We start from the raw sequence: 288,358 nt of genomic DNA, 5'->3' as shown, positions 1-288,358 counted from the left end.
TTCCCCGCATGCATCGACAGAAAAACACACCAAAGAACCCAAGAGGGGTCGTATCAAAGGAGGCAGTCTCCAGGGGCTGCAGGAACCCAGGGGAGTACAGCTGGTGTCCAAAGGCCCCTCACACCAGGGCGCGTGAGAGAAGAAGAGAAAAATCAATGCATTTCTTTAATGAACACATGGGGTTTGTTATGATGGTGGAATATGATTTATTGATATTGTTTGTGTGAAGTTTCTTTGTTTGTTTTTTTTTAGATTAGACTTTTGTTTATTTTTTTTAACCAGACTGCCCTTAATTTTCTCCTTTATTTAACCAGTAGGTTTAGATGCATCACTTAAACCATGAGTGGAAACAAAACAGACCTCCACCATCCCAAGACTGTATCCGTCCCATGATCCCATGACATGGGGCAATACGATCATATGTTCTGTTACCATAAACATAACCATCGATCATATCTATGGGGGGTGCATTATCTACCAAATGTGCCATTGTATTTAAAACCTATTGTAGAGTTGGCAAAGGCTGAGTTTAGCCTTATAGAGGTTTGACTATGCAGCAGACTAAAGGTGCATTCAGTATGAGGCATTTGTTCAAACACTAACTGGAGCTCTAATGAGAACCAAGAACTGAAAGTCACGATGTCCTACAGACTCATGTTTTTTGACGTCATTCTGTTTCTGCACAATGCTCTGCTTTTTTCTGTTCAGTCCACAAATGGATGGATGGGTGAAAGGCTACAGCTGCTGGGTGGATAATCGGCGGGACACGCACAGTGTTCCACAGTGCGTTCACAGAAAACAGGTAAGTACCCTGCCTTATTAATACCATCAGCTCTGCTGCTGCTGCTGCCTGCCTGCGCTGGAGTGCAGCCCTCCAAGCCCCTTGACTCTCAGACAAATTGACTGTCATCAGCAGTGACATGGCGCTCTGGCATTCTCGTCACACGCTCTCCTCTTCCCCGCACTCTCGTCAATGTCCTGCGGTTGTACTGAGAGTTGTGCTCTTCTACTTCCATTTTCGCAGCAGAGATGGAGTTTGACAGACTCCTCGGCTCCCACCACTCGTCCCGCCGGCGTGTCCTCTCCTATCTGCCTGTATGACTGGCAGCCCCAATCAGCTTACGCAGGAATTCAGACAAAAGACAGACAGCCTGTAAGTTACTCTCAAGGACAAGAGGGCCGACTCCAACTTTAAATAATGCGCTCAAGTTCAGAAAAAGAAAACAGAGGAGTTTAGGAAGCAAGGTGCGTTTTCTAACTAAATCCTGAGCTGAATGTCAATTCACTTCAAAGGGAGAAATAAAAAGACACTGGGCTATGTTTCACGGCGCCTTTACACAAAGGCTTTAGCGGCTTTATCCACCTACTCCTAAAGAGCAGGAGACACCTCTGCAGTTATCAGTGTAAAGCAGGGACCATTAAGCTGACAGTTTCTTTTTCTTTTTTTTTACCTGAGGGAGCTTTAACCTGAACCTTAGTGAGTATTTGAGCTTGTCAGGCCTGTTAAGACGGAACAAGCAAATGCACTGCTAACTTCACCATATTAGACACAATCAAGGGCCTTTTTTTTTTTTTTTAACAGTCTGTGCACGGCAACAACACCAACAAAGTCTGAGAACCAGAGGCGGGAGACACAATGAGAAGTCTGTGATAATATTGTAAAATCTCTTACTTTACCTTGGGTTCTACACAAGTGTTGCACTATGGCAACACATGAAAAGGATATAATCTATGCCTTAGGCTTTTCTCTCCATAAGAGACGCCCAGCCAGGCTGGCAGGACTGGGACAGGATTAGTTTTATATCCTTTAAAGAGGCTGAGGTTGTGGTCATGAACCAGCATCACTGAATAGCATAAGATGTAAACCTTGATTTTACCATCTGACTCACCTTTGATCATGTGAATACATTTTGACAGGGATTTAATTGATGTAAAATTATATTTTTGATGAAAATATGATTGAAACGATGGGGTTAAATAAAGGTTTAACATAATTTTAAAACATGATTAAAAATGGTAAACATAAACCTCCAAGAGAAGATAAGGAAACATTGAGGTATGCACCTTTATTTTCATTTATTTTGTTTGATTAGTCACTGCGGCTGTCAGTCAAGGTCACCTGTAATAATTGGCTGAGGTATGAGGCGGGACTAAAGACGAGAGCGTGCGGAAGTTCCGGAGTGAAGGTGGAGAAGAAGAGAAGGACGAAAAGTTTTAGTGACATACAGACTACAGTGCTGTGTTTGTGTGTGAATGTATTGTGAGAGTGTTTTAGGTGCAGTTTAAGTAGTTTATTATCGAAGAGTGGCTGGAGGAAAGGACGTTGTTGCATCTAGCAGGATCTCGTATACTGCGCTAAGCTAACTCCAGCTAGCGGCTTGAGAAGACGTGCTGAGGCTGCTCATACCCATGTGGATGTGGAGTCTTCGCGTTGCTGAGGTCCGTTTCAGAGGGAAAAGGGGGACTGTGTGCTTCAAGAGAGACAAGTGACACCACTTCCTTCAGTGTTGGTTTGAACATTCCCGCTACCTGCCATCAGCAGGACCATCGGGCTGGGAGTCCTTCCTGAAGACGCCATTGATGTTTCTTCTACTCCTTCAGACTCTACACTGAACGGTGAGCTGAAATTACTTTACTTCTGCTAAAGACAGAGACTCGAGCATATACAGGCCTGCAACGGTTGTCTTTTTGATCTCTTTGGTGTGTGTGTGTGTGTGTGTGGGCCCACAATACATTTGATTGTAAATACATTCCTACAGAGACAGACGCATGTCTAGCATTTAACAAAAATCTTGCAGGAAGTAGGTAGAGTCGTCAGGGTTCCCTCTCCTTTTCTTGTTCATCTGTGCTGTGCCGTGCCGTGCTGTCTTTTATCTCGGGTTCCTCCCTGTCTCCACCCTCCCCACCTGTTTGAACACACCTGGAGCCCATCTAGGAACCAGAATCTGATTGTTATTCCAAGGGTGAAATTGCTTGAGGAACCTGAGGAGAAGATCCTCATCAGTTGGTTCTGTCCTTATTGGTGTTGAATAATCCCCTTAGGATTCTCTGTTTTTGCTGCAGATTTTTGAAATCCCTGTTTTCTTGTCAGTGTCACCACTGTGTGTGTTACCCATATAGCTCCTCCATCTGTGCTTGTCCACACTCTTTCGGTTCAATTTGTTTGCACAAGAATGGTGTGATGTCACTGAGAAGCATCGATTGCATAAAACTAGGAGAGTAGCATAGTGTGATGAAGCTGGCTGTCATATTTATTGCAGTGAAACCAAACTAGGGGTCTGAATCATGTGTATATAACTTGTGGAAGGAGCATCTGTGACAACCTACAGGCCTCTTGAGGAGCCATTTTGAATCCCCGTGGGAGGCTCTGATCCTACCGAGTGTCATATTCCACCCAAACTCCCAATACAGACAAAGAGGTGAAGAATAAGTGGAGGCAGGAAGCTAGCGATGTGAGTCAGCACCCGGCGCCTGTATGTATTCATGTTGACCTATGAGGATGGGCAAAGAGGGCCCATATTTAATACTGCAATTATCCTGTAAGTATGGGAGTATTCAGTCCAGTCAGACAGAAAAAATGAGATAGATGAATACATTAAGGAGAGGAGAGTCTCGGGGACCGGATGAGTCATGAATGTGAGTAGAACACAGCAGCGATTTAGCTGTGACCATAGTTACATTTGTGTCTCCATGATGTGATGCTTGATGACCTGAAGAAATCCCTCCAGGAGCCAGAAGTTGCCCCTTTATGGTCCATTTGAGCCGACACAATGTGCTGTTGGCTTCAACGTCTCCATCTGCCCTTTGGTCGATGTTGTCCTTTATTCCTCTTTTATTCTTTCTTACTCATTTTCCTTATCAGCATCTCCTTCATTATTCTTGCTTTGAGTACTGATTATCTGAGCAGTCAGACTGAATTACTGCGCATAATAACAGCAGTCCTGCTGTATCATCCAACAAAACTAATTCATAAAGCAAGTGATCATAAACTTTACTCACAGACAATCAATTTTACAACATCGCACACATGTGTTTTATTGTTTTATTCAGTGTGTTCTTTTTAATAGCACCCTGTCTGTGCATGACTCAATCTAAATGAGTCACAGTGAGCACACACTTCAAATTGAACCTCTGCAGGTTGTTACAAATGCTATGAATGTGACATGTCTGTCATGAGCTCATGAACATAAATGAAGATCAGTGAGGCAGTGTGGAAAAGTGAATGAACAAGCAACATGAGTATCCATTCATCAAGTGTCCCTCTGTTAGCGTGGTGTTAGAAGGTTGATATTTGGTCAGGTTACATTAGCTTAGCCGTGTTAAGGCAAGGCTGATGGTTAAGAATCAGAGGAAACAACATCTCACTGAAGATGTTTGAAAGTAGCAGTGACAGCTTCTGAGTCACTGTGAGTTCACTGGATGTGAGGTGGTTGTGCTCAGGATTGTGTTGTGCTGTGTGATGGTTGTTAATCTGATCATTCATTGGTTTCCTCTTCTAGTCATTGCATTTTTTTAGATCTTTCTGTCTGTCATCGTTACCTGAAAACTAAAAGCTAAAATGTTTTTTTTTTTTTACAGTTTCTTTATAAAGTTCAGTTTTTGTGCGCTTTGGCCATCAATATATTACATTTTTTAAAATTAAATTAAGAAACCTTTATTAGTCCTACAATGGGGAAATTGCTTAAGGCAGCCCAGCAAAGAGCGCCATACATGCTATGTGGGTAAAGTGCCTTGCCCAAGGACACACAACAGTGACTAGGGAGGAGTCGGGATCTTTATGAATCATGTTATAAAAGTGGCATGTCTTTAAGAAACTAGGCAGTGAGTGAGTGAGTGTGTGTGCATGCCTGGCAGGTGGTGAGCATGTATGAGTGTGTGTGGGTGAGTTGTTTGTTAGTGGCAGGAATTAAATGTCCTGTATGGAGTAAAACAATAAAGCTGCAGCCCTGATGCTGCCTTATTTTACTGTCTGTTTTGTCGGGAGAATGTAGTCAAGGTGAGGAGGCATTTGTTGTCAAGGCGGCTACCTATAAAGCATGCTGAACTGAGCAGTGGTTCTGTGTTGCTGAGCTCATCAAAAACAAAACTCTACTTTATCTCTTTTACACTGAAAAGAGCAGATATAATTGTAACTGACATGTTACAGGCATAAATACTCTGTCCAGTTTAGCCTCCAGATTAGCTGGGAGTTTGAATAAATATAGTGTTATCCATATAATTCAGTATTCTGTCAAACGAGGGGCTGAATCCATCGAAAGGACATTTCTAAACTCACTGTGACCAGGCTGTCCTGGTAATAAAAGATGCATCAGGTAGATGCTTTGTGCCTCAACATATCCCAAGGTTCATTGCATGACGACAATTGCTAGCACAAACACTACAAGTTGAACTTGAATGGTTTTAAAGTTTGCTAGGCGACAGGAGGGTTGCATCATGATAGAGGAAGACGACAGTATCCCATTTAACAACCAAAAATGCAACCTTGTTGGGCTCTATGTGGGCTCTATGTGGGCTGTATGTGGGCTCCATGAAACACAGACCTCTGTGAACTGCACATGTGCAGCCCCTCAACTAGGACACAACTTTAGAATGGCACTCAGGAGCTAGCATTAATGTCACCTTTGTTGGACTTTCAAGGAGACATTATCCTGATCCTCCACATTAAAATCCATCTGCAGGTTGTTTTAGGTGGCCTCAATCTTTTATAGCCTTAAAACCTTGAACTTCTTTGTTCGCTACACCATTCTTCTTAAAGGTGACTTTCCTAACACAAACAAAGCAGCCTGTGGACCATTAAAGATCAGAGGAGACGCATCACACAGACTCTTACTTCATGATCAATGTTCTATTTAACACGTCTGGTTTCAGGCCAAATCAATGTAAGGCAGGTGATCCTTGAGCTATACAGCGGTTTGTTATCTCTGCTGAACGTATTTAACCCCCTCCTTTGCAATTATATCTCATCATGATCCTGACACCTGCGCGGGGAGCAGTTACAGCACTCTGAAACGCTTTGTGTCTCTGCACTGGCTATTGATTTAGTCTGTTTCAGGCCCAGGTTAATGAGAGCTTTTAAATAATGCAGACACAGCAGCACCATGTGGAGCATTTCATGTCTATACCCCGTCTACAGATGCCCCTCCCCCCTTTTTTTTTGGCTTTCTTCTTATCCATCAGAGGAAGGTTGAAGAAGAGCACCCCTGCCACGCTCCTCTTCCTTGCAGTCTCACCACCTCTGATCCATTGTCTCTCTAGCTGGTATGAGATTCAAAGGCACCCCGTTTACTCCCTGAGATGAGATACCCGTGCTGTAATATCCAGAGTACAAGAGCCTCCCAATTTAGCCGCTGCTTCTGCCTTCCATATCAGATTGGATATTGTTCTGCAGGTTTATTGGCTCTTTTGTCTTTTGGGGTATCTGCCTGAAGGTTTGGTTTTACGAGCGCCAAGCAATATCCCTTCTGACACAAACCCAAAAAAAAAAAAACTCTACTGTAGAACAATGTGCCTTTGTTATAAGCTTTCAGTGGAGAAATGAGTTTCACTAATTAAAACTAATGACGAGTATTCCTTTTGCTTACGTTGCATTATTCCTTCCATGGATGAATCCACCTCTGACGCTGCGTGAGTTAAATATTCCACATATTCTAATGATAACATTACTCACATGTGGTTGTGACAAGTGGAAAGTCTCTTTTTTTCTTTAGCTTAAAATAGCACTGAATTCCTCTGCACTTGTTAACTGTGAATACAGTGGAGGCCTCTGACAGAGGCTTTGCGATGCAAATCACATCATTATGACAAAATAGGAGCTTTATTCTTGGATGTCTTTTGGCACCGCGGGAGCTGTATTAAATGGCTTCTAATGTCATTTTATTCCAGCAGGATCCAAAACTACACAAACACATACATACAATCAGTCTTTTGAGAAACTAACACATCAAAACGTATATGATTGCTTTACATGCTAATTACAGGATATTAATTTAACCTTTGGCTTGATGATGATGAGAGGAGATGCTGTGCCGACGAGCATGTAGTCATCATACGTGGGTTGGAAACAGGTAGAGGTGTAATATCTGCTCTTTCAAGTTAAAACAAAATAAGAAAAAAGTATATTGTCTACTTGTCTGTGCTCGGTGCTGACTGCATATGTGACAGCTGGGGAGAATGTATGGAGAACAGTCGCTGGGGGTACATTATAGATGCTCTCACGCTTCACTGTTTCTTCCATTAAATCTACTCATGAATCAAATTAGCTTTCTTTCCTCGTCTGTCACTTCTCTTTTTTTTTGCCCACCACCACCACCACCACCACCGCCATCCGAGGCTGTGTCCCCTCCGATAAATGAAATAAATACAATTTTACATAAACCGAATAAATAACAACGATAGCAGCGTTTGGAGAATGCTGCAGCCTAATCAGAATCTACTGTGGCTGCTTGGAGACTCATTAGCATACAAAAATATGCTTTTCCACTTTATTGGGCCCTAATCGTGGATTTCCTCTGACTGGATGGCTGCCTCCCCCCGGATAATGATGCCATACCAACCCTCCATATGGGAAGAGTCAGTCAGAGATAGAGAGGACAGGAAAGAGGTGAGTGGGGAGGGGGGGAAGAAAGACTGAAGAAATGAAAATTATAAGCAATTCATTTACACCCCCACCCCCTCCCATCTTCTCCTTCTGACAGCTGAAAAGCAGTGTACCCTCACAGCTGTGTGTGAAGAAATGAAAACTATGATGAAATAAGACGTAGAGGAGTGGACATCACAGAGCCAGAATGCTTCAAAAAAATGAACTTATTATTAATATATGATTGGTGTCAGCTGAACCGAAAGATCTCCATATGGACTTTAATGTATCTCTTATACATTTCCGCATACTTTACATCTCCACTCATATCTTATGGTAGACTGAATTTAAAATTATAATCCTTACAATAATCTAACAATATTATTGATTACAGATTTTATGTTTTCTTGACAATAATTTGTCGCTTAATAACTAAGCATGTTTTCTGAAGGGAGGTTGTGTTATATTGTGTGTGTAAGTGAGCTTTATTAAACATAAAGAGCACAAATGAGGGAAAACACTTAAACAAGAAGTCAGGTAGGGATAAACAGGTGAAGAACACAGGCTGACCGACGATGAAAGTTAGGTTATCTGGACGTTATTTTGATCCTGATTTTTACCTGCATCAACTCAGATTTGAAACTACTTCTAATTCATGCCATTTCCAGCCAAAACAAAACATTGGTGACATATTGGCTGATTTGAACCGACATCTCACTCAATGACAGAACCATAAAGAAGCAAAAGTCTTTGTAACACTGCAGATTTTCACAACCCCTCAAGACTACCAAACAGCACAGACTCTGTAGTTTTCACTCACTGTTAAGGTTTGTTTTTTTTACTTTACTCAAAGTTAGGTATTAAAATCTACTGCTTAAGTTAAATAAGGTTAGGGGTAACAGTGTGTCAGTGCAAATCAGTGGAAAGTAAACACCAAAAATGCATAGTAATAGAATGGAAAGTGACTTAAGAAATTAGTGTTATTTATACACTGGCTTTTGGAGAACTTGGAAGTGTTGTCTGCCTTTGATGGCTCTGCATTTCTTCAATATTACACATTTAAATACACACTTTAATAAGTTAGAATCAAGTTCCATATCATGCATCCCTACTTACAGGATATTGTGTTCCAGAGAATAGGATGGACCGATGCAACTGTGATCAGTGTAACTCTAGAATAGCCCATCTAGGCCTAACACCCATAGCATTGTTGAAACTGAATACTGTTGGAAGAAAGTGCGGCTGTTGCTTAACTATATCTGGCTTATTCCTTTTATTCCCTTTACTTCTGACCCTCTGTGGACCAAGGCGCTGGTCTGCCTGTAAAAAACATCACCTGGGGTTCCTGCCTTTGATTCCCAGCAATCTGCAGCGAGTGCTTTGATGAGCACATCAAAATCTCTTTTATAAGTGTGAGATAATGTGGTTAGATAGAGAAGCTGTCAAAAAAAACGTATAATTTCATCATGATTTCATAATATGTGAAGTAGTTAAGGTGATCCTATTGATCTTTTAAGGCTCTTATGCTGCCTTAAAAGTGAATACTTCAATCAGAGATCAAACACTTCTTATTATTTTTGATTTCTATTCAAAGCTTGTTCAACAGCTACATCAGATACACACACAGTGCATGTTCCCATAAATCAACTTTGGAAAAAGATTAATCACTTACTGGTCATTTAAATTTTGATTTATTTAATATATTTAACTCTTGCAAATTGGCAGCTGACTCTGACCTCCGACCTTCTCATTAACAGGACGGGTTAAATGAAATGCCCCCACAGGGTAATTTATTGAGCCATCAAACAGCCAAACAAGTGAATCCTTACCGAGTGAAATATCCCTGCTGTGAGCCCACACACACATACGGCAAGAATATATTGCACCTGTGTATGCTAATCCGTCAAACAGACATTAGCATTTAAATAAAGTTTTACAGCTTAGTTGAGGGAGATATTATAGTTGATAGATGTGGCTTATTTTATCAGGAACACAGCAGGAAAGGTGGGTCGCTCCTCATCATGAGAGGCCTGCCTGGCCATTATAAGTGACAGGGTGTATCACTTTGTGTGCATAGTTATGGGTGCATCAATTATGCTGGCTATTAACAGAATTTAAAGCTTTTGTGCAGAAAGCTTCAAGCATGCTAATGAAGCCTTTCAATGGCAGGTTTGTTGTATTTTGACTGATGATTTGCAGCTTATAAATAATAGAGGTATACTCCTGTGCAACAGAGACACAAGTAGAACGAAAAAAAAAAAAAAACAGGGGGCTATCAAACTGAGAAAGTACCAGGGCAGGGTTGACCCACCGGGACAGACTAAGAATTATAAGAGCAGAGAGATGAAGGGATTTGTGGCTAAGTCCAGCAGTTGAACTGCTTTGGGAGGAGGCTGTAATGGCCTGCTAATGTCTTGGTGCTTCTAAAATATGGACAAGGCCAACTTAGAAGCGCCATTAGAAACACTCAGAAGTAGGGAACAACAGAGATAAAAAGAGGAATGATAAAACATTAAGAGGAGGGGAATTACAGTGATAAAACACAAGACACATAACATAAAACACGAGGGAAAGAGAGGGATGCAAGAACTAAGAGGCAGTGAGGACACAGTACGGAGCCAACATGAGCTAACGGTCATGGTTAAAAGACTGACTATGAAACTGTAGTGACCCATCTATCCAACCAGACCTCCTCCAATTTGGCCTCACAATGCCGCCTGATTTCCTCCTTTGTTCCTGTCATAATGTCATAGGCTGTAACAGTTTTTCTGTCAAACTGGTCACATGTGGACTCAAATGGGGCTAAAATGGCCAAGTTACAGCAGAAATAAACCTGTTGTTAGATTACCTGGCGACTCTAAATTGCCTGTAGGTGTGAGTGTGAGGCTGAATGGTTGTTTGTCAAATACCCCGTTCACACTGGGGAACAAAATCTGGCTAAAGCGGGATTCGGGCCTATCCAGATGTGTTTTTTCTGAGTGTGAACACCTCGAATCCGGCAGTATCCAGTTTGATTTCAATCCGGCTAGATCCACCCACGAGAGGTGGATCTAGCCTGGTCCTACCGCTGCCTGAACGGACTCTGTATATTACGAGGCGCCACCTAGTGGTTTGGAGGACAGCAAACACGCTGGATGAAGCTGGATTGAGAGCGGACACAAGTGTGACAAAAAAACGCACGACGCATGCACACACGCGGTCCTACCGCGGCCTGAACGGACTCTGTATATTACGAGGCGCCACCTAGTGGTTTGGAGGACAGCAAACATGCTGGATGAAGCCGGATTGAGAGCGGACACAAGTGTGTACTAGCCAGATTTGAAAATAGGTCTGAACGCATCCAGCTTAAAGGCTGTCTGGGCTCAATCCTACTCTAGCTGGAATGATTTTCTCCAGTGTGAAAGAGGAATACGTTAGCCCTGCAGTGGACAGGCCACCTGTCCCAGGAACATCTCACCTCTCACCCATAGATAGCTGGGATAGGCTTGAGCTCCCTGTGACAGGAACATTCCTGACTGTGTTCAACACAGCACCCCATCAGGCTTAATCGTACACATTTATGTACTGTATATGCTCACACAAAGTCATTGAAAACACACAAAGAATGCACTGCTGAAAGTCTCATACAAGTTTCATCAGCTGAGTTACTGCAGGCGGAAAGAAAAATGAGTTGTTTTCAAGGAAGCTATTATTTCAGCGCCAAGCGTGAGATTGCCTCCGACTGTGATCTATGAGACAAAGTCCTGACTCTCTTACTTTGAGATGTGATATCCCCCCGGGACATTTATTACCAGCGCGCTGTCACCCGTATCCTTCATTGCTTTGTAATGACTGTACTTCCAGTTCAAGCTTTTGTATTTATTTCTGTGTGTTTTGCATGTTTCTATATATTTTGCTGATCACACTCGAGCTCAGACCATCACATAAGAAAATTGTGCGACTTTTTGTCGCATAATTTTTTGGGAGTTGCGTTGTGAGCACAACAAAATATATCATCCATGTTCTTCTGCTTATCCGTGGTCAGGGGACCTCAGGACCCTCGCTAGCCACCTCCTTCAGCTCATCCAGCGGGATGCTAAGGTTGTCCTTTGCCCGCTGAGATATAATCCCTCACATCCCGTGTCCTGGGTCAGGCCTCCTCCTGGTTGGACATGCTCAGAACATCTCACTAGGGTGGTGCCTGAGGGCATCATAACCAAAAATATACCAGTAAAAAATAAGTATTGAAATAACTTTGATTTGTCACAGTTCAACAACCATAGGTTTCTAGAGACAAAGCAATCTAAGAAAAAAGCCAAATTTATTCTAAATAAAGGTGAAAAAACAAACCACAAGAGCCAACAAAAACCTGAAGGAGTAAAACTGAAGTGAATACCTGCATTAAACTGAAACAAAGAAGTAGGAAATCAGACTTGGAATGCATACAGGGGCATGGAGACAAACAAACAAGTATCAGATAAATAATTAGAGAACATAAAAAACAGAAGTGTTTACATTCCTAACCTGATCTTTTAAGGTGCTAAAAAGTTCTTCACAGCCACCAAAGCAGAATTTTGGGGCCATTTATTGTATGAGTACTAGGGGTGGAACGATTCACTAAATCCACGGTTCAGTTCGTATCACGGTTCTGAGGTCACGGTTGTTGGTTCGGTTCGGTTCGGTTCTTATTGTTGAGGATTTTTCTACTTTTAACACTCTGGAAATACCATAGATGAGCAAAAAATATATATCATAATTATCCAACATTTACCATATTTAAGAATAAGTTATATCAGGTCAAGTCTATTCCATTTCTTTTTAATTTCTATATAGCACATGTGCGCACATACTCCCACCGTCGGACAGAGAACGACATGCTAGTTGGATGGCCTGAACTCTATGACTACGCTAGGTTAAGCTAACAGTACTGATGTCCGTGGTTTTATTTTTATTTTTGCCATTGAAATATGCTATTTCCCGCTCTGTAAGCATTGACGGGACCAGTGGCAGCTTTGCGCACGATTGGACGCAGAGTGGTGTGGGTCTCTCTGCTCTGCCTGCAGCTGAACCTGCTGAGATGCACTCGTCGAACACTCGTCTCCATGCTGTGGTAAAAACGCCTCCCTGTATTACATGATGCGCATGTCCAGAACCGAACAGAACACGCGCCCCGAACACGTGTACCGAACGGTTCAGATTTTTTGCCTGAACCATCCCACCCCTAATGAGTACAGTATTTTCCAGGATCTGTAAGAATCTTTATTGCACAGTTAATATTTTTGTTTACACGATTCCACTGTTCCACTTGGGGGAACTGCTTTTTTTTTGAGACTTCCTCATGTGCTTCATCTTCAGCCGTGAAGGTTGTAGCTTGGTTGCCACCTTGCACAAAATAAAAAATCTCGTCATAGTCATAGTCTTACTTACAAATTCCTAAATAATAACAGGGAGTCCTGTTTAGGCGGTAATTTTCTAACAAAACATAATTGCAAATAAACCAAAAAAATAGAAACGCAATTCCTAGGTTGATTCATCTGCCAGTTTTTGTCAGCTGCTCTTTCATGATATACTGGGAAAAATGGGCTTAATGACTTAAATGTTCCAACTGTGGTTTCTAAATGGCAACAGCTGGGATGTTCACTCTGTAATGACTATAAATACCGATGGTGGTCATACAACTCATTTAAATGTCTTACTGCTAGTAAGTAAGTGTGTGTGTGTGTGTGTGTGTGTGTGTGTGTAGATTGTATTATTATGGTAAGCTATTTGAGTGAAGAGAGAGAGAGAGAATGAGAAAAAAATCTGAGAGCTAATGGCTCTGCCTCATTCCTCCCCAGAAAGTCTATTTAGATTTAGATTGGCTCATTCTACTTCATGTTGGGAGGGTGCACCCGTCCCATCACAGTAAGCCATTGTTAGATGTCTAAATAAACGTTTGGTATGGTGGGAGGGGGGTGACAGTGATTCTGCAGTGTGGAGGTCACGAAGGGAAGAATGAGGTGACATTTTTTTTTTTTTTATAGACTTTCAGGCAGCCGGGGGGACGGAAGCTTTTGTCCCAGTCTACAGATCAGAAAATAAGCATAGGGCACATTTGCATCTGCAGACGCCTGCCTCGAACTTACACAGATAACTCCAAAAAATATACACAGTGACACACATGATATGCCCGGTCAATTTGTTGACTTCCTCCTTCTGCCTCGACAACAGAATGTGTGTGCGTTGGGTATGTTTGTGTGTGTTTTTTTGCCTGCGTTTGGCCTGTGTAACAAGCCACTAATAATGAACTCCACTCAGGCCTGTCTGACACCATTGTTATTAGACCTCACAATTACCAGCCACTAGTCACTGGGTTGTATACACTTTTGACACACATTCACTCATGCGTGCAAAAATGCAAACGAGACACGCTGACACAAAACGACGAGAATATTTTGAAACGGGGAAATTGGGATAGGAGAGTAATCGCCGTCCGACGACGTCAAATGTGACAACAAAAAAACTCGAAGACCCATTTGGCCATTGAGTGTCATCCAGTGCTGTCTGGAAAGATACATGGGAAATTATGCATATGAGGTTCAGGCGGGCATCTCCCGATGACTGACAGGATCCCTAAATGCCAATTAGCATGTGTTGGTTTCTCATTGGCTGGAACTGTGTGACAAGTGAGATGGATATACCCTCCTGGCTCTCAGGCATTTAATCACATCTCTCTATCTCTGTCTGTGTTTGCCTCCCCTCTCTGTCTTTCCTTTATTTGTGTCCACAAAGCAGGAACAGAGAACAGTTGTTTTTATAAAGGAACTATTTTGTGAGGGTTGTTTTTTTTTTTAGCTCCATCTTTAGGGTAGGTGCTGCTTATGCAATGTTTAGCACATGAATGCAGGTCCATTACTGCCAATATTACACGAACTGATGGAAAAAAAGCCATATTTGTTTGTGCCCCAGATATGACACATGGTCATATTTATGCTAATCGAACATATGATTAAAGAGTCAATCATAGGACTGTGTTAGGAGATAAGTTGAGAGGGTTATGGGCATTAACTCCAGGAACTTCATCAGAAGTCCAGGGTTTGTGTCCCCCAAAACACAAGTTGCTTTGTTTTCACTCAGGTTTGGGGTTATCCATTAAAAACTAATGTTATGGTGTTATGGTGGAGTAATGGTTTAGGTAAAGATCATAGTTTGTCCTGACACTATAATTTCTTGTCATTGTTGTAAAAATAACAATGAGATTACATTAGAGCATTATCAAAAAATGAAGAGTATGTGCAGTTATCAAGTTTAATTTCAGAATGCAGATGCATAAAAATGCAAACGATCGTATTGAAGACACAATAATAATATATACAGCATGTAAACAGGACAACATGACATGTAGCATGCAAGGAATACAGTGTAGAATACTGATAGCAATTAGTGGAGAATTAACCAACCTGATAAGTTAGACAGGAAATGACATACACATTTTGAGTATAACTGTGTTTCATTATTATTGTAAAAGATCAGGACAGTTTGTTTTATGCCATCATGCATCCATGATGCGTGTGTACGTGCAGAAACATGCAGGACTCTGCTTGTCTTAACGTTCACTGAGCTTGTGCTCATGCAAAAATGATGTTTCCTTATAATCTCAGTATCATATACACATGAGTAAATTATTCATCACATCATGAGCAAGTACACAGCTACCTTATCTGCTTTTCAAATGGTCAAAAAAGCAGCTTCAATACCCTTACACGTGCTGTTTTCTCGGCAATGAACACATTATCAAAGCGTACCAAACACTAGATTTTATCAACAAGTCCAAATCCTGTTTTAAACAAGCGAGACCGTTAATGCACTTAGCGTGTGTAATCATTGATTGTTATGGCTTTGCTTGCAGGAGTTTGTCGGTTGTGCGCTGCTATGAGCAAACATTTTAATCAGAGGGGTGCAACACAGTGTGCTGCGCGGTCTGCCGACAACCTCATCTGTCTTTATGACAATGGAGCAGATTCCATACGGCTCCAGCCCCGGGCTGGACGGCAACACACACTCAATCTGACTGCTTCCAAGAAGTGGAAAATCAGAATTACCATAATTAATTTCAATGGAAGTCACATCCAGTGAAATCGGATGTTATTAGGAAACAATGTTTTATGAGCATGGTCACCGCATGTATATGACAGTGTAGTCTACACAATGCTAAATGAACATGCATAATTTAGTATCGTAAAAATTCAAGCAGTAACATGAATAACCTCTTCTGTTTTTGATTCTGCATCATTCCTAAACTTCTCTCTGTTACACAACCATGCTGCTCATCACTTCTGCAGCTAGAGATGTTTGATTTTTTTGGTCTCTCTTCGCCCTCTGAGGACTACAGAGCATGGATTTCATCTCTCAACTCTTTCACAAAATCTGTTGAATTTTCTCAAGCATTTCAATCAATCCAGCTAGAATGGGATTGAATCCAGATTGCTTTTAAGCCGGATATGTTCAGACCTATTTCCTATTTCAATCCTGCTCAATCCGATGTATTTGATGTCCTCCCAACCTCTAGGTGTTGCATCATAAAATTCAGATCAGGGTAGGAGAGTTTCTTTTGTTTCGTTTGTTTTTTTCAGTTTCCTCTGTGGTCCTTTGTAGCCATGTCGAAAATAAACTTCTGGCAAAGCTTTCATAGTTTGACGGGGGTTTACACACTGCTTTTGTACACTACCCGAATACTGTCCCTGTGAACTCATAAGTATGACGCCACTAGCCAGATTCGCTAGCCACAATTGCATTTTCAGCGAATCAGGCTGAAAAAAATGCAGATTTGTTGCTGTTCAGATTGAGGAAAAAAACAATCTGGCTAGCCTCCGACACCAGCCCTCAGTAGAATTGAGGGAACTGCAGTTTTTGACACTTCTAAATGGGCCTCATTTTTTTGCCTGCTATATTGTATTTATTATTAATGCCATTTTATTAAAATATAAAAGAGGTTGTTTCCATATTTAGAAAACAAAGGTTGCTTTGATTAAGGCTAGATTTGGCATGTCATGGTGGACAGTGACAGGAATTGTATGTCTGCTACAGCCTGTCATTTAGATACATGAAGACAAATGTTTTCATGTGTCTAATGCTGGATTAGCCCTGCCACTGATTTGTGTTGTGTATCTGAATATGTGTGACAAAGAATGGGACTGAGAGAAGGACAGAGAAACACTGGATTGTCAGCCACTGAGCTCAGAGATTGGCCAAAGCTTAAGCCGATTTGTTGAGGCTGGACCCGCAGCGCTGAGAGGGCAGTGCCAGAGCAGATGGAGAAATAAAATGAGATAGAAAAAAAATCAATTCTATCAGACAGTGGTGGTGGTCGTGTCATTTTAAATAAGGATCATATATGGTGTTCTGGTGCTCCGCCCTGAGCCATTTTTCTTTGTGTTTTTTTAGACGTGTCGCGCTTCTGCTCCTCTGCACATTCGTACAGATGTATAAAATATGCAGAGATGATGATGAGAGTTGTCAAAATATCATCTCCAATCACTTTCTCACTTCGCTACAGTCTTTGTGGCGATACACCGTCCACTCTGATTTATTTTATTGACTGAGATCTGTGCACTTTGAATGAAATAATCCTCTCATCACATTTCAAATTATTCTCTTTAACATTCCTAACATTAGCAATGATTCAAGCTGGCAGTTTTTATGTAATAAATCTGATATCTAACTTCACATACACTAACAAATGTCTGTCACATTTTAATCAGATCAAAAGGCAGTAAGGAAATTATATTGTGAAGGATCAGTTTCTCACAGTCTTGAAGTTAAAATTCAGAAGTAAAGGTGTCTCTGCGTGCTGTATGTCATAATCTATCTTGAGCTGTATCCTTTGTGACATTTAATAAGCTACAATAAACACATGCAGTTATGTTTGTATGAGTCACACATGGAGGATTGCTTCACTGTGTTATTGTCTGGTGAGTGATGGGCCTGGTAACATTAATACCCCATTCACACTGGGGAAAAAAATCTGGCTAAAGCAGGATTCGGGCCTATCCAGATGTGTTTTTTCTGAGTGTGAACACCTCGAATCCGGCTGTATCCAGTTTGATTTCAATCCGGCTAGATCCACCTCTCTTGGGTGGCTCAAATGTGGCTCAAGTGTGAACGCAAATGTGACTAGCGAATCCAGCTAGCGACATAGTACTTCCAGTTAGCAATGTGCTACTTCCGGTTCACAGGGCGCAACACGGGACAAAAAAAACGCACGACGCATGCGCACACGCGGTCCTACCACGGCCTGAATGGACTCTGTATATTACGAGGCGCCACCTAGTGGTTTGGAGGACAGCAAACACACTGGATGAAGCCGGATTGAGTGCGGACACAAGTGTGTGCTAGCCAGATTTGAAAATAGGTCTGAACGCATCCAGCTTAAAGGCTGTCTGGGCTCAATCCTACTCTAGCTGGAATGACTTTCTCCAGTGTGAACAGGGCCTAATTGGAGCCGAGTTTCTGCAGAAGAACTGGCAGCATTATTTCTTTGTTTAAAATAAGGGAATAAAGAGAATGCATTCAAAACACCATATTTTAAAGGCTTCTGTATTAATGGCAGCCTTTCTGCAGATTAGAAAGAAAGAATACTGCAAATCCTGTAAAACCTGCAGGTTTCTTCTACTCCTGGACTCAGTTTATTTGATTTTTTTTTTTGCTGCCTGAATATATGTTGAATAAAAAAGCATTTTATTTTATTTCTCCGATGGATTTGTATGGATATGTATTCCAGCTTATTCAGAATAAGAACATGAAGAAGCAGGCTGGAAATGAAGCTCATATTCTTTAAGATAGAGAGCAGGACTTTGTCTGCATGTACGCGGGCTGATAAGTCTAGGGAAGGAGATGAGGTATACAGCTCTTGTTGGGTGCACAGTTCAACTCTTTGAGTGATTATGCAGAAACTTTGAAATCAATAACTTTTATAGGATTTCTGTTCTTTGCAAGTCAGCTCGGTCTCAAGGGCGTATCAGTCAGGAAGGTCCATGAGGACAAGGTGGAGTCCACAAAACAATCACAACTATGGAAACACACAGGGTTTCTTGCTCCCGGGAAAACCAAATCAGTGAGGGCTGCATCAGTTACCATGGTGATGGGTCCCGCCACCACAAACAAGTATATGGTGAAGACAGTTAATTAATGAAAGTCAATTGTGAAAACAATAGCAAAAAAAAGAATTTCCCCATGACTATAACAATTTATGTCATCTCATATTTATAGGTGTGGACAAGTTATTTTCAAAAATGAAAGATTTTTCTTCTCCATCTCACTGTCTGTTGGTTCGGCACCAAAACGAACACTTCCCCATTGGTTTGCTGGTCGAAACATCACAACACTACAGGGGTTATTTAAGCAGAGGGAAGTATGATCCACACTTGTAGAAGGGGTGCATTAGGGGCACCTCAAGGTCACCCATAGAAAGCAACACTAGAGAACGGGGACCCCCTATGGTCTTGCACCCCTTAGCGAGGAGTGTTTTGTTTCTCTCTGGCCATTTCTAAACATTTGCCTGGTTTGTTGAACCTTTCTCTTGTAAGTTTTTGCTAAATCTTAAAGGTGTAAAACTAACTCCCGGTGTCTCAGTTCAGGCGTTTGAGTCACACCCAGTTAGTTCTGTTGTTTCACAGTGGTCACCATTTTGAAAGAAATAAGGATACCTCCTTAAGATCCAAGATGTTGGGCTTGGCTGCAGGTGGCAGACTTTCACCCTGGAGTCTGGGGTTCACGCCCGCCTGACATCTTTTTTGTTGTTTTCACCCGCTGTTAGGTTTTGTTTTTGCTCGTAGTTAGGATTATGTTCACTTGCAGTCGAAGTTAGGCATTAAAAAAACGTACTGGTTAAGATTAGGCTTTTAAAAACAGGGATAGAGGTTAGGTAAAAACCATAGTTTGTCTTGTCTTGAAAAATTGTGCCCATCTTCTGCTGTGTTGGCATGTCAGTGGAAATCGGGTGGAACCTAAAGAGGCACCAAATCCTAGACATAAATAGTAATAACATGTAAAAGTCCTTTTGCATGTTATTTGTGTGTTATTCATACAGCATTTAGTGAGGCTGCCAAGACACCACATTAGGATCAAATGTCCTCCACGGGAAAAAAACCGATCTCATCATGTATCATCTTAAAACAGCAGCTCTGGGTTCATGAACTCTTGCATGAAACATACAGTATCAGGCTCTGAGGCATGAAGGTTCATTGTTCAGGTATTTTAGATGAGAGTGTTTTCAATCCTGTTTACGGCGAAGCACAAATGAATTCACGATGGTGACTGTTTTTTTTCCTGAGAAGTTGGCTGCTGCTGCTGCTCTTCTTCTGGCACAGACAAATGAACTCACTGTTATGCCACATAGACATGCAGGAGAAAGGAGAAAGCAGAAAAAAGAGCAATAAAACAAAAAAGGAAGAATGAATCACAGCATGAGAGGTGAGAGAAGGGGTCACCTGAAAATAAACTGGCATACAGGTGCTGATTGAGGAGGAGGAGGATGAAGAGGAAGGGTCTTGTGCAAAGCAGCGCTAGATGTGTGTGTAATTTGTTTTTTAAGGTGTGGCGTGTATGTGAAGTTAGGGGTCACCCCCATCCTGCTCCGTTAAATGTCATTCGTTGACAAGAGCGGACGCCGTGTCCTTTGTGACTGTCACTCAGACGTGACATGCAAAGATCACAATCTTGTTTACTCATCGACCTATACCAGCCCGGCAGTCTGTGTGTGTGTCTGACTGAATGTTAGTATGGTTTTAGCAGACTCCTGTGAAGTCTGGAGGAAAGAAAATAGAGGACCGTAAAACTTCTAATAATAGCCCAGACCTTTATTTGCCTAAATCGCAAAATTGTCACATTTCTACATTACATACCTTGTTTATGTGTCTCCATGACAACGTCATAAATTGTTGTATTTATAGTTATATATTTGCTCCTTACCTTATGAGAAAATTAGACCCGGCTTATAAGTGAGGCCGGCCTTTATATGTCCAAATCCATAATAGGACCGGGCCTGTAAACGGGACCTGCGTCAGTTCGGGACTCAGCTATTATTTGAAGTTTTACGGTATTTGTTACGGAGGTTTTAACTCTTAAAGACTGGCTGTGTGGAATTGCTGCTAGGAATACACACCGTAGCACCAGATACAATCTTATCATTGTAGTAAACAATAAAATGCATCCAGTAAATAAACAACATATCTTACATCTCTATGGACGCACACTGAACCACAAATGGCGAATCAATCAATACGAGGCAGCATACTGTAGCTTAGCTTCTGCATGCTGTACAAACACCTCACGGCCGTCAGTCTCTTGCGCAATCAGCGGCACTTTGCCTGATTGAGCGCAGCAGCGCCCCCAGTAGCTGGATCTTGCGACCTTCAGAACAGTATTTCTTTTGTAATTCTGCCTGCTGTCATCGCATGCTCGCAGCATCCCTGAACATTTTGTGCAGTTTTATACACAAACACTAATAACATGCTGCAGGGGACAACAAAGATATGACGAGGTCGTAATGGTGATGGAATGTCAGTCACACACTCTGCCTGTCAAGATCAATCATTGCTGGGGAAAAAGGGGTCACAGAACCCCAAGATACACCTGTGTGTGTGTGTGTGTGTGTGTGTGTATGCACACAACACACTGTGTATGATGTCTGTGAGAGACGGGGCATTGATAATTATATGATTACTCACTAATCGTAGATTTGTTTGGCTTGAGGAACAAAAGCAGAGCTGCTGCAAACATATATAAAGACGAAGGCTGCATACGGTATATAATCAACGCCTGTGTGCTTGTTAGTGCATTTCTTTGTGCCACAGTAACCCATGAGGCACACTGTCACACAGCATCAGAAGGATGTCAGGGTCATCAATAAACATTTATGTATGCAGCACTTTCGTATTGTGTGCATCCACCCAGCCAACATCCTCAGTTTTACAATCGCCCTAATACTGATGTGTTTAATTTTAGACACATGCTGCTACAACAACAGAATTATGAACTTTTCTGATGCCATTTTAGGAGGATTAGCTGCAAAGTGACAAATATTGACTGATTCTGACATTTCCCAATACTCACTATGAGGTTGTATGTTATGTTATGTTGTACTATAGTTAAACACTATGTAGTGGACTCAGTGTACCTCACAATGCAGAGCACAAATAATGGCCATCAAATGTACCATCAAACATTAATATTTAGTCAGTCCCCTGTACTTACAGAGACTGCAGAGTATATAACAAAGCCTCCATGATATCACCCACAGGTCTCTGAAGCCATTTTGAGTTCCCGTGGGAGGCTCTGACTGTTGCTAGCATCACAGTTAACCTAACAATAACAGAGGTGGAGCGCAGGTAGAGCTGAAGTGGACAGGCAGTTGCAGAGGGGTCACAGTGTAATGTGTGTTAATGTAATGAAAATGAATAAATTATACAAAGATCCATCCATCAGTTAGACATTAAAATGGTTTTTGTTGTTTTTGTTTGTTAACATGAGAGTCTACGGGGATTGACTCACTTTTGGAGCCAGGTCCTAGAGGTTGTGGGGGGAAACTGCAGTTTTTGCTTCTTTTCTCACCACTGGAATTTACAATAAACAAAGACAAAACAAGTGAAAACACCTGTGTGCATGGGTTTAAATCACAAATAAAGGAGCCATGCTGCATTCCATCTATTCCATCTGCTGTGAAATGCTCCTCTGAATGTGTGCAGTTGACACACTGTTGGTCTTGCCAGAGAGCGTTTGATCTTTAGCTGGCACCGTCAGACGCTGTACCAAGCTGGCCTGTCTCTGTTACAGATGTGTCCTTTCCTGTTGCATCTTTCATGATGGACTAGCCAGCTCCTTGTTGACTGTGCATGAGGAGCCTGATTTAAAATCCACATGTTATTTCAAGGAAGGCGCTGCTCGGATCTCCCGAGCCTGCGCGCTGTCCCTCTTTGAAATGATAATAGAGCCATGTGGAATAGCAGATGCAGGTGAGGAGGGAGGGAGGAAGGAATGGTTAGATGCAGAAAGATACGGGCTTAGTGATGCAAAATGAGTTAGGAGACAGACGTCTTCAGGGAGGGACAAGAAGACAGATGGATGGACTGAATGAGGAAGTGCAGCGACAATCAAGAATAAATATGGATTTAAAAAAGGACTATATATGTACCTAGTGCTTAAGGAATGAAACCTTAGTTTGTCAGGCCCTCTGCTAGACCTTATCTGCTCCTCTTCAAACCTAGAAGGACATCATTTTTTTCCATTAGAATTAGCATTTGGTTTCATTTAATGCATGCCAGTACAGTGTTAGACATGCAACATGCAGCGCTTTCATCTCATAGCCTTCAGCTTTGCCATTGACTAACAAATTTGGGGCTCTGCGACTCATACAAACTGCAGTCTGAGTTTATATACCAGAGATGCTATGAATTGCACAAAGATATATAAAAACAAAACTTTCCATAAAAAATGTTTTTAGTTATTGTTCTCTTTATTCATTTGTTTGTTAAACTTTACCATAAAAAGAAACACAGTTGTAGAAGTCACATGGAGGAACAAACAGGACATTTAACACACCAGACAGGACAGTTTATCTTGGTACACCAGATTAGCATAATTTCAACTAAACACCCTCAACATTTACTGTTCCTGAATTGAACAGATATAGATATGCAATATATGCTGTGTATCTAATTTATCTAAGACAACAAATGCTACTAATTTTTGAAATCCGAGCAAATCTTACCTGTTGATGCAGTTTTCAAATTTGAACTTTATTGTCTCGATGAGCACAATGCTGGTTGCTTCATAAGACATAGACTATTACACGTTCTACAGTATATTCATGAGAAGCATTGTCATGAACATGCCTTAAGAATTCAGGAAGTGTATTTCATCTCGAGAATGATTGGCCTAACAAGTGAATTGTGTCTTTAGCTCATGTGTCAACCTTTCTACTTAACAGTACTTACAGGTAGGGTAGGAGATTTCATTCTGATGCACTTTTTGTTAAATTAGTGTAACTTCTCTTTACAATCCGATAGCAACCAATTAGTTCGGCAGTTTTGCATTAAAATGAAGAATATGAATCATCTGTGGAAGCTATAAAACACTAAAAACATCAGCCAATCCTCCAGGTGGACCCTGCGCGGAGTATTGGCTGGTTGTCACTCTCTTCCTGCTCTGCGCGCACCAGAGAGGTACGTGCATGATGGCCGAAGTCACAGCTCGTCTTCAGGTGATGCGCGTCCATGTGATTGGGAGGCGTGGCTTTGGGGTGAGCTCCGAGAGAAAGGGGCGTGTGTTCGAAATCTGGCTGACTCACTGAGTTTTCAAAATCTCCTACCCTACCTTTAATATATTAAATTTGTTGGGTTGGATAAACACATTTCTCTACATGTGTATTTTTGTTTTTGGTTGAAAATGATAATAATTAAGCCTTAATTAATATGACATGTTGGGTGAATTTCTGTAATGATTGAAAGCAAACCATCTCTCATGATCCATACTAGGCTACTATTATAAACCATAAAGACTTGTGCACCTTGTTTGGACATCAGGGCCCTTCTCTTTGAACACACTTGCAGAAATCATGCATAAAGTAACAAATGGTAAAATTCAGTTTAAAAGTTGTGGATTTACCACTCAGAAATGCTGTGATCTAAAATCAACATCACTGAGGTGTTACTTTCCGTGTGTTACTTTATTGTGGAGTCTGATCAGGATGATGAAGAAGGTCATGAGTGCATTGATGGCATCCGCAGTATGAGATGAGAGGCTTTGGTTGAGACTAGTGTGAAGGAGAGACAGCGGTACTACATGGGTTTATATTTATCTCTGTTCGGGCACTTGTACATGCTGATATCTCTCTTTATGCAGCACCGCATCCCTTTCTGCATGGTTTTAAAAAGGAGAGGATGGACTATACACAACTGTCACAGCTTAACAAATGTTAAAATGTTGTCAGCAGAAATAGTACAAATGTACAACAACATCTTCTGTTGATTGACAAATTGATTAATGAACCAAACGGTTCATCACTAATTGGTGTCAGAAACTGGAGTTTCTGTGCCGCAGAGCAACATTTTGCATTTGGCTGAACTGTGAGTTTATTTAACTATGACATTTTACTTTATCTCTGTGAAGCAGGCTCTCAGCCTCCCATACATTACTCTCCCTCCACACTCATGCCTACTTCCACTGCTGATTTGCATCGACGGCATATTTCTGCATCCATTTTGTACCTTAGTCCTCTCAGCCTCTCTCTCGTTCTCGCTCTTTTTCTCACTGCATTCGGAATAAAGTGACTCTTTGCCCCCGAGTTGTGTGTCAGCCCTCAGAATGTGTCTGTGCGCTGCAGTCTTAATTATATTGCATTAGCCGCCATATCATGCGGAAAGGCGTCTGAGTAAAAGGAGTCGCTAAACACATTTTGCCTGTAGCTTTAGTCCAATGTGTGATCAGAGTGCATGTAAGCAAGTAAGACTTTGTGTGCATATAGGTATGTGTGCACCCTTTTTTTAATGTTGTGGTATTAAAAATGCACATCTATAAGCATATGCAGAGAGTCATATAAATGCATATTGCTTGGCTAGAGGGTCTACATCGTATCACACATTTGTGTGTTTGTGTGCATGTTTGTAGTATCCCCAGTCTGTTGGCCCATGATGCATTCCATTTGATCCACATTTCAAACTCATGCAGACGGGAACATACAGATGTGTATTGCCCAGGGGCTTCTATCTGTCTCTCCCAATCCTCTGCTACTGAGCACAGATGTAAACCAAGCAAGTCATCTGAAATTAATTCCCCCTCTGTCCGTCGAGATTTAGCCAGCGTTTGACAATGCTAACTGAGAGGGTTTGTTTCAACATGTAATCCTTCCTCCTGTTAAAACTATCTTTCAAACTGCTGTGTAATCTTCTGGAGGATTATTCTTATAAATAAATAAAAGCAGCACCGTGATCCGGCTGGCTTCCTAACCCCCACCACTACACAGACCATGACACGGATAATAATGATAAACCTTTTTAAAGCAGTCATGACTGGACAGGACTGCTTGTTCTAGCTTTATTTTGACGTCACTTTGAATTACGTTAGGGGGTGACTGAGGGGAATTACGCATGTGACCTATCCTCAGTGTAGGTCCCTTTGTTTTATGAGACAGGCCATGACATGGATTATCTGAGCAGCAATCTCCCTAGCTTAAAACTGAGGTTCCTTAAACAACCATCCTTAAAGATGCTTAAAATCAAGTCAATCCCTCTCAAAAGTCTTTAAATGCAATATTTTACAGAAATAAAAAGAAGTCTGGTATAAAATGAGGTTTTATTCTCCAAGGGGCAGCTGTGTGTGGTGGTTTTTAGCATCACCTGGACCCCTCATCACTGTGCTGTTGGACTATATTCAAAGACTGTGAGCAGGGCTGCTTTGAGGTCACTGACTAGCAGGCACTCTGTAAACCCCCTGGCCAGAAACGTAAACTTCAGTGTGGACACCATTGTCCCAGTTAGAACTGTGAACTGTTAGCCCAACACCAAGCCCTGGGTAACTAAGGACATGAAATACATTTTAAATCACAAGAAAATAGCCTGTGGGCAACAAGGAAGTGGTACGAGCTATACAGAGGGACCTGAGAACAAAAATCAGCGAGGCCAAGAAGAAGTACAGGAGGAAGCTGGAGAGGAAACTTTTAGCAGAACAACATGAGAGAGGTGTGGAGTGGCATGAGGACTATCACTGGTTACAGGCCAGAGGAGTTGAAGGCAGTGTGGAATGGGCCAATGATCTGGCACAGCGACCCCAATTCACTCTGAAGAAGACTCTTCTTCAGCTGTATGGCCCTTCAGTTAGCCTACAAGCCCCGCCTCGGAGTGGAGGACGCCATCATCTATCTTGTCAACAGTCTACACCCACCTAGACAAGCCGGTAAACACTGTGTGAATCATGTTTTTCTTTATTTTTCCTGCGTTTGACATAGCTGGCTAGCTCTGTTGGCTCTGTTGAGAAACTGACGACTACAGTGCTGCATGTCAGAAAGATTGCTCAACAACACCGGGGCTCCACAGGGGACCATACTCTTTCCCTTCCTTTTCACTCTCTACACCACATACTTCAACTACTGCACAGAGACCTGCCACCTTCAGAAATTTCCTGATGACTCTGCAGTAGTTGGATGTATTACTGGTCGTGATGAGAGTCAGTACAGAGTCGTGATTGTTACCTTTGTTACTTGGAGAGAGAGAAACAATCTACAGCTCAGTGTGACAAAGGAACTGGTGGTAGATCTGAGGAGGATGAAGGCTCACATCACCCTTACCAACATCAAAGGGGTCAGTGTGGAGTGGTGCAAGAACATGGACACTGTTTACAAGAAGAGTCAGCTCAATTTTCTGAGTCTGAAAAAAGCAAGATTTCAGATTCAAGCCACTCAAACGGGTTTCCTCCACAGGGTGGTAGGACTGTCCCTTAGAGATAGGGTGAGGAGTTCTGCCATCCTGGCAAGGAGCTTGAAGTAGAATAATTGCTCCTCTATATTGAGGGGAGAGAGCTGTGGTGGTTCAGGTATCAGGTTAAAATGTCCCTTGGGCATCTCCCTAGTGAGGTGTTTTGGGGATTTCCAACCAAGAGGAGGTCTGAGACAGAATCAGGGCATGCTGGACGGATTATATTTTTCAGCTGGCCTGGGAAAGCCTCAGTATCTTCCAGGAGACAGAGCTAGTGGAGGTGGCTGGGGAGAGGGAGGTCAGGGGTTTCAGTTCCACTGTTTTGCAGATGACATTCAAGTATATATTCCAAAAGCCAATTTTCTATACAACTAAGTTTCTATGACAACAAGACTGATAATGTTACATTTAGACAACCTCTTCCATTGGCTGACCCAACTACCGTGCATGGCAGCAATCTAGGAGTGACTTTGACTTTGACTTGAATGTATATTAATGTTTAGAATTTATTAGGTTTTATTTTATATTTTTTATTTTTATGCTCACTACTTTACCTTATTTGTATTTCTGTCTTTTTTGAGTACACACGGAGCACCTGGAACGAAAGCAATTTCCCCCTGGGATCAATAAAGTATTTCTGATTCTGATTCTGATTTCTGACAGTGCAGTGCTGTGAACTGTAAATACATTACATACACTGAAAGAAAGGGCAGAAACAGAACTATCACCTTATGTCCTGTACTGAACAGTTGTGTGCAAAGAAAGTACAGGTCCACCAAAAACTCTTTTGGTGGACCTATGTGCATCACCTAGGTTTATGACAATATTTCTTTAAAGATTGCATCAGAGAAGATTGACACACATTGCATCACTTGTGTGAGTGCAGCTGCAGTCATTTCCTTGCTTTTGTCAGGATACTGAGTCACTGCATTTTCAAGGTGACACCACAGAGAAGCAGTGCTTTTCATTTAAAATCATAACCAGAAGCGATGGAAGGTTTTCTGATCAAATTTCATTCATAAGTGTTGTGTGTTACTCATCTCACTTTATTTCTATTGTGTAACACAGCCCTGAAAAGGTACACTGAACACAGACTATAACAGTGGATATTCAAATGACGTGTGTATTTAAATAACTAGTGTTTGCACAAAGCATTCATTTCTAAAATGAAGGAAAAAGGAAAAAGAGGCGGAGCTTTAAAGAGATGACCTCTGAGAGAAACATCCACTCCACAACTGGTAATCAATTGTAGCAGTTTGTATATTTATTTATGCACATAATATTAAATCAAAGGATTCATTGTCAATGTATCTCATTCAATAGCTTATAGTAAAAACACACTTTGATGTTCTTGTCTTTCCCCCATTGGCCCCTCCATAAGAAAATTATCCATAGAGACCAAAACTGTTTATGTATCAGGCTGTAAACATCTTCATTCCTGCTATAAAGCTGGACAGTTTAAAGGTAGGGTAGGAGATTTCATTCTGATGCACTTTTTGTTAATTTAGTGTAACTTCTCTTTACAATCCGATAGCAACCAATTAGTTCGACAGTTTCGCATTAAAAAAAGAATATTAATCATCTGTGGAAGCTATAAAACACTATAAACATCAGCCAATCCTCCGGGTGGACCCTGCGCGGAGTATCGGCTGGTTGTCACTCTCTTCCTGCTCTACGCGCACCAGAGAGGTACGTGCATGATGGCCGAAGTCACAGACCGCAGCTCGTCTTCAGGTAATGCACGTCCATGTGATTGGGAGGCGTGGCTTCGGGGTGAACTCGAGAGAAAGGGGCGTGTGTTTACTTTAGAAATCTGGCTGACTCTCACTGAGTTCAAAATCGTAGGATTTTTAATATGGAGTTCTACAGGGCTTGACTAGAGGCCCTCAGAGGCCATAGGTGAAACTGCAGTTTTGCTTGCAGCACTTGCTGCTGGATTAATAACATGACAATCAGATTTCAATAAAAACCTCAAAGTAAAGGAAAAACACCTGCCCTTGAGCAACTTCTTTCGATCTGTTATAAATGACCAATGAGAATAGAGCTGTGACCCAATTTCAAGACCCTATTACAGCCAATAAAGCTTCTGGTGTGTAGTAACTGCAGTTTCAGCACAAAGTGACCCAGTCACGGTCTTTTCCACCAGCCAACTCTTCTTTAGGGCCCGGGGAGAGATTTGTTAAAAATCAAAATGGATGGTGACTCCAAGGTTTTTCTGCTGACAGTCACCTATTGTGACTGGGTGGACACATTAATGCTACAGGGGTGGGGATGTGGGTGAGAATGAATCACTCAAACAGCACTGGAAAAAACCTGCCTGTCTCTGTGTGCTGCTTTTCTCTGACATTATTTCTGTTTCACCACCATTCAGTGCGCTCTAAAATAAGTCCTAGCACTTTGTGTTTGCACACAGAGCCCACTGAGTGATTCAAACTTGAATTGTATGCATTTCCATTTATGAATGCTCCCTCATCAGTGGAAGCCATGTACAGTTGTGAATGAACAGTCATAATATTCTGGCGGCTGTTTACTTGGGGTTCTGCCGTTTATGCTGATTAGTCTCTACTGAGAGACAGACAAAACACTCTGGAGGATGTCAATTAATGTTTTTTTCTTCTCTCCAACACAGACTCCTTAATTAAGCACAGTCAGTCTCTTCAGTGTTGATTTGCTATAATAAGAATTAAGATCTTTATTCCATGAATACAAGATGCCAGTAAGCACTCCTCAGAAATCACTTGGGCTGCCACCTGCTTTTCGTCTTGTCAAGATAGAGCTGTGATTAAAACCTCATTTTGGGGATTTTCAAGTACTTTGATGAAGGAGGTCGTTTCAGCTTCCTCTCAGAAATTAAAATATTGACTTCTCCATATGTTTAAAAATATGGCAGACAGTGCAAAGTAAATTATTGCTTTCATGTTTTGCTGCTTTTTATCTCAGGTGCAACTTTTAGCCTATCTGGTGGCAAGTTCCACATAATGATGAGGACTTTAAACCTGGAAAAGTCATCACACTCCGATCAGACTCACTTTATTTGCACAAGCTGGTATGCTAACACGGTAAACTAAGATTTGTCTGTCTACTCTATATACACAAAGTATGTGGACACCTCTGGTTATTTCTGGTTGCCTGTACATCCTATTAAAAAGTCTGATTAGCTCATGAGGTATGTTGTTCCACACCAAACTGGCAAAATAATTTATTTAAGTGCTTTATGTTGAAACAGAAACCCAATAAACACACACAGTTATTCTCTAAGTCCTTGTATGTTATAAAGCTGCAACAGTGAAAATGTCTGGAAAAGTCTGGAATGGTTAGACTGGAATTAGGAACACTTTTAGGACAGTTTTTACTGGTGAAAATGTCCAAAGATATTGATTAATCATGGACAATTATTCAATAATGCAAAAGAAGTATCAGCTGTGGATGTAGTAGAGTACAGCATTATGATTTCCCACCTTTATAGCTAAAAAGCAACACATGAAATCTATCTATCTATCTATCTATCTATCTATCTATCTATCTATCTATCTATCTATCTATCTATCTATCTATCTATCTATCTATCTATCTATCTATCTATCTATCTATCTATCCATCCATCGTGCCCACATTCTCTCAGGGCCGTCTGCCCACCAGCTGAGTGACGGATGGTGGCAGCGTTTGTGCTGTCATATGAGCGGAGGTCTAAGGTCTTCTTTATTTGTCCGCTACCTGTCATTCCTTTCATAAGCTCTCTCTCTCTCTGTCTCTCTGTCCTCGCCTTCCCTCCCATCTTTCATCATGTGGTGGTTAGGGTTAAAAGGTGAGACTGTTGGGCCTCTTCCACGCCACACGGTGCTTCATCGATCCGGCTTTCCAACCGACTGCCAGCCCACCCATGGGTCTGCGTGACACCAAGCAGTCACAAGGCGAGCGCAGAGATATGGTCAGTGTCTGCAAACTGATGGACTGTCTGTAGCCTCAGCTGTCCGCAGGGAGTTTAACAAGTGTAGCCTGCTCCTGTCAGCTCAACAGACGTGACAGATAATAGTGGAGAGAGAAATTATTCTATCTGTACTTTGTTTAATGTGCTCTTTGGTGTTTCTGTAATGATAGTCAAACTATTTTTCAGCGCCACTTGCTGTGTCTCCCTGCAGCCTTAACCTTGGTGCCTTGCTTCTAAAGTTTATGGAGGATACAATGAGACATAAACAGAATTTAAATGAGAACAATTCAACATAAATCTCAATACATTTCAAAGTGATAGATGATGGTGTGAATCAGGGGGTGTAAAGAAAGCTGGGATTTATGTCTGCGCTGAACTTTTTATTATTTTTTTCCTTTTATTGTTTGTTATTACTAAATCTTGATTTTTAGTAAACAGAGGACAGACTTCTTTCTGGAGCATCCACATAGCTCACCTGCATCCCTTTCTGCAGGTTCAGTTCCCATCTTCACCATGTCTGCATGTCATTACCTCTCTTCTCCTCTTCGCTGTTATGTGGCTCACAAAACAGACCAAGATCTTTTTTGGTTTCTTTGCTGCCATGACATCATCTAAGAGAAGACATTTAGCTGATGGCTAACTATACAGTGACGTATGCCATAGAGCAGGTGTAGTTCCTTGTGTGTTTCCACCCACAATGGAGAGTTACGTAGTGCTCGAGCTGACTTTGGAGGACCAGCCCATTCACACTGTTCTGATTTTATAGCTTTATTTTAAGGGCAAAAACTATAAGCAGTTATCACTTCAACTGTTTACAAAGTTGTCAAAATTTAGCGTTTGGCTGAAAAAAAAATGAAAGAAACTCAACATTTCTGCTGCATTTTAAAAAAATAATAATCCATTACATGCAGACAACAGCAAACCTTTGGTGCAAAATGATGCAGTAACTACAACTCGGGAGAGCTTCCTAACATTTTCCATTTAGGGAAGATTTGCTTACAGTAGTCTCCACACGTCCGAGTCCTGCTTCTTCTGTAATACCTTTGTCAGCTCACTGAGGTGTCTCTGCATGTAAGCACACCTGTCCTTTCACGTGTCTGTCAGTGTCTCTTCCTCTCTCTGACCAGCACCTTGTCCAATTACAGCATCTTGCAGCAGTCTGTCTTCTGTTCAGCTCCGTCTGGTGTGTCATTTTTATTTCTGTCCCATATCCACCTTTGTTCTTCACTTTGTTTAAACCATCTGCAGGGCACTCTCACTGTTTTCCATTTTCAGTCCTCTCCCTGCTCTAGCCATTGTTATTCTGAAGTATGTGGAGTGTTTTGATCTGTCCTTAATTTGCTTGTTGTGAAAACAGAACTGACCCCAAAAATACTTAGTATTCCTCCAGCACCTTCCTCCGGACTTCCCCAGTTGCTCCTATACCAGCTTGGGTCGACCCTGGTGCTTCCACCTGATGCCTGGTAGACATCTTTATCAGCTGCCAGGACTGCTTGAACAAGCTCCATTGCTGTGAAACAGCTGCTGCTCTGAGCCTTTACTAGATTTCTGAACTTCTCACCTGATCTTGGGGAATTAGTTCTGTGATCCTGAGACCAGCCCAGGAACAGAGCCAAGAAAACAAGAGTAGAGGTCAAATATTTAAGGACATTGAAGCAGCTAGTGTTTATGTAGTGCACCGGCAGCAACCTCCAGGGATATCTTTGTAGATAAGTTTCCTTTTGTGTGTAATTACTCATTGTAATTATATTTATCCATCTATTTTCCATCAGGCTTGTGGTAGCAACCAGGCCTTCCTGTCTCCTCCAACTTTTTCCACCTCCTCCTGGAGGATCTTTTTCCACTGACAGGCAATCGGATGATTTTTCTTATGCCTAGATGGCTGTGCGTTGTACACCTCGATAGGCAGGCACCCACGGGGGGCTTCCTAACCAGACACAGAAAAACCACCTCACGCAGCTGCTCTCAATGTGCAAGCGCAGCTACACTACTCCGAGCACTTCCTGGATTTTCCAGCTAATGACCATATGGACATGGTGCTAAATCGAGAGCTCTGCTTTATGTTTCAGCTTGTCCTGGTACAGCTCCTACATCACTGCAGAGGCTACTTTAAGACTTAAAGGTTGCATATTTCTGGGCATGGCTGCTTTGAGTGGCAGCAAAGGTTTCCTGCATCCTTAAATGCCAGCCCAACCTTCAGCTCGACTTGCTCTCGCTATGATTGTTGGAGCTTTTCACAGTGACTGAAAATGGCTCCTCATCAAGCTTTGGGTGACACCACTGACAGTATGTCCAGAGTTATATACAGTCTGCTGTACTGTAGGTATTCAGTGTCATGTGGCTGAGTGGAAAAAGGTGTGAATCCAATTAATTTACAGGATTAATTTGTGGAAAACTCATCTTTAGAAGTAATTACTAACAATCTAATGGCACCAATTTACAAAGACTCCCATTTATGACACTTTCTGATCCTGACTGTGACGAATGAGATGACCCTGACCTCCGATCCGATCCATCAAAACGTATCAAAGTATTGATTGAAACACTGGCTTTTATTTGATGTGCTGTAATAAAGGTAATTTCCACCTAATGCTTTCACATTGTTTGTGTTTCTTAGGGTTGTTTTTTCTCCATGGAGATTTTAGGACGCGGATTGTATCTGCGGTATCAGCCTACACGACGAGGGAAGGAAGAATAAGACATGGACAGATGGCGGGTGTGGGAAGGTATGTGTGTTGAAATGTGTTTTTCTCCCTTTTCCTCATGTTCATATTAATTTCTGCCTTGATCGTTGTAATCAGCTGATAAAACACACAACAGGAAGTCATGCTTCATCGTCCAGGATAATTATGGAACAGGATGGGTTTATTATGATGACAAATAGCAGTCTTTACAATGTCAAAAAGAAACCTTTATCTGTATGTGTATTATTTTTATAATGTGAAAAGGTTCAACAAACAAACTTAGACGTTACGTTGGGTGAAAACAAAACAGCTCACAGTGTCAGGGGGATCTAAACCACAGACCTCTGAGTGAAAGTCCACCAGCTGTTACAGTGGGCATAAAACTATGACTGTATTCCATGTGATGACCTTGATCCAAGGTCTGCTGCCTTCACTGTAGAAGTCTTCCACTGCTGCAGTGTATTTTTTTCTTCACAATGAATGCCAAATAAATCATACAGCATTATAGCAAAGAAATGTTATTTTTCTTTGCAGTCTGTGGGTGATTTGGCAGTGATTGTGCTGCCATTTTCCTCTGAGACTTTATTTTCACATCAAGATTGGATATCATCAAAATTCATCGCTTCCTGGTAGTTTTCTGTCCATCTCTTTTCATCTCGCCATCAAACAGGATGCACACAAACAAACATTTAACAAACGGCTAATTTATGTTTCTCATTCTAGATTTTAGAATTTTAAACACGTTTCTCTGCTGGAGCTTCTCCCTCGTCGGGTTTCACTTCCATCTTTTGGTCCCAGTCTGTCTCTCTGTTATCATTATTTATCTCAGTTATTCCCCTTTTCTCTTCCATTCTGTTACCTATAGTTTCTCCCTTTCTCAGTTTCACACATTCTCTGTGTTTCCTCTTCAGCATTTGGTCACAGTAACAATTACACATTTCTGCTCACCTTTTTCTTCTTTCTCTGCCAACTCTTTACCACCAACCCCCCATTATTCCTCTCTCAGCAGACTCCGCTCCCTGCTTCACCCCCTCTGTTCTCTGTCTTGCTTGATGATGCTTTTGATGGAGGAGGAAGTTGGAAGAAAAGCTGATGGCCTCCTCTTTCCTGTGACTTCAAACGGTTTACGATGAAAGAAACATCCACACTGTCCATTTTTACACTGATTTGAATATAATGACTGTCATTTGAACATATGCATTCTAAGCGACTCCTTGTGTTGAGATTTAAAATATACCATGTGCAGTGTAGAATGGAGAGAAAGGAGGGTGTCAGAGAGGCGAAAATGGCCACATATATACTGGGAGGGTGAATATCAAAGCAAAGGCTTTAACTTAACCCTCAGGCGTCACTCTAAATTACTACCCTTTTGTGTCATTCGTGGACAAAAACGTCCACTTCCAAAAAACTGCTATAAAAAATTAACAGATTAATATTTTTTCTTACTTTTTTTCTGCATGAATATGTTAAACAACTTCAGCCCTGCTCAAAACTACCAAACATTAAATCATTTTGAGGAATTTAACCCTTTAAATGCCAGTTTGATTACTTGATGTCACAGTAATTTTTTATGAAGAAAACACAAAAAATGAGTTATTTTCCACAAAACAAAAGTTAGGTGGCTGAGGCATTATTTTTACATCTGTCATGGATATGTCAAAGAGTCAAAAGTCCACTTCCAAAAAACTGCTATAAAAACTTAACAGTTTGAGTGTTTGTATGTCTGAGGATGGTATATACTGAAGTAACTTCATCAGACATTACATACATAAGTTTTAACACCAACAATGACTACTGCAAAGACACATGAAACAGCACACAGATGCATGCGCACACACACACATACACACCACACACACACGTATGCACACACATACACACGTGTACAAACACATGCAGACACACTTAAAACAGCCTACTGAACACAATCCAAAACACATCCACAAAACACAAGGATTTTATGCATAGGAATATAATGGGTTAATGGCTGATTATAGTGGTGAACAGTAGAAAATATCAAATTTAACTATTTTTTTCAAAAATGAAACCCTTACATCAAGAAATGCATGGTTATATTTTGTTATAGTTATGATATTAAAATGTAGTATTATAATAGGAGTTAATGGGACCTAAGTGGAAAATACCATTTTAAACTGCTGCTACACAAAAACTAATAATGCATCAAACTCAAAATTTTGGCTAATCTTTGACCTATCCATGACAGATATAAAAATAATGCCTCAGCCACCTAACTTTTGTTTTGTGGAAAATAACTCACTTTTTGTGTTTTCTTCATAAAAAAATACTGTGATATAAAGTAATGTATAAACTGGCATTCAAAGGGTTAAATTCCTCAAAATGATTTAATGTTTGGTAGTTTTGAGCAGGGCTGAAGTTGTTTAACATATTTATGCAGAAAAAAGCAGAAAAAATATTAATCTGTTAAGTTTTTATAGCAGTTTTTGGAAGTGGACGTTTTTGTCCCCTAATGACACAAAAGGGTAGTAAATTTTTAAACTGCTGCTACACAAAAACTAATAATGCATCAAACTCAATATTTTGGCTAATCTTTGACATATCCATGACAGATGTAAAAATAATGCCTCAGCCACCTAACTTTTGTTTTGTGGAAACTCATTTTTAATCTGTTAATTTTTTTATAGCAGTTTTTTGTAAGTGGACATTTTTGTCCACGAATGATACAAAAGGGTAGTAAATTTGTTTCACCATGTTCTGGTGATGTATTTGAAAAATTTAAATTGGAATTCTAAAATGTGTCTAGAGAGAGTCTTTGTTACAAAAAATTGTGCCATATGCACCAACACAGATAAAATGGTGGCCAGGTAAAGAGGCAAAAATTACCCAAATGGACAAAAAAAGTCCCCAATGACGCCCGAGGGTTAAATGCATTATTTAAGTTATTAAACATAAAGAATACTTTAAAAAGTATACTGACCTTATTTAGAGTATGCAAACACTGAAATACAGCCCAGAATCTGGGGACTTGTTTCCTCAGATGATGTGAGAACAGTGAAGTCTGTCAAACACAATCTCATGATGAATCTTGAACCGTTTGTACCCCAGTGCTTCCTTAATTGTTCCTTTTCAGTTTAAATTCTCGCTTTGCCTGTCAGTCTTTCTCTTGGGTGGGCTCTCATCTCTTCCACGCCGATGGGGATGACAGGATTTAGCACTGAGCCCGGGCACCGATCCAGCAGGCCGCCCTTGTGACCTCTCCTAGCCCCAATCCTACTCTGACACCAGCGGAACATCAGAATTGGAGCTTAATAATGCAACGTTGGATCCAATCTATTTTTACTCATATTTGGCTGGCGTGTGTGATGTGCTGGAGCTTTTCTGTCGGTTGACACAAGGTGGAACGAGAAGGGTTTTACCTTCAAACCTGCATATTGAACATAACCATTAATTAATGATTCTATAAGTAGGTCAGATAAGTGATGTCATTATGAATGTTGATTTTAGAGATGTTCTCAGATGGTTTTTAGGCATTTTTAAGAGCAGAATGTGGGTGGTTTAAATCTGTAAAACAGGTCTTATTAATCTGTGTTGGACATCAGGTGCGGACCGGGTGGATGGAGACAGCACTCCGGACGTTTATTTGTCTCTACCTGTCTCTCAACTGTCTCATTCATCATCACCTTTTTTCTTCTGTATCAGTCTACTCTATCTTTTCACTCACCCGTTTCCTCCTCCTCTCATATTTCTCTCATGGTTGCCCATGGTGACTTGTTGCCATCATGTGACCTTGTATCTCAGCAGCTCTCCAATCAGCAGACAGCAGGGGGCTCAGGTAGCACAACAGAGGACCATTGCTTCCCTAATTCATTCCCTCTCCCCATGTCCTCACTCCATCAATTTCCTCTCTTCTCTTCAGCTCCTTTCTCCCTCCCTGCCTCCCTCCCTCCCTGCCTCCTTGGCTTCCTTCCCTCTCTTAATAGTCACACCATCAGGAGCTGACATTACCTCTCCTCTATTTGTAAGATTGCAGTAGGTGACCTAGCTCACCTCCCGTTGATTCAAATGTGTGATATTGCCAAGATTAGGGTCAATATGTGGCATTAACAACAGGGAGTTCTCTGTAACCCTTAATTTAATAAACCTACTTCAGACCTAGAATATGAGGGCCACCAGCAGCTAGAGTTCAAAACAAGCTAACAAAAAACAAAAAAACACCAAAACTGGACTTATGAGGTTTTCATGCCGCATGATGAAAATACCAAAGCAGGACACGCTCTAATATGGATCTGCAGCTATATCTGGGCCATATATCTGTTAAAGCAGCTTTATTTGGCTCAGTTCAGGCAAGTCCAGGCCAAAACAAAGTGTGACAGAGACAGATTAAAAAGCTGCATTATCATCTGTGGAGATCCTGGGATATTATTTCCAGTGGTTTCTCACACAGGTGATATCTGATTCTGACTTCTTTTTCTCATCAGTGTGCAGACACAGGAAGAGGAGGCGATGATGCAGAGATACTGTATAGTAGGTCACACTATGCTACAGATGCATAAACAGGTCATGCATGTGACGTTCTCTATTAAAATATTATTATTCTACTAAAATAAGAAAGTAAAACTCAATATGCATGTAAAATTCACCATAAAATTGAGTCAACACACGGACGTCTAACAAAAGGTAGAATATATTTCAGTGCTCTTGCATTGCGTTACATCATCAAGACATCCTAATTTCTAGCTTTTCTTGTCATTCAGTGCAAACATTCACAGAGATCAGAGAACGCATGACTACCTCCTGTCAGAGGAAACTTCTTATTATCTTTGAGAGCTTCTTATCCAATTGCACTTGGCAGAAGAGACCCAAGAAAAGAGCAAAGAGATGGCTGGGTGAATTTATTCTTAACCTAACCAAGCCCTTCTCCTCGTATTCCCATCCAGTCATTCTGCACACACACACACACACACACACACACTGTAGATACAGTTGTTTGAACCGGTGGAAACATTGCCCCACTTCAATCATCTGCATCATGCTCAGTGGGGATGTACATGCAGACACACATCTGTGCTGCACACCAACATTTTTCAGGTGACAGAGCTATTTCTAGACATTTTTTTCTGTTTCTGATCTTCTTTCTCCGAACAAGGCTGACAGCTGCGTAACCTAAATACTAAAAAAAAAGCTTCTTGTAATTATAGTATCTGCAACATCCCGTAACACAGAGATGTTTGTGTGTGATTTTTGCAGAGTTGTGGAATCACGTGCTGATAATTTGTGTCTGTGTGGACATGTGAAAAAAAAAATCACATAATCCAGTAAACTGCAATAGGTTCACATTCTACTTGATTTAATCTCTTTTGCACCAGCCTGACCTCACAATTAATCCCAGATGTGGTCAAACTTTTAAAGCTGGACTGTGCGATGTTTCTATAAACAGCACCAGGTTAATCACTCTGCTTGTATCCTGGTATACCAGAAGAAGATGACTGTATTCTGGAAAAGAAGAAAGCTTACAGTATTTTAACTATTTATTCTAACACAACAATTTATTATTATGGTGTAGTAGATCCACCAACCTGTCCCAGAGCAGTGAGGCAATACTGTGTCTGCAGTCTCTTAACTTTTCAGTTTTTCACTTTCACTTTTAGCTGGGTTAGCTTAGCTCTTATCCCGCAGGCTGGGCCAATTCCTGGTCAAACATTCTGCTGTGGTCCAAACAGCCCATTCTCACCATGCATATGCATGTCTCTGGCAGCATGGCAGTGAGTTGTCTGGATGGTTTTCCTTGTGTTTAATGGTATATGTTTGTATATTGGAGATGATCTTTGCACAACTTTTTAGTGGTTTTAAATGTCTGACCTTAATCAGTAGGTTTTTCAGTCAAATCTAACTGCGATTAAGAACTAAACCATGGGTGAAAACAAAACAGGAAGACTCATGTTATGTATGGTTGCGAACCCAAAAGCAGACGGCAGACAGTCGATTAGCTTAGTAGTTTGTGTAATAAACAAAAAGGGAGAAGTAAAGGGAGAAGTGAGCGGAAATGGTGATTGGCTTCAAGAAGGGGGCACGGACGATCTGTGAGAGCAAAACCCCAGTGGGCCGAAAGCGAATGTGCGTGGACTTTTATCAGTATTTATACAAACAATCTGTCATTTTTAGCGAATTTGGATACATTATTTCTGAATAGACACATAGTACTTTGAACAGTTATGAAAATAAGAGTGTTTTTTGTTATCCAATGGCTGAGAGGAGCAGCCAAAACTCATACTTTTGAAGCTTGTTGAAGATAATTTGAGGAGACAACTAAGGCTGCATCAAGCTGTTTGACACCAGGAAATAAAATCTCAATTCGAAAGCAAAACAAGATGTCATAAAATCCTTCCATAGCCATTAAACTCTCTCCTGCTTGCACTCTCACACGCTGCAGCCTGTTTGCATGGGAGCTCCGAACTGAAGACAAAGCCTCTGTCAAGAGGGATTTACCAGGGACATGGACAGAGTTGGCTAGAACTGTGAGTGACATCATTTGGAAGCAGCGCCTCTCGCAAAAACAGGAGGGTTATAAAAAGGGGGAGCTGGAGGAGGACAGGGAGCAGTGCAGTGTTTTAGACAGTGTGTGTGTGTGTGTGTGTGTGTGTGTGTGTGTGTGTGTTTGTGGCTCGGGGACAGAAAGAGGAAGAGAAATTTGTGTATGTTTACATGCGGCACATGTTTCCTGCCTGCCTGTGTGATGTTCACCATGAGATAAGCCTGATGGATGTCGTTACAGTTGTCCTAAATGTTGGCAATCACAGCTGTTATTGAGAGGCAGACATACAGAGAGACAAAGGCAGCTTGTAACACGCTGTACACAAGATAAACAGCAATGCAGTGTCATCCTTTTTAGATCTCACTGTGGTCTGTACACCCATTATGGGACCACACTCAATCTGTCACTCATTTACTGCATGTCGAGTTCAATGGAAAGATCTCACAGTGAAGATATACTGAGAAAAATCTACATGACAGCCAAGAAATAAGGAGGACACAAAAGTTGTAAGACACTGTGACGTGCTGTCAAATGGGATGAACGAGCTGAGAGGTACAGGCACAGGTCAAAGCCCGAGCCACCATATGTGTCTGCTGGCCTCCATTTTTCTGCTTCCTTATCCAGTTTAGACACGAGGACATTTTTCTACTTTGTTTGTCTGAGTGATACAGACTCAACGGAACCATCAGGAAGGCGGCCATGTTGTAGGAGAGGACCTGGACTCTCTGACAGAGGTGTGTCAGAGGAGGATGTGGTCCAAAATAAAGACTATACTGGACTGTCCCTCTCACCCACTCCACACTGTGCTGAACTGCTACAGGAGCTCGTTCAGCAACAGATTCCGACTCCCAGAATGCACCACTGAGAGACACAGGAAGTCATTCCTGCCTGTCTCAATCAAACTACTGAACTTTGAACTGTAACTCAGACACTGTACACTGTAAAGGTTTTTATACAGTATTAAATATGTTTCTTCTTCTTTAGATACACCTCAGGGATTTAAATGCTATCTAGGTATTTAGATATTTATTATATATTTCAATTTCATACTTCAATTTATCTTTGATTTCTATTGTCTGTAACAAAAAAGAATTTCCCCTCAGGGATAAATAAAGTAATTCTGATTCTGTGATGTCAAAATGATTAATTAATTGATTAATTATGTACAGATTTAGTAGACTGCAGTGTTAAGATCATGTTCCTTTATGTCTTAACACGAACCAGCGGTGTGGTGTCCATTTACTTTTGGTCACTTACTGTAATGTCTGTTTTGTTTTTGCGCTTCTTAAGGTTAATCATGGATTCATCCATTTTCTGCTGCAGCCCATGAACCCCAGGCTGATCGATCCATTGATGATTTAAATGAATGAGTGATGGATGGACAGACAGACAATGGAAGTCACAAGGGGCATCCAGAGTGTGAACTGTAAAAATGCAAGGCAGCACATTCAGGTATTGATTGCAAAATTACAGAGCTCAAAAAATATTGATTTTTGTGGAAATGTTTCACAGTGGCACACAGGCTCATATGACCATGACAGAGAGAGAGAGAGAGAGAGAGAGGACACACAATGAACTATCCCAAATGTTTTAATTTCATAAATATAATGAAACCTTGTGTATTATTTTGGCTTCTTTCATGTCCATAAACATTTCAATATAATATAAATATGGCTGAACGCGACAGCACAAACAATCTGCCTTAAAATAGCAAAACGTGGTGTGTCGTCGTTGATGTGACGTGGTGAAGAAGAATCAATATTTAATAAGAACAAAGTAAATCTAATTTACCTTTCAAAATGTCATGATGTTATTGTTAAAGCGGTTTTTAATGTTATTATTTAATTAAAAAAAAAACACATCATGTATTCAATAGATTTTTGATGTTAAAAGAAGTCCATCTGTAAAATTACTGGATCAGCCTTTTAAATGACAACCTAATCAAACATTATTTTAATATTTAATATTATTTAATATTCATTTATAATAATCAGAACATGTGGAATAGAATAGAAATAGAATTTATAATATTTATTACATTACAACATTGTGATTTTAGACCATATACATTTTAGGAAGATATTTAACTGATGGAAATTTACTATTATTATCATTTTATAATTTTTTTTTTTTTCAATATAGTAAAAATCTATAAAATAAAGAAAAAAATCATTAAAATAATGAACAGCATCCATCCATCCATCTTCTATTTTAACTCGCTTTGTCCCGCAGTTCAGGGTCACGGGGGGCTGGAGCCTATCCCAGCTAGCTTTGGGTGGGAGGCGGGGTCCACCCTGGACAGGTCACCAGTCCATCACAGGGCAACAGACACAGACAGACAACCATTCACACTCACACCTACGGGCAGTTTAGAATGGCCAATTAACCAAGCACATCTTTAGAATGTGGGAGGAAGCCGGAGTACCTGCAGAGAACCCACACAGGCACAGGGAGAACGTGCAAACTCCACACAGAAAGGCCCTGCAGACAAATATAAAAATACACCATAAAAATCTCGAGCTCTAACATATACACAGAGAAATACAAGCACATCACTGTGATTGATTTTAGTGTTCCTGTTCATGCTAATAGTCTCACTTCAAGGTAAAGTAGGGACTGTAAATGGTACCTCGGTCAGGTGAGCCTGTTCTGCAGCTCCTGGTGTGAGTAGATGAGCGAGCCTGTTACAGAGGGGGGAAGTATGAGCTCCAGTTGTAACAATGTCTGAATCTATATTGGACTCTTTTCATTGATCCTGTCTATATGTCTTTACTCTTCCATTTTCACTGCTCGGGTCTGTGTTGGTTTTATGAGGACAGAATATTCAGGCACCTCAGACCTCATGTCGCCTTTGTAAATGCAGTTAATAGTAAAGCATGTGTTGTTGATGGTTGCAGCAGGTTGCAGCACTCTCTACACCTTGTCATACTTTTTGTGTTTTTGGATTCTCTGCTGTGCAAACACCATATGGTGCAGATATATTTTCCTCAAACCAAAAAAAAAAAAAAGAAATTTCGTCGTCATCCTGGGAACCAATCTAATGAAACAAATGGCTTTGTTGTCATGTGGGTGGCCCTCATGGAATACGCCTCTGACCCATTTTTTTTTTTTTTTTGCTCCAGACCATTAGTTTAGGAAATCCGGGCATATGGTGTTGGTTTTGTTTTCAGTTTGGGCTGAGAAAAGGGAGGTTGAGTTAAACAGTTTCATTTAGAGGCAGATGTGTGTTGGTATCACGTCGCCTGCAGCGACAGCTCCCCGAGTGACATCAGCCAAACACAATTCTCTCCTGTTTCCTCTGCAAATGATTGTTAATGTACGGACGTGTGTTTGTGTCTGTGTGTTTTTATAAGCAGGACAGACAGCTAAAACAAATAGGTACAAATGGAACACCTGTTCTGTGGCTCTCCACATGTGTGAAAGAAACCTTTGCACCTGTAGGAAACAAGTGGATTTAGCTGTGTTCCCTCACGTCTCTTTTTTTTATTATTAAGGCATTCAGTCCGGGTTTAGAGTTTGACCAAGGCCATCTCCACAAAGCTTCTCAGCCGAAGAACAAGCCCAGATCCCCCCATTCTCTCTATAGTCTAAGTCCTTACACTTAATCCCCCAGAGAGCTTGTTTGTGAGCCGTATCACTACATGAGTATAGAACAACCCTTTCAGAATCCTTTCAGATTCACAGTTTTCTTCTTCTCTCACATTCCTCTCACTTATATCACAAATACAAGGCGTGAACATATGCACACACAACCTTCATCGATTTCCATCCATGTCCTCCCATGTACAGCCTTTATGTCTGGCTCATTGCCCCCAATGGACCAAAACACACAAATAAGGAAACACATGCACACACCCAGACACCTGCCAAATCGTGGAAAGTGACATCACTCACTTTTATTTGACCAGCTGAGTCAGCAGCTCCCTCGTCTCACTCTGGAGACCGTCTGTGATTTCCTTCCTCAGTCCAGCTCTGCCTTATTCTCCTGTTATTTATACATACAGAAGGTTTACAGAACCAACAGTAAGGTGGTGATATTCAGCAGCATGGCTGATGCTACAGAAAGTCTGTCTTATCTTTATTAACACTCTAAAATAATATACGCTGTATAGACAAAAGTATGTGGACACCTGGACCTCCTTAAGCATTTGTAGAGTCTATTGAAGGGTGAGGAGGCAGGACAGGAAGCTTCTTTTACATTAAAATGAAACATTGTGCCAGGATGTCTCATTGGAATAATATTATTTTCTCTGTTGTGACTGTTATTCAATGAATGGTTTGGAACACCTCTCATAAAAAAACTCCACATTTAGTCAATAAAGCCTCCACCCTCCCCTCCCCCCACGAGCATGACGAGACACGAGAGCTAGGCACCTGTTCCATTTACAATATAAGGACCGAAATATCAACCTCATGTTATGTTGTCTTGGTGAGGAAGAGCTATTTGAAACATTAGACATTTTGCACAGGTTTGCCCATTAGAATATATTGATTGATTTACCATGGACCATCAATTAATAATTTAAGGGACATTATTATTGCCACTAACGCTGCACGTGGTGTCTGTTTACTTCTGCTCACCCTTCAAGATTTGGTTTGAATTCAGAGATTAGAAGTAAACCCTCCTGCAGAGTTCATTTAGAGGCAGATGTGTGTTGGTATCACGTCGCCTGCAGCGACAGTTTCCCAAGTGAAATCAGCCAAACACACAATTCTCTCCTGTTTCCTCTGCAAATGATTGTTAATGTACGGACGTGTGTGTGTGTGTGTGTGTCCGTGTGTTTTTATAAGCAGGACAGACAGCTAAAACAAATTGGTACAAATGGAACACCTGTTCTGTGGCTCTCCACACATGTGAAAGAAACCTTTGCACCTGTAGGAAACAAGTGGATTTAGCTGTGTTCTGTTCCCTCAAGTCTCCTTTTTTTTTATTAAGGCATTCAGTCCGGGTTTAGAGTTTGACCAAGGCCATCTCCACAAAGCTTCACTTGACCTATTTTAATCGCTCCTTGTCTGGCTTAGGCACCATGTTGCCAGCACGTGGTGGTTTAAGCTGACCCCTATCTTTACAGCACAGGAGGGACTCAGCCGAAGAACAAGCCCAGATCCCCCCCCCCAATTCTCACTATAGTCTAAGTCCTTACACTTAATCCCCCAGAGAGCTTGTTTGTGAGCCGTATCACTACATGAGTATAGAACAACCCCCCGTGGAGAAAATGTGCCGCCAGTCATTTCCTTTCAGATTCACAGTTTTCTTCTTCTCTCACATTCCTCTCACTTATATCACAAATACAAGGTGTGAACATATGCACACACAACCTTCATCAATCTCCATCCATGTCCTCCCATGTACAGCCTTTATGTCTGGCTCATTGCCCCCAATGGACCAAAACACACAAATAAGGAAAAACACATGCACACACCCAGACACCTGCCAAATCGTGGAAAGTGACATCACTCACTTTTATATGACCAGCTGAGTCAGCAGCTCCCTCGTCTCACTCTGGAGACCGTCTGTGATTTCCTTCCTCAGTCCAGCTCTGCCTTATTCTCCTGTTATTTATACATACAGAAGGTTTACAGAACCAACAGTAAGGTGGTGATATTCAGCAGCATGGCTGATGCTACAGAAAGTCTGTCTTATCTTTATTAACACTCTACAATAATATATGCTGTATAGACAAAAGTATGTGGACACCTGGACCTCCTTAAAGCATTTCAATCAGGAGAGACTAGATGTTCAGATGGGAAAGAATTTATTGAAATACAGTGAATGAATGAATGAAATGTGCTTTGGCGTTCTAGACCCCGATGCGATGACCGACATCCGAAGGGGGAAAGGACAGGAGATGAGGCCGCTTAGGCAGGAATCCCCCCCGGGTCTAGACCTGGTGGTGGTGAAGGAGCAGAAGAGCAGGGGATAAGAGGCCTTGCCCTGATGAGGAACTGGTGGAGCTTGGGGTGGAGGAGGGTTGCCGAAATTGATCCGAAAGATAGCTGGAGAGGAGACGGAGGAGAGATTTTTAAATGAATTGCTGAGTGGTGATTGGGCAGGAGAGGAACGGCTCGGCTGCTGATTGGAGGGGGAGTTGCTCTATATTAACCAGCTGATTAAGTGGGAGGCAGAGAAAGAGAAATGGGCGAGGGAAAAGGTGGGACAAGTGTGAGGAGGATGAGGGAGAGGCGGTTGGAAAGAAGTGATGAAAGAGTGAAGATAGTCTTCCTGATTGAACTTGCGCTAAGAGCTTCATTTGTAGAGTCTGTTGAAGGGTGATGAGGCAGGACAGGAAGCTTCTTTTACATTAAAATAAAAGATTTTGTGTTTTGCGCCAGGATGTCTCATTAGACTAATATTATTTTCTCTGTTGCGACTGTTATTCAATGATTATTCAATATAAAGACTGAAATATCAACCTCATGTTATGTTGTCTTGGTGAGGAAGAGCTATTTGAAACATTAGACATTTTGCACAGGTTTGCCCATTAGAATATATTGATTGATTTACCATGGACCATCAATTAAAAATATAAGGGACATTATTATTGCCACTAACGCTGCACGTGGTGTCTGTTTACTTCTGCTCACCCTTCAAGATTTGGTTTGAATTCAGAGATTAGAAGTAAACCCTCCTGCAGAGTTCTGTGTTTTCATAAAGACTTAAGCTTTCACAGCAACAGCTTAAAGACCAAATGACCTTATTGTACACTCCGGGGGGAGGATGATCTCAGATGCATGTTAAAGATTTTCTGACAGTGTGTCTCATATTAAAGGGAGACCAGTGTGGTGGACAAAAGGATTAGGCCTCATCTCAGATCTTGAAGTCTTCATCCCCTTGTTCTTAATTCCATATAAATGCTTTTGTGAACACAAGCCAGGTCGTCCTGTAGCCTACTTCTCCATCTCACTTCATTAACACTGCCTCCAGTTAAATCCCTGCTGAAACACAAAGGATCGGTCGTCCCTGCTGTGTTTTTGCGGGGGAAGAGTTTGACCTGTGCTGCGCGCGAGAACAAAGGCATCAGCAAAGTTTTTGTTAATTTTTGTGTTGTGTGTGTTGGTGTTCTATCGCATTATGAAAAGGTTAAGGTATTTTAGAGGAATATGATGACATTTTTAGAATGTTGGAAATGCTGCTGAGCATCTGAGAGATCAATATAAACTGTTTTCCCCACAATATTTATAAGAGCTTGAGAGAAGAGAAGCTAAAATTGCATGATGAAATTCCACATCTGTGTACCTCTCTGCATGGAAAGAGTTTCATCTGCATACATGAAAATTAGACACAGCGCATTAAGAAAATAATTGGAACTGACGTTTATGATTTGCATTTAGATGAGCAGATTTTCATTTTGTACTGATATTGTTATGATCAGCCCTGTGGGAAATAATATGGAGGTGAGAGAGAATCAGCAGTGCTGACTGAGCAGGGTTCAGAGCTACATACATAATGTTGCATTCATTCATTTCTACACATCAGAAACAATGATTTTTACTGTAGGAAAAGTTTGATGTTCTGAGGAGGCTGTATTTAAAATAGTAGCAGAAGTAAACGTTTATTTTATGAAAATGTGAGGGTACGGCTGCCACAGGTAGCATAATGTAGCACTGCCTTCAGACTGCTGGGGCTCTAGTTCTGGTAGTGTTCTGTCCACAGTACTTCTAGGACTAATTGAATCACCTTCAGAGGCTTTGAGGTCAATTGAACACGTTGAATTGGTGTGAGAAAGGCTACCCAGCTCAGCAAAGTGCATGATAGAAGAACATAACAAAGTAATCCATCAGTGGGAACCTAACACACTGCTTAGTTCATTTTTTTGATTTTGATTTTGAAATACTTTGATAATCCCATCAGGGAAATTGCTTAAGGCTGAGTGCACTGGAGGCAATGCGGGTAAAGTAACACACAACAATGACTAGGGAGGAGTTGGGATTGAACCACCAACCTTCCGGTTATTGGACAGCCCTGCTCTACCCACTGTTCTGTTTTAACATGCAGTGATGTGGCGGTTGGTTTCAGTCTTTGTGATGAGTTGAGGTGCAGCATTTCGGCTCTGACCTTGTTGAGAAAGAGAAATGTTGCAGTCTTTGCTGCTGACAGACAAGTAATCTAAGAGTTTAGTGAGCGATAAAAGTATCTGTGGGTTGTTTACTTCTGAGTGGTAACCTGAATCCCATCTTCACAAATCCTAATCGTGCCGTTGTAAGTCTGAGATTAAGAGTTTTAAAGTCCTGTTAAACATAACATTAGGATGTACAAATCAATATTTGGTAATCCAGCTCAAGCTGTGGGAACTTTTGACTGATCCTCTCCTCTCCTCTCCTCTCCTCTCCTCTCCTCTCCTCTCCTCTCCTCTCCTCTCCTCTCCTCTCCTCTCCTCCCCTCCTCTTCAGGTTCACTGCTTCTGTGACCCTTCACCTCTGCCTGCCTAATGATCTGACCTCTCTTTCTACCTCCCTCTCCATCGTTTCATCCGCCTTTCTTGTCTCCCTGGGGATCATGTGAGGGAGGACTCAGAGGTAGCAGGGCATATTGGGGCTGCTTTTACCGGCTGCTTTGTCTCCTTTCACCTTCACCTTTGTCTCCCTCTCTCCCTTTGCGCTCCCTCTCCTCTCTTCCTCTCTCCCCTCCCTTCCCTTCCTGGTTCGTTCCTCTTTTTTTTTGCATCCCTCTGTCTTCCATGGTCCAATCTGAATAAGCAATGCCTCTCACTCTTTACCCTGATGTGTAGGTTTGGACCCAATGGAGCAGGTTATGTTGGAGGAATACTGATGGCTTTGGAGAGAGAGAAAGAACTAAACCAGTCACATAGAGGCATCTGGCAGACAGACAATAGGGAAAAGCAGCCTGTATTTAATTCAAATAGCCAAGAGCCTGAGTGTGAAATTGGCTCAGATGCTCCAAAGATAGAAGAGGAACCGATTCTCTCTTATTCTAACAGCATTTTTTTTAGATTCACCTTATTATAAATGTGTTGTTTACTCTTTACTTTTTCACATCTGCACATTAAAGATGAAATAATTTGCAGGTTTTTTCTGTTAATAACCAATCTATGCTTGCATCACAGCGTGATTGCTCCTGATTAAATTGTCTGCGTCAAAGTCACAGCTCAGTCTTGGGGGGGTGGGGTGGGGTGGAGTAAACAGCCCTATTAGCTGTTAACAAAGCCTCCCAGATATGAAACCATGCCTGCATTTGGTGCTAAATCCAGTGGGAGATTATCCAGACTGCAAATACATGGGCGACTGAGATGCCCTTTGTACCATACAACAGAGGGCATTTCATGGGCAGAGCGCTGATCCCCTTACTGGTGTACAGCTGAGGCAATGTAATCCCAAATTATTTAACTAGATTACTAGAGCATGAGAAAAAATTCTGCCTTTGAATTATGTATTGGGAGGGGGTGGGGGTGTGATACGAGCTCCAGTGTCATACAGACATATACCCTGCTGTAGGAGATGGTCTGCACATGTTATCAACACACAGGTGAGGGATAAGGAAAGGTTTTATTTGTGTCTGCACGGAGTCCATCTGAGATGAAGAAGTCAGTGGCTGAAACGGTGAGGAAAAAAGAAAACTGTTTAGAAAAAGACACGCGTACTTACTTGGTGAACACCAATCTCACAAACCAAAAACATATTCTGGCAGGGATCACATTGCCAGACAGACAAAAAAGGCTTTTTGGCAGATTGTTTCATCCGACCACTCTCATGTTTGAACCATTACATTAGCTGCTTGGCCAGAAATGGCACCACTGGGTAGAAGCGATCCTGACAACAAACTGCATTTTTCTCTGTTCCTGCTATTTGCTATTTTATGTTTTGTTTAAAACCTTCTCTCTTCTTTGACTGCATAAAGCCACCGGCCCGCCAGCATTGGATTGAAATGCTGGTTTTGACAGCTCCAGCTGCGGCCTATAGCTGCTCATTCTGCCATCTCTCTATTTGCTGCCTTGCCATTTAAATCCAGTGCAAACAAGAATTAGATCACATGTTAGAGGATGACAATGATCCAAATTCAATGCAAGACCCATGAAATCATGTGAAATTTGTCTTTCGGCACACATAGACTTCAGACTGATGATTTTAGGGATGGGTTAAAGTCAGCTGAAGATCACAAGATGTGACATGGGACAGTGACTGAATGCTTGTTTCGGTCTCACACTTAACTGGCTGTTGGAATATTTGCCTGAAAACTGTTGCGTATACACCACTTACAAAAGACTGTGTTAAACTAATCATTACACATAATGTGGATTCAGTGCAGCACTATTTGCACATGCACTGAAAACATCCTTCTATTCTCTGAACCATTTCGTCCATCGGGATCCCCGGCCTCTCTGTCTCTTGGTACGTCCTCCTGCTCCACCTGCAGGACCCCCAGCCACTCCTAAGATATAGCTGGGAGATATAATCCCTCCAGCAAGCCCTCCAGCCTCTCCCCCTGTGAACCAAGCCCTGTAGACCTCTAAAGAAACGTGTCCAGTCCAACGTTTGGACACACCTTCTCATTTGTTTCTCTGCATTTTTATTATTTTCTACATTGGATTAATACTGAAGATGTCAAAACTATGAAGGATAACATCAACTACTGTTCAAACCCATAAGGCAAGAACCTCTCAACTGAGAGCAACGTTCATCCTTGTTTTAAGACATGAAGGTCAGGTAGCCCGAAATATGTAAAGAACTTTGAATGTATCCATCAAATGCTACAATAAAACTGGCTCTCATGAGGACAAAGCCAGGAAAGGAAGACCAGGAGTTACCTCTGCTGCAGAGGATAACTTCACATGAGTCACCAACCTCTTTCTACAGCGACATGTCACCTTCTCAAGTTGGACCAACGTTTGTTTTCAAAAGGACAATGACCCCCAAACACACCTCCAGGTGTGGAGGAGGAGAGTGCTGCATCAGATGACCTGGCCTCCACAATCACATGACTTAAACCCAATATATGATGCTGATTTCATTCTTGCCAATATGATGACAGCTTTGCACCTCAACCCAAACTACTTTAAGTTGAGTTTCAGCCAAGAAGGTGACCAGCTCAAGGAGCTGACTGAGTGCCAAGAGTATGCAAAGCTGTCATCATGTTGGCAAAAAGGAAAAAATATCAGCATCATATATTGGTTATCAGCTGCGTTAACTCCAATTCTTATGTCTTATTCAGACTGTGAACGGCCAGACAGCTTCAAAAATAGCTGTTTAAAAACTAGATATATTAGAGTGTATAAGCAATTCTAATTCAATGCCAGAGTTACAAAATAAGTCAAAACATTAGGACATCCTCTCTGATGGAGTACATTTGACAGTTAGCTTCCTATCCCCTGTACTTCTGCTGCCATGAGCTGTAGTTTGATGATGCAACGATGTCCAAATCTCATCCATCGCCTCTCTGCCTGCAGCAGGCGCTTGGCCAGCTATCGACCAGACCTCACTCATGGTTTTTGGGTCACAAGCTGTGACAGGAAAGCAGATGACTCTCCCTGTCCTGTATCCAGTGCTGTACCACACATACACACACACATTATGTGTGTGTGTGATGCTCCACAGGAGAGACAGAAGATTTGCTGACCACAAGCTTTGTTGCCGTCTTTGGACAGCGCTATCTCTCAAAGACCAGAGAGGTTAGAAGAAGAAGAGAGGGATAAAAATGAGAGGAGGAAGAGGCGAAGATAGAAAGAGAAAGCTTAGTTAAGAGTGGGCTCAGACAAAGAGACAGGAGAGGAAAGTAATCATCTCTAAGGTCTGAAGGTGTTGTGTCAGGCTCACTCTCTGTCCTGCAGCAGAGATGAATGCAAGAGTTAGCTCCAGCTGTGTGCTGGGATGAAACATGAACACAATTTCAGCAAAGACCTCAAGGGGTAAAAAAATCACAAACAGCTGAATGTGAGTGTAGAAACACGATGACAGCATGGCACAGCTCTGGGACTGCCCCACTGCTCAGCCACACTCTGGACACAGACAGCAGGACACACACATCATCATCATCATCCCTGTTGTATTTTCTCTGCATTTGATTGAATTGCTGAAGTCATTTTTTCCTCACTGATGAATTCAGTAACATCTGTCGCAGTCAGAATTTCCTTCTCTCCTGCACACTGAGAAAGAAATGATGAGTTGACACAGGGCTGCGTTTATAATGGGAGCGAGCTGCTTTCATTAATCATTGTTTGTCCCAGAAGGACTTTCATTTAATTAATTTTCTTTAATGATGTCCAAGTTTCCACAGGAACACTGGAGTCTCAAGGATGAGGATCATTTAGAAATGCTGCTGTTGATTTATACTTTAAGACCATACGTTAAATAATCTTAAAGCTTTCAACCAACTCCTGAGAAAAAATATCAGCCTAACATTATGCTAAATGCTTCGCTAGCTTCAATAGTCAGAAATGAACTCCGCCTGTCTGCCTTCTGGTGCTTCTCCGTGGGTTTTATGGGGCAAACAGCTGCCTGCGAACTCTGAGAAATGACACTGAGACTGACTCAAAACAGAAAAAAATAAAAGAATTGGCTGGAATGTGCTAAAAGGCTTTGTAGAAATGAAGGAAGCTGTGGAGTGGAGTAATAGTAATCAGTGGGTTTTACATCTCTGCTGACACCTTTCACAGAGCAATGTATGGATTGAATGTGGTTGTGAAAATGATCAATTAGGCCAGGCTATATTATCAAGAGTCTAAATATAATTATTGGCTTGAAATTTTCGTAGTGTGCAAAAAAACTGAATTTTAGGCATTGTGATAGGCAGGAGTTTACATCCATGAGAAATCTCAAAGCCTAAAAAGTTACACCTTTTGCAACACATATATCTTTTCAGCGCTTTTCTAAAGCTTGGTTTTTGCTTCAGTGTTGCACCTCTGTGGCGCCTGAAGTAGAGCCAGCCCGTCCGACTTGGTCTTAAAAATATGACTCCCCAGGATGCCCAGATAGCTCACCTGAATGAATGGGTACTCCATGATCCAAGGCTCCAACCAGTACCTTTTGTTACTTGTCTCTGTACTAAAGGCTGAAAAGCCCCCAGAAATAGAGCAACATAGAAAACCAATGCAAGACTCCCAGTATGAGTGAATGGATCCTCCTGCTGGACCAAATCACACATTTTGATGGAAGACTGGTTTGTTGAGAAGCCAGTAATTTTATGGATCTGCTCTTTATTTATTTGTATATTTCAGCATTTTCCTAAACAACTCTGCTGCTGCTGCTGCTGCAGCTGCTGCAGAAAACGTGCTCTCGCTCTTCTGCTCTAATTCATGCCCAATCCCTGAGCTCATCCCTACTGGAGGGCTGCACTGTAGGTACGACACACATGGTGTATTCCTCTGGGCTTGATGGATGAAAGATGACACGACATACATGCGTAGTGGTTGTAGAAGTGGTGCATCCCTGAAACATATTGTGCACAAATAAAACAAGCAACTGAGGTCGTTACACCAGCTGTGCACATACGATGTCTTATGGTTCAAGTCACAGACAATATGATATGCTGAACATATTGTCAAGCGGATTTTGGTGCCACTAGGATCTGTCTTTAGCATCTGAACAGGTATAACTTCTATAGCAATGACATGTGACTTTCCTTTGGTGTCATATTTGTCATTGAGCGGGGGGGATAGCAGCCTTATTCTGACCATTTTCTGCACCTGTGCCAGCCTTTTAATGTTTCATTCACACTCCTCTTTATTGAATAATGTATACGAGGCAGGAATTGTGTTTTTTCCCCTTTATTTATACAGTAGTTTTATTCATTATTCATGTGTTGATTCATGTGTTAAAGTCATTTCATGCACATGAGCCATGCTGAACTGCAGCAAATGAAAACGGAACTTTAGCAGCAGCAGTACAGACCTGTTCTCTTTCATTGCACACACTTTTTATCCAATTCAAAATCTAACTTAAACTCTCTCTCTCTCTCTCCTGGCCCTGTTGAAATGATGGTCATTATCTCCCTGACTCTAGCTTTGTGAAAATCACCCTCACATTGTGAAGACCATATAACACATGGGGGGTTATGGATATTTTAATTCCAAGAAATGCTTTAACTGTAACTTAAATGTTTAACAAGCTTCCTTTGGAAGACATGGGCTGAAAATAACCATTGTTAAAAGCATAAAGCAAAAGTGGATATAACTTTATAAGCTAATAATTCTCCTTTAATGTCCTCCTGGAATATTAAACCTGCAACGTTGTTTACAAACAGAGCATTTTACAGTGGAATCTACACGCCTGGTGTAAAACAGAGGCAGACAGCATGAGAGAAAAACAAATCTAAAAGTTTCATTGGTACCAGCTGACACAACCTTTATGAATCAAAACAATAGTTAATATTTTTTGTAAAATACCCTCAAACTAAATTAGATATGATGCTTTGCTTTGCTGCAAATCCAGTGGTTGAACTGTGTTTGTAAAAGTTTAGTCCTGCATATTGAGTATGAGTATTGAGTATTGAGATCTGCCCCCATGTTTGATGAATTGATGGGAAACAAAACTGGACACCGTCTTGTCACCATCTGGAAAGTGTATAGGCAAACAGGTGGAGACTGGAGAAGAGTGAAGCTAAGGTGGGAAGCTGGCAGCTGGCAAACTGTGAAGGTAAACAACTGTCACTCAAATTGGTCTTCATTAATTATGCATAACAAGTCTTATTAGGCACATGATATATAAAAAACTGGTGTAGAAAATATAGACAACAAAAATGTTTTATAGCAGGCAGTCAACCTCTTTATTTCTGCTGTAAAAATGAGCATTTTCCCATGGGCTTGAGTTGGAGACAGCCTCAAGTGGCCATTTGAAGAACTGCAGATTTGTATGATCAAAAATAAAGTGTAACTAAAAACTCAGCATTTCACAAACAAGAAAAACAAACCGACAAAATAGGTGTAATTATGACAATTAAGGGATTTATATAGTTTTATAGGACGCGGGACTATTTTTTTGGCTCGGCGCAATGATATCCTGTCAGCCACTTCAAGCGGACTCCAGGCATCTGATTTTTTTTAAATCAGGAGGTGGCTTTGTTTTTATCAACAGGTGAGGTATAAATATTAATAATTCATTAGCTTTAGATGTGTTTGTTGTCAATGAACAGTCAATCTAGCCTTTTTTGTGTTTTTAGCTAACTACGTGCAGTGTTGGGGAGTAACGGATTACATGTACTGACGTTACGTATTTAGAATACAAAATATGAGTAACTGTATTCTGTTACAGTTACACTCTAAAGAGATGATAATCAGAATACAGTTACATTGTTGAAATCAGTGGATTACACGATGATACTTTCACATGTTTTTTCACTCTGCTGGATGAAACAAGTCACGTAAAAAAATCTTTGTCTTCGTACAACAAAGATCTTCTTCACAGCAGATGTCTGACTGTTTATCGCTTTCCTCACTGTGTGGTCATATACGTGTGTATAACGGTGAATAGTCATTGGAGTGAGAGCTCTTACCGTCAATACAACATCTTTGAGCAAAGCTAAAGTTTTTGGTTCATGTCCGCAAACTGGACAGAAAGCTGCAGGAGACAGAGACGACAGAGAGGACATAGCAGCCGGACTGATGGAGGTCAGAGTCTGAGGATGAGGATGAAGCGCTGCGTGCTTAATGCTCCTCAGTCATGATGCCGGTACACTGTTAGCATCATTTGAAGGAAGTTAGCTGTTAGCTGCTAGCTAACTCTGTCCAAAACTCAGGCTGATTAACATTTAAGTACGAATGTGTCGCTTGTCAGCTAGTTTTATACATGGGTTACTCTGACTGAGTAATGACTCGTGGTTGAAAGTGAAACCGAGGCGCTGATACGCTACAAACCGTGACTGTACGTGACTCAGCCGTTTCTGCAGATGGTGACTTCCCTGTCAGAAAACCACGTCGTGTAGTTTAAGAAGCAGTTTAACGCGGACGGGCACCGTCACACGTTAGCCCGCCCATCAGCGTCACTGATTCAAAATGCAGCCGAGGTAGAGGGGGGAGAAAGCGGCGCGGCAGGCTGGTCACACACTCACACACTCCGGAGCAGAGGCAGCGAGAGCAGCACGGAGCGAGTGAGAGAGAGAGAGACGCGCTGGAGATCCGCTCACTGGGCTTTTCACTTGCATGATCACAGAGCAGGCAGGATCTAACGATGTGGACGGAGCTCGGAAAGCTTCTGCTCTTACATTTGCTTCTCCTGGAGCTCCACTGCGCTAAAGGTAAGGGACGCACGCCTCGACCGCAAGCGGGGGCTGAATTTGCATCGCAGCCGCGGAGGTACACGCCAGCGCTCCGGGGATCGTTGCATAGGCTTATACACAGAAAACAAAAAACAACCTGTCTGTCAGTGCGGTCCTCTCTGGAAGTGTTCTGTGAGCTGGGTGCATGTTGCGGCTTCACACCTGCGTCCGAACACCTCTGTCCGCGCTGTGCCCTCACCGGTGACATGGGGTGACATTACGGAAGAAGAGGTGCCACATGCTGAGGCTGATGTTGTGACGTTGGCTTAGGCTTTGTGGATGTGATCACAAAGTGGACAGCAGGCTGTGACAGACATATACACCTTCAATATGTTTGAACAGATCTTTAATACTGTTTAATGATGTTTAATGTGAGCAGTGGGTGTTAGGCAGAAGCCATGAATGGAAGCAGGGCCAACAAAAGACTCATGCAAATCATATTCTGTCAGTGTTTAATGTGAGTTGAAGGAAAAAGTTTTACAGAATAGTCAATTTAGAACAGGTAATATTGCACTTTATGTTGTTTATGTTGTCTTCTGATGTCTCAACGCTCTCACCACGGGTCACTGACAGTGTTGTTGTCGTCTGTAAACACAGGAACTCATACGGAGTCAGAATGTGAAGCCGGGCAGTTTCAGTGCAAGAACGGACGCTGCATCCCAACCCTGTGGAGATGTGATGATGACGACGACTGCTCAGACAGCAGCGATGAAGAAAACTGTCGTAAGTAGCTCCAGAGTTCGATACCGTTTGCTTTCCTGCCCCGTGGACCTGCTGCTGTAATGTAATGGGTTTTTGAGGGACATCTCACATTTTTTTTTTAATGTGAACTCTGTATAAGTTCACACGCATTCAGAGAGATAAGTATGGGATAACGGTGCATGCTCTAGATAGCTGATTATATCCAACTTTTCAATGAATGAAGTTACATTGAGAATAAGCTTCTTATCATTTTGCTGGGGGGGGGGGGGGGTTGTTAGTCTGTGCAGAAAACTGCTGATCCTGGAGTCACCGGTCACATGGTCACTGGAATCTTTTCTAATTTCATACTAATTTCATTATCAAGGCACATCTTTGGTCATTTCACGCTATTATCATTATGATTATTATTACACCCTTATCTTTCTGTGACTGTCTGTAGAGATAGTGTCGGTGCTGTTATCAGCGTGGCAGTTCCTCCTTGCTATACTGTCATGTAATGGTTTGTGATGGATTCACAGATTGTGTCATATCTGAAATGGGCTGATAATATGTGATGGCATCTAAATGCTAAGTAATGCCAGCTGTTCTGACCCAAATATTGTGGCTGATCACATGTTGGCTGCTTGTTCTGGGCTTCTCTTGTCTGTTGTTTGTAGTTTAGTAGAGTACAGAACTCTGGTTTAACTGCCTCCCAAACTGTTCCTTTTGGGAAAATGCACAGACAGATCAGCTGGGTAATTATCACGTATGAATTCGTCATGGTATTAATTGCTTGAATGGTTATATTAGTGGCCATTTGATTCACCACTTATCTCGGGGACTGCATGGTTCTCTCCTCGTGCGCGCCTAGCACGGTGGTCGCCGCTGAATGTCCTGGGAGTTGCCTGCATGAATGCCGTGACATTTATAAGCTCGTCTCATTGACTGCGGAGACTGATTGGGAGTTTTTTGGACGTATAGTGGGCATTACTTCATGGAAGAGGAATTGGATTTTAATGAGCTCCCCTTTTACTCTGAGCTGATGTGGTTTACATTGAGTATGAGTGTCAAAATGGTATTTAAGCTACAAGGTGATAGACTGTTGTTTTAACAGTGCCACTCTGTGCTGCTTTTCTCTCTACTCACTCTCCTGTCTACATACTCTGTAAGCTTCAGATGAATGTATGGCCTCGTTTTGGGCTGTCTGTCAGCCTCAACCTTCATTAACTCTTCCTCATCCTTACACTCCCTTCCGATCCTTGTCTACCTTTCTACCCGTCTTTCCACCCTGAGTTCTTTGAGGGCTTCAAGCCTTCAGCCTGTGCTGGAACTTTGGTTCTTCTTTCTAAGAAGCTTTCTCACTTCCTCAGAATTGTATGCTCCCACTGAGGGTCTTTCCTCCCCCCATTTTTTTTTTTTTTTGGTAAATCTCTTGTGGGCACCTTGGCAGTCCGAATGCCAAAGAGGCTATGCCCGCTCGTCTTACGCCCCCACAAAGAGCATCAGCTGACAGGTTGGTTGGAGATAAATCCAACAGCGTGACTCTGGTTGCCGGAGTGATGCTCAGTGCCTGGCAAAATGCCAGCCCTTCGAACAGATGCCAGCACTTCCACTGTGCGCCCCCCCCCTCCCTAAAACTAAATATCACCAGAAGAGTTCTGCAGAGAGGGGTAGGAGGGAAAGGAGGAGGAGAAAAGATGGGACAGATTTGATTGAGAGGAGCAGGATGATTTTGATGAGGAGAGGGCGGAGCTGGAACCCAGCAAAGCCAACACATTTCTCGTCACTTAAAATGTGGACTGCTGTCATTTAACATTTGAACCTGTAACACCCCCTCACTCAGGTGTGACTCTATATAAACAGCTGATACCAGTTGGCAACCATGATGGTGAAAGGAGCCCAACAAGAACTTAATCAACTAGTTAAATAATTACCTGTCGATTCTTTTGACGCTATGTTGTCTAGACGGTTTAACTTCTTCAGTGCATGACTGTATGTTACAGCTGCAGGCTAACGTTAGCTTTAGCTGCTGGATTGGATTTCCTGGCTGGCTTCGCATTACATGTTGCAGTGGGCATTATCTGTGTTTTGTGACCATGCAACCGCCCTTGAATTTATTGGACTTAAAGAAGCTGGAGGAGTGAAGTAGTGTTACTTTCTTTTTCTTTCTGTCTAGAATATACTCATACTTACTCATACACATGTGCTCTCAGGTAATAAAAATGTATCACCAGCTGTACTGTTTATCCTACAATTAAATATAGCAAAAGCAGTGTCGGGTTATAAAAGCACAGTCTAGATTGTGACGTGTTATTATGCACATCAAAGCCTGAGCAACCATATCCATCAATCGTCACATCACTTAAGTCTGATATACAGGTGTCTCTCAGCAGGGATTAACCCTATCGTATCCTCCTCCTAGCAGCTGTATTAGAATACGTCTTGGTAGATTGGGATGTCGTTTGTTCTTCCTCCTCCTCTTGCTCCTGCTCTTCTTCTCCCTCCTTCATTCTCAACATGCCTCTTGGTAGATTCCGCTCTTGTTGCCCTGGGAGACGGCAAAGTGGTGATGGTAGTGGTGGTTGGGTTTTGTGCATGTATGAGTGTGCTGTCTTTGTAGTGAACACAACACTTTACACATGTGTATGCACATATACACTGTACATGGCAGCCTCCCCATCTCTGCACTGCACGGCTCTGTATGACCTATATTTTGGTTGTGGTATATCACTGGAAAAAAAGGCATTATCATTTTTGCAGCGGATTTAAATGGATTTAAACATGCCTAATCCCAAGTGCTCCTGTTAAATCATCTTATATCTGGACTCGTGGTGGTATTCAATTGTTCTCCCTCTCCTCTACAAATGGCCTTGGTCACACTGCACAGTGAGGTTTTATTAGCAAAAATGTGACTAAAGCTAATTAGAACTTGATCGGTGAAGCCATTTATTCAGCAAACATCCTACTCTTGTTAGGTTTTGGGCCATTTGTTAACTCAGCCTAGCAGCGTAATGATGAGTCGTCTTTGGTTCTAGAAGGAATCGCACAGTGCTGAAACACACTGAAACAAATTCCACATACTAAACTCTTTGTGAACCCTCAAAACATGGTGTTTCACAAGGATAGAATATAGAGTATATAAGGGTGGGAAGAAAGTTGTGTTGAACTTGGCATATGTGTGTGTGTGTGTCACAGCAGGACAAAGAGTCTGAGCAGGTCTGAGAAGGGGAGCGTCTCCTTTGCAGTGTGAGACCAGCATCCCATAGAGGAGACATCACAACACATTTCACGGTGCTGCTGTGTTTGTATGTGTGTGTGTGTGTAAAAGAGATCAGCCTCTCTCTTTCTCACACACACACACACACACACACACACACACACACACACACACACACTGTAATAAGAGACTGCAGAAAAGCGCTTCAGGCATAAAAGGCATTGTACTGATAGGCTCACAAAAACACATTTTGGTCACCTGCTGACACACACGCTGCTTTCTCTCACAGCTGGGGTCAGACTTTTAATGGGAGTACGAGGTCAGGGGGAGCAGTAGTGTTATAAATTACACACACATACAAACAGACGCGATTAAAAGCAGAGAAACACACTTGTTTTTGATGATGGGAGGTTAACACCAGGCTGTTTCTAAGCAGATATATTTTAATTTTTGCTTTGTCAACCTCCATGAAACTGGCATAGTCTCAAGGCTACAAATACACACAGGGTCTTTGTGACACCTCACTTCATCATTTGGTTTTCCGTGTGTGTGTGCATGTATGTCTAGTCTCCAGAGAGAGAGACCCACTGCTGTGATCCATGACTACTGAGGCAATGTGGGACTTTGGATGTGGGTTTGTGTGTGTGTGCAGAGAGAGTTTCAAGACAGGGATGTCACAGAAAAGAAAAAGCAGTCTCTGGTAAATTTGTTGCATCGTTCCTTTAAACACAACTTGATTTTTTTTTTTTCGTATATATAAATGTGCATATCAGTGTTCAGTGTAGCCAGATGCCATTCTCTGTTCCTCTGTTTGTCTGTTGACACATTCAGACCACCGGTCCTCTCTGAACAAGATGCATTGAATATTAAACATAATCATGTAGACATGTTGTCACAAGGAGCATTGCTACTTGGACAGATAACAACTCCAAAATGTGCTGGGGCACCACCTTTCTCAGACACCATATCATGCTCTACAAGCTAACTGTACCTGGTGTGCTGAATAGGTGCAGTGGTGCAAAACAGCAGCAGGGTAATTTTAGTGTAGGTCAGTGCTGGCCCAGGGCACTCGCTCTCGCTCTCTGGTTCAGTCTTGCTCCCTCTGTGTCAGTGTGTTGGTTAGTATCTCTTGCTTATTTTTGACCACTTTTTAACCCTCATGTTCCTTTTATCTTTCGCTCTGCATGTTAGTCCACTGTCCGTCTGTGTTTCTCAATGTGTAAAATGAGATTGTACGGTCAGGAAGGGCCGGAGTATGTAATATAACCTAAAAGGAAACATAAGAAAAATGCAGATGCTGTGTTTGAGAGAGGGGAAAAGTGAGACTGCACTGTCCATCTACATGCTTCTAATCCAATTAGGCAGTGTCTCAGCGGGTGAGGATCTGCACTGTTAGAAGTGTGTGGCAGAGAAAGCAAAGATAGGAAGAGCTTTTTTCCTCCAGAGCCTTGTTTGAAATGTGGGTGCATGTTCTTTCTGCTTTGCTTGGGCCATCTCCTTTCATTGTTGTTCCTTCAGAATTAGGGAGGCAGATGAACTATTTTGGATTTAAAGTTTGGTTGCATCGTTGCAAGTTGCATCGTTTTTATTGACCATACACTGTAAATGAGGAAGGACCTCACCTATAGAGAAATTTTAAGCTGTGTGTGATGGGTGTTCTTGAAATGTTGGCAGTGTCAAAGTCCACCTAACTCCTGGGTAATCCAAATCAAAGCAGACGTGCCTTTCAACATGCAGAACTTTAAACTCTAAAATAACTAAAAAATGAGTTGTGAAAAAAACCGACCCCTTTCTACAACTATCACGACCAGGCTGTAAACATGTTTAGTTCTACTGTAAAATTAGCCATCTTTACATAGGTGTCTATGGGGATTGACTTGCTTTTGGAGTCAGCCTCAAGTGGCCATTTGTGGCACTGCAACTGATTTTAGCTTGGCTGCAATGTATTTGATCATGGTAGGTTAATAGAGAATATTAGAGTATTGGAGAATGTGACATACACAGTGTGAGTGTGGATGTCGCATTCTCCGATAGTCACACTCCCTTTGTATCACACACAATAACTGCAGGATTGCAGCAGACGGATGTCAGGGTCTGCCAAGTCTCAGTCAAGGTGTTTTTATTTTCATAAAGCCTGGCCTCTACTTTCACCTGAAGAACTGTGAAACTGACCCTGAGTATAAGCTATGCCTCTGACTTAAAAAAAAAAAGATGGTGAAATTATTCAAGGTTAAACAAACAGGACACAATACAGGAAGTGAGAAGCGAAGGAAAAGGTGAGTTAGTAAGAGAAAGTTTCTGAAAAACGTCACTAGTTACTTCAGCGTTAATTCTTTGTCATTACGTCTCTTCCTTTCTGTAAACAGCACCCCCGCTTCCTCGTGTCTTTTCTGTCAGAATTAGTTTGTCTGTTTTAGACAGGTTTGTTTGTTTGCACTGCTGCAAAGTCACTTATTGTTCAGAGTCAATCTGCGATAACGCTACAATCCTATTTCGCCTACCGTGTGTGTATGTGTGCATATTTAAGGCTGTGTTGTTGTTGTTGGTGTGTTAGCAAAGCCCCCCCCCCCCCCCCCCCAACCCGGCCGTGTCTGACAGGGTATCATGGAATTAATCCCCAACTGAGATTAACTGAATATCTTCATGTGCTTCCATTTTATTATTTACATTTGCTGTAATCCTGTTTTTCACCTTGTGCTCTGTTGCCTGGTACATGCAGTCAGGGAAGCGGCATAAGAAATGACAACTAAGAATGCTGATGAATAAAACATAGCAGCTAATACCACTTTGCAGGGCTGACACCAAGATAGGCCCCTTGAGTGCAGCATGTCAAAAGTTTTCAACACAAGTTTTTACAAGGAAGTTAGTGACAGGGTGAAAGCTAAGTGATCATATTGCTTTAAATTCTCAGATTCTCTCTTTGTCTGTGACTAGAGAAACCCTCAGAAAACTGGGCTTTCCACCCACTGTGGTGGAGAAACAGGGAAACTCTGGTCAAAATATAAAAAAAGAAGCTGAGCTTAAACGTTTATTCAATTATTGCCAGTTCTAGTGTAAGTGGAAGCTATTGTAGTACTAATAAACCAACTGTTTTCAATCATGTTGTTTTAGAAGATTTATAAAATGTGTTTTACTCAGTTTAATTCTAACATCAATCGGGGTTGTTGTATATTTTCTGTTATAATGACAGTTTATGCACGTCTCGTTTGTGAAGCTGCCTATTTCATGACTTTTATTAGTTGTTAGTCATAATAAATCCAATAAAACCACCTGATAAAGTTACACAGCAGTTGGAGTTGTTAATGAAATGTCGGATACAGTATTCTGTGTCACGGATTAACAGATTATAGTTAGCTACAGTGGCGCCATGTGGCGTTACAGCTGCATTCAAATGTCAAACTAAAATCTAAATACATCAGTATAGTGTGCATGAACAAATGTTCAGTCCGGAGCTCTCGGTGGTTAGCTCAGTGAATATGAAGCGGTAGCTACAAATGCATTTACAGCACCCAGCCGACTGCCAGCTTCTAAACTTTGTGGATGATGAAGGAATTCTCTCAGCATATTTTGTTTATTGATTCACTCTTTGAATTATTCATGATGACAAATATCAAACAGCTGGCGGTGCAGGCTTCTTTTAAAATGTGCTGTTTTTGTACTTCTCTCTGTACGTCTGAGTGATACAGTCTGAATAATGTTGGGTTTTAGCCACAGTCTGACAAAACAAAGTGATTTGGAGACACCACCTTGAGCTTTTTCTACCCAAATTATTAAAATAATCAAACACCAAAGTTCTGATTACATCAACATATAATCCAAAGTTCATACCATTCTATGTAGTTTGGTATTGTGGCCAGCACAAAGGAAACTTGAAGGTCAGCTGAGGGTCTTTATAAAACTTGGATGGGAGTCATCATGTGGAAGAGAAGCATGCTGCAGGTTGCAGAAATTTGTCTTGTAACATGTTTTTAATGCTGTGAACGGGCAGCTTTGGTGCCACAAAAGTAATTTCCCACCCATCTGCAGACTTGTACCTTAAAGGTAGGGTAGGAGATTTTGAAAACTCAGTGAGAGTCAGCCAGATTTGAAAGTAAACACACGCCCCTTTCTCTCGGAGCTCACCCCGAAGCCACGCCTCCCAATCACATGGACGCACATTACCTGAAGACGAGCTGCGGCCGTCATGCACGTACCTCTCTGGTGCACACAGAGCAGGAAGAGAGTGACAACCAGCCAATACTCCGTGCAGGGTCCACCCGGAGGATTGGCTGATGTTTTTAGTGTTTTATAGCTTCCACAGATGATTCATATTCTTCGTTTTAAAGCCAAACTGCCGAACTAATGGGTTACTATCAGATTGTAAAGAGAAGTTACATTAATGCATCAGAATGAAATCTCCTACCCTACCTTTAACTAAATGAGCTTAAATGTTGTTTGAGCAATCTGCCCAGTGTTGTTTTATGTGACGATGTGTTGGTTTCTGACTTTTATGCTCACTTTGCTTTCTTCATATCTCTCTCTCTCTGTTTGGTATCCTCACTGCATCGTGCTGTTGAATGAAGCCGTTTATGTAGATTACACACACACACACACACACACAACGTATCTCCTTCATACACATGTCTCACCAGCTCTTAAGCCCGGGAATGTTTTTTTTTTTTTTACCTCGAAGGGATTTTGCTTGTCATTCTTTGCGGGATGTTGGGGTGAGGTGGTGGAGGGGTGAGACAGTCTTTGATGATATAGCTGCTGCTCAGTAACACTGGTTATCAGGAAGAAAGAGACTTGCGTGACACGGAGTCTTACACACACACAAACGGAGGCAATGTTTTGGGGATGCACACAATAATGCAACACTTTCACCTGCAGCGAGCTTCATTATCACACCGCGCCGACACTGTGTCAACATGAAGGGGATAAGGAGAGATTAAAGGGTGAGAAAATAGTGAGGGAATCAATGGCGGAGACCACTTTTTCTCTGCTGTGCAAGGTGGGGAAAAAAAACATCGATTTCTGATCATTTGGCCTTAAACATGGAGTTATGATGTAGGGATTATTAGTGTTTGAAGTAAAAAGCAGTTGTGCTGGAGCAGCATCTGGAATCTCTGACATGCAAACTGTACATGTTGAGGGATGTCGCCTGCTTTGCTAAGATTATATTTAAAAGATGCTACAGCAGCTTCTGGTGGGGGAGACGATTTTGTATCTGTCAAGTTTGTTCCATTCCATTGATGCTTTAGAGCTACCTTTTTCCTATCTAGCATGTATTCATAGTGTTTTAACAGTGACAGCATATCTCTCTGCACACTCCACCCACTATCATGAATTACTGAAAGCAGGCTGACACCTCAATAGAGCATAAAAAAGGCCTCTCAAACGCATATACAAAGTCTCAAAAGGTGCCCAAGACTCCTTTTTTTCTGTATTTCCTTAAGGGTGTGTTTACATACTTACATACATACATACAAGTCAAAGTAGTTCCCTGAAGCATTTTGTTGGTCTGATCCTGTTGATTTTTGTTTGCATTTTAGGCAACATTTTATACTGGGTTGAAGGAGAAAAATGTGAAGCTTGTGCTGCATATTCATGCAAATAGCCGTATCTGCATGAGCAGTCCTGCACATATAGGTCCTGCAGCGTACCTGCGCTCGGCCTGTGTTTCATTCTGTCTCCCATGCCCTCTGTTTCTTTCATATACACACACACACACATGCACTTAAGCATCTTGGCTGCTGTTGCTAGATTGAATACTGTGACCTTTTCTTTGACATGCTCGAAACAGAGTAACCAGATTGTATGAAAGTAATTTTTCTTTTGTTTGATTTAGCAGTTTCTCCATGTTGCTTGATGTTGGCTGTGTGGCCCTGGCTCGCTAATGCTACGCTCTTGCTAGTGCTATTGATTCGTACCTGACCTCTGATGTCTTTTGATGCAGGAGATTTCTTTTCATGTGCTGCATCTCTTCAGAAGAGGTTTTCTCAGTGGAGTTTTAAGTACTGTTACTGATGAGCGACTGTGTCCTGCTTCGTTGTTGTCCGTCCATCTTTTCCATCAGTTTTCAGACAGGCATAGCTGTGCTGTCGTCTTTGATCTGTTAAAATTATTCTGTCATTCAGACGTAAGAAATAGTTTTGAGCCTCTAACACTCCCATGTCTCTCTGCACACCCTGTCCTCATATTCCCCCCCTGCTCCTGAATATGTGCAGCTTCATTTTAAGGACTGCACAGATTCTCAGATGTCTGCTAGATCCTTGGTTTGTGTCTTAGGTGGAATCATTGTTGTTTTCTTCCATGCTCCCTTGGTTTATCATCCCCAGAAGCTCATTTTCCCAATAAGCCACACAGACTCATGTGTTTTACTTAAGGAAAAAAACACTCCTTCAGTTAATGGGTTTTCTTAAGCTTAAAATCTTAAAACTTATTTCAATAAATTGATGGAAATATGAGTTATGGTGACTTGCCGTGCCACCATAAAGACAACTAAAACGTGAGTAGGGAATGCTAGTGAGAGAGGGTGATTCCCCTGGCCAGCATGGCGCATCTGGAAGTTTTCATGCCTTGTTGCCTGTCAATTTCCACTTTGCAGTGCCTGCTGCGCTCAGGTGCAACCACCACCACAAAGTCCCACAACTATATTTAAAAAAAGGCCAACATTTAATCCCTGAAAGTAAACATCCAGAAGAAATCACCCACTTCCAAGTACCTTCCAAAGTAACAGACCGGAAGAGCCAGGAGACTGTGATGTGTGTTGTTATGGCTCCTAAGGCGGCCTCAGGAAGATCAGAGACTGCTAGTACATGTTTATACTTCCAGTTTAGCAGACTGTTTGACTTCTGCTCTTAGTTAGAAAAAACTCCTGGTGTTCAGTTTTTCACAGAAAAAAGGCAAAAGGAAAATTTGACCTTGAGCATATAAATGTTAGGTTTACTTTTTCTTCAGTGCGTTAAAGATTTCATTTACAGCTACAAGCTGCTCCATACCATATTTTTGATTCTCCCTTTAAACCCACATTTACAAAACAAATGTGTGTCAGCTGAAAAAGCAGCTTCTGGAAATATTGAATTAAATAACGACACATGTGCAGACCAGACTCTACAGCACGCACAGATGCACACATTCCACTCTGCACAGGGAAGACCCAGTGACCCAGTTGTGACAGAAGGCGGTAGTTAAGTATAATTGGCCCATGTTGTTACTGTGATGCTCTTTTTCTGTCTCTATTGGCTTTATTCCACCTCTGTTGGCCCAGATACTGTATGACGGGTTTGTGTGATGAATGTGATAAATGATCACACAGCTTAATTAAACCCTAACATTATTTAGTTGAGGCTCGTTTTGATTTCCTAGCTTTACATTTCATTTTCAAGGGGACCTTCGGAGCGCTTGCCCGTGTTAGAAACTGCTGATTATCCAACTTCTGTGCAATTATATTTAAAGTCTACCAGCTTTACCATGGTTCACTTTAATAGATGGACTTAAGATTGTAAACACAGATATTTTTGTAATTGAGGGTCTCTCCTACTGCGTTTTCTTTTATTGTAGGGGGAAATAAAGCAAAAGGCTATTTTAGGGACGAAGGCAGTGCAGTTTTTCTTCGGGTAAAGGTATTGATCCATCGGACTGTGAAAGAAAGATGTGAGGGAAGGTGAGTCACAATCACAGAAGACAGCTTGTTATTTTTTTAAAAAGTCTTCCTTTTTCCACACAACTCCACAGAGCTCCAGGGCTTTTTGTGCCTGCTTGCTGGCAACTGCTGTGGCCGGAGGCATTAAGGTGTGTTTTCAGTCCAACCACTGCACCATTGAACTGCTAAAGTCTTCTTTACATACTGTATCTGTAAATACCAGGATGTAAACTACAAAAAAAGAGGTGGCTAACCTAATGAGTCGGGACATTCACTTCTTTCAAGGAAAGATTTCTGCAAGTGGTGTGACAAAATAACACCAGCACACATTTTCCACGTTTGCAAGTTCCACAAAAGTAATTTCCATTTTTAAAATCTCCCTTCCAAAGTGATTGTTCAACATGTAATTTCTTTCTTTGACCCTGTTTTTTTCAACTTAACTCTGCAGGAGCTCCCATCTCACTGTAAGTGCTGAATAATCAGTCATTTGTTGCCATTTTCCTTTCGCCAGTGACGGGCAGAGAGGGGAAGAAACAGTCTCAGGTTACCTGCTGTAATTAGGACCCCTCACAGCTTTTCTGATTAATTCCAATCGTTTCTAGTTTCGTCTGGAAGTCCCGAATCTTCTAAGTCTACAGTGTCCTCCTGACAAAAGACCCAGACTTTATTTATTTATAACTCAGTTTGTTAGATGCCAGAAAATGATGTTTTTACCTTACCTTTTTTACCTTACCTTACCTTCTTTCTACAATATGAAGAAACACTGAAAGAGGGATTATGTGTGTGTATTTGTGCTTGTGAGCTTTCCCAAACTTCAAAGAGGATCAGAATGTTTTCATCAGAGCGCACCTGACACGCATCGATCCATTTCTAATCAGGCGACTCGCACCTTGCACCTGTTACTGAATCCACAGGCAAGACAAACATTTTTTTTTGTCCACAGTCCAAACATGAAAGACTGAGTTGAGTAAAAATCTAATTTGTTAAGAAAAGTATAGCAGAGGATGAAGTGAGCAGGTGGAAGATAGTGAGAGTTTCACAGGTGATGGGAGGATAGACGAAAACACGAGTGTGGAACAAGAAGACTCCTATGAGGATAGTCGATCGTCATGATAAACAAGACGTTGTTTTTCTTTCTCAAAGCCTGTCCGTTTTGACTTTACTGTGCTTTTCCATGCAGTTATCTATCTAACGTTGAGCATATTAACCCTCTGGTCCCCGAGCAGTGATGCTCATATTAAGTCTTAGCAAACAGCAAATCATTTATTAGTAACAAGTCATTTTTTAGAATAAAAGAATGAACACATTTCCAAGTTATAAGTAGGATGCAGGGTCCTTTGGGTCCCCTTATTTCTAAAATACACATGTATGTTTTATATGTGAGGTGTTTGCATCATTTGGCCGAGCTAAACCTGCAGTTGGCAGTTTTCAGTATTCTGTGATAATTGGATGAGGCCATTGTTGGCCAGGGGCAGTTATACAAAAAGCTGAACTCAGGTCAGTTGGCAAAATTGCGACACACTGCTGTACCAACATGTATTTGTAATCTGTTTCACACGGGTACTGTTGCAGTCGGTCTGTGATGCTACGTCTGCTAGAGGTAAATAATGCAAACACAGGTGAAATCTATAAGTTGCTAATGTGAAAAGCAATAGTGACAAACAACTCTGTGGTGTACATGCTGTGTGTGTGTGTGTGTATGTTTAACTCTGTGGTGTTGACCTTAATTTAGCACATTAGCGCCAAATCTCCAGAGGGCCTATGGAGATGTGTTCAAAGTTAGCAACCCCCGGCTAATTGATTTCAATGAATGGCACATTTATACTTCACTTAGTAAATTACTCCAACATGCAAATGTGTGTGTAATTTATGTGTGTGTGTGTGTGTGTGTGTGTGTGTGAGGGAGGCTCAGAAGCAATCTGTATAGTCAGAGTTTTTTTTTAATGAGATCAATGCGTTTGTTGCTGCATCCCCAGATGGTCACAGTATTAGAAGGTGTTTGTGGGTGAGAAGGGAAAGGGCTGTGGGGGACCTCGTGCAGATAAATCTTTAATCATGTGCTCGCTCGCATGTTTCCTTTAATTGCCCCCTGTAAAATCCATAAAAGGATGACGCCATTGTGGTTTTAACAGTGCAGTGTGATTTTTTTTTTCTAGCAATAGAGTTATGATTATGTTATGTTTTTACAGTACAAACATGTAGGTCGCTTCGTGTTCTTGCACATGTGATAGGAAGCAATACCGTGCACTCATGTGTGTAATGGTTCTGCTGTTTTGTTTGTGTAGTCGTTGCTGTGTATGGCAGAAATGGTTTCGGATCTCTTTCTTCCTTTATGTGTGTGTTGTTCCTTCCTGCGTGTTCCTCAATATATGTCAGTATTTCAGGGAATCCACCGCCTTCCACGACTTGCTCTAGTTGCTTATCTCCTCATTTATTTATTGATGTGTTTGTGTATGTTTGATTATTTTTACTCATACCTGTGCATATACATTATATTGTACTGTGCTGAGAAGGTACAGCTGTTCATGCGTAAGTGCAGTGATGTTTGTGTTGTTTCTTTTGGGGTAAAGACAGTGAGAGTGTATATTTTTTTACACATAGGTACAGACTGTGTCTATGCATCCTCTGCACCTCACTGCCTAAAATCACTGTTGTTTAATCAGTTGATCCATTGGTTGATGTTTGTAGTGCTCAATAATGACAAAACTGTCGGCATTTGAGAGAGCATCTGTTTTGCCCTGTCCAGCTCTGTGCAACAAAAACAAGCTGTCACACATATATGTATGAATTGCAGCCAAGCTTTTTTGTTAAGTTTTAATTTTGTGGCACAGATGGTTACATTCAGCACAAGGGAGTCTCCAAGTGGAGCTGTATGGGAAGTGTGGAGCATTAAAAAAAAAAAAAAAAAAAGCATGGTGTGTGACTATTTACAACAAAATGAACCGAGCAGAGAGTTTTGTTTTCAGCATAAATATAAATGTGCTAAATGTCATCTCCAGTGTTTCTCAGGAAAATGTGTTCTGAAATGTGTTATATGACAGAATGAAAAAAAATATTAGCGAAGAGGAAACGTAGCTGTCAGTTTTATCTTTTGGTATACATGATGATTATGAAGGAAAATTAATTAAAAGGACATAAACTGAGATGGGTGGATGTAGATTTCATCTCCTGTCGCTTCCTCTACACTGTGAACACTTTGAGGAGGTTATAAATCCCACTCTTATACATGACACTTAGCACACATGGGTTTTTTTTTTAACACAAACCTGTAATAAAGGTGATTAAGTTCTTCCTTGTTGCTAGTCGACTACTTTTTTTTGCAAGTTTTATTCAACATCATGAATATACAGCTAGAAAACGAGATTTTAGAGATAAAGAGATTGCTTTAGACTTGCTCACTGTATCCTGGACAAAAACAGATGTTAGGGGCTAAATAGGATGCACCACTTCTCTTTAAAGTCACCATGTCACATCATTGTGTCTATATTTTTGAAAAACTAAATAAAATGTGTGTATCATGGCATTTTCATTTAGCCTTTCTGTCGGAGAGTTTCTGCGTGTGACTGCTTCCCACTGTTAGTGTCACCATGATGAAGAGAGTATAGATTGGTGTGTCGGTTAATGAGTCTCTCTCTATGTGCGTGTGCCTGCATATGCTTCCGAGGTGTCCCGATGATAAAGAGTTTCCTACTATCTGTGTGTGTGTATGAGAAAAGAGCCCATTGCAGAGTGTGCTCCCAGAGATAGTCATTAGCTTTGAGGGACTGCACAAACTGGTGACCCTGCAGCAGAAAATGGACGAGCCCGGCCATTCCCTGTTCGCCCCGCAGACCCCGGACTTCTGCACTAATTGATTAAAGCACACATTGATGAGGCGGATGGAGGGGGGAAGGCACACAGCCAAGGCAAGGCACACCTCCACCCTGATTTGATTCAGGAAGCTTTGTTTGGCTTTGACCAATAAGGCGTTGTGCGTGTTATTGAATTAGCAAATGACTGTTGAGGCTTAAAGGTGATAAAATGGGATCTAATAAAATGCACATAACCATAATTTTTATTGCATCTGTGCTGCAATATCCCAGACTGATGGTCTTCACAGCAATAGTTGTCTTTTGATAACTCTTTATCTTTGCATTGGCAACTAAATTAGTCACTCAGCCTGTAATCAGCCCAGTGCGTACATGCAGGTAACATCAGGAGTACGCTTGGGCAAAAGTTGACCGAGACTTGTGGAGGTGGCGGGGGTGGCGATCGAAGAACATAATCGTTTTTCTCCAAATCAGCCCAACTAACCGAGGAAGCATGGTAATGAGAAAATGATTAGATTTTGCTGCATGGCTACAGAGGATCTCTCCATCTCTCTGCCTCCTCTCTCACACTCCCGCTAACGCCCGTGGCCACTATGGATTTGTTAAACAGTTTGTTTACTCCTCACTTCCTGAATTATTATTCTTATAGTTCACTCACAATCTCTCTCTCTCTCTCTTATTAATTCCTATTTTTTAGCTCCTTATAAGTGAAGATGTTTATTCTGTCTCTGGTAAACACTTCATTTAAGACCTCTTGGATATGAAGTGTTGTTCGAACATAACTTCCAAACTAATGACCCTACTGTGGGTTCTGTGATCTTGTGATTGCAATTTCGCACAATATTCTGATTCCTGTATCATCTACTGAAATACCCACAGAGATTGCTGACGGATTAAATGTTCTCTGTTTTTAGTCTGGTTTGATGTTGACTGATGATAACATGTTATGTTCACACCCTGTGTTCTTGGTTTGTATTGACCGCGTGCAAATTACAGTGGCAGAGAAGCATGAATGGCTAGGTGTGAGACAAGCACACACGATTTGGAAAGATGTTTATCTAAAATTGTAGATTAAAGGCTCCTCTAAATTACTTTCATATGCTGCACTGGTTTGAAATCAGAAATGCAATTACACAGTCACACATAAAGTTGAGCACACAGGTTGGTGGTGGTGGTGGTGGTGGTGTGGATGGAAAGAGGCCCAGTGTGTGTCTGTACGATGCTGAGCTCTCTGTGTGAGTGCACCTGCTGCTGCTTTGGAAAAAGGATGATGGATCCAAGAGGCAGATGAACACTGTTTCCATGGGCCGACTCAGCTGTGTGTGTGTGTGTGTGTGTGTGTCCATCTAGGCTCAAGGCTAAGGGAGTGGGAGATCAGGCGAGCCACAGATCAATTTCCTTTTTTATTGTGGCAGAGTGGAGACTTGAGATGCATGGCCTCCTGTGACCCAGATTCATTCCTCTTTTCTCCTTCTGCTCCTCCTCATTGGCAGAGTTGCATATATCAGATGGAGGGAGAGGACAGAAATGCAGAGTGTGAATGTTGGCGAAAGGAAGTTGCTAATTATGAGGGGGGGGGGGGGGGGAGTGGAGAGGAACAGGGTTATTGTAAGGACATTTCTTTTATGAATACACCTGAATGCTCATGAGAACACTGGAATATAGTGAGATAAACAAGTTTTTATGCAATAATTCCAAACTGAGCAACAGTGAAAGGACAAAGGAGTCAGGAGGCGAAAGATCAACGGATGGAGATGAAACTACATGACCCAGGAGAAGGTCTTTAACGACCATGTAACGTTATTCGATGCCCATTATCATCATAAACACACTCTAGCTGCTTTGCTTTCCCTCTTCCTCTCTCCAGATCTCAGGCTCATCTACTGCAGATACTTCAGTGTTGTTTAACACTATTATGACCTTCCCTTTGACGTTACAGTGTTGGCTCTCTAACTCTAAGGAGCATTTTAATACACCGTTTAAAAGGACCTGTTGTGTGGCTCAGCATTACAGTGTAGTTGTGTGTTGATACGTTTATGACAGGGCCACTTATTTAAAGGTAGGGTAGGAGATTTCACTCTGATGCACTTTTTGTTAAATTAGTGTGACTTCTCTTTACAATCCGATAGCAACCAATTAGTTCGGCAGTTTCTCATTAAAACGAAGAATATGAATCATCTGTGGAAGCTATAAAACACTAAAAACATCAGCCAATCCTCCGGGTGGACCCTGCGCGGAGTATTGGCTGGTTGTCACTCTCTTCCTGCTCTGCACGCACCTCAGAGGTACGTGCATGATGGCCGAAGTCACAGACTGCAGCTCGTCTTCAGGTAATGCGCGTCCATGTGATTGGGAGGCGTGGCTTCGGGGTGAGCTCCGAGAGAAAGGGGCGTGTGTTTACTTTCCAAATCTGGCTGACTCTCACTGAGTTTTCAAAATCTCCTACCCTACCTTTATTACGTTGTCTGTAGTTTACTATAGTATTTCCGATTAAAATGACAAAAGTTCTTACTCAGACAGGGTTGGCACTACAGCTATGCACATTCTGCCTGACTTTCCCAAAAACTGACAAGAGCAACTGCCTGGTATAGCAGAAGTACTAGCTGAAATGGCACAGACAAGGGTGTCCATTTGCCCCATCCTCACCTTCTGTGGCTGCCATCTGTTTCTCGATCCTTTCCTTCACGATTTACAATTCAATTTATAATTTGCATTCAGTGTTAATTTTGTACTTTATAGGTCTGGCAGTAGTGTTTGAAACCATATTTACCAATACAATTTCCATTATATTAAAACCTAATTCTCTGCACAGGCTTTTCGTCCAACGGTTTGGCTCGCCTCACCCTCATTTTGGCTCACTTTAGGGCTTCTAACACACAGGCAGTTCCTGCCAATGCACAGATCTTAAGTCTGTCCAGTTCAACAGGAATCCCTCTCCCTCCACAAAAATCTTGGGAGGTGTGAAGGTTATTGCATCCAAAAGTGACTTTCTGCCGCCCCCCATGTGAACTGCTGCTGCGGGAGCCCCATCTGTCACAAGGAGACGAGGCACCATTTAAACACACGGAGTAGCACGCACACACACACAGCGTCATGCTGAGGTAGGGGAAATGGCTGATTATCCCCTGTGTGAGCACGAGCATGTACGCAGTGAAGCAATGCAAGGTTATATCATGAGGCTTTGTCTGAACTGAGGAAGAAGTAGCATAGCAACTGTTGTCTGATGTACACACTGTATATACAGTATAACATGCAGGGATTTGCACACCTTAGCAGTGTTTTTATCTCTGAGAAAATACAGTAAACATGCACCCGCAAGCAGATTTTATCCACACACACACAATAGGTCTTTTGTCTGTCTTTGTGTGTGCAGTATGTTATAGGCTCCTCACAGGTACAGTGCAAATCTGTGTGTGTGAATATAATACCTCTAAAAATATTAATCAGCTACTATATCAATATTCTAAGCACCTCGTCGCCCTGTCCATCCATTCACCACACACACACACAGCCAGCACACCATGTAGCCCATTTATTAAAAGCCCAGTGACCTCCATCTAAACAGGCCTATATCTGAATTATACTGCTGATGAGAAAACACTCATCCTTCACTTTGCAGTTGTCACCTCATTAAACAAGTGATCCCAATCAGCTTCTCTCATCATCTCTGAAGCTTCCTGCATCGCTCCCCGTCAAATGTTGTGTAGTGAAGTGTCATCATCAGGGCCAGTTCGTGGTTTTTCTATGTCTGGCGAGGGCTTTGAACACACGTGGTTCCTCTGAATGTTTCTGCAAGTCGGGTTGTGTTACCACTTTTCAGTCACAGGGTCCTCACAACAATGTATAGTTTTAGCACTGTCGGTGATTATTCTCGAGGTGTGCCAAGTGCTATGGAATCGCCTGCAGCCACAGTGTGTTGCCTTCCCGTCCCCCAGCACAGTTGGCTATGCTAACAAGGGTTCACCCTTCTTCCTCCACACCTTCACATCCTTGCTATTCATGCTCACCCACCAGCCATAACCACCTATCTGTCTTCCTCTCCTACGCCTCTCAGCTTGTTATGTCCCACCTTGGCAGCAAGTGTGCATATATTTGGTTGGTGTTGGCACTACATAGTGGCACAGTTCAGCCCGGCAGGTCATTAAGTGGTGGCATTGTCCATCATGCACTGGAGAAGTCAACAGTTATGGTTGTATAATTATTACATTTCTTGATTTTAGTTTATTTTTTAATTATTTTTTTTTCAATTTTCGAAACAAAATTAATTACATTTTGACGTTGAACACTTTTTGCTCAACATTTAGCCAACTATGCTTGGTTGTCAGGAAATACAGTGTGTACAATTGAGACCTTTAGAGCTGCTACATAGTCATTAATTGACGTCTTGAGGCTAAACAATAGTGGTATTGATTTTCATATTCCTCAAAATGAACCAACACAACTGCTCAACTCACCTAAGGCTAAGTATAAATGCTTTAGGCTTTTCATGTGCATGTGCATGGTTTCCACATATACGAGTGGAAAGGCAGGAAATGTTCCAGAAAAGAGCCACATCACCAAATATAATGCAATGCAGATGACGATCAAACTTGACTTTAATGGTGCTGACTGAAAAAACGTTAAAGGACTCCTTTTTCCTGCCCAATACTTTCTAGCTTCCTTTCACACTGTGTGATTTTGTTCTCTCATTCACTTCACCCTGATTCCCTTCATACACACACACACACACATATAAAACCCTTATCTTGTGCACTGAACCACCAAGCTTCTGCTTATCCCGTCTAACTTTGTCCCTCATGTAGACGGGACTCCCTGTCTGACTGCCCTCGCCATCCTACTTGTGTTATCTCTCTCCTCTCTCTGTCCCCTTCTCTCCCTCTTCCTCGTCTGATTTGGTTTTCATTAAGTCTTAATCTACGTCGGGGCTCCAGCGTGTCACACAGTGCTCATTGTGTAGGATCGATGTGTCGCTAGTCTCCTTCCCGGCTAGGCCCTTATCAGCACAGACAAACCACAAGGCCCCTAATGAAGGCCACACTTCTTTCCATGCTAATTCAACGCCGGCTACATCCTATTGGAATTCGACACATTGTCTCCCAATGAGGTACTCGGATCTAGGGAGGAAAAGGAGTGTCAGGTTGAAGTGTGGCTTCACTCATATTGCTAACAAAACTCTGATTTGGAGGAAAACTGTCAGTGTAATGAAATGTTGTCTCCTGCCGATGCTCTAGCACTATTTAATTGTTCATTACTGTCATGCATTACTGCTAACAAGTAAATGATTACTAGGGTATAAGCTAAGACATGTTTTGAGGTATATATCCAGCTTATCATGTTAATTATGCTGGGATTATGTAAAGCTGAATGTGTATTCCGAGTTAATCAGTGACTCTGATTTAGACATTAATCTGTCTGATTTTAATGTAGAGGCCGGGCAGCTTTGATTAATATCCAGGTTGCCAGATTTGCTTTGACATGTAGTGCCCACACACTCAGAGGCTCACAAGAAAATGTTGCCCTGAATTGCTATTTAGGAATGTTGGATTTCCAAGCTGATGGTTATCGAATGAATTACAGATAAAGAAAGATAAACGTAGGAAATTAGGGTTCAAGAGACATTTCCAATTTCCTGAGATGACATCATAAAGAGACTGTTTATGCCTTGTCTAACATATATCCTAAAATTGTGACCTGGACCTTTATTTAGCTCACACAGAGAAGGTCCGGGAGGCTTTTCTTTGAGCCAAGCCTTCTTTTCTAATCCTAATGTAACACTACAAGACTTGGTTTCATTCTTGTCTGTGATATTTAAGAGATTATCATCCAACCAGCCCTTCTGTACCTGTTAAAACACCTTTCCGCAGCCTCAGAAGTCCAACAAACAAACCATATCACAGTCATTCATCTGCTATAACCGTAGACATGGAGTTACAAGTATGTGCAACAGTATGGATGAGACAAAACAGCTGTAGCTGTAACTACAGACAGACTCGGCGATGCAGCTTTAAGGCTCTGTGCGCGCTTCGGCAACGGAAATCGGTTTTTGGCAGACGATCACTTCCATGAATAGGGAGCATTATTGACGCTCAACGCTTCGCTCTTCATCCCTAATTCTTTTCTCTCCAGAACTGCCTGTAACATCAAACTATACTTCCTTAAAAGGACTTTTATTATGAAACATTTGCCACATTACACTTTCACAGATTAACCATGTGTGTGATGATGCATAGTAAAATTTTTTATACTGTTATGTCATGATAAATGAATAGCATCTCTTTGAGCATGTAAGGAAAAAATTGTCCTTATAGTCCTTAAAGTCCTTATATTGTGTAGTTCTTGTTCACTTGAATGTTATGAGTGGGTATTGTGGTTATGTGAGAATGAATGAGTGAGATGAGGGAAGTAAGGACAGTACAGGAGGTGAAATATAAATAGACACAAGTGATCATTTCAGATGGATGAATACAACATATGTATAGAGGCAGAGAAAGGATTTGAAAGGGAATGAAAGGTTGATACCTTTCTTTTATTCATGAAATCCAACATTTTGCTCATTTATAAACTCGGCTTGTTTTTTTGCTGGATTGTTAAGATAAAGTTTGCTTTCAGTGTTGCAGTATATTCTTACGTACTTAGCCTTTGAATAACAAAAGGGTGTGCTTTATAGGAAAACAAATCCATCTAAATTATGCTTTTCCCAGAGGATTCAGTATGAGCTGGATATTTTGATCTTTAAATCTGCACAAGTCAATAATTTAATATTATTAGAGTCAGGCTTTGGTCAGAGCGGCAGGTTCAGGTATTGTTTGACATTTATCTACATGTCCTCATACATCAATGAGAGAGAAGATTTATTGCCATTAATTCCCAAAACAAGTTTCTGGAGTGTTGGAGTGAGGTAGTAGATGCAGGTTTAGTTAGGGACCAAAAGCTTTTTAGGCAGACTGCAGCAGGTTTCTCTGTGTGTTTCTCTGCAACCATGGTGGCATGCCCTGGGCTAACTGGGAGATTTGTACACACATTATTCACACAGGAGGGTGCATATATATATATATATATATATATTCAGTGATTTTAATCAACTTGACAGTTCACTGCAGAGGGCAGGCTGGCCTGACCATTTGGCTAATTGACCAGTTGCTTCCATTATAGGTTTGTATAAACATATTCTACTGGCTGAGTGCAACCCGAACAAATCAATTCATCAATCCATAATCACTACTGTACCAGGGCTTAGTGGTGTCTTACATTGATCATATGTTTAGTTACATGGCAGCATGATAATTAAGGATTAAAAAGTCCTTTTGTTTTTGGATTTGTGTGAAGTTATCACAAGTATAATGTGAGTGATATGTGCAAGGTCTCAGCTCACATTTTGCATTTCTATTTAACTGACAGTAAATTGAATGAGCCTCTATGAGTCACTTAACTTTGGATCAATCTGTGCATAAAAATATAAATGCAAAACGTGCGTTTTCTGCAGTTTATAGCGGCTTCATGATGAGCATTAATGGACATGTATTGTGTTAAAGATGATTGTTAATCTTCACCTCACTGCCCCACCCTCATTACACACACACACACACACATCCACACTTTGCATTCACCCCGTCCGTGTTTAATCATTGGGTATCAGTCTGCAGAGATTAGGAAGCACACACACTCTAATCACGGGGTGTCAGATGGTCGACGTGGGGTCTCTTTCTCTCGCTCTCTCTTCCTGTTTATGTTGCTCACTAATCCTTGGTTGTCAGTCAGTGATTGAACAAGTGAAGCTTTTGGATGCAGTAATACTCAGAACCTCCCCAGAAATGATCTGCGAATGAGGACATCGTTGAGATGACGGCAAAAACACAATAATGATGATGCTGTTCTTGTTGGAGCAGGGCCTCATTTCTCTCACATCCTTCACTGATGGAAATGCAGCGCAGGACTTTATTACTCATCTTCTTCCTGCCTTGTACCTTGTTGATGATAATACATTCTGACCTCTACTGACACAACATTCAGCAACTTTTTTATCCTTTTACCTCAGGGTGGAGACCACTTTTGCCTCCTTTTACTACCGCACCCTTCTCTCCACCTGCCCACTTGTGATACAACAGTTGTCGGTTTATGGCGCTTCTTATTATCGATACTCTGCAAGGCTCAGCAGAAAGGTTACTAGTGCCTGCTTGATCCTTTTTATATGCGTACCCTGGATGCAGAGTGTGATGGTGATGGATTTTCAGGCTGAAGTCTGCATATATTTATGGTGATCAGTATACCATGTATGAAGTAAATAGTGCGATCATTGTCCGTCCTCACTGTAGTCACCTGTATCATCACCTGTAGTGATGTGATTATTTCTATTTACTAAAATCTGTCAGGATGGGACTTAAGTCACGTGGAAAAAAACACAACACAGGACATCAGGAAATCATTTGCATTTTGTCTGTTTTTGTTACTTATAATAATTTGCATTGGCAGATAGGTCCCTGATTCTTGGAGATAGTCTTCCTTTTTATTAACTTGAGGCTGGTTTGTAGTGCTGACTCTTCTGAAACCCTCCTCCTCCTCCAGTGGATGCAATAACTCAAGAACAGACTGTGCTGAGTGTAGCTAAAATTCCAAATATTTTTTTAAAAGATAACTTTCTCCAATAAACAGTTATATCAAATGTTATTCTTCCTTAAAGTCTTGCATCTGCATGGTTTTGCAAGTGCTGACTCTTGCAGAAGCAACCCGTGCTCCTCCTCTGCTGCTGCTCAGAGGAGGTGATCAGTCAAGGTCAGTGTGAGCTTCTCCTCCTGCATGGCTAAACACACGGGCTCTCTCTAAGTTTGTCCCTGCTTCTCCGGAACCCAATTACTCTTATCCTTGGTGAATGGATGGAAGTTTGGAGACCTGGTGATCCTCCCAAAATTCAAATTTGATGGCTTAATAACTCCATATCCATGCACAAGGACACTGCTTTAAAACAAAGTCATCATAAAATGTTAGCAGCAGCTCACAATATCTAAATGAGACAGTTCAAAGCTCACACTGACACCTTGGTGGTGGTACACAGGCAAACCAGACCTCTGTGTAAGGGCAGCTCCTTCAACAAGTGGCATCATAAGGAACCGTCCTAAACGAAGTAAAGTAAGAAGGACACAGTAGCTGCCTCAACATTCCCTCTGTGGGGCAGAGATGGAGAGAAAGGAGCTTTAGTGTGTCAAGTGAAAATGTTAGCCTTCCCCTGTGTGTGCAGCTTGCTGCTGAAACACAAGGAACAAGAAAAATCTTTTTTATTTTCCTACTTCCTCACCCCCCCGTTCTTGCTATGGATTGTGCTTTGAAGCGTTGGTTCTTCAGATGTCTTCAGTCAAAACTAAAATGAAAGAAAAAAAATCTTTATTTCATAACATGGAAGACATGGAAGAAAGAAATTTACTGATTCATCATCAAGTTACCGACTCGTTTGGCCATTTTTTTTTTTATCCCATCTTGGAAAATCTTTTGCATCTTTTCAAATCATATGTTAATTGCTGAAACACATATGAAGAAGAGCCCACTCAAAATCTCAATCTGTTGTTCAGCCACTGACATTTACGCAATGTGCTTCACACATGTTTCATCAGTGTGTGGTGGAGCTTGGAGGAAGTCACATTGGCCAACTGTATGAAGTGTGCAGCTAATGTGCCGTTTTTCCTTGTGGGTCAGTGAATTATAAAGTCTCTTACTTGAAAGTAAATGCAGATATTAAGCTGTACGTCGTCATGTAGCTGCTACAGCGCTTTTGATCAATCTGATTATCATAGAAATGACTATTATGACCTGTCCTCTTTTGTCTGTGCATCTATATCAATTTGCACATGTAATAGATGTGATGATCAGACAGTTTGGATGCAAAGGTCACAGGTAGGATTCAAACATAAGATATCAGAGATCCCACAAATCTATATCCATTCAGCTGTATTGTCGATTGTCATTTATTCTGTTGACTCTGCATGTCCCAGCCTGGCATACACAGGAAATATGAGCGTGGACTGCTACCTTCTTACCACTATTGGCTTACCTATACCTATATTCAACTATTGTTGAATATAGGTATATTGCCTGTGCTTGCATCAGACTGAGTTGAAGAAATTGTTTTGCAAAGCAGAAATGTGGCCCGTGTGCAGCCGAACACACCTGTGACCTGGAGACAGTGGGATGCTAAAGCTTGAGGGTGTTATTAATTGAAACAACACTGCAGGATGTGCCACCCTCACATGGCCTAATTCAGCAGAAACTGCTCTTTGAAATGGAGTCCGCTGTATGGAACATTTGAAGTTAGTGTTGTAGAATGTAATCTTCATAATATCACAGGAAACAGGGTTGTTAAAGCCGGCAGGGGTCAGTGAAATGAAATGCAACTTTTCCTCAGTAACACATTAAACATCAGTCTCAAACACTTGATGCTTAACTACTGATGCTTAGTTTTAGAAGTCATTGGTGACCCCCCCCCCCCCCCCCCCCCCCCCCGTTCCCCCTCCATCTCATTCCGAGTGTGGAGGCCATACTGGGCAAATGGCCTCTGTTGAGAATATTGATTTGAATGGGAATGCCTGTTCGAGCCTTTCTAAGTCTCTGGGCTCACCATCCGTGGAAGAAAATAACATGCTGTTCTGTCGCTTGCTGTGAAAATGTCATTACACCAGCTGTCTCAGGCCCAATGCCCACCGCAGCCACTCAACTGGCTGCTGAAACTCACAGAAACACACTCCAGCACACACACACAGAATGACAAAAAGCTGCGTCGTGGGAGGATCCATAATAAGATGTTATGCTGATATTCCCACCATCTACAGTAAGTGCAGTCATAAGGATAAATAACATGTAATAATGTAATAATATGTATTTAGGGTTCAGTTTCGGTTGGGGAACTCAACATCTGCTGCTGATAGATAGAGAGGTCTGGTCCGCACAAACTAACACATCTGCTTAATATGACTAATGGATTAGATTAAGCTGGGATGATATGCATGTACTGTATGGTGGTGTGGAGTCGATTGGGAGATTGTGTTTGTAAGCATTTTTTAGTCCCCTAAGAGTGGTTATGCGTGTGACAGAGTCCTTCTGCATGCTTGTGCAATAAATCTGCATTAATTAAATGTGAGAGAAAAAATTCAGCAGCTCAGAATTTGGCAGAGGAGACGTGAGGTACGCGTCACGAAGTGGCTCAGGAGATTCAGGGCTTCTTTTAAACACTGTGTAAATTTAGAACATCATGAACTTTTTTTTTTAAATACAAGGTGTAACAGTCTTTCTCTACAGTGCAAACAAAGCAGTGTAGTTAAAATGTTGACACTGAGAATCACCAATTCAACACCACTTCTTGACCACATCACTGTTTGAGTTTGATTTTTGGGGTCATTGTGGTCAACATTTCAAGAGTGCTTGACTCTGCTAAATTAACCTCTGCATGTAATTGCTGTTACACACCAAAATGGATCCTCTTTACCCTGAAAGATGACAAAACACCTCATGTAACATGATCAGAAGGAGCATTTCAACACTTCCTGTAGTCTAGTTTGCCCTCTGACCTGCACTTAGAAAAGAAGATCAATACCAGTTTTATCTAAATAAAACTGGACATGTTTATCCTGAAGGGCATTGAAACTTCCAATTATCTTTTAGGACAGCAAACAAGCTCCAGATATGTCTTCCTTCAGCACTTGTTGTTTATCTAAAAACCAAAACTGAGCAGCACAGTTTCCTATCTCTACACCCTGTGGGCTGTTCTGATCTGATGATATCTGATGTTCAGAAGTGCTGTCTGGATTTAAGATCACATCACGGGGGCCACTGCACAGCGGAGTGAAAGAGAAAATATCAAGAGAAATGGAGGAGATGATAGCATAATGGAGCGTGAACCAGACTTAAACTCACAACATTATAAGTAGATGTAATACATATAAACCCAACTAGTCTGCGAGTCTTCAGCATCGCATTTTGTCTCCTTTCTCTTGAGGCACACATTCTTCAGGCAGTTTGTTAATGACAGCCTTTGTGGTACAATCCTCAAAAGTGAGCAAGGCTTTATGCATGATAGCCTTTGTTAGCCACTGCTAGAGAAGGTGTGTGTGTGTGTGTGTGTGTTTCTGCAAGGGGGTCCCCTGAAGATGTGCCACACTGTGGGCTTATCTGCTCTCTCTCTTCATCCCTCTTCTCTTTGCCATCGCCTGTGGTGTTTCTCTGTCAGTCACTTAGTTAATCAGTGTTGTGTGATGAGAAATGTCTGAGAGCCACTTTTAAAGGTAGGGTAGGAGATTTCATTCTGATGCACTTTTTGTTAAATTAGTGTAACTTCTCTTCACAATCCGATAGCAACCAATTAGTTCGGCAGTTTCACATTAAAACGAAGAATATGAATCATCTGTGGAAGCTATAAAACACTAAAAACATCAGCCAATCCTCTGGGTGGACCCTGCACGGAGTATTGGCTGGTTGTCACTCTCTTCCTGCTCTGCGCGCACCAGAGAGGTACGTGCATGATGGCCGAAGTCACAGACCACAGCTCGTCTTCAGGTAATGCGCGTCCATGTGATTGGAGGTGTGGCTTCGGGGTGAGCTCCGAGAGAAAGGGGCGTGTGTTTACTGACTCTCACTGAGTTTTCAAAATCTCCTACCCTACCTTTAAAGACTAGGTATGCTTAAACTTGTGTCTTCATATTTAATTTATATTCCATCTCCAAAGACTTATATACTGAAATGTGGCTTGTTGACAGGTGTATTTATGTCACTTTTATATCTTAAAAATCTTCAAAATTGATTATATTATACTTTAGATGCATTTGTTTGTAGTAGAATGTGCTGAGTGCACAGAGAAAAGTGGCAGTGAAGGATTCATTAAATCTGTCAAGTAGTGTTTTGGAATGAATACATTTCATTTTCCCCCTAAACAAGGATCTTGCTTCCGAATTGTTACGCATTAATGGCACCCCACAATGATTCACATTTGTATGCCGTGCACGCAGACTGAGAATCCAACTCCCTCAGGATGCCATGCTGGCAGGATAACGGTGATTATGGTTTGAAATATCTGCATTTCTGCAATCTTAATGTAACTGCAGCAAATGCATCGGGCAATTAAAGGCTTAGTGTGGCTAATGGGTTTCAAGCAATGTAAAGGAATGCAGGTCAGGAGTGCCACCCCTCCCTTTGTGAAGATTCCACTCCTTTCCTTGCCCCAGTTTACCCGACTGTGGTCTGCCATAATGACTTATCACCATCCATTCTGCAGGGAAGGAGGGTTGTATGCGAAAGGGGGGAGTGACAGGGAGAGAAAGGACATGAGTGGGTGATGAGGTGTAAATGATCTCTATCTCACTGCCATGTTGCTTGTTTCCCCACGTTCTCCATACTCCATGCCTGCAGACTCAGCGGGGGGTTAACATTTGTTGCTTGAGGCCTGTGTTTTCTTACTGAGATGTAACGCTTCCATAGACTCTGCATTAGTTGAATTGCAGGAGCTGCTGTTGCTGCTTCCTCAGATGTAATGTGAAGGGTTCACCTCCTGCCCCGTTTTTACCCCAGTGTGATCCCGTCTTCCCTTTATGCCCTGTAGGCTTTGGGTTCACATCAGACCTTGATCATTTTCCTCATCTTCATCCGCTGCCTTGCTCTACTTTTCCTCCTCATGCCCCCTCTTTGCCTCTGTTTTTCCTCTCCACTGTGTCTTCCTCTCAACATTTTATGCTATCAATGACAGCACTTAATTTGTAACACATACCATGTATGGATATTTTGAGGTATTAATTTGGGTTATCAGTCTAGTGAATGTAAAAGTATCTCAGACACATTTAAACTCACAAACATACTCTTGCTGTAGGCCGTACTTTAACTCCTCGTCTCCTGTGGATTATTGCCATTGTTGGCTAAGTGCTCCTTTGTTCAGCTGCAATTAATTATGAAAGGGATCAATTGAATTGTCCAGCTCCCCTCTGCAGGCTAAGTGATGGCATACCTACAGTATAATTGTTGAGTCGGACCAAAAGCTCTGCGAGGAAATTCACAGGAGAATGATCACAAAATAAATCCTTCACTTGACTCTTTGTGGAGCTCTATACAATCCTGCATGTGACTATAACACAGCCTGAAATCATCTTTTCTTTAGACCCCCACCTGTTTGTAGTCTCCGAGCCCAGATGGCCCTCAGGACTTGAGTCCGCTTACATTTTAGACTTTTTAGAAAGCTCCCTAAATAACTGCAGAACACATTATGCAACTGCTTTCACAGGCTGAATGCTCCTCGTGACATAAACTGATTTCCATGTGTTAATTGGATTTGAATTGTCAGGATGCATATAAAACACATAGCCATAGCTTTTTTTTTTATTGTACAGCCTCCAAAGACATATGTACCAGCTTTTCAAGCAACATACTGCCACAGGCATATGTCTGTCATACATTGCAAAGTACATTTGTTTCAAAGGAATTCAATTGAACGGGGATGGTGCAACACAAAGATACATGTTATGTACAGATCCTTATGTTTTTTTCAGTCAGACATACAGTATTACTATAGGTTTAGTAGGTGCAGATAATTTGTTTAGTGTATTGTGAGGCTGTTGTGTTAAATACATTACTTAAGATACATATTGATGAAGATTCTCATCCTGGTCATCACTTCTGGCTAGGGATGTCCCGATCAGGTTTTGTTTGCCCTCGAGTCCGAGTCATTTGATTTTGAGTATCTGCCGATACCGAGTCCCGATCCGGTCCTAGCAAAACGTGTGTGCGTGTGTGTGTCTAGAGCGCCACGCTAGGAGATTTCACACACGCAGCGGCTCATCGAGGTCTCGAACCAGGACCTCTCGCGCCAAAAGCGACTGTCATACCCCTACACTACAGGACCCAGAGCCACCCTGCACAGAAGGCGTTAACTTTGAGAGTCCTAATAAATATATTCAAGTGCTGATCGGGAGGTAATGTCCGATTCCGATCGAGTCTGAAATCACGTAATCGGGCCCGATTTCCGATCACGTGATCGGATCGGGACATCCCTACTTCTGGCTTCATCAAATGTCTTCGATAAAACTCTACAAGTCCAGATGCCTTGCTTCAAACTTCTGAATAAATATATTAGATTCATAATATTTCAGTGGCAGTCAAGAGGCGTTGTTTCCCTGCTGGCAGTCTGTGAACATTTTGGAAGCAACATCAGCGCATTTATGGATGTGACAAGAGCGCCTCTAGCCACTTAATGGCAGCACTTATTGCGTGTCTGAACATTACCACCTTGGAAGAATAGCTCTTTAAAAACACGTTAAAGAGAGCTGTCACTCCAAGACGGAGGTGGACGAGAAGTCGCGGTAATAATGATGAACGATGCACCCAAACTGGCCTTTCAGTCTCTATTATTGCACACACCCAGCAGGGTCTGGATATTTGAACATGAGGATGTCACTTAGCCCCTGCTATCTCCGATGTGATGATATTCAGGGTGTCGGTGCGCACTCATCCATGCACAGATTCATTTATGTGCAGAGTGGCAGTTAAAATATTAGCATATATTTCTCCTGCTGTGTGACCATGAAACAAAGGCTTTAGTCATACCCCAGATTTCTGCCTGATAGTGCTCATCGGAGTGAGCAACACATCTCTTACCTCACATACTTGTTCTGATGCATAAAAGTCAATATCTTACACAGAGTGGATACATTACGTGTGGAAGCTGCTGAAGGGTATTCAATTTTTTTTTTTTGTTCCCATCACACATTGTCTGCTCTTTATGTATATTCATTTAATGATATTGAATTAATTAATTATTCAGTGCTAATTCACAAGTCCTCAATCTCTAATATTCGCTCTCTGATTATCATTACCAGTATTGTGGCTCAGTGTTGCTTCACAGATAGAAATCCTCGGTTTAAACCTGACCTGGATTGTATAAAGTTTGCGTTGTTGAAAGTGAATTTTCTTCCATGTATCAATTTTCGTGTGTGTTTTCTGGCCACATTTCCAGACTGTACTGTGCTTCTTGCCCAGTGCATGCTGGGAAATGCTCCAGCTGGATGCAGCCCTGAACAAGTATAGTGTAGAAAATTAGTGTAAGTACCATTAATCTCTTATTCACTGACTAAAGAAAGGGACGGGGCAACTGGTCAAAGGAAACATAATCCACCTACTAGCATGCAGGTTATTAAACACCTTACACCATCTTTGTTGATCTGTACAAGTGTGAAAGCAATGAATGAGACTTGATTGATTTTAATCAGTTACACTTTAAACTCATGATTTTCATTAGGGATGTCCCGATCAGGTTTTTTTGGCCTCGAGTCCGAGTCATTTGATTTTGAGTCCCGATCCGATACTTTCAGGATTCAAAAGCAACTGTCATACCCCTACACTACAGGACACAGAGCCACCCTGCACAGAAGGCGTTTAAGAGCCCCAATAAATATATATCCGAGTCCTGATCGGGAGGTAATGTCAGATTCCGATCGAGTCTGAAATCACGTAATCGGGCCCGATTTCCGATCACGTGATCGGATCGGGACATCCCTAATTTTCATACGTTCACACAGGAGACTGGGGTTCATTAAGGGGGTATTATATGCAAACTCATAACAAGTTTTGAGTATTTAAGTCTTAAATTCCCAGAATGTGATATACTCCACAGATTTTGTTTTATTTTTTGCCCCGTTTCTCTTAATTTTTCAGTCTAAAAATTGGAACTGAATCGGGAGATTGCCGAATGTCCCCAATCCAAATATGCACTATGCATATTGCCTGCTTTCGTTATTTCCATTCAGAGACAAATAATTACACAAATCTTATCATGTAGTAGTGAAGCAGCTGGCACATGACATTTCTCTGATCCCTTAGGTTTTAAAGTGCAGGCTTAACATGTACCTGTTTGGGTTTGTGCATCCCCTTGGGGCACACTGTGTGCATACGTTAAAGTATCTGTCATTCTATCCCTGTCATCTCAGGACTCGGAGCTCTTGCTGTCTGGGTCGTTTCTGCTTGAGTTAATGAAATTATCATTTTTTTCCTCCCCCTACATACACCATAGCTTCATCCGAGTTTTTGCTTAGAATGCTGACTCGTGGCTTTCCTGCCTAGTTACCTGTCTTTTTTCCAATCTTCTAAATGTTCTGGATTCACTGACTTCTTTTATTGAAAAATTCCTTATTCCAGTGTTTCTTCAGTGCCTGAGGATTCAGCAACGCTGCCATGTGTTATTTCTGAAGAAACTTTCATTTGCCTCCATTAGAAATTCGAATGGCTTTTCCCAGGCCTTACAAGACGAGGATCTGTAAACAGTGCAAGAGCAGCTGAAGTGGTGGGCAGTCCTGCTGGTCAATGGGCAGACCACAATGACTCTGGCACACAGGACGATGGAGGGTTCCTTTCTTTCTTCCCTGAATGTCTTCTTGCTTTCTAGTTACATTTCCCTCGTCTCTCCTCTTCTTTTTTTTTCTTCCCTTTTAACTGGGAACGGAGGCTTATGAAGGCAATGACCCCAATACCAGTTCACTGGGGATGAAGAAATGAATGGCAGCAAATAAAACACAAAGACCTGCCTACCCTGCGAGAACCCCACACAGGATGAACTTTTTAACAATCGCGCTTATATCGTCTAGCACACCTGTGGTCCTCCTTTTTAAAAGCCTGTTTGTGTGCCCCTTTGCTCACAGTTTGGAGGAAGTGCATGTGTGTAAAAAGACATTTCTGTGTGTGTGTGTGTGTGTGTGGTCGGTCATTATCGTGTATAGAGTGGCTGTCCCTTTCCTGTCCAGTTAGTGCATAAACAGCACTTTTGCTTTGAAGCTCTGTGGGAGTTTTTGAAACTTGCAACCACCATGTTAGTCAGAGCAGATCATTGAAAGCAAAACTAATTTTGAGGAAATCAAATCTTATCGCAGTTTCGTGCTAAATGTCGGGGTCATCAACATGCAACAGAACCGTGGGGTTCAGGAGCAGTCATGTAGAAGCTGCAGTACCACACGGTGGCTTTAATCTCTCTCCCACTCGCACGCTCTAAGAATGAGCGTGGGTTGTGGTGAGATTCCTGAAAAGATCAAAGTATGCTAAGTGAGTTTCAGAGAACACGGGTCACCGTTTGGTTACAAAAAAGACAGAAAACCAGGGAGATTTGACTGTATCACAAGTTCTTATGTTTACCAGTGGAGACAACAGAAGGCTTTTGTTATCGTGATTGGTGCCTTTTTTCTTTCACTCCTTCCTTTCTTCCCTTTATTAAAAACGGGGGGCTCGACATGACAGTCTGCTGGATGAGCTACACAGTCTTCTCTTACTCCATGGACCAGGCCTCCAGCCCCTTTGTGTCCCCTAATGTCAGTAGCCTGTGGAAAGGATGTTGTAAGCGGTGTGTGAGGAATCGAACGTCTGACAAACGGTTCATGTTTGCTTAAAAGCAAACCCTCGCCTGTTGATTCCAGTCTTCCAATAGTCACTCGCTAAATGCGACAGCCATTGTTATTTCACTGTTTATTTCATTGACTACCTGTCTGTCAACATGATTCAAAAGAGGTTAGAATTATAGACTATAGCAGAAAAATCTCTGGGCAGCACTCTGTCTTTGATGTAACATCTTATTCACATTAGCAGTACTTACACACACATCGTCAATTTTAGATTTTTTAACGCTAGAAATCCTATATTATTTGTATCTTGCATGTGGAAATAGCGTCTCTCTCTCTCTCTCTTCCACCTACAGTAATGAAATGCTTTGCTGTCAGAAGGGCTTAGACCTGTTTCAGATGGTTTCCTTTTGTATTCCATTTTAATAAAAACAGGATTACTGCATCCTCAGCCCCAGCAAAGAGCTATGATATAGACACGGCACTGACAGACAGTAACATGGGGCTGAGCCCCGTGTCTCTGTGGAGCAAGCTTCCAGAACAAGACCAAAGCTACCCAGTATTGATTTGTCTGTTTGGAATCTGCCTTGAAAGAGGGGGGTGTCTTCTAGTCTTCCTATAGGTAAAAAGGGGGGGTTCAGCATGAGCAAAGGCTTTGAGCGAGTCACAACAAGACATGTTAATGTCAGTTTCAGCACACAGTTCAACACTGTATTTATTTGTTAAGGTCAGAATATAAATTCGATTCAAATTATATACAGTGACTCAGTATTTAAATAAACAATGAAAAAGGAAGCATCGTTATGAACATGTTGCAGATAAGTCATGATCCTCAGACTTTACAGTGATGATTTAAGTTTGTTTCCATGGAGGTTTGTGTCATCATAGTATATGTATAGTGTTGTTACCGTGTCAAAACATGACAAACAAAGTAAACAACAGAATTTTGCAAAGATCAATCAAAGGGGGAAAAAAACCCAAACAACCGTTTTTGTGACTCTGCACCTTGTGTTATTATTATGTTCTAGTGCCATTGCGACCCATCATGCATATGCATTATGCATTCGTCTCTTCCGTGCGCCGCAGTTATGAAGTTTATTGTAATACCAACTCCAGGTAAATGCATTATTGATGATATTTAATGATGTTGAATTAGCATAAGGGAAAGACTTGTGCCATGCCTTGAGCGCTCCGCCTTGCATAACATCGGAATATTGTTGCCAGACGCCCCTTGTGTTGTAATGAGGAATGTGTTTATGCACTTTCATTTCCACTAGAATAAAGTGCCCTTAGGGCACAGACAAAGAACAGCGAGAGCGCTCATTTAGGTATGCAGGGAGTGTGTGTGATATTTGCGATCATGTATGCAGATTTGAATGTGTGTGTTCAACGCATTCAACATTGCACATTGCTTGTTTATTTTTTTTTCAGAAATCCCTACACACATTTCTCTTAGCACATGTATACATTCTTATCTGTGTCACTGTGCTACTACAGTGTTGACATTGTGAGATCGTTTCTTACAAAGCCCCTTGTTATTATTCATTCATCCTGTACCCTGTTAACACACGCAGTTCCGGTGGCCTAATTTCCAAACAGCCATCATAAAAGTTAGATGTCTTACTTATCATGATTTAACCATGTACAGTATTATAGTAAGAGACTGTGAATGCTGGTTTTTGTTATCCTACTTTTGTTTTTTGCGGAAGCTTTTTAGCAAATTTGTTGTATCTAACTTTGTTCTTGATGGATGCTCGCATATTTACAGCTCCCATCGTTTTATTTTTGGTACAGTTTTTATACCTTGGTGTGATGTTATTCATGCCTTCCAGGTCTGACGTGTTTTTCTGTTATTAGCTTGCCAGGTAAATCAGAGAAAAGGAGATCAGAACTCCTTGTTTGCCTCTCCAGTCATCTTTTGTTCTCTCTTCCGACTGTTGTAAAAGAAGAACAGAGACATTGAGGTGTACAGTAAAAATTTGGCAGCAAGGAAATGAGGAGCCGTTATCGTTTACTGATCTTGATACGATACAAATTGGTTCCTCTGTTTGCCTGCAACGCACCACCTGTCTCTCCCTTTTTGTCTTTCCTCCCTTTCTCCCCGTCACCTCACTTAACAGTTTTTTTTTCTTTCCTGCCCTATTGTCCGCTTTCTTTCCCCTCTCTCTCACCCCTCTCCTCTGACATCATATGTTGGTGTCGCTGTTTCATTTCTTCACCCACCCATAATGTGCACTGATGGCTCATCCTTGTCACCGTCAGATAATCTTGTCTTTGTTCATTTCCACCTGAAAAGAGAGACATATGTGTTACGCACTGCCTTTTTTTTTCCTTTCACACTTGAAACAGTGCCAGATTTGCATTGTACTGTAAATGAGATTAGAAAGACAGGAAGCTAAACAAGCTGTGGGTGTGTGTTGATGAGAGCAGTGAGTATTACCATGAAGACGTTAACCAAAACAATAAGCTGAGAGGCAGATAGGTGCTGTGGATTCTGTCACATTCCACATTGATACATTAAACATAGCTTTACTGAAGGTTTTCAAGGATACGGCAGGATGTGTTGGGAGTGTGTTGTGAAAGGACTGCCATTGCCACTGGGTGTCTTTCTGCTAAAAGGTGAGAAGGATTTTGTGATGACTGCAGGTAGACACACATATACACACTGACACTGATCTCTGCTGACGGGCACCACAATGCCAAGTCAAGGTCATGCCAGTTCTGTGTCCTGCCATCAGCCTCCTGGGCATGTAGAGTTCAAAGGGGTCCACTGCCTGTCTTCCCCTTCTTTTTGATCACTGTCTGTTACAAGTATAAAATGGCTTTGGTTATTACACAATGAATATTGACTGCTTTACTGTACTGTGGTGCCTAAATGAACTGTTGATTCAGTGCTGACTGGTTCAATTAGGACCTGTAGCAGAGACCAGGCTAATGACTAAGCTCTAACACAGTCAAAATCAGACTCCTCTGACTGAATGTATTCAAGGGTGTGTTTTCATTAAAAGATGGATTACGATGGTGATGACTACTCGGTCCTGAGGGACCTTGTGGCCTATTAAAACACACACACACACACACACACACACACACACAGTCATGGCGCAGTCATGCACCAAAATCGCTTTCTCTTACAAGAATATATCACAAAGCTGTTCTGACCTTAATCTGTGCTGCTACTGGCTGCTGTGCTAGAGAACACCTATTTTGTGTAAACAGCTGTGACAAGTGTGCACTGATAAACCTTCCATTCCAAGTGTGACGTGCCACACATGGCCACAGAAATCACTTCTTTTTTTTTTCTTCAAAAATTCCCCTCAAACTTGGACTTCCAACTTGCCGTGTGCACCATCAGGCTCAAGAACCATCTAAATATCGCATTAAGGGAAATAATAGAGGAATTATCCTATAATGTACCTTGTCACAGGACAGGAAAGGGGATTTGTATTACACATCTAATCTCATCACCTCTGAAGTAATTGGACTTCCACCTTGACATCATCCCTTCAGAGATTACCATTCATCGTAGATGCAGATGGGATGTGAATAAAGCATCAGAAGGATGTTTTAAAAAAAAAAGGATATTAGTCTGCTGCAACAGAGACCTTTAACAAGATTTTATAGTTTAAAAGAAGAGTGGCAGAATTTCAGGCGTAAAATATAAATTTCAAACTTGACATCAGAAGAATTGGATCATATAATTATTTTTTAGATGGATTTCTGATTAAAACACAGGCTGAAATGTTTTGCTGAACTTGTTTTCTGAAGACCGCAGACATATCAAAAAAAGAATTTCCCAACTTCTCTGGACTTTGAAGTTTGATTGTGCACAGGTATCAAAAGGAGTGATGTGTCTCATTTTTGATTGATCTGAAATTGCCTCTCGGTTCCCTTTAGAGGAGTCATCAAAAGCAGGGAGAGGCACCTCTGGACAGCCTTTTTTTAAAAGTGCTTTAAAGTTTTTATTTACACCTTCATTGCAGTGTGGCTAAGGCTGTTTGAGAAAGGCAATTTTCTAAAAGGCTCATTTGGTGTGTTTAATCCAGGTGAAGTGTAGTACAGATGGAATCCATTTTCATCTTTAACAGGATATTTAGAGTCAAGGGACAACATTTGATGTTATTTGGGTAAAATTGTTGGATTTTGGTACTAGTGCTGCTACGTTTATTCACTGGACGTATGCTTAATCTGTCTGCTGTGAGGAAGAATTAATCTCATCCTCTAATTAATGTAAGATTTTTAGGCTTGGCTGCACAGAATTGGCACCAAAATCTGAATGCACCTCTTACCTTAGCACATTTTTCGTACATTAGAGAAAGCTCAGATGTCTTTGATTGTAGGAGCCAGTTGTAAATGGGGTTTAAATTGCCTCTCAGATCAGCAGTGATCTCTGTACCCTGGATGGAGACAGACATCAGACTACAGAGTGCCGCATATTAAATGGTGAGCGATGGAAAAGAGCCGCAATATTGGCTCCGGGGAAAAGGAGAGGAAAAGGTGGAAGCTAACACACTTATACAGTATATAGCACAGAGGGAGGAGAAGCTGTGAGGGTGGGCCTCCATCCATCCCCTGCCCAGTGCTGGCAAGAACAGAAGGCACCACACACACACACACACACACAAACACAGTCATGCCCCCTAATAACCTCCCTTCTCTGTAAATCTGCTCACACACAGATTGGACTCCTGAGTCTGGTTCCTGGCTTCAGTCACTGTGAAAATTGAAGCCTTCAGGAATCCCATTGTAACAGGCCAAAATGACACAAACTGTGTGCATGCATGTATGTGGTTTGTGTAAAATTGTCGGCATAGGATGCTGCCTTTCTGCTGTCCCAGCAGATTTCCCTACCCTGCACATATGGAGGTTTTTACCCCTCATTCTTCAAACCCACACAAACTGTGTGCTCGGTGTTCTGAGCTTTGCTGCTGATTGAGACAAAAGGAACGAAACACACTCTTTATTGTTCCAAAATGTATGTCCCTTTGATGTAAAGTGGCTAGAAATGTGTCCATAAACGTGAAGGCTGAGAGAAAAGCAATTCATTCAGGAATATTGGCACTGTCTACTAATACTGCCGGAGCTCTTCTCACACTGATTTCTCCACTGGTGAGCTCATACTAATCTCGCTCCATGGGTGAATAAAGCACACAGAACTAGCAAGTGCAGCACACTTAACAGAAGCTATTAAATCACCACAGAGGAAGGGTATTACCGCAGAGTACAGCTGCTAGAGTGTCCCAGTGTCTGAAGAGGTTAAGACGCACAGTGTGTAGCTCATTATACCGTGGATTGAAATGAAAATGAGATTGATAGTTGAAGGGCCAACCCATAGAAAGTAGCAGTCCTTTTTTTTAAAGGAGCTGAATGCTAAGCAAACCATCAACTTTGGCCAAGCAGTGAATGTGATTCTCTGATGTTGGTTGATGTAGTCAGCATGCAGAAGTTGAGGCCTCTTTATTCTGGTGTTATTTGTATGGAATAAGGAAGGAGGAAGAGAAATCAGACTTTGTGGGTATGAAATATGAACAATAACAGTAGATTTTACCTACAAAGAAAACCTCAAAGTCAAAATGTTCTTGGAGTAAAAACCAGGACAGTAACTACAATACGGATTCAGAGGAAATAACTTCATGTTTCAGAAGAAATATAAGAGAAAAGTGCCTAACAGAGCTGTTATTGGTGCTTGTCCAGCAGGCCTGAGTGAAAAGAACAACTGCTTCTCAGCTTGAGTGATTCGTTCGTGCCGAGCTTCATCCATGTGGATGGGGACGATTTTCACAAAGTAAAGCTGGTTGCATCGCCACTTCACAATCAATAAGCCATTAGCAACCAAAGCAGAGCAGATGTTGTCAACGTTTGTCCTGGAGGCCCTCTCTCTCATCCCCGTCAAGATTTTCATTTCGTTAACCCCTCTCTCACCTCTCTGGTAGATATGTCCTGGACCCCAAACAGGTTGAACTCGGCACCGGAGCCTCCTTAGAGCTTTGTTCGGGATGTTCCTTCAGCGATGCGGTTTTGCAAACATGGCAGTGAATCGTGAAATGAGATTTCTCTGCTATCATTACTGGACCGAGAAAGAAAGTCACATCTCAGTCTGAGTGAATGCCTCGCTGCTCTCTTCCCCCTCCCTCCCGTTTGCCTCTTCTCAGAACAGGCATGTCTAACCGTCACTAAGATGGATCGATAGAGCTGATCCCCGTAAGCTGCCTGCCGCCAATACAGGAAACACGGTATGCTGTAATGAGATGGGGAATTTAAGCAGTTAAAGAGGATGGTTTTAGCTAAGCAGTCATACGACGTGATTAGCGTGATTAAAAAAAAAAAAAGCTTTGTTTGCATAATTTTTACAACAAGAGAGCTTTTGATCTCCTTAAAGGGGCTGCTAGGCAGAATAAAAACACAAGACAACCATATCTCCCCCTGCTGTAATGTTCTGTGAGCTGAGGGGGGGTCACAAGATTTCTGCTGATCTGACAATGGAACCAGTCAGATATTGAGCTCTACCGTTTCCACGCTGTCTGATTGATTCTTCCTTCTTTTAAAAAAATAAATAGAAATCACAGGATTGCTCTGTACAGAGAAATCAGTTTGTTTTTCCAGCAACCCAGGTTTTAACTTTCCTGTGATCGTAATGTTTTTTTTTACTTTCTTATTTAGTATGAGTAATGTTGAGGGGAATGTTGGCTTGACATTGCCTATTGAAATGGTATAAATAATTCTCTTGGATCCTCATATGAAACCGTAAAAAAAAAAAAAACAATGTTTTCCAAGAGTAGAAATCCTTTTGAAGTCAAATCTCAATCTTCATCATATCAGCAAGGATCTTTGAACAAATCCTCCTCACCTTGCTTGTCTCTTTTTCGAGGATAAAAGTGATTTTTTTTTTTTTTTGGATACTTTGGTAGTGCTCCCTGTATACTCGTATATTTGCCAAAGGGCATGTTTTGACATCAAAGGGCCAACTGTCAGTCTTGAAGGGTTTATAATGATGGCAGATGACTGCGAATTGAATGACTTCCATGACCTGATCAAAGATTGAGTCTAACATTTGGAGGCAGTTCTGGCACTTTTTTGACTATTCAAGGTCTATGAAGGCCATGCAGTCTGCCTGTGGATCTGTGAATGAAAGACATCAACTTTTTGAACACATACTCTGGGTTTATTTGGATTCATTTGCACAGTGTGTTCCCATTCAAATCCTTCCACCCCCCGAAGGTGTTTGCATTTTCACTGCATTGATACTGTTTGGCTCGGCCCGCTGTAGAGGTCGGCGCAGCCGTTGTCTGTCTGGGTGGTGCCAGGCTGTAGAATAACAGGCGGCAGTGCCATCCATGCCAAGCTCTGCCATGCTGTTCCCTCTGACCCGGTAAGCTCCCCTGGGGGGGGGATCCCAGTGTCTTTGCTTCAAGATGTTCATCCATGGTGGATCAGGCTTTGAGTAATTAACAGCAGCTTTGGAGCTTTTTTAGAGAGGCTGACTCACTTACAGTTCACAGGGGGTGTCGAAAGGTTAGCAGTGAAAAGACAGCTGAAATCCTGTGTCTTTTTCTACAAGCTGTGCCAGCCGAGCTTTAGATTTATTAGCTCTGGAGGTGTTGATATTACCTTACATAACTATACATGTATTTGGCAGATGCTTTTGCCCAAATCAACTGAACGTTGCAGCCGAGTGCTCAGAGTTGTTGAAAAACGGTTTACATGGCAACACAATCTTTATTACCAGTAAAGTGGCAGCTGAGTGGCCAAACACATCCCTGTTATATTGCACTTCATGTAATTGTATAGTCAGATGATTCATCTGAAATAACTTACTTAATAACAGACACCTGTACCGAGCTCCTAATGAGGTAAACCTGCATTCAAGGAGCAAAGCAGAAAAGTCCATGTTTTCTAAGACACAGCTATAGAACAGCAGTGCATGTTATGACCTTATGTTGTATGTGCTAGCTCTACATGGACATATTCACATTTTAAACTTCGCTTTGAGCTTGTTATTTTACCATTCTTGGTTCAATTCAATTCAATTCCGTTTTATTTATATAGCGCATTTTACAATCGGAAGTCGTCTCAAAGAGCTTCACAAAACCCAGACCCTGAACCCCCTTAAGAGCACTGTGGCAAGGAAAAACTCCCTTTAAGAGGAAGAAACCTTGAGCAGGACCAGTCTCTTAAGGAAGAACCTTCCTGCTGCCAGTCAGCCGGGTAGAGGAGGAGAAGAAGAGGGAGACAGGATGGAGAGGAAGAGGGAGACAGGACAGAGAGGATGAAGGAGAGAGAGGAGAAGAAGAGGGAGAGAGAGAGAGGAGAAGAAGAGGGAGAGAGGACAGAGAGGAGGAAGGAGAGAGAGAGGGAGGAACAAACATGCAGCATGACAGCAAGATGAACCAGTGATTATACTATAATGGATATCTATATATATCATCAGTCCATAAGTAGTAATAGTAATTAATCAAAACAAAGATGAGATCGCTGGACTTAGATGTGTGTGAGAGTGACTGTGGACGCAGACGTTGCTCTCTTAAAGCAGTAATACCTGGCGATACACAGAATATACAACATGCAAGAATGTAGATGAGAGTATTAGCTGAATTGTTGCTGTTTATTACTCTTACACTCATTTTTAAGGCTTGTGTTATTCTTCCCAAAGTGTGAAATCTAAAAATATATTTTAGACTTTGGAAGTATTATTTTCAGAGCCAGTGAAACAGAATGATCCAGCTATGACAGTTCCTTTTCCAGCCACATAATCCTTTTTATTTTTCTCGTGTGACTGCCTCTGACTCTCCAACTGACACTGTCAGTGTCAGCAACCTTCTCTGTCACTCTGAGGAACATTGTAGCCTTGCTGAAAGGAGTTTAATGCTGTAATTTTCACTGCAGCATGAATTAAAATGATTCTTCCTTGCTCACTGATGTTCAAGCTATCATCTTCCAGATGGAACCAATGAAGTGTGTTTTGTCCTTCTGTGTTTAAGCATGTCAAAATGTCACGCGGTATGTCCGCCTCTTGTAATATTGCTAACAGCATGGGGGGCAGTTGTGCAGGAACACGATGGACACACCACGCTTTGAACCTTAACAGGTGACATCTGAAAGGAAGAAGTCTTTTTTTAAATATTGCTGCTTATGAGTGAATGTGTGTGTGTTTATCTCTTGAGTGTTTGCAGAGTGGTTGTTTGCCTTCGTCTCTTAGCTTTTGTGTATTTTGTCTGTGTACAGTTTGTGCAGAAACACCATCATGCACTCACATTTCTGCATCTCTGTTCGCTCTCTGTTCGATTTCATTGCAGCAGAATATTCACCATAGAAATTCCAGCAGCTTTATGAAGATGCTCTTAGTTGGCAGTTTGGTTTATCTCAATAAGTATATTTGGCGAATGATACCTTAATACAGTAAATTCCAGACAGTCCATTCATTCATTTGCTCACATTATTCAAAACGTGAAGAGAGAAGACTGTTTCTCTACAGTGCCTGACTGTATCGTTCTTGCTGGCTTCTCTGAATAAACTACTTTCACTAGCTTCAATCAGGAGTAATGAGACCATTTGTCTCCTGGCAGTGCATAAGAACAGAGCTTATCTCTGTGTTTGCCATTAGAAGCGCTTATTGCCTCAAGAACAGCCTGCTATCATTAATACCTGTCGCAAGACTATACAAAGTTTTACCCTCTGCCTCTTCACACTGAGTTCTGAGCCACTCTGTTTTTTACATGTAGAATAAAGTAGTATTCCAGCCACTTCGCCCTTATTCCCAGTAATTTCTTTAATTTGCTGTTTTATATCTTGGTTTGTTTTACCAGCAGTATCACGAACTGGGGGTTCGTGTTTCTCTTCAGTCTTTTCTTATCTTTCTGCCTCTCTTCCAGTGGTTGAGATCAGCAGAAAGAAGAGAGAAAGGCATCTCCATGGATGGAGAGATTCATTATCCTCTCGTCTCGCTGTGCAAATTGCACTGTCGCTGTTCACATTTGATCGGTAGATAATTGGATAGTTCCTTAACCAAGGGACCTCCTAACCTTTTACACCAAAACACTTTTAATATTTTGCTTCGCTCATCATTACTGTGAAGCCATACCTTCTACCCCAATCCCCTACTCTGGAAGTAAAACCCAGGCAGAGTGCTAATTTACATGGAGATTTGGACATTTATATGAATTAACTACTACACTACTATTGCTGAATTGGAAAAACAATATGCATGGAAAAATAAAAACTGCTCTCAGCTGCCTGAAATTTTCCAGAAATGTATCCTGTTGATGTTGGAAAACAGTATTTTTGCTGCCTGCTTTTGTCCAGCATCAGCCATTGTTGCCCTTTAATGGCTTGTCCGGCATTTGAAGCTATACGCTCCTCATGCCTTGTTTGTGCTTAGCTGCCAAGGCGAGTTGTTGGGGGGGGGGGGGGTGTATCTGTGGACGTCTGGTCTAAATGATGGGGAGGAGGCCTTTATAAAAGTCCAGGGCCCATGTTAAGGGACAGAAAGGGGGGACAGCATTAATCTTAAGAGTTCAAGCCTATAGTTGTCGCCCTGTGCGGGATGAGAGGGGGATGAGGAGGGCTGGGACACTGACTTAGAGGCCTTTTGGTGCGTGAACAATGGCTGCCCTGTGTGTTGGGGGGGGAAAGCAAAAATTTCACAGTTCAACTCTGAACATCCTTTTCTTAGACTGCACAAATCATTTTGTCACCAAGTGTCCACTGCATAGTCTTCACCTTTTTTGCCTTTTTTTGCCTTTAGTGCATCCCTGTGATGTCATCTCAGAAAGAGTCACAAAGGCTGTGACACTAAAGACGTTTTCACACATGCAGATGAGATGTTTGAATAAGCTGCTTCAACATGCAGACAGAATCAGCTTTGGCAGACTGACAGCTCAGTGAAGAAATGATAAACAAATGATGCGAGTAGTTCCGACACACAGGAACAGCTTTTTAGCATCCTAACAATTTGTAAAAAAAATCTCCATAATAATCCAGAAAGTGTCCTTGTACATGCATGCAGGAAAGAGTTTGGCAACAGATTTTGACCTCTTTTCACCTGTAAATAGAAATATACACAAAGGAAGTATGTTTAGTTTCATCAGGGTTATTTATATAAGGTCCTCTGTGGGTGATTTCATGTGAAAACATTTTAGACATAACAAAGGAAGTCTTATATGAAGCCAGATCTGGAGTTTTGGGGCTATAATTTGGCGGAATCTGTGCAGAGGTTTTTTTTTTTTTTTTTACAGCCATACATCTTGTGAGAGAAAAAGATGAGAGTAAATGTGTGAGAGTCAGAAAGCAAAGAAGAGAAGGAGAGATCACCTCCAGACTGTCAGCAAGGGATTATTATTCTCCCCTCCGTTAAATCAAAATTCCATTTCTGTTTCGCCTTTACCGGGTTTTGGACGCTCCCTCTGGCCCCTCACGCCTCCCAGTAATGCAATTAAGATCTATAAGCTTTTCCCAGGAATAAAGGGGCTGAAAGACGGATTGTTCCATGCTTCACTGAAGTTGGGAAAATCTGTGTGTGTGTTCTTGTGTGCATGTGTGAAGATGGATTGATAGAGGGGAGGAGCGGAGGAAGGTAATAACAGTCATCTCCTTGCTCCCTTTCTTTTTACGCTGTTTTGCAAGCAGACAAGAAGAAAGAGTTGTATTCTACCCCCCTAAAACACACACACACACAGAGTCATTTCTCTTGTTGTCGCCTCCTTTCCCACTGAAATGCTATTGTGTTGCCATAGTGTCAGTGTGACTTTTTGAACAAACATGCAAGCTTTTCTGTCTGAATTCAAGCAGACTGCTTGTTACTTTTCGGAGCCCAAATTAAACAAGTTAAGCGTGTTTGTTTGTTGCAGATCAGTTGTGTGCTGTTTGCTTGTGTGTAATGCTAAGCTGAGCATTCCGCTGCAGATGAGTGACGCTTTCATAATTGAAAGTGAAAGGGGAGGTAATGTGGTCTAATGAGCCACGCTCCCTCAGATGCAGCAGTGTCGGACTGTAGGACCCAACATTCAGACACACCTTACTTCATATATAACAGGCAGACGGAGAAACATTGAGTTTTTACTCTCTCTCTATCATTACAATAGAAACTTATTATGATATTGATGCTTCCAGTGCTTGGAAATGTGTTGTTTGGGGCGGGACATCACCATGGTTGCTGAAAATAGTGGTGGCAGAACATAGGACTGGTTGTTAAAGGTTTCCTAAACCAGTAGTTCTTTATACCTAATCCCAACAATGAGTCAAAATGTAATGAAAGGTGTTGTATCTCCTAGACTCCTGAGTCTGCTGCAGGGTCGGTGCCACCATTCACCCCTCCACTCTCCTTACACAGAGGTGTATGGTGTTGGTCCATGCTTCTGTGTCATTTTTGGGGGATGTAACCATCAATCAAATGTGGTGTTTTTTTGTGATAATGTGTTGGAACCTGATGCAAATGAGTAATTGAGTTGATGCAGACACCAGAGACATTGTGTCTGACATCTCCTCACTTCATATTTCCCATCAACTTAATACTGTTAAATATCCTGAAAAACAAAGGCAGTTTAATGCAGGCAAGGGTTTGTTAAAAATGTGTTGAAAATGCAGCCAGGCTCGCTCTGTGCAGGGGTTTGTGATTAGAGATGAAATTGAATTTTCTTCCCTTCTGCCGCCGTTGAGTTCACCGCTCTAGTTTTGTCACTTCGCCAGCATTGTCGCTTGTTGTGTTGTGTGCACAGCGACGGTGTGGGCAGCGCCTAAGAGGTATTGTAGTGAGATTTAGGCGATAATTGGCTTTTCACTGAAGCAGTTTTATGCTGATGCAATTGAAGCAGTGCGTGGCGTAAAGGTTAGGGCGATATTAGGCCCCATACAAATGAGAACAAGGACAATACACACTGAGGCAGATGTCAAAGGCAATCTCTTCTTTTGGGCCTAACCGGAGGGAATGTGTGTCTGTGTGGCTCACAGGTTTTTGTGGAGTTGGTTCTTCTTTTAGAAACAACAAAAAGTCACAGAGGGTTGGCTGCACACAGACACTAAATAAACAGCTTGAATGCATATTCAGAGCCACTAACGGGGAGATAGTGTGCACATATAGATGTGTGTTGCTAAAACAGCGAGTTTATTCTTTGATACAAAAATAAACCTTGTTCAATCACTGTCGTTTACACGATTGATCAGGCAGAAATATCAATAATTAGATCAAATCTGTGGCAGCTTTTGTTCCATTTATGCTTTTGGAAAATAATACATTGAATCCTGGGATAGCGTTTACCTGTGGTGACCTGGCTAAAGCAGGATGGGACAGCTTTTTAAACATGAAATATGCACGAGGGGAACAACTAAACCATCTCTGTGAAGGTCACTGAACACAAGATTTTGTCAACAATTTTTTTACTAACATAATAAATCAAGCAATTAATTTGACACTAAACTACTAAGTGGAAGTGGTATGACTAAAAGAAACTGATAGCACTTCCACTGTTACACCCCACCACACCACACCCCCCCACACGCCCCATGCCTCCTATTAATGTTGTTTTCTTCCTCTCTTTATGATAAATGTTCAATAATTCACACCTTTGCTTCCCCTCTGCCTCTCGGCCTCCTTTGTGTATGATTGTGTGCTGCCAGTGAGCTATGGTGCTGTGGCTAGTCTCTGAGTGCCTTTGGTTGTAGTGAGGGAAATCAGCTGTGGCAGAGCTGTAAATTATTCCTCCAGAGGGCTAAAGGGGCCAGAGCCCTCACTCGCTCCCCTTCACCGTACCTTTATCAGGGCCCAGTCGGCTCCTATGGGCCCCTTATCCGTCAGGCCTGAAAGGCCCTGGCCAAGCAATATCAATGACATGGACCACAAAAAGAGGTTGGTTAGTGTGCAAAGGGGGGAGAGAGCGAAGATGGCTGTGAAGGAAATAGAGACAAAGACAGAGGGAGGATAAGAAGGGAGGTAGAGAATAAGTAAATAAAGTTAAACTATGAAACTATTTGTAACAATGAGCTTTATTTTTGACTGCTGGACTGCTTTTAATTTGTACATTATTTCAAAATTTTGTTAATTTTTTTCATTAAATTGCTAAAAAAAAGTGAAGAGGTCACCTTGAGCTCTCACTCAATGTTGCATTGATCCTTGACACTCCTTATTACAAGGGCGTCTTTTGAAAAGCTCACTTTCTCTCGACTTCACACGCTTTGTTCCTACTGTCAAAACACATTTCTTTCATCAAGTTTGTTTAGTTGCAGCGTTTCACAGCTTCTTTCTGTGACGGGGCCTGTTTACAGACTCATAATAAAACATCTCCCATGTTTTAACTAATTTCTAAAAGCATCTTAAAGAAAAAGAAGGTGGCACCTCCTCTTTGCTTAGTTTAAGAGTGCAGCATTGTAAGTGTGATCTTTAAAGCTTTGTTTACATGGTAGACAGGCCTCTGCTGTCTCGAGCCCCTCACCCTCACTCCTTCACTGCCTGAAAGAGGACTTCCTTGCATTCTGATCGTGGGCCTGTCTATTCGTACAGACTCTAAAGAATACTAATCAGCATTGGCCTCCTCCATATGCACTCTCTGTTTAGCCAAGGATAGTGGAAAATAACAGCAGACTTATGATAAATGGTCGCTCTCGTATTGCTCTTACCTATTAACTAATTATAGGTAGAGTAACAGTGCTGAAGTAGAGCTAAGGTGTTACACTTCTGTAATGCATATAAACTTTTTTATTTTTACTTTAAGGGTACCAACCAGAGACCAGAGTACCGATTCTTATGTGCCATAGCCTGACGTTAGTGGCAGAGCTGCCGATATAGTTGGATAAGTTGGGAGTTTGCCGAAACATTTCTTGGTTTTTAGAGTGTCTTAGATATCGCAGCATATGAATAACATGTCAATGTTTATGTATAAAATATTCAGTGCAGTTACATTGAGACATGAAAACAACCAAGCATGTGAAACATCTTTCCTTTCAACCTGAACATCAAAGATGAATCAAAGAAGAACACAAATTGAGTATTTTTTTTTTGTTGGTTGAAAGGTCTTTAGTTACACCCTGAGTATCTTACAGCTTTCTGTATGTTCTGTATGACCCCTCAATCTCATGTGAGTGGACAAGCCTTTGGACAATAGTCATTGTGACTGACTGCAGGCAAAGGGAAAAATATGCTGATGTATGATTCAACATCTGCAGTTAAAAGACAATTCAGCCGTTAAATACATGTACATTTTTGTGGTACAAGGTAGAGGATATTCAGCTCACTTGAGTCTCCTTCACCCCAGAAAGAACTCATGTGTAAAGCTTAGATCAGCTTACCAGCCAGCCAGGGTTTTGGGTGGTCAAACGGGTTCAACAGAACCCCCCAGCGCCTGGCACAAGCTGTACAGAACACACACACACACACACAGAGGAATTAGAAAACATCATCGCCGTCCAGGGATACTTTCCAAAAATGCTAATGTGGTGTATTTGACCTGTTTGTTCAGCCCACATTTTTAAAAGCATTCACCAGAATATTGAAAGACAGTGCTGTCTGAGGTTAAAGCGCTCTGCTGTTATCACACTAAGCCAGGAGTTCAGATCCATCCTTACCTTTCTGAGGCTGGCAGCAAAAAGAGGGGAAGAGATGAAGAAAAGAGAGCGCCTACCTGAAATATTAGAGGCATGCACATATGCACACGAAGCTGCGGAACTGTTTTTCTTTGTCTCTCTCTCTTTCCCACACAGACACACCCTTCTGCTTTACCTGTAGGGCCCTCTGGGATGAGGCTGATCAGGTCTAAACACCCTTCTGGCAGGGATATCTTTGAAGGCCTCCTGCCCAGTCTAATTTGACGCACAGCTCATCGAAAGCTTCCCTTTGGGATACTGAATCCAAAAAAAAAAAAAAAAACAGCCAGTGGTGGATAGGAAGCTGGGCTTGGAAGGAGGTGTGTGTGTGCGTGAGACAGAGTGTTATTATGGATGACCAGTATGTGTGCAAATGTGTAGCGAGTGGATGTGTGTTCTCACCTTGCTGTTCGTAGAAGAACTGGCAGTTACGAACAGTGAAAAGAGGACAGAGGACGGTGCTGTTACTGACAGCTCTAGCCAAGGAGCCAGCATTTTCATTTTGTTCGCTGGAAGCCGAGTGTGAAACTTTGATGAAGAGCAATTTGCATCTCTGGATGGCTATGAAGAGGTTGGCTTTGTTCGATGCCACCGAAAAGCCATGCCCGCACACTGCTGGCTCCAAAACCCTGCCCACCCCATCACCAACCCCGGCACCCACCCTCTGCCCTTCACCCTCCGCCCTCCTGGCACAGCTTCTCTGCTACTTTGGCCAGTGGCTATTCTCGTATTGTTTTGTGTAGCCAAGCGCACCTGCTGTGAGTCCTTTCATCCAGCCTCACTGGGGTTTTTTTTTTCAAAGCGATCCAAGGGCGCCCTGCGAGCTCTGTACACACTCATACCTCAGATCAGACAGAAAGGTGGAGATACAGATGCAAATATGCTTTCACATGAAACCAGTGTAGACATGCCGAATACATGAACAGACTTTCACCTCCGTATCCATGGATGGGAGGAGAAGGCAAAAGGTTTAAGGTGCCTCCTGTTGTCAGTTCAAATGTATGTATTGCATTCCTGCATTTTGGCATAATCTCTGAAGAGGCTCCCCACCGTTTATTAAAACAGAACAAATGGTCCCCAGTGACTGTTGTGAAACAAGAAAAAAAAACACAGTTAATGAAGGGGGATGGAGCAAGAGACGGTGGAACAGGAGAGAAGACAGGGTGGTTAGGGATTTGTTTGTGAGTGCATGTGGTAATGGGGCTGAGAGGCGAGTGTCTCAGTTGTATTTGTATTCCGGTGGCCTGGGGTATCCGTGGATACACCTAGGTGACTGGGAAACATGCAGAAGGAGGAAGTAGGAGAGCAGTTATTTCTCCAACGTGCCCCCTGATACCCACGATGATTAAAAAGAGCTCACAGTGCGAGGTAACTTCAGGTCATTCCTGTCCAAAACATGCTCGTCTATGGCTGCATCCTCACTGATCTGTTTTGCATAGCTGCTGTGTGACTGTTACCATGTGTCTGGTGCAGATAATTTTCGTGAGTAGGATCACAGGCAGGCATAACAAATGGATGATGTGCTAGCAAGTTTAATTTTCTGCATCTCCTGATGTATATATTAAAACCTGCACAATGCAAACTGCCTCTAGCTCCTTCAAAACCTCAGTAAGCCTGTAGGCTTTGAAAAGGTACAGCAAGTTTTGTACTGTGATATAAAGAAAAAATACTGAGGCAGAGTTGGCTGTTTTATTCGCTGAATCATAATAAGTAGGTATTTTTAGCTGAATGAGATTAGCTAACGTTTGTTTTATCATAGCAGAGCAAACTGCAATCACAGCCCATGCTCTAGCGTATTTCTTAAAATTCTAGGATCGGTTTTGCCACTGTATACACTAAGCATAGTGATTACATTCATAAATGAATGGTCAAGTGATGTGCTATGCTGAGCTTTTATTTTGAGGAATTTGGTTTGGCTCCGTAGTGGTTTACAGTGCAGCAGAGCGGGGCAGTCATTTATTTAGAAAAACATTCAGCTGTGGTTCACTGGCCGTAATAATCTAATAAGGCACCCCAATGCTAGATTAGTGACCATATAAAAAAAGACAATAACAATAATAAATGACAAAAATCACTCTGACCTGAATGAAATACATAAAAACACATATATAGGTCTAACCGCTAAAGCACTGATTAGATTTTGAGACAGACACAGCAGTTTGTTGTTGCAATGTCATTTATTCACTTTGGAACAATGATATCTGTAGAAAACTGGTGAAAAGTCTAAAACATCAGTCCACATCACTTTTACCTTTATTATATTGTGAACTAGGGCTGCAACAAACGAGTATTTTTGATACTCGCCGATTATTTTCGCGATTACTTGAGTACTCGGATCACGCGTAAATGTCATAGTTTTTCCATAGATATGGCTGCATCTGGCAGCAGGCCGCTGCAGTGTCATTGCTTCAGCCCGCGACCACCTCCATGCCCGGCACCAAAAAGCGAGTGTGAGTGTGAGTGTAAACAGCTTACCCGCGTCTCAAACCCGGGACCTCTTGCGCCCAAAACGCTGATCATCCCGCTACGCCACAAGAGAATCAAACCCCCGATGATGTCACTAAAAACAAGTGATCGAGTACTAAATTAGTTGTCGAAGCATTTTGCCCTCGAATATTACTCGAAGACTTGAAATTCTATGTACGTTTGGATTTCTGCAAATGATTTTGAAGCAAGTCATCACATAAAGCCCACCACATTTTAAATAAACAGTTGATTGAGGTTTGTACTAAGTGAATAATTTTTTGCCGAGTGAATGGGCATGGCTTGCCAGGCTTTTACTAACACTTTCACTGTTTTTTGGAGGTAGAAGAGTCTCTTGATTTCATTCCCGTGAAGCAGACAGGCTCACTTGATCTTGACCTGCTGAATTCACTAAATGTTGGATTGTTCACTTATAGAGACTGGGAGCTGGGTATAGGCCATCCTGAGACAGGTTAGACTTACCCTACTGATAGTGTGTTGTTGCTATAGTAATCCCAATAGTCTGGCTGTATTGAAATATGTAGAACATTGTACGGTACCTTCAAGAAACCTCACAGTGTCTGCTCTGCCCTAAAAACCATTCTAGGACCACTCTTTCACCAGCTTATCTTACAGTTCATTGACAGCAAACAGCTACTGTTGTTATATGCCAACACAAATCCTAATAGACCCAAAATGCTGAAGTAAGACACTGCCGACCACTCCCAGCAGCCCACCGCCCATTCAAAGTCAAGATGTCATGAGATTATACCAGACAGACAAGCTCATTTGGCCGACTTACAGAGTGTGATGATTCATAAGCTGCAACAAAAGCTGTGTCAAATGGCTCCCACCACATCCTTTTCTTTCTACCCTCCTAATGTTCCCAAATCAAGCAGCTTTGAGGGCCAATGAAAAGAGCTTAGTCATTGTGTAATTTCATTCATGGAGCCGACGATGATGGGACATGTAGGCCTTAAAGGGATTAGCTGACAAAACATGATTACTTTGACAGTGTAAACCTGCTTGAGACACTAGTAGAGCTCTAAAGAGGACAAACTCAAGGCATTAGTGAGTCATAGCACTGACCAAGCCACCTTTATTTGACCTCGTTTAATATAATATCCCAGCCACACCTTCTTCTGTACTTTGCAGTAGTTCCCATGAGATTCTTTTTTTTTTCAATTGATGCTACAAAACTATCCTAAAGTGCAAAGTAATATAGAATTAAACGGACATGGTTGACTGCTGTTTGAGATAACATGTTTTTCATTTATTTCCTGGTGGAGATGCACATTTTGCGATTGGCAGGAAGCAGAGTGGGGCGTGATGCTCATACTGATAACAGCAGCATGCAGAGGAAACTGGGAAAAAAAGGCTTTTCTGTATATATGTTTCTTACTATTAGTCCCTTACCCTTTAACCAAAACCTAATATATAGCAGCGTACATGAAAGAAACCTGTAGCCTCACAGACTTAATGTGTCCTCAGATGTAAGAAAACATACTTAATGTCCAGATTTACTCTTCGTTAGTCTCCCCTCTGGATGGGTTGTCGGAACAAGCACGGCGGATACAACTCGTAGTTTCCACACTCTTTATTTCACACGCACAAGTACTACATAAACTGTGAACTGGACGAACTTCCAACTGAACATTTAGTGACTCTTAGGACCATTAGGAACTTTCAGTGGTCTGTTATGAACTTTCAGGTGAACCATTAGAAACGTTTAGATCTATTAGGTGACCCATTAGAAACGTTTAGTGGTATTAGAAACGGTTAGGTTGTAAACCTGCAATAAACACACGAACAAACCGTTGTTAACAGCTAACATTTTGACTGTAACATTTCAAAACTAAAAATGCCCACTCACCGACGCGTCGTGCCGGCTCCGACAGGCAATCAGAAATAATAAACAAACTGTTGCTATGTTTAATGCAACAAGCGTTGCTTGGCTACACTTCAAACATCGTTGCCATAGCTGCACCACAACTGCGCTTACTCCGCAGTTGCGTCATTCATGCATATGTCTAACAGTCATGAACATCTATTACAGTCAAACACAGTATCTTCTTACTTAACTTCCTACACCCACATCAGGAAATAAAGTTTTCTACTGGAAAATCCTACACTTAATAAGTGTGTGCATTCAAGAGTCTTATGACATTTCTTTGTGTTGTCATTTCATGGAGGTGCACAACTGCGGTGGCAAATGAATTAGTGCAACATTTATTTTATACTGTCTTTCTATAAATATTCTATTACCAGATGGTTTTATCATCTTGAAGTATCTCCCAGGGGGGGAGTTTCCTTTCCCCTGTGTTTGATAATGTAGGTGTTTTTTTATTTATTTTTCTAATCACTGATCACAAACAAAGCACACAAAGGAAAAGGGACAACTGGCTGTTTGCCAAAGGAAAAAGAGGCGGGAGGGAGGGAGGGAGGGAGGATGTGCATGTGACGGAGGCAGGAGGGGATGGGTGGAGGAGAGGAGCGGATAAGTAACGTAGAACGAATGAGCGTGGCACGTAAGACAAAAGACAGGAGGTTGTGTACAGGGGTTTGTTCTGTCGGCAGAACACAGAAGGAGGCGGGGCCAGGGTGTCACAAAAAATAATAATCGCGTACCACCAGAGCTTCTGGGAGCTCTAAGTGAAGCAAAGTGGTGCTTTGGGATTTTCTTTGTTTCACCTTTTTTTCCCACCTCTTACCTTGTTTTGAACCAAAAACAAGTGCACACTGCGAAGAACGCAAAGACACACACATGCTGTAGGTCCTGGTGACCTTTTGTGACGAGCTTTCTTTCTTCTGAGCGGCAGCCAATTGTAATTGAAATTAATTTTTTTTTTCAGCAGCGGGAGAAATGTGTCCCTCTCTCTCTTTTGTGCGTGGATGCTCGGCAGGCTTTATTGGAATCCCCACTGTACCCCTCTTCCTCCATCCCTCCCTCCCTCCTCCCCAGCCACTCCCTCTGGCGAGTGCTGATTTTTGATAATAAGCCGAGTAGTAATTTGTCATGTGGCCCAAGCAGCAGCGTGCGCGGCATGTGTGCGGTTTGGGATTTGAATGGTGATGGTGGAAGTGTAGGGCCACGAAAGAGGGGGGGGGGGGAATTACAGCAGCTCACAGCGAGCGTCGATTCATACAGCCAGCGGGAACGGTGTTTGCTGGTACAAGGCTTTTTTTGTGTGTGTGTTTCCAGAAAGGACCGCCAAACCCTTGCCTGTTTCTGCCTGTCACTCAGTCACTTGCAAGAAGAGTAATTACAGAACATAGATTATGAATTCTTGGTTTGCCACTTGAGTGTGTGACTGCCACACGCATAACAATTTGGTTTCAGAACATGTGATTGCCCCTGATTTGTAATTGAAAATTTAATTGCTATAATCATTAAGGCTATTAATCATTTTTGCAATTATGTGTTGATAGAAGAGCTGATAAATGGATCAAAGAAGAATTTTACCTCTCCTGGTGCTGCGTTCAGTATAGAAGCTCGTTGTGTCCATTGTGTGAGTATCGGATTTGTTACAAAGGGGCTGGACACACTGAGGTTTCATACAGTAGTGCATATATCCCTTCCCCCCCTCCATGAACCACAAAGGTTTTTATGGCCCCAATGGGACAGTTATGCCACGTCTGTGAGCGAACAAGTGAGTACGTGTCCATTTATGTATGATAAGTATAGTGTTATTTCCAGAGTCATGCAGTCCTGGATGTCATGTCCTGCCTCTGTTATATGCATTATACAATATACACAAGTACACAAATACAGGTATTCCAAAGTATATTGCTGCTGCTATGACAGATCCGTTGTGAATGCAGACCCAGTAGGTTTTATGTGTGTGTGTGTGTGGGGAATAGCTGGCTAAAGGATTGATAGCTGATATCATTAAAACAATGACCCTGTCTAGGGAAGTGAGCGTCTGATAGTCTGATGAGATTGGAAGGTCGGTTGGGTTGGGACGAGGGGGAAGGGGATAAAGTGTGTATTTGTGTGCGTGTGAGTGTTAGTATGTATGTGAGTAACAGGCCTGGTATCAGTGTCTGAGTGTTTAATAAATCAATGCAGGTCAAGTCTGAGAGCCGGATGTCACCCAGATGGCCTGTTGTTAGGGGGATTTGTAGCGTGTGTGTGTGTGTGTGTGTGTGTGTGTGAGAGAGAGAGAGAGTGGTGAGGTGTCGCTGTGCATATGTCATTTCTAATGAGTGGTACTGAAGCAGAAAGATATGACCTCATAGAGCCTCCTCACCTATCTTTGAAGAGAATACCACACACACACACACACACACACACACAATATTAGCACAAAATGCCTCCAGTCACACGTGCACCATTAGCGACCCTTGTTTCTGTGTGGTGGACAGAATCAGGACTGGTGGGCTTCATAGTGTAAAAACAAGAAAAATCCTGACCCCTAGTTTGTGTCTGCATCACCATGTGCTCCCACAATGGCCTCTTTTGTGCTGCTACTTAATTAGCAGTCTCTGAAGCTGCAACCGTGCGGCACACAAAGCCACAGATGAGATATCCATTCACCATCACAACAATGCATACACTCCATGTTTGTTTGTCTCAGAGGAGGAAAATCAAAAAAAGACAACTAGGAAGCAGGACAGGGGGGTAAGGGACCGTGTTTTTATGCTTGGGTGTGTGATTGATCAACACACCATCACAGTGTATGTAAAGACAACTGTAACAAGAGGTAAAGATGGAGGCTGACAGTTTTCTTTCCCTGTAATTCTATCCTATTAAATCTCATTTGCTCCTGACTCTGTCTTTCACCAGCACTGTGGCCGTGCATCCTTATTTCTTCTTTTCTTTTTCCTTGTCCCCCCTCCCTTACTTCTAAGCTGCTTTATGGATCTGTAATGCTACGCTTATGTAAGGGAGAGGGGAGGACATGGATCAGGGACCCGGGATATGACAGGATTTGGGAGGTCTTAGGCTTTGGCATGTGGCATGTGGGGCTGATGCAGACGGCGTCATTCTGGGAATTAAACCCATTGATCCCGGAACTACACAGACACAGTGTAACAATGGAATAACATTCCTAGTGTATTTGTCTTCTGCCAATATAAACTAATGGAGAAAACAATTACAAAAATGACCAGATTATTGGTGACTGCAGGACCATGTAGGCACATGTAGTATCCAAATGCAGGAACTTTTAGCTGAAAATGCAGAGGAGGCAGAAACGAACAGCACGGGGGACTTTTTCCTTTTAATTTGACTCACGTCAAACAGGTAGCAGGAGACGGGAACATCCACTTCAACAAACAGGAATTAGGCAGTCACTGTGGAGCACTAATATTTGGTCAAGATGTCAGGCAAACATGGCAGACTTTGAGGGCGTGCCTTTGATCATTCTCACCCAGTGTTAGCAGAGAGCCAGCCGGCTACACTGCAGCACCAACAGGATGTTTGCCGTGTGTATGTGTGTATGTGTGTGTGTGGAGCGTATTTCCTGTGAAATAATATTGAATGTATTTTGTGCAATTAGGTGATGCTGCCGTCACTGTGTCTTTAAGTATAATTTTTGTATTATTATTCAGCACCACAGCCTCTCTCATTGCTCCTCTTAATGCAAATCCTCATCAGAGCAAAGTGAGTCATATAAAGGCTCTCGAGAATTTCTCTGGAGGCTTAGAACAGAGGGAAAGTGGTGCAATCTCTTTCCTCAAAATATACAAACAGATGCAGAGGTATAAACAGATTTGTGAACACACACACACACACTCCACTACATGCCGACAAGAGATTAACCTCTGTGAAGTTGTTGTATATGAGGAGAAACTGCACAGGCCTTACCTTCAGTATCTTACCTGTTTGGATTTATTTCATCCTGTTTTGGAGTCTGCCTCTGCATATGTATTCGCTGCTTTCGGCTTTTCACAGTTTGGATGTCAAATTAAATCCATACATTTCCCCTCTATAAGGATTGTTAGTGGGTTAAACACTCAAAAGTGACAGTACACACAGATCCCATTCACGGCACACATGGCTTGGTGTCGGCGAGTCTTCGGTGCCATTGTCTAGTTGAATTCTGATGAACTTACCCACCAGCTGAACACACTGGCTCTTCTCCAGTGTGATTATCCATGTCTCGAGTACAGCAATCTTCTGAGTTTATGGCCGTCTATGATGACAGCATGTGCACTTCATCAGTTCGTATGAGCCAAGAGGAGTAAAGCAAGATACAACTCCGTCAGTAGTTCAGTGTTACTGTCACTTTCACTGTTTGTGTTTTTAATGTGGATAACAGAGGACATCTCAAACTAGATAAGATGCATGGCACGTTGCTGTTGGTAAATAAGCTGTAGGACATTTCAGAAAAAGTAGCAGCCAGTTGAGAAACCCATCATCATTTCTCAACCAGTCTTTACAGAAGAACATATACATCTTAAAGTTGTAGGTACGATCTCATCAGGTGTCCTTGTGGACGGGACAGGCAAGTTCTTCTACACCAACCAGGGAAGATCATTTTGTTTTGTGTGCAATAGGAAGCCAACAACAACAGAAGGTTGGCCGCTTAAATATTGATGTCATACATGCTCTAAAGCTGCAACCATTAGTCAATGAATGGACATGTTAGCCTAGAAACAGGAACATGCTAAAAGATGTCCATGTACCTTTGGTCACAAAGTGTACGTGTTTTGGGAATCATTATTAAATGCCAGTTGACAAGGTGATATTAAACTTCTAATGTTCGTAGTGATGTCATTTGGTTGACGAGTAACAGTGACAATGACATAGGATAGGATCTGCAGTTCCTGGAAAACTTTTTTGTCACCTCTTTCATCTTTGCCACCCTGGGTATCACCTTTACCACATGATGCAACTGTCACTCCAACTCTGGCCCGACTCTCCTCACCTGTAGTGCACCTCATTAAATATTCACTTGTTTTTGTCCCACAGTCTGCACCTTGCTCTATAGGCTGGGCTCTCCTGTGTCCAGAGAGCGAGCTCATGAAATGGTAATAACCCCCTTTGAACCAGTAGGTGGTATTTGATGTTCTGTGATGGGGCATACTGTACAGTGTATTTGATCTGGCCAGCTGTCTGGATTGCAAGTCCGTGAGTTCCCCTTCACATCTCTAGCCTTTAAAGTGTGTTCATCTCTCACACACACACACACACACACAAGTACGCACAACCAGATCTCCAATACACTCTTAGATTATTGGTCTTCACTTTTCACTGAAAAGTACATTTTCATTAGCCTCTGATGGCAGTGAATACAGCCTAATGTCAATTCTAACCCCTGTTTGAAGTTACAGTTTAAAAGCCTTTGAAGAGTTTTTTAAAACTTTGTGTTTAGCAATTAAAAGTTTTGGTGCCATTTCAGTTGCCCTTTTATGTTTAATCACTCAGTGGGTGGATCATGTGTTGATTACTTCTTTGTTTCTTCACTTTGCGAGAGCTAGTTGCTTTTTCATAGTTCGTATTTCAATGAATGAGTTACATGAATCAGGAAGTTCAAAGTTATTACAGGGAAACCAAACACTTCTTCAAACCCCTTCCCAACGTCACATTAGTGCTTTTTCAGCTGTACTGTGCTGCTGCTGTATTCTGGTCCTCTCCCCACAATATCTCTCTGTCTCCAGCTGATTATTGGGAAACTGGACAGGCCTTTAATCTCCTCAAAAGACCAATATTACACTTGTCTACTTTACTTCTTCGCTCTCTCTGTTTCTTGCTCACACACACACACACACACACACACACACACACACACACTGGTTTTCTGTGCGTATCCTCCACTCCCTATCATTTGTGGTTCAACCTCTGCTCACTGATTAACGGCCTCTTTCCCTCCACTGACACTCTCCGTTCTTTAGCTCTTTAACCGATCACAACAATGTGGAGGACAATCCATTTCCTCTCCTCTTTCTCCTCGTACCCTCTCTTTCTCCATTCTCTCCTACTGGCTTTACGTTCTGTCTCATTTTTCTCCCTTCACTCCTTTTACTTGCTTGCACTTTCCTGGTTGCTCTTCAGAGTTGTTTACAGCCAAAGACATACTATACCATTTATTTGTGCTTCTGTTGTGCACTGTTTATCTTGACTGTACAACTTTTCAGGAAAGATGTATTTGCACTGTTTTTTTTTTTTTTTTCTTGGCAGTGCAGGGCTTACAGGTAGAGCTACTGGAAGAAAGAACACCTTCTTTTTTCAGGGTATAAAACACCATTAACAGTATGCTATTTATAGTTTGATGTAATTCTTCTGAATAATGCAGAAAGTAAATATGAGCAGGAAGTTACCTTCACCAAAGGCAGAGTGAAGTTCATTTTCACAATCATCAGTTTACACAGACATCCTTTGTTCATCTTTTCTCTGCTGTGATGAGTGTAGTTTCAAACACTGTGTGGAAATTGGGTCTATTTCTGTCACCCGGTTTGTTTTGTTGGGTTAGCTATTCAAATAGATTTTCCTGTTACATGGTGTTTATCTCAGTGCACTTTGATTACATTTTCTGTAATAGAATATTTGGGCAGAGTGACATGGTTTCCATGGTAATTTTCCCAGTTTTGATCCTTTATAGTATAAACAGATTATAATGTAACTTTCTCAAATTGGTTGGTGGCAACAAATGACTAGGAATTGTCTGTAGCGCAATAACAGTGGCAGATATATACATAATATACAATAAAATGACATATATGTGATTATATCAGTGTCTTATCTGCAATTGAGTGGATCACAGCATCTTAGTAATCCAAACCATCACACATAGATACACAATAAATGACAAGAAGTCACTATGTCGCTATGACTTACAAAACACACAGCAGTGCAAACTAACTGATATTTAGAACCTTTAAACTACATTTCAGCACATTTGTTGAGCATCAAACAGGTATTTAAACACCCCACATACACACATATGGGAGGAGGTAGACCAGCCGACTTCATATTAAACATAAATGTGACACCACAAAGCCTGCAGGTACTTCCTGTTATGTAATAGAAATATTTGCGTATGATAATTTGCTGTATGATTCATTACACATGTAATTCTGGAGAAGCACCCTACACAGACAGCCCGTTGTTCCAGCAGATGTCTGCACTGTCAGTGTGGGAACGCGATCATTATACCCAACAAATACCGTCTGTAGAAATACTCTAGCAGTTAATTTGCCTGAATAAACCCTGTGATTGTCAAACTGAAGAGCAAGCAGAGAAGCCAAAAATGTCCCAACATGGAGTGGGGGAAGTCTTTTGTCATGTAGTCTTCAATCTTATGAACAGCCCTCTTTTACCCGATCAAAAGCTTGTGGACTGAGGAAGCTTGCTTTGTTCACTTGTGCTTGGAAGCAGATTAAAAGATGTCACCGCTTCTGCTTGAAAGATAGTAAATAATCTCGCTGCAGCACCGGCTGTCTGTATCAGGCCATTGTTATTAGAGCAAATCAACATTTCAGGCACTGGAGTCAACAGATCCTAATTAGAGGTGACACAGTGTTCCCCTAGCTATTATTGTGTTTTATTTCCATTTTCCCCTCTCTGTGCGTGTGTGTGTGTGTGTAATGGAGTGGGTAAATTGAATGACTTTAAGGCAGGAGCTGACCTTTACCTGTCCTCGTGTCCAACCACTGCGTCCTGAAATCATGTCGTCAGTAGAATGTGGAAAAGAATCCTAAGTAGAGTCCAGCCATGTGCTTTGTGTGGATGGGATGGAGACAATATGAACACCAGTAGGTCAACCTAGTCACTCATTGATCGTGGGGGTCTTCAGAGTGTGACATTAGTTGAATGTCAGCGCAAGATTAACACTATTGTGTATCGAAAGGGAGGACAGCAGCATTCCTGAACATGTTGTACAGCACTACATGGTCACTCCCGATCAACAATATGTTTGGTATTATTTCAGTAGTTTGGCCTTGAGTGATCATAAAAAGGAGCAATTTAAATGTTATAATTAGTAGTAAGTTGATCAGTTGTGGGGTTATATAAGGTTGGACATGATTGCAAGTTAATCAGTGATCACTGTGGACAGGGTCAGCCTCACATAAAACAAGACCCACCTGAAAATAAATACTTGCTTCAAACCCACCAGCCTCCATAGACAAAACCACTGATTTAAAGGTCGGGTAGGAGATTTCATTCTGATGCACTTTTTGTTAAATTAGTGTAACTTCTCTTTACAATCCGATAGCAACCAATTAGTTCGGTAGTTACGCATTAAAACGAAGAATATGAATCATCTGTGGAAGCTATAAAACACTAAAAACATCAGCCAATCCTCTGGGTGGACCCTGCGCGGAGTATTGGCTGGTTGTCACTCTCTTCCTGCTCTGTGTGCAGAGAGGTACGTGCATGATGGCCGAAGTCACAGACCGCAGCTCGTCTTCAGGTTAATGTGCGTCCATGTGATTGGGAGGCGTGGCTTCGGGGTGAGCTCCGAGAGAGAGGGGCGTGTGTTTACTTTGGAAATCTGGCCGACTCTCACTGAGTTTTCAAAATGTCCTACCCTACCTTTAAGCTTAAATGACACTGGGAGTAGCTGATGTACTGCTGTGTGACATTGTTCTTTTTAAATGTATTAATTCAGATCCAGACTTTAAATGTCAACACCACAAATTCATAAATAACAAAGTCAAGTGATGAAATGAATGAATGAGCAACAACCCCTTTGTGTTTTATAAAGGAAAAAATTTTCTCAATGGAGTCTGGTGGATCTGAAAGAACAATATAAGTGCTAAAAATAAGCTCTAAGTCTAAAACTGACTTCAGCTTTTTAATTTTGTGTACAGCAGCTCAGCTTCTGCTTCTGCAGTTTTTTGGCATGCAGCCACCTACTGTACACTGATTATGGATAAATACGTCACACTTTAAACACACCAAAGCATTCCTTTAAATCCTACATGTGTTCTGTCTTTTTAGGAACATCTAATTTGTATCTTTGAATGTTTAAACAACATCAACCTGCTTCTGGGCAGAACTGAAGTGGAATGATGGATTAGATATGAGAGTTTGATGGAGCAATTTAAAAAGTGCACTGATGACTGGTGAGGTTACTCATAAATATTCATCCGTTTTTCTATCTGGCCGACAGAGGACTAAAATAAAACATTGTGTTTCAGGTGGAGGCTGCGTGTGTTTGTATAATGCATTTGTAGGGTTTTCTTTCTCCTCTCTTTCACTCTCACGCCCTTATAAGGTAGGTTTAGTCTGTTCCATATGGATGACGCTCTTATATGACAGGCCTCGGTGCATCAGAATGTAAATGTAAGCAGCTGGTTGTGTGTGCATCAGCAACTCCTGAAAGGCTTGGGGAAGCAAAGTGTGTCCAGATTTTTACCTGGTGTTTAATTTTACAATACACTTTATTTAATTTATGTCCAACATTTAGAATAGGTCTCATCAAATAAGTCAAATTCACATGATTGCTTTGGCCTTATCCTGTGTTGTTGTTTCATTCCTGGTGAAAAAGTTTTATTCAAATATACATAGAAGTGCTGGATGTCCCCACTGTTGTGTTGTCTGCCTGTACACACTGCCGCTGTTGTATAAATATGCAAGAGTCCCGCCATTTATTCTGAGGTTAATTGAATGCATATTTTATTTGCTTGCAGAAGAAAAGCTATTCAGTCTTTCTGCCCCCAGAAGAAGAAGTGGCCAAGGTGAATTGTATTATTTTCCATTTTGTCCTCAAGATAAGAGGAAAAAGGAGTTAAGAAAGGGGTTGTAGGAAATTGATAGGCTTACTAGCTCCCGCATTTTAATTAATCCTTGCGAGTGAGTGTGTTGTAACGCAGTCTGTCGCCTTTTCATTCCCCATCTTCCATTAAGCCAGCTGCTTTTGGAGGGGATTAAGATGACCCGTGACAGGAGATATGATATGTAGGTGCAGAAAAACATTATTTGTGGATATCTGATATCAGGTGTATTGTTGAGTTTTTACTGCTTGGTGCACATTCTGTGTGTGTGTGTCCCTGTTATCAGGTAGAGATGGAGGGGAAGATGAAAACGGGAGGGTGGACAGGGAGAGATGGGATTTATGCTAACACACTGGTAGGAAGGAAAGGGATTTATGTGGTCCTTTGTGAAAACTGATGCCATTACACGAGTTTCCACCTCGACAACCCCTCTTTCGTTTTCTGTACCCCTATTCTCTCCTCGTTCTATTTACCTTTGTCTCTGCCTCTGACTACTCTGTAATCCCTGCGGACATGCTTTCCATTTATTCTAGGCCTACAGCTTCTTCAATTCTATCTCTCCCATGTCTTTAAAACTCCCCTTTTTCTTCTTTTCTTTCTACTTAGAATCAATACTCTGTCCGGGTGAGTGTGTGGATGTGTGGTAGTGTCTGTCTTTTCTTCAGCCATACATTATCATCCATATAAGTACATGTAGGTTTACATATAGAAAGTATTGACCCCCACCGTTCAGGTGCTGTCAGTTTTCTTAGCATAGACTTTATTATGGCTCCCACATGTGCCATCAGTCATTGCGCTGCCTTTTGACACACACAGACACACATACACACACACACACACACACAACCAACAACAAGCTAATAATGTGTCTCCATACTAACTCTATAGCCAGGATTGCATCCATGTACATTTAATACCCGTTTTCTGCAAAACGTGGCATTTTTAATGTTTATGTCTAGTTGCCAATTATAAAACTAAGACAAAAGTGCTGCTAGGTTTTACAGAATCGACTTGTTCTAGTTACATTAACCTAAGTTAAAAGGCTTTTTTTCAGTGGAGGAACTGATTGATGTGAAACAGCCTTAAACCTCTGTGTTTCCAATGTGGTCTGAGTCCTCCAAGCTTACAAGCTGATATTATAAATCAATATCTCTCTAGATTTCATCTGACACTTCGTCTTCTGTTCCTTTCTGAGGTCTAGTTTCTGTTCTTCAATTATCTGCAGAGGACATTCAGTAGTGGGCCACCCTAAATAGTGCAGCAGTGGAGAAAGCATCTATTGTTACCTCCTGGCTTTGCCACCATATAGAGATGATGTATTGACCATCTACTCTGACTTCAGTAAGCTTCAGTCAGTCAACTATGATTTACTGTAAACCATCATCCAGCCTGAACCAAAGGTTGGTGAGGTATCAGGCTCATGTGACAACAAACAGTGAAAACAGTAACCGTCTACACAGACAGTACAGTACACACACACACAAACACTTTCGCGCCACTTGTCACGCTCTCCCCCCACCTTCACCCCCTATATATTTCATCATGGCGAGGCAAGGCATTGCTAACATGCCAAGCGAGTGCTTTCTCTTGTTCAGTGACTCTCGCTGTCAGAGGGAGGGATTTCTCTGCCTCTCTCTTTGACAGATCCAAGTGCTTCAATTTTTCCCCTGCTTGGAGAAAGTGACTGTAGAACACCTTTGGAGTCTATTAATAGGCCACCAAGCTATGCAGAGCCAGGCTCACATGAAAGTACTTTAGTCACCACAACATACAGTACTATACAGCACACCCTTACATGAAGGCTAATGTCAGTGCATTCCCCATCCACAGTATAGAACAGCTTGAGACCTTACATCTATTCTTCAATGGCTTCCGATGGGCAACGTGAGATGTCACCCGAATTATAGGACATGATTCACAAGTCTGAGGCACCAACAAAGGCAGGCTAATCAAACGCGCCTCACCCCTTCATGTCTTCTGTTACAAGCTGCACTTGAACACACCAGTGAGACTCCAGGTTGTGACCGACTGCATCAGAACATTGCCCGCTGAAGGTTAGATTCAAATTGGGCTGGGAAATTAGTTTGAAGTTAGTGCTCAGGAATTACTCTAGGCTTCAGTTAGTTTTTAATTGCCTAGCCCTCTTAAATCTTTAAGTGGATTATAAAACTTTTACGGCTTTCTTACCACTCACCATACATTTTCTACAGGTCATTTGTCGTGTGTTCTATTTGTTTTAGTCTCTTATCATCACACATCACTATCAGCATGTGTCCCGTGGGGAACAGACATGACTTCCTTTGTTACACATGATAATGTTGAATGTTTCCTCTCTCTCTCTCTCTCTCCACAGCAAAGAAGACATGCGCAACCACAGATTTTGCCTGTAAGAATGGACAGTGTGTACCTGCTAGGTGGCGCTGTGACGGAGAACCAGAGTGTGCAGACGGTTCAGACGAGGCTGATGCCATCTGCAGTAAGTAGCAGCACAGACACACAGGCAAACACACACAACTGCAAAAGCAAACATTCAAACAGAGGAGGCCATGAGGCTCTAAACACATTCACTTGTGTTGTGTGTTAACACCTACACGCATACAGGTATATTTGTGTCTGTATGCTTGTAGATGTTTTTATTTATTAAATGAATGCATGTCATTGTTTTTGTTTATTTATTCATTTGTGTGTACAGAAATCGACCCACACACACACACACACTCACTCACTCACTGGCTTCAGCACAAAGCACTCCCAAGGTCGCTCATTCTCAGTGTGTCACATTGTGCTGCACTCCAGTCGCCGTGCCAACCTTCTCTTTCTTGCACTTTGCCTCTGAAAATTGCTTTCGGTAGCTTTTTTTTGTTTGTTGGCTGCACCATCACACACATACACACAACCTCCATACATGGTATGATGAAGGCCACAGAGGGCGGAAGAGAAGCGAGATGTCTGCTTCTTTCACATTATTTCTGCAGAGCCCACTTGAAAAGGGAGAAGTGATAAGTAGACGTAATTACTGAACCCTGAATTCATTTTCTCCTCATTAAACAGATCATGACACAAGGAAAGATTTTCCTGTAGTTTCATCCTGCGCGGCTTCACAAATTATCTATTAAGCCCAGATAGAACGTACTGCCAGTTCATAGTTAGGCTGTACAGCTGCAATTACAGTGACTGGTGTGACATGTGTTCCATCAACCAGAAGTTATTGTTCTGCCAGAACAAGTTGGCAGAGTTAACATCACACATACAGCGCTGTTTGGATATCTGTGAGGAGAGGTTAAAAAAGAATTAAAGCAAAATTTTGGGACATTACAGGCAAACGTACACTTTTCCCAGACAGGTACCAAACCCTGCACACAATATAGCATATCATAAGATCAAATATATCAAATATATAAAATCAATATTAACATGTAAGAGAGACTGTTTCATCCAGGTGTCAAGTTGCTCAAACAAAGAACATCACTCTCTGTCATTTTCTGCTGATATACAACTGTAATTATGAAAAATGTACCACAGCCTGTAAACAGACCTTTCCTGTTACACTCATGTTTCTAAGGCTGGCAGGTGCTGAGGTCACTCACTGCTACAATTATGAAAAATGGAACACTGCCCACTATGATTAGGTGTGTAATGGATTCACAAGTGTGCTCTGCGAACCGGTCTGATCGGTGTAGGGTACAGCAGGGAGGTTACATACAGTGCACGGTGGCAATGGAGACTCAGATATGCAGCGTGAGGAAGAGACTGCAGAAACTTTTTTTTTTTTCTGTGTAGGTGTCGAGCTGTGTTAAGTTGTATACACCTTTTAAATAGGAGGTTATTAAGTGGCTTCTAGAAGCGACTGGTGGAGGTTAAATTACTTTTGACACAATAGGCTTTGATGAAACTACATAATAGCTGTGCAGGTTATAAACTATTGAACTTCTTTTCATTTAGTTATCAAAGATTTTGGGTTGTTGGTTAAAAAAAATAACTCGAGAGCGATATTGGAGTCTTCAATGGCTTTCAATGCAGAAGTCAAGAATAAGTGACAAATAGCTGTATAAAATGTATACTCTGTGGAAGCAGAGAGGTTTGGATGGCTTCAGGTATTTCATAAGGTTACCCCTATATATCAGAACTACCTTAGTACTACCTGTAACTTTAATTTTTTTAATTAGCGTCCATTGTACTGTGTCACAAAACACAGCCTGGCTGCAAACAGGAAACATTAAGGTAGTCTTTCTATGTGGAAACAACCTGAAATTTATCATTACAAATATTTAACAGTTCTACTTAACTTCCAACATGGCTGCTCTACACTAATTAGTTGTGTCTCTATCTGTTGCTACTGCAAAATACAGAGTTATGAGTAGATAGCAACTCATCTCGCTACTGAAGTTTTTTAGCTTATTGTATCAGAACGCTGTTCTTTCAGCTTCCGAGGTATGTAATTGGAACACAGCACTTCAAGCATTAAGGCGAAGGTAAAGTTACTGAGCTGTAAAAATCTGCCTCGAGGCAGCACAAAGACCTTTTAGCCTGCGCTGTAAGTGTGCATTGTTGTCACATCTGATGAGCTGCTAACACGTAACTGCCCCAGCAACAAAAGATAGTAGCTCCATTGAATGAGGCGTAACTGTACTGGCACATCACACTGATCAGGTTGGCAGGAGTTTGGAAAAATTTCCTCATTCTTTGCACATATCAGCTGCAGTCTATAAGGCACAGGGAGTTAAATTAAAACAGTTATTTCACAGCACTTTTTCTTACATACAGCCCAAGCTTCCTCCAAAGATAAGTCACAGAACAAGTTTTTTTTCCCCACTTGTGTCTTATCACAAAACTTTCCATGTGGCTGCCACCACAGGCAGCTCCTATTTGAAATTTTTATTAAGATGGTTTTCAAAGAGGTGATCAAACGGGCCTTTGAAGATTCTCAAAGTTATAACTCTGATTGGGATAGGCCAGGGACACGAGCATGTGCCCATAAAAATGGTCAGAGCGTGCATATAAAGCACAGAGTCAATGCTTATATTTAGTATTTATCACAAGGTGACCCTGTAAGTCATTTCATCAGATTAGTGGACTTGTGGTTAAGTCTCATTGTATCTAATCAAGGCTAACTTTCGTAGCAGCATTGATCCTTGCAGCTCAGTGTGTGCATGCAGCAGAACGTGCATGTGTGCTCCCTGTCTGGTCGACATCATACAAAGGGTTTAGTGATTACATTCAAGACAAACTTTTACAAATTGTCCGTTGTGTTCACATGTATTTGTGCTGTCCTCCATATCTATCCAGTGCTATGTCCCCAAAGCATCTGAGTGTCTCTCTGCCATCATGTATCTGCTGTACGTCCTCCACTTTGTGATGTGAGTTCAGTTTAAGTAAAGCCTTTGATAGCATTGATTGGCTTGGGAGGCAATCGATGGGCTTGATCCCTGAGACTTCTGGTCGACTGCTGATTATCTATGGACCTGCAATGACGCCTCTGAAACTACACACACACACACACGGGCCTCTGTGTAGCTGACTATAATTACACATCTGAAAATGAATCTGGGCCTGAGGGGATTCTGGAGAAAATGCTCAATCAGACAAGTGGCAGTTGATGCATGAAAGAGTGGGTCTGCACATGATTGCCATACACCGATCTTAAAGGTAGACATCCTCACTTTAAGGGGACGTGTTATGCAAAACCTGTCCTTAAAACCAACAAAATATCAAAGACCACCCCTCACTATTTTCTCCATCACTACTAAGTAACAATGTCCCAGCTGTCAGTAGACGATGGGCTGGGTACAGCAGTACGTACTGGAGAGCCTGTGTCTATAATCTATTTACTAGACATCAAAGCTCTGATCCTCTGAGGTGTGGACTTCAAATCATCAGCAACATCCCTGCAGTTTGACAATCACTGCTGATTAAGAGTGGCTGTGCACACTCTTAATTATTATTCAAACTCCCTCTTTACATCTGTGTTGTGCACTCCTTTGGCTCTGTTGCATTCCAGGGAGGAAACATAGGCATTCTCACCATCCTAGAGTCCCTTTAGACCTAAGCTCTTGAACATAAGACACTCGAGACATATTTGACCAACGTTTGCAATTATGTCTTTTCTTTCCCCTATCAGTCCAGATGCTCCTTGAAAACTTAGAGCAAGAACTCCTTTGAGAGTGCTTGAGCCTAACATTGTGTGGTGGAGGATATTTTATATTCATATCATAAAAGTCTTGTATCATCGGTACAAGTAATCTAATCTAAAAGTCTGCTCAGGCACTTGCTATCAGGCATGCTGATAAAAGCTGCGTTGAAAAGCCACTAAACACATTGTTAAACAGAACAGGAGGAAATCAGACGAATGACAATTTTGATACTGTCTGAGTCAAGTTATCCTTCATGGAAGAGTAGCACACTGCGATGCTGAGGAAACAGTCGTGCTGTTTCTTCTATCATAACGATGAAACTGCTATGTTTTAATTTACTGAAAAGAAAATAAGACGGTTTAGAAACACAGACTGTATAACCATGGACCATGGTCTGTGATGTCACTCATAGGTTTCTGAAGAGAAGTTTTGAGTCCATGTAGGAGGCTGCCGTAGTCTGCCTTATGCCCGGTTTACTATGTGCGATTTTGGGCTGTCGCAGACGAAAGACAGCCATCGTAGGAGAATCGTGGAGATATCTTTGGTCGCGGCTCTAAATCGGTGGTCTTACCTCACACTGTGAGACAGGTTCCACGACGGCCTTCAACCTGTCACCCCGCATCCACATCTTGCTCCTCCACGCATTGTTGACGTACGACGTAACCTGTGATCGCCTGCGATTCAGTAAATGGTCATCGTACATTCTGCAAGCATCAAACTTGACGTCGTACCAAAGTTTATTAGATTCACGTCGTGTAGTGTGTCATGCAATGGTCTTATAAGATCGCTAAAAATCACAGAGTGTAGAAAGGCCATAAGTTCTTGGACATTTAAACAAGGAGGTTTGTAGGGATTGACTCATTTTTGGAGCCCCCAGAGGCCATAAGGGGAACTGCAGGTTTTGACATTTGGACATCAGCTGTAAAGGTGATGCCACTTCCCTTGAATGCAGCTTCTTTGCACTGAAAGATTCTTGTAACGATATAAAAATATAAAACAGTCTGATTTGATTAAATATAGTGGCTCAAAGATAAGAGATATTATGTGCATTGCTTTAGATATCATCTCATTTTAGCTCTTTTTTTTTAACCAACTTATCCAACATCCCCGCACTTTAAAACGCCCATGACTTCAAGTGCTCTCATTTCAGTCCGTGTGATGAAACCCATTCATCTAAAGACACGAACTGTCAAAGCAAAGCCACTCATCGCAGCATGACTTCTCTCCCACTTTTAGTCTCCATGATTTATAGATCTCATATCCAGTCACTGCTGACTTTTTCAACTTCATTTTCATATGGTAATTATAGCAGAAGACTTTAGCAAAGACATTGGACAGAAAGGCAGCTGGAGGACAGCTGCTACTTTCCTTTGAACTACTTGGTTTAACAGGTGTTACAGCATCTTTATGACTGGATACTCCTGCTCCTGCTGTACACAACATAATCAATTGCCATCCAATGTTTAGTATTGCCCAGTGTCTGTAAAGCCATCTGTGCTTTGTTGACAGCTAAAATTGAAACTTGAACTCCCTCCCTCTGCATCTCTGTCCCTGCTGTCATCAGTTCCACCTGCTTCTGTGAACTGAAGTAGTCCGAGTGTGCTGAGACAATAGGCAGGTCAGCATATTATAGCATGGAGCCAGAAGGTTGTGCTAGTTAATTATTTTGGAATATGAACGGGAAGGATCCAGTGAGTTGCAGTTGTAGGACGGCTTCAATTTCATGCTTGAGGCAGCGGCAGCAGTAATTTCCCAGGTGGCCTCGCTCTCCTTCTCTGTCTCTCTCTCTCTCTACCTGTGTCCGTCTTCTTTGCTCCGTCAGCCTGCCTGGGAGAAAGTCAGTGACCCTGTCGTGAAAAGACACACTAATAATACATACACATTTAAGAGATGTATAAAAAAATCAGTAGCTGTTTTATAGTTATGAAGGCTTGACGTATGAAGGAGTGTTCTGAGGTAACTCGCGTACTTCAGAGACGTCTAATTTCTCTGTCCGTGTTCTTTTCATGGAAAGCCTTTGCCGGCCTGAGCTGACTTATACACACACAAATGCACAAAATCACACACCAGCCAACGTTAGACTGATCAAAGGACACATAACGGTTCCAGTGGTCAGCAGTTGACTTGACTTCAGAATCAGCTTTGAGACTTTACAGTCCTGGATCAAGGTGACAGAACACCAGATTTAAAGGCTGTGCACCAATTCTGTGGTTACATTAAATATTACAGTGATCCTGCTTATATATTTTTTTTCCTTTTTATCATTCTTTATGTGATGAATTCAGGTTTGAATTAAATCCTGCACTCAAAAGAGTCTCATACATGGCACATACACTCTGTATAGTATATACACCATATACAACATGTGGAGCGTCACTGTGCTGCTGCTGGTCTCTTTGTGGGAAATGTACAGAGAGAGAAATATTCCCCCACTTCTTAAAGAACTTTTCTCAAAGCCACCCAATGGTGACTGGTTGTCCGCATACTTTTGTCCCTATTATGTACACAGTATGCATGTCTGTACACACTAACTTGGTACATAACAGAGAAAAGACTTTGCTTGTAAAGCAAAATAAAGGTCATCTCGTGTTTTTCTTTCTGCTCATTCAGGCCTGCATTGATCAGCTTAACCTGCTGTATGTCACGGTCTCATTAACCACACGCGTCTTTCACTTGATTTATATCAGTAATAAGTTTAAGCGTATTGATCTTTTAAGCAAAATCTAATCACAACACATGAAACCTACACAACAGGAATTACCCCTGACATTAAAAACCACATTCTGCAGTAATAATGCTTTGGAAGGTAAAACTAAGAAACAGCTCAGAGCCTATGAGTGATCATTGTAGATCCATATATCATCATAATATCCATATATGTATAAAATAATATATAATATTATTAGGAAATGCTGAGATTATTTATATCTTTATATTCAAATCCACATTTTCTGCTGTTCCTGCTCCAGCGTTGTTGTGCTGTGAAGTTGAAACAGCTGTTTACGGTAAATTTGCTTCCTTGTTTACACTGTACATGGCGATCAAACTGAGAAAACCGCATACACAGCATGCACCACCGTGTGATTTCATTTGTCAATTCCATTCTTCCGTTCAATTAGTGACCCCTTGCTCTTGGCTGGTTACAATTGATTGGTGGTCAATATGTTTTTGCTCACAGAGAGTGTCCTGTGGAGCTGGAGCAGCCTGATGGGATTGCTATTGTTTTTGGTAATGGTTGTAAAGAACCATGAATAATAGGAGCCACTTGTTTGTTAAAGCATATTATTATTTTAACTGAGCCCAGCTTACATTGCAATTATTGTGTTAGGCAGCTTCACGTTGCCAGGAGTTGTCTAATAATAGTAAAAAAAAAAAACTTCACAGCTACACTCTATATATGCGCTCCTGGGTGCCTCTTTTAATCTTTCTACCCTTGCCTTTGTGCCCTGACCCAGAGTTTGAATTAAGTGCCACAGAGGAAATAAGTTTAGTCCCTCTGCATCCCAAAATAGTGGCTCCACTCTCTCCCCTCTCCTCTCTCTTTTTTCCCCTCTTCACCGCCCTTTCCTGGAATCTGACATTAGTTGAGATGTGGTACAGGCCAGTGGCGATATTTTTAATGCCCAATGTGTCGTCTACTAAACAACCATTTAGAGGGCCCTGTTGGAAGAAAATGGCAATTTCCTATGAGAGCGCTGGTGTCTCGCTGCATTTCTCCCCCTCCCCCTTTGGCACTGCCAGGTCTAGACTGTTTTAATGGTTCCACATTTAACAAGCCTATACTCTCTCTCTCTCTCTCTCCCCCTCACACAGTCTTGAGTGAGAGAAGAAAACGAGAAGCAGAGGGAATCATCTCCCGTTTATTCTTCACATATATCAGACGTGACAAATCTCAGAGCATCACCTGACTTATTGACTTTTTAACTTCTGCATAAAAATACTATAAATTTGAAAAGAAGTGGGAGTGAGATGCATGGAAGAGTGCCTTTTTTCAATAGCATTGCATTACGTGCTTCTGCTTTGTGCATTTGAACTGGACAAAGCTTTCATGCTACGCTGCCACTCAGTGCTACATGCCTCCAAACAGACAGTTCAGAAAATAATTAACTAAAAGAAGTTTGTTGCACTGCAGTGTCAGTGTCAGGCCGTGTCTAGCGGCTTTTCAGAACTTAACCTATGACTTTTGACTAGATGTTCCTTGATGCATGGCTTTTATTTCTCTCTTCTTCTTTTTCTCTCCTGTTCCTTGACTTTGGTCTTTCTTTAGCATACCCCCCCCCCCCACACACTCCCTCCCTCCATCCCTCCTTACATCAGGGAAGCAATAATTGGAGATCAGCGTTCCAATGAAAGCCACTAATCAACACTAACCTTCATTTAAAATGTAATCTGATATTAACCACATACGCCCTTTCCGTAAATTGGATTTCACTTCTTGAAGGACAGCAGCGGGTGGAGTTGGCATTACGGCAACATTCCAGGCAAGATTTAGCTGGCCTCGGCCTCCACGTCCAAACTCATTTACATTCAGAGCCTTGGGCTCGGCTGACTTAACCGAACTTTAGAGTCCAAAAGTAAACAGAAATGCGAGAAGAGACATCCTTTGAATATCTTTACTGGGCTCATTAAATGTTTTGTGGAGCACCTTGACGATTTGGATTTTGGCTCATCCAAAAACAGTCAAATACAAGGTCTTACCTGCAACTCACCCAAACTCCCAGCAGGGGATCTGGGTGGTAAATGTGGCTAGCTTTCCATTTGCAGTCTACTTTACCTGCTAATGTGTATCACTAACTTGACATATTATCTCTCCAGTCAGGATACAGACTTTTGTGTTATGTCCTCCAACTGTTTGCATTCTAGCCAACAATATGCATGATGTAAAAGTACAACACATGTTGACATTTGAAGATCTGAAACAAACCTACCCCCCAAAAGACGTTGCTGTAAATGCCCCAAGTAGTCAGACATAATGGTGCCTCTGTGTAAAAACATCATTAGGATTTTTTCTTTCCCTGGTTACTTTTTTCAAACACTGTTTCCCTTGTCATGAAACATCACACTTCAACATGCAAAATATATGCATCCACTCATGCACACATGTACCCATGCTCACAAACAATCAAACACACAATCAGTCATGCATACACAAATATGTATAACCAAATTCTTACACTTACATGGAGATACATACGCGTTGTCACTCGTGCATGCAGTAATCGTGCCTACTGTACATGGCTCCACACACTTATTCCATCCCCAGATTAAGTAGTCATGTCCATGAGCTGCACGGTACACTGTGGGATAGCATTCTTTTCCTGAGCTAAATTTACCTATGTGAATGAAACTGTTATTCCACCTGAAGTTGCTGTATATGGATTTGCATGTCATTTTTGCTCCATCAGCTTTTCTTTGTTTGACAGCTTGCAGAAATCCTCTGGGGCAAACTTTGTGTCAAGTGATACTTTCGATTCTGTGATATATCGCGATATTTATTTGCAGATACTGGTATCGATTTAAGTTGTGACCAAATCGATTTTTTATTAATTATTATTATTATTTCAACATCTTACTTTTGTGGTGCACACTGTCTCTTTCAGCATAAAAACAACTTGAATGTGAGATACAGTTGCATTGTGCAATGTTCTTATAATTAAAATAATTATAATTAAACATTTTGTTCTTGTGAAAGATGTATTACTAGTATTCAGATGAGGCTTTCCAAACAAGCTTTCCATACCCTTAAAAATATATATATAAAATTGCAATATATACCGTTTTTGTTACAGTATCGGGATATATCGTATATCGTATCGTGACATGTGTATCGTGATATGTGTCGTATCGCCAGATACACAGCCCTAATACTTTATGTAAGTGATTAAAACATTTATCATCTTTAACAGTTACACAGTTGTGTCACATAACTGTAGCAGAAAGCTCTTGTTAATGGTCAGGAAATGTAAAACAAAATGTCTGCCACACTCTGACCCAAAGATGTACATTCCTCCTGGACACACACAAGCATTAGGAGCCTAAACTTGTTTTAACAAGCCGTTTAAAAATAGGACTCCTGCATGGAGCGAGGTTAATGAGCGTCTCCATAATGATTTGACCCGCTGCAACCGAACAAACCGGAGACTTGAAAGGTCTGTACAAGCCAAATAATTGGCTGATCCATACATCTCTGGTCTTGTATGAATCATTGATGCGCTGTGAGGTTACGGCTCGCCTGCCTCCTGTCCTTTGTCAGCTCCACTTTTTTTCTTCTTCTATTTTATAAAGGTTACAGCTCTGGAAGAAAAGTATGAATCACTCACTTCCACTTATGTGCATTAAATTACAGACTCTACAATTAGAACGGTATGTTTTCTTTGCTACGTTAAAATAAAATCCAGCTTTTTGAAAAGAATGTATGAATGTAGATGTTTCAGATATGATTGAGGCAGCGATCAAAGAGGTTTTCATATGTATTCCTTTGATCAGGCTCTAGCTTTTCTCTGTTATCTCCCTCTAATTGCCCTCTTATTGACATTTTCCATTCTGTCACCAATATCTGACCTTGCTCTTCTGACGTCTCACTCCCGTTCTGTTTTCTCCTTCCCATCAATAGCATCTCCGTCTTCTATACATTTCTTTCCAGTCCATAAACACTGGCTAATCAAGCTAGCTGGCTAAATGTAAAGAAGATTAAAAACATCTTAATGATAGCCGTCTGGTCTGGGCTGTACTTAATTGTCTGAAGATAAATGAATGGAATTTTACGTGGCATTTATATAAACAGAGCGAAGGCTACCTACACAGCTGTGTATTGATCCAAGAGATGCCTTGGCTCTGCTTTTACTGCACCGAGTGGCCACACGATAAAAGTTTACTGTTCTCAAGCAGACACTCACCAATTTATGGAGCAACCTCATGGCTGAAACTTAAGTTTAATTATCCTATTTCACAGACGATCAGCTGTTATGGACCGCCTGTTCCATAACAATCTTAATTGATGATCTGTCAAAACGCATGCAGTTTATTTAACTTTCTTCTTCATACTCTTTTATCTACATACTCATTTTAACTTTTAGATGTCGTATAGAACTCTTCTTCTTTTGTGCTACTTGCAGAGCCCATTGACAGTCACAGCATTGCCGAGTATTTGACATTCATAATATCCCACCAGTGTAATGAGACGTGTTTCTTAGGTGTTTGCATAAAAAGACAGGGTACCTCATCAATCAGCGCTGTGCTGTGTGGAGTGAGGGGCGATTCAGTATACCTTTAAGCATTTTAAATTCATACCACTATAATTCTCAGTGCCGACACGAGGTAACTCATCCATAAGCTTCCATTTCTCCCCATTCATCATGTGCCATATTATCACATTCCCTCCTATGGGTTGTTGTTTTGACGTTGTCTCACTGTGATAGACAGTGGCTTAGAATGACTTATATTACCTGGGCTCATACTAGAACCTCATAATAAATAAATTATCTTAGCATTAGCCTGCAGGGCTTGGAGCCTTCTGAATCAATCACCCGGGAGGTTAGCTTTGATGCTAAGCAGGCAGCAGGATAGTGGACATGGTGCCGTGCTACAATACCCCGATCCCTCCCTCCTTGTGAAGGGAAATTAAGAAGGCAGTTAATCAAAACCTCATTAATATACAGCGCCTTGCTCAGTCCACCCTTATACCAGGCTCATAATAGACACTTAGACAGGCCATGTGAGGGGAATAGTAACTCTGTACCACGTCTGCTACAGGCTGCATCACAGCCTATGTGCCAAATGAGTTTTCTGACCCCAGGATTAGCAAAATATACAGTGTTTAAAGTCCCATGCACCATTTAACAGAACAACAAGGAAAAGAATGTGCTTCTTCAAAATGACTGAGACATGCAGATGCTCCCCACCACATTGGGGGTCGCAGGGGTATCAGCCTAAGGAGGGGAAATCCAGACCTCCCCGGCCACCTCCACCAGCTTATCCGGGGGGATACAGAGGCATTCTCTGGCCAGCTGAGAGATATGATCCCTCCAGCATGTCCTGTGTCTACACTGAGGCCTCTTCCCAGATGGTCATGTCTCGTACACCTGACCAAACCCAGAGCCTTGCCTTTTGGCTCAGCTCTCTCACTGCAGACACCACTCCAACCCGCCTGTCAAACCCCCGCTTCATTCTACCCTCACTTGTAAATAGGACTCCAGATACATAAATGGCTCTTTTTCGGGCAGCATTGCCCCCAACCTGGAGAGGACATGCAGCCCTTTTCTGACCAAGAACCGTGACCATGGATTTAGAGGTGCTGAGTTTCATCCCTTCTGCTTCACACTCAGCTGCGAACTGCTCCAGTTAAAGCAGGAGGTCTCAGCGCGATGAAGCCAACAGGACGGCTTCGTCTATGAAAACTGTTTGTATTTATTAATAGAAATTTTGAGTTTTAACATGAATGATTTTTCCATTAAAGTATTGAGTCATGCTTTAATATTAAAGCATCTCATTATCAGTAGTGTTTCACAATAAATGATAATGATGATTTGTGAGTATGTGTTTGAAAAGGCTACAGTCTGAATAAAACGTTCAAGGCTGAATCTATGAGGCCTGTACATATCACAGAAATGGAAGCTGAGGGAAAAGGATTGACCTGGTCAAACAGCCAATTGCATTTGTTCGTTTTCTTTGATGTATTCTAGATGTCTTCACTGACCACATACGCTTGATTTGACATTCATTCGATGATGCATACACCCACCTGGGAGCTGCTTCCCTGCTGAACCACCATCCCTGTGCAGCTCCGGTAGAGCATGCCTAGTGTCAGTTCCTCAGCTGTTATTTGCTGTAAGCCTTGGCAATGTGCAAGCTCGCTGGCTGCTAACAGTCCAGTGTTTGCCTCCATGCCCCTGGAGTTTCATAGCTCTTGAAATATTCATTTGGTGCAGTTAACTGTCTCTTGTGTGGCAACTGAGACGAGGATTTTCTAACTATAAACAGCATTGTGTATGTGATGTATCCATAAACACTGTGCACTTGTGCTCACAGTAACATCTTTGTGCCTTGTGATCATTTTTTATGGTGCATGTTTTTGTACTTTTATAGAGAAAGTTCAGGGTGGCAGTCAGATATTGCACTTGGCTTGAAATATGATCACAATGTCTGCAATATCTCTACAGTCACAACGTGTCCCCATCTGACTGTCAATAATTCCCCCAATGCTCCTCACTGCCCGTTCTACACCTGTCAGCATTTAGTCAGAAGGGGAACTAAGAGGAGAGGGCAGATCTGTGCTTAGGCACCAGCTTTTAAAAGTCTTAGAAGAAGTGCCTTAATTGCTACTTTATTGTCATCACCATCTGGACTGGCAAAGTCAAACAACATGTTTGATAAAAATGCACAAGATCTGTTTTTTGTTTTTGCTTTTGATTCCGTTTGTATCACGCTGGCGTCTTTTCTTTTTGTGATCTGGAAGTGCAGATAAACTAGTTCTGTTCTCTTAAGTCGGCGTATTTGTGTTTGCTTCTGTCTGCGCAGACATGATGGCTGTTGTTGATCATGCTAATTACTCCATGTACAACCACTTCTGTTTATTCCAAACACACTGCTCTTGTTTCTGCAGGCAGTGCAAAATGCATGACCCATTCTTCCCTGGGAATGGGCTGCAGGATGACTGAGGCAGCAAATAGAAAACCCCTTTAGAACTGCTATTATGCTATATCAAAGGCCAATACAGAGCAGCTGAACGGGCGTTTTAATACTTACAGATTATCACTTAAATGTACAATAGCAGGGAATTGGAATTGTCTTTTGTATTTAACAGACATTATTACCCTTGGGATACAAATCATCTAATTTATTTTGTCATAATCAAAGCCAGTGGAGCTCTGTGGTGTTCTCAGTCGACTATATTGCTGTTCTTTGATTGGCAGCTGATCCGTGACGATGTCTTCCAGACTTCCAGGGCCTGTAATGGTCAGTCAGACAAATTACATCCTTTTAACCCAGCTGTCAGTCAGACACTTAGTGGACTGAACCCTGGAGGAGTGTTTCTGTGTGAGACTGAGGAAGTCTCCCACAGAAGGCATTGGATTTTGCTGGCCCACACATTTACACACACACACACACACACACACACATTTTAAATTGATAATGTGAGGGATGGGCCCAATATTATCCGTACAGTACAGTATCTCCAAGATGCACATTTGAATTGATTGAACATCAAGACAATTCGCACATTAACACGGCTGCACACAGCTCCCTGCTGGCATTCATATTCAAACCATCACATTGACCAAAAGAGTTGCTTTTTGTGCATCAAAGACACAAGTGCATGTCACACACACTTATTGTGCACACAATCTATTCAGTGCTCCTGGCAGTAATAAGCAGACTGTGCAGATATGGCATTCGTTCGCTCTCTTAAAGGGGGGGGTTTGGAAAAAAGGCTTTTATTCTTTAAAGGCCAGGGGGAAACCTCATTTAGAGCAGACACACTGAAAAGACAGTCACATGAGAATGGGAGGAAAAGAACTGGAGGGGAGGAGGAAGTGGTCATCCAACAAAAATCAACACCTGATCCAAACAAATCTGAACCCTAAACTCAAATCATACCTGCCAATACCTTTTATTCTCTCATATTTAAATCCTGGTAGCTTCAGATTTTATTATTTCACCTCCTCCTGTAATTTGCCCAAAACTCAAACCTCATTGTGATCGTTATAAAAGGAAGCATACGTTTTTGTATGTTTTGTCAGAACAAGTTATAAAAGGAAGCATGTTTTTGAATGTTTGTCGGACCAAGTTGCCAGATTGTGTACAAATAATTGCAACCTGGCAACCTCCAACCCGATTCAAGGGGCGTGTGTGCAACTGCTCGCTGTGCAGCCAAGCCAGCTGAATGCTGAATAAATATAATAATAATCAGCTATTGTAGCTGTTTGCTTTGCTTTCCACCCAAAAAACACAAGTACACCTGTGTTTTCCTTCTGTTACTCACCAGGATGTGCATGGTGAATGGTAAAAAAAAAAAAATCTCCCATATTTTGAATCTTGAATATTGGCAGGTATGACCTAAATCCAGTCCCAAACTAAAATGCAAGTAGCCAGTTTTTCTTCAGTCATGTACAATCTGGCAACCAGGACTGCACAGTTGGAGAAAAACCAGGACTACACAGTTGGAGAAAAATCCTGGCTATCACTACCGGCAATGTTCAAACTCCCAGCTCCACATCCACAAGGGGCGGCCTTTGAATGGCAGCAATTTTTACAACACAGTTAAAAATCTAATCCAGAAAAAAAGAAATATGAGATGAATAACATAAAGAATGAAAGGCAATCCCATTGGTGCTATTGATCTGTGGCTAAAACACACACACACACATGCTTGTTGCCAGGAAGCATGCCAGTGGTCAAATATGTATAATTGATGGAGTTGAGTTTGACACAGCACTGTAATGTAATCTGGGGCTAGAGTCTCGGTGGTGTTAGTGTGTGTGTGTGTGTGAGGCATTGAGGAGACAGGCGAGAGGGAAGCTAGACAGGGTGAGGGTGTGTTGTGGTTTGTAGGAGAAACGGATGGGGATTTGCTATGGGGACTCAGTGTAAATTTGATGTATTAGAATGCTGTATTTTTCCTCCCTCATGGGTCACACATTGGAGGAACAATGGCCTTTTCTACTGTAATGGGCTTTTACCAAAGGGGACCACAATCTCACCAATACACACACACACACACACACACACACACACACACACACACACACTGTTTGTGTATTGGGTTGTTTGACACATACATTCTCACTCCATTCACATCACGCTGAATATGTTTTTAACTCATATAGCATCACATAGAGACTGCTTTATAAATGCATTCTGCATGTGGATACAACGATCATTAACTTTCATTATTGATGATTCTGCCAATTTGGCTCAGAAGATCGCTTAATAATTGCATGGTTAGTGTTTTGATCCCTAGCCCACATTATGAGGCAATATCAGGTAAACCAAGCAGCATCTCACATGGAGGCTTGCTGTCATATGTGTGTTTTTTTTCACAGATAGATTGTAAATCCATTTAGAATAATAAAATGCTTAAATGCTGTGTAGTTAACCACAAAATAAGCAGACATTTTCATCACATGGTTGTTTCTTTGTTTGTGTTTGTATTTTCCTGGCTTTGTGTCCAGTGTCTTTGTTCCACTGTCGCTGTGTGTCTACTTTAATTGCAGGCCTCTGAGAGGGAATCGATTTGAGCAACAAGATAACTAAGTTATCAAACTGTTTCATTGACTGGCTGTCCCTTCCCTCTCTATCTTTTGCCTCCTCCACTGTTTCTTGTCCCATTTTGCTTCCCACCCTGTCTTCCTTCCATTTATTTCCCTTCCCCGTCTTCCCTCCTCTCTGAATCCTTCTCTTTCACTGTCTCCCCCCCGCCCCCCTGCCCTTTCACAACAGGCCGACAGACTTGTCCACCAGAGAAGTTTGACTGTGGAGGGGCTGCCAGCAAATGTGTTTCGTTGTCATGGCGATGTGATGGCGAGAGAGACTGTGAGAACGGGGCCGACGAGGAGCAGTGCGCTGCAGGTAGGTTTGTGGTGGGTGGTGGAAATGTTTTTCCAGGGTTTGTTTACTGCATGCTCACAATGGGTATTGAAAAATGCATTCTGAAGTCCAAAGCGCCTGCTGCCTGCCTCTTGGTAGGTGTTGGAAACTACCTCCAACTTTGTCCACATGGCTCTTTCAAATTGCCGTTTTGGGTTGAATTTTACTGACTTCTGTGAAAAAGCCAGTCACTAATATTAAGAAAACCTTTGTTTGTCCCACTATGGGAAAATTGCATGTCCTACGTCCACTAAGTCCTTAAACTATCAGACTGGACCTGGTTTCTCTGTTCCTGGGGATGCATTTCTTTTTCTTTTTTATTTCTCCATCGAGGCCTTTTGGATGGTGTGTGTCTGGTTAAACACCAGACCGGTTGACCTTCAGAGACCCTGCCATGAGCCTTAAGCTTAAAGGTAGGGTAGGAGATTTTGAAAACTCAGTGAGAGTCCGCCAGATTTTGAAAGTAAACACACGCCCCTTTCTCTCGGAGCTCACCCCGAAGCCACGCCTCCAATCACTGCCGAACTAATTGGTTGCTATTGGATTGTAAAGAGAAGCTACACTAATTTAACAAAACGTGCATCAGAATGAAATCTCCTACCCTACCTTTAACACAACAGACCCTTGAGGATCAATAGACCCTGATGGGGGCCTTAAGAGGGACCAAACAAACCAGGTGGTTTGGGCACCTGATAAGAACAACCCACAAAGTGCCTTCAGGTTTACCAGGCTGGCCATGATGAGGAGATGCACCTGACACAGGACATGCTAGGGGGATTTTATCTCAGGGCCTGGAGCCTGAAAGTCCTCCAGGAGGAGCTGGAGGAGGTTACTGGAGACAGGAATGCCAGGGCATCCCTCCTGTCTTGATAGTAGGACCCTGATGGATTAGGCTTGTTGGTAAATGGAGTGTAGTTAAAGGTATGACATCAGGTCTGACATCACAAACACTAAAACAGTAAACAGTAGGATGTTTCACTAAATGATTTCAAGTTTATATTTTAATATGTACCATGTGAAGTGTACTCACGCCAGGGAAAAACCCCTGACACACAGTCTTTGTGTTTGTTCCTGAAGAAACAAAGAGTACAATACGTACGTCATGTATGCAGAGGGCGTGGTGGCACACTTCAACATATGTTGGAGTAACAGGTGACAGTTTATATTTGCTCGCTTCAAAATGTTGTAGCAGTCTTGCAACATCCTCACATTTTTCTAATTTTTCTCTTTTTTATTTTCTTAGCCTGCATCCTCACAGCTGGTATTAAAGCTGTGAAAGGAGCATTGATTTCCATTAGCATGAACATCTGGCCCACAGCATTATTGATTTTCAGCCTGAAACAAACACATACATGCACACACAGCATTTTTGGAAAGAAGATAGATTGGATTTAAGATCTGCATATCCTCTGATCTGTATTCAGACTTTGTACATAAACACCTGTGCGTGGCCATTTTTATTTTATTCGACTGAACACGGATAGTCTTCAGATGAATAGAACTACAAGGCTGTGTCTATGATACACCCTGTACCGTTTTCATTCATTGCTAACATCCCTGAGGCACATTTACATTCATACATTCTCATGCATAAAGTGCGGCACAAGGACGTGGACATGCATGTGTAATTAAGGACACAGACAGCAGCATGTGCTGTAAGAGTACTGCTGGTTATTATTGTTTGTGCCCTAGGAAGGGAAAAGTTAAATGTAGTTTTACATTTGCTAGAATCCCTAGAAATTGTAACGGTACTTATTTTCCACTTAAAAATATGATCAACTGTAGAACTTTAGGAAGAAAGTTGCACAATAATCAGCTCTTAAAGTCCACTAATGGTCAATAGTTTGGCATCCAGCTGATGCAAAAGCATGAAATCTAATAATTTATAATAATGTTTTCCATATGTTCCATATAGAGCTGCTGACCACGACCTAATGAAAACAACTGCTGCTGTTGATTCAGCCATGTAACCCATGCTGCCACAGCATTGTTCACGTACTCTCTCTGTCTCTCTGATGTACACTGTCAACTCTTCTTCCCATCAATGCTGAGGACTTACACTTTTTTCATATTCCCTTTGAATTTGTGGGCAATCAGAGAGCCGGTCTTTTCTTTCTTTTATCTGTCCTACCTGCACGAGCCTCCTTCTCCTCCTCCACCCCCCTCCTCGTTGCAGTGAAGAAGTGAAATATTTCATGGGAGTCTTGATGATAATTGATTTCCTGCCTGATGTGTTTTGAGTGTGTATGGGGTGTTATGGTATAATAACCTGCAGAGATAAGCTTGTGATCTATCATTTAGAGATGAAAGCAGAAATTATGAATATTAAGAAGTTCATCTAACGGGTGGAGAAAGTCCTTAGCTGTGTTTCTACAAAAACAAGACAGAGTATTTGTAAGCAAGTATATAATAAGAAAGTTCACAGCTTTTCCTACATGTGGTCCTGTCTTTTGATTTTGATAATAAGAACATCCAGAATTGCTATTATACGCCTTTCATCTCTGCCTGAAGCCACTTGGGGGTCCATACGTGCACAGTAGATCAGTAGTAAGAGCTGTGCATCCCATGTTAGCATGCGTCTTTGCAGTCCTTTAAAATACACATTGTATAAATACAATCAGTGAATGATGGCATCTCTTAGTCATCTCAAGTCAGACCAAAGAATTCTGTATATAGCAAAAATTGTCTGTATTTAAGGAGTGCTGGTTAGATTGTCCAGAGTAAATGGTCTCCAGTGAAGGGTTAAAGGTAGGGTAGGAGATTTTGAAAACTCAGTGAGAGTCAGCCAGATTTCAAAGTAAACACACGCCCCTTTCTCTCGGAGCTCACCCCGAAGCCACGCCTCCCAATCACATGGACGCACATTACCTGAAGACGAGCTGCGGTCTGTGACTTCGGCCATCATGCACGTACCTCTCTGGTGCGCGCAGAGCAGGAAGAGAGCAACAACCAGCCAATACTCTGTGCAGGGTCCACCCGGAGGATTGGCTGATGTTTTTAGTGTTTTATAGCTTCCACAGATGATTCATATTCTTCGCTTTAATGCGAAACTGCCGAACTAATCGGTTGCTATCGGATTGTAAAGAGAAGTTACACTAATTTAACAAAAAGTGCATCAGAATGAAATCTCCTACCCGACCTTTAAAACAAAGGACAGAGATACATTTTTTAGCTTTTAGAATCTACAAAAACAATTTACTGACATTACACGCCATTAGGGACTTTACGGCAGCGGCCATTTTGATACAAACACCAGCAGAGCCCCTATAGAGATACTCTATGTATCTGAGGATTTAGAAAATGCAGTGAAATGTGATCCTCTTTGTCCAGGAGCAGATGTGATGGATGTTACGCATACGCAGACATCCACGTGGAGGTCACCCCTGTGATGACAAGTTTTGTTTCACATGGAGGCTCACAGATTCAAGAAGTAGAGTCATTGTTGTTCTGCTGTGCACATTTTTACTTACTTGTTCCGAATAAAAACCAAATTATATCTCCACGATATTATTTATGACGAGAGTCGAAAGTAGCAAAGCTCAAAAAAGGAAAAACTAATAACAGTAATAGAAATGAAAAACAAATATTTATTTGTTAGGATAATATCTGGTGCATCAATCCTCTCCTGCTGCTTCACTCTTTATTAGTACAGAAGTGGTTAAAAGATAAATCAGTAGAGCGCTCACTTTGTGTAGCAGAAAATCTAATCATGCGGCGGCTGAAATGATGATTATTCTTGGAAAACTGATTTATACTTGATTTTCCAGACTCAGATATAATAAAGAAACAAATGAGTGTGCAGTCTGAGAGCAGTTGGTGGTAGAAATGTGTAGAAATAACACTGCCAGGCTGGCTTTGTAGCAGCGCCACACACTCATCAAGGCCTTTGTTAAAACAATAGAAATAGCTGCTAAAGCACACGTGTCTGTAGGAGGCCTGTGTTGCATGCTAAACGACAGTGACATCCTAATGAATGTTTTCATGAGCAATATTAAAATTACATTGTTCACTAGGCAGAGTGTGTACTACACCACCCACAAACACACTCTCTAGTCATCATAAATTTGCACCTCCTTTTCGGAACGAGCTGCTCTCATCCATCCATCCACCCGTCCTCTAATCCTCCCTCACCACCTTCCCCCACCTGTGACCCCGACTCCCCTCCTCTCGCTCTCTCCCTCCTTCCGTCAGCAGCTACAGTCGGAGTACAGCTAATGTTAATGAGGGCTGCTAATTGAGCATATCCAAATGTTGAATAAAACATGCATCCAGCAAGAGAGGTTCTTTATTATATTTAGGGAAGCCCTCTGAAGAAAGTTTATGAGCTTTTAATTTATGGTAATGTGTAATCGCATTCGTTTAGGCGCACGCAGTCGCTGCGAGCTGTGGTTGTATGCCACAGAGTGTGTGTGTATGTATGTAAAAATGTGTTTATGTTGGCATAGAGTAGGTGTTTACAGGGAGGGTGGCCCTCCTCCATTTGCTGAATAGTATTTTTTCTTTTTTAGTGTCACTAGTCACCAGTGAGGTTTACATTCCTATAAACCTGCTAAGATCACACGTATTTAAATGAGAACTGACAAATAAATACTCTCAGATGTTGAGTTGATTAGTCCACAAGCAGTGAAATAAATTCCTCAAAATACAACACTTTGTTTCTGTCACATACCTGGGAATGTTCCTTTTGTGTTTTTTATTCCCACACTGAGGTTTTTCATTTCTCAGCTCTATCATGTACATGCATGCACAGATCTATAGGAGCAGCTTAGCTGTATCACAGTCAGCCGGGCTATTTGATCCCTGAAGCTACAAAAATATGCCAATGTGACAAGCATTCTAAAATGCAATGACATTATGGGTTTTCTTTTTCACAGCTGGCAGTTGCAGAGCTCAACTTGAGCCTATTGTTAAAATTTCACATATTTCAGATATGGGCTCACATGTTACTGGAAATGCATTGTCAACATTCTATATTAGTAGAATTAGGTGTGTGACACCTTTATTTGCAGTTTTTTGACAGAAGTACTTTGATAGACTTAGTGTGGGCTGATGTCAGGGTGTTGAGAGACAGGTGGGCACGTGACTGACCAGCTCTTTGCCTGTACTTGGATTAACCAAGAGATTTGGTGGACTTTGACGCTGCCAAGATAGTGACAGTGTCAGCTTTTCAGAAACTCATGTGTGACAGCATGGGCATCTACAGTCTGTGATTGAAACGTTTTATGCAAAGAAAATAGAATTGGGAGAATTTTTTATTAATTATTTATGAGCAAACATTAATTTCAACTAGGGATGTCCCGATCCGATCATGTGATCGGAAATCGGGCCCGATTACGTGATTTCAGACTCGATCGGAATCGGACATTACCTCCCGATCAGGACTCGAATATATATTTATTAGGACTCTCAAAGTTAACGCCTTCTGTGCCGGGTGGTTCTATGTCCTGTAGTGTAGGGGTATGACAGTCGCTTTTGGCGCGAGAGGTTCTGGTTGTAGACCTCGATGAGCCGTTGCGTGTGTGAAAATTCCTAGCGTGTCTGGACACACACACACACACACGTACACTGCTAGGATCGTATCGGGACTCGGTATCGGCAGATACTCAAAATCAAATGACTCAGACTCGGACTCAAGGGCAAAAAAACCTGATCGGGACATCCCTAATTTCAACATCTTACTTTTGTGGTGCACACTGTCTCTTTCAGCATAAAAAACAACTTGAATGTGAGTTACAGTTGCATTGTGCAATGTGTTGTTCCAAACAAGCTTTCCATACTCTTATTTATATATATATATATAGATATCTCACAATATACACCGTCATTGTTACAGTATCGGGATATATCGTATTGTATTGTGGCATGTGTATTGTGATATGTATCGTATCGCCAGATTCTTGCCAATACACAGCCCTACTTTCTAATATGAAATGGTTGGTTTTAAACAACCCAGGAGTTTTAGTGATGTGTTCATGTGTGAGGATGACCTGAAAAACTGAATTTGCTGTGCATATGGTTTTGATATAGCCAATGAAACTAAGCCTGTGTGTCCACTCTGTCCATCGAGTTGTGTTTCAGCTCTCTGCAGTGCTACTGCTCGCTCCACTCTGTTGACACAACCAGAAAGACAGACCGAGGGACGGACAGTAGTTGGAGAGGAAGCCGGGCCCAGGGGACCTGTTGCTCTTTACACGTCAACCTGTGCTGTTATGTTACGTTACAGCAAGCTGCTGCTGCTGCTGCTGCTGAATCGATGCCCACTAGGGATATGTTAGCTGGTGTTTTATAGCAGGGCAGAGAGGAGGGGCGGAGGAGAGGGAGACATTATATGTGTGTAGGAAGTGAATTAAGGGACACATGTTAATAGAGAGGACGTGTTTATCAGAGCTCACGCTCTTTAAACATGAAATAAACACACAGGTGGATACAGTAAGATGTACTGCATGCACTATAGCTTCTTTAATCCAGGTTGCTGTACAGTTAATATAACTTTGATTCTATTATTTGATAATACATCAAAGATTTCACCCACATTGAAAAATGTGCGGCTGCGGTGCTGTGTTTTGCCTCTTTTATCTTGCTTCTCCAACATTTCCACTAGAAGAGGTGCCTGCACAGACACAGAGTGCTCGTCTCTTGTCTCATAGTGTCTTCCCATTACGCTCTCCTTCATTTATAATCCTTTGACTGCTCTCACTGTGTGCGTAGGTGTAATGTAATGGAGCGCGAGCACACAAACAGGCTCACTGGGCAGCCAGGACGTTTGCACTCCAGATAGTGATAGTTTTAAGAACATTACTCATTCCTCTTTCACCTCCAACCCCCTCACCCTTTTCCATGCGCACTCTCTAAGGATCATGTGGAGGCTTAAACAACAAAAGACTTGTCTGAAGGTAAAAGCAAGCTTAGCCTCAGCTGGAGGAAAATTCAACAGAGGGGAAAGATAGGGAAGGATTCGCTAGGTAACAGGTGACCACCTTTTAACGTGATGCGAACCCTGTTGACCTTTAGAGCCAGTCCTGCATGCTAGGTTTTTACTAAAGTGACTAACTTTATTTCACAAAGCTGCAGCTACATTCAGGCGACCAGGGTGAGGCAACTTAAGCCTGTTTTTTTCTGGTCAGGATGACACAGAAATCCAGTCATCAGTCATCACCATTTTTAAAATTAGACTCTTCTGAATAAAGTGCTCAATTGGTTTTAAATTTGATTCAATGTGAAGAACAAGTCATTTCGGAATCCGTGTGCCTTTTCGCCACACATGCTGTGTGGCAACACAGTCTCACAAACACAGTGTTTCCTGCTGCTGTTGCTGCAGATGAGATGTGTGACGTGGACATTTTAGAGGACAGCGCTATTCACATTGAAGTCAGAAGCAAGACAACTTCAGTATAGGCAAATCTGATCTGTGCAAAAAATCTGAATGCATCCGAGTTGAGAGTTCGGGTTAGAGTTTTCTCTTGTTTTAAAGAAACCTCGTTATATTTCCTGGTTTGGGGTTACATGGTTGTCTTGGTTGAATCAAGGTTCTTTGCCTGTCTGTTTAACTTTCTCTTGTTTCCCTCCATGGTGACGGCCCTCATTGGTTTCACATGTTGGTTCCCCCTCTTTGTCTTTGTCTTTGTCGGCTCCTCTGTGTCCTTTCACCCATACTCCTCACCTGTTTGCCAGCCTGTCGTCTGTTAGCCTGTTATCCTGCATCTGTTCAGCCATCTCCCTGCGTTCTTTGCTTATGATTTGTTTCAGTTCAGTTTTTGTATCTTCATTTGTTTTTTAACCAGCCATTCTCCTTAATTGCAGCCAATAAATAAATAACAACCAATACATAAATAACAACCTTTTATCTCAGATATGATTTTTTTTATTATTATTTCAATTGAAGCCCTGTTTAAACTTTGTCCAACACAGATTGGTCTGACCACCCGGGGTAACCATGACTACACTTTGTATCACGAACAAAGAAGCTATGCAGCACATCACACATGACTAACACCTCTGTTATAATGAACCCATCTAAAATGGTAATTATGTCATCATTATGCAGCATCCATGGTAAAATGCATGATTATTTATTTATTGTGAAGATGCAATCCTCACATTTCATCACATTAGCCTACTTTTAATGTATTCATTGATTTACTACTTGACAGTTTTAGGAGTGGATACAATTTATATTGCACATGGACATGTGTTCATGTGTGTGGGGCTGTGAGAACAGACTGATGTCAGTGTCACATTTTACATTTCATGGTGTGTAGGGCCTATAAAACATGAAAGATTTTGACCAATGGGTACCCACAATGCACATATATGTATATAAAGGCTTGCAAGGACATTCATCACACACCCCCTACATGCATGCACACACAGACACACACACACAATCTATTGTGATTGCTTGTGAGGCAGTTAATATTCAAGCTGCTGTCAGATGGAAGTGATTGAGCTGTTAAAATGTTCTTTTCAGTGTAGCGGCTGTGTGTGTGTGTGAGCAGTCCCCATAGTCAGCGCACATCACGAAGGTGGTTAAGAAGAGTTTCTCCCTGGTGTAAACCAGTCAGGTTTCAGAGAGAGTTTGGGTCTCACTGAACGTTGTGGCATTTCTCTCTTCATCTAAGCTGCCATTTCGCTTGGATTCCCTGGGCTCTGCTGCCACGCTACATCAAGGCCTCATTTTCCTGGCTTTTCACACTGCTTTGACATGTTTTTACTCTGAGCAATGACAGTCTAACCAGCATAGGTGAACAGAAAATCTCCATTGGGATGATCATACAGCGGAGATAGGGTTGGAATGCTTTGTTTCTTTGTGATTGATTTTTGATTTTTATTTATTTATGTATTTTTTGTTTGATCCAGTCGTGATGGGGTCCGCAAGCCTCGTCCTAGTTCTGTACGGCTAGGACAAGGATTCATGGATGTCCATATTTTTAGTAATGTCACACACCTGATAACTGGTTTTAAGTGTGCTTTAAGAAAAGAACCTTCCTATGATGCCATTTCAGGACGCCACATCATTAAACCCTCACTGCCTAGAGTCCTGGTGTGTATCCCCTTTTAAATGATAAAAGTCTAGATGATTGTCAGCTCACATACAAAGACAAAAATCTATCAGTGTCCCACACATGTACTTTTCCATCGTTTCATTTTGTATTCTTTAGATAGGAGTCCTGTCTGACCAAGAACTTTTAAATAACAACATCAATGTGGTTCTTCAGTTATCACCATCTTGATAGAGCTTGATTGGAGCCTAGCTGCCTGTCACTTTTACCAGGCTATAAACTACATTTTAACATGAAGGTCTATGGACCTGCACCAGGCTGGCTTCATTTGTCAATGGTAAACAATGGAACTAGTGGAGAAAAAATGGTTTAGCTGTTTTTCATTTTTGTTTTAAACTCATAAAGATAATATCACAATAAGCTTCGGGGTGCTGAAATGGCTTCACTTATCTTGTGTTATATTTATTTATTGAATTTTTTTTAAAGCAATGACTGACATTTGAGATGACGCTCCACCAACAAAGCTCCAAATATGCAGTGTTGGCTCTGTGCCTGTTAAAGCCCATTTGGCCAGGCTGGTGGAAAGTGAATTTCTTCTGAAGCTGCCTTCTGTTTGTCAGTCAGTGATAAATCTATTCAGAATTTCATCTCCCCTCACTGTCTATTCCATTAGGAAAAGAGGATCACTTTTATGTTACAGTAAGTTGAAGAGCATAGGGATTAGGGCCTGTCTGTCTGGCGGTCACAAGCGTATATATGAATATTGGTGTGTGTGTGTGTGTGAGAGAGAGAGAGAGAGCAAGCTGCTATCCTTCTGTGCTGCGGCTTCAAAGGTCTAATGCAGCCAAAGCACTGATAAACACTTTGTGAGACAGACCCTGCAGAGGGACCACATGTCAAGCTGTCTGTGCCTGTCTTCTGCAAAAATGTGATGCATCAAAAGTATGATCTAAAACTGCCTCTGCTTCCTCTTGTTCTCCTCCTCCTCCTCCTCTTCTCCTCAGTGTTTTGACCCGGAGTGGCAGGGTAACGTTTTTAAATCTGGGCAGCACAGTAAAACCATCTTTATGCGTATGAAGAGAAGGCAGCACTCCTCCTCTTCTTCCTCTGATGCTTTGCTGTTTTAATGATACCAAGTGTAATGGTGCCTGATACATAGCAAGTGCTACATTAGCTGCGTGACCCAATACATGAAGTCTTAAAAGCAGCAGGGTTGTTGAGTGCAAGGGGAAAAAAGCAGGTTTTTCATTCACATGTTGTGTAATTTTAATGTCACTTTCATGAAGTTTAATTGTATATCTGTTCACTGGTGACCCTAAAAAGACACATTATCATGTAAATGCACACTTTTGATTCTTCTAAGTCTCCAATGAAAGTGGTAAAGTGTGTCAGCCATTATTAGTAAGACCTGGAAAGTAAGTCGCTGTCATAATTTGCACAGCTGGAGTAAATACATGGTTCATCGCCGTCCCCCTCTGCTGTCCTCCTTTGTGTTTGATGATAAAGCAGCATTTTGTTGAAAAGGGCATTTGGGGTTTTCATGAATACATGACATTTGCCTTTGTTTTGGTAAGGGAAGACCTGCTTTAGCAAGTTAGGTTTTCACTGGTGAATTGAGTGGGCGAAGTGACAGGTCATGCAGCAGTGCTCTGAAGTTACCCTTTAACAAGCAGCAGAATTCACTTTGGACCAATCAAATGCATGGTATTTCTAAAACTTCTGCACAATGCTTTATGTTTTTCTTTCAATCTAAGGGCAACATATTTTAGTTGCAACACACAATTATCCTTGGCTATAAGAGTTCACTGTAATGATGTCTACTGTAGCTTCATCAAAAAGCACTGCCAGACTGAGCATGGGTTTGGTTTCTATGACAATGGTGTTGTGAAAACTAGCATCATCGTTACCATCAGGGAAATGTGAGGTTGATATTTCCAGTCCATGGAAACAACAGGTGTGTACCTGGTGCCTGCATGTGTTGTTACGAAAGGGTAGGAGATTTTGAAAACTCAGTGACGCCTGACGCCTCCCAATCACATGGACAACTTGTCATTACCTGAAGACGAGCTGCGGTCTGTGACTTCGGCCATCATGCACGTACCTCTCTGGTGCACGCAGAGCAGGAAGAGAGTGACAACCAGCCAATACTCCGTGCAGGGTCCACCCGGAGGATTGGCTGATGTTTTTAGTGTTTTATAGCTTCCACAGATGATTCATATTCTTCATTTTAATGCGAAACTGCCGAACTAATTGGTTGCTATTGGATTGTAAAGAGAAGTTACACTAATTTTACAAAAAGTGCATCAGAATCAAATCTCCTACCCTGCCTTTAAGGGCAGGACCAGATCTTTATCTAACCCCCTAACCCTGTTTTATAACACCTAACCTTAACCAGTAGTTTTTAATGCCAACCCAAACTGTGAGTAAAAAGTTCTTAGCATTCATATACTCCTGGATGAAGCTCTGCCACAGGATTGGTACCACCACCCATCTCTCTGACCACCTTACATGGCTTTTGTGACTATATGTGTCCATGCCTCCATACTTATGGCCATTCAACATAACCAGTGGCGTCTAGCACTACTCATGATGTTTATCATCAATGCTTCTGTGAGGTATTGGCTAACGTTTTGGCGTTTAATAAAAATTAAGCAATAGAATTTTCCTGCTTTTTTGGATTTTTTTTTCCCACCCATCAGTCCTCATGAATACAGATGATGAGTTGTTTGCAATTATCCTCATGTATCTGACCGAACAAGACATGCTCGACTCAACACGGATTTCTTTTTTATTGATGCTCTCATGTGAAAGAGAAGGCACACATTGATATTCCATAGAGTAGATGAGCATGTGGCTTGTCTACTACACGGCCCATTAAGCCTCCTTGTCACAAAAAAATGGCTTCAGGTGTTACTGTCTGTTTTAGCAGTGTTAAACGTGTGTGTGTGTGTGTACTTCTATTTCAACACAGAGCTTTGAAGTAAATATTTTATTCCTGTTTTTGCTTGTGAAGTGTATATCTGTGATCTTCAGCTCACTTTTCTGATAACACACCTGGTTAACTGAGGTTTGTAGACTAGTGTTTGTATGTGTGCACGCCTCAGTGCCTGGCATGTTAGACCAGAGTGTGATTGGATTCCTCGCTCCAGAAACATTAAAGTCAGTGACTCGTAGAGAAAAGCCATGAGGTGAGAACAAGGTGTGTGAGCAGTATATCTACTGTCTGTGCGTTATTTATCCCGATCCGTTAATGTCCATCTCTTTTCTGATAGAGATTGTATATCTTCTCCTCATATGTGCATGCTATGAAGTAGACCATGTTGTAGGAGAGTTCAGTTGTCCTTCAGATCAAGGTCAATGAGCTGTGCCCTATCTCACTGCTCCATCTATTAGCTGTCTGGCGGTTGTTCTGGGGATGGATGGAGAGGAAGCTTTGACCCCAAGTTAAACACCGTCACCTACGGGAGAAGGTTACTGTCAAGATGTAATCTGGTACAGATTACTGAATACCTGGTTTAAATTGTAATTGGTGGAATAATCCATTGGATGGATGTGTTTAATTAACAGTCAGGACTCTGACACCTCTGGAGCACAATCAGATTCCTCTAAATCCTTCAGAGAAGCCATTTATCCACAAGCCATTTCAGAAAACACTAGTTTTAAATGTCACTTCTGTTGCATACAGTGCAGTTTGTATAAAATGTTTCCTTTCCTATCTGACCATCTCTCCTCTTTGTGGTTATCTGCTATTAAATCATGGATGCTTGCTGTTTCTGGGAATGGTTCCCTTTTGGTTTGAAAAGACATTTCTACTCTCACATCTATCAGTGGATCTACCGCCCTCTGAGCACCTGCTTTCCAATAATCTCCCCCTTCACTGTTGGATTGGTTTTGGCCTGTGTTAGCCAAGAGGCTGACGACACTGACCGATTGACCAAAGTCTTCCTGGGCATGTGTCAGATTGAAGGTAGCTGGCTGATAGGATCAAGGGATTGACGTAACACAGTGCTGACGTGCTCTGTGTGCTTATAGTGGACAAATGGTAAACACCAGTGTAAGAAAATACAGGCATGTATCAGTGTCCTCTGGCTCATCATGTAATTCTAGACTTACTTGATGATGTTGAGCTCAGGGACCTATTGAGTCAGACAGGCCACCAGGCATCAGAATAGGAGTCCTTGTTCTTGTTTATTGTGGCAAAAGGGTATAACAGAGTCTGAGCTAGGGTTGGGCGATATTGGCAAAAAAATTAATCACGATTAATTGTGGCATTTAGCCGATAACGATTAATTTGACGATTAATTGATGACAGTTGCACTTACATGTTTTTGACTCTAAATTGGCACAGTGTTCTAGCATGATACCGACAAATCATCAGTCAAGTTAACTACTTCATTCACAACAGGCTAAGCTGGTGAGTAGGCACCAACCAGCCATGGAAATATGTATTGATAATATTGAGGCACAAACTGCTTCAAAATAATAATGAAGCAAACTTTTAAAGTAACTTTGTCCTTCAAATGTTTTTATCTTAAGGTCACAAAGCATGTCAACATTAAAATTAAACAGACAAATAGACAAACAAAGTTCAGAAAAGTCACATCAGTGATTATTTCAAGTTAAAAAATGTGTCTGCGCAAATGAACCTGTGACTGGAATATGTCCCACACTAGTGCATGTTTTCACTCAGACTGTAGAACAGCAGCAGAAAAAACAAACAAACAAACAAACCGGACAATTTCACATTTAAATGTGTGTCTGTGCAAATCAACCTACGTTACGTTCTTCCAGCGCTTCGTTTGGTCGTAAGGAGCATGATGACTAAACGTACCGCGGATTCTCGGCTGAGTGGAATTCTTTCCAATATCTGCTGGAGGAGACTTCGCTGTTGTAATGTTTCCTATGTTGCTGTGGAGTCCGTAAATAAAGATCGGAGTTTATTCATTTGATACGAGCAAAAATTCAGTTACTATAGCAACAACCAACGCTACACGCGTCACCTAATGCATGTCGCGGCACTATATACAGCTGTAGTGTAGTGTTGTGTCCTCGTTGCGCTTTCTTCGTGCTCGGGCTTATGGTGACAGACGTTGAACTTATGTTAGAAACGTGCTGCTCCGCATTATTTAACTGAACACCACTGTCTTTTTATTGTTATTGTGGGCTCACATGTGCGCGGGTGATGGTGAGACTACGCCGCACACAAAAATGCGTCATCATGACGAGGCACTAATCGCCGTAATCGATAAGTGGCAAATATTAATCGGTTACAGTTTTTCTGACGATTAATTGCACACGATACGATTTTGCACAAGCCTAGTCTGAGCACAGGCAGAATCCTCAGACAGACACTGAGTTTATGAGAAATTCAGTCATTATATGTTCAACTCTTTTCTTTTGTCAAACCCAACCGCTTCCGAGATTTATGGGCTCTGGTGCTGTTTGTCCTCCCAGCAAACGGCTGATGACACTTTTGATTTAAATAGGGACAACTATGTCATTTAGCAATGCTTTGTTTAAAGTAGGTCAGTGAAAAGGCAGCACCGTTTACGGCTGGTTTAAGCTGAGCACAAACTGCTGGAATAGGTTAATGCCGCAGCATAGGTTGCAGTGGTGATCAGGCCAGGTTCTGAGACTCTGACTTTAGACTCAACCTGTTAATGTTGCGTCATTGTACACCCTTCTTCAGGGTCTGTGGTAGCACTGGATGAATGAGAGCATCCACAGACATACAATCCAAACTTCCTGCTGCTTTTAGAGGATGGTGAAATACGTTTTAATACAACCTATGAACCTCAAACTCAACCTAAAACTGATTTTATCCATGTGGCAAAAATCAATGAACTGCAAGCCATGTTTCTGTAGTAGAAATAAAGCCATTGAGAACAAGTTATCTGTCTTTAGTATCCCAGTGGGAGCCATGAACAAGCATGTCCCAGCCGTGCTGTTTATAGCCAACACACCTGGCTGACCAAGTTCTCTGGGAGAGCATAAAAACAAAGAGGTTTAGCAACACATCGTTGCCCTCAGGGATAAAGCACAACATGTTTTTTAGTTTTATGAGTAAAATTCCCTCCTTTGTTTGCAGCAAGTTTTCTAAAATAATAACTTTTTATCTTTGCCCAGCTCTTTGTTTACACCATTTGACCCCTGGACCACCTGAGTTTCTACTGGGATGGTGCTGATGTTGTTTATGTGCTTATGTTAATTAAATTACTTAGATCTGAGCAGGGATGATTAGCATGTAGCAGTAATAGCTAGCAGGGAATCCAATAGCCTATTATCATAATGAGTCCCTTTGGCGCACTGTGTGGGTAGGTAAAAGAGAGAGGGAGAGAGACAGTATAAAGCGGTTCTGTCTGTCGCCCAGAAGTGTTGCATCAAAGGACTTGTGTTGTGTTTTAGCAGTAAACATGATTCGAATTGATTTGTGCAGCCTGGCTGGATAACGTCACAACTGGGAGAGGGAATCCACAGTTAGTCACACACACCCTCAAACACAACACATAAAAAAAAAAACTTATCACACCTTTGTAATCATTTCTGTCACCAGATCTGGGAATTCAGTGAACAGACATGGACAGAATTATTCAGACTCCACAGGTATTTCTGTACAGACATATACATGCAGTACATGTGTAAACACTGCAGCAGGAGGCGGAGGGGGCACACACCTGCACAGAGCCATGATCCTGCTGCACACGTTCTAAACACAGTACAAATCATATGTGTTTTGGTACATAGCTGCGTTCAAGGTTTCATCAGTTTGACTTGATCAAACTTTACTTCTACCGGACAAAAGAGGCTCAAGGTTTTAATGTTCTTGGTTTGCCCTTTTCACACCTTAACTATCTGAAAAGACATTTGTGCATGTCCTCCTTTTAACTAACGTCCTCTGTTATCTGTCTTCTCCACCTTTGTCATTCCTCTGATAGATGCCAAGGCCTGCCCCTCCAAAGACTTCCAGTGCCGCAATGGCAAATGCGTGGCGCCGGTCTTCGTGTGCGACGGCGACGATGACTGCGGGGATGCCAGCGATGAGGAGAAATGCTCGGCCCCCACCTGCGGCCAGCACGAGTTCCGCTGCAACGACTCCGAGTGCATCCCCGCCCTGTGGAGCTGCGACGGCGATCCTGACTGCAAGGACAAGTCGGATGAGTCCATGGAGCGATGCAGCCGGAGGACAGAGCCCCAGAAACCTCGCTGCCCCGTGGGAGAGTTCCAGTGTGGGAGTGGAGAGTGTGTCCACATGAACTGGAAGTGTGACGGCGACGCAGACTGCAAGGATAAATCAGATGAAGCAAACTGTCGTAAGTCACCTGTGGACATGTTGTGTTTGAAGTGGAGAATAAAGTACATTTGTGTTGTTTGTAATGACAGAATATATATCTAGCAGAATAGCTTCCAGGTGCAGTGTCGCGGTTAAATCATTTGTTCAGTGCTCTTGTTAGGAGGCTAAATTCATTAATAGTTAGTTTGGTAATTATAAAACGTTAATGCCAGCTGTAGCCTTTAATGACGGTGATTAACAACAATGCCCATTGAATCTGGGAACAATGTGTGTGGCTCTCCACTGCTGAGAGTCTATACTTTAAAGGCTGACATGCTGTTTATTGAGAACAAAGACGGTGTGACAAATGTGCCACCAAACGTCTGAGGGAAGATCAATGCTAACTTTATCGTGATGATCCACGAGTGCGTTGCCATGCAACCGTGCGATCCTTATGAGCAGCAGCAGGAGAGACCTCCTCAGTGCGCGTTTGACCGTATGCGTTTCTGTTAAGGGACTGTGTGTGTGTGTGTGTGGGAGGTGAAGGTCCTTCATCAAGCTAAACCCCCATCTGGTCTCCTCTTCACACTCCTACGCACCACTCAGTGAGATGACAGCAGCTCCACACATAAGACATGATACAAACACACTGAGTCCACACTCCTGCACAAAACTCAGCCAGATGCAGGCTCTGCAGCAGGCGAGTGCTGGACTAGTTGAAATAATGACACTGTCATAAAGAACTGGTCCGAAACTTAAGCCGCAAACAGCTCATGTAATGTGCAGAATATTGCTCCTGCTTTATAATACAGGCCTCCACCTCTTTATGGTTATGGACCCTTTGTCGATGTAAAATGAGCATCATAGTCTACAATACTAGAGTATTGGATTAATACAAGTTTACTTTTAAGTGTATTCCTGATGTAACTGATTATTTTTGGTGGATATTGATCTTGGATTTCTTTATTTGTGAGTCTCACTGCCTTTTAATTTACATACATCACACATGTATCATCGTATTTAAAATAATCTGTACAAAAAGAACAGATTATCAAAATTATGGAATAATTATAATAATTAACCCATTTTTGGAAATGAAAGGTCAATGAATTGGATTATTTTGCTGTAGTAGACATCATATATCATCATATCATAGGCCTAATTAACAATAAAATAATTAGATGAAGCAATTGGCTAATTTAAAACACTGCCACATGAAACTAAAGCTTCAACATTTACCACATTAACACATTACATATTCAGCATGAAGCTGGTGTTCTCCTAAATATCAGTTCTCCTTAGATCATAAAATCTGAACTCACCTTAAATGCAGCTGGCAGGTACCAGCAAGTTTTAAGGTTAAATAAAGATGTCTGCTTTACTGTCATGCCATGAATCATCACTTTATAAATATCAATATGACAATTTTGACCAAAAAAAGGATTTATTAAAAAGTGTTGGAGCTCTGGCAGCAGCACTACACCTATGAATATAATAATAAATACATAGATTAAGAAAAAAGACCAATAACCAGGTTTGGTATCCCCCAGACAAGACGTGAGCTGTGTGTGTGTCTGTGTGTGTGTGTGGCTTATCACAGCGTGAATTAAAAGTGGGCGGTAGGAGGTTTGTGTAAAACAAGATGTAATAGTTTTAGATGTCTGTGTAATGTAAATGAGAGCTCAGCTGTGGGAGGTGCAACATTTCAATGTAAATGAGAGCTGTGAGAATCACAGCATATATTCAGTTTTTTCCTCTCCTCCTCCTCCTCCTCCTCCTCCTCCTCCTCCTCCTCCTCTGTCCCATCAGGCTTTGCTCATTCCCTCAGACTCATCTCATTTGAAACATCTGTACCATGCTTTTCCACAGACACACAGAGACAAGTGACTGTGAAAAGCATGACAGGAGGTTAACGTAAATGAGAAATGGTCAAATCGTGTCTCAAGTTGGTTTTCTCTTCTCCCAGCTGCCAACGTTTCTGCAGATGGCAATCCGTTATTATTACTATTCATCCAGAGGATTTATCATAATTAGCCGCGCTCAGATCCCAATCATCTGGCTGAGAGAATCAGCACATTTTATGATGGCACAGGATTATGTCCTGCTCACCATGTGCCTGTCTTCGAGTCAGGTTCTCATTTCTTTGATATAAATGTGTGTACACCTTGCAGCAGGCATGCCATCATGTTTGATCATACACATGTGTATTCAGTCAAGTGTGCCATATTTCCCGACGCAGTCATTGTGTGGCAAGCGTTATTTTGTGGGCTCCACAACCATTGATCATGTCTGCCTCCACTCCCCTGGCAGGAGCCGGTCCAAAACACAACACATGAATAATTAAACAGCCAGTTAAAAAGACGAATGAGTTAAATAAACCTGCCGGCCGCTGTTAGAGCAGGCTCCAGCACACATCTGTATAGAGAGCTGCACATGCACACATTCAGAGTTGTGTGTGATTGATTACTGTAGGATTGTAATGTACTCCAAGGTGATGTGTGAAATAACAAGAGGAGCTTTTGACTGTGTGCTGTTGAGATGAACAGGTTTGTTTTTCTTATCAATAATGAGGTAATTCTAACATGCGTGTGTTGTTGTGTCCCTCAGCCCTGCTCACATGTCGACCTGATGAGTTCCAGTGTGGCGACGGCTCCTGTATTCACGGCACCAAACAGTGCAACAAGGTTCATGACTGCCCGGACTACAGCGATGAAGCTGGCTGTGTCAACGGTACGAGTCACATGAGTGCAAAAAGGCAGTTTCCTGATTATCAGCAGATCAATACCGTAAAACTTTTAATAATAGCCCGGGCCTTTATTTGCCTAAATCGCAAAATTGTCTGTGTTTATATTTGGGACAGGCGGCTATTTGGGACAGGGCTTTAATTATTCTGGTGAAAAAGAACCATCCAGAACTAGCTGAAAGTTTGTCCACATCCCTTCCATCATTAATGTCATCGTACATTTCTTTAGCCTTGTTTATGTGTCTCCATGACAACGCCACATGTTGGTATAAATTGTTTTTTTTTTATGCAATATTTATAGTTATATATTTGCTCCTTACCTTATGAGAAAATCAGACCCGGCTTATAATTTATAATTATGTCCAAATCCATAATCGGACCTGGCCTGTAAACGGCACCGGTGTCAGCTCGGCTATTATTTGAAGTTTTACGGTATATCATATTTCATTTCTCTTAGGCTATGTAGGCATAAAACTCTGCTGTGCTGAAACTTCATATTCTGTCGAACCATCTGCAAATTTAATCTGTGTAGTTTTTCATTCCTTTGTTATACTTAATATACCCTTAAAATTTGTCCAATTATATCTTTATCACTTTTAAAGAGATTCACGGGGGGATATGACAGAGAGCAGCACAGATGGCTGCACCGGTTGATTCTGCCCCATGAGAAACTTTAATCAGAAAATTCTGCATCACAGAAGAGAGAAAGGCACCGAGCTCGGGGAACGGGGGCTACGGTGTCAAAGTGTTCCAGAGTTTTCCTTCCAATTCTTCCCCGTCTCCTGAGTGTTAGAAGGGAGAGAGGCATGAGTCACATTTGCAAAGCCAAAGAAGTGCTATTGGCTTTATTGACTCGCCGCATGGGGCACACACAGAAATACTAATCAGCAGTGAAAGTTGTTCAATGCAAGAAAAGACACCGCTGCTACTTCTACTATACTGGACCATCCTCTGAAGCTTAGCTGCCCTTCCATTTGAACTAATTATCTAGAGCAGGGGTGCCCACTACGTCAATTGTGATCGACCGGTCGATCATGGAGGGGGTGCGGGTCGATCGCGTGCCTTTTAAAAATAATTTTCATGTTAGTTTCATCTATCCTCATGGTGCCTCACAGATCCTTTATAACACAGATGACTCACTCTCTTCTGATCGCCCGCGTCATTTCTTGTTTGTATGATTGAAGGAGTGAGATCTCTCACCGTCAATACAAGACCTTTGGGGCAAGTTTTTGGGCCGTGTCAACAAACCGGAGAGACAGTTGAGTGCTGCAGGCGGAGAGACGGAGGACTGCAGCCTGATGCCAGTTCAGACTGGATGCTGCGCGCTGTGTTTTTATAATGTTCTTCAATCATGGTGCCGGTGCTCTGGCTCGTTAGTTAGCTAACCTGTTAGCTAGCGTCTGCTAACATAAGTCCGTCTGTCAATGACAGGCTGATTAACAATAAACTAAAGTAGGAACAGCGGTTGAAAATGGAGAAGTAAATGGTGAAGTAGGAAGACTTTGCTTGCTGTTTTATCATTTAAAACACAGTAAAAATAGGGATTATTATTTTTTTATTACCTTTATTATCATCTATTAGCAGCCTCTCTCTTCACTTAATGCCCAGTCTGCCCCATGACACACAGACTTGACCTTTATGTTTACTAAAAAATGTAATTTAACTACACATTGTTATTTTTAATTTGATAAAGATGTGTAATTTTAAGATTTCTGTGTTGATTATTATAACCTGTTTATATATACTGTTCACACATCCTAAAATGGAAATCAGTTATATACACATGTGTATGTACGTGGATTAGAGTAGGTAGATCATTTTGACTTGGTCATTGTAAAGAGTAGCTCGTGAGCCGAAAAAGTGTGGGCACCGCTGATTTAGAGAGTTGTTTTATTTTTCCTGATTCCTTTCCTAAATCTAATCTGAGAAGTGATCTGATTGGTTGAAGTCATCCTGTGAAATACAGCTGTGTCAGGTTAAAATGTGCAAAAATAAACAACTTCTTTGAATTTGTTGTATTGCTCTAAAAGGTGTAACAGTCACTGTATCTTTACCCTGAACACAACAATAATCACACAAATGTACTTGTTTGCGTCTTGTCTCTAATCTTCAACTTTGTGTGTTGCATCTTCTACAGTTACAAAGTGTGACGGGCCAAAAAAGTTCCGCTGTAAGAACGGGGAGTGCATCGACAGCAGCAAGGTGTGTGACAACGTGAAGGACTGCAAGGACTGGTCAGATGAACCTGCGAAGGAGTGCGGTAAGATCCTTTGTCTTCATGCACAGAAACACATTCAAAGACTAATTAGCAAAACCCCCAGATATGTATATGGTGGATCATACTGTACATGCTACTGTATTAGCACTGACACACACATCAAGGCGCGGTAGACTTGTTTGAATGTGGGTGGTCGCTCTTGTTGGTAAAAGGAGATTCATTCGATCAATGCAGAGTAAATCAGGACATTTCTCAGCTGTCTTGTTATGATCAAAGAGCCGAGCGGCTCTGCCCTCTAGTGCGATCTCTGCCAGGGAAACGTGCCTGGACTATATTACCCATAAGGAGCTACGTAGATTATCTGCACACCACAGATAATTACCACTTAGTGAGCTTCACTCACACATCTCACATCACAGGCAGAGAAATCCATCTGAAAAGCAGAGCAAGGAGAATCACACCTGTTAATAAAACCCATTGACTTAATGAAGCGCGTGAGTAATTGCAATCGAAGCAACTTGTGTTGCATCAGTTTGATGTTTTCTACTCAAGTGCATGTATGAGTTGAAGTCTCAGAGGTTACTCAAAGAAACTGCACTTCACCCACGGCCTCGCTGTGGAGTGGACTCTCACCAGTCACAAAAATTATATGTGAGCGTGCTGCCCTTTCAGCCAGCTCTGATCATGAAGCAGATAGATATGTGTTGTAATGAGATCGCCCTCTAACCAGATCATGAATGTTAAACATGCTGTCTGTTTAACAGACCCCCCCCCTTTGGTGTGGCTATAACTGAAATAATCAGACCAGAGAAATCTAACATGGCGTATTAAGAGGAGAAGGACACACCTAACGAGCTCATTATTGGTTAATATAACTATATTGTCAAAGGTATATGGACACTTATACAAAGTATATTTTGATTTTTTTAAATAGCAGTATAATGGAAACTAAACCTAAAGTAGACATGTGAAGACTATTGAACAAGATTGTTCCAAATGATTGTAGAATTAGAGAAATAGATCCGATCTTCCTGTCATCCTTTATTTTATCTCAGTTTCTAAATATCCAGCATCACTTTTTCTACTTCTTCATCACTTTAGTCTGCTGTCATGATCACTAGTCAAACATAGAACTGAAGTTAATAGATGGGCCACAGGGGTCAGACCTGTTCTGATCTGGTATCGAGTTTAGTTATTTAGTTAATTTACAGAGCTGATATTTGATCATAATATCAGATCATGCATCCCTGCTAATCAGACCCAGATGTTTTTTGTTTTTCTCCCTCAACAACAACCCTGAAAGATGTTTGGATTTTTCCCCTAAATCTGGTCCTAACTGTGACTAATAAATGTCATTTCTTGTTCAAACTTGTCTGTGTGTAAAGAAAACGTTTGTCATTTGTGTTTCTACCCTTAATAAGTTCAATAATAAGTTTTGGTGTATTTCAGTCTGATTGAAGGATCCTAAGCTTATTACCTGATAAAATAAAATGGCTATGCTATGAATTACAGCTTTAATTTCAGTTAAATATCATTCTCATTTGTCAGTCTACACTCCCTCCCTCTCTCTCTCTCTCTCTTATCCCAGTGGTCTCAAAGCTGTACCTGTAGCCTTGAAGCCTAAATCTTTAATGTAAACCGGTAATGAAGTACCACCTTCAGCTTTCGGCTGCAATCTCTCTGCACTCCCTGGAGGGTAGTTCAAAGACAAAGGGATAAATGGAGGCTCGGAAACAGAGGCAAAAAAAAGGAAAGAAGTGATAGCTGAGAGGAAGTCCAGTCTGTTCTCCCAAAATAAACAAAAAAAAACAGTAGAAGAAGAAATGGGGAGAGTGAGATGAGGAGATGAAGGAGAGCATGTACTTGTGTAACAATCGGCATTATGGTGGAGTGGCACCTGGTACAGGCCAAGCTCCCTGTCAGAAAGTGGATCAGTTCCAGGTCCGTTGGGCTCCGACAGTGCCTGTGGTCTAGGAACAAACATACATGACCACACACACACACACGCAGCTTTTAAGCTCACTGTCTTCTCTTTTTGAATTGAATTTTGATGTATGCAGCCGCACTTGACAGGACAAAATTATCTTAACTGGCAGGATAATTACAACTATCCACACACATACGACTGTGGGGGGTTGTTTTGTCTTCCTGTCCAGCTCTTTTTCTTTTTTTTCTAAAATCCTTTTCCTTCCCATCCCTCTGCCTTCTTCCGCCCTACTTTCTTCTTCTCCTCCTCCTCCTCCTCCTTGTCTTTCTGCAGGCCTGAATGAGTGTGCAGACAACAATGGTGGCTGTTCCCACATCTGCAGGGACCGGAGAATTGGTTATGACTGTGACTGTCCCTCTGGGTACAAACTTCTGGACAAAAAGACATGTGGAGGTAAAGAAAATAAAAGTTTTATTATAAAATCATTCAATCTCTGCTTTGTTGAACTCAGTCAGGAACCAGGTTGCATTGATACCTGGGCTGTGTTATAGTCAGAGCAACAGTTTAACATGGTCTGATTATCTTTTAAGCCCTCAAGATTTTAGGGAAGGTGCATGAGGTCCTGGTGACCCTTGACCTTTGACAAATTCTCATCAATGTCTCTGGCTATTTGCCATTGCAGAGGCATATTAATAAATATTTCCTGATATATTGAAATGATGGCTTTATCAGGAAAGGCACTGGGTTTCACATGTAGATGAAGATGATATCGTCCTTCCTGTTTAAGCATGATGAATGCAGATGTTAGCATTTTCTTTCCAAGTATCAAAATCCCTCTCTGAAGTGAAGAGTCTGTTGAGAAACACTTTGTGTCTATAGTTACATTGTGTTGCTCTTCATGTCTTTGTGCCATGTTTTTCTCTCCACAGACATCGATGAATGTGAGAACCCAGACGCCTGCAGTCAGATCTGCATCAACTACAAAGGAGACTACAAGTGCGAGTGCTACGAAGGCTATGAGATGGACCCTGCGTCTAAGACCTGCAAAGCCGTGGGTAAGCCATTCACTCGCTCACATTTGCACAGGTGAGGGCACACACTGTCATAGATGGATGCTCTCGACAAAATACATGAGCACACATATGCTTAAAAGGAATAACACTTCCCTACCCAGGCGTATACACACACACATAAATTACTCTCCCATGCCAGCACCCCTAACCACCAAGTCACATCAGACAGTGAAAGGAGAGGCTCGCTTTGTATGCGGGCCCTGCACAGCAATCTGTGCAAAGATAAATATTTGCCATCTTTTTTCTGCAGTCCTCACTAGTGAAAAGTTTGCAGCCAGCTGCCTCTGCTCTCCCTGCAGTGTCAAGGGAAGAATGGTGTGCAAAGTGAGGAGGAGGGCGGGTGGGTATGGGTGGGGGCTGCCTATAAGACATAGGCAGGGTCTGTACCCCTTCTTGCCCTGGCCAAACACTCTGAGCAGTGGTTTGAATGAGAAAGATATCTCATGTTCCCTGAGGTCCACTGGACAAGATTGTTATTGGAAACTGAAGTTTCTTAATCCTGAATTGAAAGTAGCAGCAATTCTGCAGTTGCCATGTTTGGGTATTTATAATTGTACGTTGCCAATGTGAACAGATGTTAGTGTTCTTATGTAAGGAACTCCAAAAAAAGAGATAATAGCTTTAACTTTAGCTTGATGAATGTAGAAATCGCTTGCTTTGAGTAGACAAGCAACAGATTCAGCCAAGCATAAGCATAGGTATTTATTTATATATTTATTTACATGTTTTATTGCTTTCGCTGTCAGGGGAGATCCTTAACTGTTTTTCATTGTTTCTATGGCGGTAACAATAAAGCCTGAGTAGCTTCAGCCAACTGGATGGGATTACCAGCACCCACAGACTGTATATAACTATAGGCAACATTTCACCTGTAGGTTTCTGAAGCAATGTATACATGTTAGCAGTATCACAGTCAACCTAAACTCCAAATACAGGCAAAGAGTTGGAGCACAAGCGGGGCTGAGCTGGGCGGGCAGTCGTGGAAGATGTCAGTTTGTACTGTGATTTGGCACCTGCTGTCAATCAAAGCAGTCATGTCCATATTTATGTGTAATTCTACGTCCAAAAATGAGTAGAAAATTCACCTCTTATGCAGTTGTGACAGAAAGGAACTTGTCAATATAGACCAAAACATTTTTTTTGCTGTAAACATTTGATTGATTGATTGACTCACATTTGGAGCTTTCAGGGTGAACTGCAATTTGCATGGGCCTCATTTCTCAGCCCCATTGATTGCTCTTTGCCACACTGCGTCACAAAATCCACCTAGTGTACCTCAGGTATAGGTGGCTAAATGTATCTTTCCTGCTCGCTAATCATATAATTTAAAAAACAAAAAAGTCAGTGTGAGGATGTTCGGTAATGCAGAGCATGCTAATTGAGTTTTATATGGTGTGCACTGCAGTTCACTTAATGGCCAAAGGGGTTTCGTGACCCTTATTTAGAACCTTTGAAAGAAGATGAGAGGTTGTACCTGCAAGACAGTTTTATCCATAAGATGTTCCTGCAGTTCTTACAACTACTCATATGCATACATTGGTGATGGAACGTTTAACTGATCGACTTACACAGTGAATTAACTTTTGTAGCGAGAAAAGGGGACTAAAAGAGCATTAGTGGTAATTATGGTCTTGGGTTATGTCATTATAGGGTGAACTGGTCTGGTAATGAGAGCGCTTTAAAGCAGAAAACAGGCCCTCACGCCTAGCCTAAGTGGCATAAAAACTGCCATCGATTGCTTTATGTCTCTGTGTGAATCATCATTACTCTTAGGCAGAGCAAACCGTCCTTGTCAGAGGCTGCAGAATTTATTAGAGGGGAGTTCAGGCAAGCAGAGAAGGAAAAAAAACAGATGATTGGACAGATGTCTGTCTACCTCTGTGTTCATTAACGTAGCGCAGACATGTATCCATACTTTCACACAGCGTGCCAAAGGCGGCGGCACAGAGGAAGAGTCTGACACGCTACGGCATTATTTTTCATGTCAATGTTTGTTTACTCAGAGGAACATGTAGAGATGGGGCCATAAATAGAGAGATGGCTGCTTTGTGAAGCTTAGGTAATGTGGATTTAATGAAGTTGCATTTGCCCGTGAACTCAATCCTCGACACACACACAGAGAGAAATCAGCACACGTATACACTTTACATTCTGCTCACACATGCAGTTATTTTGAGTCGCATCATAATTTGGGGACAGATTCAATTCCTGTGTTACTTACTGGTCAGGAGGAATGGCACATTCTGTGATGAGATGTGACAACTGCCAGCATCGTGTGTGTGCATGTTGATGCACAGGCTGCAGGATGCCTGGCTGTCTGCCTCCAATCAGCCTCAGACTGCACCTAAAGCCATATGCTGCTGCTCTGAGTTAGGCTGTTATAGATGATTGTGAAAAGTGTTTAGTGAATCCTCAATTTTTAGTGTGATCTCCAACGTATAGTGCTTCATTCTAATCCTCATGTGTGGCTTCTGGCTCTGCAGATCAATTAAAACGTGATATGCAGCTATTACAGTGGCAGTGCTGATCACAAGTAAAGTCCCAGTTTGAAGTCGTAATTCTTTTTCCACGTCTAAGCCGGTATTTGTGTACATGCGCACGTTTGTTAGCACATGACAGCGTCCAGTAAGTCCCCCAAGGAATGTTTGGCTCTACACCTAATTGCATTCCTTGTTTTTGTGTTTTACACCTTTATGGATTTGATGGCAATCGCTGGCTGAAGTTATTGTCAGAGAAAGAGTTTGGGAAACTTAGTGTATGTCAGAGAACAACACAACCACACAGAAGAACGTCTACTGGACAGTCAGCTGGATTTCAGTGCCTTAAAACTATATTGCAAATAGTTTGCTTGCATTATTATTATTACAGATAATGTGTGAAATTCACACAGTTGTGGTGCCTAAAGTAACCTGAACACAAGGACACTCGATTTTCCCATGACCTTTAATTTAGCACAGTATCGGGTTTGAATATAAAACTTGATGAAAATAAATGTGAAATCGTTTCCTCTTTGCAGGCTTGCAGCTAATCCTCTTAAAATAAAAATGGCAGCAGAAAAGAAAAAGCCGTTTTTTCTGCCACCTCTGTTGTCTGTTGGGAAAACAGACTTTGTATTGCATGAAGGTGCCTTTTTCCCTTTTTTTGATCTGTTACCAAAAAAAAACTGAAAAAGCATCAGTGTGGTTGGCAGCAACAGCAACATAACAAAAATCCAGAGCTAAGTTTTTATAAGCTGTTGAACCTTGAAGGAGAAATGTTGAATACAGCCAATGAGATGAGAGGCATCAGCAGGAAGAATCAGGATGTTTACACTCGGTATAAATAAAATGTCCAAATGTCAGTGTTAAGAAGTGGAATATGACTTAATCTGCATTGCAGCAGACTGCTAACATGTAGCCAGGTAATAAAAAATAGTCATAGTTTTCATGTTTGTTAGCATTCCAGACATATTTTTGTGCCACATATTTTTTCTTTCACTCCGTGTAGTTTTAAACATACAACATTTTCCTGCATGTCCAGTTAGCATATTATCTTTTTTAAGTCAAATGCCCAAATGTCAATGTTTGACTGCTTTATTTGTGCAAGTTGAAAAGTGCTATAGTTAAATAATAGTAATTTATTTTCTACTCCATACAAAGACTTAGTTTGGAGTCAAGTTGGATTTCCAGGGGCCAGCACCAGTGGATGGCTCTGGATAGACAGACAACAAATCAAAGAAACAAAGTCTGTGATATTCATGTTGCAAAAGCAAGAGCGACAACCAGACTGTAGTAAGGACAACAAAAATGTCCTGTAGTGGAGTATGTATGCCTGTGAATGACTGATGTCGGGTTTGATATGAAATCTTGAAAATTCAAAGTATTGTCATCACACAAGGATTGGTCAGTACAGTTTGTACCGAGTGAAACTGGCTCTGTATTTCGCAGAGTGAATAGATATGGCTGGCCAGGTTGTAGTTCTTAGAATTTGGCAGATCTATAGGAAGGAATGAATATTAAAAATGGTTGTAGTTATGGTTTTCAAGGTAGCCACATGCTAATCTGCAGTCAGCTAATCAGGCAGCGTGCTAATACCAATGAGCGTTCAGCTAGAGAACTCTTAGATTTTAGAGTGAATAATGCACACCTGAAGCTAAACGCTGCGTGTAATCTGTTGGATTTAACTTATATTACACATTAGTCCTTTAAAACAAATAAAAGTTGGTGTAATTTAGAGAGAAGAGACGAGGAGGATGTGACAGAATGGTGAGAATGAATTACAGGTGCATACACACGGGCTGATAAAAGCAGGATATGCTGTCACAACAATGCAGAAGAAACATACAAACTGCCTGCAGACCAAAGTGCTGCTTCCTTTTCGTCTCTTGTTCCGGTGTACTGCAGGCTCCACCGGAGTGCCAACAGCAGTTTGTGCCACGCTTGACAGTTTGAGCACACATTCAATACAAAATGGGTTTTGAGCATTGATCATATTTTTCAGTATGGGACCCAAAGTGTTGTAAAAACACTGTCAAAACTTAACATCCAGGTTTTTCCTCATAATCTCAGGCTTTTAATAATCCAGTCCATGACATTTAATGTTGTCCGTCTGCAGGAATATTGATAATATTTATCCAGCATACAGATTTACACCTAATGTATGCTTAATAAGACATTTTCTGGCCATGGTTTGCAGGTGCACACACACCTGAAGGAAACAGTTCTCATGGAGACTGTGGCATTTCACGACACAAATAATGAAGCGTTATATAAGCAGCTTTATGGTGAGGAGTGTTCAGAAGTTGGACGACTTTTGACACTTGTTGACAGAAAGTTTATTTCTGCTCTCTGCCGCTGCGTCTTTTCATCATCGCGCAGCGTCGTGTGTATGTCTTAACAAGCGCCGCTGATGTCGACGTGTGTGTCTGCTCCCAGACATCACATCATCCTGTTAACCGTCCTCCGCCGTGGGTCCATTCACCCCTCAGCTGCAGCTAAACATCCCCGTCAGCTTGCAATATTCCTCACTATTATTTCCGACCTTTCCATCGGACTTTACGTTGGATTTTTTTTTCTCCTCTTACTTTACAAATCTCTCAACATAAGCATCTGCTTTGGTGCAATTCAAATCAATACACCTGCGGTACCACCTAATGGGATGCTCTATCCCGTATTTATCATTTCACAGGTTTATCTTAATTGGCTAACAGGGCAGAGCAGCCCTGAACTGGCAGCGCAGCTTAAAATATATCAAGGGAACCATGCTCTCTTTTTAAGATAGCTGACTGTTGCTCTGTGGGATCTATGAAGCATAGATAATATTGCACTTTTTGATGACATCTCAAATGCTGTGGCCTGAAAAAAACAGTGACTCAGCGTCTTTTTCCTTGAGAAGCACATATTGCTGCGGCAACAGCGATGAGGGATAAGGAATCTTAAAAAGATTCAGGGGGATTTATGAAAAAGAAGTCAAATGTGTCTCTGTCCTTATTATTCCTCTTTCTGTTTTCCCACCTCGCGTTCTCTTTCCTCTGCTGTCACTTCAACTGATGTCTTATCCTTCTCTCTTCCTTTCCCTAATTACATCCTCTTACTCTTCATTTCTCCATGACTGTACCTGCATCCATCACATTTGTTCATGCCTGTCTCTGGCTTGCTTTTCCTCTCTCTCTCTCTCTGTCTCTCTCCCTCTCTCAGCAGGTCAAATTGATGGTTACAAACCCAGCAGTCAGAGGAAAATGATTGAATCCAAACAGTAGTAGAAATGTAATATTTTCTCCCTGTGCAGTAGAGCGCAGTAAACCGAAGGCTGAGGAAACCTATCACGGCAAGCCTGGCTCTGTGGGGAAAAGATGAGTGTGTGTGTGTGTGTGATTGTTGCCCAGCGTTGTCTCTTGTTTAAAGGCTCTGTGTGGTATTTCTGCTTTTCTGGACACTGTTGAGTCAAGAGTGACGTGACAGATAGAGGAGGAAGAGAAGGAGCGAGTGAATGAAACGGTCAGGGATCTGTGGGAAACTGAGCAAAAAGACACAAATCCAGAGCAAAACTGTAGAAATGACAGCAGTGTGGTTGGAGTATATTAAAGCGTGTCCTGTTTGCTGCTCGTGCAGAGGATTTGCAGCCTAATGTGGGTGCATTCGGCATATTTTTGTGGGCACTAAAGATGTAGTTGACCTTGCAGACTGCATGAGAATTATTCAAATGCTTGAGTCATGCTCACCTTCATTCTGCAAAAAAAAAAATGCCGCGAGCACAGCACACACTGTGTGCACCTGAAAATGAGAACCCAGAACACACTCCGGACACACTAAAAATAGAACATTGTGAGTTTGTTGGGCCACTTTATCTGCACGCACAGGGCGCTTTATGACTCCAGCAGCAGGACACGCTCTCACATGCATATTCAGCGCTCCTTAAATAGATGTGTCCTTTTTAAGTCACATACTGCACTGTGTTACTTTTCTGCAGCAAATAATTGTGTGAATAATTAAGTGCTGTCTAAATGTGTATGTGGATAGAATACATTGTCATTTTAAAGGCTTCATTTGGATGATTTATTTATGCTCACATCATCAAAAATACATGCTTTAAGGACCTAAATAGTGCAAATGCAAAACAAGGACTCAGCTTACATTATATTCTCCCACGGGATGAAGAATCAACACACAGCTCTAACCATGGCTGTTTTTATGCAGCCATACGTACAGTATGTTAACAGTGCTCATGAAGTCCTGTCGGGGAGCTGGAGCATCTTTATGAGGCTTAAGGCCTTAAACCTGAGTTGCCTTATCAATACACTAGCGTCTGTTTCTCTGTGTTCAGTTGACTCAAGGTCTTATTGATCTGGTAACACATGACAGTACTTTAATTACATCAATCTCTGCTGCCAGTGTAGCATAAAGTCACTGTGACCTTGTCTCTCTCGGCATCATCACGTTAGCCGAAAAAGCACAGATATACAGAACAAATATTTGTTGTCTTATCAGCGTCTTCCCTGTCTCCATCAGGAAAGAGTCCGTACCTGCTGTTTACCAACCGCCATGAAATCCGGCGCATCGACCTGCTGAAGAGCGAATACACGCAAGTGATTCCCACCCTGAAGAACGCCGTGGCCCTGGATGTGGATGTATCCACTAACAAGATGTTCTGGTGTGATCTGTACCATCGGAAAATATACAGGTACACACACACACACACACACACACACAGTGAAGAATTGGTTGTGCTTCAAGGTCACATTTCGACCCTGACCAGAACTCATGCAGAGACATCACTTTACTGCATCCACTAATTGACTGGAATCTGTTGGATAACTGTGCTAACATAGTGGCACAAGTTCTGCTTCTGTTATGCTTGATTAATTGATAGGATGCAATAATCCATTAAAACGCTGCATGGACAAAAGTATGTGGACACCCAGCCACCATATGAGTTTGCTGGTCTCCATTTTTTGTTACGGCTGAGGGACCCAGATTTGGGGGCTTTTTCATGCACCCAAAAAATAAAAGCCATATAACACTGTACTAACCATGTAAAAAATAATCATATTGCATATCAAATTAAACAGGACAAGCACATATAAGCCATATTTATACACATCAAACATAACTTCAACACCAGGCAAATCAATTATCACTCACCAAAATAAAATTCTCATATCAAAGTCGACACACTTGCCACATGGTTATTGCTAGCTCTGTGATACTTCAAGTCACACAAACAAACTAGGTGTCATATGAAAGCTGAGACTTTACCAATTGACACTGTTACAGTTGTTTTGCTATATTATAAATATTTGGTCAATTAGAATATAAAGAATATAAAAGTAAAAAATCACGAGTAACAAAAAATTCAAAAATAATCAGTCATATTTGAGGGCAATAAATGCTTGGTTCAAATAGACCAACATGTCTGTGTTTATTCAAGACAAAAAATATTAGGATTAGACATTTATTATGTTTGTGGAGGACTTTTTTGGGAGGAGAATGTAAACGGTTGTTTAGCATAAAATGCATTTTCTTCCATGTGGCTGGTCATTGGTGAGTCTAGCACTGATATTACTACTACCTGTCAAATCTATTGGTTCTGACCTTTTGATAGAGGTGTCAATCATCCTAATCAACCTGTCTATTGTGAAGTTGTGAGCCTGCATATTTGACAAGGTATTAGCTTAGCATTAGGTGGGCGTGGCATAAAGTCTGATGAAGGGTGATGTCAGGCATCAGGTGGCCTTGAGGGCAGGACAGACGAGTGTCGAACACACAGGGGCAGGGCGGAGCATTTATTGAAGCGGTCTCCCAGTTTTGAGGTGGTGTCCTCCAAAGGATGCAGTCTACGAAGCTTCATAGACCTCATGGGTCACACCAACCTGTGGAAGACTGCTTATCATGATCAAGTTATCATCCACACACTTGGTTTGTCCATAGAAAGCCAGAATACATTGGTTGAATAATCATGGACGATCAATCAATAATGAAAACATTCATCAGCTGTAGGTCTTTTAGACTACATTAAGACAACATTAAGATTTTCTAAAGACAGTCCGGCAGTATGATGTGCACGTACTCTCCGTCACACAGTGTATTTTGTTTAAAGACAGGTCTTCTTTTTGATTGGCAGGGTATTCTCCCTGACCTTAGAAGTTTAAATAACTCTCTCTCCTCTTCCCTTTGCCAGTCTGTCATTACCTGTCTCCTCCATCCATCCATCTTGTCTGCTTCAACCTGTCACACCTTCTGGTAGTGAGGCAGACACACCTGGAGGGCTGTGTCATCTGTCTGACAGTAATAGGTGGAGCCGTTTGTCCTTCACACTCATATTCACACACAGTAATGTCTACTGTAGGTGTGTGTGTGTGTCAGCCTGATGTCTGGCAGGTAGAGGGAGGGGCCTTCTATCATCTCAGCCGAGCCATATGCTCCCCCTAATTTCACTGCCTCGATAATCACCACCATTACTCATCTGCATACATGCACGTGCACAGACAAGGGGCGCTGACAAAGAAAGGACAGATGAACCCATCCATCAGGAGGAACTCCAGTAAATAAACTCAAACTTACAGGTTGTGGTTAGCAACAAGTGAGGTCTTTCACTTTTATCCACTAAGGTTTGTCCTTGGTGCCTAAAAACGTACAATCAGATTTATGAATAGGAGATTTTTTGAGCTTTCATACCATTTAGACGACCTACTCTTCAGGTTTTGACTACTGTACTGTCACAGTGCTGGATAACTGTGATGGCCACATCTCAGAATTTTTACAGAATGACAAACTGTACCATAATTGAACATGTTGTGTTTGTCCATGGAGTGTATACCTCAGGCTATAGTGCATGTCGGATGTAGTTCACTGGGCAGTTTTCACAGAAACACTCTACAACAAGGCACGTCATGTAATGTGTGGCTGTATTCAAACAACGACACAACATTATTTGGGTCATGTGGCCCACTGGAAGGGGTGGGGCTTAACACTCCACTGTTGAGAGTCTATGGAGGACGGAGCTCACAACCTTGAGTTCATGTCTATATTCACAAGTTGACTTCAGTGTAGTTTGTGAGATCTGCTTTATGCTGTTACAAAATGAATCCAGCTGTCACTGGTCTGCAGTGAATCATGGGATATGTCAGGACATAAGGATCCATCTGACGTTCCCAGGAGGGAATAAGACACAATTCTTAATTCAATCAGTCTACAAATGTTTCCTTCGAAGGACACAGCCCCTCACTTCAGACTTTTTTAATGTTTAGAGAGCCACCTGACCAACCGAGTGTTTGAGGTGTGATAAACAGTGAAGACGTTATCTTGCTTTTTAGCTAAATAGCTGCCGAGTTGTGTACACAAAAGATAGCAGCTAAAGATCGTGTGTTCTGTTCGGTACAGCCTACACGGGCATCGTACTCTCAGTGAGGGACTTTTTCTTTCTGATAAGTTTTGATTCACTCTCACCGTGATAATGTGGCTTTTCCAGGCTAATTCAGAGTGATTAGCAGGCCTCGGGTCGATGACTTGTTAACTTCTCCCCATGATGGAGATGTCTGTTGCAAACAACAAGTACATCCAATTAAAGATGCAATCTGCTCAGTGGTTGTGGACTCATCTGTCTTCGTCTCATTCTTCACTGCAGCCTGTGGACTCCGTTCATCCCTCCAACCTGCTCATCCTGGAGTTTTTTCAGCTACATTTGCAGTGAATGAATCCAATAGTCTGCGAAGTACATATTTGTAATGTGAAGTATCTGCATAATAACATTAATAGTTCCGTGCTGCTGTACGGTTCCTCTCTGTTACTCTAGACAAACAGTAGAGTTAAGTTAACAAAGGAAAAAGCTTTCAGTGTGGTGTCAGACTGAAATTCCAGGTTTTTTTTATTATTTTTTTTTAATCTACATAAACACAAGAGACTTCATCCACTTTACCCTCGTTCTAATTTGCCCCCTGAGGGACAGACAGGTGTTGGATCCTTATTAAAAAAAAACTGGGACAAGAGAGGAACATTAGATTATCTATCAACGTAACACAGCAGCAGCAGCGGCCTCCACCACATTTGTACAAAGACTGAAGATGTCTGTGGTGGCAAACGGTAACAAAGTCAATTAGCAAAACAATCTGCTTCCAAGTCCCAGCTTCATCCGTCTTCACCTCACCTCTCTCTCTCCAACCAGCCCTTCTCCTTCAGTTAAGATTCTCCTCCCGTTCATACCCCTTCATCCCCAACATGTGGCAGCAGGCTGTAAACATCAGCCCTCAGTAAACAACACGTTCCACTGTTAAGAAACAAACTGAGGAAAGAGGAAATGAAAAGAGGAGTAAGTGAAAGCAAGAGACACAGGGAGAAAGTGACAACAGACAAAGAGGGAAGTTGTTTTGTATGCTGCTGATAGATAAAGACAGACTCATTCTCCCAGGGAGGTGCTGTTTGGTGGTAGCGTTCAGGTTATTAGGTGTCGAGTTTAGGTGTCCATCACACCCAAATAGAGTGAAAATGTCCTCGATTTCTAAAGCACACACAAATCTCGGAAAAGAAATGAAGCCTGGCAGACAACAAAACAACTTTTTTCGTGATAAAAAGTCTCCATTTTTTTCTTCTACTTCCTAAATTATTAAACATTTCCTGACACACTTCTTCTGTTCTCTTCACCAGTGCTTACATCAACAAGGCCAGTGATTCATCGCAGCAGGTGACGCTCATCGACTCGCTCCACTCCCCAGAGGGCCTGGCAGTCGACTGGGTCCACAAGAACATCTACTGGACCGACTCGGGCAACAAGAGCATTTCTGTCGCCACGGGAGATGGCAGGAAGAAGAAGGTGCTGATAAACACGGAGCTGAGCGAGCCGCGGGCCATCGCAGTGGACCCGCACCAAGGGTGAGTCGTGCACAGATGGACAGAGCAAGAGAAGGCAGAGAGAAAAGGAGAGCGAGTCGTTGTTATTCCCCGTGTAGCGGGAAAGCAAAAGTTGGCCTAAAAGAGTTCGCTGCACCACAGCAACACTATTTGAAGTGCTGAACCCATCTGTTAGATTAAGCAGTTTAACAATTATTTGGAGACACGATGTGACTCTTTGTCTTCTCTTCCTGCCTCTTTCTCTTTGTCTCGGATGTGTTGAGTTCCCCAAAGGAATCTTTTCACAGCTAGACTAGCATGAAATACATGCAAATGAAGCCAAGCGTTCACAGGTTTCTCATGGACACACACACACACACATTCAAACAGGGTCCCAGTTTCCAGTACCTGCTGTTTTGCACAGTGTCTAATTTAATTTTGTGCCTTTTGAGATCTGCTTCAAAAGCAAAACTGTATAATTTTGTAGAAAAACTCAAGATACAGTAGAAACAGTGACAGATGGGAACATTGGTCTGACAGTCATAGACTGTATAAAAGAAGTGCACATGTTTTACACTGCACTGTTTTTAATGGCCAGAGGGATGACTCCAATTCTTCGTTTAGTTCAAGTGTAATTGTACAAAAATCTCTGAGCAAATTACCGGATTTCTCACTTTATGATATATTGTAATGAGTTAAGGGTCTAATGGCCGGTTTGCACTGTGCGATTTTGGCCTGCAACGTAGGAGAATCGTGGAGATATCTGTGGTCGTGGCTCTAAATCGGTGGTCTTACGTCGCGCTGTGTGACAGGTTCCACGGCGGCTGTTGTCAGCGTCTTGCGACCAAAGACAAGCTGAGATTAAAATCTAGCGGTGTCAGAAATTTAGGACGACTGTCTCACAGTGTGACAGCTACTACGACCTGTCACCCTGCATCTTCCTCCTCCTCGCATGTTGATGTACGACGTAACCTGTGATCACCTGCGATTCAGTGAATGGTCATCGTACAATCTGCACACATCAAACTTGACTTCGTACCAAAGTTTATTAGATCCACGTCGTGTAGTGAGTCATGCGATGGTCTTATAAGATTGCCAAAAATCACACAGTGTATAAAGGCCATTAAACAGACACGTCTGAGGCTGAAAATGCATTTTATGTTGGCTCCAAAGAGTCAAGCCATGTTTAAATATCCAACTTTACAGCGGAAAGAAACCTGTTTATAGCTTGGTACAAAAACTGGTTTGATATATTTATTTCCCTTTATTACAACTGTAAAGGTTTGATTGGTTTGCTCCATTGGGATTAAACTTTATTAAATGCCTGGCCACTTTGAGTGATCTCGTCTGCCTCCAAAAGATGGGAGTGGCCAAAACCTAAAGGCTTGCCTTCATCCACTTCCTCATCAGTCATAATGTCGCACATTAAAACGTCCTCACCGCTCCTAAATGAATGTTGTATATAAACTGCCTGTGTACTTTCCCACAGATTCATGTACTGGTCAGATTGGGGAGGTCAGGCCAAAATCGAGAAGGCTGGCATGAATGGAGTGGACCGACAAGTCCTGGTGTCTGAACATATTGAGTGGCCCAATGGAATCACGCTGGGTAAGAAAAACATGTGACTCTGAGCCTGCTGTATATGGCTCCTTGTTAGAATGCACACAGAAAAATCAGCTGCGGAGGCATTTTTAATGTCTCAAGTTAATTCAACACACAAAAAGCACAGATGGAGGGAAACACACAGAGACAAACAGCAAGAGTCGAGCAAAGAAAATAGTCTTGGGGTGCCGCGGCCCGAGTAGTTCTTATTGTTATAGCTCAGTTTGTGTCTGGCTCTCATCAATCAAGCCAGGCGAGCATGGCCCTCCGAATTAATAAGCCAGACGCTCTGTGCTGTCGATACCTCCCATCATCCCTTTCAACTCCCTACGCAGCGCCAGCCAATTTCTCTCAGCTGCCCTTGCCTGAGGAGAAATAGAAGCACAGAGTTGCCACACTCTCTGTGGAATTGAGGTGTCGCTGCATCTGTATGAAAACAAATTATTTTTTTTTAGAATGAGAGAGTTGGCCAGAGTTGCACTGCGCTGCTGTGGGAGAAGGGGTTGGATTATTTTCCCTTTGGTCAATGAATTCATACAGAGCAGCGATTGTCAGGAGTCAGGAGAGGTGAATGAAAATTACTGTGTGGTTTTTCTGTTACTAATGTTAATTCGATTACTTTTTTAACTCTGAAAACTCTCCTGAGCAACAACATTATTCGAGTCTTCCATTATTTTGTTATTTGTGTTCAACAGAGGGTTAAATCGTTGAACTAGTTATACAAACTAAGCAACCACAGAATAAGTGTTTTAATTACTTTCTTAAGGTGAAGTGTTGACATTTTTAGAACTTTTTATAAATATACCCTCTCAAGTCATATGCACAATTTGCATAATCTTCTAAGTGTGGTGTTAGAAGCTGGTAAAGGGAAAGTCAGCCCGTGTGTCCTTTGCTGTCAAATTCAATGCAATCTGTAAACTTTCAAGCTAACAACACTGCAGCCCATAGCAAGGGCAGAGAAAATGATGAAATGTAAGCAGTGCTGTGGACCCGTTCCTGCAGTGTTATAGAATTGTAAAACAGCATAGTCTTCCTTTACAATAGGTCCAGCAAGACTAATGAATTTGCTGAAGGGCACGTATATTTTCCCCCGGCAAAGAAGTCAAGCGGCAATATTACAATCACATCTGTGTTTTCTCAGCACAGGGCCTCAGCCGTCATGTCAAAGAAGATTGATGGTGTAGCTACTGGGCCATTACATTCATATACCTCTCACCCTGGGCCTTTTCTCTTTCAGTGACCTCTCCCTCCTTTCTTTCTCTCTCTCTCTTTGGTTTTGTTCTTTCTTTCTCTCCCTCCCCTCCACTGCATCTTCTCAGACCTGTCCAACAGGCGTCTGTACTGGGTGGACTCCAAGCTGCACCTGCTGTCCAGTGTGGATCTGAATGGGGACAACCGCAAAGTCTTGCTGTCCGACCAGCACCACCTCGGACACCCCTTCGCCCTCACAGTCTTTGAGGTATGAGAGCTGAGATTAAAGTCTTTGGGCCCTGAGACAGAGCACACTGATTCACACTGAATGTTGCTGCGTAAAGCCAAATTCACTGCTTGGTGAATAATGACAGATGATGAATCTTGACAGAGGTGTATCAGAAAAGGAGCAGCCATCACTAGTCAGAAGCCACAGAGTTTCCTTATGCAGCATTTGAATCCATGAAACACTGTTTTTGTTGTCTGGTAAAATGTAGTCAAATCCAATAATATAAGAGAATAAAATTCATTTCCCAACAGCTTGCTTGAATAGCATAAATAAAGCTGAGCACCATACTTCAAAAGAGGAACTAATGCCCTTGATATTTTATTTACCTTTCTGGGACTTGGCATGGATTTTCAGGCAGTGTTTGTAGGAGGTCTCTACTGTACCTGAAAGGCAAACAAGATGCTAACAGCCTTATGTGACCTCCAAAAGATACTGTACAGGAATAAAAAACTGGTCTACGCTCACTTATCTCTGCCTCGTGGGTGACAACTCTCGTATCTTACTTGTGTGGTTGTAGCTTCAGGTTTATGATGGTGTTTTAAGTAAGACTTGTTCGTATTTGGCAAAGTTCCTTGTCAGAGATGAGAGAATAAAAATACTGAGTGATTTGATGGTGTAACAAGCACACACTGGTGTTTCCAGGTAGGAGGTAAGACGAGTGTGTGGGCTTGAGAAGTTGAGGAAGAGAGATGAGTCAATGAAAGACTATTGACTGACTGAGAGACGGAAAATAAGTGGAGATGTTTCAAAGGTATAGTAGCACCATAAACCAGGAGCAGGAATTATCGTTGCACTCACTGAACATAGAGAGTACAGCAGTCGATAAAACTAATTTGTGTGCATTTATTGAGGTGTCGGTGACTCGGTGTGTTATAGCCCATCAAGTGTAAATGGTATGGATGGTTGAGAAGAGAACCAGAGGCGAGAATAGCAAGGATGATGGTGTGTCGTCTCCAGTCCTCTCCATGCTGCGCACACTGTGATGCAAAGAGAAGAGGAGACATCCATCATATCCAGCCGAGAGCGGGTGCACACAGGAAGCAGTGAAAGTTCAACCTTCGGAGATTAATAGCCCTCAGCTCCTCTGGTCTTTGTTTTGTTCTGGTCGTGATACAAACCGAATTAAAAATCCTTTAGCAGTGCAGGAGGTTGTCCTGGTCCCACCAGACCGATAATGGAAAGTTTGTACATCACCTGGTTCGAGTGGTGATCTGGAACATTGAACCATTTTGTCCTTTGAATTCATTTGGGCTCTTCTTGGTGATGTGTGCGAGCAGCAGTGTAATGCTTTAGGTTAGATAAATGTCTGCCAGTGAAAGCGCTCCACAGGAAGAGATAGACTTCTTGCTTGGATCGGATCGGGTCCTGATGTGATGTTACTGAGTTATATGTGGAAAAATGGCCGATCATCTCTCTAAATTCAAAAGGATTACAGTCTTCTCTATCACTGTGTTTTCTCCGGGTCGCTCTGTTGAGCGTGTGAGATATGAATAAGATGTAAGTGTGGTCTCTGACTTATCTCATGTGATACACAGTGAATGTTCCATGTTAATCCAGCCGGCTGTATCGTCTGTACACTTCACACTGGTTCTGCTTTGCTGATGTTTCTTCTTAACGCTGCAGAGGAACGACGCAGGGCTCCTATATCAAAGTCTGAACATGCACGCAGCACAGACGCACACTCAGAAACCCTCCCAGTCAGCGTCCACCCCCTGCCGCACACCAAGCCCCGAGGAGATGTAGATGGCAGGGGCTTGCAGAGAGTAATGTTTTCTCTTTCTCAAGCTTTAGTATCATTGCATTGCATTTTATCCCCTCTAGAGAGGATAAAGAAGAGGATGAGATGGGTTTAGGATGAAGGAGGACAGGGGGTGGTGATTGAAGCACTTGAAACTGATATAGTGGGAAAGAAAGAGAATAATGACTGTAGGGTACCTATTTGACCTTTTGCCATAAGTTCATGTCCACAGGGCCAATTAAGAATATTTGTACAGTCTCCTATTATGATTGGTTTCCCACACAGACTATATATAACTATGGACAAAGTCTGATTTCCATTCAAACGTGAGGATTGGTATCTTGCAGCACACACACTTTATAACAAGTTGCTTAGGTTGCAAGATGTTTAACACTTGTGAAAGCATCAGGACAAAAGTCAAAGAAATATGTTTAGACTTGAAAACAAGGATTGTTAATATATACAAATCAGGAGAAGGATAGATGAGTTTATCAAAGAACTGGTGTTAGAGGAGTCATCAAAAGGTTTAAAGAGAGTCAAACAGAGACTGGCAGAGGCAGGAAGAGAAACACGTGGAAGGTTCTGGAGGGAAAACTAGTGAGAGATGTGACTAAAGAGCCAAGAAAATCTGCAGAGACACCAGTAAATGACTTAGCAAAGTCAGGAACTGAAGTATTAGAGAAGACAGTGACTGGAGTCCTGCACAGGAATGGACTGCCAGACTGGAGACAGAGCCCACAGACTGGAGTCTGCTAGAGACCACCTGGAGACAGCACACAGACTGGAAGTCATTTGGTCAGATGAAGCTAAACTAGAACTCTGTGCTCACAGAGATGTTGTCTTCATGTGGAGACAGAAAGAAGAGGAGAACTGGGTTCATACAGTCAAACATGGTGGTGGCAGTATGATGCTGTGAGGAGGATTCAGTCAGTCTGGAACTTCTCATGACAGGGGGTATCATGAAAAAAGAATCTGGATATCTTACAAAAAAAAGCAGTCTGCAGCAGTCTGGGTGTTCACTGCTCTTCATTTTCTCTTCTAACATGACAACAACCTGGAGCATTCAGTATGTCTCTTCTAGTGAAAATCCACCTCCGGGAGAGCAAAGTGACTGACTGACTGACCTGCACAAAGTCCTGACTGAATCTGATCTGATTGAAAATCTGTGGGGTGAACTAAAGACCAGGGTCCATGCCAGGATGGTCACACTGTCTCGCCAGAGGTAGCGTACACGCTGAACAGGTCTCGCAGGGCTGTAAGATAATGTAGGCTAAAATACTAAAACAGTATGTTTGGAATGTTGTGTCAGAATTTATTTGCTCTATTAAACAAAACATGGGGAATATAGAAAGGGGGGCTAGTCTAATTTTTACATTAACTATTTTCATATTAGTTTTTGATTCTTCCACATGGGCTTTTTTTGTTACCCCTGGAGGTTGCTGCTTGGTTTCCAACAAAGCCCAGATTAATTTTTCATAACTGGGGCAATTAAGGCAAAGAATACAAATCCACTTCCCCCCAAAAATGAAAGGTTTTAAATTGAAGTGAGCTGGCTTTGTTTGAGCTCATGACATCCAAGCATGCAGGAGGCTCGTCAGGCTGAGAGGCTGAGACACACACAGCTTTGACTGATGTGATACTGTGTGTGTGTAAGTCCTGGCCCTGCATCCTTCAACACATGAAAGTTTCACCTTGATCCTGTGATGATGAGCACTGCCCTCCTCATGTTTGCGTTGCTGTTTGAAGCATACAAGGTCAGAAGAAAATGACATGATGCAGAGATTGACAGTGGAGAAAGTGAAAAACAGAGATGGAAAGAGACATCCACATCAAAAGATAGAGAGAGAGAGAGAGAGAGTGGAATGATCGCTTCGAGTATTGTTTTATCAGCAGGGCTGATATTTGTCTTTCATTGTTTCAGCACTGCTGTCATATGAGTAAAGGTTATCTGAATCTGAGCGAGGTGGGGGGGGGGCGATGAAGTGATAAAGAGCACAATGAGAGATGGAAAAACGGGGAAGGTGAGAGAAAGGTTAAACCAGCTGATAATCCGGCAGGAATGGAAAGCAAGAATAGCTGCTATGACTGAAACACACACACCTACAGGTCATCCTCTTTTAAGGGAACACCATGAAACCCATGAGGATTCTCACTGCAGCCCTCCTGTTTCCTCTCTCTTCTCCTCACCTCCTGAATTGTCTCTTCATTCTTTTTTAACCTTCTCATGATCCCAGCCTCTTTTTTTATCTTGCTATCATTTTCTGTGTTTTTCTTAATTGATGTGTTCCTGTGCAGACGGAACAGAGCAGTCTGTGGTTGCTGTGGAAACCGGGTGCCGTGACCACTTGTGCAGTGTATCGTGTTATCCTGTAGTATCACTAAAGAGAATTGTGAGGAGGTGTTAGAGAGAGGAGAGAGAGGAAGAGAAACAAAGAGGCCGAAATTGAAAGATGACAAAAGGATTGTGTAGCTGCTGTAAAAAGCGACTTTTTTTCTTTTTGTGCCGGTTTATCCACTGTGCGCGGAGAAGGAGCATACATCCCCTCCAAAAGATGCCAAACCTCTTCAGTCTCATTAAATTTGTTAAATGGCTGTTTATAATTAGGATGGCTAAAAATACAAACAGCAGTGAAAGCCGCCTCCTCGTTCTTCATTAGAAAAGCATCTTGTGTTTTTTTTTCATGTACTGCAAGGAGCTGTGCTGACATTTGACAACAAATATTCAAAACTCACATCCTCAGCAGTCTCTCAGCTAAACATTGACTCACAAAATATAAATCAGTCTGTTTAGATCTGCTTTTTTTGTGTAATCTAACTTCAATACACAATGTTCTACAGTATGTAAATTCAAATATGTGGAGTCTCAGAGGTGCTGGACTTAAAAATGAATTAATTTAGGCATCAAAACTCTCCCTATGTTGACACAATCTCTCACTAAAGAGCAGTGATTTTACTTGACTCAAGTAAACTGCTCTTGTTTTACACTCGAAGTGTGTTTCTATCAGCTTTTGTAGGGAGGAGCATTGTTCTCTGCAAAAAATAACCTAAAACAAAACTGCAGGATGTTTTTTAAGATACCCTTTCAACACCAAAAAGTTTGGAATCCTGGGTTTCCCAGCAGGGTTTCCTCCGACACACACTGTTTACCACATTTAAAAATGCATTTCATGTATTTTAAATGAGTCAAATGCTGTTGTATGCTGATGATGGTAAATGTTCTCCTGAGATGAGTTAGCAGTCGAGCATGGTTCACATGAAAAAGGAGTGTAGCTGAAAAACAAAACTCACTTCTTCATCCTGGTTAGTTCCATTTGTCCACACTTACACTAGTGCTTGTGAAATGAAACACTAACGTCCACTCAACATTTAAACCACAGAGCTAACAGCAGGGCTGCAGGAGTCTGCTGCTGAAGCTGCAGCACCCCCCCCCCCCAGTACATCACTGCTCGCCATCTTCTGGTGTGGTGTTCTCTGGATCGTGACCACTGAGGGTGAACAGTGTCAGTGGTGTGACATCAGTTTTTTGACCGTTGAATACATCATCCATATGAATTATATTTTACAACACTTACATTACTCGGGGAAGGTGGCCTTTCATCCATGAGTTTGAAGCAGGGTTCAAAACTGATGAAGCTGTTTGTAGGAGCCACAAAACGTCTTCAAGGAACTTCAACAAGTCCAGTTGCTCTGCTCCAAACCCTGGAGTGACAGCTGACCTGGATGACTGAGAATCTTCATCAACATAAGCTGGCCTTTGTTTTCCAGTTTATTCTAAATATATTCTAAATTCTAACCTGTCGTTCCCTCTTTTAATCCAGGACCGTATATACTGGACAGACTTGGAAGATGAGGCAATATACAGCGCCAACCGGCTGACAGGGAATGATGTGTCAAAGATAGCCATGCACCTCAACAACCCTCTGGACCTGGTGGTGTTTCATGAGCAGAGGCAGCCAAAGGGTAAGATGCAAAGAAACTCAGCCAATCATGACATGATATGACCTGGTGTAGGCTCTCAAGCAGCAACACTGATGAGATGAGGAGCCACAGGCTTCAACAGGCATTGATCATCGTCAAGCACTTTCACCCTAATCAGATGCACACCTGTGTGATTGTTTGCCTAGTGTTGGTCAGTATAATGAGTAGTGTGTGTGTGTGTGTGTGTGTGTGTGCAAACCAAAACAACAAATGGATCCTCACAGCATCACCCTGCATGCTAACAAAGCCAAAGGACCCACTTATTAAACCTGTCTGAAACAATAAACAAATAACCTGATGTGTGTGATTAGGCTGATGGTTGTGCTGAGCAGGATTGATGAATTCCCAAGATGAGTGTGTGTGTATGTCATGTGATAGTTAACACCTGTGTGTGTGTCGGTTTGTTTGACAATGTGTGCCAGCAATTTGTTTGTGCGGGTCTGTTCTCCTGCTTTGTTCTCTCTCCTCCTCTTGTCTGTGTGCCAGTGGGGAGCTAATTGCATTCTCTCATTAATAAATCAAGGGTTCTGCTCAAACAGATATCACAGAGTTGAGCATGTTTTCTCCAAAATGGCAACAAAAGCAAGACATGAAACAAGCAGGTCTAACAGGGCTAAATGAAGACCCCCTGAATGAACTCTGGCTGCCCTGTGGAGACAGCAGTAGCACTGATGAGTGCATTATTTGATGATATGCGACTTTAATTCATTAGCGATGCGTAAGGTCAACCTGATTTCACAAATCTATCCTTGTCTCTCTTATAGGCACCCAAAGTAAAGCCCCAATTAGGAATTTCCTGATCTCAAATGATGTCATAATGCTTCTCCACACACTCAAAAAAATGGCATGCGGTACTCAACATGTCTTTTTTCTCTCCTCTCCTCTGATCTTCTCTTTGTTGTGTCTTTTCTATTATTCTTTTTTTTTGGCCATCCAGCTGTGCTTTGAAGCTTACTGTAGGTTCCTACTGTAGACCAAAAAAAGAAAGAAACTGAAGCTGTACTTTAGAACAGCATCATACAGCATTCCTTATCTTCTGCTTCCCTTCCCCTATCGTCTTCTTTTTTTATCTATTTTCATTTATTTTTCATTTTCTCCTCATCCTCTTTCACCTTTCTGCCCTTTCTTCCATCAGTAGAATTATAAATGTGTTGTCATAATATGCAAGAAGAGTGTTTTTTTACTCTTAACTCATTCAGGGATTTAAACAGCACTTCCTATTACACGCTTGTTACAGTGCGATACTGTACATGAGGCGTGAATGCGTTCTCAGCTTATTAAAATCTCACTGTGTGTACTGACAGAGGTTGCCTCTCCTCCTGACGGGCTGATGATGCCTCTAATGTGCTGCTCTCTAAAGCTACATAACAAATCAGGAGGCAGAATCGACCGCGACCTGACCTAATTCTGCTGCTTTCCCACATGACGAGAGGAGCAAGATTTTTCCATGAGTCTGCTCCTAGGGTTGGGAAGCTACATGTAAATTTTTCATTTGGTTTCACAGATTAAAAAAAATAAAATAAGAGAGTTTAGTCACTCGTGCTTTAACCTAAGCACTAAAGTAGGCTAGGAAAAGTGCTGTGAGTTAAATATAGGTCCCTGAAATGTGCATGTGTTTCTGTAAGTACAAACATTTGCACTAATAATTATAATTATAATAAATAAAACTCTTTGGGATGGATATTTATTTCAGGGGTTCAAAAGTGTGTGTGTCTGTTAACATCCTGTGTTTGTGTGAGTGGTGGTTGAGTGGTGCTTGAATGTTTGTGGGTTTTTTTTTTTTTGCATAAATGAGAGAACTGTATGTTCCACTATCTCAGCTCACAGACTGATGTCCTGACATTTTTCTTAGGAATTCACTGCTGTGATTTGTAATTCATTTCATAAACAATGACCCCCACCCCCACCCCCACCGTGCTTCATCATTTTCTTTCTCCCTCATGGGAATTTAATGATCTCAAAAGATGCTGTAAAGCATCTCCACATATTCAAACATGGCGTGTACTGAGCACAGAGGGGATAAAGTTCTCAATGCAATTTATACCTCATTTATACCTACATCAAAGCATTTTGGTTTGTCCACAACAGCAGCGTTCTTCTTTTTGGAGAACATGCCCTTCACCTTGCTGCTCTGCACCCCGTGGTTGTTCAGCTGGTGGTGGAGTCATGAGAGGCCTTTCATTGCTCTGCCTGATCAGGTGGTTAGTTGTGAGAGCGTTTTCAGTCATTGAAATCTAACCTGTTAACTGCAGAGGTTGCTTTGTGACCATCCTTACACCCATAAGTAGAGCTGGATTTCGATGTGCACGATCAGTTTTTATTGTCTTTTATAAGAATGACGGAGGAAAAACTGGACCACACAAACCACGTCCAGCTCATTTTTTAATGTGCTTTGCTCAGTTCCAGTCTGTCGACCTCTGTGCTCCTCACCCTAACACTGACAGGAAAAGTTGAAACCACAAAAGATGAATGTTTTCTGTTTTCTGTGTCTGAACCGACAGTGTATATTTTTTTTACCCCCCCTTTTTAATCCTTCTTTCCTGTCTCCTTGTGTCCTTCCAAGCCCCTGACACCTGCAACTTAGGGAGCCTCCCTAACGGCGGCTGTGAGTACCTCTGCCTGAAGGCCCCTCAGATCACAGACCACTCACCCAAGTACACCTGTGCCTGTCCTGACGGCATGCAGCTCGGACCTGACATGAGGCGCTGTGCTGTGGGTAAGTCGGTCACGTGCTGAGTCAACGACGGTCTAGAGACACGTGTAATTAAAGGAAGTGTGCTGACCAACGTCACCTGAGATCTGCACAGCTGTAATCGCACTGACATGATCACCAGGCCGTAAGGATATTCAACTTATCTGGAGTTTCACCATCGCAGCACTAAGGCCACTTCATAATTGAATATTTATGAATGTCTATAAATACATTTTCAGCCTTAAACTTTTCAGTATATTAAGAGTTTCAATGTACATGAAGGGCCATGAGAACATGTCCTCTGACAGTATGAGCTGATGGACGCACTAATAGGTTATTCCACTGAATTGCTGACCTCATTTCACTGGCACAGCCTGTCCACCGCCTTTATTGAGTCACTACTTTAGTTGTACATGTTGTCATCCTTTGTACAGGTGAGGCAAAAGGAGCTGACACAGAGAAAAGGGAAAGCGAGCTGATGATGAAGTATGTAGGCCACCATTCAAAGAATCCCTTTGACAAGAGGGGGAGAATGGGCTTTAAATTCACAAACACATCCAGAGGAAGAAAGAGTGCACTTGCACTTTGGACTCCCTAATGTAATACAAATATTCTGCTGAGCACTTACAGGTTATGGTAAAATAACGTCCTGTTACTCTTGCTCACTGCTTTATTTTTTATTTGAAGCAGGCTGAACACAAACTAAGTATGTCAGACTAAACTAAAGTTGTTTCATTCGGTCGCCTTTATTGTGATTAAACACCTTAATTTCAGTCTCTGACATGTGATATGTGATTCTGTCCTTTTTTCCCTTTTACAGTTCGACCCAGGACGACCACAACAGCCGCCCCATCCACCACCACCACCACCACCACAACCACAGCAACAACAACAACCACCACCACCAGAGCAACCACAACTCCCCCCACCACCACCACCACAACAGCATCAACAAGCACTACAACTACTAGCACCACTGCTGCCACCACCACAACTCCACCTTCCACCACTACCAAAAGCACCACCACCACCTCTGCTGCCACCACCACACTCAGGTCCACCACGAGGCGCCTGGCGACTCCTCCGCAGACCTCCACCAGCACGCAGCGCCCGCATACTCGCGCCGCCACGAGTACAGAGACGACCAGTTTGAGCAGCAAGGGTCAGACGTCCACGCACACACCCTTGTTGGGCCCCGTTCCCAACAGCATTCAGAGAGAGAGTAACGCCAACCTCTCCCACAGAGGTAAGAGTCTCTTTTCTTCTGTCATCACCGCTGTTACCACCAGCCATTACAGCAGCAGGTAGCACAGTTTCCACCCTTCCTCCATCTACTGTATGATATCATGCACACACACACACACACACACACACACACACACACACACACACACACACACACACACACACACACACACACACACACACACACACACACTCACTACTGTATCTCTCGGTCTGTTTACTGTAACAAATGACAGTCTCCACTCTCCCCTTCCACCTCTCATCACTCACCCTCACTCTCTGACAGCTTCTTCTACTCCTCATCTTCCTCCCTCTCTCTCCTCTCCCCTCTTTAACTCTCTGAAACTGGCAGCATTCTTCATTCTTCTACCAATCAAGCTTTACTGTCGCGTGAAAAATACCACTTTACAGCAAAATACAACAGCAGGAACACTGGTTTGAAAAGCCACGCTGAGGCTTAAATTGTGTTTGGAAGCAGACAGAGATCCTTGATGACAGTACAGAGCAAGATTGATAAACCTGTGTGATGTGTATGTTTTCAGCTTTGGTTTATAGTCTTCTAATCTGTGCTGCATAAAGACATGAAGGCTGTGCCCATCGCTTTCAGGCCCCTAACCAGCCAGTTCACACGATGCTGATTATCAGCAGCAGATCAATTAAATGCAATAAAAATATCTCACAGTATACACACCCTCTTTACAGTAGACCAAGAAAATAGTTGTATAGTTTTAGATATGAAAGAAAGCCGGCACTTAAAGGAAGGATTACAGCCTGTGAACCAAGCCAGCCACTTCCATTGTTGAAGTAGGGATTCATGACATTGAATAGCTGAATGAATATTGAACTATTTTAATGCTCTGCCTCTTTAAATATTCAACTAAACACCTAAAGCGCAATTAAACCAGCATTCAGCTGATTGATGACAATGATGCTGTTTTCAGTGGTCGCCGTCCGATCGATCGGTGCCGAAAAGCCTCATCTACTCATAAATCTACAGACTTTTCACTGCGCCATGAGTACATGTTTGCATGCACTCATGGCGCAGTGAAAAGTCTGTGACTTAATGCCTTCAATGATACTTATAAAGTCACACATTTTCCACCTTGTTTCCAATTCTTGTAGAAAATTCAACTTAAGTTAAGGAATGCCAATGCTAAGCTACTGCAGACAGACAGCAGCTATACTAGCAGACAGTTTAAAAACCTCCACATGACAGACGTGTGTCTCTTTTATCAACATGATGTAATATAAAGTAATATAAAGAAAATATAAGGTAGTGTTCCTCCATCTTATTCACTGATTTTGAATCCAGTATCAGCAGATATCAGTGTTGTTAAGACAATATTGTTCATCCCTAGTTTTGAAGGAAGTCTCTATTATGTCTCTCAGACATAAGTTACTCTTGGTCACTCTCTTAGATCCATGCTGGGTTAGCTTAGCATTTAGCCACAGCTGATCACACCGGATGTGTGAGTAAAAACGATACATGCATTTTACAGTGTGTGTGTGTAATTACTCTCACTGCCATAAGAGGGGGTCACAAGCTCTACACTGTAGCTTTAATGTGTGTTTTTTGTTACTCATATTACATAAATAATCCCAGTTTTTTTAGGTGTGACAATTTTAAGTGGGTGAAATCTTCGTGCCTCAAACTTTTCAGATCTAAGACACAGAGTTCTGTTACTTCTTGAAGTAATTCAAGTGTTTGAATATTGTAGCTTTCTGCTCAGTGGAGAAGAAAATATGAATGAAAAAGAAGAAGCGAGCAGTGTTGTGCAGTAAGACTGCTGTTGTAACTGTATTCAGATTTTTTAGAGACAGCTCTTGTTATACTGAGAAACCAGAAGCGGGTTTTGAAGTTGAACAAGCTGCACAGAATGAGAGGAGAAGGCAGAGATGATGAAAGTGTGTGGATGTGTAAGTGAAATGAAGTGGAGGAGGAGGAGGACAGGGTCAATGAACGAGACAAAAGAACGAGGAGTAAAACTAAGAGTTGTTAAATAAAATACAGTAAAGAGGCCACAGAGAAGGACGAGTGAACACACAGCAAAGAGCAACATGACAGTCCAGTGCTTGAAGAGGAGGGCGGAGGTTTAGAAGCGACACTGTTGGGAGGGAAAACAGCATTTACAAGCATACAAGGAACGACGGGACGGAAAAGAGGCGAGACGGAAAGTGATTTTCTGAGAATTAAGGCGCATGCTGCATCACTTTAGGGGCTTTTTTTAAAACAAAGAGTCAAGAGCATGTCTCCTCCGGTCTCTGAAGTTCCTCCTCACCACCCCACAAGTGCTCCAGATGAGAGGTGGAGCAGACACAGATGAGAAAATGGGGCATGAAGAAGACGTGTCTCTGAACCCGCGGGCCGTGTGTTATCATTTTCAACTCAGTGCACACTGTCAGGTCTGCCAGCATCAGCTGTTACACGTGCGCGGCGATGGTGGAGCGAGTAAGAACCGGGAGTTTTAGGAACCGCAGATGAAAGATAAACAACAGCTGGTGCCCAAAGTTCATAATGCATCTGTGTTCTTATTAATTTTAACCGTTTCTCTTGATGCCTGCAATTATTTATCAGGGTTGTTTTTTTAGCAACGTTGGGCAAGACAAGAAAATCTTACTGTTAAGAAAGGGATTTACACATTTTCAAGAATGTCTTAAACACCATTCAGACATGTTCAATTTCTCATGTAAATCCACTGTTAATCTGCATGTAAAATGAGGCTTATATGCATGTAGTGCATAAACATACATTTACCAACACTCATTATTTGTTTTATTTTAGGTATGTAGGTTTAGCTATTTTTATTTGTTTTTATCTTCATTCTAGTCTTAAAATGCAAAAGAACATTTTTTTCTTTTGCATTTTCTTCCTCAATATTTCTTTTCTTTATTTATTTTTTGATTTTCACACTTTAAATGCATTTAAATGCATCATTCAAAGTCTTATGCAGACATTTTGGGCTTATTTTCATACATATATTTTGGCTGTTGCGGTCCTCCATAGAACAGCGAGTTCTTTTTGAAATTAAAATCCTTCCAACTATAATAGCTTAAATGAAATTGAGACTGTTTCTTCTTCTTCCTCACTCGCTCTTCTCTCGTCTTCACTTTCCAGGACTGCATATTTCATAACATCTTCTTTAATAAGATTCTTTTAATCCATCTTAGAACCCTTTGGATGTCAGTCAGACTTTAAGTCATTCACCTCTGCTGACTCAGGACTCCTTGCTGTCGTGTCGTGACTCTTCCTCTCTGTCATTGTGTGGTACATGTGTGTGTGTGTCTGTGCATTTAGGGTCAGTTCATGAGAATGTATGTGACTTAATTGTACGTCTCATCCGTCAGGTGCCATCTGTGCCTGTTTGTCATGCATCACGCTGCACAGTCTACAATCAGCCTCTCAGTATGCAGGGCCGGTGCTGCGGTCTCTTTGTTAATAGACTTCATTTTAGCCATCTGATCACACTCTGGCTAATGGCTAGCCCGATGCTAATAGGAGAGTTGGGAGCAGGATTAATGTTGGGGGTGAGAGGTGAAGGAGAGTGATGACACACAATAGACAGGGGGGGGGGGAGTCTCCCAACATTTGAACTGCTTATTGTTTGAATCCAGATGCAGTTTTGAATTATATTAATACAAATACTGATGCATTGCTTTCTAGATTTGCATCTTGCCCCTCTCTCTTGTATTAAACAGCATCTCATTGCATTTTTATAGCATCCCGGTGTGATTCATCCACATTTCATTTACACATGGTGTTAAAAAAAACAAGTCTGCCTTCTGAAATCAGATGGATTCTCTGCCCTTACATTATGCAAATATGCTCTTCCAGCATGATGCACAAAACTTATATTTCTCTCTAGCAAAGGGGTTTTTTGAGGTCAGGAAGTTTTTGCGTAGTTTGATTTTTTTTCTCTTCTTCTTCTCCCTCAGCTGCGAGTGATCACTACCTCATAGGTAACAACATCACCGTAGCTGTTCTGGGGATTGTCATTCCTATCGGTGAGTACTGCTGAATTCATTACTGTGTTGTTTTTGCCTTCTGCTTGCCTGCTTCTCCCTCCTGCTTGTTGCTTAAGTTTTGTGTATGTGGTGTTGTTAAATGTCTGGGCAGATGTGTATGTGTGTATTTGCATGTGTGTTATATCTCATTCTCATTTTTATAATAACTAGAAAAAGGCATTTCCTGAAGAAAATGATAAGTTTGATTGCTGCAGCTGAAGCGTTGCTTTGAATGCTGATGTGAAGGATTGCTCTAAATTGCTGCAGAATCAGAGCGATTCAGAGCTTTGTATGCCTCTGTGTGTCAGCCTGTCACCATGGTAACAGCAGAGGAGACCTCAAAAACAACTCCAACTTTGAGAGCCTGGCGTGCGGAAACGATTCGGAATTAGAAAATTCTGAATACAAGTTTGATAGAGCAGCATCTAATGAGCGTTTTAAGACTAAAATGGAGTCTGTAGCTTGAAATGTGTAGGAGGAGATACATTTGGCAGATGACCCTCGTTGAAGGGCTCTCTCATAGACTCCCATGTTAAAAATGACACCGAAATTGCTTAATATTTGAAAAACAACTTGAAGTTGACCCGGAATGTCCTCTATGAGATGAACATTTTGATAGTTGAATGGCTGAAATCGGTCAATGTATGCTGAAGATACACTGCGCCAAAAAACATACGGAAGAATAAAAAAGAAGAAGAAAGAGGGTGAAGAACAATAGTTTGCCTAGACGGCAATCAAACTAATTAAAACATATAAGCCCGACACCAGGCTCAGCTGTGAGGTCTGACTATAAAATGATATTTTAGCAATTGAGAAAATGTACTGAGCTGTGGTATTATCCAGCAATAGCCTCCTGGCCATACAGGCTACAAAAAGCCATTATATGGAAATAAGCCAGTCAGTCATAGCCAGGCCTTTGTAACATGCACATTATGTCATTATTAATGAGATCTGAGCAAATGGGAAATTCAGTTCATGTTTTGTCATCACACTTGACCAGCTGTTCTGACATTAAGCCCATGCACTGCAATCAGTCCAGAAGTTTGACCTATTTCTCTGGACTGAGTGGCAGACGATGGAAAAATGTCCAAATGTGTGACCTCAGAACAGACGTGGTTTTCTGTGTAGGGTTTTAAAAGCCGTCATGCTGTCTTCCACACTAATGTCTGCATGTAAAGAGAATGCAAGTTATCACAATTAAACCAGCTAAAGCAAAGTTAATTTATTCTATTAGCGCCGATTAAAATGAAAATCTAATTTTATGGCAATATTCCATACTTTGATGCCTAAACCATTAAAAAAGCTGAATGTGCAAATGACCTTACAGTCACAGCATATGCCACCAATCCAGATCTCTTTCATCCCTAAATATTGGGTACTTTGATAATTTATAGGCGCTCTAAAACCATTTTTTTCTTATTTCATTCCCAACAGTTAAGATATCAGCTCATTAAAACACCCCCCGGGACTGTTAACTCTTTCCTCTTCATCCTTCATTCTGTCCTTCTGTCATTCATCGCCGCCACAAATCCCTCCTCCCCATTCTGCTTTTTTTTTTTTTTTTTTTTGGCAGCTTTAAAACATTTAATTATTGTATGAGATCCACAAGGGCTGGATTTTTTCTGCCCCCCCCCCCCCCCACCCCCACCCTTCCACCCACTCACATCCACGCCCACCCACAGCTCCACGAGGGGAAACAGCCCGACAAGGATTATCAGTATTTAGCCAAAGTCAGTCTGCTATACTGCTCTCTAATTGGAGTAAAATTTTCAAAATGAGACAAGCAGTGAGCAAAAAAAAAAAACCAAAGGATTGGAGGATGTGGGGTTTCCAGCCCAGCCGCACAGGGATCTCAAGGGCCTATCAACAATAGTGCAATTAGACGGTGCTTCCATAGAGGATAACAACACATCAATGCATGCAGACACACACGTGTTTTTATTTCTCCTCCTTGACACACCTTCTTTAAGATTTGCCTCACTCCATACATGCACTATACACACACCCACACACAGGTCCTACAGGGCAGTTAGGCGCTATTGCTGATATGGTAATGAGATGAGAGAGAGAGAGAGAGAAAGACCGTGCTTATCTGAAATCCTCCAAACCCCTCTCCCTCTTCTTCTCTCCTCTCCATTCTGCTCTCATAACCCCATCCAAAAAACACCAGAGTCGGGCCGTCAGCAGATAGTGCTCAATTTTACAGCTCGGGCAAGTGCAAAATTATAAATCTTACCCCAAATGGAGCACCAGGATAATATTATGCTGATGACAGTTGAGCAACCTGCTGGGCTTTTATTCAGAAACAAGTGTCTAATCACCGGTTTCAGGCCCTGAATGCTACAAGATTTAATATTTAAAAAATCCCTCTGTGGTTCGGTGTTTGTGTTAGCATGGATTTGTGTGTGTGAGAATATGTTTTGCAAATGGGGTTTGTTTATAATATGTGTGGTGATGAATGCAGGCATTCATTGTTGTAAGTGGTGCGTTTGTGTATGTTTTTGATCATTCAGACTGAGATGTAATGGAATGAATGATTTACCAGCTCACTCTCTCAGAGACATGTGTAATTCCGTGTTGGTCCACAGCTCTGAATGTTATGGTTTCACAATGAAGGCTCAGAAAACATGAGATGCCTGCTGTGTGTACATGAAAGCAAACAGCAAGCTACAGTGACAAAGACCCACAGGGAACCGATCTTCTTGTGTGACCGCAGTCCTCAAACATGATCTTTGTATCTTCTGGCTAGTGTGGTAACAAAAAGAAGGCTCACCTTGCCGGGCTTCAAGCTATGTACTTGTTGCCAAACCACAAATGGTTCAGTGTAATCAGCATCCAATCAGCATCCAATCAATTTCAACTTGATAAACCATGTGTGTACATGGTTTGTCTGTCGAGCATCACTGATTACAACTGAGTCGGTGGTTCTTCTCTCTCTCGCTGTGGGATTGTGGGTAATCATCTCCCATGCTTATAGCCGACATCCGTGCAAGTGTATACTGCTCACTGTATCATTGTGACACGGATAGCAGTGAGTCCAAAAGCAATTGTGATATAGACAGTGAAAGTTGTCCACACATTAACTCTTTTGTATCATTTTTATATGAACATTTTTGGGTTGTGGAACAACTCTTTAAATTACTATTATTTCTTACGGGGAAATTCTTTACAAGCACATTTACAGAACGAATTATCCTCGCAAACCAAGGTACCACTATATATTACAACAATGTCTGTATGATCTGATTGGTTGATCTCACCTCATGATTGACAACGATAGACAGATGATTTATCCAATGACGAACCGCCCGGTCTTTACAAACTATAGTTTCTGAAGGCGACTGAACAGATGGTTCCGTTTAACAAACTGTCTGCTGCATCTCTCAGTTGTGGAGCTTCCATTATGAGATGAAAACATGGTGGATCATCGTAGCTGTTACACATCTTGATGAGAGACTGGGCTGATTTCAGGCAGTCTGAAGGCTCTTTGTTTTTGGCTTTCACAGATTTTCACTGAAGTTATTGAAGTGATTCTGATTCTGTAGGTTTTTATGCACTCATGCCTCCAACAATGAGGCTTTCTGAATGCTAGGAATAGTTTCTTTGCATGTTAGTGTTGAGGCACCACAATTAAGGATTCAAATGAATATTTATGGGTTTAATTGAATCATTAAAAACAGAACATTATTTAGTTAAAAGCCAGAATTCTGTAAAAAGTTGTGATATTTTTCCTTTAATTTAAATAAAAAGAGTGTTGCATTAATCACTTTTCGGTATAATATTATAATATAATTTACATTTTAAGGTTTTAGCTTGTATTTTTGGGGTAATTTTAGTAATCCCCAGATTATACAGAAATAATGATCCTTCAGTGGATGAAAGTGTGTGTGTGTGTGTGAGTGCTTAAAGCGCCGCTCTGTGTCCCCTGGGCTGTGTTAACGCTCCCGCCGTGTGTTGTTGTGTGTCTGTCTGTGTGTGTGTGTGTGTTAAACACATGCAGTCCCTATCCTTGCCACAGTGGTCATCGGATTGCTCTGCACCGGCGGGTACCTGGTTTGGCGCAACTGGCGGCGCAAGAACACCAAGAGCATGAACTTCGACAACCCCGTTTACCGCAAAACCACGGAGGACGATGACGACGAAATCCACATCGGGCGCCACAGCGAGTCCATCGGCCACGTCTACCCAGCAGTGAGTGGCAGCCACAGTCAGCCGTTCATAGCGCTTCCTCTAGGGGGCGGCATCACAGACAACAGCTCTCACTGGTACTCAGGGGCGCCCATGCTTTCCAGCGGCAAATGAGAGACCCCGCAGAGGCATTGTGGGATATTTGGGAAATGGGAGAATGAGTAAGGGTAAAAACCCGTTTGTTGTCGGCCTGGTTATGAAGAAAGAACCGGCTCGCACACGATCACATCTCATTTTTTTGCAGTAATCACTGAAAACATCAATCGTACACACAATACAAGCCCTTCACCACTGCACCATGGCCACTTCACTGTCAGCGACCATATTCATACAGTACATATGTCCTTGTCACCAACCTGCATCCCATTTATCTGTACGTTGTGTCAGTGGTTCTGGTTGTTGAAGTGTTTGTATTTCCCGAACAAAGCTCCCTACACAGAAGCAGCAAGTACAATTCTAAATGTGTGGCGCAGGGTAGCACGCCCATCAGAGAGGAACCGTGTGGAGGAGGAGGATTTTTGTTGCACAGGCTCTAATAATTACAGAAGTATTGATGCAAAGGAACTAGACTTTTTTTTAGTAGATAGACATGTTTCGTGTAAATAAATAAAGAGGGAGCACAAATCTGGGTGAAGGACAGTCAAACATTTTTAAGAATTTTCCTCGTTTCTCTACGCTGTAAAATAAAACCTTTGATTTTTACAGACAAAAAACTGGCAGCTGTGGTTGTGTGCAGAATTCTGGGAAAAATATAGTAAATATGTGCACGACTTCACAAGATCAAACAGTTGGAATTGAAAAAAGTCTTATAATGACACTTTTACATTTGCATGTAAATCTTAAAGACAGAATTGGTGTGATAGCAGCATGCCTATTCACTAAAAGAGGGCTGCTGCCTCTACAAGCTAACAACTAACTAACAACTAACTTTGTTTTTGTGACAGTGAAGTTTTGCAGAGATTTCATTTGGACAAAAGAGTTTGGTGTTTGGCCATTTTTCAACTTAAAAAAAAACAACAGATTTGTTTTTACAGTTTTAAATAGCCTGTTGATTCAGCATTGATTCAGAGAATCGATCATAGCCTCATTTTCAATAAAGTCCGGCAGCGGTGCCAGCTGCAACATGCAGTAAAATACACTTAAATCGAGTGCGAGTGCGTCATTAGGACACTTATGACATTTATTGGATCTATTTATTGTTTTGGGTGTCTGAGAGCGAGCAAGGAAGGGCAGCCAAAAAGGATTACAGAGTGGAGCTGTGGGGTGGGGAGAGGTGGGAGTGTAGCGCTTTGATCGGTTGGCATGGTAACACAGATTCCTTTGTGTTGCTTTGGAGAGAACGAAGGCAAAGAATTCTGGGTATCACTGGCACGATGACAGGCTGGAAGCACACATACACACACACACACACACACACACACACATGAAGCAGGTGCATGATGGAGTCATATTAAGATTCAAGGTCGAAGTTAACACCCCCCCTACTGAGGAGCTGGAGACAGAGGGAGGAACTGGTTCTTTTTATTTATGTTTACATCTGTACACGTGTCTGTTTTATTCTTCCTTTAACTTTTCTTGTCCTTTTTGTAGCAGTGTGGCAGCTACAGGAATCAGGCTGGTGTTATGTGGGCCAGACATTTGCAGCCGTAGGCACATAAGGAAGGAGCCAGAGAAGGAGGGGATGGCAAGAATGGGTGGGGGGGTTGGAAAAGATGACAGGAGGAAGGTCAGAGAGAGGAGGAAGATGAGAGGATGAAGGGTGTATCTTCCCCGTTTGGTTGCCTCTCTGCTCTCTCTCTCTCTCTCTCTCTCTCTCTCTCCCTCTCCGTGCTCACTTCTCTCTCCTTCACCGGTCTGCTGTGGTAACGGTCTTTTTATCTGCTGTTTGCAGCGCGTGGCACTCAGTCTGGAGGATGATGGCTATCCCTGAGGGTGGGGGGGGGGAGAGGATGCAGCCTGCCCCTCCTCTCACCACAGCCTCTACACCACTACACTGAGGCCAGTACAACGCAGAGGAGAAAGAGAAGGAGTCCTCAGTTTACCTCCCCCTTTAAAGGAGCAGGGATGACATGTACATCTTGTAAATCCCCCCCCCCCCTTACCCCCCCCCCTTACCCCTCTTCATCTTTTTCTCCTCCTTTTTCCACTGGAGTAACATTACTACTATTACTACCTACTACTACTAGTCGAGTAGTCTCTGCTCCACTCCTCTCTTCTCTCTGCCTCTTGTTAGCAGTAGTGGTGTGTAAAATGCTGCTTGTCCACACTAACCTCATTTGGCCGTCTCAGTGCACGTTGTAAATAAGAGGCTTCCGGGCCATCGTACAAGTTTGAAAGTTCTCATGTTTATTTATTTGTTTTTTGTTGTAAATATATGACCAGCATCTCTAAAGTGCACAGTACGATCAAGTTTGCAAGTACAGTAGCAGGCAAGGACGTTCCACTCCCTCATAGTTGTCCTCACAGCTGTAGTTGACAAGACATATTTCCTGAAAGGAGAGAATGTCATCCTTTTTTTTTCCACACACAGACTTGTCCCCTGACGTACTGTTAAAGTTAAATATAGCCGAGGGGAACGCAGAAAACAGATGATGTGGGGTCGTCTGAGCACTCGGAGGTGATTTTGTAGAAGAGGCTGTGTTTTTTGTAAAGGAATATGTGAGCATGGTGCCACCAGAGGGTCGTGCCTCAAGGCAAAAAGCAGCAGGGCAGACAAGGCAAAGGATTATGGGTAATCCTCTCTCCTGGTTTCAGAGGTACAGTTGATAATGAACATGGGATTGTTGGAGTGTTAAGACTCACTTGTGTGTCTGTGTCTGCAGGCGTCGATCTTCATTTACAGTGTGTTGTTTTAGGAAGTTTTTACCATTTTATAGGTTGATTGGAACAAATTTACAAAGTACAGTTTATCATGTAACACCACTTTATACACAGGGAGTCAATGGGCCTGCAGTCCGGGGCTGAGACATTAAACCAATGCAGAAGTGCAGTTCACCCCACAGCCTCTAGGGGCTGGCTCCAAAAGTGAGTGGATGCCCATAGACTGTGAGTGTTAAAATGGCTGACCTTACAGCAGAAATAAACATGTTTACAGTCTGGTACACAAGCTGCTCTGCTCTCTAGTGATACGTTGTGTACCGTAAAACTTCTAATAATAGCCCGGGCCTTTATTTGCCTAAATCGCAAAATTGCCCCTGCTCATATTGTGGGCAGGCCTTTAATTATTCTGTCCTCTATCTTCCATCATTAATGTCATCGCACATTTCTTTAGATTTGTTTATGTGTCTCCATGACAACATCACACGTTGGCATAAACGTAATATTTATAGTTATATATTTGCTCCTTACCTTATGAGAAAATCAGACCCGGGTTATAATTGAGGCCGGCCTTTAGATGTCCAAATCCATTATCGGACCGGGCCTGTAAACGGGACCGGTGTCAGTTTGGATCTCGGCTATTATTTAAAGTTTTACGGTATGTCATAATGTAAGTGCATTATGCTTCAGAACCTACGGGTGACGTCAGGGACAGGTCTTCATGGAAGGTTTCTGTGCTGCAGCTGTGTCGAGGATTAGTCGTTTTAATGTCAATGCACCATCAGGACAGGAAGAACAGCGCCCCCTTCCACCTCTTTAAATGCACTGCTGCTCATACTTTGTATCTAAATGAAGGATAAGAGCCTTTTTTTGATTTCTGCGTTTACTTTTCCTTAAAATAAAAATCCAGTTCTAACCTCATAAAACATCTGTGAACAAATATCGACTAATATTGAAATGCGTCAGCACACATATACTGAGACAGTGACAGAGAGCCACGGTAAAGATGTGCATTGTTTTCCTGCCTGACACAGTTATTGATAAGTGTGAGTTTTTATCTTTACACGCTAAGCCGCTCCCTATCGATCACGTTCCCTTTGATTTGACCTTTAAGTTGCTGCCTTACAAACTTGAGTCAGCCTGAACTTCCTCTTCTACTGGATGAGTTGGTGCAAAAAAACAAGCCCACATTTACGAGAACTTACTGTCAGTGTGATTGTGAGCGGCATCATTTTGTATGAACAGATGTGTAAAACGCTGAGGTTGGCTGAGCCGAGCGCTGATTTGATTTGTAAGCTGGATACAGAGGAGATTGTGTGAAGCGGCGTAAAGAGCCGATCTTCCGTCGGCTCGCCTCAGAGACACTTCCAGCCCATTGAATCAAATATGCTCAATGAATGCTGCAGTAATTGTTCATATTTTGTACTAGAGGGCCGTTATGACAGAAGAGCATGATAGCTGTTATAAGTAGCTACGGCAAATTAACAACTTTCTAAATCAGGACACCATTTATTGACTTAATGAGGAGCGGTAAGCACAGTTATGAAGCTCCGTACACTTGTCTTCCGTTCTGAGGTGAACAAATCTGAACAATGTTGCATTTTAGATCTGAATTAGTCTGCCACATTCTGAGCAAAAAAAACGTAAAGTCTTCCAACATGGGCTTGGTATAATCCCAGATTATGTATTCATGCAACCGCGGTTGATTGATACTTATTATTTAAGGATCTCGCTGTTTCTTGGACTCGGTGTAGAAGCTCGGATAACCACACAAGGGAGGAAGGGAGGAGGGGAGGAGGAGGAGGGGGGAGCATATGTGAGCAGGTTTGCACCGGATGATAAATGGTGGCTCATTTTTTTCCGGATTTCTGCCAATGTTGCGTCGCCGTGGTTCCTGTACTAGTTCTCACAGAGGCCGATTTGTATGTAAAGTGTGTGACAGGCGGCGTGCTGGTAAATTGTAGCTTCTTACTGAAGAAGCAGGATCGAGCACAAGGTGGGAGGTCGTCTGCTTTCAGTTTGAAGTGCAGCTGAAGCAGAATTAAATGGCAGCTCAGCCTGATGTTTGGTAGCATCCTGTGATGGTTGGGTTCTAGGCGGGATTAGGAATTGATACATATGATATAACGTATGTTGAGATAAAAAGTTGTCACAGGTTTCTGTGGAACGCTGAGTCAGCTTTCCTTCAATTTAAAAAAATAGCTTATATATGAAGGTGACTAATCAGATGTGCCGTTCCGCCCTGCGGACGCTGAGCTGGACTTCACTCCATCAGGCAGTGATTGCAGTGGCAGCAGAGGCCACGCTGTGAACATATGCTTTTCCACACACCTGCCGCACTGTTTACAGGGATCATTAAGGCGCTGAGCGGCGCTCTAATGTCTGCATAATCACAGGTTTACTTTATGGGTCACACCCGTAAACAACAGGCTGCGTCTGAAAGGATCAATTTGAGCTGAAAGTGTGCACATGTACATAACTTACACAGATACAAGTGATGTGTTCGTCACTCTATTTATCAGTGTTGAGCCAGGAGTTGCTGCTTTGGATGTAGCTTCTAGAATGGTTGCTTCGGCTTAATAAAACTCCTCCTGTAGGTCAAGCAGCTTAAAGAATGAAGCCAATGGACAAGTGTCAATAACTGCAGTTCCCTCTGTGGCCACTGGGGGGGGGGGGTCAATCCCAACAGGCCTCCATGTTTTCTGCAGCGTAAACATGGCTACATCCTGCTACAGATGCAGTTTGGTCTCTATTGATGCGTTCTCTTCATATGGCAGACGCATATTAAAACATCTCACTGTTTTAATATGTTTTCAGTAAAACTTTGGTGGCCGTCCTCCAGTCTCCACTCCCACTGCTTCTCTTTGCCTGTAATTGCAGTTTAGGTGGACTGTGACAACATGGCGTCAGTCCGAGCCTCCCACAGCTCTCTTCAGGAATCGATGTTTGACTTCACTCTGTCCATAGTTATCTAAAGGCTGCAGTGTAGACCTGTTCTCTAGATGCTCAAGTCCTTATTTATAAACCGTGACATGTTGTTTATTTGATGGGTTATTACTCATCACAGTAAAGACTGACTAACGCTGCCTGCTCCCTGATGTGCTCCCTGTTTTAACTGCTGTTTGTGCTGTATCCTTCCTCTCTGTGCTCACGCTGCTGTAACCAGAATGCATCACTCTCATCTCTCCGCCGCTTCACCTCCTCATGCACTGTGTCAAAAGCGCAGCGGCTTCATGACCTTCTTTGATTTGTAATAATTATCCTGCCCATCATCATCTCAGTCATCAACATCTTTCCTTTTGGCAAGGGCTCTGAAAAAAAACACTGAGTGGACAGACTCACACACATACACTGGAAAGATTACAACACTGGAACCAAGAAGTAACAAGAACATCCATCAGAGCTGAATGTGAACGAGCCAACAGGAGAAGCAGCCTCCCCGTCCAGCTCCAGAGCGACTCGGCCTGAATCAGCTGGTTCCTCTTTTTATCATGTTGTATTTGGACTGTGAGTCGGAGAGCTGTACTTGTTGCTTTTTCTCTCCTCATCAAATCGCTCCCAGCTTCATATTTTGATTACTTGAAGGGCAGTGTTCAGTCGCCTACATTTTTCTACCAGTCAGTGTAAAATGAAGGTTATGGGGAAGAAGACGGAGAATGAAGGATGTGTAAATCTTTTCATGGGTTCGGATGATGATATACAGGGGCAACGTTTGGAGGAAGGACTTTACTGCAAATGTAATAAACAAGTAAAGCTCCAGTTTTTTGCATTATTGTCCAACAGAGGTGGATTAGAGCCGCTGTAAAAAAAATTAAAGTCAGATTTTCTTGTTACTTTTAGAATATGTCTGAAGTAATAATTTTGTCAGACATGTTTTTTGGAAACATGTTGTTTCCAACTTCTTCCTCAATATTTTATTATTAATTCAGAATTCTGACTATTTTCTCATAATTATTTTTTCTGAAAAAATATTTTTCTGTTATTTTTTTCAGTTTTTTATTATTTTATTTTATTTTTCTGTTTTTTTATTTATTTTATTTTTGGGTTTTTTATTTTTTATTTATTTTATTTTTTAATGATTTTATTTTTGGGGTTTTTTGTATGTTTTTTTAATTAATTTTATTTTTTATATTTTTGGGGGGAGGGGTATTTTTTTGTTTATATTATTTATTTTATTTTGTTTTTTTTTTGGTTTTTTTGCCGGCCCTAATTCTCCTCTGTTACTGTCCACCTGCGGTTTCTCAAAATGTTGCTGACGTGTCATTGCCTGCAAGGAAATCTCAGAAACCATCCGGGGGCTCCGTCCATTCCTCAGCCATACGACAGGCATTTTTTTAACGCTGTTTGTTGCACAAAACTTTTCAAGAAGCCTTCTGCACTGTGTAAAGAGATAACGTTCTTAGTAGGGGAGGAAAAAAAAGAGGTGGGGGGTGGGGGGTCCAATGGTTTTGAATCATGACCTGTAAATAATACGTTTTCATACAGCAAAAACTTTTTGATAATGTTTTAAATGTATCTGTAAAAAACAAGAAAACAAAACAAAAAAACAACAAACATGTACATAAACTTCCGGGGTTAAAAAGGAGTGTAGACTATATATGAATTTATTTGTACACAGAGCACTGGATTTCTTTACTACTTGATTGTAACTAAAAATTAATAATCTGCCAAAGTGTTTATATTTGACTTTTTCTCCCGTCTCTTCCATTTGTTTTGGTTTTGTTTGTTTTTAACAGCAGATGTTAGTGTTCATTCTGTATTTAATTCTGTTACATTTTGTTTTGTCGTGTTTTTTTTCAGAGGGGTTATCGTTTTAATTTATTGGTGCCTTGTTTGTGCTCCTGTATACTTTCACTCTTTCTGTTTATTCTGTGTTTTGTGTCTGTGGGGAGGAGGGGGGTGCAGCGTGGGGGGGTTAACTGGTAAATTGTGTGTGTGTGGGGGGGGGGTGTCAGGGGGCGGGGGGGTCGTGTTAAAAACTTAGCAACTTCTGTACTTACATGGAATATCTGTACTGTATGCCAAAATGGTCTCACTCACGTTTCTATGAAATCAAGCTGTTGATAAATATCTCTATATATTGATATATTAAATTTATAAAAACTGTCCAAACTTTGAGTGTGGACGTCTCATTTTGTATCTTCAGTGAACCCAGAGATCAGGTTGTGCCAGGCCCCATGGGAGAGGACCCAGTAAGCCCCTCTCTCTGGGCCTGGCTCCAGGGTGTGGCCCCATGTTTTCCTCCCTGGTGAGGTAATATGGGCCTGTTCATCCTGGGGGAGGCCATGGGGCAGACCCAGGACACGCTGGAGGGGGTTACATGTTGCAGGACCCCACCCTGGATGAGCTGGACGAGGTGGCTGGGAGGAAGGAGGTCAGAGTTTCCGGCCCCCGGGTAAGCAGTGGAATATGGATGGATGGATGTTTTTTGTTGACTTAAAGTTACTTTTGAACTTAGAGGAATTGTAAATATTAACGGCAGGTTGCTAGGCAACAGCAGCACGATAAGGAAGTCTTTCACACAGTGAACCATCCGACTTAACCGCAGATCCGATTTGAGTGGTGACCTTTGAGACCCTGCACAGACCTCTGCTGCCCTTCATTTGGGACACAGCTGGTTGTGATTTACTGGATGAGCTGCGTGATCTCGGCTATAGCTGGAGGTACCAGGACTCTAGGAGAGGACGAGGAGGCAGAAACACAGCATGCGTCTGCCATATGCATTAAAAAATACAAAAATTAAAAATCCATCCTGACTTTACACTGATGTCTGTCTCAGGTGATCGTACAGGTGATGGTGATGTCAGCCATTTGGTGCTTTATAGACCAACAGGAACATTTTGACGTCTGCTCTCTGACAGACCTGAGAAGTGGAGGGATGTGATCCACTTTCCTGCTGTTAGTGAGGAGTTTTGGATCAGCTGCAGCTCTCTGATGGACTTTTTAGGAAGTTGTAAAGACACTGAGACGGCAGTCAAGAATGCTTCAGATCAAAATCCTGTTGAGACATGAGTCTTTTTATGTTTTTTAAGTGTTCTTAAAAATGACAGTAGGCCGATTTTGTCTAAATGTGGCTGTTTATTTTAGGTCTGATATAACACACTGGATGATCCCCTGACACCTCAGTAAAAAATAAAATGATATTATTTTAGAGTACACAAATCTTCCAAGCCTCTTTTCTGTGATGACAGAGACAGACAGCACCTGAACCCACCCAGTTTATTCGCTCAGTCCTTCAGAGAAAAAGACACGTCTCAGTAAAGGTTAACAGAAACACAGTAAAACAGACTGACTGTTGAAAAAAAGTGACAGCGGATGTGTGCAGTCTCCAGGGAGATGTGAGGAGTGACAGTTCGCCGGCAGTGGCGGGGGGTTGATGGATGAGCCAGCAGGCGGAGCCGGCTCAGGTTATGGGCGCTCTTTGGCCTCCACGCTGCTCCTGGGCTGCTGCTGCTGCTGCTCTTCATTGAAGATTCAGCCCCGCTGGGCCGTGTGCTGTCATTTCCCCCGAGTGTTATACACAGTCAAGACGGCTCAAAGGTTTCATTGAAGATTCTTCATAACTGTAAGAGGTTTTGGTCAGAAGAGATATTTATGTTTTTCTTGAATTGAATTGAATTGAATTGAATTGGTCATGAAGAAGCTTTAGAAATCACGAATGTTAGTCCAGAAATCAGTCATTTGTCTCATTTTTAGTCAGATATTGAAATTTCTCATGGTGGGACTCCAAATAGTCCCACCATCAATCATCACATTATTGAGCTTCTACATAAAAAAAATCGAATCTAAAACGACTGTTCTACATTTCTGCAGCAAGCTTCTCTGCCATCTTTTTGCCTTTCGTGCTGTCTGCGTTGCTTCAGTCACCGCTGGGTGCCCTCACACCAACATTTTAACACAATCTGACGGGACGGCTCTCATGATGTCCATTTGACAACCAGACTTGTGTTCCAAAATAACTTGAGTACACTTAAACATGCTTGTAGACAAAGTGTTATTGAAGCACTTCACCTCCTCGTCGCTCTGTATTTTTACCCTCTGCGCATTTTGCTTTGTTAGCGCTAAGCACTCTCCTACAATGTCACATCACTTGAGTTTTAAGGTCATGTTCAGTGATACATCATCACCAAAGAGATGTCTGTGGTTTGTGTCGTGTTCATGTTTTGGACGACAAGGTTCACACAGCCTGTTTGATTTTGATAGAAACAATAAATATTCATGAAAATGGCCACAAAGTTAGCAAATCTGGAAACCTCCTGTTGTAACGCATCAAACAAACATGTCTGCTGTTAGCACTCCCAGCTGTCAATGTAGCCTGTTAGCATGTTGAGCCTCCCACAGAGACTCAAAGCGGCTTTTCAGAACCCTACAGGTGACATCACAGAAGCTTTGTCCATAGTTATACACCAGATGTGCGCCCACCATTACACCTGAGGATCTTCGCAGCATCACAGCAGTGTTAATTTTGTTGACGAATCATTTTCGTCATAGTTTTCGTTAACGACCTTTTTTTGCTGATAAAAACGAGACGATAACTAAATAAAAACTAACGCACAGTGCCAAAAACGAAGACGAAATGGATTGACACTTTCGTCAACGAATAAAAACGAGACGAAATTATTGATGGAGACGAGATCCAATCAGAGCAAATTTTGTTTGTGGAAAGGGAGGGACGAATCAGGAGACGGCGGCAGAGAGCCAATCAGAAGTGCTCTCTCTGTGTAAGGACGTTGCGCCGCGATGCTGGAAGAAGGCGTCCTCATGCATGGTCACACAACACAGGAGAAGAACAGACACACAGACACGTTTAATTTCAAGACAATCAAGACGGTTTACAAACCGTGCGGAGCGACTATCAGCGGTAAAAACAATAAACCTGAAGCGATATTTGCAGACGAGTCATCTTAACTTCCGTTCAAAGATACACGTGACAAAATCTATAAATGAAGACACCGCTGCTGATGGTTTTACAGCATGCGACCTGTTTCTAAGTTGTCACAAAAGTGTTTTGCTGTAGTTATGGAGGATTCATGAAGAAGGTCATGACTGAACAGTGTATTCAGGGAGAGCAGCTCACTGTTCACTGCTGCTTTTGTGAAAAGGTAATAGCAATTAAATAATTTGTTTGTTTCAAATAACACAAGTTAAAGCTGTGCCTGTTTTTATTGCACAATCAAACCTTAAATATTTCATGAAAAATATATATCATAGAATTTTAGTCGACTAAAACTAGACTAAAACTTTAAAAATGTTGATGACTAAAACGTGACTAAAATCAAATGACATTTTAGTCACAAGACTAAAATAAAAACTAAATCCGAAATTGCTGCCAAAATTAACACTGCATCACAGTCTCCCTAAACTCCAAATACGGGCAAAAAGCAGGAAGCTTGTGCTGAACCCTGTACAGCCTTCATGTTTATTTCTGCTGTAAAGCTGCACAGTTTAACATGGGAGTCTATGGGGATTGACTCACTTTTGGAACCTGCCTCTAGAGCAGACCTGGGCTAAGGACGGCCCGCGGGCCACACCCGGCCCGCTTGTGTCTTCAATGCGGCCTGCGGCCTGCAGACCGTGCACACAATACAAAGGCAGCAAAAGTCAGCTGTTGAGCACGGCGTTACCGGTAACATCTTTCCCTCCTTTTCTCTTCCACGCTGCTGTGCTGTGTAATCCTATCTACTCTCTGGAGGGACACGGCTGTGTACACTTTAAAAATGCTGCGTGTCTATGCTGAAATGTACGGTAAAGCACACAGAAACTCCACGGCGCATTCAGATGTTACTGCGGTGCTGCAGCCGACATCTGCTCTTAAAAAGCTCAGATCTTGCCCGACTTTCAGAACTCTGGGATTTGCTACTTTAACTTTGATTCTAATGGTTTTCTTCTGTAAAATATCTTCACATCATCTGTGCTGCTCTGCACTGTGTGTGTGTTTCAACATACAACCAGCACACACTCAGAGCAGACATGGACACACACAGAGAGGACAGAGGAGGGACCAGTGAATGACAGCAAAAGATTCTTACAATGATGAAAATGTAACAGGAGCATATGTATAAAGGTATATACTGTGCCAGTGGTCTCCAATTCTTATTATTATTTATGAAAAAATGTGGCCCTTCGCTTTTCTTATGGAAGTCTATGTGGCCCTAATAATTGCCCACCCCTGCTCTAGAGGCTGCAGGGTGAACTGCAAATTGTAACACTGGAAGTTGTCACTTGGGTAAAATAAAAGCTAAAGAGATCACCAACCATTCACTGTCCAGCAGTCCAGCTGGCATTGATCACAGACGATGCATCCTTTTACATGCCATTTCAAATACCTGGCTGTAAACGTGGACGCGGCGGCTGTCGTGTCGTCCTGCAACATTATTCCTATCAAAACTGTGACTGAACAACACGATGAATCCCACACAGGCTGTGAGGTAATAAGATCATTTGCAGAGGCACAATGCAGACTGTGTGCTTCCATTCTCCTTGTTAATTATTCTTCATCATTTTCTTTTTGTTCCGTTTCCTCCTCTGAGCAGCAGGTTTATGGTTCCTCTGTTTCACTGAAGTGTTTCACAGCCTCTGCAGTGTATAACTGGATTGTAAAAAGTCTTTTTTTTCCCATTTGCATCAGCTTTTCTCCCTCATCCCTGCCTACATCGTCTCTCTTGGTCCACTTCACTTTACCTCCATCAGCACTTCTGCTCCTCCCTTTTGTACCACTTTCCCCCACTGTGGCGCCGCCATTTGTTGCAGCGCTAAGGTGTTTCCACTCGCCACATCTGGCCTCGTAAAGTTGCTGCAGTACAGTCTCTTTGTGTTTAAAAAAAAAATGGAGTGAACACACGGCCGCCCCTCTTCCTCCATCTCCCTCCTCCTCCTCCTCCTCCCTCTGTCTCACGGATGACAGTTCCTATTATCTCCTGGATAATAAGTTGCACAGATTAGCCACGGGGGCAGACGGAGAAGCAGGGATGTGGCACTGTGTGTGTGTGTCTGTGTGTTTTCTGAATTCTGGGTGTATTTTTGTCTGTGTGTGCAGTTAATGTTTGCCTGTCTGTGTTTGTCTGTACTCATGGATTTCTATCCCAGCTGCATGTGTCTGTCTGTCTGTCTAGCTGCATTCAGTGTGTGCATGTTTGTGACACTGTGCGCCTGCAGAGGGACACACTAAAGGAGGAGTTGATGGGCTAAGTGCCATTACCAAATAATTACAGCTAAAAGTCTCCATGCTAACGAGGACGGCCCATCATCATGGCGCTGGCAAAAAGAGAGAGGCCACAAAAAACATCTGCAATTCAGATTAGCAGCACTGTGTGTTCTGTGTGTTTGTGTGCATGTGTGTTCTGTGTGTTCTCTGTGTGTGTGCGTGTGTGTGCGTCCTATACTCCTCTCCTTTATCCTTTATTGTTCTCTCTTCCTCTTATCCATGCGTGTGTGTGTTTAGCACTTGTGTGTTGAGAGGATTACAAGTACACACATCTGTATTGACAGGAATTCAGCCTCTGTGTGTGTGTGTGTGTGTTTGCATATATACACACAAATTTGAACACTGTACATCAGCTTAATTGGCTTGAAGAGGGGCTCAGTGTGAGTTGAGTGTGAGGGCATCCATACATTGTGATTGATATACTTTATATAATGGGGTTCGCTCTATGAGGTAGGCTTTCTCTGCTTTTTAATGTCTTCTATCACACACACACACACAGAGGCAGGCAACAAGCTATACACAAACATCTAAATGAATATTTTACCTTTCTGTCCTGGGAGTGTGGCATTTGCATATTTGTGAGAAATGAAACTAATTAAATTGTCTCACCTGCTGGTTCAGTGGAGGATGTTCTCACCCTGATATCTTTGTAATCCTCCGCTTTCCAAACAGGAGATGACATCATTTTTACTCGTTATGGTAGTGTGTGCAGCGTATATAGACTCTCAAACAGCAGCAATGAGACAGACGACTATCACCGTGATGCGTCTTCACTGATTTGCCTACAGAGTGGAGACTCTGTGGGTGTCTTGATTGTCTGTCTGTGGATGAAGGGGTGGATCCAGGTCTCAAACTGCTGCAGACATCTCTCAGAATCTGTGTCAAAAGTGGGTCTCTCGACATGTTGGAGGGAACGGACAGTGTTCTGGGGCAATGTAATGTTGTGTTATCAGGGGGTAAGGGTCTAATGTTTCAAAACATCAAACTTCTTCTTCTTTTTATGTTCTTCTTCTTTACATTGAAGGTAATGTGAATATTTCTGCTTTCACTTAAACAGATAATTCATTTTATCTCTGATAAAGACTTAAGATCAAAGTGAACCTACAGAACCAATCATCCATGAGGCATAAAACGTTAAACGCTACTTTCCTCCACATGGCTACTCTTCCAGAAGGAACGCCTCAGCGGCTCTCCTTCAGTCTTTGTGTGTTACCGCCATCTGCTGGTGACTGGTGCTCATTTCACCCTCATGCAGTGGTGGAGACGACGCCTCTTCAGACCGCTGTGGTTGTTGCACTGTGTGTGTAACATAATCATTACCATACCATCTCGTTTGTATTAATCAATGTTATTTTTTAAAATATAAAATATTTTATCATGGACCTTTGGTGCTCTTGGGGGCCCTAAGCGACTGCATATTTCGCATATGCCTTGGGCTGGCCTTGGTTCAGAGCACTGATTCTCTGTCCACTATCAGCTCCTGTCCTACCCCCCACCTCCCCTAATGATTTTAGCTTTTTATTGTAAAGTGTTGTAATCTATCATTTTTTATTGTGTTTTTCTAAGGTGTCCCGAAAGGTGCCTATAAGAAAAAAAGCATTGTTACTATTATTACTATCATCTATAGGCTGTATAAAAGATTTTTTTTTCTTTAACAGAGGGTTACCTGAATGGATTTGTGACTTTATTATTATTTATAGCATCTGAGACGCATGTTGACTTTTCTTCTGGACACTTACATGTCCACATTCACCTGACTTCTCCAACACAGGCTTCCACTAAGAGCAGCAGTGTCAGTTACAGAGGGAAAGTGTCAGGTGACACGCTGACAAAGGGTGGTCCTGTTTCACTGTCTTTACATACAGAAACACGTGCCTTTCACAAAGATGACCTGCTTTCTAACAAAGGTCGACAGACTTTCATTTTTCACCACACTGCAGGTTTAATTTATCCAGTTTTGTTGATATACTGCAAAATATCAATGACAGTAATCTTCATGATAATCAATCTTAAAAGAATGAGGTTGGGGGGTCAATTAAAAGGGGTAAAACTGAGTTATGAAAAAGAACTATTTGTCTTTCACCACAGTTTATTCACTTGATTGACAGAATTGCTGTGTAAAAAAATGAAATAAAAAATAAATTTAATTTTTCTATGTCAGGACATAAAGAAAACAAATGTCAATATTTTCTGTATTTATTTATTTTATATATTCCAAACTTTTTGAGTTTGTGTGTTTTGCCTGCGCATGCGTGAGAAGTCTTCCGTTGCCATGACGACCAGCGTCCACAGGAAAAAGTTCAGACTCAAATCTGACAACTGAATTTCTCTCCTCTAACTCTCCGCCGCAGTTTTTAATGCGCTTTGCTGAGTTCAGGTGAAGAATTTTCAGACCCGGGTTAAAAATGTCGACGACCTGCGGATGTGCTGCGGGGCGAGCAGGAGGTGCGGAGCCGCAGGGAGCAGCGAGACAAAGCCGCCGCCGCCGCCGCAGTGGTGGTGGTTCTGAAGTCGGCGAAGAAAGGCGAGAAGGGCTCGGTGTGCAGGAATGGTCCGACGGATCCAGATACGAAGGAGAGTTTGTAAACGGATTCAAACACGGGAAAGGAAGATACAGCTGGAGCAGCGGAGAGGTAAGAGTCCGGTTTTTAGTAGAGTTTAGCTGGCTGTGCTGTGTCCCCTCTGTGAATGATAGGAACCGGATTTCTTTGTGTCCTCAGGTCTATGAGGGCTCCTTCTACAAAGACTACAGACATGGAGACGGACTGTACCTCTGGCCAACAGGCCACAAGTTCACCGGCAAGTTCTACCTCAACAGAAAGGAAGGGTATGGACAACACGTGTTTCCTGATGGAGCCACCTTCCAGGTAAACTCCTTTGTGGGCAGCAGTGGTAGAGCAGGGTTGTCCAATAATCGGAAGGTTGGCGGTTCGATCCCAGCTCTGCCCCAGTCATTGTTGTGTTTAAACTTTACATTGCCTCCACTGCACTCACTGGTGTATGGATGTGTATGAATGAATCAGCGGTGGTCGGAGAGGCCGTAGGTGTAGGTGCACCTTGGCAGCCATGTCTCCATCAGTCTCCCCCTGGGGAGCTGTGGCTACACCTGTAGTTTACCACTGTGTGAATGTTATTATTATTAAACTGGATGATACACATTTTTTAGATTGTACCTTTAATATCTCTCTGCTTCTGTTTTTAGGGTTTGTACCGGTCTGACCAGAGGTTTGGTCCCGGTGTGTTCACTTACCCAGATGGGCATCAGGATGTGGGTCTGTGGCTCGGGGAGCGCCTGCTGAAGCTCTGTACCTGTGTGGAGGAGGGCTTCAGCCTGACGAGCCTCCCTGAATATGCTGCCTACATGGGTCCACCGGACTCACTGACACACTCAGAGGTGAATACTTTAATGCATCTTATAATATTCAATACTCTTTAAATTAAAATACCTATGAATACTGTACATACATTATATACAGGTCATTTTGAGAGTTCTTTTTTGGGGACTGTATCCATTAAAGATCATGTGTAATCATGTTTTCATGATCTTTTATTGTACCATATGTGTCTGCATGTATCTTAGCATTATTTCTTCTTTTCTCCTTTACTCTCTTCTCTTCCAGCCTCAGTTATCTCCCTCCAGTACAGACGTGAAGGTAAATAACTGCTGTCATGAACATCTTTTCAGCTTTTCGGCTCGATTCAGATCAGTTCATTTGTGATCCCCCTCAGGTGGATTTAGACGGAGATCTGCCGTCAGATTTTATCCTCCCACCCGGCATGGGACGTTACTCAACAGATGGCGACCACTTGCCCATTCCCCCTGGCCATAGAAGAGCGTTAGACCAACACTTCTTTGGCGAGCTGTGGCAGCCTGATGCTAATTCATACCAAGGCTATAAGAGGGACCCACTGTCCACCCAGCTCTTACAGGCCCGCATGCAGGCCCACATACACAAACACAGGTCAGACATACATCCAATAAGTGTCATTTCTAACTGTATCGTACATGACTAATGATCACATATCCTGGTGTGTTTGTGTCTCAGACTGCAGGCTGAAAATGTAGGCTGGGACGTGGCAGCCGTCCTCTGTCTGAACAGACAAGGTTTTGGTCCTAAAGGGCCCCTGGAAGTCAGTTCAGAACTGTTAATCCAGCACAGCTTTCGAGGAGACCTGCAGGCTGTGTCCCAGATCCTCCAGACTCGTTCAGTCCACCCTGATGTAGCAGACCTACGAGGACACACTGCACTGATCGCTGCCACAGTAACACAATTCATTTCTTTTGACACTATTTAACAAGAGTATTGCAGTTCTCCTCACTGCCACAAGGGGGAGACAGAAACCCCTTAATCTTTGGTTAATGTTTAATATCTCCTGGTTTCTTCTGTTTCTGACAGGTAAACTGCCAAAATAATGTGATCCAGCTGTTGTTGGATGAAGGTGCTGACATTGACCAGTTGAACTGTGAAGGCATGTCTGCCCTGGCTGTGTGCCACGTGCTCTACTACCCTTTCCAGTCTCTGCACACGGCTCTGACTGAACCACCTGCCAAAACCGCAGTAGGATTATGCTTAATTTGTATAATGGCAGAATGTTTCTATAAGATATAGGATAAATATTAATTTTATTTTATTTATGTGCCATCAGGTGGTTTTGAGGTCTCCATCTTCATCTGAGAACAGTCCCCAGATCAGCCAGGTCAGCCTCACTGCACAGACACCTGGACCTCTTAACCACAAACCTCAGACCGCTGACACAAACTTCAGGGAACAAAACACCCAGAGCCACCTCCCTGACCAGTAGGATTGCAGCTACTCCACTTATAATTTATATATTATAATATCCTGCATCAAGAATTAGGTGATATAAATGTATTTGTGTCTATTTTTTCAGAACATCAGAAGAACTAACAGAACGAGGCTCACCCCCACACAGTAAAGCGTCCAATGACCCTGGGCTCATCAGCAGGAGCTCATTTGGCTCTGTGACTCCTGCAGACACTGAACACCTGCAGGAGGAGGAACAGGAAGAGGAAGACGGGCGAGAGAAGGAGGGAGAGGATATAAACTGTAAGGAGACAGCAAGGAGCGGGACGGAGGATGACACTGTAAGCGAACAGGAGGAAACTCAGAGCAGGTGTGAACAAACATGGGGGAATGGAGAGGTAAAAGGAGCAGAAGGAGAAGATGCTGTGAGCAGACAAACTGAGTCAAGGCCAGGTTCGGTGGAGGATATGGAGGGAAGACAAACTGAGGACCAGCCTTGCGTGGAGCGCTCCATTCAAGTGTTGGATGGTCACATTCCCGTGGGCTGTGTGCAGTGGAAACAAGTCAGAGCGAAGGTAGCAGGAGGGGTTCGGGTTTAATTCACAGAGGTTTTGTAAGGAGGAAGAATTCTTACTTATCTGTCTTTCTGCTTACAGCAGGACAAAAACAAAGAACCGAGCCTGAAACAGAACTTCGACTCCACCTGTTCGGTCAGCAGCTTCACCATCCAGGTCACAGAGGAAGCGATGCTGCACTCAGCAGAAGCACTGAGTCGCACAGGGTTCCCTCAGCACGCAGACACAGAAGGCACCGTACGAAAAATGGCCGCCATGAAAATCGAGTCAGTTCTGTTTTTGTTTCTCTCTTCTTGTGCTGTTTGTTTCATTCTGATCATATGTGTGTTTTGTCGGAGCAGGCGACGTGTTCGTTTGAACACTCTGAAGCTCTTATTAGAGCGGGGAGCTGACCCCAACGTATCCAGGGTCCCCATTCCTGTCCTCTTCTTAGCCATCATGGCGTCCGACACCGAGGCTGTCAGAAGACTGCTGCTGTGTGGAGCTCGCACTGACATTTCTCTTCCACCAGAGGCAGGAATTCACTTTATTCACTTCCTTTCAATAGGTTTATTAGAAACCTCATAATGTCCATGTCCATGTTGTAGAAAAAAGGCTTGCATCCCCTGCACGTGGCTGCAGCACTGCTGGGTCCGGCCGGTCCCACAATCACAGAGATGCTGCTGCACAGCATCACTGATCCAGACGCACGGGCATGTGACCAAGACGACATCTATGAACCTGACATGGTATGTGCTGCTCCAGAGCTAACACTGGGATAGACTGATGTGAATTTAACGGTTACAGGTCAGCGTGCAACCTGAGGGGTCAGCAGATGTAGACTAGTAATTCTCGCCCCCATCAGTGAATGTACTGCTGTTATATGAACTGATGAAAATATCAGTCCTTCTTTTCCAAATTTCCACGAAGGTCAACGAGCCACTGAGCACCAGTGAGATCCCACATCTCGGAGAAGGAGGTCGAACCGCTCTGCACGTGGCCTGTCAGAAAGACGCCGACTATCTGGTCAGTGAATACTGCGCATACAGACCTTTACACATGTAAAACATTATGGTGAAAGACTGCTTAAAGCTGCGAAATCAAAAGTTTTCCTGTTCAATGGGGCAGACAAATGCAGAGATTTTCCTGCCAGCTCATGAATATTAATATTTTCTTTCATGCAGAACTCCAGTAAAGTGGTCGCCCTCTTGCTGTCCCACAGCGCCCGTACAGACCTCATCTGGAGTGGACACTCACCCCTCTCTCTGGCTATTGCAAGTGGCAACGACATGGTGCCGCACAAACCCATACAAATTCACACCGTCTAACTGTACACACACGTTTAAACCTCTCTTTCTGTTCCTCCTCTTCCTCGCTCAGGCGGTGGAGGAGTTGCTGAAGGGTGGTGCAGATCCCAACATACCCCTGGGCTGCAGGGTGGGCAGCGCCCTCTGTGCTATCGCTAACATCAACTACCACCTAGGTGACAGGATTAAGCTGGTACAAAACACACATGCCAAATTAGGAATGTCTGTTCTTTGTACATGGATCTGAATGGAAGATATAGCAGCTGCTATGTTGACTTCTGTCTTCAATGTAGCTGGGCATGTTAGCCGAGGCAGGTGCCGACATCCTGATGCCAGTCAGGGTGGGTGATATTATGGGAACGGCAGTGGACTATGCACACTACTCCTTCCAGCAGGTAACACACGGATTCAAAATACGCTGTTTACATTGCTGTTAATTTGCATCAAATGCAGACATGGTTGCATATAATTCTGTCTGTGTGTTATATGTTACCATTTAGGACTTGCGTATTTCCGAGACGCCTTTCCACGCTCTGAACATGGCAGAGAGGGAAACATTCAAAGCACGGAGCCAGCTCCTGCGCAACATGGCAGAACTCGTGAGATGGACAGCCCGCCAGAAGGAGAGAGAAATCTTAGAGAGGGAGCTGACAGTGAACAGTCAGTGCTACTTGTGTTTCTTCCAAGGAAAAAAAAAATATTTTTTTACAATAAATAATGTGTGTTTCGTATAATTATAACAGGTGCTTTAATGAACTTAGAGGCAGGTGGGGCCAACAGATGTGAATTTCTACTAGAAAAAGCACAAAAACACAGGTACACCGGCACATTCATCAAAGGTGCCTGCTCATTCTTGGTCTGCTTCCTGTTATATAAAATGTAAATACAGTCTCCTGTTTTATTTTTCAGCAAACCAGCCATTAAGTTCTGTTATCACTGCGGCCGCTGCACGTCCGTGCAGCTGACAGCCTGTAGCCGCTGCCACAAAGTCTTCTACTGCTCCAGGAGCTGCAAACTGAAAGGATGGGACGAAGGACACAGGGAAGAGTGCATGAGACCGCTAGGTGGGAATCGTCACACACTCCGAGTGCCAGCTCCCAAACCCCACCCTTAAAGCACTGGGCTCCAGAAAATTAGTATATTAGTATTTTGAATGTGTACCCGAACACAGCATGTGAATACTTTTGTCTGTGTGTCTCTTTCAACCCAGCCCATTCTAATGGCCTCCAGAAGAAGTTTGTGGTTAAACCCTACAGAGGCCCCGAGCCCTTGCCTGCCATGTTGAAACCCAGAAGTCCTTTGAGCGTCGAGCCTCAGTGCACGACAGAGACCATCCTGATGATTGACGACAAAGTGAAGGAAAACTACAGCTTTAACTGACGGACTGACTTCTCCTACATCATGCTGTTGCTGCTGTAACACTGCTGGGGACTAATAAAGGATTATCTTCTTTTATCTTATCTTATTAATTAATCGATGGATTTGCACTCATGGTTAGGTTCCATATAAATCTACAAATATCTGAATATAAGTGAAGGTGCTCCACAGTGTTACTGAATACATACAGACCAGAAAACGTGGTTCTGCTTAAAGTATGAATGTGATGAATGTCAGTATTTTGTTTTTCTGTGTAATTTCTAACGTTTGATAACCTCCCTAAATGAAACCAGCTGTGTTAAATAATGTGCATAGAATTAGAAATGACTAGAATAAACTTGTCTCATCCATTTTTACTTTGTACCCCAGGGCCGGCCCAAGGCATATGCGAAATATGCGGTCGCTTAGGGCCCCCAAGAGCACCAAAAGTCCATGATAAAATATATATTTTATATTTTTAAATTATTAGAATTATAAAATTAATACAAACAAGATGATATTACACATTCAGTAGTGTGTATTGCACACAGTGCAGCCTATATAATGATGCAGCATCTGATGCATGAGGTGGTCATATGAAATTTTGCTTAGGGCCCCATAAAGGCTTGGGCCGGCCCTGTTGCACCCTCACAAATGACTCAAATAATACAGTTATTTGGACAGTTTGAAGGTCAGTTTCTGCACATTGCAGCAGTATCTTTGCTCTTTGCATCACCCTGCAGGTGAGTCACCAGAGGGGCGGGTAAGCCGCCGGACCAGGAAGAGTCTGAGTCAACACGCAGCGGCTGCGCAGCAACAAGCCAAGGACTGCGACATAAACAAGGCAGCTTATAGAAACCATCCGAACCGAAACCAGCAGGGCGAGAAGGACGTGGACTGTGTCTCCAGACCCCGGGATCATCGATATGAACGCAGACCTGGAGGAGCAGGAAGACGAGCTGCTCGCCCTGGAAAGTATTTTCGGTTCAGAGGAGTTTGTCCGGAATGAGTCGAAGTCTGCCGGAGAAATCCGAGTGTCTGTTGAACTTCCTGCGGACTTTAAAGTAGCTCTGAAAGAAGGTAAATAAGCAGGAAACGAGCACATTCCGGACATTAACTGAAATAATAGCAACGTGTTGGTAGCTAATACTTCCTTAAACATACAGTCTGATGCAATCCTATCGATAATTGGATAATAGTTTGTAGTAGAAAGGGATCTACACGGAAGAAGAATCCATTTATAATTATTTTAATAATAATTTGTTATTATTATTATTGTTGTTATATTGTTATTTTGGAAAAATACAATCGTATATATTTGTGTCTGTGTTGTTGTTTTTCTCTTTTAGGTGAAACACTGCGGCAGTATGAGATATCTTTTCTTACAGCTCTAGTTCTGACCTTTGACCTCCCAGAGGACTATCCCTCCTGCTCCCCTCCCTCCTTCACCCTCACCTGCAGCTGGCTGACTTACACACAGGTAATCAATAAACACAAGTTAGGTTGATCCCACATTGATCATTCATCTACGACCTGTTCAAGCTTTTTAAGATCAGACCTCTCCTCTCCTCATAGCTGGCTGCACTCAGTGCTCAGCTTGGTGATCTGTACCAGGCCACCGGGGGCGCTGTGGTGCTCTTCTCCTGGGTCCAGTTTCTGAGAGAGGACAGCCTCAAGTTCCTGGACATCCACAGTCTGCTGGAGCTCCCATCAGATGGACACAGCATCCCGGAGGACAAACCAAATGCTGCAACCTCACATCCCTGTGATTCTGATTTAACCTCCCTCACCATTCAGAGTGATCTGAACTCAGAGTCTAATGCAGATCAGCAAATGTCTGCAAAAGAAGAGGGTGCCTTGCCCTCTTCCTCCTCAGCATTAAATCCAGATGAACAAGGAGCCGCTTCTCCTCCAGATTCCAAAGACGACCCCCTCCCTGCCCTCTCTCTCACTCCATCACAAGCTCTCATGTCCCAGATTCTGATCCACAATGCGGCCCAGAAACGGAGAGCGTTTGCCTCCACGGTGTTTGACTGCGGCGTGTGTTTCACAGGCTGGCTCGGCTCGGATTGTGTGCAGCTACTTGAGTGTGAACACATCTTCTGCCAGGGATGCCTCGGCGAGTTCTGTAAAGTCCAGATCACGGAGGGGAACGTCCGCGGCCTCACCTGTCCTCAGACGGGCTGCACCTCCGCACCTACACCTGCACAGGTACAGTCCTCCTCACCTCTCAGAAGCTGATTTTACAAAGGGGTGATTGATAATTATGCAGTCTAAGGTAGAAGGAGATGAGTTATTCAGCTTTGCAGTTCAAAGAAAGTTTGAAGTCAGTTTGTGGTTTTTCCTATTTTGGCTATTTGAAAATGAAATGTCGGCACTGTCAGGGAGAATGGACAAATCTGGCATTCACCTGCACCTCCCTCTCTCTCAGCCAAGGGTGTCAATGAGGCCATTCTGAGTCCACTTGGAAGATGCCAGTCCACCACTGACAAAATCCATGACATGATCTTGACAGAACAACAACTACTAGAAGGTCACAGAGCTGGGTATGAGCCAGGAATGTGTCCATGCTGTTAAGTTACTTGGACTTTTGTTTTGATCCAAGTGACTGAGCTGTCAGCTTACTGGGTCCTAAAACTCCTTGACCCACTTGAGGACATGATTTAGCACAATGTAAAGGGACAATCTGCCATTTTTGTAGGTGCATCCTGAGAGATATACAGAGCCCAGGTTTACTGGAAAGCTCTGCGACTATTACATCACTACAGCTTCGCTTCCTCACAGTATTAGTCTTTAATGGGTATCCCAGCTGTCAATGGGTGAGAGGCGGGGTGCACTCCAGACTTGGACAGGTCCCAGGAGAGAGACAAACTTCCACATATGGCCAATTTAGAATCCCCACTAAACCTAACATGCACAAGGAGAAGGTGCCACCAGATTCACACCAGGAACCTTCTATCTGTGAAGTGGCAGTGATGACCACCACACCACTCTGTATATATATAAAGTATATTTTCTCCTGGCAGGTGAAGAGGCTGGTTGGCGAGGAGCTGTTCAGCCGGTACGACCGTCTCCTGCTGCAGTCGACTTTGGACTGCATGCCTGGTTCGTTTCTACTCTGTTGCAGCTAAACTAAGGTTGAACTCACTTGAAAGAATCGAGCACTGCTCATGTCTCTTCTTTTCTCAGATGTGGTGTACTGTCCTCGGCTAAGCTGCGGATCGCCTGTCATCTTGGATAAATCCAGCAATGCGGCTCTGTGCTCTGTGTGCAGCTTCGCCTTCTGCGCCGCCTGCAGAAAGACGTACCACGGAACAGGTGACTGTCAGAGGAGGAAACTGACGCATGTGGCCCTGCCGGGGGCTTGCGTGGACCTGCCACAGTCACAGGGTATACACACAGAGTTAGTGCAGTTAGTGCTGAGTGAGGATGTGTCGATGTGTGTCTGAAGCGATGCTTTGTGTCTCAGAGGGGATGAAGGCTCTTTGGGACGACTATACCCACGGCAGCAAGGAGAGGCAGCGCCTCCTGGAGAGCAGATACGGCCGTGACACCTTGAGGTCCTCTTTGGAGACGGGTCTGAGTGACCAATGGGTGAGCAACAACAGCAAAGCCTGCCCTCACTGCTTCTGGAGGATACAGGTAACACACACCAAACTGGTGTATAGGATTCTAAACACACATTCCTGCTGTGTTGGTGTGTGACCACTTGTTGTTGTGTCGTGTGTTGCAGAAGATCTCAGGGTGTAATGCGATGAGGTGTGGTCATTGTGGGCAGCTGTTCTGCTGGGGCTGCCTGGACCCACTGTTCAAGCATGGATACGGACACTTTCAGGGTGGTTCCTGTTCCAATTCCTTCGCCACGTAGTCACACATACTGTCATCATGAAGGGAACAGAGTCAGTATGATTAATTTATTCTACACTTAAATTAGTTTGATTTAAAGCATGTATTTTAAAGTTAAAGACAATAAGTGTGTCATACTACATTAAGACCAGTAGAGGGAGCTAAATAATAAGTGTGGAACTGATTTTTAAGACGCCAACTTTGCATGAAAACATGCCTTTATATTATATTAAAATAGTATTTAAACTGTATTATAAGAAAAGAGGGATTAATATACACAACTGATTTTTCACTGTGCTTTTTTTGGAACCAAATTAAAGCGTTTAAAGCCACATGTCCTCCCAGCTAAAGAAAATATTCTTATTTAGGGCAGCATCTGAGTGATTTTGAACTTTCAGTCAATCTGCCAATATATTTATTTAATTTAATTGACTCTCACATCGTCGTGGAGGTTTGGACAAAGCTTTAACTGTCAGACAGATGGTCTCACATTTATCTGTAGAATACTCTGGTGTACAGAGGAGTTCATGGTCGACTCAATGACCGCAAGCTGCTCAGGTCCTGTGGCTGCAAAACAAAGCCCGAACCATCAGCCCTCCACCGCCGTGCTTTACAGTGAGTATGAAGTGTTTATGCTGTAATGTTTGGTTCACCAGTCGTGGTGGTGAGCATTAAGAAATCTCAACTGCACTCTGGTCTCATCTGTCCACAGGACATTGTTCCATAAGTTGTGCTTTGTTCAGATGCAGCTTTGTGAAGCTCCGTTGTGCTTTTTTAGACAGAAGAGTCTTTCTCCTGGCAGCCCGTCCAAACAAACTGTACTTGTTCAGTCTTCTTCTAATTGTGCTGTCAAGGACATTAGCATTGGACATGCTCAGTGAGGCCTGTAGGCTCTGAGATGAGGCTCTTGTGGTTTTCTTTTTGGATTTCTCTGAGCATTGCATGGATTTACTGGGACATCCCGTCCATAAACCAAGACATGGGGAAAAAAGTTTGTCTAATGTTGTAATAGCTTCATACACAGACCTTCTGTGATCAGGTGATTTTTGTTTTTACCCAAAAACAACATAGAATTGAATGACTTTTAAACATGACTGTATGCATATGCACTTTAAATACTGTACAGTATACCCATCAAATATCAGTTTACACTTATTGTGCCTTTGGTGTGGCCTAATGGATCAACTTCCTGTTTTTTTTGTTTTTTTTTAAACATCCCCCCTCCCATCCTCCACTTTTCTGTCCTAACAGCAGAACAAAGATCACTGTTTCATGTCCCTCAGACTGCCTGAGAAATCACTGCTCGGAATTCTACAGCTGTCTCTCATACTGAGCCAAATGTGGTCTCTTCCAGGAAAAAGAAAAATTCAGTTTCCACACTGGGGTCACCACTTCCTCAAAAACAACTGTTTGCCTTACTGACCTACAGTCCAGCAGCAGCAGCAGCAGCAGCAGCACAGCCTGGAGGACTGTAACTTGTGACTGACATTTAGTTTTTAGTTTGTGGTTTCTGTGCGTCAGAAAAACAAGAAGCACAAATTAAAAAAAAATGACGATGATGATGATGATGATGATGATGATGATGATGACAAAAAGAGGATTTTAATGAAGCACAGATTATTGCCAATTTGCCATCTTCGATAAGCTGTTAGCTGTTTGCAATGCAACATTTGCACCTGTGCTTTTCTGGCTGTTGTACCGAAGGCACAACTGTTCACCAGGTCTCACACATGCTAGAATGGAAACTATTAGCTGCACACAATCATTCATTTTTACCTTAAGCTCTAACTCCTGTTGCGTTTAAATTGCTGTTACACCCACGGTGAGTGCAAAGCTGCTGCCGCGCTGACGACAGCAGATTGACAGTCAAACACAGAAACACCTGCAGAGACATAACATGCAGGAGTCCACGGAGCACAGAGCTGCTGTGGTTTCTGAAGTCTTTTAAAAGGTTTTTGATTGTGCGCACACATGTACATTTTTTTAAATTGCAAGACTGTACAATTAAAATGAAAATAGTTCTCCCTGTGCAGGTACTCTGGCTTCCTCCCACATCCTAAAGACGTGCATGTTGGGTTAATTGGTGGCTCTAAATTGCCGGGTTGTGTGGAGAGAGTGTGAATGGTTGTTTGTCTGTCTATGCCTACGGCCCTTCGATTGACTGGGGCCCTGCCCAGGATAAGCTCCAGCCCCCCTGTGACCCTGTAGCAGGTTGAGAATATGTATGTATGTCCACACACACACACACAGGTGTATCTGATGGCAATTCCTTTTTTAGCCATCGCTATGGTTTTTAATGAATGTGGAACATGAATCTGAGAACGACTAAAATGAATGATAATAGCTCAATTTCTTTAAAAGGCAGTGTATTATAATGTTTTTTTTCATGCTGGTAGCAGCTGTTTTGAATGAGACTGACTTTAATGGACATGGAACACAGTTCTAAAAAGCGTGGGGGTGACAGCTACACTTAATGACTAAGACTCCGTTTCTTTAAGTGTGTGAGTGACAAAGAGTCGATGTTCTGTATAACTGCAGCTTTTTTTTTTTTATCCTGGATGAACTCTGGAAAAATCTGGATACTGATGTAAGCACCTTTGCAGTTAAATAGGGGTCATATTGGCAGCATAGTGTGGGCAGGACGGTTCTGTGACACACTATATGGACAAAAGTATGTGGACATTATTCTTCTGGTTTCTTGTTTGTAAAATCTGATGAGGGGTGATGAGGTCAGGCATTGGGTGGGTTACCCCTTCGTCTACCCTCCTCTATACCCCCCCCCCCCCCCCTCCTTATGAGCCAGGTCCTGCTCAAGGTTTCTTCCTTAAAAGGGAGTTCCTTTATTTGCCACTGTTCATGTCTTTAGTCAGGGACTCAGGCTTGGGTTTAGTTCTTAATTGTAAAAAGCGCTCTTCAGTTAAAAAACAAAATAATTGAATTGAATTGAATCGGTGGCCAGGCAAGTTCAGCTTGAGTAAATACCATCATTATATGCTCTAAAACTACAATTAGTGAATAAATGAACCATTTTCAGGACATTTTCCACTGGTTTGTCCACAAATTGTCAGAAGACATTGATCCCACTGCAGATCTATGAGGCTTTTTATTTTTTTTAAATCTTTGTTATACATATAAAATAGTCTATGTGCTATGGTTCTACCCTCATATTTTGACTTATTGCATAATTATTGCATAATTGAGGAATAACCTGACATCAGAACAACGGCTGATGCATTGGTTCAGTCTGACTCATATTGATTGAAGGAAGCAGCCGTCAATCACCTGCTGGAACTCTGGTTGAAGCAATTACCTCTTGCATCACTGTGAACTGCTGCTGCATGGCCGGTACAGAGACCGGCACAGGAGTCTGTGTGCTTCAATTGTGCAGATGAATTCTTACAATAGTTTTATGTAATATAGAGAACTGATAGTGATTAATATCTATGGATCATTTCGAAATGTTCCCCTGGGCTGCAGAGCATTTATTTGGAGGTGAAAGCAGATATTAAAGTTTTTGTCTTCTTGCTTATGTGGGTAGCAGATGGGCCAGCATTAATAATAATTGAGTATGGGAGAATACTGGCCAAATTTAGACAAAAAGAGCCATCTCATGGCAGAAATTCAAGTTCACTACACTAAAAACTAATAAGGTGAGTGCGGCACATTTCAGGCAATCTGTTCATAAGGTTTGTTAGATCTCCTGCTGACAGATAAACAATCCACCGGAGGCACAAGAACAGCTTTCTTGGCAGAAGTAATATGAAGAATAATGAGTAAAGCCTGGTTATCAGTGCAGTGGAAACTGGGCTACAGAGAGAGAGAGAGAGAGAGAGAGAGCATCTCCTCCCTGTGAGCCAATAACAGCATCCGCTCACAGAACGCTTATGTCCCCTGCAGCAACTGCGCGAGCTGAGACGTGGAAGAGAACATGAGATGCAGATTGACTGTAATAATCATCAACTCAGCTGCCATCATCATGTGCACATTTTATTCATCAGAAAACACACACACACACACACACACACTCAGCCAGTTGTCCAGTCATCCATTCAGTCAGCGGTATATTGGCAACATTGTTCAGAGGCACTGAAAGTGTGCTGAGGTTTTTACAGAGTACGAGGAGGGAGGATGTACCAGCCTGCAGGGGGTGTTGCTCAGAGGTTTGCCCCCCCCCCCCCCCCCCCCCCCCCCCCCCCCCCCCCCCCCCCCCCCCCCCCCGCCCCCAACAGTGAACAGAGGAGGTGTGGGGGGGGGGGGTGTCTGTAGACCAGGATACATGGGCTTTATATGACAGTTGTTCAGTTGATTTCTGGGCCACATGATACAACTCTCTGTCATCTGTGGGCTAAAATGGAGCTGAACCCAGGAGATGATAAAGGTAGCTTAGCATAAAGAGTGAGAACAGCTAGTTTTACTGTAAGGCTGTGCACTGGTGACTCAATCAGATCAATGAATCCTCAGTCTGCTACTCTACTGCAGGCCATTGTGTTAGTCTTTGCTGATACTAGTCTGGCTTAAACAGTGACTTTCTTCTGTGTGCACTGGTACTGCCCCCTGGACCACACCCAGTGTGAAAATGAGTGTCTTTTGTCTTATAAAGTGTCTCTTTAACCCAAACTATGAGATCAAACTAACCTGAAGTGTCTAGGAAGTCAGCCTCAGCAAGGATCTGCATGATCTGGCTTTGCTTATTGGCTAATAACCAAATCCAATCTGATGCCGATGTGCTGCAGATATTGTAAGTAGCCATCAAACCCATTGCCTTATAAAACTTAAAATACCTCCATACAGCTAACTCTTGCTATAAGTGTTTACTGTGTGTCCAATGAAGAATCTGTCTTGTGATGAAGAATCTGCTTTGATCACCATTTGCTAACCTTTTGTTGTCTACCCCCACTGATCAAGCTGGCAAGTGTTGATCATTTCCTAACCTCTTGTTGTCTACCCCATTGATCAAGCTAATATACATTTCTTTGCTAAGGTGTCGCAAAGTGTCTAGAAACCTGGACCTATTCCCTACCCCCTAGTGGTTGAGGTGTTACTCCTCCTGTCTATTGTTGACTCTCCCAGACCCCAGACCTTGTGACTCCACTCCTTTGTTCCTTTCTTCCTGTCTTGGTAAAGTCTCTTCCTGACCCCTACCTGTGAACACACCCACCACCCTTTTATCCCACCTGTATAAATGCTGTATCTTTCCACTGCTCTGGGTCGGCTTATCATCTCAGACCCACTTTCTGTGATTGTAAGTCCACCGTATACTGGTATGCTATTAAACAACCCACTACAGCAAACTTGGAATATTTTGTTGAGTGAAATTCTTCAACAGTTTCTACCAGTTTAGGATTAGTCCTATTATCCAATAGACTTTTTGGCTATTTAGTTAATTTCAGGGTCATTGTCTGATGTCCAGATCGGATCAGTACATCACTACTTGGCAGGTGATTGAATGAAGCATCTATCATGTCTACCTGACTGGTTGAATCTCTTATGCTTGAGGCTGTGTTGAAAATGTATAATTAGTGACCGTTACGATGTGCATAGCCGCTTCCATGTTTCACATTTCCATGCTAAGCTACGCTAATATCACCCCTTTGATTTACAGCACGGAATATGAGAGAGGTATTTTCAGAGAAATTTCTCTCTTCTCTGGTCATCTAAAACCCTCCTTAGCTGAAATTGTGGGGACAGGATTGTGTCCAAGGAGTGACGCCCTCACTTTAACAGTGAATGGCGATGCTATTCCTTTTCAATAGAAGGACTGAAGAACAATAACCAGAAGATTAGATTTGAGTTTTCTCCAGACGGCCGACCTGAACTGGAGTTAAAACATTTTTTTTAAAGCTTCACAGTGTTGCCCATCTACCCTGATCTGCTCAGTCCAACAGAACAGAATTACAAACATGATCCACAATCCTCAGCAAACATCAGGAGAAGAGTTATCGACACTGATAGCAAAGTCTTCACTTGGATTAAACAACAGATGATTTCTTTCTGAACACAAGTGTATTTATATATATTCAGTGCAAAAGTGTGAATCTTTCCAACGTCATAAAACATTCTCAAACATTTCTCCCCTCAGTAGAAACATGTTCATTATGACTTTACTCATGCACAAAGTTTACAGTGTGGTGCCGAAACACATCCGTTATAATAACACTGAAACCAATAATGATATTATAGTTACTGACCGTCTTTAAATACAGTTAGAGGAACACAAACAGGAACCCAAAACAAGTCAACAGCCTTTAATATAGTAAATGAATCCATCAATAATAACAGCTCCGTATGTTGACGTCTGTTTTTATTACTGCTGCATAAACACGCTCCTAAAAACAGGAGCTCTTAACCAGCGGCTGGTTTCAGCCCATTAACCACCAATGGTGTTTACTGTGTTCGTTCAGCAGGCTCGTTCATTTAAGTTCAATTAGAGCTTTCAGGATTTTTAGATGGAATAATCTTACCATTAGACAGTAAAGACTCCTGGAATATACAAGGAGCGATTGATAAGTCTGTGCCCTGAAGCAGAAGGTGGTGGTCTGTGTGTGGACCCTCCATACCTCTGACCAGACATTTCCAGTTGCTTGTCCTTAGCTACGGCCATCCCTCATGCATTAAATACAGGCGCCCAGGTAAACGTCTACTACAAGCATGTTTTATGTCTGTGTGAAGAAAAGGTGTAAGCAGCACCTGAAAATAATCTCCCTACCCCTGTATCCCAACAACAATCCGGACCACCTTCCTCTAAATGTAAACAAAACAAAGTTCTAGGGCTTATAGTGGCAAGGAGTGAAATGGAATTTGGCTGTAGTGTGGAAGTGGAGAGGACTAGTTTGGAAAAAAATCAACTTCTTCTGAGCCCTGAGACACAAACTTATCAATCATAATTAAATGCTGTGTGCTCACTCACATGCTTTATTGAGAGGCTGGTGATCTTTGAGTCATTTGCTGTGTGTTACGTCACCAAAAATTAAATCAAATCAAAGTGGCGCCTGTATTGTTTTATATATAAGTGCAGTGAACTGATGCGTCATGCAGAAACAACCCCTGTCCAGTGTGTGTGTGTGTGTGTGTATGTGTGTGTATGTGTGTGTATGTGTGTGTCCCTTTAAAGCCGTGAATCCAGCCTCAGAGGCTGGTGCCAGGAAACATTATGTCACCTTTCTGCAAATTCAGATTTTTTTTATGTTGTTGTTCATTTTAAAGGGTCAACAACCCGAACAGCAGCTGGCTACTGTAGAGAGGCCGAAAGGACTATTTCCAGATTACTGCCTGTCTGTACGAGTCTCACATGAGATCCTGGTCCTGGTTTCCTTTATTCCTTTGCAGTTTATTATTTCCTGCACTCGCTGAAGGTGTTCAATAGCTGTGTGACTCTCATTTTTTTTAATCCAGGAGCCGCTGTCAACATAATAAAAGGTTATGCTACCAGTGCTTTCATGTAAGACAAAGTGTGTTATTTCTGGAAGGAGGAGGAGTGCTATTAACAGACTGTCTAATGTGAAAAACTCCCTGTTTCTGAATGCAGCGCTGTTTTCATCAGCTCCTCATTGTTCCTCTGTGATTAAACCATACAGCACAGAGGACTAATAAGCATGTTTTCTATGGGCTGTTTGTCTCCCCCTCTGAGCTCCGTTCTTCTTCTCTTGTGTTTAAATTCCCTCAAATCACCACAGTACTTTGTCCTCACAGTGCTGTTCTCCTGAGTGTGTGTATGTGTGTGTGTGCTCTAGAGACAAATAAGATGTGAACAGCTGCCTCTTCCCACTTACAGGCCAAAAACACAAAAAAGCCAAAATGCTGATTTCATTTTATACAGACGTGTGTGTGCAGATATGGCTACTTTTTGTTTTTTTGACCACATGCTTTGGTGATTATAGCCAAAATTAAAGGCACAGTACACATTTTTTTTAAGGAATTTATAAACTATGCCTTGTGACTGCTTTGTGTCAGCACAGCAGCACTGAACTGGAACAGAAAATTAAATAAACAGAAACACAAAATTAGATTTGATTCCAATTATATAACTGATATTTTCAGGATGGGGAGACAGAGGAACAGCTGGACCAGGGTCATTTAGGGATAAAAACAAACAAAACAAAACCAAAGTACAGGCCGTGTCTCTCATCTGCAGCCATTTCACACTGCAGTGAAACCTGCATTATGTCCTCTCTGGGAATCAAAATCCAATTGGGAGAATTAAACAGTATGGCTTACAACCAGAAGAAACATCCAGAAGCTAATTTAGAAGCTAATTTGAAGTTAAATGCTTTTTGGATGCCTCTCTGTGAGGCCCGAAAAAAGCTTCAGAAGCAGCCTCTCCTGGGGCACAACCGATGAGACTAGCAGCTTTTTAACGACACAGTCATGGTACCAGAGTTACTGTACTAGTGAACGAAACGCACCACCCACAGTGGGCTTTTTTTTATTTTTTTTGTTTTTTTTTTTTGGGTGAAAATCCACACACAAACATACACCAGTAATAAGTAGACATTCAGTCAGTGCACACACTGTACAAGATTCCTGATTAATTATTAAATAGATGAATAGAATTTACAATATATGCTAGGCTAACATTAACCAAAGAATTCCTATTTACACCTAATGTTTCATTTAAGGATATTTACATAACATCTGTGAGGATTTAATACAACAAGAGAGATGACACAGAATATAGAAAAAACCCAATCAATACTGCTGATTGGTTTCCACTATATTGGCTATAGCCAAAGCTTACTCTTTAGCCTAATTCCCTCCAAAGGCACAAACAAGGCTATAGCCGGGGCTTAGCCTTTTAGCCTGATACACACGAAAACAGACCAGCAAGAGGTCGGCTAAAGCTCACAGATCCATATAACACTGTTTCTAACAGATGATGTTCATTGTGCTTTGTTTTTAATTAGTAAGTAGTGCTTTGGATTTATCTCTGTTAGGTTATAAATATGTCTAAATTTGTGCGCTTCCAGGTGGCCCTGACGTCTCTCGTGCCACAACACCCAATAACACAGGGATAACTTTGCATTCCGCCTCTTGGCTTGCCTTCTTCCCACCATGTTTGTCCACATTTTTCATCCACTTGAACTTGTCTGAAACAACATGTGCCTACTCTACTCTTGGTTCTCTGCTGACCACCTCCATGTTGCCCCAGGATGTCTTTTTGCATTTCATTTGCATCCTCCTGTACCCTGAGTCAGAAAGCAACCCGCTAGCAGCTTTGGACAGTTGATCAGAAAATGTATATATATAAGAAAGACAAGCAGGGTCAAAAATGTGATTAGAATCATACTTTAAATTTACATTTTTTTGTGTGTTCTAAGCTAAAAGGCCATTTTCTCATTCGATTCTTTAAATTAAAGCTTCCTATGGCAGAGCAGAGGGGCTGAGGAGAGCTGGCCTGCAGCTTGGGGTGTTCAGTGTCTTGCCCAAGGACACCTACTCATGCAGATAAAAGGACCAACTGTCAAGCCTAAACCTAATCCTAATCTACCACCTGAGCCACTGCCACCTATTTATATGGTGTTAAATACCTTAAATCCATATATCAAATAAATTGCAACAAGCCCCCCCCCCCCCCCCTCCCATCTCGTCCCATTATCTCTTAGCTGTAGCCGAGGTTCTCCATCTCGTGGCGGTACCTCAGCTCCGACACTTTCGCCTTGTGCTGCTTGCTCTCCAGATGCTGCCTGAAGTCCGTCTCCTGCTCGGCTCCGCAGTTGCACATGGAGCAGTAGAACTGCCCGCTGGGAGTCACACACATGGCCAAGTCCCTGGGGATGCGCTGCCTCGGCCTGGGGTTGTAGTAGGGACCTGACGAGGAGGGAGATAGCAGAAACAGGAGAGTTAGTTTGTAGTCCATCATTTAGTCAATAAAATGTGAAAAATCCTGACATGCTTAGGGTTTTATCGGGTGGAGACAGAATGACAGGCAGTGATCATCACAGCTGTCCTGCATGGATGCAAATGCTCCAGGAACAGTGATGTGAGAGGCTGTTGACTCGGCACCAACCTATGGAGCTTGAGTTTGGAGCCAGTGAGCACCTGGCTCAAAGGGGAAACATGGAGTTACTAAGCAGGGCCACTACCAGCAGAGTCGAGATCACAGGTCAGGACCTGAAGTGTCAGGCGGGGAAGGACGCTCTGAAACCAGCTTTCTAGCTAATTCTCCAGTTTTCTTCACTCCTCGGATCTTCTTGCTTGCCTTTCCAGAACTAAACTTCTTCATTGATGTCCTGACATTCTGTTTTCATGCAACCTTCCTCCTCCCCAGAGACTGAGACTCTCCTAAAGTCTCCACCAGTTTCTTTACACAGTGTCCTACATTCTGACTTCTGCTTTGACAATTCTTCTTCGTCTATTCTCCAAAATATCTTTATTACTTACCAGTAAATCTTAACTCTATTTTACTAAAAATGTTAGCATGGGGAACTTTAGAGACGCTGGTGACATCTTTGTTTCTGATTCCAACTAAATAATCAAATGTACCCTCAATAACTTAAATGTTAGATAAATTGACATGAAATATGGAGTTAGTGCACCTTTAATAATTCTGTGCTTTATGTGTAAAAACATAGTCATCACTTGAACTTAGGTCTAGTATCAAGTAAATATCAGACAGTCAGACAAACAACATAAAACTGTTCTTCACCCCCTTACTCCTTATACAGCATTTAAGAAGGTGAGCTGCAGCAGGTGCTGCTAATCATCAGTCCTTGATGAAATGATCATTTGCAGGTGCAGACCTCTATAAAAGCAGGCGTTTTCTGGAGCGTTCAAGTGTGTGTTAACACAATGCCAAGAGGGAAAGACATAGACAGCGGTGTTAGAGAAGCAATCAATCTGGAAAGTGTTATAAAACCATTTCCAACAGTGAGGAAGAGTGCTCACAAGTGGAAAGTATTTGAGACGGTTGTTAGTCCTCCCAGTGGAGTGGACGTCCCAGTAAGTTCACCTCACTGAGCATGTTCAATGCTAACGTCTTTGACAGCACAATTAGAAGACGACTAAACAAATACAGTTTGTTTAGACTCTCTTATTCTGTCTAAAAAGCACAACAGAGGTTCACAAAACTGCATCTGAACAAAGTCCTCTGATGAGACCAAGGTAGAGTTGTGAAGAAGACTGGACCAAAATTCTTCCACAGCGATGTGACAGACAGGTAAATGAATAATGACACAGTGAAAACAGTTGTTGTTGTTCATCTGTGGTTGTATTTTGTTTAATGCAAAGACGCACTACAATCAGGTGGTTTTGTGTTGTGTTTTTGTAGCTGCTAAACATCCGCGAGTAACATGGACGATACACAAAGTGTCATGAAACCTGATTATTACTGCTGTGTGATACTCAAAGAGAGGCACAAAGTCAACTGGGATTACATCAAGAGGACGACTGGCAACTTGCTTGTTTGTGTGTTAACACCACAGGAAACTACGGATGTTCGGCCACTTTTTAGACCGAGTACCGATACCACTAGTACTTTTGATGTATATATATATATATATATATATATATACTGTATCTCAATACATAGAACATTTTAATGAACACAATGCCAAAGAATGTCCAAACAGACATTGTTTTCGCATCGGGAGCAGCCATGTTCATGTCTGAACAGGATGTGACGCACATGATAAGTCGCCGTGGTGTAGCGTCATCTTCTGGCAAGGAGTACTACTCAAACATAAGTGTTTGTTTTGTTTTTTGCTTTGAGTATCGGTGGCTGGTATTAGCAGCCTTTAACGAGTACCGATAATTTGAAATAAGGTCAGTATCTGTACTTGCCCATCCCTACAGAAAACAGAGAAGGAGAGAGAGAGATAAAAAGAGCTGCAGGAGAGAGAGCAGCTATTTCAGGGTTTGTCCATCAGGAAAACAGTTTCAATCAGCAGAATGCTGTGATGGCTCGGTGTGACGTATGTGTACATGAAAAGAGAGAAAGGATGAAAGTGAATGGATGAGTGAAGAGAAAGAATTATTTATCCTGTTTTAGGAGATTTTTTTGTCTGTGGAAAAAGGACACAACAAGAAAGGGATGGTTACTTGACGTCAGCAGAACGTCTGACGTTACCTACCCTGTATCTGTTTTCACACACACACACACACACACACACACACACACACAAACCCAAAGGCGAAAGCAGACACTTGCACACACACACAACAAAAACCATGTTAAAATAAACATATGTTTCAGTTATCCTTTATGTTCAATCAAACGCTGGTGAGGTGGTGCTACAGCTTTAAATCAGGAAGGTGAGAAGTGGGTGCTTCAATAAACTGTAAAAAATTAACTGAAATGACAGTTTAGGTGAAAAAGATCAAAATTTACATCACTAGTTCTTTGACTGTCCCTGCACTGTGTCAGTGGTTGCTATGGTTAACACCAATAATAAAACAATGATCCAGTAAGCTGTCTTCTTCACTGTACAGATGTTCTCGATGTGAGGGTTTAATCGCAGTGCTTCGTGGAGTTCCATATCTTTTTGTTTACATCACTGACATACACTGACATTAGTGGATGGAACAACTGCCCCAAGGCTGTATGCTCACACTCAGTCAGCTAATTGAATTAGAGAATGCAATGTGGACTATGGCAGCATAGATTCCATAATATACTGTATACAGATAAAATACAGCCAAAATTAGGATGATTTCATTTTTGCTGTTAGGTTCTTTTACATTTACGCTGCTTATAGCTGCTGATATTTGTCCATAATGATTCAAAGAGAAGTTAAGAAGTTGTCCATAAACATGCAGAAACAGTTTATAATGAATAGATGTTCAACATTCTGACTGATTAGTTAAATCACCGAAGAGCCTGTTTGTGGAGTGTGACAAAAATCTGATGTAGCTTTGGCATTTTAATAACTAATATTAAAAAATGCTGGTGTGTGTCCTGATTGAAGAGGTGTTATAAGAGAGTTATATCTTACCTGGCATGGATGCAGGTATCTGTGGGATGCGGCGGTTTTTCACCAGTCTGTACTCACTGCCATCTTTCCTGTTTCTTCTCGGAGCTGCATCATTGCTGCCTTCTCTGTAACAGTCAAAGTGGCTTCAGTCCACATGATGGACACAAACACAACAAGGTTGTTGGCCTGTGCAGCTCATTCAGTGGTCTCTCTATATGAAGTAAGTCTTAAATTATTAATAAGCACAGTCTGAGCAAATGGACACGGACATGAACATTTGCCTTCATCCGGTGATATATGATGAAGAAGGAGATCAGTAGTCGCCATTTTGAAAATCATTGCATCTGGACTACTTCTAATAAGTATTTTAATAAGTAGTCCAGAGGGTTTTTTCTTTTTTCTTTTGCTGTTTCTAATATTTTTCTTTAGCCTATCTTTGAGATGTATATTTTATAAGTAGAGGTATTTATTTATATTTATAGCCAGTCCCTGTTCTCTCTCAGCCAGTTCTACTCCTACTACAATCGTTTATCTAAAAGGAAGCAGGCTTCCTGTGATGACTTGCTGCTTCTTTCATTGAAAAATAATGCAGAACTGCTAATAATAAACTCTTTGTTTTTCAGATTTTTATAGCCAAACCGATCGTTATTTGTGAAAAACCTGTCTGGTTGTTGCTCTGCTTACGTCACATGCTTAGTTGTTTGTCTATCTGGATGCATCCAGAGGCAGTTTATACTCTATGTCCTGGAAATTCACCTTAAATAGACAAAGAACAGATTCAGTCTTTGTAGGAAAGACATTAGGATGGCTTTATCGACCGCTGACTCCTGTTTTTAATTGACTTAAAGGTTATTGAATCTATGTACAATCCTTCAAACAGCTGAACTTGTTACCTTAGGCTACAAACTTATCAATCACTCATCATATCCTGAGGATGACAGCCACAACATCACCATGAACCTACATGTTGTTGGAGTTCTGCTGCGCCTCGGCTAGGCGTAGTTTCTTGGCGTGGTTCTTGCCCTGGTAGTGGGCCTGTGCAACCGCCGGCGAGCTGAAGGAGGCGTCGCACAGTTTACAATAGTCGTTTTCTGTGGCCAGGATGACCCGCGGTGCCCCCTTGTACAGCGCCTGCAGACACAGGACAAAGCAGTGCAGTGTTGAGTGGTGAGAGGAGTAAACACTGAGAAAGAGAAGAAAGAAATGTTCAGGTCCTGTGGGAGGCACAGAAGAGGCCGTTGCCAACATCATATGATGGATAGTCAATGAAACCCCAAAATGTTTAAATATTTTGGTGGTTGTTGAGATGCTTTTAGAAGATTTTATTAGACATCTTTAAATGCTTACATTGTGAACTCAAATCAAACCCAGTGACTCTGCTGTTTCCTCCTCCTCAGAGGAAATGACCCCCATCAGCAGAGTGGCCACTTCAGCAGTAGTACGCCCACCTCTTCAGCTAAAACTGTACCATTCAGGTAGGTGAGAGCTGAGTCGCTAACGTCTGACCTGCCTGCCTGCGTCACTGTCGGTGGATCCTGAGCTGAGGGCTGTCTGGCCAGCTGCCTCGAGGGCCTCTGGGATCCTGATGGCGGGAGGCTGCTGACTGCCAGCGTAGAAATTCCTTAACTTCTTACTGTGATTCTTTCCCTTGATGGAAAAATAACATATTTTTGTTAATGTGCCTCATTCATTTACATGTGTCTATGTGTGAGTGTGTATTTCAGCTGACCTGGTAGTGAGCCTGTGCCTGCTGGGCTGAGTTGAGTGTAACGTTGCAGAGTTTACAGTACAGAGGTTTACACAGTTCTTCCAGACCCAGAGTGTCCTCCTGCTCCTCCATGCCCAGCGAAGAGCCCTCATCCTGGGGCTGCTCACTGGCTGGGGCTGCCTGACCTGGGAGAGGACCACAAATGAGGCTGGACACTGGGGCTGGGATGAGGGGCCTTGGGGGCAGCTGTGAAGGGTCGGGCCCCGGAGCGGGAGGCGAGGACAAAGGGCTGGGAGGGAGGGGAAATCGTCCAGCCACGGGCGCCACAACAGGTGGGGGCACCAGAGCTTGGGCGGGGTTCAGATGTGGAGGCCCCAGTGGTTGTGTGAGGTCCATGGTTGGAGGCACTATTGCTTGTGTGTGATCTACAGGTGGGGGGCACAAGGTGTGAGGCATTGGTGGGGGGCCCATTGGCTGACCTGGAGGCATGGGAGGGGGACCTAATGTGTGTGGCGGGGTGATGGGGGGAGGTCTTAATGTGTGAGCAGCAGTTATGGGAGGGGGACACAGACTCTGAGTAGGAGCCATAGTTGGAGGTCCAAGTGCCTGAGCGGGGGCAAGGGGTGGTGGGCCGAGAGGCTGCGTGGGCGCCATCGGGGGAGGAACCAACTGGTGCAGAGAGTCCAAGTGCTGGAAGGGCTGCTGGGGATGACTGAAGAGGCTCAGAGGGGGCTTCAGCATTGTTTCTGGACCTGTAGGCACACAGTACTTTACAGTTAGACAGATAATTAATTTAAAACACAATAAATGTTTATATTTATGTCTAAACAGCAGCAAAAATAATGACATTACTGTCAGTCTAAACAGATGTGGTAAACATTGTGTTTGCTGTACATCAGCATTTAACATTTCCACTGTGAGAATGTCAACTTGCTAACATTATCATTTTGCTCAAAGCGCCCACAAAGCCACTGAGATGGCTCCAGTCTGGAGGGAAAAACATCAGTCCACACGCTAAGACTTCATGACTCAATGGGCATCACATTATTAGCTCGAGGGGCATGTTGATTGTAAATATTGGTACAATCAGGGCCGAAATAGCTCAGTTGGGAGAGCGTTAGACTGAAGATCTAAAGGTCCCTGGTTCGATCCCGGGTTTCGGCATACTGAGGACAATGTTTTTTAAAACAAAACAATCACAATACGACAGCATACCAGCTTTGGGTCTGTAGTATAGATGAAGTTCATGTTACTTCTCATGTTATGTACTTCTCTGGCAAATATTTAATCATTGGATGAAAAAGTCAATGACTGTCAGATTTATGCTGCGGATTTCTATTAACAGATCATTAAACGGCCATGGAGAAGGATGAGGGAAGGGACTCATTTCTCGCTGCTGTGGGGCAGAAGAAATGCAAAGGCGATGAGCGAGAACAGAAATGTATTCTCGGACAGAGGAGCTTCACACTCCAGTGGGCATTACAAAGATTAGGCTCAGCCTGCAGCGCCTGCAGTCATGCATACGTTACATGGTCTATACATATATATGCACACACACACACACAGAGGTAGTAACATCTTCACAGCCTGAAGTGTGACTATGTAAATAATCTGTGTGGATAAGAGCAGAGAGGAACATGCACTGGTGCTGCTCTCTGTTTGTTCATTTGTGTTGCTCTAATGCTCCATTTCGTGTGTGTGTGTGTGTGAGGGTATGCGTGTGTGTGTGTGTGTGTGTGTGTATAACCTCATATAATGTCAGGTCAGTAATAGGCCGACAGCTGTGTCAAAACTCACTGTGCTGGAAGCTTTCATCTGGAATCCAATCGGATGCCCGATGGCAGTGAATCATGGTTCCAAAATAACACCCAGAGCTGTTTGTGTTTCCGACTGCTGCTCGCTGTCAGCGTGTCTGTCCACTTTGCCTTGCTGCTTGTCTGTCACCTGGTCTGGCTGACCTCAGGAGAAAGGTATGCTGGACACAGGGCTGACCTTACTATAGTTCTGTCAACTGCAAGATGAGACTGTGCGGTGCCTCTTGGGTAGTTGATAAATTAATATAAATGTGACTGCTTATTGGCCTCATATGTTGTTTTAATGTTTCTATTCATTAAAGGGTTTTATGCTGCTCCTTTGAGGATTTCTTAAGAATAACAGGGATTTATTTGCAGTAAACAAAGACTGGTTAAACAAGAAGTAGCTCAAGCTTCATAAACAACAAATAAAAAAGCCACCATTACCAAACAAATGTCAGCCTTGACACCAAATATGAAGGAAAAACATGGTTTGGATGTTATGATAAACATGAAAATTAATTAAGTTAAAACAAATGTTTGCAAAACAACACTTTCTGCCTCATATTTTACGGCAGGTACTAATTACACACTGCTCATCGTCCGTCTCATCGGCAGCAGCCTCATGAGAACCCTACGACCCTGACTGGGACTGCAGCAGTTCAGAAACCCCCACACTGCGGTACAGCTGACCCGTTTTGCTTGATCCATTAAACACTTTGAAGAACACATTGTGCCAATACACAACATCCATTGCATTTACTAAATACATATAATAAATGCAATGCAGATGTTCCCTTTGTCTCCCTCTCTGCTGCTAATTCTGCCTCCAGGATTTACTTAAATAACAATATCTACAATATCTTCTACTTGAAAATGCTGCAGAGACTGCAGTGTGTAGTCACTGCTGCTACGCTAAGCTAGTTTTGTTAGTTTTGAGCAATCGCAGCGTCATCAATTGAGAAAGGTAGTTCATGTATTGGAGCCTTTCATTTTAGCTGTCAAATATGAAACAAAATGGAATAAAGGGGCTAGCCTCGACTAGCCCAGGTGTTATCAGAGTTCTACAGACATTTTCATAACATTTATTTAAGATTACAGGTCAGCTTACAGTCATAACGGATTGCATTTCAGCTTTTCCTGACTGATCTCTTTAAGAGCATATTTTCACTCTTCTGCAGTCAATGGTGAGTCTTTCTCAGGCTCACCAAGCCCACCATCTCAACACTGGCATTAAGATTAAGATTAAGAAACCTTTATTAGTCCCACAATGGGCAAATTGCATAGGCATGCATCCATCATTAAAGTAAAGACTTAAAACATAGTCAGCCCTCATAGTCACTCTGCCTTGTTTTGTTTTTTTAACTCAAGAGATAAAACAGAATATTTATTGCTACTCATAGCGCTTGCTGGAATCTTCTTCTGAAAGCACTTAGAGATAATTGCAGACAACAAATACAAAAGACTGCCTGAGAGTGTATACTTAATGGTATTTTCTCTAGTTTTATTTGTATTCTGTCTCCTGTTTTTGTCACAGAAAGTAAGCATAGACCCATCTCTTCTTAATTCAATATGCTATTATGATCATTTCGATCAATGAATGATTGTTTTTAAAAGAAATGGGATTGATTGTGATGCTGTTTTGCTGAAGCATAAATCTAGATAAGGGAGTAATAAGGAAGCAGCCTGAAATCAGCTAGAGAGCATTGATTGTTATCAATGAGTGTCGGTTTGTCCATTTCCACCCATTTATCCAGAGTTACGTGGTGTTAGCAGCAGGCTAAGTGGGGATTTTCTCTATCAATACGTTTTACTTCCTGGGATTCCAAGACAATCCCAGGTCAAATGAGCTATGCCTCCAGTGAAATCTACCTTGCACTTTCCTCCCAGCTGGTAAATCTCCAATCAGAGGCACCCAGGAGGTATCCTGATCGAAAACCCTTCATCACCTCAACTAGCTTCTTCAGAGCTTCTCAGCCGCTCTGTGCACAGCCAACCTACAAGAGGCTGCTTACACCATGATGCAACCCAAAGTCCATGATAGGCTAAATAGATAGGCTTCACTAAATCAAAGGCTTTGGCTTGGAGCTGCATTACTGCTGGTGCTGCACCAATCCAGCTGTCCATTCTCAGTCCACCACTTAGGAACAGGATCAGAATCCCCTTAACTTGAGACAACAACTTTCAATCTGCTGTTTACTGTCAGAGAACCATAGACCTGACACATGCTCAGTCTATAGATGCCTCGATATGATAAATCCAACAGGGTCATCACTTAAGGAACATGACAACATAAAAAGACGTACATCAAAAGTATTATTTGGGGTGTGACATGGGGGGTACAGTGGTGAGCACTGTCGCCCCACAACAACAAGGTTCCTGGTTCAAATCTGGCTAGGGTCTTTCTGTGTGGAGCTACTCCGGCCTCCTCCCACAAACCAAAGACTTTGCATGTTGTGGACTTTAGCTGTATGTGTGAGTTTGAGTGTCTCTATGCCAGCCGTGTGATAGTCTGGCAACCTTTCCAGGACTGTATATAGGACAAAGCAGGTTGAGAAAATGGATGGATGGTAGCTGGAAGGAGGGTTCTGCCTCAGGGGACCACAACCACTACCCGCTAGATTTATAGCCCCCAGCCACGTTCTTCTGAGGACGTTTGACTATCTTTATAGGAGTATTATATCAGCTCTGTCACTCTGACCATCTCTAGGTGACAATCAAGTCTTTGCTCAGTACCAGTTGCTAAGTATGTGCACATTGCAAATATATCTAAAATCATTCAATAATACACCAAATAGGATTCTAACAGTAGAAGATGATAACAGAAAAGCAGTGTTGAAGTGCAGCACTGTAGAAAGGACTGGTGCTTGACCTTTACCATGCAGGATTTTGTGGTCTTTTTATAACATGCAATAACAGAACTGTCAGATGGTCTAGCTCTTCTTTAGTTTGGTCTCCTTTGGCTTCAGAGTTTCAAAGTGAAGGAGATAGGTCAAGGTTAGTTTCCTTGCCTCCTGTGAGACTCACATCCCACATAGTTCAGTCTACAGCACTACTGCTGCTGCTGCTGCTGATGATGATGATCATGGTTACAACAGTGGACCTTGCTGCAATGTCAAGAAACATTCGAGGTTTTGGAAAGAACGGTCGGAGTTTTTAAAGCGGCGTTGTTCGTAAAGTGTCTGTCAAAACATAAAAAGCCTAACGATGAGTAGTAGTTAACAGATTGTGGGATTTTTTTCGAAGCTCAACTTGTGCGCTTACTTAAAAAACACAAAAACCCCTCCCTAACAATTTCATGTCCTCCACCGAGAATCTCTAAATAGGCCAAGTGTTCATTTTCTCTAGAGTTTCTCTTGCCGTACTCTGTTGTGTCACATCAATTATGGAGCGATGAGAAGCACATGCCTCCTGCACTTATTCCATCTGCTTCAATGGGCACTGGGCAGTGAGTAGCATAGGGCCAGAGGATTGTATATCTTACTGTAGAGTACAGTAAAGCTTACAGCTTCTACTTTTACACCTTCTACCTCACCTGTCCACATTATATTAACATAAAATGAGCGGTATTCTCCTTTAAAGACTTGCCGGAGCACTGGTCACCTCTCTCATGCATTAGGCTGATATTGATTGGTATCCATTGATAACAAGCCTTTGGATAGCAAGCTGGCAAACATGCATGTAGCTGCATTTATGCTTATTGATTGTATACATGTTATTAAATAACTGATCAGATATTAGCTTTGTCAAATAGGAATATTTTCCTGATTCATTGATACATGATGATTAGAAAGATAAGGTCATTTTTCTTCTGTCGATTGGTCCATTGATCAGGTACTTTTTCACCCACATTTACCTTCCATTTGTCTGCATTAACACACGGATGACTGAGAAATCAGATAAAAAATGTCAAGTGACTATTTAATGGCTTGAATCTTGATCATCTGGCACATTATGCCTCAAGTCCCTATAAGAAAACAGGAAAGCTACTTGCTGCCACATGTCAGCATCAGCTGTGCAGATCAAGCAGTGCAAAGGCTATAGAGCAAAGGCACTAACAACGATTTCAGCCCACTTGACTTGACTGCCACACTGGAGAGAGGATAAAAGTGAACATTGCACTGAGGCTATGCGCTGCTTCATGTTACAGTCAAACCCTGGAGTCTCCCTGTGCAGCGCTGGATCTTTCTCCTGCAGCACAGGGAGACGATTAGGGTATCTCGACAAACCCCAGATTTTGCATCGCAGCATCCATAAGCTGGAGCAGAATGGTGGCTGGTGCACTCCTCCATATGACATAAAGATGATGACAGCTGCATCACTACAGAAGCCGGCTCCTATATCCACCTTCCTCATCTGCAGATATTATATTTTCTCATCATCCTCGCACATTTATCGCATCAGACTAACTGACAGTCAAAAGGATCCTGTGTGTGTGTGTGTGTGTGTGTATAATGGGCAAGCCTGTCCTTACCTGGCAGTCGGGCAAAATAATGGCTGCTGTCACCGTAGCTGACAGGAGGCGAAGTGTAGTTTCTGCAGTAATCTGCACTCTGGTAGTACGCTGCATCCCCGCTTTTGAGCTGCAGCGCCATCATCGCAGGAACATCCCTCAGCCAACTTCTTCTCTCCAAAAAAAACCGGGCGGCCAGGCAGGATGACAGTCCCTACCAACGCGCACACACCGCGGCTCTCACCGCGGGGGGAAACCCAGAGGAGAGAGAAATCCACAAAGTGACAGTCAGCAACAATACGCGTTAAACCCCCCAGCTAGTACACAACGTTGAATTTATATGATCGCATTAAACACCTAAAAAAGACGCTATGCTTCACGAAGCTGGGTTTTTTTTAGCAGGTAAGGCGCTGCCGGGGTTCCTCATCTTCCTCGGCGTCCCCTCCCCTTCTTGGTACAGTCCATTTCCGATGCCACTGCTGCCTCTTTGCATGGGTGGCAATCATGACACATTGTATAAATATGTTACACCTCTGTGGTACACTCAGATCAGCCGAGCTGGCAAATTTAGGAGTCTGCAGAGAAAACAAACCGCCTTAGAATATATTAAAAAAAAACACACACACACATTTCTGCTTGATATCTATATAGATAGAAACCGTTAACGAGATAATAATTAGGCTGTATTTATTTTGTCCCAGTGGTTTTATTATTTATTTTTATTATCATTGCATAGTTCCCCCCCCCCCCTATTTTTGTCCACGCGTTCAAGAATCAAGAATCTTTATTGTCACTGTACAAGCGACAATGACATTTTGATCAGCAGCTTCTTGGCTTATAGGCACACAGTTGGACACATAATGACACATAATAAAAGAGAGACATGCTTAAAATATACCTGGATAAATATTCAAACTAATGTTTAAAGTGACCAGTATGAATATATTGTACAAATTGCAGTGTCTTAATGGTGTAAAGTGCACAGTGTCTGTGTGTACAGAGGTTTATTGCTCAGTCTTTAGGGGGGTGGGATGTGTATGGAAAAGTGTGGGGTGATGGATTTTCACAGCTCTGGGGAAGAAGCTGAGTTGCTATCAAACAAATAAAAAATAAAAAGGCGAATATAATAATAATAATAATAATAATAATAATAATAATAATAATAATAATAATAATAATAATAATAATAATAATAATAATAATAATAATAAACTATGTGAAAACAAGTCTTTGTCACACCCATTGCTGCTGAAACAATTCACCTCTTTCTTATTTTTACTGTCAGGATGAGGAGTAGGCTAAATACTAATAATAAATAGTAAATAACATGTTGGTATTATTGTGTATGGTTTTGTGGTTTGAAACATAAATGTAGACACACCTCATACCACAAATATATCACACCACCACACACTGTTTCACGGAGTGTGTGTGTGTGTGTGTGTGTGTGTGTGTGTGTGTGTGTGTGTGTTTTAGGGGAAGGGAGGAGGGCCCCAGACAGACAGCGTGGCTGCATTGTCGCAGCAAGAAGACAACTTGTCCAGTCGACCAGCACTTCAGCTGCTCATAACATCCTCAGGTGGAGTCCCTCTGACTGGACATGCGGGTCTGTCTTCATGCCTTTTTAAAAGCCTACACCTTCCGATCCAACACACAAGAGGTGTTGTTGTTGTTGTCGTTGTTGTTGTGGAGTAACGACTGCTGTCACGGATAGCTGGCGCAGACCCTGACAGACAAGATAACAGCCCCGGCGCCGGGAGCCACCAACCCCCGGCCGTTGGGAAGCAGTGGTGGACTAGCTGGAAGGCTAGCTAACTTGGCATTAGCCGGGATAGAGCCTTCCAGCCCACCCAGCGTCCTCAAATACGCCGCAGCGGTGACGCCAACCACAAAGGGTGGGTTATTATTATTCTAAAATTAAATGTATGTGTATCTTTCATTAGATATAAGGGCCTGTTTCAAATGTTTTTTTGTTCCAACAGGGGGGTGACAGGCTCACAATTAGCTGCTAGCTAACACCAGTGTTCATAGTAGCTAACATTAAAAAATACATTTCCAAACTGTTGGACGGCGGATATGTTTGTCGTAGAGTAAAAGCTGCTATTCACTGATAATCACACATTTTATTGCGTATACGTGTCAAGGGAAAGGTGTTGTTGTGCAGCTGTCATCTCTGAGCTGTCATTTCCAAACAGCGTTAGCTAGCATGCTGCTAGCCTGTGTGAATCACTCAGACTGATGCAGACTGTGTGTGTGTGAGAGAGATGTTTGTTTGTCTTATAATCTTCTCTCCTCCCAACAAATATTCCAGTGACAACGTGACGATGGATTGAAACATGAAGGGTGGAACCGTTCTATTCTCCAAATAGGTACGTTTACATATTCATCATACTGTATCCCGGTTTCATATTGACTGCAGGTTTCATGTTGTCATATTTCAGTTTCAGTGCCTAATTTTATGTGTACAGTGTACACACTGATTCATAAGTGGCTCCCTTAAAGCCACTATGTTGTGAGGTGTGGTGCAACCAGCTAAACCTTGTGTTTAAACCACAAATACATTAAGCAATGTGTTGTGTGGGGACAGACCGAGCATATGTTGGATGTTGTCAACCTGCCATGACTAACCCACACAACTATTGTGTGTCAGTATTCAAAGCAAGCTTGTGTCTAGGCCAATGTTTCCCCACTCCCCACATCCTGTGTTGTGAGGAAGTTTCCTCTTTTGTCCTAAAGTGCTTAGCTGCATCCTGATCAGGGTCACAGATCACACAACCGCTCAATGGGTGGTTTGTTCTCACTCGGGCTTTTTCTGTTTTAGCTTGTTTTTCTAACATGTTCAGTGGTGTTTTTGTAAATGGAGCTTGTAGTTTTTATTCCTCATAAACTATATTTTTAGTTGGTAGATGATTTTGGTCTCTAGAACTAGCTGCACAGTTTTATCTCAGCTGGAACAGCATTGATGAAGAAAAAAAATCGGAAGTTGCTCCCCTCATTTTGCTGTTTCTTTTATTTGCTTAACCAGGTGAGAAATTTAATCTGTGTAGCCCCAGCATAGTTTCCCTCAGCAGCTTCCTTTAGCATGGTACTCCCTGCTCCCTTTGTGGGACTCTTTACCATTTAATTGTGATGTTGTTTTTTTTATGTGTCAGCTTTAAACATGTCAGTTTCATATGCTCAACATCATTGTGTGTGTTTCAGTGTTTTACCAGTACTATTCAAGACAAAAATAACACAAAATCTTGGAATAAATAATCAAAAAACAAAGTGCCTCAACAACTTAATTAAAAAATTATCTATTTTTTTTTAATAAATCAGTGAAATTCTACCATTTTCAAACATTTGCTCATCTATTTTCTCTTGCTTGGGTAACTCCTGCTCATTTGCATGATGCCTTTCAAATGTTTCATAAGATTCCAGGTGTTCAGCTGTGCATTTTTTATTAGGTGTTGAATGTGGCCACATTGCACACATTTGCATCTGTAGAAATGTACAGTTTTAGTGCAGCAAAGTGAAATTGATTACTAGTAATAAATATTAGCCAGAGATAGCAATATCTTGGCTACACTTTACTGTAATAATATGGCAATTGACCAGTGAACTGTAATACTAAAACTGTAATGTTAGTGTTAGGACATCTCTGCTGGAGTAGATTGACTGATTGGTTGATTGTCTGTGTTCCCTACCAGGAAAGTAGCCATCAGATCTATTAGAGTTACTGCCAAAATGAGAGATGCAGTTGATGAGTTAGAAGTCCTCCAAAGATTTAGATCTGCCACCATATTTGGCGTGTGCTGTCCAAGCATCAGTTCCTGGGGCTGAGCTGTGAAGCTTATATTGGAAGTCGCACTTCCAAAGCAATTAATCCCAATAATCTCCCATTAATTGGGTATTTTGCAATGTGCTAGCTTTAATTATATTAGAACTTAAAATTATGCATAATTATGGGTGTGGCTGAGCGGGGGGGGGGGGGGGGTGTCTTCTGCTTTAATGGCCCCCCTGTCTCAGCACCAATCGTGCTCCACTTGTTTGCCCGTATTTGGAGTTCAGGCAGACGCTGTGACGCTGCCAACATGCCAGTGGTCAGCGCCTCCCACAGGGATTTAAACGACCGATCCAAAATCTATGAGTGACATCACAGACACTCTGTCCATAGTTATATACTGCCAAAAGTGGTGTCCTGCCAGGTATTTAGACCACTCCAAAGTCTTTGCCCTGGTGGGCACTTTGCCAGATGCCTTAACCGCTCCATCCGATCTAGGACCCTGGAGGGATGTTGTTGGATGCCTTGTTTCCAGTTAAAGTAATATTGGTATTGTAAAATTAGCAAAATATGATCTGTGATTGCATTTATTGTATTGATAAATCTTGAGTGTTGTTCCTTCCTGGATGGGCTGGATTACACTTAAGTGTAAAACATTCTTAACTTAATTTGCAGATTTAATGAAAGCTGATAGCACCTCCTTGTTCATCCATCACATGTATGTGATTAAATATTGTTTAAACATGTGATTTCTTCACAGATTCATAAAATTGTTACAGTATTGTTTTTTAATGAATAAGTAATGAGGTTTTTTTGCAGAATTTGTTGTTGTGTAGTTGCGTTATCTTTAAAATTTTAAAAAAGACAGGCCAAAGGGGTGTGGATGGTCTTCTAGATTATTAGTGTAATATTTTATGGTATCTTAGTTAATACACTATAAGCAGAGTAGCTTCCATACACAAAAACACTGCTGTAATGAATGAGGGCAATAAAATGCTTGTTATAATGAATGAATAAGTGGCTGCCCTACACATTCCTCTCTGAGACTTGTTAATCATCATGAATTGGCTGCAGTTTAAACCATGTTGTAATTCTCCAAACACATACTCTGCCATCACTGTGTCTCAATCTGCTGTTGAGTCACTGTTGTGTTGTTTTTGTGTTTGTGAGTGCTGGATTTAGCAGTCTGTCTTTAGTCAGTAGTTGTGTCCCTAAAGTTCCTTAATTTCCCAGAACTGCATGACAGAAGGTGGAATGAGCAAATACTTACTGGAAAAAAAGCCAGTTATTTATCTTGGCTAATTTCCTTGAAATGTGGAGTGCAGACACAGTGCTGTGCACGTTGTTCACTGAAATTATCTTGAACAAGCGTTGTATTTTCAGGCAGTTATTTGACAGTATACTGGTGCCCTAGGTTTAATAAGTAAAACTTCTACCACAGATATTCTATTATTACTGTTGAAAATGGTATCACACATGCATCTTTGAAGAGCAGGGGTTTGTATAGAGGTGCCACAAACGCAATTCCCCTTGTTCCACCTTGTTTCACCTTCCTGTTCCACACAGCAGTGGAAAAGAAAACCAGTTTTTTGGCTGATTTAGATGCTTTTGAATGGATCAGTGTGATAGCCAACCTGGCTTTCTGTAGCACCTAATTGGGCTGAATTGGCACTTAGTTCCACCTCAGTTGTTGTTGAATTGTTGTGAACAGAGATTCAGGGGCCTGGAACCAGCCTGAGACATCCTAACCTTTTAGCCATCCGGAGCTGAATGCAGGTCTAAGTAGCTTTGATGCGGTTGTTATATGGTCGTCACTATCAAAGGACTCTCTAACCTTATAGTAAGTATTAGGGTGGATGTGTTGGTGGAGTGCTGGGAATAGGTATCTCATTTCAGGGTGCTATGCCTTGACTGTTTGTGAAAGTGGTCTAGGATGCATCATGTAGCATTCAGGATGGGAAGGCTTGTGATGAAGGTCTTTGGCTGAATTTGATCTTACCATTAGAGCATCAGTTAGGACACTTGACCTGGCTAGACTCCAAAAAAAAGCAGATGCCTTCTTTTGTCTTATTTAGTGTCGAGTGTCACGCCAAGTACTGTTCAGTGAAGGAACCCATCTCAGTCTGTGGAGGGAAAGGACTTTTTTAAATTGAACTGAATCTGAACTGAAAGATGGGTCGACATTAGACGGATCTGTGGCTGTGTGAAGTGTTTTTGTCAGTCAACCCCAGAGGTAAACAGCTCTTTCAACCCTTAGTGAGAGCAATAATTAATATCACTGGACCTGGAACACAGGTAATCTACATGAAACCAAACTTAATGCTCCTTAAATAAAAAAAAAAAACCTGTGATGTCACAGTGGTAACATAATGTCATAGCTTTCATTTCAGTTTAACATGCATGGATACCAACATAGAGGTCAAGCTTCCTCCTAGCTGTTTCACATCACTACAGACTCAGCCCACTCTGTATAGATGCAAACACATCTCTGTACTTTTAATGAGTGTGATCAACCACTGATTGTTTCTCTACAGTGATGCCCTCAAATGAAATACAAGGTTAAAAAAAAAAAGCTGCAAGCAGTATTGCGGGCCCTCGCACACCTTGCGATCCGCGGAACCATCGCTGTCTCCTCTCCTATGCTCTCCTCTCATTTCCAGAGACGTACAACAAACACATGTTTACAACAGAAATTTCCTGTTGCCAGTAGGTAGCGCTGTGACGGTATCATCCTATTAGCATATATATCTGTTCAGACTCTGGTCCATAGCAGTACTGTAAGATTTTGTCCACATTGCATGAAGTATGTTGGTGGTACTGCAGAAAATAGTGTTTCTTTGTAATGGCGAATGGTCAACTTTGAGGCCACGCCCCCGCCACACCGTAACACTTTTGAAAGAGTTTTGGAATGCGTTTTTTTTCTTGTCTCCTTTGATGACATCAGTGGACTGTTGACAGTAAACAAATGTGTCAGATTTATATATTTTTTTAATCAGCTTGCTGAACGGAGTTCTTCACATATTGCATCTCATTTGTTTTTATTAACATTACCACTGGGACTTTAGCCGAACAGTGGCTTTCAGCTTGTACTTTACTCTGCAAGAGCCTAAAGCTTTTAAGTGCTGTTGTCTTTCAGGTTGTGCTCTGCAGCTTAACTGTGTGACTGAGCTGGGAGACAGAGAGGAAGATGCCTCCCAGGCCATCCTCAGGGGAACTATGGGGCATCCACTTGATGCCTCCCAGGTACGACCCACCGGGTTCTTTTGTGGATACAGATGCATTTTATGTTTTTATTTAGCCCATAAATAGCTCCATAATTTTTGTGTTTTTATGAACAAAATCATTTTAGAAGAAGTAATAACGTTTATATTCATCACTGTAGGATCCTAGTGGACTGCCTGCTACCCAATGGGATGATTCTGACGCTGGAGTGTCTCCGTGAGGCCACGCTCATCACCATCAAACATGAGCTGTTTAAGGAGGCTAGAAAATATCCTCTCCATCACCTCTTGCAGGAGGAGACGTCTTACATCTTTGTCAGCGTTACACAGGTAAGACTTAAAGAGAATACTCTGACAGCTGTTAAGAAGTGAGAGCAGAACTCTGTCAGTGGCTTCCGAGCAGCTGTGGCTGATAAGCAAAAAGAAATAAGCCCTTGAAAATTTATCAAACACTCATCCTGCCCAGGCAATGTGTTTTTGTTTCTGAGAGATTATGGAGAATCCCTCTACTGTGATCGGAAGGCTTAAAAAAATGGAATAAGTTTTAGATTCTGCAATGCATTCTACACCTGCATGATGTCTGCCAGCTTAATCATTGACTGTCTTTGGAGGAGAAAAAACAGAAAGCAGTGCATTGAACACAGCCTTTGTTTTCTTCCACTCCTACAGGAAGCAGAGCGGGAGGAGTTCTATGATGAGACTCGAAGGCTGTGTGACCTCCGACTCTTCCAGCCTTTCCTCAAGGTCATTGAACCAGTTGGCAACAGAGAAGAAAAGATCCTCAATAGAGAGATCGGTGAGATGACATTTAAGAGGAGTAGTTAATGTTAATAAATAAAGCTTTGTAAATTACTGTGTTGTGAAGCAGCCCTGCCTCTAGTGTATGTGATGGCTTTATTTTGAAGGTAACCTGGTTTGCCTTCTCTTTCAGGTTTTGCCATTGGTATGCCGGTGTGTGAGTTTGACCTTGTGAAGGACCCTGAGGTTCAGGACTTCAGGAGAAACATCCTGAATGTTTGTAAAGACTCTGTGGAGCTAAGAGATGCCAGTGGGCCACACAGTAGAGCGCTTTATGTTTACCCACCCAATGTCGAGTCAACACAGGAGCTTCCTAAACACATCTATAGCAAACTGGACAAAGGTAGGCAGCGGTTTGTAACAATTTATCTTGTTTTTGTTTTTGTCCAATAAAAGCTATGATCATAATTTTTTCGAAAAATGATTCACAAAGAAAGCACTTAATGACAACAGGGACCTCCTATCATTCTTAATCACCACCAGCCTGCCATAAAATTGATCTGAAGAAGTGAGGGCAGTAATCAATGAATTGATTTGAAGTGCTTTTATTGTGTTGCTATTGTATTAAAACAATAGAAAACAGCTCTCAATTCAATAGTCTCAGACCACAAAATAATTATTGTTGGGTTAGTGTTTCTCTTTTTCATCTTCAGGAACACTAGTTTTATTGATTCTATTATTTCCCTCACTGGCTTCATGTCGTCTTTCCCTCTGTCTTCTATCTGTAGGTCAGATTATTGTTGTGATCTGGGTAATTGTTTCACCCAACAATGACAAGCAAAAGTATACACTGAAGATCAACCATGACTGTGTGCCTGAACAGGTGAGGTGATGCAAAAAAAGGTCACCTGAAAAACTATATCACTAAAATGACTTGGTATACAGTCTAGTAATAAACCTCTACCTCTGTCTGCTTGTGTCCTTAAGGTGATTGCGGAGGCCATTCGTAAAAAGACACGCAGCATGCTGCTGTCCCCAGAGCAGCTAAAGATGTGCGTCCAGGAATATCAGGGTAAATACATCCTCAAAGTTTGTGGCTGTGATGAGTACCTTCTGGAAAAGTACCCCATCAGCCAGTACAAGGTGAGACACAGCCAGATTACTAAATACAAATACCATATTTAACAAACTCAGGGTGAAATTCAATATTCACTATAAATTATAATTACAAAGTCCAAATGCTGTCAAATAAAAAAGACATGTTCACATGTGTCACTATTTCCCCCACGGTCACTCCAGCTGCTGCTGGAATGTGACCGATTGACATCATTGATTACACCTACGCAAAGTGTAACTCTACCAGCTCTGTGTAGACTTTCAACTAACCGTCCATCTCTGTGTCATTCCTCTCTGCCCTGTCTCTCTCCGTCTGTCCCCTCTAGTATATCCGTAGTTGCATCATGCTGGGCAGGATGCCTAACCTGATGCTAATGGCTAAGGACAGCCTGTACACCCAGTTGCCCACAGATAACTTTGTCATGCCGTCGTACTCTCGACGCATCTCCACGGCAACATCCTATATGAATGGCGAGGCAGCTGCCAAGTCGTTGTGGACCATCAACGGGACTCTGCGGATACGGATCCTATGTGCCACCTATGTTAACGTCAATATACGGGACATAGACAAGGTGGGGACACCCGCTGTCTTCACAGATCAGTCACAGCCGTTCTCACAGCACATTTTCTAAAGAGTGTGAGCGTGAGTGTGTGTGAGCAACATCAATGTTGCGGAGATCACATGTAAACAGAGCTGTGCTATATTTTTTTCCTTATGTTTTCCCCTCTTTTGATTGAACTTATAGATCTATGTGAGGACAGGCATTTACCATGGAGGCGAACAAATGTGCGACAACGTCAACACACAGAGAGTACCCTGCTCTAATCCCAGGTAATTGACCGCTGTTAAAATATTATCAACAGTGACAGTTAGCTACATTGGCTAATTATGGAAATAACTGCTGCTTCACTTCACTTTCACATTAGTTCACTGAAGTAGGCCTGTAGACAGTCTACACCACTAAGCTGTCAGAGGCAGGAGGGTAAGTTAACAGTTTAGCGTGGGATAGTAACACTAAACTGCTGGATTATGTTACCTGTATAGCTCCTCATTTAAGGGAAAAGAGGAGAGGTACTGTCTAGGTGGAAGTTTCTTGTCAAAGTGTTTATAGGTTTATTTAATCAATAATTAAATTTTGAATCTCCATCTCTTTGACTTCAGGTGGAATGAGTGGCTCACCTATGACATGTACATCCCCGACATCCCCCGTGCTGCCAGACTGTGCCTCTCCATCTGCTCTGTCAAGGGCAGAAAAGGAGCTAAGGAGGTAGGAAAGACTTCAGGGGAGAAAAGGACTCCACTGAATTTGAAATGTCACTGTCCCATTTTAAAATATACCAACAATATCATATGCTAACAGACTGACAGTGCTACAGATATCCTCAAGTTACCTGGATCTACACAATAGCATGCTATTCCATCCTTGAGAGCCCTGTACAGTATGCATAGGAGCCTTTTGTGAGTGCCCGTTCACCTGCTCTGCCCTGTGTATCTGAGTATGTGTGCCCAAGGTAAATAGAAGCTGTGGTATCGTCTTTGGCTCTCTTTAATTACTAATCAGTCACGGTACTGTAGTGTCAGAAAACATTGACAGAAACACAATCAGCAGAGGGGACTTTTCCATTCATGTTAAGATACGATTGGCTCGAGCAATCTGCAGCTAGGGCGTGCTTTGAAAGTGTCAAATTGTTCTCTACAGAGCAAAATCATTATACATTCTAAAAACTTGCATTTGCAATATTTATGCCACATTTTGTTAAACTGTTATCATGTGTCACTCTTTTCATGCATATGCTCTGATATTTCTAATACACACTGACTCATTTTTCTTCGGCCTCCTTCTGGTTGGAGGTGTGTATGAGCGTGAGTGTATCAATGAATGCTAGACATGGATATTGTAACAGACACCTGGTGTGAATCGTGTCTCCTGCTGCGCCATGCTAGGTTGAGGTCAGGTTAGCGGATGCTCTTTCATGCCCCGCCTGAATTAAAGATAAACATTTTTCTACAGGCGCCCCTTTGTTCCAGCACTTACTATAAATAGGTGTGTTTTGACTGGCCATCCTCATGTAACTCTGTCTGCTGCTCTGTTGCCTTTGTCACCTGGATCCTCTTGCTGGCCTTTAGTGAAGACTCACTCTGAAGATTAAGATGTTATCTAGACAATTTGTCTAGCCTTCAGGAGAGCTTACATGTTAGCTTTGATAGAACATACTAGAGTTCGATCCACAGCACCATAGAAGAAGCAGCCACATTCACCTTCATATACCCGGCCCTTTAGGTTAGTAATGGTGCTCATGCCATTACATTTACAAAGAGAACCCCATTAAAATAAATATGAGCTTTGTATATTCTGTTGAACAGAACAATAAAACGTCTTATAACCTTTTAAAATCTTTAAAAGCCAAATAAGATTTATATATAAACCAATATGTGACAAATACAAAGCATTCACCCAAAGAGTTTCTCCTCTGCTTGTCTGACCATGAATGAAAGCTAACCTTTTACATTAGGGAACCAACCAGCAGCCACCAACCATACAAAGTTTCAGTATTATGACAAAAAAAATGACCAGATATGAAACGTACTGTTCAATTAAATGTGGAAAACCCCACTGTGATCTGATTAATTATCAGACCAGCATTAATATTCTACATTTTTTTGAAAAAGGATTTCATTAAACATGCATATCTGCCCCCAGGTGCCTTTAAATCTTGTAGTTTTTATTTTTTTTACCATTAAGAATGCTTGTTATTTGTAAAAGAAATCCTGTCTTATAGGTGATATCATCTTTCATCCTCTCTGTGTTCTTAAGGAGCTTATTTGAGATATAGTATGAATTCCTTTGCAGGTTGAATTAACTTAGGAAAAGCCAATGCAATTTGGATTTTTCTATTACATGCAGTTTCATTTAATGTAAACTGTAGTCCATATTGACTCTTTAAGGTGTCAGTGACATGGGGAAACCTCAAAGAAGTGTTCTGCATACATTTTTGTCCAACGTTTCTGTTTGTTTCCCAGGAGCACTGTCCACTAGCCTGGGGAAATGTCAACTTGTTCGATTATACCCACACTCTGGTGGCCAACAAGATGGCTCTGAACCTCTGGCCTGTCCCTCATGGCCTTGAAGATCTTCTCAATCCCATAGGAGTCACTGGGTCTAACCCTAATAAGGTATTTAAATTTATATTAAAATATTTATTTCAAATGTTTGTGAGCTTAACAAAAATGACAAATTAGAAAGGATTTCCATTTCCATAATTTACACAGTGTGATGATATTTTTTTTTAATATCTGTTACCAAGGAAACGCCATGTCTGGAACTGGAGTTTGACCACTTCAGCAGTCCTGTCAAATACCCAGATATGAATGCAGTGGAAGATCATGCAAATTGGATCATATCCCGGGAACTGGGGTTTAACTACAACCTCTCAGGACAGGTAAAAAACAGTTTTTATACATGCATTTATTTCAGTTGCATAATGAAGACCCTACAACCACGAGTTTACTTTGCTTTATGTAAATAAAGTCTTTCTATTTGATGACAATTACCAGATGGGAACATGTAGACAGATGTATTTTGACATTGATTTATCCCCCAAAAGCATGTGCTGTTGAAGGCATCACATGTAATGGGACAATCTGCTAAATTAGGTCTGATAGTAGCCAGATGATATTATCATCACACCATGTAGTACGAGTTGGACACTCCTCACATTTCACACACACATGAATAACTTAACACATAATCTCACACTTTATATTTCTTTGCATGGCACAGAAGATGCATGTGTGTTGTGTAAATGTGTTACATTAGATTTTATTGCATCTTGGAGTCTACATTTTATGAGTGTGTTTTGAGGAAATTGAGATTTCCCCTTAGTGGAAGTATAGTTGCTTTAAACATTGTTGAGAGGACAGCAGTTAAATGCACATTAAGGTCAGTCCGTTCAATGTCAATTAGGGTTTTTCAATCGTGCTGGGCTGTAGTGGGAACAGCTATCATCAGTCAGCCCACTAATGAAGCTCCACTAACTCTTCATCCACACACATTCAAGAATATGCTACCCAAGTCCTGAGAGATGGACGCAGAGAGGTTTGTATCAGTGTTTCCCCTGCTGTGAGGCAGCAGGGGAAACACGTGTCATTACAGCTTCTTGTGGCACACCACAGCAAAAGCCCCCACCTCCCCCACTGTGGAAAAACCCAAACTAAGGGATACTAATGAAATAAGATATTCACCTACATGGTCAATTTTTGCAACTACAATTAACCATAAAGTCAGTGTTGAGTCATTAACTGAGATGCTCCCAACACTTTTTTGAGTGACGCAGTAGAAGCAGTCTAAGTTACTGTCTTCAGTTATTCATGACGGTGTAGATGAAGCTCTGTCTTATCAGATTTCTAAATGATGTGTGGCATGAGAGTCATGACTTCTGATGTGTTAATGTGACATATGGTTGGAGTTACGGCGCCATGTGAGAGGATGTGAAAAGTGTGAGATGATTAAGTTATTCATAATGTGTGTATCAAAGTGGAGTGCCCATCGTGTACTAACGTGGTGTAATGATAACATCATCTGACTCGACCTGACCCGAAAATGATACGCTCTTACTGTAAGAGTAATTACCATTATATTTGTAGTCCTAAAGCAGACTGGTTGTTGGAGGAGAACTTGGTAGTTTTTATACAAATGTTGGAAAATTGGACGATTTCATTTTACATGACCTCTATTAATCCGTTTATCCTACTGTACAAATCTTGCAGGTTGGGCAAACATTCACAGATTTTGTGTTGTGTGTCTGCTGATCACTATGTTATCAGAAGTGTTGCCTCTACTGAACTGCACATGGACTGATCGTGCTTACTGTTGTGCAAAGTCACAGTCAAAAGCCCCAGTTTAAGTCAGGAATGTAACAACGCGGTGCTTCAGAGTGTTTCATTTCTGTGGTGTTCCAGAGTAATCGTGTGGCCAGAGATCACGCCCTGACAGAAAGCGACACTGAGCAGCTGAGACAGCTGAGTAACAGGGACCCTCTGTCAGAAATCACAGAGCAGGAGAAAGACTTTCTCTGGAGACACAGGTAAAAATCAAAAGACAGCACAAACAGTAGACCGTAATTTAAAATGGGAAATGAGAAGAACATCAGCACGTTTATTTTTCTATCAGGCACTACTGCATGAACATCCCTGAGATCCTTCCAAAGATCCTTCTCGCTGTCAAATGGAACTCCAGAGATGAAGTAGCACAGGTACTAGCATATACATGTGACTGAAACAGATGAAAAGACAGATGTACACCACTCATCCATTCCACAAAGTTCAGAATTTGCAAGTAAGTCATTGGTCTATGTGTTTGGCAGATGTACTGTCTGCTGAAGGAATGGCCATCCATCCGTCCTGAGCAAGCCATGGAGCTGCTGGATTGTAACTATCCCGACCCCATGGTCCGGCACTTTGCTGTACGTTGCCTTGACAAATACCTGACTGATGACAAACTGTCCCAATACCTAATCCAGCTTGTACAGGTAGGTCTAAGAAAATGTTGGATCTTTGGAGCATTTGGCCCTCTTCTACTTCTTTCTTTAAAATTTATTTCTAATCTGTTCTAGGTGTTGAAGTATGAGCAGTATCTTGACAATCCCCTGGCCCGATTTCTCCTCAAAAAGGCCCTGACCAATCAAAGGATAGGACATTTCTTTTTCTGGCATCTCAAGTATGTCACCAGTTAAACAACTGCTCCCTCATATTTATTTAACTTCCTTTCTCTGTGTATTTTCAAAAGGCTAAAACCTCATCTGTCTCATTTTTCACTTCCTCACAGATCAGAAATGCACAATAAGACAGTGAGCCAGAGGTTTGGGCTGCTCCTAGAAGCTTACTGCAGGGCTTGTGGCATGTACCTCAAACACCTGAGCAGGCAGGTGGAGGCCATGGAGAAGCTCATAAACCTCACTGACATCCTTAAACAGGAAAAGAAGGATGAGACTCAAAAGGTAAGAAGGTGGCAACATACAAAATACATCCATAATATGCCTTCACAGTTCCAACATCAAAAATGTCGTTGTGTGAAATGGGTTCTCTTTTATGTGCCAACATTTTCATTGTTGTGTGTTTCTGTGTCTTGTGGAGGTCCAGATGCGGTTTCTTGTGGACCAGATGAAGAGACCAGACTACATGGATGCTCTGCAGAACTATACCTCTCCTCTCAACCCTGCACATCAGTTGGGAAACCTGAGGTCAGAAGCAACAGAGAAAGATCTTTTTATAAGCATAGAGACAGGTGGAAAAACAGTTTTTAATAACTTGATGTGCTCACAGGCTGGATGAATGCAGGATCATGTCATCGGCAAAAAGGCCGCTGTGGCTGAACTGGGAGAATCCAGACATCATGTCAGAGCTGCTTTTTCAGAACAATGAGATCATCTTCAAAAATGGAGATGGTAAACACACACACACACACACACACACACACTGCCCGTCACACACTGCATTTCACATTCTCCATGTTATCGAACACTGTGTTTTTACATATGAAATGATGTCTTCTTTGCTGTTTCTCGCAGATTCAGGTAATAAATTAGCAGAAAGCATGAAACTGTTAGGTCTGGATTTGTGCCATAAATGATGCAGCATATTTTCCAGTACCACTCCTAAATGTTGACACAAAGTGCTGTAAAAAGGCAGCGGGACCTTGTGACATACTTAAGTGTCTATAATCATTCACAAATACTCCTCCTCAAACTATGTGTTTATTTTATCTTTAAGTATTTTCAGATGTAATTTACTGTCCCCATTTTTCTTTTTCGTTTGCATTTTAGACTTGCGCCAGGATATGCTGACGTTGCAGATTATTAAAATCATGGAGAACATTTGGCAGAATCAGGGACTGGACTTACGGTACTGTCGCTTTTCTTCTCTTTTTTTTGTGCTTCAGTTTCCTGTGTATGGTTTTGAAAACATGCTTTGTTTCTCCAGGATGTTGCCGTATGGCTGTCTGTCATTAGGAGACTGTGTGGGTCTTATTGAGGTGGTCCGCAGCTCTCACACCATCATGCAGATTCAGTGTAAAGGAGGCTTGAAAGGAGCCCTGCAGTTCAACTCCAACACTTTGCACCAGTGGCTCAAGGACAAGAACAAGGGCGAGATGTGAGTTCTCTCCTGATACTTGTGCAGCATCAAAGGACTCTATCCTTAAAGAGGTTACAGCCTGTTTAGCTCTGACTAGATTAGGGGTTTAATGAATTTTAAACATTTATTTTTAACACTCATAATGTGTGTCTGTTTTTGTGTTTGTGCAGGTATGACATGGCTGTAGATCTGTTCACAAGGTCCTGTGCTGGCTACTGTGTAGCTACATTTATCCTTGGGATAGGAGACAGGCACAACAGCAACATTATGGTCAAAGATGATGGACAGGTAACTCCTCAGCTTCAAGTTGAACGAATAATCTGAATAATCTGACACTGATTCAAATCAAATATTTATAGCTTTGACTTCACCTGTAGGTTTACTTGTCAGACTTCTTTCGTCTCTTCTTTGTTCGTCTCTTTCAGCTGTTTCACATAGATTTTGGTCATTTCCTGGATCACAAGAAAAAGAAATTTGGCTACAAGAGAGAGCGGGTGCCCTTTGTGCTGACACAAGACTTCCTCATCGTCATCAGCAAGGGGTCCCAGGAGTGCGCAAAGACCAAAGAGTTTGAGAGGTATTGCTCCTCCTTGTTTTTCTGCTGCTGCCACTAGTATCAGTTGGTTAGTGTCTGGACAGTCCTCAAGATGAGATGGATAACATGCTGACCACATCAAAGGTTTGCTGCCCATCAAATTTGCAACATACAGGCTTCAGTTGTACTACTTGTTTTCCCACTGTGAGCCCAGTAGGCAGTTTGTGAGCGGCCAGTTTCTGCAGCAGCTTGCTGTCACAGTCGTTAAAACTTCTTCACGTGCTTGGATGAAACACATGTCCTCACTTGCCTTTGGGCTGTCCTTCACTTTTTGCTACTTGGTGTTGTTTCTAAACTGCAGCCACGAAGCAAATCTGATGGGGGGAAAAATTCAGTTTTTGTTTGTCTTTACCCCTTTTTCACTCTCACTCCAGGTTCCAGGAGATGTGTTATAAAGCCTACCTGGCCATCCGGCAGCATGCCAACCTCTTCATCAACCTGTTCTCCATGATGCTAGGCTCTGGCATGCCTGAGCTTCAGTCATTTGATGACATTGCCTACATCAGAAAGACACTGGCCCTGGAGAAAAGTGAGCAGGTAAGGCTTTTTTTAAAAAAAAACATCTTCTCATGTCTCATATTTGCTGTCTCAATATAACTGTTTTATTATACATGATCCAGGAGGCATTGGACTACTTCATGAAACAGATGAACGATGCTCACCATGGCGGGTGGACCACCAAGATGGACTGGATATTCCACACGATTAGACAGCATGCACTAAACTGATCCCCCAGCACACAAACAAACAAACCAGTCCCACCATGGAGCATTCACTTTGAGAAACTTCCGTCCTCTTTTACATCACAAACACTGATGGAGTTTTGCAGCTTGTTTTTTTTTTTAAACACCAACGAGGTTCTTTTTGTTCCTGCATTTTCTTGGATCATTATCTGCCTTTTTGTGTGGTCTTGTTGATGCCCTCTGCTTGTTTCAGGGCCTACATGAAGCATTTTCCTCATGTCCCTGTGGAGATGTGCCCTCCCTGGCTGATGCTTATATCCCCGGCTACTATGCTTCCTTATTGTTGTTTCCCCAACTGGACAACGAAAGGAAACGATAACCTTACTTTGCTGCTTTTGGAGGAAATACAGCAAAACCAAGATGTATCTGCCAAGAGGTATAAATGTAGCCACAAAGTAAGTCCAACCCCTTTTGCTGTCCAAGTGCTGCACTGTGGCTCCCCCCTAGAAAGGAATTTCTTGGGAAACCTTTTTTTTAATTTTTTTCTTATCACTGCTAAAAAGATGCCGGGCACAACAGACTGTAAATTATTTTACAAGTGTTACTGATGTGCTGTACAAGGTTTTTTGGTGTGTGTGTGGAAGGTTCTACGATGTCTTCCACCATCTTAGTGGCGAATTTCCCCTTCAGAGATGATTTTGACATCAGATTCTTGCTAAAAACCTGCAGAGGAGTCTCTTTTGTTTTGCACAGCTCTACAGTCTCCCTCAGCCTCACTAAAGAAGCACTCCACCTGCGGTAACATTCGTTTGACTCTTGCATAAACTTCAGGGTGATGCTGCCTCTCCACTGAAAACAGCACTTAGAACAGATTTATTATGACTTTTTAAATTTATTTATCTAGTTTCTTTCACTTCCAACACAGGCAAGACCCCAAACTCAGCTCTATGCTATTGTTTATGTAAATATATTTGGAGTTTTACAAACTTGTTTTTCCAGTGTCTTATGACTACCATGAATGCAGCTGTTTACCCCAGTTTGTTTTGCTCATATTCACAAGTCTAAACTGCTGATCCTTTTTTGCCTCTTAAGTTAAAATCTCATTCGGGCCTTATCAGCTGCGCTGTTTCTTTCATTGTGGAGTCATTTGTTTGGAGATGCAGAGAGGAATGAGTGAAAGTGCCAGCCTCACATTTTATGAATAACAGGACCTATATTAAACCTCTGGCTGTCTTTCTGTCGGCGAGCAGAGGCCCGGAGGGAATGTCACGTCTTCCTCTTGATAAAACGCATTGGCATCACAGCACAAGGCTGCACACTGTTAAGCCTCACAAATTCTGCCTAAGCAAGTAAACAAACCATGACAGCAGCACTGTTGAGTCAAAAATAGCAGGCGAAGTTAGATCTGACCGTCATTGTGTTTATTCCTAATTCTGACCCTGATGGTGGGAGAGTTTTTAGCAGCAGAATGTGACATGGATGGAAGTGCATTTTTAGTTGGGTTGATCACACAATTAGTGTTTTTTTATCCCATAATCCTTTCACTAAACCCATAACCCCGGTAGTGTTTGATGCTTTCTTTGCTAACAGTGATTTTTTTTCAGCCAGGCATGTGGCTTAGATGCGAGAGGTTGGATAGTGCTGATGTAGGAGTGTCTTAGTAAATACAGAACTGATACAGAGATGTGTCTTTATCTGCATCATCTTTACGCGCGTTGTCCTGTCAGAAGGCGGTGAATGAGAGGGAGATGAATAAATTCCATTAAGCTGAGCTCAGACTGCAGGAGTTTGGGCTGATTTATCCCCTGATTCACCCTTACTGAAACCCATTCTCAGACTTTGCTTGTAGTGATGTGTTTCCTAGATTATCGTGTAATGTGAGGGGCTTAGAGATCGGCTTTTTACCTAACCCTAAACTGCTCATAGACTCATCAAAGGGGCAATTTTGACCTCTACTAGGGTAAGGATAGCAGAGGATGATGCTGAGCTTCAAGCTCTTAGCTAGCAAACTCTGACCTGCAGTACTTATTGAAGAATTGGCAATCGATGGCTTACTGTGTTGCACCACACTCTCTGATTTATTGACCTTTACATACCCATAAGACTTGTTAGGTGATGCATTGGTCCAAATTGGTCCCTCTGGCACTGCAGGAAAGAAATCCTGTTGTGTGTGTTGTGGTGTCATTTTCAAATGCATGTTTGAGATTATACCGAAGAAAATCTACAATTTGTGAAGTACGTGATGCGTTTTGATTTGACAGACATAAAACTCCTGTAGTCTGAGCCCAGGTGTATAGTTGGAAGTCTAATCAGCTTTTTGACCATTTGAAATTACATCGCACAATTTCTTTAAAGTCTTTACATTTCGGTGTTTTAAATATCAAAACCATTATTATTTGTATTTGGCGTATACCAAGAGAGTTAACACAGGGTTACATTATGATTATAGTTTAAAACAATGACTACAGTGTTTGGCTGACTTCATCAGTTTAGTTGTAGTTTTTGGGTATGGTGGTCTTTGCTGAGGAGAGACTGTACTCTTTTACAAGAGTCGATGTCTCGGAGCAGTTTCACAGGCACCAGGCACACTCATGTTATACATAGAGCTTATGATCATGGTGACCCTGCAGAATGAAACTCGGAAAAAATTAAAATCTGCACTTTGCCCGTTCAAAACTGTTGATTGTATTGAAAAGCCAAAGGTGTGGTTTGTTCTGATGTGGCGCTCACGTGTTCCGTGACATGTGATGTCATGTCATTGCAGCATTAATGTCTAGAATGTAACGCTAACATCATAGACCTTTATATGCACACATCTGTTTGTATGTTTTTGCATCTTTCATGTCATTTTTTGTTTTCTTCCAACGTCCGATGCAGTGCCGCTAAACACACTGTAGAGAGTGCTTCATGTTCTTAATGTGCCAAATCAGGCATCACTGACGCCTGCCAAAGCTAATGCTAAAATTGTATCACGCAGTGAGGCAAACTTTGAAGATTGAAAAAAAAAAAAAGGAAAATGTTGGGGCGTGCACTACAAAAATCCAAGTTCTCAATGCCTTGTTTGTCCAGAAGGACTCTGTAAGAAGAGAGTTAGTGTAGTATGCATGTTTCTGAAGCAGCATTAAGCAGTATGTATGTACAGTTACAAGCTCTTTTTCTATGGTAGGCTTCCTGTGTGGCAAAACTGTAGTGTTATCGTTAATATCCTTTCCCATCTATTCTCTAAATGACGTATGAGCGTGTGTGTGTGTGTGTGTCCACAAGCATTAATGTTCTTTTCTGTACAGGTTGCAGAGCTTCATTGGCAGGCCCCAATGAAAGATCCACTCTATGTACATGTCCATGTGTCTGTGTGTGATGACACTTGCTGTGGTGGTGTCTTTACGTGTTTTATAAACTTATTTTTTTTTTCCCACTGGCTTGTTTGCGCCAGAGAAGAAAAAAAACAACTCATCGTTTGTAAGGAAACAAATGAGGGGAGACTTTTTCATACATATGTTTTACTTGAAATGTCATGAGTCCGAACCACAGCTGTATTTGTGTTGGTTGAGAGCTGACATGTAAGGGTGTAGAGTGTGTGTGTGTGCGTGTGTAATGCACTGTATGTAAGCACCGAAGGCTGAAGCAATGTGCACAGGCTGTTTGTGTAATACCGGTAGTGAATGTTATTATTGATGCCACAGTCCCTACATTTCAGAGTGAAGACACAACTCGTGCCGATGAAGTTGCACTCATGTTTAAATTTCCAGGGGTCAGGTGACGGCTGTGATAATAGTATTCAATTACATCAACATGTTTCCTGAAGTTGGTGTACGAGAGAGTTTCTACATCTTCTTTGTTACATGCTTGTTCTCTTGATCATCAGGTTGGGTGCTGAAGTGATCTGTTGCACTAGTTTTTCCTTTCTCGCTCTGAGGGCACTTGTTTTTTTTTTTTCTCTTTTAACCATTGAAAACACAGCCTCACCTTTACAAATGTGATTGTGATGTAATTTGGTGACTTTGAAAAAGTCATAAATGTGTCTCTTATGTGTGCCAAGGTGCAGTTTAACTAAGAAGGGAGGGAATTCTCAGTAGAGCCTGACCTATATTGACATTAAATTATTTGATACACAGAGCCATGGATGGTGTAGAGAGGCCGGCACATCTGTCATTACTAACATTTACTACACATTCTACTCCTTTGTCACCGAAACACACAGCATAACATGCTCATTTTAATGTGATCTTATGATCTTATGAAGCTCGAAAGAATCCAAACTATTGGTCTAACTAAACTTGGTCATGTCTGCCATCTGACAGGCCGATATTGGTCAGACTCTACCTCTCAGCTTGCCCCCCCCTGCTAGCACAATCGTCTGATATTAGCTGTGAACATAATAACATGATCACACCAGATCGGTGCAATATCAATGCAGTAAAAAAAAAAATCTGTGAAGCCTACTATGTATTTGAGTAACAACTCTTTAGTGTGAGGTGTTTCACCTGATGTGTTATTTCTTGCACAGTTTGAAACTCTCAGAGCTGTGAAAAGAATCAAGGAAAATCAGCCGTGCATCAAAGAGGAGTTATGACAAATCAGTTTGATTATTTGTAATTAATTTCTAAAGGGTTCTAAAATGTCCCCCTCTAAAACATTGACAAGGAGGTCTGTTAGTTCCATGTGGATTTACTTCATTACACTGTGTCACTAATATTTCCAACACATGCTGTCAGAACTTTAACCTAAACTATGAATGAATGTAAAACGGGCCAATGTATTGTTACTCAGCCTATACCTGCATGAACCTGGGCGAGGATGAAACTTCTTCTTCAGTACATTTCTTTTTGTTTTGTTTTGTTTTTTTTGTTAGGCAGCCATGCAGATGTTTTATAAATTAATGCCTTAAGTTTGCTCCCTGTAGTTCATAGGACATCCTTACAGTAACCTGTGTTTTTTATTTATAAATGTATTATTATTATTATTGTGTTCTGTTTTGGCCCTCTGGTCACAGAGTAAAGGTTTGTACCCTGACTGACTGACTGTCTGGTCATCGGAGTGTCCTGTGAAGATGTACAAATAAAACATTTGTTAAAGATTCACCCAGCTGTGTGTGTGTGTGTATCTGTACTGTCCTCTAATGTGTAAAGGTTAGTCTTAATTAGGGAAATAAGGACTCCTATGGCAATTATTGGACGGTTTTTTTAAAGAAACATTTATTTGTTGTCTCCATTTGATGTTTTCCTGTGGTTTATGAGCAGTAACAGAGCCTAAACTGTGAGTATTATAGAGCAGTAGTCTGCAACATGAGCATGAGAGGTGATTTTTATACATATATAGATGTTTAACTTGGACGCTTCTATCCCACCAGGTCTATGTCCCTAAAGGTTCCGTCCGCTGAAGGCTCTGGAGACGCCGCGTCTGTCGTGGCCTTGGTCGGCGCCGCAGGTTGGACCGGTTTGAAAGGTTTCCAGGGTTTGGACGGGCAGTGGAAGGGATTGTCGTTCGTAGGGGAGGCAGACGGTTTGGAGGCCGTGGTGTCCTCCTCGGATGACTCTTTGTTGGGCTTGGGCTTTAAGGGGGGTTTGGAAGGTGAGGCCGGGGAGGGAACGGCGTACAGGAAGTTCCTAAGTGGAGACCAGCCCGGTGGACGGCGCCTGATGAAGGTCTAGAGAGAAAACGTAATATTTAAAGACAGTTATAATGTTCTTTATTGGCACTATTATCTTCTGAAAACGTCTTTGACACTTTACAGCTCGAAACAAAACATCCAGGACCAGGTCACCAGTGCGGCCTGACATAATGCAAAAAGCGGCTAAGCTAGCTCTAGTTTTCTTAAAAGTTTACCGATAGTTACTAGATATAAATATTTATACTGTATAGAAAACTATCGCACACATCATCGATGCCTAAGTTATATAGCCTCCACTCGGTGGTTGGTTTAGTAGCTGCTAAACAAACTAGCTACCATGCTAACATTGTTAGCGGGCTAAGCTACAGTCAGCTAGTGGCTAGTTCAAGGGTAGCTCGGTAGTTAGCAGCCCAACCAGCTAGTAATTATATTATAATAATTAGTTTTAAAAGGTTTTTTTTTAATGGTTAACTTTATAATATAGTAATGTTTCATTTTTAAGTGTATGCAACTACATTTGTTTCTTCTAAACTACTAAATGTAGTGTGAAAGTGTCGGACAGGATTGTGTACTGAAAAATGTATTTTCGGTTTACTCGCTTATCCTAAACAGTCACTGTAAGTGCACACAAGCTGACACATTTTCCTTTAACGTTTAACATGACAGCTGTGTTCCTTGGTTCGGTCGCCCTGGTACATTACACGGGTATCCTGGATGCTATCAGAAGATGCAGCATCAGAGCTTTAGTGTCTGTTTTTGTCTTTATTTCTAAAAGAAGAAAAATGCTTCATCTTTCTAGGCCATTTTGTGGACAGCGGGTCTCACCGAGGGAGGCAGTACACCTGGTTCACACGCTATCTGTGCCTCTGGAGGCTCCAGTCTCCATGGTGCTACATCCACTGTAGAGTTACAGTTGGCAAACTCCTGCAACGCACAAAGTAAGAACAACGTCAAGTTAAATAATAACTCGTTAAACGGTGACTTAATGTGTTTGACTTTACCAGATTCTTGTCATCAGGGACACACAGCTCGTTGAGGTCTTGGTGTTCAGTCTTGGCGCAGACGGTCCTCTTCATATCAAATCTCACCTTGAACCTGAAACCTGCAACCACCTACAGGAATACAAACACCAAGGATGTAGAGCAAAGCTTTGGCCGTGTGTTGACATTTACCACGTGGTCTGTACCTGTCTGGTGGCGTGCCCGATAGTGTGCAGGTCAAACAGATGAGTCGAGTCGGAGATGGAGTTGTACTTGGCGATGGAGACAGACAGAGGCACCTTAAGGTCCTCTGAGTTTTCATCGATCTCCTCCGGGCAGCCCAAACAAGAGGCTTTCTCTGGAAGGATGTAATGATCTGAGAGGGGAGAAAAAACAGATAAACAGAGTATTTGCAGCACACCTACATTTGACAGACAGGAGGCAAACAGATTAAAGTCTGCACCGGGCCTCTGCCTTTTATGGAATGATAAGTTAATATTGTGCTTTTCCTATCTGCACGTTGTGTTGATATATTACACAATAGCCTCCGACTCACTGTGTTTTCTTAATGAAACACTGGCTCTCATCTAAACAGTCCTGGTGGACCACGAGAGACTCCTGCTGAAGCAAACCCCTCCGTACATGATTAAACTGTGTCTGGACGGTATCATCAGGTTCAGCGCTGCTTTCAGGCCAGTTCCCACCAGGACAAACTGCTAGTTTTTGTCTTAAATGAGGTCTCAAGTGCCTCAGATTATTTGACAGTATTTTCTGCAGCGGCAGCAGCTTCAAACAAGTGCTTAAACTTAAAATCTATTTTATTTTCTAGAGATAGAGATTTTTATATTATAATATGGTTTAGTTTGTGTGATGCTTTTACTTTTATTCTGTTATTTTATTCACTCACCGAGCACGCAGTCCACTTGCTTAGTGTCGGCTTCTGTCTCCTTCATGAGGACTGTGGCGTTGCATGAAATTGGTGTCTGAAAAAAAAACAAAAAACAACTGTGATCAGGCTCCACGTGTTCAAGAACATATGACTTTATTCTTAATGAAGTTACCTTGTGCCCAAACGGAGAATATTCACACTCTGTCCAGGGTTTGCTGCCCCCTGCAGGACAGTCGCTCCTCCTGCTGGTGAACTGCAGTGAATACACCGAGTCTGAGCCGTTCTCTGACTGGAGACACACACACACACACACACACACACACACAGTCAGTGTGAACCACAGGTCGAAGGGTCACAGCGTGTTTTCCTAGAATCTCTTGGTAATCATCCCACAGCTCTGGCTCATATTGTTTCAGCATTGCTGTGAAGTTTTCAGCATGATGAAATTTAACACTTTAACTGTCACAATTTACCCAAGAAAATAATAAATGTAAGTTATAAATAAGAGAAAAAAACAATATGAAAATAATATATAATATCAAACATGTAACATGCAGTCAGGATTCATTGATTTATCGCCTTCCATTAACTTCCTCTTGTGAGCTGTTTATATTTCAAACATGTATTTGCTGATTCTGCTTTTGTTTTTTCAGTGCAGGTCATATGAATGTGATCACGATCATTGTACCTTGCTGGCTGTTAGGATCTGAAAGAGGGCCAGCTTCTGTCCGCTGCTCAGCCTCTCGTTGAACTTGGTCACGGCGCTGTTGACGGCTCTCTCCACAGACGGGTCGTCACAGAAGATCAGGACGCCCGGCTGGGCCTCCACTGCCTCCTGTGAAGGGGGCAAAAACCAAGACAAACTCTGCAGCCTCCCTGCAGGAGGTTTTACACCTTCTGTAGTTGCATTTGCTTTGAGTTTTTAGTTTAAATGCTAAAAACTTAGCTTTAACTTGTGTTTTCAGTCGTCTCTTTACCTGCCCGAGCACTGAGCTGAGGAGGCACAGCAGGCCCAGCACACACAGCCCCACTCCACTCCTCATCGTCTGGTCCTGATGGATGTTCACCTCAGCTCTGAGGCACAGAAAAGGTAAATATCCTCAAACTTGATGAACAGAAGTGCATTTTCATGTTAAAATAATCTCTAAACATCTGGTTGAACCTAAAATTTGTGGCTGAAGATACATCTCTGGACCTCTGCTTACATTTTCAGAAGGTGGAGGCCTCCTGTCGATCCTTTCGAAGAGGAAAAACTCGACTCCTCTCCACAGTAGGAAAGACGATTGAGTGAAGTTCTTCTGAAAGTGTAGGTGGGAATCCTGACGGTGACACACACACAGAGGACATGAGGACACAGACGACACACACACACATGAATGCTCACACAATCAGTCGGTAAAAGGGGAGCAAATGTTTGCTCTTCTGTTTGCCCTCCTACCCGTCGAGTCAATACAAAAGTTAGTATCTTAGAGAGACAGAGAACATGAATGGAGACGTAACTTCACCCTCTGTGCTTACAGATGTGGACACACACGACTTCACACGTTAAAAAGTAGAAAACTCTTCCTGTGTGGTGGCAGATTGATCCCCACCGTGCATGTTTAGGGGCCACTGTGTGCGTGGTCAGTGATTCTGTGAGTGTGTGTTTTTAACTGGTACTTTGTCCCTGTCGACCTTTAGCCTGAGCCTCTCTGATTTCCTCACCACGCGCCTGTGAGTGTACACAGATGTACTCCATACTGATGTACAGACACCGGGTTTGATATGTCTTTGTGTAAAGTAACCAACTTTTATACCTTACCTCACCTCACCCTGTCAGCAGATGACATCATATTATTTCCAATTAATCCCATTAATTTACTCCATTTGCATGATACATACACATGTGTGTCACACCAGTGTTGAGTATGTGTGAGACTGTCAATTATAAAAATGCAAAAAACGTGACTTTTGTGTAAAAGTATGATTTATAAAAGCACAGTGCTGCCCTCTTGTGGTCACATGATTGAAGTTACTAGTATAACGGTATCATAGAGAACACAGAGGGAAAGAAAATGCAAGCAAATAGACACAAAGTGAGAAAACTTCTTCATCAACTTGACAGTTTTTATGCTTCACTTATGGGATATTTAAGGGTGACATTGCATGCTCGAGTTATTGAAGTCTACTACTGACACATCCAGGGCACATTATTATTCATACTTTGTTTTGCATGTTAATAGGCTTCTAGTGTCCATACATTTACTCTGTACTTTTAGCACATGCTACAGCTGCACTCAGAGACATATTGTTGCATGCAGTCCTCGTGCAGTTGGGACACGGTGAGACATCACATGTCCATCTCACTTATATATATTTATATGTCGTTAATAAAATTACACTTACCAAGTTCTGCTGTAACTTTATGTGCACTATCTGCAGCTCAGTTGTGTGATGTATCTTCCTCTGTGCAGAGGATTGTGGGTAAGAATGACTGGCTTGCATGCTACAAAATGCATCTGGATGTAGCAGAACATCCTGACACCATCCTGATGGTCATACTACATCTTTTTTTTTCTGATGCTACTCGCCCCAAGCAAACAAAAACCCTGATCTGGGGTAAACTATATGACTTTTGGAGTTTTGTTGAGTTTCGTGAGGTTTGTGTAACCACTTGTCACCTTGTGTGTCTGAATCAGCAGCTGCTTGTTGTCTAACTGACATTTCTTTTACCATCAGAGGTGTCAGAGCTGGAAGAAGCAGCCCCACCTCCTGCCACACTTCACTTCCTCTGCTCGATGCTTTTAGGTGTTTAGGTGTTCAACAGTTTCACATTTGCAAGTCAAACCACAGCTGCTGCTCTTCTAATCCAGCAGTATCTCTATAACCATGATGCTACAGGCTCACACTGATGGATGGACTCTTCTCTTCTTGGCTGCTTTTATACCCGGTATGTTTGACAATTTTTAAATTAATTTTGTTACCTTGATGTTTTGTTTGTTTTGTTTGTCTTTGCTGTTTCTGTATGATTTTGGAGATTTCTTTTTAACAGCTGCAGTGAAGGTTTCCACAGCTTTACTTCCTGCTATATCCTAAAAAACTTCTATCTTCATACATATGTACTTACTTCCTTTAAAAATGTGCTATGTTCTTATAAATGTGCTGCCTGATGTCACTGCTCTTCGTTGGGTTGTCATTATGGCCTATGAAAGGTGGCTCTGGTTTCCTCTCCCACACAGTGATCAGTGGTTAGGTGGTCTTTAGTGGTCCCACACTTGTCATCCTGTTTCCTCAGTGGGTTAGGTGATCATGACAGAAACTGCTTCTCATGTCCCCGGTGCTCTTGCACCCACTACATGAATCAGACATCATTTGGAGGCTTGTGCTCTTAAAGTAAATGGGCTTGAGGCTTAAAGTTTAGTTTTTGCTGCTGCAGCAGCTTATATTTTCAATTTTTTAACATGTTTCTTTGTTTTGCTTCTGAAAACTTCTTAATTCACTGGGTCAGACACTAGATGCACACTAGATTATCCAGTAGCCCAGATGTTTGATGGTCCTGCTTTATCAGAGTACGGTGCTGTGACTGACACACACACCGGTCAGTGAATGTAACAGGACCTTCCCTCCACCAGGGGTCCACCTTCAGAGAAATGACAGCTCCATCCAGCCTGTTTCAGACTCTGAGCTGCACCCTGAGGTTGTGATATACAGGCCGGTGCTGCAGCCCTCTGAATCCATTCCTCCAACAGGTACACACACACACACACATTAAAATCGCATTAACATTATGTTTCCTATATTGTTGCACAATCTCTCAGAAGTTACTAAAATTCCATGTTCTGTCTAATTATGCTTATCAATGTATTGATTGTATCATTAGGTTACATGTCACCTTGCTCTCTGGGGACAACATTATTACCCCTCCTTGCATACATCTAAGCTTCGGGCTGTGCTTTAACTGAGTGACAGCATTTAAAAGGCATTGAGTCGATCCCAACTCCTCCCTAGTCACTGTTCTTCGTCGTTGGTCAAGGCACTTTACCCGCATAGCCTCCAGTGTACTCACTGGTGTATGGCGCTCTTTGCTTGGCTGCCTTAAGCAATTTCCCCATTGTGGGACTAATAAAGGTTTCTTAATTTAATTTAATTAACATTTACTGTTTCACTGTTGTGTGTTTGTTTCGTGCACAGAGACATACATGCTGAAAGACGTCTTGGGGACAGTCTGCATCAAAGCCACCCTGGGAGCGGAGTACATCGTCATCGAAAAGAAGGTCAGAGGTTGAGAATGGCTCAGCACTGTGTGTGTGAATATAACTCTGCATGTAATTCTCTGTTCAGCGCTTTTCGTGTGTTTGTCTCAGCATCTTTGTGTGAGGTGTTACATGTTGGTTTCACTGTTCAAACTGTAAAAATGGACAGCTCGCATCAGCAGTATTTGTTTATTAGTGACAGTTTATTAGTGTTGAGTTAGAGCACAATACACCACTGTTACACTGAGCTGTGATCTGTACACACAACTCTCTTGTGTGTATTTGTAAGCCCTGGTACTTCAGCCTGGACCCATCCAGAGTCAGAACCAGTGGATACTGTGGCACTGAAGATGCTGTTCTCTCTCTCACGCTGCCAGACAACGCTGCCAGTCTGCAGTTCAACTTCAGAAAGGTGCTGCACGTGTTCACTTTTGCATGTTTCCTCGTGTCTGTGTGGGATTTGTAATGATGTAATTCTGCCTTTTGCTCAGACATTAAAAGATTCAACTCAGGTTCAAGTTAAATGTATTTGAAGATGCACTAATGTGTAAGAACTTTTTACGTTTTCGGTCACTAAATGACAAATTTAGCAAAACATCAAATAAGAAAAAGTATGATTTTATTTTATTACAAAATAAACTCAAACTTTATGAAAACCAAACCAAAATAGTTTTGGCAGCCATGTTTAATGGACTGCTGTTGACAAACTAGAATTAGTCCTTATCAATCAAGTTGCAGTTTAGTGTGAAGTTTTATCTCAAATTACAGCAATTGAAGTTGTTTGCACGGTCACAGTGACCTGTTTCTGAGATATCGAGCTGACAGGTTATGGGCAGATTATGACCTTTGACCTCCAAATTCTCACTGATTCATTGCTGAGTTTGAAGGAATATTTGTGCCATACTTAAAGATATTCCTCAAAGGTGTTTTTAAAATATCACATCATTGTCCGAATTCTGACAAAACTCTTTATTTCTGCTCCCAGGATAAAGATGCCTTCTACGTCGTCAAGGTGACCGCTCACCTGGCTTATCCGATCTGCCAAGGATGTGCCAGTAAGAGCAGAGAGACAGATCTCATTCTACTAATAACAGTGAGAATGTAGCTGATTGTGTCTCGCATGCTCCTTCCTACAGATAAGTCTTACTTAGGCTTGCTGGCTCATGAGAAACTCTTCAGGACAACGAATGGTCAAAGCTTCAACTGCAAATCTGAGAGTCTGCTGCTGCTGTCATCTCAGCTCAGCATTAAGCTGGTTCCTCTGCAGATGCAGGCCTTCAGCCTTCGCAAAGGACAGTATGGAAAAGGTGATCAAATCATCATCAAGATCCTGTTCGTTCTCTTTGATAAATCATTTTGCAGACAAGTTAAATAAAAGGCAGACGAGACCAAAGCACTCAAATCAGTTGATGTATAATAAGGATGAGTAAAAACCTTTTCCTCCATATTTTGTCTTTCAGAGATGGAGTGTTGGGCCGATTTTAACAAGCGAGTCATTCCCATCATCGTCGGGGCCACAGTGGTCGGTCTCCTGCTGATCGCTGTGTTGACCTTCCTGGTGGTCAGAGACCGCCGCAGACAGGGATATGACCCGCTCTAAAATCACTGTAAAACTGGATGGAAATCATCGACAACACTGTTTTTTATAATGTTACATAAATAGCTCACTGTTCCTCTTAATGTTTATTTCACAAATGCTTCTGATAGTATTAAACTCATGTTGTTAAATGCATGTGTTTAAATATATTTTTGACATTCTGGCTTTTTATTATTTTTTTTCCTGGTTTGGCTGCATGTCCATGTTATTATTTAATAAAAAAAAAGCAGAGGAAACGTTTACCAGGCATCATCTTCATCATTATCATCATAATAAATCCTATTTTGTGTGATTTGTGTCATTCGCTGGTAGAGAAACACTCCCCCCTGCTGGTGATGTTTGGTACCCACAGCTGCCTCCCCGCCTCCATATCCGTATTTCTGATTGGCTGTCGCCACTACGGGTCCCAGCGAAGGTCATAAATGATAGTACAGAAGTTTACCAATATTTCGCTGTTGTTCGAGTTACTGTTGTGTGTACTAGGTGTAGATATATCCTCTTCATTTAGGTTTAGTGCGCTGCAGCTGTTGAAACAAAGCCAATCACTTTTATGAGCGGTTAATATTATCGACTTCGCTTTTTCCTCCTCAGCTGCTCATTCAGCCAGTTAGCTAGCCAGCTAGCGCAGCTAGCCTCAGCAGCTGGTGATTATGGCTGCGGTTATTCTGAGTTTTCCAACTTTGCAGGGTTTGAGGATATTTACACAGTAAGTACATCAAAGCGTTACATGTTTGTCATGTGTGAAAACATGTTGTCATCTCTATTAGCGTCTTCCGCTACATCGATGTTTATCTAAGCTAAGTTAGCTTATGACATACCAGCCAATGTTATCCTTCGTCTGAGCTAAAAACACAAAAAGATGTTGTAAGTTTGTAAATGATCTGCGGATGGCTATGTTTGATGATTTGTTCAAAATGTCCCGTCTTTCTACTGTTTATTATACATTTTTTCACTGATATAGTTGGAAGATGAGATAAGAGCCGAGCAAGGTTAAATAAAGGTAGCAGTCTGACAGCTAGCATGGCTAATGTTGTTCGTACAACATGAACACTGTTTCGCATTTACCAACCGTTTGGTAGGTAATATCAAATTCATCCTTGTTATTTACGACAAGATTTGTTTTATAGTTATTGTAATTTAACCTTTCTGCTATGTCATGTGTTCATTTAGCATCTGCTCATCCTTTATCAGCCATGTGAAAACGTGTCTCCTCCTCTCCTTAGAAAACTGTCATGGACCAGAAGAGGCGTGAGGTTTCTTTCAGGAGGTGAGTGAGTAAAAGAACAGGAAGTATTCTTGTCCCCCAGTGTAAGGTCCTGTCTGCTTATTGTGTGTTTGGACATCATTACACAACAACAACTCTGTTGTGTGGTTTTGTTTAGGGGTTGGAAGGATAGAAAAGGTCCTGATTGCCAATCGAGGAGAGATTGCGTGTCGTGTGATGCGCACAGCTAAGAAGATGGGTGTGCGCTCTGTGGCGGTGTACAGTGATGCAGACAGAGACTCCATGCATGTGGCCATGGTAAGACCATTCCCAGAAAAGATTAGTTCCACACAGATGTGTCTTCTTCAACACCTGCAGAGCACAAAACATCCTTTAACTGACTTCACTTCTTTGTTTTTAGGCAGATGAAGCGTATCACATTGGCCCTCCTCCATCCCAGCAGAGTTACCTGTGTATGGATAAGGTTTTGGAAGTGGCCAAGAAGTCAGGATCACATGTGAGTACTCCAGCCTAAAGGAGGATTTCTATAAATGTTGTATTTGCTGAGAGTTTGTTATGTGTTTGTTTGTGTGTCTCCAGGCAGTCCACCCTGGATATGGATTTCTGTCAGAAAACACAGAGTTTGCAGAGGCGTGTAAACAGGAAGGAATCATCTTTATCGGGCCTCCTTCCTCTGCCATCCGAGATATGGGCATTAAGAGGTGACATACATTTGTTGTCTGCTTTCCCTGACTCTTTAATATTTTGTGTGTGTCGACACATCAAGTACATTTTTTCATGTTTTTTCTTTTCCTTTTTCAGCACATCGAAACACATCATGTCAGCTGCTGGAGTTCCTATTATTGGTGGTTACCATGGAGAGGACCAATCAAATGAGAAGCTGCAAGCAGAGGCTGCCAAGATTGGATACCCTGTGATGATCAAGGCCGTCCGTGGAGGTGGAGGGAAGGTGAGAGGAGCAACACAAAAACTTTACTGACAAAAAAAACAAACTTAAAATGACATGTGTGTGCCTTAGGGAATGCGGATTGCGCGGTCAGACTCAGACTTCTTGGAGCAGTTGGAGTCGGCAAGGCGAGAAGCCAGAAAATCGTTCAATGATGATGTCATGCTTATTGAGAAATTTGTAGAAGACCCCAGGTAAGCCTCATTTACTGAGCGTTAACCAGGCGAGTCCACCTTTGACTGAGTGTCTGTGTTTCTGTCCTGCAGACACGTGGAGGTTCAGGTGTTTGGGGACATGCACGGTAACGCTGTGTATCTGTTTGAGAGGGACTGCAGCGTCCAGCGGAGACATCAGAAGATCATAGAGGAGGCACCAGGGGTGAGTGGGTCATAGCGTTCACAGAATGAGAGAGACTGTGAAATTAATATTAACAGTAACATACATTTAAAAAGTCATAGAGGAACCTTTCCTCTTTAAAGGAACGAAGGAACCTTTCTCCAAAGTATGAGCTCCACATTACTCCAAGTTGTTGGTTGAATGTGGTTAATTTTGCCAATTGAGCCATGTTGAATGCCTCACCACATGTTCTTTTGCAGCCTGGAATAAGCCCGGAGGTCCGGAGGAAACTTGGAGAGGCAGCCGTCAGAGCAGCGAAGGCCGTCAGCTATGTGGGAGCAGGTGAGACGCACATAAACAGACTCACACCCACCACAGTGACTCAGACACAGCCGTCCTTACATGCTGTTTGGCTCCCCGTGTAGGTACTGTGGAGTTCATAATGGACGCCCAGCACAACTTCTACTTCATGGAAATGAACACCAGGCTGCAGGTGGAGCATCCCGTCTCTGAGATGATCACCGGAACAGACCTGGTGGAGTGGCAGCTCCGGGTGAGACGGGGAGGAATTAGAAGAGCCGATGGTGCAAAACGGATGTTCAGATCTGGGTGTTAAGTGACGGACGCCGTGTATTCTTTGTGAAAATCTCCTCCAGGTGGCAGCAGGGGAGCGCCTGCCTCTCCTTCAGGATGACATCATCTTAAGGGGACACTCTTTTGAGGCTCGTATATATGCAGAGGACCCAAACAATGACTTCCTTCCGGGGGCGGGACCTCTGCTACATCTCTCCACCCCTTCGCCAGACCAACTCACGCGCATAGAGACTGGAGTCAGGGAAGGTGAGGGATGAACAATCCTTCCTATGCATAAAGTCTCAGTGTTTATAAAGATTATAGTCTTTGTTTTAAGTGTTAAAATGGCCAGGAATATAAATGTTGGGAAGTACTGCAAGTTTTATAACCAACATTTTTGTCTTGTGCTGCTGAAGGGGACGAAGTGTCGGCACATTATGACCCAATGATTGCCAAGCTTGTGGTTTGGGGAGAGGACCGGTCAGCTGCCTTAAAGAAACTCCGTTACTGTTTACGACAGTATAATGTAAGACACACACACACACACACACATACATCAACAGCCCTTCATCCTGTCTCTGCTCCGTCCTGTCCTCAGATCGTGGGGCTAAACACTAACATAGACTTTCTGCTGAGTCTTTCGGGCCACCCGGAATTCGAGGCTGGAAACGTGACAACCAGCTTCATCCCTCAGCACTACGCTGACCTCTTCCCCACACCGAGAGCGCCCTGTGGGGCAACGATCTGCCAGGCAGCGCTGGGCCTGGTGCTGCAGGAGAGGAGACACACACAGGACTTCACACAGACATCCACAGGTGTGTGAGGGATAAAAAAATCTTCATGTGAAGGGAAAGTTTAAGTTTAAGAACATCAAGTTATATCTTTGTGATTTCAGATCCGTTCTCTCCTTTTGGCTCCAGCAGTGGCTGGAGAAACAACATCCATTTTAACAGGAACATGACGCTTCAGCTGGGAGACAACAGTAAGTCCTGTTTTTTTTGTATCAGCAGGTTTTAAGGTGTAGAGTCGTGGGTTAAATTTGATTTTAAATGAACTGAGGTAATGGTGCTTCTCTGAATCAGCCGCTGAGGACAGCTCATAACTGCTCCTTGTGATGAATGTGATTTATTTAATGGCTGTTTGAATAATTAAGTTAAAGGCTGGTCTGCTCTTTTGACAGTTCCTTAATGAACTCATATTCATTATTCAATGTTTCTATTATAAATGTCACTGCAAGTCCAAAAATAAGTCTCTGAGCTGCTGCTCGCTCTGCATGACGACCATTTTAAACTAAAAATTTCTCTTCTCTAGCTCTTTTTTTAAAAGCATCTCTTCTTATTTGTATCTCCAGAAGTCAACGTGGTCATCATATATAACAAAGATGGAAGCTACAGCATGCAGGTGAGATGGAAGATAATGTTTATTCTTCATTGTTTTTGTTAGTTTCCTCTTAGTTTTATTATAAAATAAAGTGAACCGCCATGAGAATATGTCAAAGTATTAATTATATACATTTATTAAAGCTCGGAAGTAGTGCATGAGGATTGCAGTTCAGCTTTGTTATAGCCAGTTTTCCTCCATATTCATCTCTTGCTGCCTTTCTTCAGATCGGTGAGGAGGTGTATCAGGTAACGGGGGAGGTGGAGGTGGAAGGCGGAGCTTCTTTCCTGCACTGTTCAGTGAATGGAGTCAAGTCTCGTCCCAAACTGGTGATCCTGGACAACACGGTGCACCTTTTCTCCACGGTACGATCTAATCAATGAGTAAACAAACCTGTGCATCGCCACAAACTGCTTCTATATCAGTTTTATCTGCGTCTGTTTGAATCCTCTTTTTCCTGCAGGAGGGAAGCTCCCAGGTGTCGGTTCCAGTGCCGAAGTATCTGGCCGGCGTGAGCGGAGCAGGAGCTCAGGGTGGAGCTGTCGCCCCCATGACTGGAACCATAGAGAAGGTAACGACTTCTTTAGTGGTCCATAGAATGAATGATTAACTCTGAAGCTACAGGCTTCAGGCTAAGCTAGGCTAACTGTCTGCTGACTTCAATCTGCTCATGGTAACCTTAATAAGTCCTTTCTCCATTTAAGTGATATTACACTGACAATCATTAAATAACGGATGATTTGAAGCCATTTTATTTAAAACACCTGCCTGTAGTCAACACGTGTGAAAGGCCTCGGGCCTCCACTTCATTTACCTGAAGTGTTTTATTGTTTCATTACCTGTTGCCTGTGCCTTGGATGTGTAGATAAGAGCAGTCCAAACGCCTGAGAACAATTTCAAGATGATGAAGCTACACATTTTAAAAAGAAAAAAGTGACGACACTGAAAGCAGAAAGCACGAAAAACCTGAGTAACTTTTATATTACTGCTGCTGTTGTGTTGCCTTCAGGTGCTGGTGAAGGCTGGAGATAAAGTGATGGTTGGAGACCCGCTGATGGTCATGATTGCCATGAAGATGGAGGTGAGGGACACACCTCTCACACACATTATGTGTATACACACACACACACACACACACACACTCTCACACTCTGCTCCTGCTTGTTGTCTCTGCAGCACACAATCCGGGCCCCGAAGTCAGGCGTGATCAAGAAGGTTTTCTTCAGCGAGGGCTCTCAGGCCAATCGGCACGCCGCTCTGGTCGAACTGGAGGAGGAAGAGGAGGTTGAAGGGGAGGGGGAGGCGAGCAGCAAATAAACAACGCACACAAACATACTAATACAGTGACAGGTAGAGGGGGGAAGTGAGTCGGTCTGAGTGAGATTCAGCTTCCAGCACTGGATGAATATTTATTAAAGCGAGGGTCAGGATCTGAATGGGCTGTTTGAGGGTGAGTTCAAGGTCGGTGTGGAGTTCACAGCGCTTTTTTTTTTTTTAGGAAGGTCGGGTCCTCCTCCTGTGGGTTTCTCTTACGCTGCCTTTCACACAGCAGTGATGCCTTCATGTTGTCTGCTTTCTGTTCTTTTTGTTGTTAGCAGTGATTCCCTGTGTCTCCTCTCTGTGTGGGTTCAGTGTGTGTTCGAGCTGGGAAGTCCTTTTGTCTTTTCTGCACTTCTGTATAGAAATAAAGCGTCTAAAAAGGTATTTGTAAAAAGTATTTTAAAATAAAATGTGATGCATATTTTTGAGTCCAGAGCAACATGTTTAAACAAAACTCATTTATTAAAAATAAATAAATTCACGTTTTAACAGCTTTTTTTATCTTCATGACCAAGAAATGTCAGGTGGTGCAACCAAAGATTTAATCATATATTGGAATATTGTAATCACTTTGGGAACTTCAGCTGAGTAGCAGGTTCCTCCCAGTGATGAACCTGCCCTTCCCATTCAGATCATTCAGATCATTGCTCTCGTGGGCACTGGCCTGAGCGTTGGCTGTTTGCCAAAGGGATGCAGAGCTAGTTGCATATAACTGTGAGCCAGTTACCACATGGTGGACTGTGGCTCCAGCCTCCCTTCAAAATAAAAATCCTGCACCTCACGATTAAGTTTGCAGGAGAAGTTTCATCTGCTTCTTTTTGTGCTGTTGAAAGTAGTTTTAGGAATATTTGATAGACCTACAAACCTTTTAGCCTAGTCCTAAGAGTCCCTTAGGGTCCTGTGGATGATGTAACATCCTGTTGTGTCTTCACTTCAAAATAAAAGCCCATTGTTTATGGTTGCACCACCCTGACGTTAAGTAAATGTAATTTACTGCACAAAAGTTTTGTAGTTATCTCAACAGCTTTAAAACTATTGATATTAGAAAATAAGGATTATCCAACAGACTTTAACATAAAAGACTCTTAGTCTGATCATTTGCTCGGACAGTTGCTCCACCTGACATATTAGAGATTTAAAAAGCCAAAACGATAAAAGAATATAATGATTTGAATGTACTGAAAAATATATGAAAATACATAGATTTTATAGATTAAAGTGATCGATGTCATTAAAAAGTTACATTATTTTTAAAAAAAAATAATGGACTCTGACTCAAAGATATGCATGTCATGATGTCATCCACTCGTACACACAGGCAGAAGGTGGTGGGATGGCTGGTGGGAAGTGATTCCTCTGAATGATGTGTTCTTTGTAGAGTTTCTGTGCTGCCTCTCCTCATCCTGTTGTTATATTGACTTTGTTTTGAGCCCGTCAGAGAGAAGGTGAGAAACGGCATGTTTGCTTTGTGTTTTTTCACTGGACCGCTTTGTAAACTAGATGGATCGAAACATAAAGGGCAATTCAGGTGTGTTAAACTCGGGCCACATTTGTTATGTTTTTGGATCATAAATGGGACTTTTTCCATTTGAAAAGTCATCCAAATGATCATGGACTGTAACTTAATTAAGATATTGATTTATATCTTTATACGCAAGCCTTAAGGCAGCAAATTGTGAAACCCTGCCCCCGACAATTGTTAAAAAAATGCTGGAATTGTCCTTTAATGCCTTGTTATCCATCATCTCTCTCATTCACCTGAAATGTATCTTTGTCATGATATCAGTGCAGAGAGGAGGGTTGAGTGATGTAGAGAGAAACACTCTTTAAGACACTGCAGTATTTCTGAGAGCAGATTTGAGCTGAAAATAACCTCCAGAGGATGGAATGTCGGTCACAGAGAGCTTTGAGCAGACAGACGTTTAAATCCGTCACTCAGACGGCGTGTTTCTGTGGATCACTCTTCTTACTAACCGGCGTGAGCTGAGGCCTTGTAGACTAAAACTGTAAACACACATGTTCATTTCCTGTTTGTAGACTAATGATTAAAAAAACAATAATGATGTAATAAATTCTTTTTTTAAGTACACAGCCCCATGTCATACTTCACTTTCTTTGTCACCTTTGTGGTATCTTCACGTCTCCACCCGAGCTCAGTGTGGAGGTCTAATCAGTGGGAACAAGTGGAAACACCTGTGTGTGTGTGTGTGTGTCTGAGGATCGCAGCACTCCACAGCTCAACAGGTAAAACTTTTACATCTTTGTTTGTTTCATCTTTATCACACAGAGGATACGCAGGCTGGTCAAATTTATTTTTTGGGAAGACACCTGCTTTGAAAAGCTCCAATCTGTTGACACATAGACATAGAGACCTTCTTGTGGACTCACTAGAGATTTATTTTGAAAATGTGTCACTTCTCTGGCCAAAATGACTCCAGGTTTAGTCTTTGGGTTTTTGCACTTTGTCCTAACTCCTTAGAAATGTTCTTGTCATTGTTTCTTCTTTAATCCAGTAAAATATATGCTGCAGCTTTGAAGGATTATTTATTGTTATTTATTTATTGTGTTTTTTTGACAAATGCTATTTTTCAATGAGAGTCTATGTGAGTTTAGTGCCAAATTAACTTCAAATTCCTCCACAACCCTGCAGTAGATGTTCATGAAACACACTGTGGAGATAGAGGAGACATTCTTTAACAATAATCCAGTGAAATATCTGCTGCAGCTTTGAAGGATTATTTATAGTGATTTTTTGACCAATGTTATTTCTCAATGAGAGTCTATGGGAGTTTAGTGCCAAATTAACTTCAAATTCCAAATTCCACAAGAATGTCTCCTCTATCTACACAGTGAGTTTCATGAACACATGAAACTCACTGTGGAGATAGAGGAGACATTCTTTAACAATAATCCAGTGAAATATATGCTGCAGCTTTGAAGGAATATTTATTGTGATTTTTTGACAAATGCTATTTTTTAATGAGAGTCTATGGGAGTTTAGTGCCAAATTAACTTCAGGTTTCTGCACAACCCTGCAGCAGATGTTCATGAAACTCATGTTGGAGATAGAGGAGACATTCTTTAACAATAATCCAGTGAAATATCTGCGGCAACTATGAATGATTATTTATAGCAATATTTTTAATAATGTTATTTTTCAATGAGAGTCTATGGGAGTTTAGTGCCAAATTAACTTCAAATTCCTCCACAACCCTGCAGTAGATGTTCATAAAACTCACTGTGGAGATAGAGGAGACATTCTTTAACAATAATCCAGTGAAATATCTGCTGCAGCTTTGAAGGACTATTTATTGTGATTTTTTGACAAATGCTATTTTTCAATGAGAGTCTATGGGAGATTAGTGCCAAATTAACTTCAGGTTTCTGCACAACCCTGCAGTAGATGTTCATGAAACTCACTGTGGGGATAGACGAAACCTCCTTTAACAATAATCCAGTGAAATATATGGTGCAGCTTTGAAGGATTATTTATTGTGATTTTTTGACAAATGCTATTTTTCAATGAGAGTCTATGGGAGATTAGTGCCAAATTAACTTCAGGTTTCTGCGCAACCCTGCAGTAGATGTTCATGAAACTTACTGTGGAGATAGAGGAGACCTTCTTTAACAATAATCCAGTGAAATATCTGCTGCAGCTTTGAAGGACTATTTATTGTGATTTTTTGACAAATGCTACTTTTCAATGAGAGTCTATGGGAGATTAGTGCCAAATTAACTTCAGGTTTCTGCACAACCCTGCAGTAGATGTTCATGAAACTCACTGTGGGGATAGACGAAACCTCCTTTAACAATAATCCAGTGAAATATATGGTGCAGCTTTGAAGGATTATTTATTGTGATTTTTTGACAAATGCTATTTTTCAATGAGAGTCTATGGGAGATTAGTGCCAAATTAACTTCAGGTTTCTGCGCAACCCTGCAGTAGATGTTCATGAAACTTACTGTGGAGATAGAGGAGACCTTCTTTAACAATAATCCAGTGAAATATCTGCTGCAGCTTTGAAGGATTATTTATAGTGATTTTTTGACCAATGTTATTTTTCAATGAGAGTCTATGGGAGTTTAGTGCCAAATTAACTTCAAATTCCTCCACAACCCTGCAGTAGATGTTCATGAAACTCACTGTGGGGATAGAGGAGACATTCTTTAACAACAATCCAGTGAAATATCTACTGCAGCTTTGAAGGATTATTTATTTTGATTTTTTGACAAATGCTATTTTTCAATGGGAGTCTATGGGAGATTAGTGCCAAATTAACTTCAGGTTTCTGCACAACCCTGCAGTAGATGTTCATGAAACTCACTGTGGGGATAGAGGAAACCTTATTTAACAATAATCCAGTGAAATATCTGCTGCAACTATGAATGATTATTTATAGCAATATTTTTAATAATGCTATTTTTCAATGAGAGTCTATGGGAGTTTAGTGCCAAATTAACTTCAGGTTTCTGCACAACCCTGCAGGAGAAGTTCATGAAACTCACTGTGGAGATAAAGGGAAACCTTATTTAACAATAATCCAGTGAAATATCTGCTGCAACTGTGAATGATTATTTATAGCAATATTTTTAATAATGCTATTTTTCAATGAGAGTCTATGGGAGTTTAGTGCCAAATTAACTTCAGGTTTCTGCACAACCCTGCAGTAGATGTTCATGAAACTCACTGTGGGGATAGACGAAACCCCCTTTAACAATAATCCAGTGAAATATATGGTGCAGCTTTGAAGGATTATTTATTGTGATTTTTTGACAAATGCTATTTTTCAATGAGAGTCTATGGGAGATTAGTGCCAAATTAACTTCAGGTTTCTGCACAACCCTGCAGTAGATATTCATGAAACCCACTGTGGAGATAGATGAGACCTTATTTAACAATAATCCAGTGAAATATCTGCTGCAACTATGAATGATTATTTATAGCAATATTTTTAATAATGCTATTTTTCAATGAGAGTCTATGGGAGTTTAGTGCCAAATTAACTTCAGGTTTCTGCACAACCCTGCAGGAGATGTTCATGAAACTCACTGTGGAGATAAAGGGAAACCTTATTTAACAATAATCCAGTGAAATATCTGCTGCAACTATGAATGATTATTTATAGCAATATTTTTAATAATGCTATTTTTCAATGAGAGTCTATGGGAGTTTAGTGCCAAATTAACTTCAGGTTTCTGCACAACCCTGCAGTAGATGTTCATGAAACTCACTGTGGAGATAGACGAAACCTCCTTTAACAATAATCCAGTGAAATATATGGTGCAGCTTTGAAGGATTATTTATTGTGATTTTTTGACAAATGCTATTTTTCAATGAGAGTCTATGGGAGATTAGTGCCAAATTAACTTCAGGTTTCTGCACAACCCTGCAGTAGATATTCATGAAACCCACTGTGGGGATAGATGAGACCTTATTTAACAATAATCCAGTGAAATATCTGCTGCAACTATGAATGATTATTTATAGCAATATTTTTAATAATGCTATTTTTCAATGAGAGTCTATGGGAGTTTAGTGCCAAATTAACTTCAGGTTTCTGCACAACCCTGCAGGAGATGTTCATGAAACTCACTGTGGAGATAAAGGGAAACCTTATTTAACAATAATCCAGTGAAATATCTGCTGCAACTGTGAATGATTATTTATAGCAATATTTTTAATAATGCTATTTTTCAATGAGAGTCTATGGGAGTTTAGTGCCAAATTAACTTCAGGTTTCTGCACAACCCTGCAGTAGATGTTCATGAAACTCACTGTGGAGATAGACGAAACCTCCTTTAACAATAATCCAGTGAAATATATGGTGCAGCTTTGAAGGATTATTTATTGTGATTTTTTGACAAATGCTATTTTTCAATGAGAGTCTATGGGAGATTAGTGCCAAAATAACTTCAGGTTTCTGCACAACCCTGCAGCAGATATTCATGAAACCCACTGTGGGGATAGATGAGACCTTATTTAACAATAATCCAGTGAAATATCTGCTGCAACTATGAATGATTATTTATAGCAATATTTTTAATAATGCTATTTTTCAATGAGAGTCTATGGGACTGCCAAATTAACTTCAGGTTTCTGCACAACCCTGCAGGAGATGTTCATGAAACTCACTGTGGAGATAAAGGGAAACCTTATTTAACAATAATCCAGTGAAATATCTGCTGCAACTATGAATGATTATTTATAGCAATATTTTTAATAATGCTATTTTTCAATGAGAGTCTATGGGAGTTTAGTGCCAAATTAACTTCAGGTTTCTGCACAACCCTGCAGTAGATGTTCATGAAACTCACTGTGGAGATAGACGAAACCTCCTTTAACAATAATCCAGTGAAATATATGGTGCAGCTTTGAAGGATTATTTATTGTGATTTTTTGACAAATGCTATTTTTCAATGAGAGTCTATGGGAGATTAGTGCCAAAATAACTTCAGGTTTCTGCACAACCCTGCAGTAGATGTTCATGAAACTTACTGTGGAGATAGAGGAGACCTTCTTTAACAATAATCCAGTGAAATATCTGCTGCAGCTTTAAAGGACTATTTATTGTGATTTTTTGACAAATGCTATTTTTCAATGAGAGTCTATGGGAGTTTAGTGCCAAATTAACTTCAAATTCCTCCACAACCCTGGAGGAGATATTCATGAAACTCACTGTGGAGATAGAGGAGACATTCTTTAACAATAATCCAGTGAAATATCTGCTGCAACTATGAATGATTATTTATAGCAATATTTTTAATAATGCTATTTTTCAATGAGAGTCTATGGGAGTTTAGTGCCAAATTAACTTCAGGTTTCTGCACAACCCTGCAGTAGATGTTCATGAAACTCACTGTGGGGATAGACGAAACCTCCTTTAACAATAATCCAGTGAAATATATGGTGCAGGTTTGAAGAATTATTTATTGTGATTTTTTGACAAATGCTATTTTTCAATGAGAGTCTATGGGAGATTAGTGCCAAATTAACTTCAGGTTTCTGCACAACCCTGCAGTAGATGTTCATGAAACTCACTGTGGGGATAGAAGAGACATTCTCTAACAACAATCCAGTGAAATATATGCTGCAGCTTTGAAGGACTATTTATTGTGATTTTTTGACCAATGCTATTTTTCAATGAGAGTCTATGGGAGTTTAGTGCCAAATTAACTTCAAATTCCTCCACAACCCTGCAGGAGATGTTCATGAAACTCACTGTGGAGATAAAGGGAAACCTTATTTAACAATAATCCAGTGAAATATCTGCTGCAACTATGAATGATTATTTATAGCAATATTTTTAATAATGTTATTTTTCAATGAGAGTCTATGGGAGTTTAGTGCCAAATTAACTTCAAATTCCTCCACAACCCTACAGTAGATGTTCATGAAACTCACTGTGGGGATAGAGGAGGCCTTATTTAACAATAATCCAGTGAAATATATGGTGCAGCTTTGAAGGATTATTTATTGTGATTTTTTGACAAATGCTATTTTTCAATGAGAGTCTATGGGAGATTAGTGCCAAATTAACTTCAGGTTTCTGCACAACCCTGCAGTAGATATTCATGAAACCCACTGTGGGGATAGATGAGACCTTATTTAACAATAATCCAGTGAAATATCTGCTGCAACTATGAATGATTATTTATAGCAATATTTTTAATAATGCTATTTTTCAATGAGAGTCTATGGGACTGCCAAATTAACTTCAGGTTTCTGCACAACCCTGCAGGAGATGTTCATGAAACTCACTGTGGAGATAAAGGGAAACCTTATTTAACAATAATCCAGTGAAATATCTGCTGCAACTATGAATGATTATTTATAGCAATATTTTTAATAATGCTATTTTTCAATGAGAGTCTATGGGAGTTTAGTGCCAAATTAACTTCAGGTTTCTGCACAACCCTGCAGTAGATGTTCATGAAACTCACTGTGGAGATAGACGAAACCTCCTTTAACAATAATCCAGTGAAATATATGGTGCAGCTTTGAAGGATTATTTATTGTGATTTTTTGACAAATGCTATTTTTCAATGAGAGTCTATGGGAGATTAGTGCCAAAATAACTTCAGGTTTCTGCACAACCCTGCAGTAGATGTTCATGAAACTTACTGTGGAGATAGAGGAGACCTTCTTTAACGATAATCCAGTGAAATATCTGCTGCAGCTTTAAAGGACTATTTATTGTGATTTTTTGACAAATGCTATTTTTCAATGAGAGTCTATGGGAGATTAGTGCCAAAATAACTTCAGGTTTCTGCACAACCCTGCAGTAGATGTTCATGAAACTTACTGTGGAGATAGAGGAGACCTTCTTTAACAATAATCCAGTGAAATATCTGCTGCAGCTTTAAAGGACTATTTATTGTGATTTTTTGACAAATGCTATTTTTCAATGAGAGTCTATGGGAGTTTAGTGCCAAATTAACTTCAAATTCCTCCACAACCCTGGAGGAGATATTCATGAAACTCACTGTGGAGATAGAGGAGACATTCTTTAACAATAATCCAGTGAAATATCTGCTGCAACTATGAATGATTATTTATAGCAATATTTTTAATAATGCTATTTTTCAATGAGAGTCTATGGGAGTTTAGTGCCAAATTAACTTCAGGTTTCTGCACAACCCTGCAGTAGATGTTCATGAAACTCACTGTGGGGATAGACGAAACCTCCTTTAACAATAATCCAGTGAAATATATGGTGCAGGTTTGAAGAATTATTTATTGTGATTTTTTGACAAATGCTATTTTTCAATGAGAGTCTATGGGAGATTAGTGCCAAATTAACTTCAGGTTTCTGCACAACCCTGCAGTAGATGTTCATGAAACTCACTGTGGGGATAGAAGAGACATTCTCTAACAACAATCCAGTGAAATATATGCTGCAGCTTTGAAGGACTATTTATTGTGATTTTTTGACAAATGCTATTTTTCAATGAGAGTCTATGGGAGTTTAGTGCCAAATTAACTTCAAATTCCTCCACAACCCTGCAGGAGATGTTCATGAAACTCACTGTGGAGATAAAGGGAAACCTTATTTAACAATAATCCAGTGAAATATCTGCTGCAACTATGAATGATTATTTATAGCAATATTTTTAATAATGTTATTTTTCAATGAGAGTCTATGGGAGTTTAGTGCCAAATTAACTTCAAATTCCTCCACAACCCTACAGTAGATGTTCATGAAACTCACTGTGGGGATAGAGGAGGCCTTATTTAACAATAATCCAGTGAAATATCTGCTGCAGCTTTGAAGGATTATTTATTGTGATTTTTTGACAAATGCTATTTTTCAATGAGAGTCTATGGGAGATTAGTGCCAAATTAACTTCAGGTTTCTGCACAACCCTGCAGTAGATATTCATGAAACCCACTGTGGAGATAGATGAGACCTTATTTAACAATAATCCAGTGAAATATCTGCTGCAACTATGAATGATTATTTATAGCAATATTTTTAATAATGCTATTTTTCAATGAGAGTCTATGGGAGTTTAGTGCCAAATTAACTTCAGGTTTCTGCACAACCCTGCAGGAGATGTTCATGAAACTCACTGTGGAGATAAAGGGAAACCTTATTTAACAATAATCCAGTGAAATATCTGCTGCAACTATGAATGATTATTTATAGCAATATTTTTAATAATGATATTTTTCAATGAGAGTCTATGGGAGTTTAGTGCCAAATTAACTTCAGGTTTCTGCACAACCCTGCAGTAGATGTTCATGAAACTCACTGTGGGGATAGACGAAACCCCCTTTAACAATAATCCAGTGAAATATATGGTGCAGCTTTGAAGGATTATTTATTGTGATTTTTTGACAAATGCTATTTTTCAATGAGAGTCTATGGGAGATTAGTGCCAAATTAACTTCAGGTTTCTGCACAACCCTGCAGTAGATATTCATGAAACCCACTGTGGGGATAGATGAGACCTTATTTAACAATAATCCAGTGAAATATCTGCTGCAACTATGAATGATTATTTATAGCAATATTTTTAATAATGCTATTTTTCAATGAGAGTCTATGGGAGTTTAGTGCCAAATTAACTTCAGGTTTCTGCACAACCCTGCAGGAGATGTTCATGAAACTCACTGTGGAGATAAAGGGAAACCTTATTTAACAATAATCCAGTGAAATATCTGCTGCAACTATGAATGATTATTTATAGCAATATTTTTAATAATGCTATTTTTCAATGAGAGTCTATGGGAGTTTAGTGCCAAATTAACTTCAGGTTTCTGCACAACCCTGCAGTAGATGTTCATGAAACTCACTGTGGAGATAGACGAAACCTCCTTTAACAATAATCCAGTGAAATATATGGTGCAGCTTTGAAGGATTATTTATTGTGATTTTTTGACAAATGCTATTTTTCAATGAGAGTCTATGGGAGATTAGTGCCAAATTAACTTCAGGTTTCTGCACAACCCTGCAGTAGATATTCATGAAACCCACTGTGGGGATAGATGAGACCTTATTTAACAATAATCCAGTGAAATATCTGCTGCAACTATGAATGATTATTTATAGCAATATTTTTAATAATGCTATTTTTCAATGAGAGTCTATGGGAGTTTAGTGCCAAATTAACTTCAGGTTTCTGCACAACCCTGCAGGAGATGTTCATGAAACTCACTGTGGAGATAAAGGGAAACCTTATTTAACAATAATCCAGTGAAATATCTGCTGCAACTATGAATGATTATTTATAGCAATATTTTTAATAATGCTATTTTTCAATGAGAGTCTATGGGAGTTTAGTGCCAAATTAACTTCAGGTTTCTGCACAACCCTGCAGTAGATGTTCATGAAACTCACTGTGGAGATAGACGAAACCTCCTTTAACAATAATCCAGTGAAATATATGGTGCAGCTTTGAAGGATTATTTATTGTGATTTTTTGACAAATGCTATTTTTCAATGAGAGTCTATGGGAGATTAGTGCCAAATTAACTTCAGGTTTCTGCACAACCCTGCAGTAGATATTCATGAAACCCACTGTGGGGATAGATGAGACCTTATTTAACAATAATCCAGTGAAATATCTGCTGCAACTATGAATGATTATTTATAGCAATATTTTTAATAATGCTATTTTTCAATGAGAGTCTATGGGACTGCCAAATTAACTTCAGGTTTCTGCACAACCCTGCAGGAGATGTTCATGAAACTCACTGTGGAGATAAAGGGAAACCTTATTTAACAATAATCCAGTGAAATATCTGCTGCAACTATGAATGATTATTTATAGCAATATTTTTAATAATGCTATTTTTCAATGAGAGTCTATGGGAGTTTAGTGCCAAATTAACTTCAGGTTTCTGCACAACCCTGCAGTAGATGTTCATGAAACTCACTGTGGAGATAGACGAAACCTCCTTTAACAATAATCCAGTGAAATATATGGTGCAGCTTTGAAGGATTATTT

At 41.9% G+C, this 288,358-nt stretch overlaps 8 protein-coding genes and 1 non-coding gene across 15 annotated transcripts; 7 read left to right on the top strand and 2 right to left on the bottom strand.

The window, feature by feature from the left end:
- The first annotated feature begins 55,967 nt into the window (after positions 1–55,967).
- Positions 55,968–196,946, top strand: lrp8 (low density lipoprotein receptor-related protein 8, apolipoprotein e receptor). Of its 4 annotated transcripts, none has more exons than XM_028403283.1 (19): positions 55,968–56,306; positions 56,925–57,050; positions 122,044–122,166; positions 138,260–138,388; positions 154,341–154,715; positions 157,283–157,405; positions 159,556–159,678; positions 161,897–162,016; positions 162,493–162,618; positions 169,623–169,794; positions 173,754–173,978; positions 175,426–175,544; positions 176,858–176,997; positions 182,575–182,716; positions 185,298–185,450; positions 186,247–186,672; positions 190,605–190,673; positions 194,692–194,864; positions 196,753–196,946. In XM_028403283.1, the coding sequence occupies exons 1-19, from the start codon at positions 56,240–56,242 to the stop codon at positions 196,789–196,791; spliced, it is 2,970 nt and encodes a 989-aa protein (XP_028259084.1). In that variant the 5' UTR covers positions 55,968–56,239; the 3' UTR covers positions 196,792–196,946. The 4 variants fall into 4 exon arrangements, with proteins under 4 accessions (XP_028259084.1, XP_028259083.1, XP_028259082.1 ...); XM_028403282.1 differs by having other exon boundaries at positions 194,674–194,864; XM_028403281.1 differs by lacking the exon at positions 196,753–196,946 and having other exon boundaries at positions 194,692–195,356.
- A 13,341-nt stretch (positions 196,947–210,287) lies between these two features.
- Positions 210,288–215,889, top strand: ankmy1 (ankyrin repeat and MYND domain containing 1). The gene is made up of 19 exons (XM_028403959.1): positions 210,288–210,515; positions 210,603–210,749; positions 211,085–211,276; positions 211,612–211,844; positions 211,929–212,145; positions 212,280–212,441; positions 212,530–212,580; positions 213,047–213,223; positions 213,308–213,489; positions 213,565–213,736; positions 213,811–213,956; positions 214,126–214,228; positions 214,387–214,494; positions 214,583–214,702; positions 214,803–214,904; positions 215,010–215,169; positions 215,253–215,325; positions 215,419–215,573; positions 215,720–215,889. The coding sequence occupies exons 1-19, from the start codon at positions 210,288–210,290 to the stop codon at positions 215,887–215,889; spliced, it is 2,898 nt and encodes a 965-aa protein (XP_028259760.1).
- A 719-nt stretch (positions 215,890–216,608) lies between these two features.
- LOC114434204 (E3 ubiquitin-protein ligase RNF14-like) lies at positions 216,609–222,482 on the top strand. Of its 3 annotated transcripts, none has more exons than XR_003670474.1 (8): positions 216,609–216,945; positions 217,215–217,345; positions 217,441–218,076; positions 218,892–218,970; positions 219,055–219,255; positions 219,335–219,507; positions 219,599–220,326; positions 221,066–222,482. XR_003670474.1 is itself a non-coding variant. In XM_028403220.1 (7 exons), exons 1-7 carry the CDS (start codon positions 216,792–216,794, stop codon positions 219,731–219,733), a joined length of 1,509 nt encoding a protein of 502 aa, XP_028259021.1. In that variant the 5' UTR covers positions 216,609–216,791; the 3' UTR covers positions 219,734–220,327. The 3 variants fall into 3 exon arrangements, 1 of the variants encoding a protein (XP_028259021.1); XR_003670473.1 differs by having other exon boundaries at positions 220,424–222,482; XM_028403220.1 differs by lacking the exon at positions 221,066–222,482 and having other exon boundaries at positions 219,599–220,327.
- Positions 222,483–228,601: 6,119 nt separating this feature from the next.
- On the bottom strand, positions 228,602–240,712 carry zmat3 (zinc finger, matrin-type 3). Its single transcript, XM_028403958.1, has 6 exons — positions 240,592–240,712; positions 234,346–235,076; positions 234,123–234,263; positions 233,581–233,747; positions 232,638–232,741; positions 228,602–229,515 (listed from the first exon to the last, which is right to left on the bottom strand). The coding sequence occupies exons 1-6, from the start codon at positions 240,710–240,712 to the stop codon at positions 229,307–229,309; spliced, it is 1,473 nt and encodes a 490-aa protein (XP_028259759.1). The 3' UTR covers positions 228,602–229,306.
- Positions 235,416–235,488, top strand: trnaf-gaa (transfer RNA phenylalanine (anticodon GAA)). Its single transcript has one exon. It is a non-coding gene; the product is annotated as a tRNA-Phe (tRNA).
- Positions 240,713–242,083: 1,371 nt separating the features above from the next.
- Positions 242,084–262,899, top strand: LOC114434233 (phosphatidylinositol 4,5-bisphosphate 3-kinase catalytic subunit alpha isoform-like). The gene is made up of 27 exons (XM_028403272.1): positions 242,084–242,176; positions 242,285–242,465; positions 242,882–242,939; positions 247,470–247,576; positions 247,716–247,884; positions 248,224–248,350; positions 248,486–248,695; positions 249,081–249,175; positions 249,280–249,435; positions 249,735–249,980; positions 250,155–250,240; positions 250,571–250,676; positions 252,431–252,583; positions 252,715–252,849; positions 254,369–254,493; positions 254,580–254,661; positions 254,773–254,937; positions 255,022–255,125; positions 255,234–255,405; positions 255,542–255,648; positions 255,731–255,852; positions 256,231–256,309; positions 256,388–256,558; positions 256,711–256,828; positions 256,966–257,117; positions 257,510–257,672; positions 257,756–262,899. Exons 4-27 carry the CDS (start codon positions 247,521–247,523, stop codon positions 257,861–257,863), a joined length of 3,207 nt encoding a protein of 1,068 aa, XP_028259073.1. The 5' UTR covers positions 242,084–242,176; positions 242,285–242,465; positions 242,882–242,939; positions 247,470–247,520; the 3' UTR covers positions 257,864–262,899.
- An 89-nt stretch (positions 262,900–262,988) lies between these two features.
- Positions 262,989–266,925, bottom strand: kng1 (kininogen 1). Of its 2 annotated transcripts, XM_028404775.1 has the most exons (10): positions 266,817–266,925; positions 266,504–266,617; positions 266,276–266,372; positions 265,987–266,133; positions 265,471–265,587; positions 265,317–265,392; positions 264,616–264,785; positions 264,431–264,541; positions 264,255–264,353; positions 262,989–263,465 (listed from the first exon to the last, which is right to left on the bottom strand). In XM_028404775.1, the coding sequence occupies exons 3-10, from the start codon at positions 266,339–266,341 to the stop codon at positions 263,157–263,159; spliced, it is 1,095 nt and encodes a 364-aa protein (XP_028260576.1). In that variant the 5' UTR covers positions 266,342–266,372; positions 266,504–266,617; positions 266,817–266,925; the 3' UTR covers positions 262,989–263,156. The 2 variants fall into 2 exon arrangements, with proteins under 2 accessions (XP_028260576.1, XP_028260575.1); XM_028404774.1 differs by lacking the exon at positions 266,817–266,925 and having other exon boundaries at positions 266,504–266,667.
- On the top strand, positions 266,516–271,367 carry lamp3 (lysosomal associated membrane protein 3). The gene is made up of 7 exons (XM_028404776.1): positions 266,516–268,227; positions 268,910–269,026; positions 269,469–269,551; positions 269,820–269,942; positions 270,516–270,585; positions 270,667–270,837; positions 270,991–271,367. The coding sequence occupies exons 1-7, from the start codon at positions 268,167–268,169 to the stop codon at positions 271,128–271,130; spliced, it is 765 nt and encodes a 254-aa protein (XP_028260577.1). The 5' UTR covers positions 266,516–268,166; the 3' UTR covers positions 271,131–271,367.
- A 166-nt stretch (positions 271,368–271,533) lies between these two features.
- mccc1 (methylcrotonyl-CoA carboxylase subunit) lies at positions 271,534–277,396 on the top strand. Its single transcript, XM_028404344.1, has 19 exons — positions 271,534–271,833; positions 272,351–272,394; positions 272,510–272,649; positions 272,753–272,848; positions 272,932–273,053; positions 273,154–273,301; positions 273,371–273,492; positions 273,565–273,676; positions 273,895–273,976; positions 274,060–274,187; positions 274,291–274,474; positions 274,624–274,733; positions 274,806–275,022; positions 275,103–275,189; positions 275,559–275,608; positions 275,815–275,952; positions 276,051–276,158; positions 276,597–276,668; positions 276,764–277,396. Exons 1-19 carry the CDS (start codon positions 271,778–271,780, stop codon positions 276,902–276,904), a joined length of 2,157 nt encoding a protein of 718 aa, XP_028260145.1. The 5' UTR covers positions 271,534–271,777; the 3' UTR covers positions 276,905–277,396.
- Positions 277,397–288,358: the final 10,962 nt, after the last annotated feature.

The sequence above is a fragment of the Parambassis ranga genome, chromosome 4, assembly GCF_900634625.1.
Source record: "Parambassis ranga chromosome 4, fParRan2.1, whole genome shotgun sequence".
Lineage (NCBI taxonomy): Eukaryota > Metazoa > Chordata > Actinopteri > Ambassidae > Parambassis > Parambassis ranga.
Note: the sequence above shows the minus strand (reverse complement) of the source record. Positions and strands in the feature narration are given on the sequence as shown.

Excerpts from the sequence above, each read along its gene's own strand:
- lrp8 (XM_028403280.1), top strand. The coding sequence starts at position 56,240 with ATGTGGACGGAGCTCGGAAAGCTTCTGCTCTTACATTTGCTTCTCCTG. Across the intron at positions 122,167-138,259 it reads CGAGGCTGATGCCATCTGCA|GCCGACAGACTTGTCCACCA; the intron begins GTAAGTAGCAGC and ends CTTTCACAACAG. Across the intron at positions 190,674-194,673 it reads GGGGATTGTCATTCCTATCG|TCCCTATCCTTGCCACAGTG; the intron begins GTGAGTACTGCT and ends AAACACATGCAG.
- ankmy1 (XM_028403959.1), top strand. The coding sequence starts at position 210,288 with ATGTCGACGACCTGCGGATGTGCTGCGGGGCGAGCAGGAGGTGCGGAG. Across the intron at positions 212,442-212,529 it reads AACCACCTGCCAAAACCGCA|GTGGTTTTGAGGTCTCCATC; the intron begins GTAGGATTATGC and ends ATGTGCCATCAG. Across the intron at positions 215,326-215,418 it reads GAAAAAGCACAAAAACACAG|CAAACCAGCCATTAAGTTCT; the intron begins GTACACCGGCAC and ends TTTATTTTTCAG.
- LOC114434204 (XM_028403220.1), top strand. The coding sequence starts at position 216,792 with ATGAACGCAGACCTGGAGGAGCAGGAAGACGAGCTGCTCGCCCTGGAA. Across the intron at positions 217,346-217,440 it reads GCTGGCTGACTTACACACAG|CTGGCTGCACTCAGTGCTCA; the intron begins GTAATCAATAAA and ends CTCTCCTCATAG. Across the intron at positions 218,971-219,054 it reads GACTTTGGACTGCATGCCTG|ATGTGGTGTACTGTCCTCGG; the intron begins GTTCGTTTCTAC and ends TTCTTTTCTCAG.
- zmat3 (XM_028403958.1), bottom strand. The coding sequence starts at position 240,712 with ATGGCGCTGCAGCTCAAAAGCGGGGATGCAGCGTACTACCAGAGTGCA. Across the intron at positions 234,264-234,345 it reads AGGCACAGGCTCACTACCAG|GGAAAGAATCACAGTAAGAA; the intron begins GTCAGCTGAAAT and ends TTTTCCATCAAG. Across the intron at positions 233,748-234,122 it reads ACAGTGACGCAGGCAGGCAG|GCGCTGTACAAGGGGGCACC; the intron begins GTCAGACGTTAG and ends CTGTGTCTGCAG.
- LOC114434233 (XM_028403272.1), top strand. The coding sequence starts at position 247,521 with ATGCCTCCCAGGCCATCCTCAGGGGAACTATGGGGCATCCACTTGATG. Across the intron at positions 247,577-247,715 it reads ATCCACTTGATGCCTCCCAG|GATCCTAGTGGACTGCCTGC; the intron begins GTACGACCCACC and ends TCATCACTGTAG. Across the intron at positions 249,436-249,734 it reads ACCCCATCAGCCAGTACAAG|TATATCCGTAGTTGCATCAT; the intron begins GTGAGACACAGC and ends TGTCCCCTCTAG.
- kng1 (XM_028404775.1), bottom strand. The coding sequence starts at position 266,341 with ATGAGGAGTGGAGTGGGGCTGTGTGTGCTGGGCCTGCTGTGCCTCCTC. Across the intron at positions 264,786-265,316 it reads GCAAGTGGACTGCGTGCTCG|ATCATTACATCCTTCCAGAG; the intron begins GTGAGTGAATAA and ends CTCCCCTCTCAG. Across the intron at positions 264,542-264,615 it reads TCGGGCACGCCACCAGACAG|GTGGTTGCAGGTTTCAGGTT; the intron begins GTACAGACCACG and ends GTATTCCTGTAG.
- lamp3 (XM_028404776.1), top strand. The coding sequence starts at position 268,167 with ATGATGCTACAGGCTCACACTGATGGATGGACTCTTCTCTTCTTGGCT. Across the intron at positions 268,228-268,909 it reads CTTGGCTGCTTTTATACCCG|GGGTCCACCTTCAGAGAAAT; the intron begins GTATGTTTGACA and ends TCCCTCCACCAG. Across the intron at positions 269,552-269,819 it reads ACATCGTCATCGAAAAGAAG|CCCTGGTACTTCAGCCTGGA; the intron begins GTCAGAGGTTGA and ends TGTATTTGTAAG.
- mccc1 (XM_028404344.1), top strand. The coding sequence starts at position 271,778 with ATGGCTGCGGTTATTCTGAGTTTTCCAACTTTGCAGGGTTTGAGGATA. Across the intron at positions 275,190-275,558 it reads GCTTCAGCTGGGAGACAACA|AAGTCAACGTGGTCATCATA; the intron begins GTAAGTCCTGTT and ends TTGTATCTCCAG. Across the intron at positions 276,159-276,596 it reads TGACTGGAACCATAGAGAAG|GTGCTGGTGAAGGCTGGAGA; the intron begins GTAACGACTTCT and ends TGTTGCCTTCAG.